Genomic DNA, 229,768 nt, shown 5'->3' on the forward strand with positions numbered 1-229,768 from the left:
GATTCAAAGACATTTTCCCTATTTAGTTAGGGTGTGATGCACTCAGGACGACGGATGGATTGGGGGCAGCAGGAAACGGGAGAGTGTAAGGGACAGGTTACATGGGGAGGCTATTACCTAGGGCACTGCTGTGAACATGCCAAGGCTGGAGAGAGCCAGTGGTTTCTGGGACAGATGCAGGTGTGCACATGAAAACCACGGCAGGTGGTACAGGCTGCCTGGGTTGCTTCTCTGGCCAACAGTATCTCAGCAACATCGTGGATATACTGCATTTTAGAGGCGAAAGCTACAGGGATCAACAGTGATCCCACTGTCAGGGATGCCTCAGCTCCTAATTCTTTATGTGTCAAAACTTGCCAACTCTGCAAAAAGATCCCAAACAAAAGGTACAGTTGATTTACTGTGTCTAGGTTTAGAGTAGAAGTTTATATAATATATTGGTCAATGATACAGAGAGAGCCAAAAATATGACAGCAGGAATTAAATGTCAAGTCAGCTGTATCTTGTGTGACCATTTTTGGTTGATGCAAAATAGCACACTAGCTTTGGTTTGGAAGCATATTAACTTATGTGGAATTTTTTACTCGAGGGGTAAACTCTGGTATTGAGGATTCCATTAAAATTAGACCCTATGCAGGATGAATCATTTTTTTAAACTTTAATATGGAAGAACAAAGAGTAATTTTTTCAGCTAACTTCCTGATTTCCAATTGCTTTAGATCTCTTAGAGCAATCAGAGCTATTCTTGCCTAGAACAGGCTTGGCAAACAAAAGTGAGTCACTAGATCTCAAATAAGTGAAATAATCAATATTAAATGCTGCCATGCTGGATTTCTTTCTTATTCTTTTGAAGCTCTGGCCAATCTTTATAATTTCTTTTTTCTGCACTAAATTGTGGGTATACTCTGGAAAGTATTTCATCATGAAGCAGATGTAATACTGGCTAATTTATATTAAAATTGTTAGGAACCATTGCTTTTCAACAACTGTTACTTCCATCAATCATTTGTACTCGATAGCCTAACCACACACAGAAAGAGATGATATTCTATTGTTTCACTTTCAACTGCTGCCCCAAAGTGATACATACTTCCTACTTTTCAAAGAGGGAGCTAGGCGCATTCCTGCTGGACTTACTAAGAGGTGGGCAGAGGCAGGCACAAAACTATTAACCTGTCACCTCCACTTCACCTATTAGACCTTGGAAGATGGGTTGAAGAGAGCCATTAAGGTAAAGAATAAGGAGTTAAAGATAAGATAAAGAGTGTGTCTCTCCAGGAGGTAGAGTCTGTGTGCACGTGTGTGTGTGTGTGTGTGTGTGTGTGTGTGTGTGTATGCATGTGCATATGTGTGCAGATTTCGGAGGAGGAGGTGGGTGGTGGTAACAATTCAAGAGAACTGCTTACACAGGTTGGGAATACTCATAAAAAGAGAGTCTGTCAGTTTACTTTCTACCTGGATGATTGCTGGGCCACAGACATTCATGGGGCCACCTGGGTGCACTGGAGTGGATCCTGGGAGAGCTTTCTCAGAAGCTACCTGGCTAAGGGGGAGGGTGGCAGCAGCGGGGCCTGTACTCTCACTGGAAATAGTGGCAAGAACACCACTTTCCCAGGGGCCCCTAGACATGGAGGTATGAACCTCAGCTTGAGTCATTTTTATGGGACCTTTCTAAAGGGATGAGCTTCAGGCTTGAGGCCCAGAAGCTCCTTAAGAAAGAGTTTAAATCTCATTCACAACTGAGGTTCAGAACCTATCCTGACATGTCATACCACCTTTCTGACTAACTAGCTCTGTAACAGTTCTCCCCATCCCAACCCTTAGACACCAGTCTCAGGGAAGACTGGAAGCAGGATCCTAGAAGAAGATCACCAGGAGTAAACAAGGAATTTGAAAGGGTGGATCAGACCAAGCCTGAGACCTGATGTCAGCTGGGCACAGGGGACCAAGGACCACAGTAGCCCTCCTTCCCAAAGCTACATGTTCTGTGAGAGAAGGCTGCACTTGACCAGGAAGCGACATAATCCTGCCACAGGAGCCCCCAATCCTGCAGCTGTGAGTGTCCTCCACTCTTCTGAACAAGGAGGACATTGAAAGAGTGTTTTCTAGGTGAGCTGGAGAGAGCTAGCAGCAGCAGTAGTGAGATGGAGACCATGAGGAAGGCCAGGCGCTGGCAGTATCCAGAAAGCTGAAGACTGGGGAAGCCATGGTCAAGAGCAAGTCTGCATAGGAGGTGGTGGCCTCCGTAAACAGACAGCAATAACATTGGAGCCCAAGAATCCTGGGACTGTGTGATGGAGAAAGCAGTTGGAGCCCAAGGCCAGGCTGGTCAAACACAATGGCTCAACTCTGAATGGACTTAGATCATTACCCCATCTACCCTCCTGGAGCCTCTCAGAAACCTAGGAGGAGGGAGCCGAGAGGAAATTCCTGTCTAGTGGGTAAGGGCCATGCAGTCAACCAGCTGAGACATACATACAGTCATATAAAAGGGCTCTTCTGGGGCCTGCACCCTGGATGGGGTCCTGGGAACCTCGCTTACACAACAGATTCAAGTGTGACACCCCCAAAGGATATTTCTTTGGAATGCCACTGTGATAATTCATTAGCTAGCCCTTTACAATATCAATAAGAATGGACAAATTTAGCGTCTTTTTGCACTTAGTAGCTTTCTAAAAAGTTTTGCCCAGACTATTATCTGAGACTGACATCTCTAAAGTTCACGAAGAGGTTAATATGGAGCAAGTCTCTGGCCGAGTAGAAAAAGGGAAAGACGTCTACCCTAAATGCTACGAGTATTGCCTCTTTCCTAGAGGAAAGTACTCCACGAGTGAAACTCACTGTAGAAGACTGGAAAGAGTACAACAGCTGGTTTTGCTGGAAAGCAGTGTACCCGTGTAGAGCAGAGAGCTCTCCCTTTCCATCAGATAGAGCCTCGGGGTCAAAGTGCCGTCTTCGATATATGCATTCACATATTGTGCTCCAAAGAGAAACATGCAATGATTTCTTTGTCCAGAGGAATCTCAGTGGTAGAATACTCCATGACCCTCTAACCTCCCAGCCCTTTCCCTCTACGTATCCTCTTTCCTCTTGCCTTGTTTTGTTGAGGGATTTTCTTTTGTCTTCTGCTTCTGCTTCATTTGGCCAGCTCTCTGCCGGTCTTTGGCACCTGGGAAGGTCTGAATGTGGCCTTTGTGTTTGGCGAACTGCGCTGTGCCCAGCCACGCAGAGATGATCACTCAGCTTTTCTATAGCTTCATATCTGCAAATTGCTCAGCCATTTGTCATTGAGTTTTCACAAGCCCTTTGTGCTGGGGGCAGTGCCCCATTCTCATCACCCTTCATTTTCCAGTCGAGAGGGCGGATGACATGTGACTTGTTCAAGGATGCATGTTGAGCTGAGAATCTGCCTGCTTGGGCTGCAGGAGACCTGCAAGTGAAGATAATAGCAGTGAAGCTGAACTGGGAGGAGTGGGTTCACTGGGGGAGGCTGAGGTTTGCAGCCTTTGGAAGAAATCCTGACACCCTAAAAGGAAAGTGAGGAAAACTTACTCGTTTAAGAACTCAAGGGAGAATCATGCCACAGAGAGCTTGTAAGCTCAGCTTATTTCTAGGTGGTGGCATTTAGAGACATTATTTTGAGGCGGGTGCTGTCTGGGTTCCTTGGTTATTTCAGGTTGTCTAACTAGTCAATGACAAGTCTATAATAGAGTCAGGTGCATGTAGCTTGACCTCCAGACATGACCCTACCTAGTGCAAATACTTCTTCCTCTCTCTGCTACCTTTCTTCCCTCACCTTTGGAAGGCACCCATGTTTTCTGCTTCATTATAACAACCATGATCATCAGGCTTTTAGGCCCCCTCGTTCTTTCCTTTCCACCTCTGCTGAGCTGTCCTTTCCCGAATCCCCCTCTTCTTTCCTTTTGTTTCCAAGAAGAAGGGGATCTGGCCTTTCCTGGGGCCGTCTGTCGGTCCTCCGCATGAACTGGATTTTGACCTGTCTCCACAATGACCTCCCTCACTCTCCCCGGCACCGTGAGCCTGCTCTCTGGCATCCAGAGGCTCCCCATTGACTCTGGTCCTGCACATGTGCAAATTTACAACATTCCTTTACTGATTTCTGAGTCCTGTGTGCCAGCTGTCTGAGTGTTTCCCTCTTTCCTCCAGCTGCAAACTCTTTGAATCAGTGGACTCTACTTACTGTCTCCACTTCCTTGCCTCCCACCTTCAACTCTCTTACCCTACATGTTACGGATGCTGCATTTGCTCTAGTAACCTTTGTCATCAATGAGCTGAAGTTGGCCATACCCAGGGTTTCTTTCTGGCTTCATTTGTAATTTTTTGGGGGGTAACATTTCATATTATAGTTTATCCCATGCTCTTAGAATCTCCTTTCCTCAATGAGCCTTGTGACAGAGCCTGCCCTTGTCCCTTTCTCTGTTTGTCTGCTCTCTGTCTCCTTCACAAGCCTCTTTAAGCATATCCAAAGGTGCTCTCTTATCTTCTTTATGTCTCTCAGAGAACTCATCACCTTCTCTAATGACCCACAGTTATGACAATATGGCTCTCTACTTCTGCCTTAATTCTCTACTGTGCTTTGATTCCTAATTTGAGACTTGTCACTGGATGTTTCCAATTGATGACATAATGGCAGCTGAGACAAATGTACGTGAAATGGAATTTGTCATCTGCCCTCTAAAACCTGCTTCTTCCTCCAGACTTCCCATTTTTCTCAATTATGTCACCAAGTGCTAAATCCTACGGCATCTTTGATCCCTTTCTCTCCTTGTCTGCTATCATCCAATTAAGTCCTGTCGCTTCCTCTATCCCTGTGTGCCCGGAATCTCTCTTTTGCCCTCTCACTGCCATGGGCCTGGCTCAGTGCCCTGACCTTTGCCTCCCTCATCTCCATCACTTCCCAAGTGGCCGAACTGGCCTTCTTCCCTCCAGCCTATCCCCTACAATCCATGCACACTTTCTCTAGATGAATCTTCCTGAACTTCCAGTTGCAGAGTTATAGTGACTTTGTTCACCTTACTTCCAGGCTCAGAAACAATCAGTAGTTTCTTACTGTTTCAGAAATCAGCTCCTAGCTTAATTGCCTTGGTTCCCTCTGCTTGTGGGCCTTGCCCACTTGTCTAGCCTATTTTCCCTCCAGATTTCCCACAAGACTGCTCCATTCAAATGTAAAATCCTGAAATGTTCCTTGTTCCTTTCACATCCTTGCCTTGGTTTACAGCATTTTCTCCTCTGACACCCTTTCTCTGCCCTCCATCTCCAATGCTTTAAACCAACCCCCATTCTTCATGGTCCAGAATATACACCACATCTACTTTAAAGGAAGGGAGGGAGGGAGATAGGGAGGGAAGGAGGGAGGGTTTCCCTGCAATACTGATGGCCACTGACCTGACACACTGAGTCTTTCTAGCACTTCTGCGCTCCCTTCCTGGTGCTCCTGCAGCTGTGCCTCTCAACCTCAGAACACACAGAATCATCTGGGGAGCTCTTAGAAGCGCCAACACCCAGGTTGCTTCCCAGACCAATGAAATAAAAATCCTGTGGCTATGAGCCGGTATTTTTTAAACCTCACCAAGTGATTCCTATATGCCGCTAAGGATTCATGTCCATGAATGTGGCATTTTTGTAGATGATTTTAGTGGTACTACATTTATTTCTCAGTTAAATTGTTGATCCTTAGGGGATTTTTTTGTTTTTGTAGCATTCATTTTTAAGCACTATTTCTTATACTCAGGGGACTTTCGAGGAAAAAAAAAAAGCTTTAAATGAATTTAAGAATGAAAAACGAATAAAGAGAGTCATTTTTTAGAGAGGAATGCAAATGGGCTCTGTGGCAATACCACAGTGGAAATGGTGAATGAAGAGTCTCTTGTATGTAAAATAACCTGCTTCAAGTATTTCACATAATCCATTTGTATCCAAACAGTTAATATGTCAATTAAGTGTTAATTAATATTTGTCTGGTGATGCTGTATTTTGCCTATGATATAATAACAATTAATAAAAGGCTATGTACACTTTACACACCGTGGATGAGCACCTGTTCTGCCTCACGGATTGTTACCAAAGATAAGCAAGTAAAGCTTCTGGGGGGAAAAAGCTTTAAAAAGCATAGTTAAGTATTATTGTTAATAAGCTGCATCTATTGAAAGAACTGAAGCATAAGGAGCTCACACTTGATGCCTCTCCCTTTCATGGACACCATTGACTATATTATCAAATGGAAAACTAGCATTATCTTGGGCATATCTGCTTCTTTCCATATACTAGATATCCTGTAACAATGTGTGAATGTTGCAGAACTTATTTTAATCTGTGAGGATGGGAGTTCATTTACATACATTTGTACTTGGATTGTTTCTATACTCAGGGTGAGGTGGTCCTTACAGAAAAAAATAGAAAGAAGAGAAGAAAGACTGCTGAGCTAACTCTTTTTTTTCCTTCTAGTTTGTGAAAACATAGGATGTCTCGTGGAGCGTGGTTTAATAGCATGAACTCTGGAGCTAGACCTATTTGTGTTCTAATTCTGGCCCAGTTTACCAGCTGGGTTGACCTTGGACAAAGTGCTTGGCCTCTCTGAGCTTTGGTGTTCTCACCTATGCAACAGGGAGTAACATGTCTCAATGTCATAGGAAGGACAGTAGACCAAATAAAACCTTATATATAACATATGTCAGGTAGCTGACACTTAGTAAGACCTCACAAAGTTTCCTGTTTTCTTAAAGCACTACAGGTAGCAGAGCTTTCTTTTTTCCTTCCATGATCTAGGAGTCTTGCTCTTGGTGTTTTTCAGGCACACATTTTATTAGTAGTTTTGTAGGCAGAAATGCAGATTTCCATTTTGGATCTGAGTTTTTGATTTTTCTTTGGACCATTTAATAATTTCCTTTATTCTTTCTGAAAATTCATTGAATTTCTTTGCAGTGTCTTTGCCATAAATTCTTATCACTACATATAATTCTAAGTAAAGCAGGAGAAATGTAATGGTAAAACATAGTGACCCTCATATGAGGAGTTTAGGACATTATACTAACTTGGCTTCCAAGAAATTCACATTTCCATTTTTAAAAAATTTCTGAACTGAGTTCCATTTGCAGAAGTTCTGGAAACTCAGACTGAGGAGTCTCCATATTTTTGCAAGAAACAAGTGTTTGGTGGGTTTCTCTTTAATTGACTGCCTTGTGCATAGATTGTAGATTGCTTAAACCATTTGCAGTAGACTCTTATAAATTGGAAACAAGAGCTCACCCTCATTCCAAGCAAAGAATCTCAAGGGCCATTTTTGAAATCTGAAAAAAAGTTTGACATTTTGTTAAAACAACAGGCAAATAGATTTTTCCTGTCCTTCTATGTTCCTTTCCAAATCCATACATAATTTGTATAGTGCGATTTTCAGTCTTCCTTATTTTTCCTTGCATACGTACTTTTTCCACAACCTGAAATTGATTTATTAAGCATGAAACTGGGCCCTTTGCTGCCCTACACAGAATGATTTTACAAGTCTTGCTGGAACACAGCTGAGGTGCACCCAAAGTTGATGTCAAGGCCTGTTTACATTGAAGTAAAATTACATTTATGGATTGGAGAAGGAAGTCTAATTTTTATGTGTCTCCTCCCTAAAAGCCAACTAAAATCTAGGAAGAGGGAAAACTATCTGAGCCAGTTTGAGTGGACTCAACCCATTTCATCTTATAAACTGGTTTGGTTCATTACTTATGGGGTGAAGGCTGAGAGGAGTTCATTTGAAACTAAGAATAACTGCATGAATCTCTAACACTTGGATGTAATCATATTAGTGTTTTTTAGTATTTTGCCCAGATAGCCTGGATCTTTCAAAAAATTATTTGTTAAAGAGATAAAATATATTTTCTATATATTCCAATTTTAATTTTATGAACTTCTACTCACTGCTTAGCATTTCCAATTCCTGGGAAACTCATTAAATTTTTATTATTGTTTCTTTCCTAGCTTCCTCCATTACAGAGCTATGCTTCCCCAATGGACCACCACATCTTTGGGTTTCCAGTCCTTGGAATTTTGCTTCCCAATTCCAGAGCTAGGGAGCCAATTTACATTCCTTCCTTGTCCCAGAGTCCTTCTCCTATTTTGAATACTTGAACTTGTCTAAATTTATCAAGGGAGAAAAGGAATGTATCACTTTGGCCTGAAAAATTCCTTGTTGAGTCCCCACTCCATTAAAAAAACATAATATTATTTGGAAGAAATAGGCCAATTTCAATTCATAGGCCTGAAGGGACCAAATGATTTCAGAGAGAATCTTTTTCTGATTGTTTCTGTTTATGTATCACTTCAGAATTAACCTTGATTACTTGTTGGTATTATAGAAAGTAGACTGGTAATCGAGTGGAATTGAATTTTTTCCATCTTTACCTATTCAGACAAAAGAGTCAGTGTAGAGGATGAGCTCTTAGATAAAGTTTTCCAACCACTGACCCAGATGTAGTTATCATCTAAACACTTGGGAAATCTCAGAGTTTGCTCTTTAATCCAGGTGGGTTTGACCATAGTTCTTATACATATTCTATGGGTGAATTCTGTGGTTAGCTGTAGAATTTTTGAATTAGGAGGGACTTTAGGGTACCTGGGTAAATATGCTCCTCCACATCCCACAAATGAGAAAATAGAGTTTAGATAGGATCTCAGAGAAAGATGAATTTCAGTTATCTTTTAGCTTAACTTTCTTCCCAAGAAAGTCTCTTTATCTCAATACTTTAAAAATTAGATCATCCTCTTGTCCTCCTGTTTTTGACACTCTCACTTCCCTTTGAACAGAACAGGTGAACCCAAAGTCAGTAAAATGGTAAATAAAGATGTTTCCATGGAATTCAAATTTTAATGCAGGGTTTATCCTAAGTAGAGGCAAAGGGGGAATATTATTGGTAATATTCACACTGCTCTTCACTGATGCTGTATATGATGTGGTCCTGATTTGTCTCCTGAAAAGCAGTCAATTAGTATGAATATCCCCAACCCTCCACTCCTGAAGATAGTATCCCCCAAGTTTTTGTACTTTTTCTCAATATAAAAGAGCCAGAAAAGAATGCCAGTTCAATGATAATATTTTTGTAACACCTTTTGTGAGATAGAAGTCACACACTATATAATCCACTCATTTAAAGTGTACAGCGTGTTTAGTATATTCACAGAGTTGTGGAGTCATTATCATAATCGATTTTAGAATATTGTCATTACCCCTAAAAGAAACCCTATACCCTTGACTCTTCCTTCCCCAACTGCTAACCTACTTTCTGTCTTTATAGATATGCCCATACTGGACATTTTATATAAGAGGAATCATATACTCTGTGGTCCTTTGAGACTTTTTTCCTACTCAGCATACTGGTGAAATAACTTTAGACAGGTAACCAAAAACACCTTATAGCATACATGTCATCTTACGCTCTCCCTATAACCTCCTACATGTGGACTGTAGGGGCCTGAAGTAGATGGAGTCATCTTGACTTGTCCAGTTGTTCTCAGCTTACATAATGGGTTTATCAGAAGTTTTGTTGTTGTTTTTCTTTGTTTATTTTTTGGAATGTAAAGCTCTTTTTAAATTAATGTATAGTAGACATATGATATTATATTAGTTTCAGGTGTACAACATAGTGATTTGATATTTATATACCTTACAAAGTTATCACCATGAGAAGTCGGTGAGGCCTGGCCACAGCTGTTGCAGGCTCGCTGGCGTGAGGGGCTGGCTGCGAGGCTCAGCTGCTCTGTTGCACACACCCTGCTGCGTGCCGGTGCCCACTGAGGCTACCCACTGAGTGTGACAGGGCAGCAGCTGCTTTGGAGAGGTGACAGCCTGGGTGAGTTCTCAGGGAAACGCCAGGGTGGGAAGTGTCAGAAATGGTGCCCGCCAGTGTCAGACCATCCAAGTGGAAGGAGAGTACACACCCTAAAATTAGTTGTTGTTTCACCTTCCCGTACGGCCTAGGTGCTTTGCAAACTGCTGCCTCTGTGCTGAGACTCAGAAAACGTGCAACCTTGGTTTCTTACAACCTTTTGACTCTCCCAGATGAACCCTCCCCAGATGTTATGGGGGCTCCTCTTCTTGGTGTAGGTCCCCCAGGCTAGGGCTCAACCACTTGCTTTTCCGGGGCGACCTCCACAGTTGTGATATCCCTCCCACTGGTGAGTCACCGCACAGGAGTGAGGGGTAGTGTGGGTCCTGATTACACTTAGTCTCTACCCCTCCGACCCATTTCAATGTGGCTTTATCTTTACATTCGTAGTTATAGAAAATCTGTTCTGCTAGTCTTCAGGTCATTCTCAGAGATAGTCATTCTATATGTAGTTGTAGTTTTGGTGTCAATGAGAGGAGGTGAGCTCAGGATCTTCCTACTCTGTCATTTTATTTTATTTTATTTTATTTTATTTTATTATTTTATTTTATTTTAATTTTTTTAATCCTCACCTGAGGATATTCTTTCCATTGCTTTTCAGAAAGAGTGGGAGACAGAGAGAAAGAGAGAAACATCCATGTGAGAGAGACACATCGATCTCTTGCCTCCCGCATGCAGCCTGACCGGTGCAGGGGATTGAGCCTGCAACTGAGGTACATCCCCTTGGCTGAAATCGAGCCTGGGACCCTTCAGTCCATGGGCCAATGCTCTAACCACTGAGAAAAACCAGCTAGGGCCTACCTTGCCATTTTAAACTCAAAGCCAGGAATCTTGCTCTTGAATGCCAATTTAGCTTGTCCGTAAAACATTCTGCGTGGTTGGTGCACTGCTCCTGCAACAAACGTGTCTCCTCAAACTATAATTTCCTTTCCACTACTATAATCCTAGCTGAGGCGTTTGTTACTTTACGCTTGTATTATTACTTTAATTGGCTTCAGAACTCTGGTTTCTGCACTTCATTTTATTCCAAAAACATGACAAGATGAATCTTTTAAAACAAAACAATAAAATCCTCAGATTTTATTATTTCATCCTTTTGCTCAGAACCTCCAGTGAACTCCCTTTTTCTTATTTTATTAAGTCTCTATGCTCTGCCAAGTTCAAAGTTCTCTATTACACTGCCTCTCCTTGCTTCCATTAATCCATTGATTAATTCATTCAATATATATTTCTGTGTGCCAAGTATTATGCCAGGGCTGAAAAGAGTACCCTGAAAAAAGTCCCTGCTCTCATGGAGCATGCTGTCCAGCAGGAGCCTGGAACTAGCGTGGAGTAGACATGATGATAGAGGGAAGCTTTGGGCATGGTGGGAGGGAGTTTAGAGGATGGGTATACACTCTCACTTGGGAATTGATGGAAGGCTTCTTGGAGGATGTTGCAGGGTGTGGGTCCTAGTCAGTGAAGGAGAGGAATAACATTGTTCCAGTTGGAGAAAGTTGTGCGGTAGAGGACTGGAGGTGAGAAAGAGCCCAATTACCTGTTAAAGGGAGTGACAGGTTAAAAAGAGTTGAAGGAATGGGTGGAATGGGATTCAGGCCGAAGTGGAGAAATCAGTCTTGGAAAAGAGGAGGAAAGGATGAGAAAAGGTTGAAAGGATGGGGTGCTGTTTTCATAGGGTTGGTGTTGGGAAGCAGAGCAGCTGCTCTTTTTTTTGATGGCTTTTATTTTTCCTATAAAGCAGGAGCTAGGAGCTCAACTTTGGGTGGGAGGTAAGGGGTAGAAGTGGGAAGTCTGAGGAGAAGGAACAAGATTTGAAACAGCCCTGATATGACAGAAACAGCACTAAAGGGCAGTGTAGGGCCAATGGAGATGGCAAATGGTGAACCTGCCCTGTGGTGGTGAGGGATGCAGGCTCTGAAATAAGACTCACCTGGGTTCAAGTTGCCACGAATCCCTGCTCTGACACTACGTGTGAGACCTCGGACAGGTATGTAACGCCTCTGATGCTCAGTATCTTCATGCAGTAGAGATAATATTAGTGCACTGAGTTGTTCATGGGGTTGTTGGGAAGCTTAAGCGAGATAGCACATGTAAAGCATTTAGCACAGTGTCTGGTAGGTAGGCAATAAGCACTTAAATATTTTTTATTACTGTTATTATTATAGTAAAGTACCATGCTAAGCAGCATAGTAGTGGCATGGAGAAGGTGCAATGTTGGATGTGCACAGACTAGGCTTCTCCAGGATGGGAGGCCCGATGGGCATATGAGTTGATGATATCAGCAGGAGAGTGTTGGAGGATGGAATCGAAGCTGGATGGATGAAGTGAGAGTCAGATGGAGCTCATGGGTAGGTGTGTGGGGAGTAACTCAGTGAGAGAACTAGGACAGGAGATGGTGATGAAAGAGAAGGAAGTTTGAATAGCTCCAAAAATATTTCACTTTCATCTTTGTGATTTTCTGTGTGAAATTAGTGACAATTCCATGAGGTCAAAAGCTATGCTGTGGCTTTGTTTATTATCATCTTTGTGTTTGACAGTGACAAAAATTTTCAAAGATAAGAAGTACTTGGACTTGAATACTAGATTATTAAGTCATATCTATGTGTGTTTTTTTAATATGTATAATTTTTATTTTTATTTAAAGTATTACAGATGTCCCTTTTTCTCCCCAATGACCCGTTCCTCCCCGTTCCTTCCCCCTCCCCAGTCCCTCTCCCCCCCATTGTCCGTGTCCTTGGGTTGTGCATATGTGCATGTAAATTCTTTGGTTACTCTCTCCCCCTCCACCCCCTCTCCCCCCTCCCTCTGACATTTCGTCAGTCTCAACTATGATTCCATGTCATTGAATCTATTCTGCTCGTCAGTTTATTAAGTTCTTTAGATTCCACGTATAAGCGAGATCATGTGATATTTTTCTTTCAATCCTCACCGTAGGATATTTTTTCCACCGCTTTTCAAAGTGGAAGGGAGAGAGAGAGCAAGAGAGAGAAACATCGATGTGAAAGAGACACAGCGATTGGTTGCCTCCCGCATGTGCCCTGACTGGGGCCGGGGATCAAGCCTGCAATTGAGGCAAGTGCCCTTGACCAGAATCAAACCGGAGACACTGACGCTCTGACCATCAAGCCAAACTGGCTAAGTTAGTCATATTTGTTTTGAATTTTCTTTATTTTTTAAAAAATTACTGCTATACTTTTTAACTTAGTAATAATCAATGGAGTTTTAGTTAAAATCTGCTAGATGAGAGAAACGGCTGTCAGCTAGCTGTTCCTGTGACTTAAACTAGAAATGTTCATGGCGATTTTGTGTTGTAGAAATTAGCATTCTGGGGTTTTCCATAATTCATAAAAAAGAATGTGACAGGTTTTAGCAGTTATCATGTGTGCTTTTCTTTCAAATGAAAAATAAAAAATTTTTATTTTGCAGATTTACTCTCACTTTTAATTTTTGAATAAAATTTTTCTTTTTTTTTAAAAAATATATCTTTATTGATTTCAGAGAGAGGAAAGGAGAGGGAAAGAGAGAGAGATAGAAACATCAATGATGAGAGAGTCATTGATCAAGCCCGCAATCCGGGCATGTGCCCTGACCGGGAATCGAACCCCGATCGCCTGGATCCTAGGTCAACGCTCAACCGCTGAGCCACGCCTGGACAGGCTTTTTTTTTTTTTTAAATATATCTTTATTAATTTCAGAGAGAGGCAAGGAGAGGGAGAGAGAGAGCTAGAAACATCAATGATGAGAGAGTCATTGATCGGCTGCAGCCTGCAACCCGGGCATGTGCCCTGACCGGGAATCGAACCCTGATCGCCTGGATCCTAGGTCGACGCTTAACCGCCGAGCCACGCCCGGCCAGGCAAAATTTTTCTTTATATGCCTTATTTTTATGAAAGAATTCATTTTTAAAAATTTTTCTGTTTACCAATATGATAACATGCTTATTGTAGATATTTTCAAAAATCTAATAGGAAAAAGGTAAAAAAAAAATAAAATAAAAAAAGAAGGCAAGCAAATATTCTTCTATGCCCAACTACCCAGGGGGGAAATAAAACCATTGTTAACATTTTAATGAATGGCCTATAAAAACTGTTGGTGCGGAACTAAAAAGAAAGTATGGAGAAAGGTTATGATCTGTAGTTTAAGGTCTCTGAGTTTGAGGAGTAGTATTTTGTTTTTGTCTCTTTATCCCATAAATACTATGAACATGTTCTAGTTTTTCAATGGCAACAAATTCACCAGGAGGCCTCTGGCTACTTGTTGCCAGCACCACGTGGGAGGGCAGCTGTTTAGTGCTGGACAACCTTACAGTCAGGAAAGTCCTCTTTATATGCTCTGTGCTTGTTAGACATTTACTTGTGGTCAGATTTATGGTTTAAAAGAAGCCTGATAAATGCCAGCTGCTCAAGATCCAGAGTCTCTTAGCTTAGGGACAGTATTTCAGGAACCAATCTGGGACATTTCAGACTCAGAATGCCATTCAATAATAAATCATTGCCTGAGGATAATAAACATTAGCAGGATTGTACATATTGGTTTTCATTCATTGAAGAATGACTCAGATTTTTTTCAAGGATGTTTAACAAAACCAAGAAGCTCAGTGCCTGTCACTCTTGTTGGGGAAACCCTGCCAAATTCGAAGAGCTTCTCCATGGCTATGAGGGGAAAGCTCTGAGAAATATTTCCAGGCGGGATTTGTTCGAACGGGCTTCTTTGCTAGAATGATTCCTTCACACAGTGTGCTAAATGCCCTGTCTGTCCTCAGGATTCTTTAGGGTGGGCAGCCCCCACCTGGTCCTCTGCAAGACTTCTCCCTTCCCTGTCTGGTTTTCTCCTCGAATCACAACCATTTGCAGGCATCACCCAGAGGACCTTGTTCTGAGGCAGGTTTTCTGACTTGCTCCTTACTTATCTGCACTGAGCAATTAGGTTCACCTTATTTGTTTGATGGGCAGCCAGGAGAACAAGTAGCTTGGCTTGTCTCTAAAGTGATATTGTCCTCAGAGGCTAGAGGATGTCAGGCGCAGGCTCTGAATATACCTCCTCAACAGCATACTTATCCTGAATGCTAAGGATGTCTTGTGCTGCCCCCAAGAGAGTCAAGAGAAACCTACAGCAACAGGTCTCCCAGTTGTTATTTGAACACACTTCATCAATGTATTCTTTTTAAAATATTTTTTATACTAGGGTATAACCTGTATACACTAAGTGTACAGGAACAGTTTTCAGTAAGACCCAGTTTAGGAAGTTGAGTTTCTAGAAGTGAATTCCCTTAAAATCTCCATGAGTCCATGTATCTCATGGTGCCTTCAGAGTTCCTATAGGAGGGACCTCAGGAGAAAGGGCCTATCCCCCTCCTGACTTTACATAACATTTATTGTATGCTTTTTGTGTGTGTGTGTGTTGTTGTTTATAAATAATACATGCTCATTGTACAAAATGCAGAGAAGTTCTGTAGAGCTCTTTGTCATGTCCAAGTACAAGTGGGTTATTTCTGAAATTTTTGACTGAGGCCTCTGTATGTAAATCTCTGCTCCTTATTTAAATTAGTAGGTACTAGATTGACATTTAAAGTCAGCCCACTAGACTGTGGGTTCAGGATGGCAAATGAGGGCTCTACTAGGGTTGAATTATGCATTGTAAGCTGTTCAGGAGAGAGTCAAAAGTGCAGCTGTGAACTAAGAGGCAGAGAGCCCAAGGAGGCAAAGAAGTCCCTAAAGGAGTGTGACTGCCCCACAGATAGCTGTCACCATGAGCAGCACTGTCCCCAGCAATAACATGCGAGTGAGAGTAATAAACAGCACTCGGATCTGGAGGTCCAGACAGCCACAAACAGCAAGCTAAATGTGAAGTGGCACCGCTAACAATACATCTGTAATTACATCTTATTTTATTAGTTGCAAAGGATAATTGCATCCAGAAAATTCCCAATGCAAATGTATGCTACAGAGATAATGTATATGTTGTTTTGAGAAAACAATGCGGGAGAGAGGTCTCAATACTGCTAAGTGATTTTCTAGCACTCATCACTGGTTAAGTGCATGTGGGCTGTAGGGAAAAAAGGGTAAGGGGAGCTGCCAGAGTCAGGATGTTTGAATCCTCACTGAACTCTCAAATCTGTTCATCTCCCAACTCTTTGCCCCAAATGTCTTGAGGGAGGGGAATGGCTTTGGAAAACACCAGGCAAACAGTTACATTCTTGGGACTAGATGCTCAAGCTGGTTTGGGTAGAGCCCTGGTGCATGTACCATTGGCAAAGTGGTCATGATAATATGTCCTTGCCTTTCCAAAACAGCCTACCGAACTCAACAGGGACATTGAGTGCCATGCCTTTTCCCATCTAAGCAATATGAACACAGATCTCCTAATGATTAATATAATTGTTTTAAGCACCAACATTTAGAGGCTAAGAGATGTTGCAGATCAAGCTCCACATCTTTGAAATTTATGATTTTCTCATATTAGGATTGGACTGGATTGTCTTTATTACTAAGGTAGATATCAAACAGAAAAAAAAGGTATAGCGCTTTACATAGAGATGCTCAGAAAATGTTATTGTTAATGATGAAATTATCCAGAAACTTTAAATATTTGTGTCCCTAGTAGAAAAATCATTAACAGCTTTCAAATATTTTTTATGACTGTCTTAGCTACTGTAGTTTCTGTTTTTATTTATTTATTTTGTCATATGGGTCATCACTTTTAAAAGCTGTTGTTACTTTAAGAAGTGATTGACTAGCCTCAGAGCCAATGAGGCAGTAATCTGGCCCCTGGGTACCGGTTGCAACCTCTGATTGGAAAGACCTCTTTTACGAGTTAAATTTATTCTAGCTTTTTCCTGCATCAAATCTATCCTCCCTGTGTAACTGTGGAGAAAAACGTGAATATGGAAAATAACATGGATAGTTGGAGAAAACTGGCACAATACTGTGTTTAATCCTCCTGCATCTAGTTATGAGCTGTGACCTCTCCAGGACTTTAATTTTAGTAAGTTGATTCCCTATGTCCATGCCTATTAACGGAATTTTCTTTGTTCATTTTAAAGTCCTCTGAAAAGTTGGATTGTTCCAGGAACCAGGAAAGACTTAATTACTTAGCTTATTACTAAAAATAAAATGGAAAACAGTAATTTTTTTTCTTAAATTGGGCCTGGAGACTACAGGGCAAGTCTGAAAAAATTATAGATACAAACAGGCAAGATATCTGTGTGTGCCAAGACAAACAGAATTCTTATAACGTATGCTCTGCTTGGCTTTGACTATTAATCACTTGTTTGTGGCAGGATGATGACTGATGATACATGAAAACCAAAGAAGAAACGTGTAAACCTTGCATGAGGGAGGAGGTAAGTAAAGATGCTTTGATTCAGAAATTTGATGAGTTAAGCTATGAGATGCATGAGAACAGTGGATCGCAAACATTGGTGCACACCAGGGACACCTTTGAGGCCTTGTTAAAACACTGAATTCTGGGCCCTGTCCCCAGTTTCTGATGAGTGGGTGTGAGGGAGAGGAGCAAGAATTTGTACTGCTAATAAGCTCCCAGGTGAAGCTGCTGCTGTTGGTTCAGGGACCATCCTCTGAGAGCCATTGTTTTAGAACATTTTCAGGCTTTGCTATTTGTAGATATCGCATCTGAACCATATTGTGTTTACATTTACTTAAATTCGTCAAGTCTCTCCATTTAAAAATGTCTAAAACTGATGTATGTTTTTGGACCACTGGATGCAGAGCTGACATTAGTTGTGTGGAAAGAGAAGATGTACTGGTCCAAGAGATAGTTTATCATATATGGCCCAGGTTATCTATTCTCTTTTGGATGCGGTTGCTTCATCTGGGGTGGACTGGTGATATGTTGGTTTGATGACATCAATATCTTGATTATCAAGCTATTGACTATCAGCTCCCAAACCCACCCTTCTGTGCTGCGTTGTGATGCAGGCACTAGAACTCTGCAGGCCACCTTTCTGCTGTTCCAGCAAGCTCCTTGCTAGGTTCTGCCAATAGGGGGCACTAGAAGGAGTCTTCAGGATGGAGGAGGAAGAAGGGCTTGCTTGGTCTGGTCTGCTTTTTGTTCCTGCCAATGTTGCCTCAGAAGTGGTAATTCATTTGGACAATGGCAGCTGGTTCTAGTTTCTGGATTCTTCCTCTTCCCCCATTCTCAGAATCAGGCTCATCACCGACCCTCAGAGATACAGCTCCATACAGCTATTGACTTTTTCTTCAGATGCTTGGGTTTTAGCTCCACAGGGTCCCTCCTCCAAGCTCCAGAGATGCCAGTGCTGGCCAAGCACACATTTCCTTGGGGGTCTCGGTCTTCACTCTTCAGGATCGCTGTTCCATGCTTCCTGTTTCTAATTATTCCTGTTGTTTCCCTTTGTTTCCCCAGCCTGAGGGTGACAGCTGCCTCCTGTGGTCATGCTCTGTGTTCAGGGTTTCCTTTTATTTTTTCAGCCCTCCGGTATTTGTTTAAACAATCCCCTATATTAAATTCTCTCTGTTTAAAGAGCAACTGGTGTTTTTTCACTTTTCTGACTGAACCATGATACTGACAATGCCCACCTCACTGTGATGCTGGACTCCACACCGGGCTATTGCCTTCTAATTCCAGAACATGGGTAATATCACGTGCTAAGCTGCCCAAGAATCATCTAAACTGCTGTCTTTTTATGGCTGTGGTTCTGTGGAACGGAATCAGAATCAGAATCAGAATCATGTGAGTTGTTTGTTAAAAATGAATATCCCTGGGCCCCACACCCAGACCTTCTGCACTTAAAGCAAACTTTCTAGGTGAGTTCCTATGGTTGGTGTGATGATTAATTTTATGTGTCCACTTAGCAAGGCTATGGTGCCCAGTTGTTTGGTCAAACACCAGTCTAGATGTTGCTGTGGAGGCATTTTTAGATGAGTTAACATTTAAATCAGAGTAAAGCAGATTACCCCCCATAATGTGGATGGGCTTCATCTAATCAGTTGAGGGGTTTAAGACCAAAGACTGAGGTTTCTGAAAGAGAAGGAATTCAGCCTTAAGATTGCAACATAGGAACCCTACCTGAGTTTCCAGCCTGCTGACCTGTTCTGCAGATGAAATGCTTAGTTAAATTTTCATCCTGCTGGGCTTGCCATATGGATTTTGGAATTGCTAGCCATCATAATCTTGTGAGCCAATTCCTTAGAATGAATCTGTCTATCATCTATCTATCAATCTATCTATCTATCTATCTATCTATCTATCTATCTATCTATCTATCTATCTATCATCTATCTATCATCTATCTATCTATCTATCTATCTATCTATCTATCTATCTATCTATCTATCATCTATCTATCTATCTATCATCTATCTATCTATCTATCTATCTATCTATCTATCTATCTATCTATCATATATCTATCTACCTATCATCATCATCTATCTATTATCTATCTATCTATCTATCTGTCTATCTATCTATCTATCTATCTATCTATCTATCTATCTATCTATCATCTATCTATCTATCTATCATCTATCTATCATCATCTATCATCATCCATCCATCCATCCATCCATCCATCCATCCATCCATCCATCCATCCATCCTGTTTGTCTGTTTCTCATGAGAACCCTGACTAATACAATAGAGCAATAGAGGTGGGACTCAGCAATCAGCATTTTAACTAGCACTCCAGTTGATCGGGATGTGTTGGACTATGAAGCTTTCTGGTGAGAGTTTTACAGAACAGAGAACACTGTAGAAATGGTCTCCTAGTGCTCTGGAATAATTAATTCATTTGTGTATTCATATATTAACTATTTCTCAGGAGCCACCATGGGCCTAAGAACTGTTCCAGGCACTGGGCATATTGCAGTGTATAAGACAGATCTCAGCAACTCTCTCCAGGGTACTGAGGTCTCAATTCTAAGGCCTCTTTTGGACATAAGAAACATCCAAGCCTGTAAAGAATTTTTATAAGCATTTATTTGTGCCAAACTGACAACATATGCCAGGGAGCAAGATCTCAAAAGCTCCCAAGAATAAGTTTTGTAGCTTCTTTTATGCATTTGAAATTAAGGAAGGGACAAAAGGAAGACTGGAGAAACCAAAGTGGGGAGTGGATTACAGGATAGTTAACAAGATTATGTGCTCTCTTGAGTGTTAATAACCCCTTCTAGTATTTCAAAGGTGTGTTAACCTAGAAGCACAAGAACAATGGATATGGTTGGCTTAAAACCTTTCACTAAAGAAGTTATAGGCTTGGGGCGTGACTACCCCTCATGACCTGCCCAGTTAGCAATTTATCATCAGGTCACCTTGGGAGGTTACTTTCCATGGAACCCCCCTTTTTTTCTATCCACATTCTTCATGGGCATCTTTTTGGTCAATCAAAAAATAAGTCTTGAATACATTTTAAAGGTCTACAGCTACCTTCTTCCCCTGTTTTTACACTAAAATTTTTATTCTAGCCATAATATATGTACCTTTATGATGACTCCACATTTTAAGAAATTTTTTTTTTTTTTTTTTTTTTTTTTTTTTTTTTAGCCTTAGAGTCAGGTCTCTTGGCATTTAATTGGTAGAGACTTTATTTTATTGTAGTAAAAGTATTGTAAATTAACATGAAGAAATACTATATGCCAGGAATTATATTAAATACTTTCCCTTTCAAGGGTTCACAGTTTAGGAAGGAAAAGCCTGATATTAAGCCATTGAAATACAGCAGAGTTGTTCAAAAGGCATGTGCATGGTATCCCAGGAGGACAGGAAGGTCTCCTTTCTGAGGATGGTGTAGGAGGCAACCTGTTCTATCCAATGGACGTGACCTGGACTAAGACTTCCCTTGAACTGATGGAGTTATGTTACTTTTATAAGGGCTGCAGAATCAAGTTCCAAGGCACCCTGTCATTCTGCCCTGCACCATAGGTCCTGAATTTAGTTTCTATTCGTTTCTCTTTATCTTCTTGGTTTCTTTTTGGCTCTGTCTTTGCCATGCTCTATACACTTGAGAATAAAGCTTAATCACCATATATAACAAATTAAGGTGATAATGATTCTTTTTGATAATATGCCATTTTCCTTTGAATGTTGGTTTAGTAAATGCTATGTTCCAAGTTCCTCATATGAAACAGATTTTCCAAAATATCCCCAAGGACAGTGCTGCATATTTTCTGTGCAGATAAGGAAGAGCTGGGGTAGATTAGCATCTAAGGAATCCACGTATCCTGAAATAAAGAAGGTTCATTTACATATTCAAACACAATTTTGAGTTACTAGATTCTGCTTCAAAATATGCTCTTGAAGATCATTTTTGAAGTCACATGGCCAATGTTCTAATTAATTGAGGGGAAAGGAAAGTTAATGTTTGATTTACTCAACAATGAATACTTATGCCATAGTATTTGAGCTAGTCATCTTTTATGAAGATGATGCCAGCAAAAACATCCTATTTGTATCCAGACTTTTAACCCTTAAATCATTGCATTTTACCACGAAGCCCAAGTCCTTACCATGTTACATATTAACTCGTTATTGAAGTGTTACATATATAAATATATGTATAGACACACACGTGTGTGTATAGACACATATACACACACAGACATAAGGGAATCACATATCATAAATAAATAGTTTGATTAATTTTTATTAGATGAACTCACCCCATAACCAGCACCTGGGTAGAGACATAGAATATTATCAACACCCAGAAGCCCCTCATGCCTCCCTCATAGTACCCCTCTCCCAAGGGTCACCGCTATCCTACCCCTAACAGCATACATTAGTTTTGCTTGTTTTTGTATTTTATATAAATAGAATCATACATTATGCACTATTTTGCTTATGTTTTATTTAATTGCTTTGATTGAATGTATACTTTGACTAGTGTTGGCCAGCATTTGAATAGAACTAGAAGGAGGCCTTTTCAAACATTGAAAAGCATGTTTTTTTCAGACCTATGAAATAGAATATAAAATATCCATTAATAGTTCTTATATCACTTACATGTTAAAATATAATATTTTGGGTATATTTGGTTAAATAAGATATATGACTAAATAATCATTTTATCTGTTTTTTTTAAAAATATGTCACCTAGGAAATTTAAAGTTACATGTGAGATTTGCATTATATTTCTATGGGGAGCATTGATTGAAAGTGTCAGCAGGGCTAAGAGGGGCTTAGTGACTTGAATAGTACAGATTCCAAGTAATATCCTCCCGATGATGCGATCAGACATTTTTGTTTTCAGTCAGAAAGGGTTCTGCTCTAAGCTCCCAGGCAAAGGGCCAATGTGCCTATAGTTTCTAGATTTGGGGGAGACAGAGGCTTGCTCACCTTGCTGTACTTTTCAGCACATCTTCAGAACAAAGTAACTCCATAAATGCCTCAGTCTAACCAGCAATTTCCACATATATACTCTGATCCTGGCCTCATGACTTGGTTCAAATTGCCCCTCTCATTGGAAAGGCCTCCTTTCTCCTCTCCAAAGCATCAGGTGGTACCTGTCCCTCTCCTCTTCTCTCTGGCCTCTTCTCTAGCTAGAACAGGCATGGATTCCAAATGGTCTAATTTGCAGAAGGTTGCTGTGAATCAGTATTTGGTTTGCAGTGCACATCTTCCTGTCCAGCCAGGATGGCAGCTGGGGTCCTGGTCAGCTGATGGGCACCATTGTTCTCATAATATCTCTGAAGCAAAATATTGACATTTTTATTTTAACTATGTTAATTAGAGGCTGCAGGCGATGTAGTAGCCTCAATAAGAGACAGCAAGCACAATCCCTATCATGGGTGGCGGTGATTAGGTGCTTACCAGTGATTTATTGATTCTCTATATTAGAGAAGAAAATCCAGCCGCTTCTTAGATATTCAGATTGGGCAAAATAAAGAGCTGGAACTCCTGATGCAGAATCCATGAAAATGTTAGGTTAACAAGTATGCTCAATATTTAAATTATTTTTAGCATCGTCTCCCCCACATCCCAGCATGTATCATTGATGAGGAGCAGGTAGGATACACTTGAGACAGTGAACAAAATCAATGAAAATTCCTCCTTCGCACAACTTATATTTTAGTTGTTGGGCAAACAGTACACACACACACACACACACACACACACAGAACAAATTATATAGTATATTAGAAGGTGATCATTGATACAGAGGAAAAAACAGTGAATTTTGGGATCACTTGCTGGGGAAGATACATGGTGTATATCACACCGATGTAGAGGAGTCTTCACCACAGAGCAGCAATTCTCAAAGTGTAATCTGGGTTCCCAGGGGTTTGTGACTGCAAAACCATTTACATAATACTTGCAATTCTAAGATGTTATTGCCCTCTTAAGTCTCATTTTTACATGAGTGTACAGTGGATTCTCTTCAGGGAGCGTGATAATGCACAGATTGTCTGCAGAAGCAGATGAAAACCCAGCTGATTTCTATTAAGCCAGACGTTAAAGAGATTTGTAAGCATGAAAACAATGCTATTTTTCTCACTCACTTTATTTTGTTTTGGAAAATATAGTTAAATTTTCATAAACAGTGTAATTTATGTTAACATTGGATGGCTTGTTATGGTAACTTAAAAAATAATAAATATTTAAAATGTATGTTTTCATTTCGAATTCAGTAAATATCAATAGATGGAGTCAATGTAAATAAAAGCTTTTTGAGGTTTTCGGTTATTTTTGAGTTTAGAGGAGACCTGAGATCAAAGAGCTTCACAGAGGAGGTGGTGGCTGAGTCGGGCCTTCTGAAAGGGCGGATACAGAGAGTCAGGCTGGAGACTTGCATTTCAGGCAGGCCTGGAAGAGAGTGCTGTGAGCAACAGCAGGGTTGGTATGGTCTAGACCTTGGTGAGGTCTGAAGTGCAGGGGCCAGGACCTATGTGACCCCAGCCCTGCTCTTCTGGAAGATCTTTCTTTCCCATTTCCCCTCTTGGCAACATATGAAATAGGAATTGGGGAAAATGCCCTCCTTGGGAGCTGCACAATTTTCTTAACCTTTGCCCCGTGCAGGAAAGGGTATTTAAGCCTGAAACATTGAAAAAGCCTTTCCTTATTGTTTCTTTGGTTATATGAATGTCTTAAAGTACTTAACAAGCTTCTGTTTACTTCTAGTCAGGTCTGTGAGTCAGTAACCACACCTCAGTTATTTCTGAGACATGATTTTCAAATGTACTTGACTTTTTTCCCCTTTCCATTGGTAACCCACCTCTCTCAACTTAATGGTGCTACCTCAAGCCAATTGGAAAATAATAGATGGGGAGGCCATACTATTAACGCACTGAACTTAGCTTAGTTTCTTTTCTTTTTTTTCACAAAGAACCACACTCTTAGGCTGCTCTGTGTCACTTGGGCCCTTATCACTCAAAAGCCTTCTCCTTCTCTCATCATGTGGGGTCAAGAAAGCTGCAGGCTCTTTCAGCTTTGCAATACCACCTGAATTTCTGGAATATCTATTTGCAAACCAGGCAGCTTTCCTGAGTCCATTTCTTTCTTGTAATTCCTTGCCAAATGCAGGAATAACAACCAACACATATGACCAAGGCTCTGTTTTCTAGCCATTCCATTGGAGTTACAGGCTCACTATGTACAAGGTCTGATGAACTTCCCAGGTCATGGTAAGCCACAGGTAACCAAATGCAATAAGCATCACCATCTTTTCAGCCTCTCCTAAGAGTATTTTCAGTGCCTGCTGCCTGACTGCCAATGTTACATAGTTTATGGTTGTTGTTGCGAATTTTTTTTAAATATCAGCATCTCACATTGGGTATCAATATCTGTGTTTTGTCAAGATAGACAAAATTATGATTTATTTACAAACCTCAATGGCTTAACTACTGAGTACTGCTGGGTTGATTTCTAGAAGGGCTCTTCCCGCTAGGAGTTCATATAAGGTTTCTCCATTTGTCCCCACAGTCTCTGCAAAGTCCCCCATTACCCAGCTATCTAAGTGTTGCCAGTCTATTGAGGGTGCAGTCATTACTCATTGTTGTTTTAAGTTACATTTCTCTAATGACTAATGAATTTTCACATCTCTTCAAAACTTGTAGCTTTTTGGGTTTCTTCTTTCATAAATTATTCATTCATATCCTTTGATTAAAAAAAAATGTTCTATTTCTTCTATTGGTGTCCTTCCTTGGTTTGTTACTGTTGATTTTTAGGGGTTCCTAAGATATCTATCAGTCCCTAATTTGTTTTAAACACATGTTTTTACTCCAATTTATCATCTGTTTGTTAATTTTATCAAGGATATACTTTTAAAGTTTTGATATAATAAATTGTTAATTATTTATCATTATTATATTGTTATTTTGGTTTGTGCTTTTAAGGTTGTATTTAAAACTTCTCATCCACTTTTAGGTAACAAAGATTTTCTTCCATATTTTTTTCTGTCACATTCGTAGACATTTCCAGTAGGTCATCAATCCATCTTGAGTCTATCTTTGTAAGTAATATTTGATAAGGATTTCATTTTATTCCTATCTACAGAGTGAACCAGTTTTGCCAAAAGCAGGACCCTGTCTTACACTTGTTTGTATCCCTTCCACACCTAGAATAGTGCATGCAAGAAATATCTGTTGGTTCACTGAATTAAAAAAAAAAAGTTTCCAAATTGCTGTCTTAGTTGAGGTTTTATGGGAATTACTTATTTATATTCTCTCACTTTAAGTGTGATTCGCCCCAAGAAAGTATTGTAGGCCATAGAGTACCTTCAAAATTGTGACCCTTGATGGCCAAATTTTAACAATTTGATCTTTGAGTTTAAATGAAAAATTTCTGTTTCCTTTTAAAATGTACCTACACCTGGGAGACGAGAAAGATTTTGAGAGGAGTCCAGGAATCCAGCGAGGTTGGGATGTAGCCATCTTTGGTATAGGCATCCATTAATCCTTTATCAGTTAGGATAGGAGACTGGCAAAAAATATGGGGATATTTTCACTTTTATTAACTAATTGAATCTACACACAAAAATGAACATATCATATTACCTGAGCTCCTGGGCTCTTTCCTCTCACTTACCTGTGATTAACGCTTAATTTATTTCCCACATTTCCAAACCTCCCCACTCCACTCAAACCTCTGGAACCTCACTGTTCACTGACAGTCGGTGGTTTTGCCTCCTACTTCACTGACATGCGGAGCTCACCCAACAGAACTGACTCCTCTCTGTTCCACCTCAACATTTCCGTGCATCCTCCACTCTTGTTTTGGAGGCACAGGCGCCCCTCCTTCTTCATGAGGCTTAACCTCTCACCTACATGTGGATATCATCTCTTCCTTTCCTTTTTATGATTTTGCTCTATCAGTTATCCTCTCTCTTTCGTGTGTCCTTCTTTGCCTGTAAGCATAGTCATATGGTTCCTAAAGTGAGCAGTCCTCACTGTGAGACAGCAGTGCTTTGCTGAGTGGCAGCTACACTCCACCCTCCTCCCTGTTCCTTCCTGTTCTATAGAACTTGGGGGCTAAAAACTACATTTCCCAGAGTACTTTGGAGCCAGAGCCCTGGATGTGATATAGATTCAGTCAATTAGAGGTGTCTGCATGAGATTTGGAGAGTAGAAATAAAACGGCACATTTAAGTCCAGGCTGACATTTCTGTTTCTTCTATGGCAGGCAGCAGTTGTGAAGGTGTTTAATTTTGCTGTAGCAGCTATAGCAGAGGCCTCACTGCCTGGTGTCTAGCTTCTTGGCTATTGAGAGGCAGAGGATGGAAGATCCACCTTGCTGGAGTGGATTGTGGCAGAGGTGGCCTGCTTCTGCGTCCAGTAGCTGGAGCAGTGGCTTCCAGTTTCATGTGGAGTCTCCCTGATTTTACAGCATAGTAGTTATGGCAGGTGCAGCAGCTTCCTTGGTGGCCTGGTTTTATGTCATGGCTTTGGGAGTCATTCCTGGAAGCTTAGCTTTGAGTCGGTCTTTTGAAAATTCCCATATTTTTGGCAAACAATTTTATAATGTAATAAAAACACTCTTTCTACTTAAACTGGCTAGGAGAAGATTTGGGCCTAGTTTTCAGAGGGTTCTGTGTGATCTGCCAGCATCACCTGATGGATAGTCACAGGACTGTAGCCCCACTCCTGAGAGGCCTTGAAGGACAGTGGTGAAAGGAAAGCCTCCCAATGGGCCACGTGGTTGCATGTTTGGCCTGGAAAAAGAGATGTCCTGATTCATAGGCAAGGGCTAATGGTTTGGCTATATTTTCAAGGACTTAAGGAACATGATTAGTAATCTGGTGACAAGGAAGTCTAGGGAAGAGATATGCGGATAGAACCCCCCCAAATGAATATATTTGTGTTCTATATGAATGTTTATCAAAGAGATACCTCAGTAAGGGTGAGTGAAATAGTCAGGAAGACAAGATGACTGGTTCTGCAGAATTCAGTCTGTTTCTTTTCCCAGGCACCTCTGTCCTTGTTCAATCAGCTCATGGATAAAATGGATAAAACATCAGAGCTAGAGGTTATGCATGCTCTCAGCAACATGGAATCCCATGCAACAAGGGGAACTGGGCTAGAGAACAGCTGATTCCCCAACGTGCCAGCAGTAGAGACCAACACCCAGCCTTCAATATGGCACCATTCCCCAGAGGATCAGCCAGCCATTGTTGTCAGATTGATTATATTGGATCACTTCTTTAGTGGAAGGGTCATGTGTTCTCACTAGAATGCTCTTACTCTTACTCTGGGTATAAATTTCCTTTCCTGCATCTGCCCAAACCACTGTATGTGAGCTCTAAGAATGCCTTATTCATCATCGTAGCAGTCTATGCAGCATCACTTCCAGTCAGGGGACTCATTTTATAGCAGGTAAGGTATGACAGTGGGTTTCTGCTCATGCAATTCACTGCCTTACCAAATTCTCCAACACTCTAATGCAGCTGACCAGACAGAATGGTGGAAGGCCTTCTAAAGATTCAGTTATGGTGCCAGTGGGATGGAAACACCTTGCGTGGCTGAGAGAATGTCCTCAGAATGGTGTATATGCTCTGGTTAAGCAACTAATATATGGTGTTTTCTCTCCCATAGGCAGGACTCATGTGTCCAGGAAATCCAAGAGTGAAAATGGGAGTGGCATCTTTCATTATTAACCTTAGAATTTCATTAGCAATTTTTGTTTTCTTCTCATCTGTGATTTTGGATTATGCTAGTGTGGCAGCCTTGGTTCCCAAAGGAGGAAGATTTCCACTAGAGGATACAACAGTGGTTCTATTAAACTGAAAGTTGAAACTTCCCCCTGGCCACTGAGGCTCCTCATACGAGTCAATGAGCAGTGGTGGGGAGATTGGTTCTGACTACTAAGGATTGCTACTAAACCTTGGGGGTGAGAAAGAATGTGTCTCGAATTCAGGTGACCCCCTGGGAATCCTCTTTGCACAGTCATGTTCTGTGATAAAAGTCAATGGACAACTATGACTACCCAATTCAGACAGGACTCTCATAGCCCAGACACTTTGGGAATGAAGCTTTGGGTCACTCTACCAGGCAAAGAACTATGACCAGCTAAAGGCCTGCTGAGGACAAAAGGAATATAGAATGAATAGTAGAAGTAAGTTATGGATATCAGCTAAGACCACATGACTAGTATCAGCAAATTCTTTGCCCCTCTTCCATTTCCCTGCCATCTATATTTGTATCTCATTAGTTAAGTTATAGAATATGAATCAGCTAGAAGAAGAACAAAGATCATCATACAATGGATAAAGAGACTTTGTATTTTTGGGGGGAGAGGGGGTCTGGGTTTAAATTTAGACAAGAGTTTCATAACGTTAGGTAGAGGCATGACTTTGAAATAATTTGTATTTGGAAGTTAAGTATAGTTAAAAGAGCTATGTAGACAAGGGGAAGACTGCGGTGGCTTTGTCATGTGTCAATGAGGCTAGAACTAAGTTTCCAGAATTTATTTCCTCTGTGGTTTGGGGTTAGGATGAGGTTAGGGTTGACTACAAAAGAAATATGCATGAGATTTGGAAAGCAGAAGTGAAGCAGCAGGCCTCACACTCTGAGGTTGGTGGGAACCACAAGGCACGTGCTGCTCCGGCTCTTGGAGATTGATCTGCAGGCTCACCTTGTTGACACAGGGCAGCCTCTGGCCCCACATTCCCCCAGCTCCTGTCAGATTTTCTCCTTCAGTGTCTTGGAATTGTAATGTGTGCATGGCTTCATGGTGAAGGGCACCAACTCCTTCTGCATGTCCCCAGTATCACTGAGGTTGGAAGCAGTGAGAAACATACAGATTCCAGTGTATCTTCATGGGTTCCCCAAGTTCACACCCATCCTTTCTTTGCCTGCTGGTTCTCAGATCTGCAGCAACTCCAGGCTTGCACTAGACACACAGAGGCAATAGCCTTCCATTGGATTCTTGACAGTTTCACAATTGCATAAGTTCAGTATAATGAATCCGTATTCCATATCTCTCAAAGGGAGGCAGATGCACACAAAAGAAAGGTCAGAAGAATTCCCCCACCAAGTGGGACCAACCATAATACTTAGAGAGAAACTTTACAGGGGGCAGCCAGGCAAGTGCAGGGCTGATGGGGAGTTTCTATGAAGAAGGGAACGGAGCTCAGCGATACAAGATTTGAAACACTTGGCTTCAGAATTCATTCCCATACTGGAACTTGTGGGAAATTCCTCTCAGTTTTTGAGCGAGTCTAGTCTTCACTGGTTCTAGCGTCATCCAGATCTACATTCTACCCCTCTTCGTTTTTCCTTGATGGTAGAGCCTTCCCAGCATAAATGAAAAGGCAGCTGACTTGTGGAGGGATTATAAAAGGTGGAAGGATTTATCATTTGATGTCTGACTTTCTCTTTTTTTGTCTCTGGAATCTCTCTGTGTGTCTTTTCCATCAAGAAACATCTTCTAAGTAGAAATCAAGAATCTTAAGTGTTATTATCTTGCATTTGTAAGGGTTATGCATTTGGCTGAATGCATAACCCTTATCTATATATATCTCTCTTTACACACACGTGTGCGTGCACGCGCGCGCGCACACACACACACACACACACTCCCAGTGACACACAGACACAGGAGACTTAAGCCAATAGACGTATGTCTAAGTTGTGTTCTGCTGCATCCACTGAGAAGGGGACTAGCAAAAGCTGTTCATTCATGACTCTGACTCAGCGAGGAGTGGCTTTGCTGGGTTGTATACATAATCAGGCCTCTTTGATCTGGTGACTCTGTAATTTTGAAAAACTTTAATTTTTCCACAACAGAAGAAAAATGCAGTTTACTTTTTAGGGCAGAGATAGTGGTGAGGAAAGTTATTTGTGAGTTATTGCAAAATACCACAAGCAACAGCAGCCCAGGAAGGAAAGGGCAACACGGGCAACCTGTTGACAACTCTCTGGACAAATTGGAAAAGTGTGTTCCAGCAAGAGTTGGGATTGACAATGAATAAAACCACATCCTCCACAGAAAATATTGAACTTGAAAATGGAAGAGATTTTATTTCTTTGTCCAGGCATGAGAATTTTAGAGCTTGCAACCAGAATGATTGTAGTGACATATTTAGTGCTGGAAGATGTATTATTATTATTCTGACTGCTCATCATGTGCAGGGGCTAATACATTTTAATTTGGGGTTATTAGCACTGGATGATATTTACAAAAAAGGAACAAATTTTACTGTACTTACTGTAAGGTGCATTTTGTGGTCTTTTTTTTCAAATAACAAATAATTGTGAATAAATTTGGTATAGAGCAGGACAGTTTATATTCCTCCCACCATTTGAAGAATCTTGACAGTGCTATTCTTAGTGCCAAAGCTTTGCTTAAAAAAGCTTTTCGTAAAATGGGATATTCCATTTTTCTGTGTATTGTCTGTAGCATAATCTATTTAGATTTTACTTAGAGGGTCTGCTGTCCTTGGCAACTCAGTTTTGGGGTTTGATGTCATGCACATGTGCATGGCTTACTCTGAGGTGTTGACTCAACTTTAGGTCTATTCTTAACTAGCAGGCAGTTATGTTCTGTTGCAAGACTCAGCCCTGGTTAGAATCCTGTCTGGCTCCCTAAGCCCTACATCCTTCCCTAGAGATTGTTTGGTAACAACACTATATATTTCCACCCATAATCTAGTATGATTTTTCACCTAGATCACACTTTTTTAAGTCCCTAAAATGTGTCTAGAAGAAATTGACTATATTCCTAAAAGAAAGAGTTAATTCATTTTGGTGTGTTTGTTCATTTGACAGCTTTTCTAAAGATCTCGATTCATGTTTTGAACATTATTAACTCCACTCTAGCAACCAGCCAATGGTCAGTTTTTTCTTCAATCTAGCAAGGGACACTGGATGCCTGGAGAAATGAGGCCTTCTTATGTCATGGCCAGACCTGGCCACTCAGCATGTGGAAGGGTCAGGACTCTGGGCCTTTAAGCCTATTTCCTTTGGTCACTAGCCATGTGTCCTCCATGATCCCTTTCAGTTCATTCTCCACAAGTATTAGCCAGGTAACAAACAGAAGATTTGACATTGAAGATTTGCCCCAAAATCAAAACTTGTACTTTTTGGCACATTTTGTAATTAATAGGGGTGGGGATGGGGCTTTCCAACAGCATCTAGACATAAAAATGAATGACCTAATTAGAAAAAGCTTTCTTAAAAGTAGAAAAACTATTTTGTAATTTCAAACTTGAGAATTTTATATAAAATGTTGGAAAAAGAAATAGTATAATAAATGTGCTAAAAGTTGAGCACTAATTTAACTAATTTGTTTTTCTGTTGAAAAGAAAAATGAAAAAAAACAAAACACTGAGGTCTGATTGTGTGAGACACTGAGTCCTGATAGAAGGAGAAAGGAGAAATAAGGTAGAAATTGATTTTTGCCTCTCCCCTCTCCCATTTTGGTGGAAGCCAAGATTAGTTGTTCGTACTGCCTGTTGTAATTCTTCAGATTTTTACATGGCTTACCTTTGCTTGTGCATACCCTCCAATTGTCCATAATGAATCTTCTGGGCCTTGAGATCTCATGAGAAATCAAGGGGACTCCTACCCTCGCACATTTCCCTGCTTACTCCAAGCACCTTTCCTGGCAGCCTGTGTGCCCACAGAGACTGACACCACTAACCGTCTCAGAAAAAAGGGGAGGCAGGCAGTGTGGCCTTTCATGGAGCTCTGGAACAATCAGTTTTATCTCTAACATGTAAGTATCCTTGCTCAGTTCACAAATAGAACTCATTTTTCCTTGTTTTAAAAACAACTTATTCATCTAGAGAATAGTAGAAAATCGTTTGCCATGTGGCACTAAAAAGTAACTTACTTTCTCTGGGCTTCAGTTTCCTCCACTGTAAAAGAGGTATTTGACATGTTTCTTTCCATCATGAGAATGTTAAAGCCTATTTTTAGTCTGTTGCTAATTCAAACAAGTGATCATATTTTCTCTTATAAATGGGCAGGGTGATTCTGCTACTTATCTGGGTGGCCTTGCAAACTGTTCTGATCTCAAGCACTGAGATGTGGGCATGGAATTTACTTTTAAGCCATTCACCATCTTTGATAGGGCAACTATTTATTTTTATTAATTTAATTTTAATTAATTAATTTTAATAATTACTCATCTCTCTATGAGCATACTTAACAGTTCCTAAGAAGTGTGGAGGAAGTCTGAGATGTTCATAAAATTCTGCATGACTTTTGGACTCACAGCCCTCTGCAAATCTGGGGCATTCTCTTGATGCCAATTGCTTTTTGGTGAGGGAACAACAGAATGAATTATTTCTCCAAGTGTGTTTTCGTCCAAACTAAGAGGTTTAAGGGAGTGTTAGGTTAGGTTTCAAAAAGAAAAAACTCTGAACTGTCCTTCACAATGACAAGGTCCTACTGGACATGATCTGTGCTGATAGACCTGACATCATCTCCCACACCCAGTCAGCTTGCCTTCTTCCTGTCCCTCGGGCATAGGGCCTCAGCACTTCCTCTGGCCTCTGACTGAAATGCCCTTTCCCCAGATTTCCACGGCTACCTCTTGCTTGCTATCTGAGGCTCTGCTTAGATGTCTCCTCCTCAGTCTTCAAAGGTCGCCTGATTAAAATTAGCCCCATTCCCACCCCACCCCCAGTCTAGTCATCATCTACCCTATCATCTGGTTTCATTTTCTTCACAATTAATGCTAGATCAAATGATTTTGATCATTTATTTGTTTAATTGTTTTGTTGTCTGTCTCCCCCTTGTAGAATGTTATTTTTGGGGGAGCACAGACTTTGTTTTGGTTACTACTGCATTCAGTAAATGTTTACTGAGTGGATAAGTAAATGAATACTCTCTGCCACCGCTACCCTAAGAGCTTTCCATAATGATGAAAATGTTCTATAATTTGTACTATCTGATACAGTAACCAGTAGGTCACATGTGCCTATTAAACACTTGAAATGTGGCCACTGTCATCGAGAAGCTGAATTTTAAGTTATATTTAATTTAAATTAATTTAAAATTTAAATCATCACATGTGGCTAGTGGCTATGCTATTGGACAGTGCAGCTCTATTCTGCCTTTGGTACTTAGCAGTTGAATCAAGGGCAAGATATCGGTAGTCATGTCAACAGCAAGGGCATTAGCAACTTTTGGGGTGTTCTCCTTATTGATACTTTCTCCTTTTATTTCTCAATGGGACCTGTGGAGTAGAACAACCTCCTCCAACGGGCCCATGAAAAATCACCTTTTGAAATGCAGCTTTGGCACCCTTCAGTAGGAGCAGTGGAGAAAGCTTCATTAGCTGCCTCATGCTTTTGAGGGCTGGCCTCTTTAGTTGTGTGGCCTGTTAGTTGTGTGGAGTTACGTATCAAATAGTTTCTTAAGAGATAAGATAACCAATAGTTTTCAATGAAAAGAGCACTATTGCGTGACTGGGTTTTAAAAACTGAATCTGTTCAGAGGAAGATGCTCACTATTATGTGGGACTCTTACTCCGAGCTGTGATTTATTCAGGGAAAGCAAGGAGAACCAACACCCCCATTCATAGTTAAGTCAGAACAAAGCTCTTTTGTAAAGAAACTGTTTATGTACCCTCAACACTTTCAAGGCATCATTTGGGGCGTATTACCTCACAGGTGATTTACATTTTCTGTTTAGTATCACTTCTTTTCCTCAGCCTGTGAAAGGAAGGTGAATGGAGAATTTTTTCCAGGTTTGCAGCTTTCCATGGTTTAAGCCTATAGAAATGCTCCATGTATGTGCAAGTGTGCTGTTAGGGGAATAACAGTTTTAAGGCTGCGGACTTGTCCATCGTTTATCTTCATTATATGGTGTCTGTCAACAGAAAACCATTTCCCAGAATCCCATAAGGAGTTGCTCCATAAAGAAGCATGGAGTCTTGTGACAAGAAAAAGGCATTGCAGTGAAGAGTAATAGGAAAGGGGGTGTGGGGATAAACAGAAGCTTTTAGAGCTAATTCATGGCTGGCGTCATCTCCATTAGCATTGGGACTGTTTGACGTTGAGTTCAGAGAACATAACCAGGGCTGGTTTCCATCTGTCACGGTGATTAATGGGAGTATTGTTAGGTAATAATAGTTTAATAACATAGCTGGAGCCGAAGAGGCACACCAAAAGTGTATATGTAATTCTGAAACCAAGAGGAACTGGGGGTAAAACCACAAGAGCCAGGAAATTGGGGTCCTGTTCTCAGCTCTACCACTTAGAAAAGGGCCAGGGAGAAATTTTTCTCAATGTTGAAGAGGGTTAAAATAGTCTACCATTGGGGTGAAGAGAGATCTCAGGAAGAATGGAGTCTTGGTGATTTTGATGTACCTATAGCTCAAGAACTGAAAATATTTGTTAAACCATAACTCCTCTAAAACGTACTAACTAGTTGGTGTAACAGCCAGTGCATCAGACAGGGAAACAGACAATTCTTTATGTCGATAGACTGGATTCAACTTTTCCAAGTAATATCCAGGTTATATGACACGATATGATCCCACACTCAACTCAGTAGCTATCTTCCAGTGATGTGAAACCTGAATGGTTAAAAGTATTTTGCTCTTGAGAGTCTGCAAGAGGCAAAATTTGGTCACCTTGTAATAGCATATTACAATGAATTTTTCTTTCTCTCAATGGCAGCACATGCTGGTGGCCCAGAGACCCATCATGACCCCCATACACTCAGAGCCTTGACCATATGGGCTTTTACTCTAGGGAATTGGAACTTTTCAATGGAGAAATCATTTTACCTACAGAAAATTGGCAACGTGAGACTATTGACATGTTGGCTTTCCTTCCTGCCTAGCAAAGAGCCCCCTGACCTAACAAGATGCTGTCCAGTTTTTACTCAGAAAATATCTATCAAATGGATCTGAGCATGAATGGATGAAGCTTTCAAAAAGTAAGAGTGGGCTTATGGAAGAGGGGAAGGCAGAATCTGGCCTCATGCCCTTCTGGGCTGGTGGCATGCTTTGACCCTCTGGGTTATTGCTCACTGTTCAGTCTCTCATGGTATCAAGATAGCTTGAACCCTATTGGGAGAGACACAGTCCAAGGCGCACTAAAGCTAACAAAAGAACCTTAAAAGTACATAAGGGACTGAAATTCAAGAGAAGGAATAAGATGTTTTTGATTGTTTTCCTTAGTGGATTAGACTGTATTTCTTTTCCCTAATGGTTCAGACTATATTTCTTTTCTCACTTCCAAATGGATGCCCTGAGGCTCAGAAAGCTTGAACAGTGTAAGATTTTCCAATGAGGTATAGGATTTTATTCTATGTTTGGAGAGAGGGTGTATATTCTTCATCATCTATGCCTGAGCATAGGCAAATGGTTATTTGAAGGTGGTGGAGGAATCATTCCTATCAATCAGTCGCAAGGAAGAGATGATGCTGGGTGTCTGCCACATAGGCTTTTATTTAAGTCTGGTCTCAGTCAGGGTGTGTCTACACTGCACAGAGTTGAATGCAAGTTCGAGTTTAGTGGGAGTGCAAGGTTCTGTGCTTGCTTTTCCTTCCCCTGCATCCAACCAAGGGAAGGAGTTTGATAAGAATGGATCAAGGTCAAAGATAGTTATTGGGCCTCAGTACAAGGTTATGGAGCTTTGGTGTAATTAGAGAATGAGTTCAAGGTCTTAACTTTAGTGGTCTCATTTCAGCCTTTTCCTTTCTAGGAAGCTTATTCTGCCTTAAGAGGCCTTGTGGTCACAGGTCAGACAAGTTCTAGGCCTTATAAGGAAACTCTTGCTTTCCTTTCATTTCTCTTGGCACGTTTCCTTTCACTAAGCTTTGCTTATCATCAGGGTGATAGGATGAAGAGGAGACTTTGATGTGGTCTGGGAATCAGAGGCCACTTGACCTCTCTCTGGCCTTGACATAAATAGCAATGCTAACATCGGTTTGGGGCAAAGGTCTCTGGGTAATGAAAGAGCCCCTTTGCCCGGTCTTCCTCTCTGACCATACATTGCTCTCAGAAACACTCAAGGAGGTGGCTGGGTTGAAGGATCATGGATCCCCAGCTGTTATTCAGTTTTTAACTTAACAAGACATGATTTATAAAGTAAATACTTCTACTATCTTATTTGAGGCTGCTCATATTTCTCAAATAAACTGCCACATTTTCTTTACTTCAAGCTATGTGGACATAGATGGGTCTATCTGGGATCTTAGACACAAAAACTGTAAGAAAATAAAGTGACATTCTCATGGTAGTCAAGTCAAAAGCTTGGACACCTTTCCTCTCTTTTTCACTCTCGTTTGTTAGGTAATTAAGCTGTAAATCAACCCAGTCAGCTTGAAATAGTGCAATGAGTATTAACTTAAAAGTCAGATGCTCTGCTCAGCTCCTGGTTCTCCTCATCAAAGTGCATAGCCATGTAAGTCTTTTCATTTTATAAAATGAAGAGGTTCATCCCAGTGGTAGAGCATCGACTTGTGCACCGAAGGGTTGCAGGTTCGATTACCAGTCAAGGGCACGTTCCTGGGTTGCAGGTTTGATCCCCAGCCCCAGTGAGGGTGCATGCAGGAGGCTATCAATCGCTATGTCTCTCTCACATTGATGTCTCTCTCTTTCTCTTCTTTCCTTCCCTTCTACTTTCTCTAAAAATCAATGGGAAAAAATATCTTCGGGTGAGGGTTAACAACAAAAAAATTTAAAAAAAGAAGAGGTTCAAGTAGATAACCTCCCAGTTCCCTTTCAACAGTACTATGCTGAGACAACAGAGTGAGAACTGAGGCAATTATAAAAAAAAATTAGTGATGAAAGACTCACTTGTTTGAAACACAAACTTCAAAACATACATACAAATATCTCTAATCATTTAGTTTAAAAGGTTAAGTTTTAGATTCTTTATTAGTTAACTAATTAGAAAATTTTGCCTGCTGTTAGTTGAGGCAAAGGCATTTTGGGAATTTGTATGTTTTACTTGAAATTGCTGTATGATTACTTTAATTCTTGACTTTACTTTAAAAAACAAAGACCATACCATTTACAAAACTATTATATGTTCTACAATATTTTATGATCTATTCATTTAACATCTTAGTTACTCTCCAAAGGTGTACTTTAGTATTATTTATATTGAGTGCCTGTTCATTTATGTTCCTCTCCCCAATTCCTTTTTTCTCTTGACAGCCTACTCTTGTTACTGTTCTTATATTCAGCACCCTGAGGCCTCTCAGAGGGGTCAGAGTGTGTGCCAGTGGGACTCTGGGTTTGATCCCCACACAGGCCAATTGTTTTGCCCTGTTATTGTTATTCTATAGCCAGACCTTATGCCCCTTCTCTACCAGCTGGTCACAGTGAACCCAGGAAAATATGGACCACTTTGCACAAGCCCATCGCTACTGTTAGAAAGTGTGAAGTGGGCTGTCCCCTTATTATGATGGGTCAGTAATAATCAGATCATTGCTGTTAGGCTAAGAAAATATGGAGTTTGCCAGGAGAAGTTATTTTGGCATCCCAGAGTAACAGAGTTACATGCAGATGGCTGGAAAGGGGAAGCAGAATTGCCTGGTTTCTTTCAGACCCATCCTGATTCCTCCTAGGCACTGGACGGAGGACAATGCTTTGTGAACGCTTTACTGAACTGACGGTTACTGAGTCATATACTCTTACAGAGCAGTAGGCTAGCTATCTGGTGTAGCAGCACCAAAAAAAGGCTCAACCTGACCTCTATTTTACAGCCATGATTTACAGTTATGCTTTACACTCCCGCAATTTCTTGACTGAAGAAAGGTCTCTCTTATTTGTATGTGGTGATTATTTGCATGTTATACTGTGAAACTCTATTAAGGTTTCCAGAGCTATATTCCATTCTGAGCAGAAATTTCCTCAGATTTTCAATCTAGAATTTTTTCAGTGAGCATTTGGTAGAAGAATCTGGGAATGATTTCACTGTTTGTCATGCGGGAGAAGGTTCTTGTATCTTGCCATTAAAATCCTTCCCAGAGAAAGAAAAATACTGAGCCAAAATCAGGGAATATGGGCAAGTATTTTTAAAGCTGTGGAAGTTTAAATGTATGTGATTAGAAAAAAACTTCTCCCTTTTTGTATATTGATTTTTAGTTTTATTTTAGCCACTATTAAACTTCACCTATGTCAAATTGCCCTTCATTATAGCAATTTTAACTGAGGCAAAGATCTGAAGTAATAGTGTTGTCCTTCACAGAAACATTTTTTTTTGAGACTTGGAATTTTACCTTCCTAAAACCCCATGATTTCCATTGATTCAGCAGAGAATCCATTGATTCAGCATGGAAGTTACCTCAGTGGGAACACTTTGCTAAGAATTTTCCAAACGCCATATTTTATCCATTTTTTGTTGGTGGTTATATATCCCAAGTGCTGTTATGCAAAATAGAAACACCATAAAACATCCAATGGATATAACCTGGCTGAGTGAATGCGCTTTTCAGAACTTTCACAAGAGGAGAGTCTCTATGTTTTGTCTGTCTTTGGATTCTCTGCGGGAAACAAACAAAACCCGAAACCCAAAACTTGGCCTGGTCACCATTGCCCTCGGTAAGATCTGCTGAGAATCTGGGCTGCACCTTTTCCCTGTTGAAAGTCTTTATAACCTGGCTAGGAATTAGGCAGCTTTTAAATCTGGCCGGTCTCTGGGTTCCATTAAGAACTCATTTAAATCCTTTCTCACTGGAGCCTGCGTTTTAACTACCCCTCCTGGATTGCAATTAGGATTGTTACCAAATTCGAGGAGGATGGAAATTAGATTAACGTGAAGAAACAATGGAAAAGATGCCATATTAGATAATTTACGATCGCATATCTAGATTTTACTGTGGCCATCAAATCGCTCATAATATAGGAATGAATTATTAACCCGATAACGTACGTCACAAATGATGAAGTTAGTGCATACTTTGGAAAACTCTAGTAACAGTAAAAACACGCATAGTTTTATGGCTCTGAAACAAATTGCCTGCATCACCTGAAGCCAAATTTAGTTGAAATAACTCAACTAATTAGATAAGAAATAATGAATGAAAATAAATATAAAGGTCTAGGTCAGGTGAAGAAAAGCTATATATAAAATCTGTATGTTATATTTGTATTAAGGTCTTGTTTTAAGGTATGTGAGAAAGGAAATTGCAAATTAAGTCTGGTGCTACATATACTAAGGCCAAAGTTTTCAAACTGTACAGTATTGTTTGGCATGAAACATTCTCTTTTCTCAACCCCCTTCCCTTGCTCCCAAACACAAAACCAACACTGTTTGTCATCTTGGAGCTGGACTAATGTAAAAGGTAGGTCATTAATTTGACCTTGGTTGACAGCTGTTTTCAGAAAAATAATGACTAATTATTAATGCATAGTTTACTTCTCTAGTAAAACACTTTTTTTTTTTAGAAAAACAATGATCATACAGTAAAGTTAACCTTTTCTTTCTTTGGGTATTCAGTTCCATGAAGTTTAACATATTTATAGGTATGTGTTACCACCACCAGCACAATTAGGTTACAGAATGGTTTCATTACCCTGAAACTGCCCCTTGCTCTCCATTCATCACATCCTTCCTCAGTCTTGTAGAATATTTTTAAGGTTTTATGTGGAGGGTGTGTATTATGGAAGCATATCCCTAAGTCATCACTTCTGGTTCATTGTAGAGTGTATCCTTTCTCTCTGATCTTGGCAGTTTGCTCGTATGTTCACTGCTTCTACCTGAGTGTGACTTATAATTGATGAATTTCTCCAAAACTCAACGGGATTGGGTTGAGTATGATCATCTGATGCAAAGGCAGAGTGTTCAGAAAATTTGCTGCAGTAAGCACTTCAAATCCCATAGATTGAGCTGCTTGGAGTAGCAAAAGCCCAGGGAGGAGCCTAAAATCTGGGATGGGTGGAATGTAAATCCAGGAAACGGATATGGGAAAAGAACATCGCAGGCTGAGGAAATGCCTGAGCAAAGAACAGAGGTAGGAAAGTGTGAGACACTGGTAAAAACAATGTGAAAGAACGTGCAGGGGGGATGGTGAAGCCTAAGACTCAAAGATATGCCAGAATATGGATTTTATTAACTGATGCTGGGAGAACCCTGACTCATTTCTGAGTGGTGAGAGACTGAATCTGAAAGGTACCCCTAGAAGAATAATCATATAAGACAAACCAGGATTTGGGGACAAGGATACTTGGCACATCCAGAGAAGGATCTGAATGACACCACAGTTGCTCCTTCGGTTACTTCTTAACGAGGATGAGCCAGATGTTGGTGCACATGCTCTATGCTTGGGTATATAGAAGCATAAAGAGCAGCTAAGAGACTTGACATGGGGTGGTGAACACACAACACAATATATAGATGATGCATTATAGAATTGTACACTTGAATCCTATATAATTTTATTAACCAATGCTACCCCAATAAATTCAATTAAAAAATAAAAAATAAAAATATTCAAAAATAAATTTAAAAAATAAAAGTTAACTTAATGGGTTGATTTAAAAAATAAAGAGTGTCTTTATTGTTTGCAAAGCATCTTTTTGGCCACCTGTATTAAGTTTAGCATTAAAGAACCCCTCTAGATAGTGTTAAAGAGACATACCAGGTGGTATTTACCTGATTATTAGATTCAAGAGTCCAGTGCCTATAGAGGGAGAAACTATGATCTTCACAAGACTTATTCTTGTCTGAGTGGGCTATGCATTGTACATATAAGAAAAAATAGCAAACTAAAAAGCTGCAGGAACCTATTCACTCATTCAGAAAGCATGCATCATGAGCATGTGGTATATATTCTCTCAACCAAATGAGCCAAAATCCAACTCTTGAATTTTTGAAATTTGGGATGGTGGAATTTAAATCCAGGAAACAGAAATGGGAAAAGAACATCCCAGTTCAAGGATGTGGACCCTTGAAGCCCCATTTGTGGGTCAGGCTAACCTCTAGGAAGCTGTCAAAGCATCCCCTGGCCATCTCAGCTTAAGCCAGCCTGACTAGGATGGTTAGTTCTCTTCAGTAACCAGAGAATTTTCCACTGTTATCTTTTTAAATGCTTTCTTACATCTTATGCTTTCTTCATTTCCATAATTTCCAGGTTTCTGACCCAGATTCTTGGACCCTGCCTCAACTGGCTTTGTGCATTGTCTACCTGGTTCTTTGTTACCTGCCCAGCCTATTACTTTTGCTGATCTTTATTCTTGCCTGTGCTGGCCTCTTACCTGGTGCTTACTCTTGACCTACAGACGTTACTTAACTACTGTGGACCTGTGGTCTCATTTATTTAAAACCACTAACTTGACTTTGACCAGTGGCTTCAAGTTTCATCTTCCACCAATTTTTACTCTTTTCACTTTGGTAATCTCCAGTTCTTTTCAGGCCTCTGCACCCCGCCTCCCACCGGCTCCAAGTAAAGCATGTGACACCAGGATGTTTCACAACTCTTTTACTCAAATGGCAGAAAGAGTTGGACTTTGGCTCATTTGGTTCAGAGAATATTTTTCAGTTCCAGATTAATCATTAGAAAACTAGAATGGATTCAAGAGAGCTTAAGAAAAAAAACAAGGGCCATGGTTGAAAATTGAGTTAAAAAAATGCATTCAGTTTGGAGCCAAAAAAATTAGCATGGTCTCTTCTAGTTTTGAATTCTTATTATTGGAGTTTCTGCTTGGACTGGAGAGAAAATAGACAAGTGGATGTGCCAACGGGAAGGACTAGGTGATTTTTCACTTGAGGGGCTGGACAACTGTGGAAGTAAAATAGAATTTCTAATGATTGACCATGATGCTCTGGAATAGAAATGTTTCACAAGCTGACAGTCCCACATCCTAAGCACAGGGAGAGCAGAAAGATGCTAACACATGTGGTCTGACACCACCAACAACCGTTTTCCTTTGGGACAAAGAAGACAGTTCACCTTTGTTTTCACACACAAGGGAAACTGAATTCAAGAAATCTGTAGAACATATGTTTTTCTCATCTTTGAGGACTACCAAGAAGAGTGGTGCCTTGCTTAGGAAAACATTGAGTCCTGGATGTGAGACTCAAATTGATTTCTTAAAAAGGCTACCTTCTTCCATGGGGCCTACTTTATTATTATTATTATTATTATTATTATTATTATTTTAATCCTCACCCGAGGATATTTTTCCACTGCTTTTCTGAGAGTGGAAAGGAGAGAGAGAAACATTGATGTGAGGGAGACACATTGATTGGTTGCCTCCCCCATGCGCCCCAACCAGGGCAGGGATCGAGCCTCAACCAAGGTACGTGCCCTTGGCCAGAATCGAACCTGGTACCCTTCAGTCCATGGGCTGACACTCTAACCACTGAGCCAAACCAGCTAGGGCAACCTTCTTAAAACTGTTTCACAAGAGAACTTAAAAGTTTCTCAACCCCAGACACACCCCTTGCATGTTGGTGTGATTAAACAGGCCTATTTTCCCCTTTCTGAGAAAAATGACTACTCTGAGGGTCTCCTTATGGCTGTAGGGGGGGACTGTCACTTTGGGTATTCTTTCTACAAGTTGAGCAGTTCCAGGGGTATTCTGCAGAAATGGAGGGAGGCAGAAAACATAGCTGTTTGCAGTTAAGTATCTCCACATATTCAGGATCCTGAGGACATCTTCACTCACTGAGCACATGAGTCCACTGAGGTTTCATCACTCATTCTGCTCGCATCTGTCAGACATGCACAGTGAGATTACAAGGACTGGGAAAACAAAGGCAGGATCTCCCGGGAGGGAGGTGGGTGGGGGTCAGTGAAGATGAGTGTCTTACACAGCAGCAGATGTTGGGGATGTCTCTGCCCCGTGTGCAGTTACAGCTGTGAACACAGAGGCCCTGAGAAAAGGCTGTGCTCTGAGACATCAGAGGGAGGGAGGTGAGTTGGCCTGCAGGTCTGTGCCCTCTCCTCTAGCAGAGCCACCACTGGTCAGGCCAAGCGCTACTACCGTCCAGACACTGGATGGAAGGCTCGATGTTTATGTTCTCATTCTTTACGTGGGCTCTGCTATTGTCCTCACTTTATAGATGGGGGAACTGAGGCTTTGAGGTGTCAAATAACTTGCCCAGGGTCACAGAGGTAACACACTTGGACCCTCCATTCAAGTCCATTTCTGGTTAGAGAACCTTAGTTTGTAACCACTGGAATTAAGGACTTAAATTTCCCTGTACCTGAAACTGTGATGACAGGTGAGGTACTTGTTCTGATGACCAGAGTGCCCGTCAATAAAAAAACACACAAATCAGATTGCTCTTCATGATCTTTCATTCCTTCCCAAGCAGAGGAGCTTGAGGGTTAGGTGAACCTGTTCTTCCCAGTCTGGCATTCCCTTTCCTGCTCATCCCTTTGTCCCACTTCTCCATAGCACTTTCTTGGAATTGTCCAGGCCCCCATTCCTTGTTCCCCCTCTGACAGCCTACGGCTTCCATGGCACTGTGAATACCTGGTCCTGCCGTTCCAGGCTCTTTAAGAGATGCTACGCGGGATGGAAAAGGCAAGGTTAGAGCTGGGTGAAGAGACGCCAGTGTGCTGGGGTGGAGGGCGGCTGTGGTGTTAAACAGGGTGGTCAGGGTGGGCGTCTAGGGTGAGGCTACCTGAGCAAAGGCAGGAAGGGAGGGTGTGTGTGTGTGTATGTGTGACCACCCAACTGGACTGGAAACACCTTGACAGAGGTCATGTTTTATATTGTGTGGTATTTTGTTTTTGGTTTTTTTAGTTTTTTTAAATATCTTTATTGATTTCAGAGAGAGGAAAGGAGAGGGAGAGGGAGAGATAGAAACATCAATGAGAGAGTCATTGATCGAGCCCGCAACCCGGGCATGTGCCCTGACCGGGAATCAAACCCCTATCACCTGGATCCTACGTCGACGCTCAACTGCTGAGCCACGCCCGGCTGGGCAATTATGTGGTATTTTGTATGCTAAGCTCATTGTAGGCACCCAAGACCCATTTACTGAATGTAGTGCATATCAGATTTAGTAAACTGCTATCAGAACTGAATGAGGGACGAGGGAATAGTGGTATGATTTAATTTCCCTTTAAGATTTCCTCTCAACAAATAACACTTCTGTTCTTTTCTCCAGCCATAGAGGCAATATGTGCTTAGTGTAGAAAACTGAAAATCCTAAAATAATAAGGAATTCAAATTCTCAATATAATTACTATGAAGCATTTTGGTATATTCTCTCTCTCTCTCTCTCTCTCTCACACACACACACACACACACACACACACACTCAGGAGTATGCATAAGTTTAAAAAATTAGGATCATATAGCGATGGTATTAAAATGTTGAATGACCTATATCAGGGCCACTGACCCACCCTAACCCTTTAGTGGTTGGGTGGCGGGGAGGACAGAGGGGCCCCAGAGGAAGGACCAGCGCAACGGGCACTTGGAGAGGCAGCTCCTTGCCGGTCCTGGTCCAGGGTAGCCGCGCTAGTACATCTTGACTGACCCCCAGCCCTGCGTGCACTGGATGTACTTTCAGACCTGACTTCTTCTCACCTAACCTAACACAATGATGACATGATGCAGGTCTTTTAACTAAGTTTGTCATTTCAAAAGTATTTTTATTTCTTTAGTTATGGGACAACAAGCATCAATTTAAAAATATCTAAATGCTTTAAATACCCCTTATCTTAGGAAAAGCAACCAAAAAGACCCTGCCTTCCCTCAGCCCCTCAGCTCCTGACAGCTTCGATGGTGTTGCTGCCTCTGGGCAGTTGCTTGGCTTGATGTGTAGGCTTCTGAGCACCATGACGTTTAGGGAAGAAAAGATGACAAGAGCAAAGTAAACTAACTTGAAAGGTGCGGATGTTGGTTGCTTGCCTGCCAAAGTGTGGGACACTTTGATGTGTCATGAAGATGCTCTGAAGGGGTGGTGATGACTGGGTCTCCCCGCCCTCAATTGTCCTTCTGTCTAAAGGTTGTCTCCTCCCAGCTGCTGCTGCCCAGCCCAGTCTGTTGCCTGAAGCCCAACACTAAAAGCTCACACAACTTTTTGAAGAGCACTTTGTAAGTAAATTGGGTCCTCATTATGAAGACTGGCTGAGCAAACGATGATACACCATGTGGCCACATGCATTTCCTAAGATTAAAAATGACTCCAGTCACAGAGACATGGGATAGGGAATACAGGTCCACTTATTATGTGGGTTTTGAAATTGAACCAATTATTTAGAGCAGAAGCGCTGACGTTCTGCAGATTAAAGGAGTGAATTAATTTATTTATTCAACAAACATTTATTGATTATTTACCAAATGCCAGGCACTAGGCTAGGTGCCAGAGACAAACGTGGTTCCAATAGTCATAAAGCTTTGATGCTACTCATAGGGGGCTTATTAAATGGAGATAGAACCGCAACTACGCATATCTGTATTTCATAAATGTGAATAAGAGTATGCAGTTCTTTCTCAGTCAGACATTAATTTTATTTACTTTAGATCTTAAGCTGCTTTTGTATAGAAGAGACTCTCTACTCTTACACCCACAAGTCTAGTCCTATGTGCTCTCATACATTTACAGGTGTATTGCATGCATTGCAATATACTGTTATATTTTAATCCTCCAAGACGGACAACTTTTAATGTGCTGAGACATTTAGAGTTGAAAGGGTCTTTTGGAAAACCACAAAAAGATATGTGCATTATCTTATGTGGAGACAGAATAAAATTGCATCTTGAGAGGTTCATGTATGCCAGTCCAGCCGTGCCCCCCCCCGCCCCCCCCAACAAGGTGAAGAGCCTCAGGAACTAAGGGGTGATGCTCAGCCAGAGCCCATGCTTTACTTCTAGACCACATCCTGAGTACCCAGGACCTCAGAACTTCCTAGCGCAGGGACCCTGAGCCCACTACAGAGCCTGGAAGAGCTTCTTTTATTGGTTTGTCTTTTCGAGTGTTGATTCTGCTCTCACTGTGTACACCCGTGCATGCAAAGCCCCCTCCAAAAGTAGGATGGAGATGGAGGAAGAGAAGGTGGCTGAACCCCCACAGATGTTAGGTATGGCTCTACATATAGCTGTGGAAATTTTCTCATTGACTAAAGAAAAAGGTACGACGAGGTGATCTTTGTGTGTGTGTTTAATCTTTTCAACTTTTTCCATTACTACCTAGGGTTACCCTCTGACCATTTAGATCAAAGAGAGATAGTTTATGCTAAGTAAAATATTCTGTTTATCAATATATCCTCTGCAGTTAAAGAATTCTTTAGAGGAAAAATAAACTTGAGCATTTATTTTGTGTACCATTGTATTCTTTGAAACAATGGATTACATCTTAATCCTGAACACATTCTTAAGATGAGGACTCCATCTGGGAGGCCTAACCTTCCATGCAAACGTCTGGGTCACACATGTCCATCCAATCTTTTGCCAAGTGCTTAATGGAGCACGTAATTGTTGGTAAGATATGCTGAGGTCCTCTGGAGAGACCTGAAAGACAGAGTAGGGTACTCAGGGTAGCCTGGAAAGCTCATCGTTGATCAGTCAAGCCATTTGCTTTAAAAAATTACAATTAGACACTTTTCTCTTTGTTCTATTTCTTTCTATTTTTAATGCCATTAAGTTTGAAATGATTGAGGATATTTTATTTTGTCAGTTTTACAGTTTTCCTTTGAGTTTCTTTCCATCATTGAAGTTAAAAGTAGGCAAGAGTTGCAGAGTCCTAAATCAACAATCTAATGAATCTGTCCTCATGTTGCTCTGGGAAATACAGGAAATGCAATAAATCCTTTTTTATAAGCCTCTGTAGTCCTAAACTCACAACTGATCACACCCTGTCTCTTGCTTTGGGACTCACTGAAGAATCACGGACTGTCAGAACTGACAGGGATCTGACAGGTCACATGGTATCATTGCTTCTTTTCATAGGTGAGGCACAAGAATTCAGAGAGGGCAAATGCTTGTTCAAGGTGACAGACCACTGGACCCCTGGACCCCATGATATACTTTCCATCTTGAGTTCAAGTGACTGCAATCAATGATCAGGTGGTTCAAAGAGAAAAATATTTTTTTTCTGGCCTCAGAAATCTAAATAAAAGCTCAAAAAGTACTATTCCACCCTGAACTTTATGTACTTGTGTAATAAACCATTTTGAGTAAATTAGGAGTTTCATTTAGGACTGATGTGGCTCTTGGCTCATTCAAGCCTTCTGGATTATCATAGCTATTTGCAGTAATTATGTTCTATAAAGTCCCTGTGAACACTGAATTAGTGAATACTGAACCATTGCTCCTAGGGGAAATATAAGGTTGGGTTCCTGCAAATGCCTGGTCACATTTTTATCAACCAATCTATACATAATTTTGTTTTATGTGTGTCTCTGTGTAAAGACACCTTATTTAATATACAGGGTGGGCAAAAGTAGGTTTGTAGTTGTTTGTATGGAAAATAAGACAATAATTAATAAATAATACAAGAATAAAGTCTATTTTAAGTACTCACAACTGTGAATCTACTTTTGCCCACCCCCATATATTGCTGATCTGTTAATGCTGAAGTCTTAGCCAATAGCACTATAACTCATGCCTGAATGAAGCTTATCTTCTTCATAGGGCACATCACAACTTTCTTGTGCTTGGGAACACTAGGCCACACTTCAGCACCATGCTTGGGGGCCATTTTAAACAGCTGACTCACCAACAAAAGACACACAAATGCAAAAAACATGACATGGAACAGACTGTGTAAAGGACACTTGTTTATAGTATGACAGCTGTAACAAGAAGGTAAGGGACTCCAATTTTTCAATTTTTCTGTGAAGTATTCCCTGACATACACAGCATAGTCAATTCTACCTTTGAGCTCCTAGAGACCCTTGAACAAACCTTAATTATATCACTATGTATTGGAATTTTTAAATAATAGATCTGGTTTTGGATATGTTGTGGTTTAGATGCTTGAGGTACCTCCATGAAGAAATACTCATTAGGTAGTTACACAAACTCAGGACGCCTAACTCCCATTACATAAACCAAACCCAACAAATCTAGGCCTTTATAGTGTTCTAAGATTATTTCATCTTTGCAGGAGGTACCTCCTCCCCACCCCCCCCCCCCGCCTTTCCGCTTATTGGTTATTTTTCATTCATGTGGCTACACTCATATCGAAGCTACACTGAATTAACTTGACAAATGTCTTGAGTTAAATTGTCAAATTCTCTTCCCCAAGTCTGGAGTTAAAATAACTTCAGAGAAAGTATTGCTAATTTTGTGCCTCCTTTTGCCAATTACAAATTTAAATTTTCCTGTTTTTTTCTTCATGAAGTTTCCAGGCACAAGCTGTTCTTGGTTTCGTTAGCCCCTTGAGAGGACTACCATGTTTTGTGAGCACCAGGGGACGCTTGCTGGAGTCTGCACCCAGGGGTCTTGCCCAAAGGGCAGAATAAGCATTTCTGAGCTAGTTATTCAAACCAGAAGTGTTGTACTCTTAGCAATGCTCTTTCCTAGGAAGACAAAACAGTCCAGGTTCTTGGTCTGATTTCATCTTCATTTCTAGGAGCAAACTACCTTTCCTATTGCTGTTTCATTTTTTATTTTGCTCCCCTTCTGAGCCTTGAATTGTGTTACAAAGCTTGCTACATAATAGAGACTCAAAAAAAAAAAGGAGTCCATTGAGCTAAATTGGGATGAATTTTTAAACTCTACTGAGGCTGGTTGTCTCACAGTGTCAAGTTCTTGCTTTGCACACTCCACCCTACTGGAATCTCATCTCATGTAAATATGCCTGTGGAAATTTCCCTTGGAAAGGGTATTTATACTTCACTTTTCTATCTGATTTATACTCCCTTTGCCTGAGATTGAGGGGAAATGAAGAGAACCTGTAAGTTTGTCGCCCGCTGCTCTGAGGTCTGATATTGTAGGTCTCCCATGCTTATTTGGAGGAAACAGGATTATTCTTCTGACCAGCCTTGATTTGTAGTAGGCAGTTGTTTCAAAGATATCTAAACGGAAATTCAGATTAAAGTTGCCAGTCTCCTGAAGTCAATCTTTCCTTACCTTCATATTTATATGTTGGAACCGTGATTAATCCATGTTTGTGTGACCCTTGACACTCCCATGTGGTTGGTCTTTCTCCAATGTCTCACATTGGTCTTAGACATTCTCAGTTGATGAAAAATTATGGGGTTCATAACTTCCTTAAAAAGCCAACCTTGGAAGTGAAGATGTCCATTGAAAGAGGAAATGGTCTCGCTCTTCATACAACCAAAAAGCTGTACCCATTTGTGGTCAGAACATGTAATAATTTCTATAAATCCTTCAAATGTCTCATGTCACTCTTTTAATTCCAATTTATATTTTCATTCCTAAGATATCCTTTTAGTAGAGCCTATCTAAATATTGGCTGTGTACTATAGGAAAGTAATATTAGTTATATTCATGAGTAATAACATAATTCTTTTAGAGTCTCTCTTTTTGTCCTGTACACTTTATCAGTACCTGTCTTTCTAAAATTTCATTTAATTCATTGAATGGTTCCCTTGTCTTCAATTCACCCTTATTCTCTGATGTCTTTTCCTCCATATTTTAGGCAATTTTTTTAAATGCTTAGAGTCAATCATTCCCTAATTTCCTTAGTTCTATTCACTTAGCAAAACTTCAAAGTGAAGTGAAATTAAATAAAATTTACCGTCACTGCCAAATTCCAAATCTACTGACCTGACCAAATGGACTTAGGAAAATGTTCTCCAGTATAAACTTTAATTTTTTCCTATTGGTTAAAAATTCTTTCCAAGGAATGTCAGACAAATAACAGGGAGGGAAACATTTTTAGGTTTAACTAATTAATATTTTAGAGAAATCTAGGTTGTTTTGATGGAGACCACTGTTTATTTAAACAGAGAAGCAGAAAAATAAGTATAAAATGAATAATATAAAATATAGGAGACATTTATAATTGACAATTAGTCTATTCCGTTAGAACCAACTTTTGTAGCTTTTCTAGCCAAAGAGAGTAAACTCTCTGAGTTACAATTTAACACATTGTATGTGGGAAACGTATACGTTGACTGGTAGTAGAGTGCTCGATAAAAACTACCCGCAAACAATGTGTTAAGCTGAAGCAGAAGTATTTCACCTGCTTTATTGTATTGATTGATTGTAAGTGATAGTCTTAGGCTGAACACTCAAGACAATTCCGAGCAATCAAATAAAGTGGTTGGGAGTCACTACAGTTCTTCCCTTGCCAAAGTTCAAATCATGTGTTTTCCTCAGATATGTGTTAGGTTCTTATGCTAAAAACAATAAACTCCTTTCTCTTGTATTTTTAAAGCAAAATACATACTAACTAATTTCCCCCCCCCAAACCAATGTTGGCATTATCATCAAGTGAACTGGAATAAAGAGCTGTGGATTCTGGGTTGCCAGTATCTTCCATCAAACAGTCTACTAGATTACATGGAAATCATGGGACTAGGCATATTGGGAGAAGGAAAGAACAAAGAGCTTAAAATCTGGTTGCAAGGATAAGAGAAATGTATGAAAATATAGCTAGCTAGCATGGCCTGTGATAGAGGCCGCATTAGTCTTGATCGGCTCTCAGTTTATTTACACTGGAATGGGTAGCCTCAACAATGCGTATGGTTTTGAAATAAGTGATTTGAAATAAATAAGACATTTTTAGAGAACTGCAAATTTAAAAATATATATTTGACTTGAACTCCTGGAAAGTAGATCTTTTTCAAATGTTATTCTTAAAAGTATAGTATATTATATCTTGTTGGTGAACATCAAGAGAAAAAATGAGCAGGATGGCGACTGATCTCTCTTTGGGTTTAACTTCCTCCTCTGCAACATGAGGTTGGCAACGAGATGATCTGAAAAATTCCTCTCAGCTACATGATTCTAATATTTCCACTCTCCTTGAGAGAGGAAAACAAAACTAGGAGAATCTCCAAAGTAATATAGGATGTAAAAGACCATTTTGTCTCTTGAGTGAAAAAAAAAAATAAAAGAAATGGAAGCATTAAACTATTGGGCAGATGAAAGGAGTTAAATATATAGATCATTGTTAACAAAATATCCTCCATAGGATTCTATGTGTGCCAATATCCCATCATATGAATTAAATATGACTAAAAGACAGGAGGAATTTGGCTGTCTCCATGGCCCCAAACACAGGGGACTGGAGAGTTCCACATTACTGCCTTTTCTATGCCAATATTGATACTATAGTTAATTGCAATGACAACATTTTTTGTTCAAATATACTGCAGTTGATAGAGGCACAGTCTCTGTCAACCAGTAAATTTCAAATGTGTGTAATGCCAAGAGAAAGAGATATTATTTTCTAGGACTCCAGGGTAAATCACTAAGGTAATGGAGCACCATTAAAAAGATAACCCTAGTCCAGAAATCCTGAAATAATGGGAGCAATTGCCCATAGGGCTTTTTTTTTACAACCTCCCCCGCCTTCCCTTAGCTTCATTAATCAGAAAAAGAGAACCAAGCTCATACTAAAGACTACGGTTCACATTAAGAAGAAGAATCCCAGTTTTTCCATCTCTAATTTCTATGATTGTGCAAATCTAAATTAAAAACATTGGGAATATTCAAAATGTTTGTCATGTAATTTAAGCCACAATAACAGCTCAATATAGTACATTATGTACAGAGAAAAGAAAGAGAATCCTTTAACACCAGCTTTATGAAATTAACTGGCTCTAAGCAGAGAACTAGCCACCAGGTCAGGTTTCAAGTATTTGTCTTAAATATTAATATTCTGAAAAAAGAAAACATTTTTGAAGAGTCTAAAGAAAGAAACGATTCTTCAAGCATATGCATATTTCACGTAGACAACTTTCCCCTCACAACATGAAAATAATCTTACATATGTCTACTTAATTAAATATGTTTTTTGGAAACAATCTTATTTCTTTCTCAGTACCCCACAATGTCCAATCTATCCTTAAAGATCTCTTTCTCAATCTCTCTCTCTCTCCCTCTCTCTTTTTAGTAATAAGCAATTTCCTGTTTTCACTATCTGGATCTGGAGAGCTCCACAATTGAATTATACATTCAGGAATTCCAAGGCACCTATTTTTTTATGGGAAGTGATGAACATATACCATAAAATGTGATGATGTCATGAAATGTTTAAAAACAGCATACATGCAGAACTTTAACAGCTAAGTGAATAGTGCTTCCATCAAATTAGTCACCTTTACAGGCTAGATGTATGGGATATTCTGTCCCTGCCATAAACAGTTTTGGAATTTTTCTTTTGAAAAGTAGTTCAGAGCCAATCAATGGGCAATGCCAAAAAATTTCTCTTCTGATTCTATAGTCTATCTTTTGTACTAAACGGCTTTACCCAGCTTGATCATCCACATTGTTCAGCACAGTTGAATCCTTTATCAGTCAGAGTTTGAGCAAGAAACACACAAGGTGGGGCAAAGTAGGTTTACAACTGTGAGTACACAAAACACAGAGTTTATTCTTGTATTATTATTTATTAATTATTATTTTCCATATGAACAACTGTAAATCTACCTGTGCTGAACACTGTATTACTGACTCACTGTGTGTGTGTGTGTGTGTGTGTGTGTGTGTGTGTGTGTGTGTGTGTGTGTGTGTAATTAAGGAGTCTTTAATAAAAGATTTACAGTTGGCCCTTGAACAACATGAGTTTGAACTGTGCAGGTCCACTAATACATGAATTTTTTTCACTAAATACTTGTATTATTTTTGATCCACAGTTGGGAGTCCGTGGATGTGGAAGGCTGAATGTATATACATTGATCTACCTTATTTTATATAGGGGACTTGAGCATCCCTGAATTTGGGTATCTATGGGAGATCCCAGAGACAGTACCCAGGGGAGACTGAGGGATAGCAAGCTTTTGGGGAGTCAAAAATTATCTACAGATTTTTGACTGCACAGGGGTTGGCACCCCTAACTCCTGCATTGTTCAGGGGTCAACTGTATTTTCAAAGATGTAGAAAGAATACTGGGAAACCAGCAAGGGATAGAGGGAGGCTTAGGTTCTTTGGGCCTGAAAGGGATAAAAGGAGGAAGCTGCTCTTGGAACGCAGCCTGAGATGGAGGAGAGGGGAGGAAAGCAGCCACGCCTTCCTTCTCTACCAGAAGAGCCCATTTTCCTCTTCTGGTGGTGCTCCCCGTTGGACAAGCTTGAGAGAAAGCCAGAGAGCTGAAGAGCCTTGACTCCCAGGTCTCCCAGGACAGAGCAGAGTGGCTCTGGAGGGGCAAGTGGACAATAACTGGCACAGCCTCCGATGGTTTCCACCTTTAACAGTGACCCAAATCCCTCCACTGAGGACTGTCAGAAGGACGGGGAGCAGCTTCTGAAGGCAATTCTAAGAGAAGGGTCCCTTACAGAAACTGAGATGGGAATTCGCTGGAATAAATATGCAGCCAACAGAGGAAATGAGGATGTTTTATGCATTCATTACAATGCCTTTATGGTCATGTCTTTTTACGATTTTTTGACAGGTACACATTTGAATGTTTTTTGATACATTCAATCTAAGACATTTTCATAGTTCTTGTGGTACAAAAAATATATTCTTTGTTGAGATTTATAATTGAAAACGGAAAAATACAAAATGGCAAGTCAAAGTGTGTGTGTGTGTGTGTGTGTGTGTGTGTGTGTGTATCTTGATGGAATCATCTGCATACATTGACTGTGTACATGAATGAAATATAGTCCTGAAAATCTCACTTGGATTTGGGAATGGGAAGATTAAAAACAAAAATTACATATATCTGCAATAATCCAAATCTGCCTACTCTTGGCAGTTTTCACTTCATTGAACCAATTTCAATGCCTGGCAGGTTCAATGATGTTTTATTTTTCCTGGAAATTAGGAACATGGGTAGTAATCATAAAAGCCAGGGACAGAGAAGACAAATTATACTGGGTGTACTCTGGAAAGCGTTGGAAGTGCTGGTCCCCAAGCCTCGAGTTGCTGGATTTGGAGATGGATTACCTAACTAAGCTTTTAACTCTCTTGTGTAATCAGATCATCTTTCATCCAGAATAAGAAACTGGACATTTTTTTCCTCTGGACATCATGTCATTTTTTTTTAATCTTGGTAATTCATCAGTTCTTATTCCTGGTCACCATTACTGCCTATTGAACAACAGTAGTTCAAAAGTTTTAAGTGAGATACCAATAAAAAGTTTTTATTGTACATTCTCTCAGGTGAATTGGAACAGAGTAAAACGTGTTATCAAAAGTGGTCTTTGCGTCCAAGAAAACTCCAGGTCCAGATGATTTCAGTGGTGAACTTTAGCAAGTATCTCACACAAACTCTTCAAGAAAATAGAGGGATGGGAATACTTCCCAACCAGCTTTATGAGACCAGTAGAACCCTGCTACTAAAACCTCTCAAAAATATTTTTAAAAGCAAAGAAAACTGCAGACCGTTATCCCTCATGAACATAGATACCAAATCCTTCATAAAACATCAGCATTTAAGCCCAATAACATGCAAAAAGGTAATAAGCAATAACAAAGTGGGAGTTATGCCAAAAATGAAAGGTTGCTTTAATTCTTGAAAGCCAATGAGTGGTAATTCACCACATTACCAAAGAAAAATCAAATTATTATTTTAATAGACATAGAATTGGTATTTTGCTTTTCTCTACAAACATTTGAATTTGTTTCATTTAAAAAAAAGGAAGAACAGAAAATAAAGACAAACTCCATAGTTTAGTTTAAAACTGTTTAATATTATTTGCCAGTAAAAATTAGACTTAATTTTTTTAACCCAGGTAGAGTAAAATTGATAAAAATCCTAATAACTTACATTTTAGGGGTAAATTGGACTTCAGCTTGGATTAGGAATGAATTCCACATCCATATTTTACATACCCATGAAGTTGTGTTTTCCATGTCACACATCCTCTGTCCAAGTCAAGATTCTAGAATCTGAGAGGCTTTGGATGTAGCTGGTGTCAACTAAAAGGGGATGGGTGAGGCCTCTAAGTTAGGGGTGCAGTTCAGTGGAAAGCAGCATCATCCACCACCCACCCATTATGCAATAAATAGCTGAGGATCTACTTCGTGCAAGGCACAACATCCTGCCCTCGTGGGGCATATAGTAGGATTCACAGAATCAGAGCATGCTTCTCTTTCTCTTACATATCAGAAACCTAAGGACTAAGTGTGGTAGTGATTCTTGGTCTGCCACAGGACTGATGGTTTATAAGTGGGCCAAAATATAACTTCTATCCTTGTTCATTTCATTTCATTTTTGGCCAAAGACAATTTGCTTTCTTTATCTTCCCTTTTCTCATCTCTGCTTACAGGGCTCTGCGTGTTTCAGGAGTTGGCGCTACCCTTCTTCTTGGCCCACTTGATCACAAAGCAACCTTGATAGAACATCTGTTTCTCCACCACAGGGCAATTGATTCCAGATGGTGAAGCCTGATCATTTAAGAACTATTGACGGAGACATTTTGTGAATAGTTTCAATGGGCTTTTTCTTCTTCCTCTATTTTTTTGTTTCCCACTGCCTCCTCAGAGTTTTGAGCAGAACTTTTAGGCCTGGTTTTTCTTGGATACTTACATATTCAATACATCTTTTGATCAATCTTTAGTGTGGTGAAACAACATGGAATTTCTTTGTTATTTTCTCAGTAATGTTTCAAAGAAAGAGTTGAAAGCCTATCAAGGTAGCTTGACTATTTAAGGAAGAACAGTAATAGAAGTTAAGCTGATATCTTGAACAATTTCTGAAGATGTGTTATTATTTTGGACCTCAGGTGTTATGGGGGATGAGATATAGGACATGGTAAATACATGATGTGATACAGTGCATCTCCCATGGGAATAATATGGAAATATTTATAAGATAACTTCTTCTAATGATAATGCCACTGTTTTCTTATTCTGATTTGGTTGTTAATTCCAGGGTTCTTCTGTGATTTTCTAAAGCTTTTTAGGTTGAAACCTGAAGCATTGTTATTTCTCAAGTTCTTCGAGGTTCAATTGAATATGCATGGTTATTGACACCTAATTATCCCTATGTGCAGGTTCGTAATGATTATTAGGTTTCTACTTGTCTTAAGTTTTTTATCCCTAACTGGAAATTTGTCTTTAAATGTAAAACCATAATCGTTATTTAATGTGCTATCTCGATCAATACTGCCTATTACAGTGAATATTGACTTTATATTAATCACTCCCACCCCGGTCTCATTTTTGGTTCTATATTCTGAGTTAGGTTCTCCTCTGTACTCAAGAAAATGATTAGATTATTAATGACAGGGACAGACTCTCTTGTTGGGTGGGTACTTGCTTAGGTAGCCAGTATACAATTTAATCCTCAGTTAAACATTTATGTTGTATACGTAAGGCATGAAACTCAACCACCCTGTGAAAATATTCAATTTTTATTCCAGAAGTAGTTAATATAGTGGTCCCTAAGGATTTTTCTGGAGATCCACTTTCCCCTGTGTATCCGGTTAAACAATGGCCAAACTACAAATTACTCAGATTTTAATAATAAGCAGGATAATAAAATAACTGAGGATTGAGGTAGTCCAAAGAGATTGTGCAAACTCAACTGCTGTATCATATATTTTTGACTGTTCTTTAGATGAGAGGTAGTTTATGATTCATAGATGAACCGCGCCAATGTAATTCAAGATTATTGATTGAAAACTGGCAGGCAGGGAGAAAACCAACATTTGCTGAAATTATTGCACCATTTAACCTTCCAAAAATTTTCTTTAGGGAAAATGCTATTTTCTCTTATGTCACAGATGAATAAACTATAATAACTTGCCCAAGATCAGGCATCTAGTTAGGGATAAGACTAAGATTATAACTCAGGTTTATGGAACGACTTGTGTAAGAAGAGCAATCCTGGCTCTACTTAGGGAATTTCTTTCTCCTTTGAATATTACCAGAAACAAGGGAAAGAGGAAACTACTTGGTCATCATGATTTGAAATTTTTTTTATAGAGTTTATCAGTACTGGAAAAAATTACAACAAATGAGTAATTTTACTAGAAAGGAAGAGTAGAGAACCAAAACTCTCCCCCGAGCTCCTCATCTCACCTTTGGAAGAAGATTAAAGCTGATACATGGCAAATAAAACTTCCAGCCTAAAGTCTGCCAAAAAGTCAAAGAAGATTGCACTGTCTTTTACCTCTCAAGGAAAAAGACTGTAAAACTACGTAATTCCTGGTGTCACTTGTGTGAACTAACAGCATTTCCTGAAGTGGGTATCTCACTCTCTGAAAACGGACAGCTTATTCCGGCCAGACAAATGAGCTGTTCTCAAGTACCTTGTCATGCGCTTTCCTCAAAGCTAGACTCTGCCCTTCGCTTTGTCCTTTGATGGAGAAAACGATGTTGAAATCCGAAGACAGTGGTATTGCCTGTGGTTTCTTTTCTTCTCTTTATCTTTTGAACAGAGTAATCATTTATTTTAAATACTTTCAAATGGATCTATTATCTCTAATTCTTGGAGCGCCAATTCTCCATTGTTGGGTGGTTTGTTCCTTTCATGATTTGTCATTTTGTTCTTAGCTCTTCTGCAGCGAGGTCCCTTCAGGAGCCCCATGTGCCCTGGACCCTTGTGTCCCTATAGAGTGGTTTGGGCTTGTATCAGTGAGCATACAGATTCCAGTGGTTCAGACCACCCTTTATGTTCACGGGTCACTCTTGCATTTCTGTATGGCTTTAGAGAAAAATTCAGACTCTACACCTGAGCATGGGCTGGGTTAAGGCTTTGATAACTTACAAGTAATTTTTCTTTCACTCCCTTAGGAAGAAGGTATGATTCTTGAAGCCAGCCCAGGCTAATGGGCAGAGATATTTTATTCCCTATCTCACATATGGGCAGCTTTATTTGGAAGGCACAGTTCAATCCCCCCATTTTTGGGGGGTCTGAGTTCTTAGCTTTTTCCTCCCTGAATATGTGAAACCCAGACCTCAGCCTTTTGGGCCTATCTCTGAGCTTGACATTCTGTGGGTCACTTGCCTGCAGCTCATCACTCTGGCTTTATGTCCCTTTTTTTTCTGCTCTGTGGATCTTTCCTTTTCTTGTTTTCACTCTCAGCTTAATTTTCGTTTGCTATTATTATTACTTTTTTATGTGTTAGTAGAATGGAGGTATCCTCTGTGCCAATTCAGTCTACCATATTGATGGGAAGTTTCCCATTACTGAATATGTAATATCTTTCTCCTGTTTTAAGTGTTCTAGTTACCTGTTGACTCTCCTGAACATTTTGTTATGCTAACCTTTCAGTTACACTTACGAACGACTATATATATATACTGTGATAGCAAACTATGCATATAATATGCTGGCTCATTAAGAAATAACTCATTTAACCACTATTGTAGTTAAATACATATTAATTCAGAAACCACTTTAGCCTAGAAAACTATGGGAAATATATTTAAGCTCAGAATTTACAAGAAGGCTCTTGGAAAGGTTGAAAGCACTATTTGCAGAGTGCCTAAGGGTTGAAAGTTACATTGACTTTTTTGAGCAATGAAACTTTGGCAAAGGATATGTTTTAATGAGGCTTTTTTTTTTTTTCACTCTGAGAGCGAGAAGACTGGAGTTGTACTTGCTGTATATAAAACCCCCTATAACCTCTTAACAGGTGTTCCAAGAATAAAGAAAACTACTGTTCTGCCCTCCTTTGAGACTTCTTACTTGTCACACTGGTTCAGATCCAACCACAAGGGTAGAGTAGGGAAATATACAATTAAATTGGTCTTTTTCTTCAGCTTCAGAGTCAGAAAAGAAAGTAGATTCTCATCTCGGATCTGGAAGTAGATGGCTTTGAAACATACTTTTCACTGTATTTTGCCTTTGTTCATTTCTTGAACCCATGGATCTTGGGAGGGAAATTTTCATGTTCCTTAGATATGACTCAAGTTAATTTAATTTTATTTTTTTAAGATTGTGCCTGGCGAAAAACTTTCTTTGGTGTACTTTCTAGAAATGCAATGCTAACAAGTAAGGTAGATCAGAAAACTGCGATTCTTTGGAACAGGCTACTCCAGACAGAACTGAAATGGTGTGCCTATTTCAAGGTTTTTTGAAAAGAACTCATGCAACACATTACATTTTGACTCATTTGGGCAAATGTCAGGGGGAAGGAAAAGGAAGGCTTAAATAATCATCTAACCCTAATTAAGATCCTTGACCTGTTAAGAATTTTTCTTCAGATGCAAGAAACAAGATTATCATCTTTTTTCCCCCCCCAGAGGTCAACGCCAGGGGAAGGGTTAGAAGAGTGTGTGGCAACCAAAATAAAAACAAAATAAAAACAGAACACACCCTCTCTTCTGCCCTAACACCTCATAAAAGGAAAATCCCACCCAAAACAATGAAAACTCAAGAGCTCTAAACAAAACCTCATACACTGAAATATCCCAATAAAAATATGTAGTACTATCTTTTAAAAATTATCAGGATGTTGTGAAAGCCAGGTGGGAAAAAAGCATTAATAGGTAGAAAGGGTAAGATCTTATTGTAATCATAGGGAATTCCCCTAAACTCTGGAGAAAACCTTAAGGGCAGGGTCTCCGCACCCACCTAACTTAGTAAAGCGTCTTTGCTGATTCTGGTTTCTTTACCTTCAGGGCTCATCAGTAAGTCTCCTTCACACTAAGACTTTATTTTAAAGCATATATGAAATCATTCTACAGGGAAATTAAAACTAAGTTTGGACAATGCCATGTGGTGAAGAGCACAGTAAGCTTTCTTAGCCTGAGATACATTTTCATTCTTATCGGCACAAGTTTTTCTCCAATCAGCTGGTCTGTTTCTAAGGAGAAGGAATCTGAACATCTACAATGTCATTAAATCATTTCATTTAAAGAAGGACAACCACTGATGATTTGGGACAAAAATATGGCCAAAGTGATACTGTGGATCTCTGCTTGGACATAGCCATAGTCTGGGCATTTCTAACAGTACTGGCCCCACCTGCCAAAGATTTGCCACCTTGAGAAGGAGTCTGGCTTGAGTCTTCTAGTTTTCCTGGTTTGAGACATTTCCTCTTCTCAGAGTCAGAATTTTCTATGTGCCAACTCATATGCAAAGTTGGACTATTGGGTATATATCTTTTTCTCTTTCTCCTTCAGAAATTCAGTTGCTTATTAAATTCTTATACATGTAATAAATGAACAACACAGATAAAGTTTCTTGGGGAAGTGGGTGGTCTTTGAAAAAATGGAGCTCTCGCTATCTCACATCTTCTTTCCACAATTCCTCAGGTCAGAAGCTCGAGGTTTTTCCTTTCTCAGCACTAAATCTTACTTTCCCCAGAGTAAAACACTCATAGTCTTGTGATCATGGAAGAAGAGGCATCCGCTCTGTCCTATGATAGAAGACAGACCCAAGTCTTCCAGAGAGAGAGTTTTACTGCCAGCCTTGTCTGAAACAGAATATAAGGCCTCTACCTAGCCCAGGCAAGTCTGAATGTAACTGCAAGTATCAAAGTGCAACAAGGGTCTCAAGAATTTTTACCATTCCCAATATTTTCTATTTGGTGACTTGGATTTTAAAAATAAAGTACATGCACTGTTAGCTTGGGAAGGGGCTGTAGACTTAAGGTAATCTAACTTCCAATAGTTAACAATGAGAAGTTGAGGTGCAGATGAGTTGGGCCTAGAACTATGAAGTCTAACCATTTCTTTTACAAAATCTCCTAGTTTCTATGTTTAATTAGGGTTATGTATGTGTGTGAATGAATTTAGAGGATGATTATTCCAAGACAGAAAGGAAACAAGTGTCAGTCCTCTGTCATCTCTGTGAATCCCAATGTCCCACAGACATTGCCGGGCATCATCTCAAGAGCTAATAATGCAGAATGATCATCTAATTAATAACTTTATGGTGTCCTTTGGAAAGAATTGTGCAAGGTTATTTATTCAGCACTTACTCTATAGACTTAAGGAAACTTTTTAAGATTCATTTTTATAATTCTTGCCCCAAAATCCTTGCCCCACAGTTCAAGTTAACTGTGCAGAGCTTAGGTTCATCATAATCGTTTGATGTTAAGGGCGGATGTTTCAAAACTTAACACAATGTCTGGGTTTGCTGTGGAATGACTGTGCGAATCTCCTGATGATATCAGGAGTGAGAAATCTGCCAGGACTGCTGTTTCTACTTCGTGACTAAACATTGAAAGCTTTCCTTCAATATGGCAAATATTGAGAAATGTGGATTTTCAGTTTATGAAATCCCTTTGAAAAAAAGAAGTGATAATTTTTTGTGAAATGGAAAATTTCAAGTGATTGTGAGTTTATTTCTATATTTCAGTGGTTGTCTACCAGGAGCAAAGTTTTCTCCCAGGGGACACTTGACTCTGTCTAGAGGCATTTTTGGTTGTCATGATTTGGGCAGGGTGGTGGTGGTGCTACTGGCATCTAGTGGATAGAAGCCAGAGATGCTGCTAATCTTACTATGCACCGGGCAGCCCTTCTCCCCTTTCTACAGAATAACATTTATCTATCCTAAGTGTCTGTATTTCTTGAGGTTGAGAAACTTGTTATAATGAGTTTTAACAATTTATGTGATTTGTGATGGCCTACTAACTCTAATTTACACACCGTGACTAAAGCCTGGAACAGGCTAAACCCATCTTTCCAACATTTTTAAAAGTACAATTTTACAGATCAGGGAGGGTAAGTGCTAGGTAAGCCCTCTGCCTTCCCCTAAATTCAAAATATCTTCCCATAAAATCAGAATTCCTTTTTACAAACACCGAAGTTTTGCACACTATGCAACTGCAAAAACATGACATAAGAATTACCTAAAAAGCAAAATAAAATGAACCATTATCCCTTCTCTCACCCCCCATAAAAATATTAGAGTCAGCCTGTGCTATCACCAGCCTTTTAGTCATTAAAAACAATTAAACAGGAACAAGCAGGAAACAGACTCTGTTCTCCTCCTTGTCTTAAGCCTGTAAAACTGTAGTATGCTCGGGTTAAAGTATTTTGCATTTTATAACCACTTTAGTTTACTATAGAAGAGAAACGTCACACATCTTTCTCTAATTTATTAAGTTTCACATTGTCCAGGTTTGGCTGATGATTGGAGCCTACTTGCCCTTTCCCACATATTCGAATAGAAAGAGCAGATGTACTTGCCTCCTTGTCGTATTCCAAAATATTCATTAGTACCATCTTCGTAGGTTTGCACTGTTCTTGTTTCCATAGTAACCATGCTACCCTATAACTTTTTTAAAAGGTGGTTTTTTAAAGTGATTAGAATTTTCTGCCTTTTTTTTTTTTTTTTTTAATCCTTGGTTTGGGAATGGAAGTAAATAGAGCAATGAGAGGATGCCACACACATTAAATGAAATATGTGTTTTACCTGTAAGAAATATGTATGGATTCCCTTTGTGTTATGTAATTCTTCTCTAAGGTTATTTTTAATCTCTGTGGTATAATGAACTACAAAGAGCATCCAGGTGTTCAGCCCATTCAGTCCAATGAACATTATTAATAATAATGCCTAAGCTCAGTGAACAAATCCCGCATTTTTACAGATGAGGAAGACACGGTGGGTCTTATTTGAGGAAGGGAGCTTGACTTACTTGACCAAGAGCTTAGAAGTGGCAGATCAGGGACTTGAACTCATGCAGCCTATGAAAAGATCCCATGCTCTTCATCAGGGTCTGACCGTCTCTTAGTGAAACATAGCAAGACAGTTGCTGGCACAGGGCCGTCTGTTTTCTTGAAGTCTGAGGTTTCCTCATCACCCCACTAACTGCTGCATTCAGCTCTGTGCTCTCTGTTCTTATCTGCAGCTCTGTCCTCAGCCTTGGACGCTGCGGGGGTTGCTGAGTATCCCTTCCTCACTTGCTCCCCTTCTTTTACCTTCTGACTTTTATCACCAGCTCTTTCATCTCTTTCTTCGTGTCTTTTCTAGCCAAAGGTCTATTATCACGCTTTATCAATATTAACCATTCTTTTGTGAAAAAGACAACCAAGTTTCTGGCTCGCGTAATCAGGCATCACTTCTGGGAGGAAGAGCATTTTGATCCAGGTCTTGAAGGGTTTGGTAGAAGCGCATTGTGAGCAGGAGCACAGAGTCGGGGAGGAGACCAAAGTTTCAAGAGCATCCCTGTTTCAACGTCTGGGTGTATTATACATTTAACCACTATTTGGTCCTACCACAAAAATAAGGAATACACACATATACATATTTACAAAACAGCATAATAGTTTGTTCAACGTTTCGTAACTTCTAAAACTAACAACAGATTAGCACTACCTTTCTGAGACAAATCACATCTGCTCTTACTGAATTTGTTACCTCACCTGTAAAACAAGCATAGTAAAACCTGCTTCGTCAGGTTGGTATGAGTCGCTATATATAGCTTATTGGGTTCAAATTCTGGCTCTGCTACTTTCCAGGTCTGTGACCTTAGACAAGCCACTTAGCCTCTCTGTGCCTCCGTCTCCTCATAAGTGAAATGGGGCTAATAATAACAAGTACCTCATAGGGTTGTTTTAAGAATTTAATGAATGAACAGATGTGAAATTCTAGAGCAGACGTTGAAACATAGCCCCGGCTTTGTAAAGGTTGGTATCATTATTGTTACTAGTGACAATTACTAGGTGATTCTCACATTGCCCAAATGTAGGAGGAATGTGGAGCATGTGTGTTTTTGTGTATTTTTTTTTTTTTGTCCTTGTCATAGCACTGAATAGTGGTGAAAGACATGGGCTCTGCAGCTATATTGTTCAGAATCAGATCCTGGATCAACTTGCAGTAGCTCTGTGACCATTGGCAAATTATTCATCCTCTGTGATCCTAAATACCCTCCCTCGTTTTTAAGGTGAGAATAATTATACCTCTCTTCTTCTGTAGTTTAGTGGCATAAATGCAATAATACACATAAAGTGCTTTTCCCAGTGGTTTGGCAGAGTAAGCACTTAATGAATGTTAGCTATTATTATTAGCTCTTATTTGTGATGAATCCATGTAACTGGGGACTTAATGTACCAGCTCTATTAATTCTCCAAGTTTTACAGCACAGTCTGACCCTGTATGTCCCTTTTGGCTTGTAAAGCGGGTGGTGAGAGGCTGAATAATAAGTCCCAGCCTTGGGTTTAGCTTATTCTGCCTCATAACATGCAAACACTTAATACTAATCTGGATTTTTCCCACCCTGGCTAATCATTACTTCTCAAAAATGCTGACCAAATCTGAAAATAATCTTCAGTTCTGTCATTAATTTAAGAAGTAATGTTTCCAGTGTGGCTGGCTTTCTCAAACCACGCTCCCAGTGAATTGCATTCATTACAGCGGTGGATATTCATTTTTGTTAAATTAATCTTCTAAGAGTGAGTAATGGCCATACGAGTTGGAACCGTTTTCCTCTCTGAGTGAGGATGCAGTTTAGAAATTCAACATGGCCCGGCTGGAATAGCTCATGGGGCAAGACGGGGGCTGCTGTTGCTGTTATCTTTACAGCAATGCTGTTACTTGATGTGATATCCTGATGTATCATTGATTATATGAAATCTACAGGATGCTCCACTGAAAATGGTAATAACTTTTGCCTGCTAACTGACTCTCATTTGGTCTTTACTCTGAGATTGGTAAAAGCTAAATATATGGGGTGTGTGTGTGTGTGTGTGTGTGTGTGTGTGTGTGTGAGTTTAACTGATGCTGAATCAACTTGCTTCAACTCGCTTCAAGAATGTCATTCACATTCACCATATGAAACAGCTGTTTCTATAGCTATACTTTAGCACCTAAACTAATCCAGTTTCCTTAGAAATGCATCTCTAGCAGATGTACTTCCTCTTATATGCAGGATATTTGATTGGAATATTAATTTGTGTTTTATTTCTATTGCTGTAGGGTTTTGCTTTCATTCCCCATAATGTTGTCAGGCATTTATGTTCCATTAGTTCAGGGTTTGGGGGTTATAAGTCAAAGGAGAAACTGCCAGGTATCCACAAGGACTTCCTGTGCCATCAATGGCTTCTGAAAGCCTATGTTCATTGACAGGACTGATGAATCCTCAGTGAAAGAGAGAGTGGAGGAGGGCATTTGGAGAGGTAGAAGCCACCGCAGGCAAACCAGATGGGGGTCAGACTCCCTGAGGTGAGAAAGGATAGGGTTGGGGCCCCTCTGTGGGGACTGGGGGGCCTGTGACGGGTAGATTATATGCTCTCCAGCCTTGTGAGCATGCTGAGGCTCTCTGAGGATCAGCTCCACTAAGAAGACATCTCTGGGTTTCCTGGAGCCTAGTGGCATCCATTAGGAGGAAGAATGAGGGAGAGCCCCCAGCTTTGGGTCGGATTCCTTGGGGATGGGGAGGAATTCTCAGTACTGCCTAGAGTTTGCCACTGGCGCAATTGGGCGAGAGGGCAGAACAGATTTAATTTGATTTAAAGAAATAACTTAACCTAAGATTTCCTGTATCCAAGTATTGTGAAAGAAAATCCATGCCTACTACATCTGTAAGCCTCTAAAAGGAAGGTGGTGACCGTGACTATAACCGAGAAGGGGCCAGGAAGTATAGTAGCCTGGACTAGGTGATGCGCTCATTGAGAAGCCTGTCCCAGCAAGTAAAGACATGGTCTGCTCCCCGTTAGAGGGCGGATCTGGCCTTCTCTGTGTGATGCTGTGTGAAAGAGAGCCTCTGAAAGGATTCTGAATGAGGAGAGCTCCTATCAACCACAAGGACACTGAGTTTTACCCTCTAAACAAGAGGCGCGTGGAAAGAATGCATCATCCAAGGTGATAGCCAGGGTTGGAGTGGTGTGCTCAGGTTAATATTGAAACATTTGCTTTAAGGAAACTATTTCTCAGAGCAAACTCAGGAAACACAATTCTACTTTTGTTTCTGTAGTTTACCAGCAAAAGAAGGAAGTTGCAGTTTTAAACAGAAAATGCGACGTTCATTGGACAATACTGAAAGCCACTTGAAGAAAAAGATTAAGTAAAAATAATGGGCATCCACTTAAACCATGAACAAAGTCCAGTCAAAAACCTTGACAACCAGGGTGCCAGGCTTTTTAAAAGGACCCTGGACCCTTTGTGCGGTCTGGTGAAGCCTGTGGACCCTTTCCCAGAGTGACACTTTAAAACGCATACTACAAAATACATACATTTAAAAAGAAACCAGCTGTATTGAAAGAGAATTATCAAAGTACTAAGAAGAACAAATATGGGCTATGTTAACATTTTCGCTTCTTTGTTAAGGCCCCAGAAGACAGTATTTAGCAATGGGCCTAATAATTACCATAATTTTGGAGCAGTGATGAGCAAATGGTAAATTTTGAGAAATATGAAAATATCTGTGCACTTTTTGGGAGGGTGACCAAGCCAAAAGAAACTCTAATATTGGAAGGAAGTACTAAATTTCAGTTAGAAATTAGTGAAAATAAATTCATAGATCTCCCAGCTTAGATGAGATGAAAACAGATGAATCTATAATGATTCGGGAGGGGGGGAGACTTATTCCAATTTAGAAAAATGTTGTGTTTTCTTCTATGGTTGGACTACCTTTTGCCACCTCTTATGAGTTGTTTCTTTGGGATTCTTGGAAGAATTTTTATTATTTCCAAATAAAACAATAGGTTATAAAATATCCCCATGAGAAAAGGTTTTAGAGAGCACGTTGTGAAACTCTGAGTCTACAGAAGCTTCGGGCTTTTTCCTGGAGCTGGTGGATTTGACGACAAGCTCAGCCAGTCCAGAGTCTGACGAAATGGAAGCAGTGATCCAGAACAAAACCCAAAAGAAATTTCAAAAGACCCCTGCCTGGGAGAAGGAAAGGGGGTCAAGAATCAGGCTACCAAAAGAGCCAAGACCCATGCCTTCTGACTTACTCACTTTTAGGAAGGGCTCAGTCTCTTCTGAGGGCATGGCAGTTTCTGAATCAGAGCAAGTGGCAGCGTTTTCAAACTGAAATATTGTTTTCGCACGATTGATCTCTCCAAAAGAGAACCGAATGACTTTTTGAAGTTCCTCTGAGTAGCGGCTCTGCTTATTATTTTGCATCAAGACCAAACAACATGGACTGAGCTATTTTTCCATAACAGCAATGTAATTCCACTGTGAGCACACAGAAATACACAACCAACTGGTGTCTAAGTTTTCCGTTGAGCTCCTCAGACCCAGCCATCTGCTTAGATACCCGTGTGAAGTGTATTTCTCTGTGTTGCAGGTCTCTTTCTCTTTCACACCCACCCACCCACTTACACACGTGGGGCTTTCTTTTTCTGGTGTACACGCAATCTATTATTTTCATTCTATTACACTTGAATTTCATATTTTTAAGGGAAGGCTGGGGGAAGCATATTTGGAAAAAGCAAATGTCAGGTATTTTTAAATGATTGATGCTATTTTAAAACAAAACAAAAGCATGATTACAAGGTGACCAATGAAGCAGGAAATGACAGTAAGTGCGCCTATGTGCACAAGCATAAACATCCCCTAGTAGTTATTAGGGAAAAGAAGCTTTTAAATGCCTGATGAGTCTAAGGGTCCCAGACACAGAGGTAAAATAAAGGGCTATGTTTAGCCGATGAGAGTGTAGGCAGCACCTTTGTTCCTGAATTTTAAGGACTGTTCCTTATTGCAGCATTTAAGCTGTTGCTCCCAAGCAGCCTGGTATCAAGTATAAAACTACATCATTCAGTGTATCCAACAAACTTGTGACCAGGAGCACCTCCCTGTAGCAAATACCTTGGAAATAAATATGTGGACAGGGCTGTGGGAGCCTCAACGTGGAGCCATTTAGCATCGGGTTCAAGGTCACTGGAAGGAAAGATAGGCACTTGTTGGTCCTTAAAGGTTCTTCCCTGTCAGGACCCGTGATATCAAGTCTCAGGGGACTAGACTACAATTCTCTCTCCTCTAGAATGTGCTTTTCAGATAAAATGTCAGCTTTAAAAAGTCTATTATGGGTGGGTCATTCAAGACATTTTATTTCACGGAGAATAAATTGGTAGTCAGTGAAGCTAGCCTCATTCATGTGACCTTCAAGTTCTTCATTCTGAAGGTTAAGATCCTTGTGTTTCTGTAGGTCTGGAAATTCCATTTTTCTCTTGCTAATTGGGATTTTGGGAAACAGAAGCCTCCTTTTTTAATTTACCTCTCTTCATTTTGGATATCTGGATATTTTATTTTGATTTTTTAAATGATTGTTTTCTTTAATCACAGGGTCAAATGCTTGTACTAGTCATTCATTTGGAAACAATCTAGTGGGAATCCAATCCCAAATCAAGGTGGCTGCTTTTTTCTCCGCATGACAAAGTGAAGGTTAAGATAGCTTGTGCTTCCTTTCCGAATAGACTCGATACAACTTTTAATAAATGTGTACAAATATGCCTATATAGATTATTTAAGTGTTAGATCTTACTGGATAATAAGATAATTGTAAACTAGAACCAGAGTTTCCTTTAGTGGACTTGCTGCACAAACTACAACAGAAGGAAAAGAGAACTTTCCAATTCACAAAATGTTTTTAGACTTCCAAATAGCATCTTTCCAGACATGATCTCAACGATATTCAGTCTTTGGGGGCAAAATAAGCTGAAAATAATTCACTCTGCTTTCAGGATAGAAAAGCGGGGGCTGAGGCAGAGACAGCAGGCAGCCATGCGGCTGGGGGCTCAGCGGAACACGAATTCCCCATCCTGGGCTTGTGGAGTGAGCCACGCCACACGTCTGCTAAATTTGTTAGATGTCCTTGCACTTGCTTGAGAAAGACAGGGCACATTCTTCTCAAAGAAGACGTCGCAGTTCACATTTGGGTGGTTGCTTGACTATGTCTGAGCAATATGCGCTCAGCCTCCCTTGACGTTATGGCCAATTGATTTTTTATTAAATCTCTTAGTGGTGGTCTTGATAAAGCCATAATTCTAAGTGTGTTTTGGTGGTTATTTCAGATGGTTATACACCAGGGGGAAAAAAGGCTACTGCTGCTGATGTAGGGTGAAGCTGGTCTTGGTCTATTTAATGGCTCACATGTGCTGACACAGCCGGTTGGACCCTGGCTATGCCTCTGGGAGACTTTAATAACTTTCCCCGCCTCATATGCTAAATAACTTCTCCCTTATATTTATTTTTCATAATGTCTTTTACTTCCTGGCTTAATTTACATTTTCACCTAAGTTAAGTTTTGGGAACAATGAAGTGGGATGGTCACATACAGTGTTTCTTTAGGTTTTCCATTATTATCTTTTAAAAAACTATTATGATAAAAGTGACACCTAATTATTGTGGAGCATTTAGGATATTCAGAGTTAACATTTTGGAACATATATTCATTTATATCTTTTTTTTTATCCTCACCCGAGGATATTTTTTCCATTGCTTTTCAGAGGGAGTGGAAGGGGGGTGTGGAGAGAGAGAGAGTGAGAGAGAAACACTGATGTGAGAGAGACACATTGATGGGCTGCCTCCTGCATGTGCCTGACCAGGCCAGGGATCGAGCCTGCAACTGAGGTAGGTGTCTTGGCTGGAATCAAACCCAGGACCCTTCAGTCTGCAGGCTGACCCTTTAACCACTGAGCCAAACTGGCTAGGGCCACTTATATCTTTATATTTTATATTTAAAAATAAATTTGGATCATACTATGCATACTCTTTTGGACTTTTTTCATATATTGTGAACATTTTTCCATATCTTTAAATAGTTCTCTACAATATAATTTTTAAAGACTGCATAGTATTTTTTTTTTTGTACGTTAAGTTCCATAATTGAGACAAATACTCACTTTTTGGACATTTATAGAAATTCTAATTTTCAACTATTATAAACAGTGTGCTCCTATGGACGTATTTGTAGACTAATCTTTGACTGCATTCATAATGGTTTCTTTTGAATAAGTTCCTAGATATAAAAACACTGAGCCAGAGAACAGGAACATTGTTAAGGTTTTAATTGTTTATTGTCAAATTGTCTCCCAGAAAAAACTGTACCAACTTACAGGTCCCCCAGCCACGTCCTCCTGGCCTTTCCTTTATTTTACTTCCAACTGATTCACTGCTTCTTCCTTTTGCCATGTTGTCGCTTCACAAAATTGCAACCCCATGTTTTCAAATGATAGATTTTCCCGTTTTTAATTACTTTTCCCAAATGCAGATAGATCCTCATAATCCTCCTCAACACAGAATTTTAGGCATGATAAAGTAACTGATTAGAACTGTCTCACAAGAGGAAACCTATTTGCCATACCTGCTTTATGACTGGAATAAAGTAGCAGACAGTTCGAGACCAGTCAGCCCATGGTGTCACCTATTACCCCGCACCAGCTAGACGTGGCAGTGCAAAGGGCAGGACAGCACTGGAGCTGGAAGCCAGCACCGGTGCTTCGGGGCACACTAAGAAATCAGACTTACTAATAGGACAAGGTCTGGTGGTGCTGCTTATGATGCTCCTTTCAGATGCAAGGCTTGGTTACAGCATGAGGATGTAGGGAGGCAGAAAAAGCACTGGGTAGTGTTTAGGTACTACCGAGGCTTGGGTGGTTCAACAGGGCTCCGTGCGGGAAGGCCTCCGCGCCGTTAGCTAATAGAGCACTTACCCAGTTCGAAGACGGCAGTGATTTTTAAAATCCAGGTTAAGCCGCTGTCTGTTCCCCATGTACGAATTTTCTGTTCCAACTTGTCTGGAGGTATTATTAGGAGCTGCTGGGGGAACTAGCTGCTTGTGGATGTGAGTGATTAGCACTGGGCTAACGGCAAAGGTTATGGATTCAGACATAAGCCCTTTTTGGCGCTTCCTGAATGAGTATTTCCTGGCTGGGCCTTTCTTCTCTCCTGACTGCTCGCTGATCGCCTGGAGAACAGGACCTTTTAACCTCCCTGTCACTCTCTCTGTCACTGCTGAGCGTGACCCGACGGGACAGGCCTGCACATCTGACAGCAGGAAGGAACGGGGGTATGGGAGCTGGCTGGTGATTTAAAACAAAACCAAACCAGTCTGAAAATCAATTTTTAACTGCCTTAGCTCGCACTTTGTCCAGCATTTCTCAACAGAGTTTTCTTTGTTGTGACAATGAAATGTTTCTTCTGCCAACATTTGAAAAATCCTTTTAATTTTAATGGTTTGCCTTAATTTTCTTTAAAAAACTGTACACAATAATTCAGAAAAAAACTTGATGCTTTGGAACTTCTTCAGTTAGATTGCTGGCAGACTTATAAAAGCCTTTTTTAATTGTGAAATATGCAGGAAGTGGAGAATGTTTTTATTCATAAATCAAATATTCTTCTTAAAAGAAAGCATGGTCTCCCAGATAACCTTTTTCTTACCTTCCTATTAACTCTCTAGTTACTTGGCGAGGCTGTAGTCTGACTGCATGGGGTCCCAAGAAGACAGGGGGACCGGCAGAGCCCAGCCTGTGCTCAGTGCAATTTCCCCTGCCCTCCCCGTCTCTTCTCTCCCCTTCTCTTTCTCCCACTGTTCGCCTGCTCCCGTCCCCACTGCTCTTTCTTTTCAGTTCTCACAGGTTCTGCAGCTTTCCACTGTGACTGTTTGGCTCTTGGTAATGTTAAAGCTTAGTCATTGAAATCAAGCATGTAGTTTGTGTTCTGGGTGTTTGTGTGTGTTACTAACATCATAGTGTCATAAGTGTGTTTCCTCCCTCACTTGTCCTTTTATTTAAACTGATAACTGAAATGTGGGAAAAAGCGATTTCTGATTGGTGGGCCCATTGCCTAAGACTGGAATCCTCCCACCTCTTCTTACCGAAACAAGGCAGCCTGTAGCAGCAGTTTCACAGGGGGTATTTGATTCACATCTTTAAAAAAATATCCCCAGGATTTATTTACTTTATAACTAGAAGTTGTACCTTTGACCCCCTTCACCCATTTCATCCCAACCCCACCCCCTGTTTTTGACAACTGCTTCTCTGTTCTCTATCTATGAGTTTAGTTTGTTGTTTGTTTGTTTGTTTTGTATTTTCTTTTCTTTAGATTCTCCATATAAGTGAAGTATATTTCTTTCTCTGCCTGACTTATTTTACTTAGCATAATACCCTGAGGGTCTATTCATATTGTAGCAAATGGGCAGGATTTCCTTTTACATGGCTGAGTAATATTTCATTTTATATGTTATATATATGCCACATTTTCTTTAGTCATATTCCATCAATGGACACCTTTGATAAACATTTTTGTGTATTTTATCTTCACTCTATTTTTACAGCTCTAGGTAATATCTTTTTGTGTGTAGATTTAGATCATTGTCATACTTTGGTCTTTAACTTTGTTTTTCTGATACCTGGTGAATGAACTGGCTTTGTTTCAAACAACACTGATAGTTAGAGGGGTTGAAAGCCAGGCAGCTGCCATGTTAATGACGATGGGGATCCTTTGCCCAGTGGTGTTAGTCTCATGAAAGCCAACTGTCCTCTGTTCCACTGTCTACATGATTAGGAAAGAGAAAAGTTTCCTATAAAGTGCACTCCAATGAAGCCTCATTAAAAAAAGAGTAATTGGATATTTATGTTAGTTCAATTAGAGTTGAATTAAAGCTTGTGTTTGTACTACCTGTGGAAGCTTGTTGAACAAGAGAATAGTGTACACAAGATGAAGAAAATATTCACTTAAAACATTTCAAACAAATCAGAAGCATCCTTTCTGTTATAAATAATTCTTATGATAACCACAATTTTTACATAATCATGACATTACAAAAACCTTAGAGTAATAAAGTCCTATTTTTTTAAAATATGAGTAAAGCAATAATAAGCCTTAAGTCTCTATATAGATAGGGTTAACAAATATTTATTTCAATATTTTTATTTGAATAAAATAATCTAATGTGGTATGGCTGATGTTATTATTCCCAAGGGTTAATCTCAGTGGTTTAACACATCCAAGGATTTTTTTCTCAGTCAGGAAGTCTGATGGCAACTGGCCCACCCTTCTCAAACTTAAAACTATACCAAATTGAGCATCTGGATCATGTGTCCTCTAAGGTTGCTTTAGCTGAGAAAGAAAGAGTTGGAGGAGGTTCACTGGCTTATACCCGCCTTGACCTACAGTAACCCAAGTCATGTACTTTCACATTTTATTGGCTGAAATTAGTCCCATGGCCTCAGCCTAATTGCAGGGAGGTTAGGAAGTGTATCTGGAGAGTGTACCTTTCTCTGCTACACACACATTTACAAATAAGAAATCTCTTAATAATAAGTAACTTGTACAAATTCACACGAATATTAAATGGAGAAGCTGGGTGTTTACTCAGGTCTTTTGACCTCAATTCCAGTGAACTTATTCAATGGCATCTCTCTATATGTATATAGTTTTTAAATTCAGACTCTCTTTTAATCCTGAAGGCATTGAGACAGCTGTATTTGTGCACATTTGGGGGGGAAATATAAAGAAGGACCCTGATTATTCCTATTATAAATATTATGTGAAATCCTGCTTTGATTATGATATTTAATAATGATCACTTTGCAGGCTTATTGTGTTTTCATTAATCCCCATGCAGCCAGATCTGTAATGAGGCAGTGTGGTGAAATACCATTGGTTTTGGTGCAACATAGATTTCTATTCATATTCCTGTATCGCCACTTTTGAGCAGTTACTTAACTTCTATTACTTTCATTCTCTTCATCCTTATAACAGGGATAAAAATATCTATCAGGTAAACTTCTTAAAGGTATAAATATAATATTTATAGTGACTGGAAATAATAGATAATCAAAAAAGTGATTTTTCTTTTTGTATCCCTTAAAAAGTAGTAAGTTCAAGTTCATGAAGCAAGATATCTTAGATTTAGAGAATAAAGTGCAAATCAGCCTCAATGCAAAGAAATTTAATCAAATCTTTAAAAATTATAATTGCAAATACTTATACAATAGAAGAAACTTCCCAAGTCAGCAAGAAAAAACAATGTGAAGAAATCTAGAGATTTATCCACTGGCTGGATTTGTACGGTTAGGTCAATAAAATATGGGCTGATCTGTATTTCTTGGAGTTGGTAAGTAAAGGTTTTGATAGCCCATCTAGCACTTTTTGTCTCTGCATAGCCCCATGTTTTTATGTCTATTATCTGTATTACACAGGAAGAAACAGTGGGATGATAAAATCTAATTTCAACCATGTTGAACTTTCCATATGAAAGTCTGAAGCTATTGTCACTTGGAGTAACCAGAGGACTTCCTGGGAAATATCATAGCTGGGCTGGGGTTGCGTGGCAATTGAAATTCTGTGTGTTTGACTTGCAGATCATATCCAGATCCCCACATATCCCCAAGTCATTTTATCACGAGGGGAAATATCTTCTAGTTTTCTTGGGCAATGGCAACAGTGCTTGATTTTAAGCATACTGTGGCAGAGTATCTTCACAGCTGTATGGAAAAGGCGTCCACATGTGGAATCCAGCAGATACATAACACTTTCTTATTTCCTTGATTAGAACATTTCCAAGTCCAGGTCTTAAGTTTAATGCAAATTCCTGTTGCAAAGTGACTTGAACTTGATCCTTCCTCCTCTGGAGGAGTGTGGTCACCTTGATTTGTTTGTTATAAAGTGAACATTGAAAACAGAATGGTGTGAACTACAAAGAAGTTGGAATTCATCATTGCCCAGAATGACTTTTCATAAAAATTGCCAAGAGCAGATCTCAGATGCCCTGGGTTATTTATTCCGGGTTCTTACAAACCTTCTGATTGGCAGAGTCTGGGATTCGAGAGTAAAGGGGGCTTCCTCAGTGAAGTGTGGTGTGGACTGGATATAATAAACTGGTGACTGAAAAGTGATAAAGAGGTAAATTGTTGTTTTCTGTTTGCAGAACTTTCTCTTACAATTTTTAAAAGCAATTATAAAATATTCTGATTTTTTTTTTAATCCTCACCTGAGGATATTTTTTCCATTGCTTTTCAGAGAGAGTAGAAGGGAGAGAGAGAGAGAAAGACATTAATGTGAGAGAGACACATCGATTGATTGCTTCCTGCACATGCCCCAACCAGGGCCAGAGATCAAGCCTGCAACTGAGGTACGTGCCCTTCGTCGGAATCGAACCTGGTACCCTTGGGTCCGTGGGCTGATGCTCTAACCACTGAGCAAAACCAACTAGGGCTGTTCTGATTTTTATTAAAACATATCCTGAGCATTCTGGATATATGGAAAAATAGCATTTTGTGAGTTAGGGGTAATTTTTTATTTGTTTGTTCCATAACATTTCCCTCCTAAAGTATCACAGTCACATTTTCATTTTGCTTTTTAGTTTATTGAGCCCCAACTCAATGTTTTAGATTTTGGAGACATAGAGGTAAAAAGACAGAAGAGGTCTCTGCTCTCATGGAGCTCATTCTAGCGCACAGTCTAAACAGACAATGTGGGATCTTTGTCACATAGATGTTTCATTGGTCGAGTGGCCTCATTCATACCATCGGTGACTTCTATATGATTGATGGTTTTCTATGTTCATTCATTTTTTAAACCTTTCCACCCATTTATTTCTTTAAAGAGGGCCTAGGACTCACCTAGGACTTCTGAGTAAACATCTTCTACAGTCATTGAAGAAAGAGGTCATGGTAACCTTCCCAAGGTTTCCATGTTCCATGGCAAACACTTTTTAATTTGTGGTTCCAATTTAGGGATGTTGGAAGCTGGAGATGATGAAGGCTCACTGACAATAACAAACTTAAAATTTGTTGTTCTGAGTATCAAGCTATTATGAGCAGTTTAAAATTTGGAAAATGGCTTTACAGAACATAAAAGTCACAATCAAAATGGATACAAGTTATTGGAGATGACTTAACCAAAATATATTCAAGTTATTCAACTTGGAGATGGGAACTTGAGAGACCCCATGCCCTTCCAATATTCCAATGTCCTTCTCTTCCAATGTGTTCTGAAGCACAATGAAGAGAGAGAGAGAAAAAAAAAAAAACATTGGCTAAGAAAAATATTGCCTAGCTATGCTGTAATTCAAAGCAGATTTCTAAATCTTCCTTCTGAAAATTTCTTGGGTCTCTGAGCTAAAGGCATAACCACAAGCTGTGAATGTGGATATCCCTTCCAGCAAGAGGGCTGGGAACCCAGCACCTTCTAACAAATATTTTGTCAAGGCAAATACAATAGAAATCAAACTAACTTTCTGTAGCTTCCCTCTCTCTTAGCCTGCCTGTGAACTTGTGCCTATGCGTTCTCTGAGTTTAAGAGCTCTTCACAGAACAGATTTGTAAATAGACACTGGACAAAGTGGTTGAACAAGGTGGGACATAAATGTGTCTCCTTCTGCTCTCCACACCTCCCCTCCTGGCTTTTCTGTTTGTGTTGAAGGTACTTCTCATTCGTTGGCCACTTGGCATGGAGCACTCTATGAATTCTCTTCTTTCTTTGCTCCTAATATCCTCTGGTTTCCAAATTTTTCTCTATTCTATTGCCAAAACATCCTTTTTCCTGCTCTGTTTACTCACTTTATTTCTTCTTCCTAATGTCCCAATCACTCTTCCAATACTCTACTGAAATTGCTTCTGTGGAGGTGACCAATGACTCCCATGCTGCTAAAACTTAATGTCACTGTTTGGTTTCAATATTAGCCTGATTGAACACTGCTGTCCAAGGGCACTCCTCGTCCCTCAGCTACTATGATGCCACCCTCTCCTGCTTCCTTTTTCCCCCTCTGGCTATGCTTCTTGGCATCCATTGCTAATGCTCCCACCACTGCCAAGACTCGAAAGGGCGGAATTCAACCTCCAAATCTACAGTTTCCAGGTGATCTCATCCGTTCTCAGGTATTTATTTGTTTTAATAGGGTAACATATTCACTTGGCTGAAAAATTTAAAACATAGATGTACAAAAGTATTTGCGAAAGTTTGCCTTCACTCCCACATCCTTGGTACTTCCTTAGGCTCAATTACTTTTAACCATTTGTATTTTTTAACTCTTCTGTTTTACAGCCAATACTCTAAGCAGTATATTTATACCTCTATTAATTGATTTGTTAACTTTAGATAACATATCTTAATTCTTCATGACAAAAGAAGAGGAATTTACTTACTTATATTTCCCTCCAAATTTTTTGTTGTTATGTTATTAGCAGTTGTTCTGTTGCTTACCTTTACAAAATACCTAAACCCCCATAGGCATGTCATCAGAATCAGATGATAATGCTTGCCTCTTTACCATGGCAGGTAGGAGGTGATCATTCCTGTATTTGTTCACTCGGTTCCCTTCAACTAACTTCTCTGGGCTACACATTGCTTTTTAATCTCCTGGCTTTCCCTTTGATTCTTTTTCTCTTTCTCTGCCTTCTCTCAGAGTCATCAAGTTTTTTCTATGCCTCAGGTCCCTGTACTGACTTGAAAAGCTACTCTTTATATCCTATTCAGTGGTTACCCCTAAAATGTTTATATACATATGTCTAATCATCTGACATTAATCAGTGTCTCTATCCTCTTCTGAAGGCAGGTAGAATCATAAAATGCTTTAACCCCAGCTCCCTCTTCCCGTCTTCCATGTTATTGTTATTTGATATTTTGGTTAAACCTAGTTTTATAACTCCCTAAAATAAATTATTTAGAATTGCCAAATGTGAGATCCACGGAGGTGCCCTGATCAGATGCTCCTTTTACTGCAGGAGGATAGTTGGCTGACAGCCTCTGTTTGCTGCACTCTAGATCAATCACTAGACTGTTTCTCCCCTTCCCTCCTCCCTCTCATCATCTTTTTAAGTCAAAATCTATGAGAACCCTCTCAGTGCAAATTCTTCCTCATCACCCTAAATTAATGTGCAGCTCCTGCTCTAAAATCTCATAGCACATTGTTTGAGGCTTAGTGCATCCCCACACTTTTCATACATTACAATAATTGCTCACTAGTTTTAGTTTCCGTTACCAGAGTCCAAGATCTTCATGACAAGGACTCTCTCTTATACATCTTTCTATCCTCTACAATGCTGAACTCAATACCTTTCTATTCATATGTTTTTATTTTTAAAACTTTACTTGCATTTATAAATAATAGTTTAATAATATCATATTACTTTATGAATATAAAATAATTCATGTATATTATAGAACAGGGAATAATCATTTTTTGCTGGATATAGAATTCTGGATTGACAAGTTTTTCTTTCATCACTTTAAAAATGTTGTTCCACTTTTGTTCTGACCTTCATAGTTTCTGATGAGAAGTCAGACAATTAATGAATTGTTGTTCCTCTGTATAAAATTTGTCACTTTTTCTTGCTGCTTTCCAAATTTATTCTTTGCAGGGATGAACAAAAGTAGGTTTATGGTTGTGAGCACATGAATCTCAGAGTTTATTCTTGTATTATTAATTATTATATTATTTATTTGTATTATAATTGTAAACCTGTTTTTGCCAAATCCTGTGTATTTGGCTTCTGATTCTGACTATGACTCCTGACTTCTGAGTCTGACTCTGATGTGTGTTTAGCTTGTTGGTATTCATAGAGCAGCTGTAAATTTATATCTTTTAACAAATATAGGAAATATTTGGTTATCACTTATTTAAATAGGTTTCTCCCCATTTTTTCTTGTTCCTCCTCTTTGTGGGACTCTAATTACATGCATATTCTACTACTTGATATTGTCTAATAGGTTCCTGAGACTCTGTTCTTCCCTCCACCCATCCTTTCCCCCTCTTCTCTGTGCATGACTTGGTTAGGATCCAATAAATACTTGAGGAAAGCACACTCTTAATTTCAAATGGAAAGAAAAATATGCACTAGAGGAATGAATAGACATGTAATTGTAGCAATAAGGAAAAAGGTTTTATGTAGATATATGAGGAAGGTCTTCCCAATGTGCCTGTTGAATGTTCCAGTTTTCCAGAGAAAATATTTATTGTAACCAACAAAAACATGAAATAACATGCAACTAATCATGTCAGTTTTGAAAAATATGCTATGTAAGCCATAGTTCAATCTGTTTTGTACGAGTATAAGTGACTTTTTTTTTTTTTTTTTTTAATCACCAGAGGAATTACAGGGAAAAACCTGATTTTCATCTTATGGAGACATCTATTTGTATAGCATCTATATGTGAGTTCTCTCCACCCTCCCACCCCCATCTATTTAAATTGTGATATATTTTTTCATGGGGAGGATTTAAGATAGTGCTGTGTTTATACTACAGTGACAAGTGAAAGAAGGGGAAAGTTAATGATTTGTTTCACAGAGCTCACAGAAAAATCAAAGGGAAATAAACATAAGGAGTTCTGGTCTTGATACCTAAACAGAAAGGTAAAAACAGTATTGAAAGTTGACAACATTTCTATGGAAGTCAAAGATTTTGTTCTCTCAGGATTTCATTTACATATAATTTCATAATTAGAAAATTGCTACTTCTCTACTTTATCGTTTTTTAATCCTTATACTTTTTCTCTTATTTTAAAATGTTATAAGTCTTATTTCATCATTATGGCTCTGTTAATGTGTGTTTGGTTAAAGGCAGGGTAATAATGCTTTAAAATATTTGAAAACAATATTTAAATAACTCTCTAATAATATTCACATATAACATTTACCTGCAGAATTAGCAAGATGCACTCACCTACACAAAGGCATGTATCTTGAGGGGAAAATGTCTCATATAAGTTTTTGAACCTGTTTTTGGTAAAAATTTTAATGTTTAATTTAGTAGAATAGATTGGTTATAACATATAAATAAATAAATCTGTTTTCTACCCCCCAATCTATTAATGCTCAATTTAAATTTAAGAATTTCAAGATAAACTAATCAGAAACAGTTTTTCTCAAATCAAGCCAACCATCAAAACTCCTTTGAAAAATACATTTTCCTCTCTACTTTGAGAATAATCATCGATCTTTTATTTGTTGCTTTACTTGTGGGTAAATAAAAGCACATAGGGGCAGGGAAACCCATGGAATATGGCCATCTCGTTGACATTAAAATGTACAAGTGGGATCATGGATTTCTTGGGATGGTGCTCAGCCCTGGGCAGTGTTTTTTTTTTCTTTTTTAATCCTCACTCAAGGACATGCTTAGAGAGAGGAACAGAGAGGGAGATGATAGATAGATGATAGATAGATAGATGATAGATGATGATAGATAGAAGATAGATAGATAATAGATAGATAGATGATAGATAGATAGATAGATAGATAGATAGATAGATAGATAGATGATAGATAGATAGATAGATAGATAGATAGATAGATAGATAGATAGATAGATAGATAGATAGATATAGATAGAAAGAAAGAAACTCTGGGGTTACTAAGATGAGTATAACTCTAGAATTTGATGATTGTTGGAGAGCCTATATCATCTAATCAAAAGCAATAAAATCAAGATAAAATACCACATGATGCATGAAAAAAATGGTTTCCCTGCTCAAGATAAGTGAGTCAAGAAAAACTCTGTGTGTCAATTTCATGGACTCAGGTTTTTATAGTCTCCAAGTGCCATGGAGATTCTGTTGTCTTTTAGTGCTTTTCGCTATTTGTGTTACAGTTAACAAGGTCAGTCTTGCTGGGAAATGAACAAGCAATCCAGGTGATCTCAGGAGCTGAGGGAAAGTGCCCTTGTCCTGCCTCTCCAAACTCCCTTCACTCTTGCTTGCTGAGATCCAGGATTTCACCAGTGGAAGCTGAGGTCAATGCATATTGTAGGGATGCTTAAAAATCCAAAGTACTCCAGGGAGATAACATAGACTTACTTCTAAAAAGGGTGTTAATAACTGAAATCTTTCCCTTTTTGGAAAAGAGAGGGCAGAGAGGGGGGCTGGAGGGCACTGATAATTTGAGTGAAGGGTTTCTACTCAGAAGGAAAGAGAAAAATTTGGATGCAGCCAATTTCATCCCAGAGCTACCAGCCAGTTAAACAGAGTTGTAGTTAGACTTGTGTTAATACAGTTAAATGGGGACTTTTACATATTTAAAATCCCCAGAGAGTTGTTCATTAGCGTGTGAGCTAATGTTTACACTGAGCAGCCAGGGAATGCCTCAGAAAATATCAACATTCTGCTTTGCGTATATATGGTTTTGAATATTGAAAATGCTCTGCAGCTAAAGTTTTTATTGTACTTTTTAAATGCTCGCCTATATTACCTTTTTAGGAATAAGTGGAAGATAGTCTTATTCTTCTTAGTGCTTGTGAAACATAAGCTTTCTTCCCTATAGCTCTCTCATTCCCAGAAACTGCATGGGTGCACAGACACACACACACACACACACACACACACACACACAATTCAAAAGCAATAATTCAGGATTTCTGAACATCTTTATTTAGGCTATTTTCTTTCAAAATAATAAAATATATTACTCACCTTTCTTAATGAAGAGAAAGCAAACATTCTAAAAGATATAACATCTACTAGAAAGATAGTCTAAATGGAAAACTTTTGCAAACATAAGAAGCAAGGGAGAAAATATAGGGACAGGAAGTATGGCAAGATGTTAATGCTAAAAGCATTTTTTTACAAACATGCATGATAGAAAGTGCATAGATGAAAAAATTTTGGAACAAAAAAATAAAATAAAACCAAAACCCTAAGCTTATCCAAAGATTGACAGTGGTGCTTATTTGAATTAGGCAGAATTAATCTTGCATTATGTTCCCACTGAGTTTTCAGATCATATGTACTCACCACTAGACTTTCTTTAGACTTTCTAAAGTCTCTTTAGACTTTCTTTCAGGAACAGTAATTCCTTTTTTTTTTTTTTTTTATCTTCACTGGTGGATATGTTTTTATTGATTTTAGAGAGAGAGGAAGGAAGAGAGAGAGACATCCATGAGAGATGTGAAAGAGAAACATTGACCGGTTGCTTCCTGCACACACCCTGACCGGGAACCTTACCCACAACCTAGGTATGTGCCCTGACCGGGAATGGAACCCACAACCTTTTGGTGTACAGGACAACACTCCAACCAACCGAGCAACCCAGCCAGGGCAGGAACAGTAATTCTTATTTAAATAACTAAAATCATTAGTCCTTTACAGGGGATGAAGAACCACTTCTTATTTCTTTTCCACATTAATCGCTTAAAGGAAGTCTTGTGTTTTTTAGCTGATATAATATAGTTTCCTAAGTAACCAATACCAGTCAATCCTTTTGGTAAAAGAACTTGTGCTTGGTATAGGGGAGAGAAAACCAGCTGGTAGAGAGTTCTGTTACCAAGCAAGGCAGAGGTGTGGTGAGGGTCAGTGAGATGAAAGTGTATTGAAAAATTAGAAAGCACATAAAGCACAAGGTGAAATTGTCCGATTAACTGCCCTCAGCTGTAGTCAAATACACTATTGCACCCTCCTGCACACCTTGGGGACCAGTGCTGAGGGTGGGTATCTTAGTCAGTTCTGGCTGCTATAACAAGATACTATAGACTGGGTGGCTTCGATGGCAAACATTTCTGTCTCACAGTCTGGAGGGTGGAAGTCGGGATCAGGGTGCCAGCATGGTGGGGTCTGGTGAGGACCATCATCCTGGTTATATTCCTGCGTGGCCTTCCTTGGGCTCTCCCCCTCCTCCCACACACACTTTTTTCTCTGAATATGGAGAGAAATCAAATCCTCTTGTTATAAGGGCACTATTCCAGTCATGACCTCATCCAACCCTAATTACCTCCCAAAGGCCCCACCTCCACCTACCATCACATTGAGGGACAGGGTTTCAACATACGGATCTTTAGGGGACACAGACTTTCATTCAGTCCACAGTAGTGGGTAAATTAGGCAGCCACTGGTGTGGCATAATTTCAAAAGTGCCACTAGCTCTACCCACTTCCTCAACAACAGAACCATTGCTTCGGACAGAAACGTTGGACCCAGAAAGCTTCTGCAGAGAGGCCTCCCCTACACAATAGAGGTAACACATTTATCAGTTTTATCAGATTAACCAGCATCACCTACCAGACAGCGGAGCGGTGAGGGAAGGAAACACAGGACAGATACATTTCGAAGGCATGAGTGTGAGGATAGGATGGAAAGTTCTAGACATAGTTTACTGTGAGCAGTGTTATGGTGGGAGGTCCCAGTAATCGCGGAATAGCACTGGGCTCTGTGTCTCTTGTGGGGGACAGGAGACAGAGGAGAGAGTTGGAAAGCGGAGGACACACCTAAGCCATGTGTTGCCTGCGACATGGTGTGCCCGCGGCCCAATCTCTACGCCTGAGCTCGGTCCGTTTATCTCTGAGCATGTCCATTCTCCTCATAAATGCACCTTTGTTTTCTGCCCAGAGCACAAACATCACGACCCGTGTCTGAGAATGTTGGGAATTTTATTAGGTCCATAAAGTTTTAGCTGTGGTCTAGTCCACCGGGGCCAAAATAAATAAATAGAGAGAGTGTAAGGTTAACAATTTAAAAAAACACACAAAAACATGGCTTAAAGAAAGAAAAACTACTGAAGCTCTAAAGTTACTTTGTCACAGTGGCTTTAGAGGGGGTTTCTCTTCACCAACCAAGAATTCTGTGAAGTGCAAGCTGAGACACTGCAGCCGAAATGCAGCCAACCAATTCGCCTGTGGGATTCCTCGGCGCGTATCAAAATGCGAGGAATAATCACGTCTACCCCACAGGGATGCGTGAGGATTGAGTGAGCTGTTACATGCGGGCTCTTAGAGTGTTTGCTGCGATCACTGTGTGTGTGTGTGTGTGTGTGTGTGTGTGTGTCTGCGCGCACGCTTCTGTTCCACAGGGAGAATCTTGGAAAATGATTCTGTAATGTAATGAATTAAAGCGAGTGCCTCCACACCTCCTTTGCTCTTTCTCTCTGTCATTCCATATTCCCTTGCTTGAAGCTCATGGGTTATTTCGTGCATTGCTTTATTAGGTAATTCAGATGGTCTCGACTTTGTTGTCTTCTGAACATTATGGGTGTTACAAAGCCTTTGAATAGCCCTAGGAAGTCATGAGGTAAAACTTGGCCTGTCTTTTCTATTAGATGATAAAATGTAAATAGAACGGATGGAGCCAAGCAGAGCTAATGGAAGATGTGACTCAGGTTGGAGCCTCAAAGGAAGATTGAATACATATAAAAGTGAGCACATAAACACTGTGCATGGGGCCCTAGATTCAGGCCCTGAGAGAGCAGGGGGCAGTGCAGGTGGCCATGGCCTAGCAGCATGGGGTTTGGGGTACACAGATGGCCCAGCCTAGCTCTCTAACTGGCTGGCTTCTAAAATTCCAGACCCTAGTCCCAGTCCCACCTGGGCTTATTTCAAATACTATAGACTCTAGGAGTAAAGATCTTTACCCTTCGATATAGTCTTGAGTTAATTTTTTCAGATCGAATTGGGTAGCAAAGAGGTCACTCTAAGAACAGAGGAGAAAATGCCTCCTCGGAAATAGTGAGATGTGCAAGGAAATATGCATTTACAGAATAAATCTAAGACCCAAAGTCTTAACTTCTAAGGAGCTCAGAGTCTGAATAAAAGAGAACAAAATCTGAGAAAAATATATGCAAATGTGTACATAAAAATATGAATTTACACTTGAACTCTGAGGGTCAGAGGTCTATCTCATGGCCAGGTGAGTTACTGAAGGTGTTTTGAGAGTGAAACCTGGATTGATGAGTCTGGGAAGAAATGAGGAAAGTAAACATTTTGAAGAATGCTTGGAAGGAGGGAAGGAAGTCATGGTCATTGGGAGAGAGGACTCCCTTGAGAACAGGAGTTTGTGAGTTCCTTATGTCCAGAAATCATGTATTTTTCACTTTGGTGTTCATAGGTCTTTGCAAAGCATCTGGCACACAGTAGGTCCCAAAAATGTAGGTTGAAATGAGGGTAATCAGTCAGGTTGCTGTTTAGGGGATGGGTTAGAGTGGGTGGGAACAGAGGCAGAGGGAAGATGCAGCCATGAGCGAGATAAGAGTTCTAAGATAGGCGGACAGGGCGCTGGACATGGACAGAGTCTGAAATGTCGATTTGTGCTTCCCAGTCACGCTCTATAGACATCACATTCCCAGGGTCAGCAAGTTCTCCCGGAGCATTTGAAAATGCTGCCTTTTCTTTTTGATCATCTGGATGACCACATTATAACAACCTTGCCGTGTGATTTAGGTGTTGTGTTTTCTTTGTATCTGTGGTTGAGTGTTGGCACCACGTAATTACCAAAATGATAGCATTTAACTTTTATATACACTGGTAAGCATGTCTGGCTGCTATTAGGTTGGCCACTTCTCACGTCAAAATCACCATAACCACTCCCCGCCCTCTGTTGCTCAGTAGATGGTTGTTTATCCAGGAGTCTAAACACTGGGGGTGCCCAAAGAACAAAATTGTACTAAATGATTTTAACATGATGATAAAAAAAAAAAAATCTCTTCATGGCCATAAAGAATGATTAACTCTAGTGTGTTTGCTGTAGGGCAGCGATTTTCAACCTTTTTCATCTCATGGCACGCATAAACTAATTACTAAAATTCTGTGGCACATCAAAAAATATATATTTTTTGCCAATCTGACAAAAAAACAGGTATAATTTTGATTCATTCACATTGGATGGCTATTCTTGCATTGGCTGTTTTCATTTTTTATTTGACAATTTAAGGGAAAAGAGGTTCATGCCCCTTACTGAATAGTCAGGTATTGTACAATTTAAAAATTCTTGCAGCACACCGCTTGAAAATCCTTGCTGTAGTGAATGGCCTGGGAATTCAGAGGCTCAAGCACAAGGGGCTAAAAGGGTCTGTAAATTGCCCAAAATGGTCACTGCAGAGTCATAGTGTTTCTCTCTCTCCCTCTTTCTCCACCCTCTCACCCCCCAGTAGGATGGAATTGTGGTTGTTTTGGGTTGCTCATGTTTTATGTATCCCTTGTCTTAATTTAAATACTAGAAAGAAAAAACAAGAAGAGGCATTCATGAGATATTGGGGTGGAGCAAGTGGTTTTTCGTGCTGGTATACTTTTGGAGCTAAGGCTTCAGAAATATAGGGAACCCTGATCAAGCCATGTATCGAGACATGATTTTAAAAAAAACAACAAAAAAGATCCAGACTGTGTATGTCAAATTATTTAAATTGGTTTTAAAGACAAGATTACCCATTTGCAGTGAAATTTGCACTCTAAGGCACTTTCATAGAGCAAAGTTTCCATTTCTTAAATTGTTTGAAATATTGATGTGTTGTACTTGGTAGGAAAGAACATGGAATGGTATGGCAGAGTAGTGGCCTGTTCTGTTGCTGAGAGCTCAGGAGAAAAGACAAAGGTGGGTTTAATATGTTAATGATGCAGTTGTGTCAAATGATGTCATAGTTCTACATATGGAAGTAATGTTTGCAGTTGCTGAAATAGTAAAAGAGGTGGAAGAATTGGGTCATTATACAGTAAACAATAGCAGAGATATGCCTGACTCAAATGACAGTAGCAGTTAATCCCATATAATTATGTTTTGAACAGTGTTTGATTCTGGCATCCCATCCTGGTTGCTAATGTCCTGTGATCCACGAGGGCAGATATTTGAGCCAGTTTGGTTTATGGCTCTGTCTCCAGCACCTCTGACAATACCTGGCATGTAATAGACACTCAATAAAAACCATTTGAAATGATTACATTTGGATTTTATTGGTGGTGTACTTTTGTTGTACTTAATTTATAGATATTTGTGTTTTATGATCATCTAAGAACTTTAAACCTAGTTTTACGTTGTGCACATTTAATTAAGATTTAAAATAGTTAAATTCAACAATGAGAGTCTGTGAAAGTTCATATTTTGTAGGTGTCTATACTTTGCTTCAGTTTGTTCAACACTGTAGGGGAACAGGAGTAATCAAGTTACAAACTCTGTGTTTTATGTGTTACAGAATAAGGGAAGTAGAAAGTGGAAACAGAGAGCAATTAGAGATGACATGAAGATTATGAACCTCAGGAGTTGCCAGGAGAGTGACATCATTACTCCTGCAGTGAGTTGAATAGGGAACCCCCCAAAAAACACCCCAAAAACATGTGCACCCAGAACCTGTGCATGTGACCTTATTTGGAATAAGGGTCTTGGCCGTTGTAATTAAGGTAAGGGTCTCCAGAGGAGATCATCCTGGATCAGGGTGCACCCTAAGTCCAATGACAGGTGTCCTTATAAGAGGTGGAATGAAGACACAGAGATACACAGAGAGAAGGCCATGCGAAGGAGGCAGAGACAGGAGTGAGTTGGCATTTACAAGCCAAGAACCACCAAGAATTACAGGCAGCCACTGAAACCCAGCAGAGAGGCATGGAACAGATTTCCCCGCAGAGACTCCAGAAGGGGAACCAACGCTGCTGACACTGTCATTTCAGATCCCGACTGTGAGAGAGTAAGTATCTGTTGCTTTAAGCCACCAACTTTGAGGTAATTGTTATAGAAGCCCCAGGAAATGAATACAACTGTTACAACTGTGGGATATCAAGAGAAATAAAACATATCTTTAGAACTGGTGAAGCATTTAAAAAATATTTTAAATATTCTCTTTTCTTGTAGTTTTTTAAAGTCCTATTTTTAATAATGTGTCTCCTAAATGGATTAACATTTGAGAATAAAAGGAAGCTCAACAGAAAGACCTTTAAAAGCCACCTTGCCCTGACTGTTATATGCTCACAAAGCAGATTTCTTGCACCCAGGACATCCTTTCTTTGACCAGTGCCTGTGTGCCTGGTGCCCATCCTGCCCTCTCTCTCAGTGAGCGCGCACTCCAGCCAGGGTAAGACTTTCATCGTTCCTCTCCCACTTAAGATAAAGAAAGGGCAAAAATAAGAGGCGTCTGTCTTGCTACAAAATTAATTCCAAATGATAGTTGCTAACATAAAAAACCAAAGCCAGATACATACAATACCACGAGTCTCTCATTGACTCCCATTATGATCTGTCCACAGGCCCAAATAATTGTCACATTTTCACATGTTGCCCTATAACCATTAATCTCCTTCATGTAAGGAATACTTTTCCATGTGGCTGTCTAGAAGTTTAAAAAGGAAAAGAGTATTTTTTCTCTTTATAGGTAGTTTCAAAAACCAATTTAATAATATTTCCATATATGCATTGAATACATAAAATATCAAATAATCATTGAACAAGTGCCACAAACATGAGGTTTTATTTTTGGCGGGAAGATCCATAAATTAGATCAGCATGGGCCCCACAATCTCCTCTTGAGAAACCTGTGCATTCCTTTCCTGTCACAATGGCTAGAAAAGGCACTTTATATTCCACATCCCAAATAAAGCTCTGGGTTTAGAAATGCTAGCGTTTTCATCTGCTTAAATCAGAGTGGACTTTGAAGGGTGGGGAGGGGGTATTACTTTTCATTTCAACCATTCAAAAGAATTAGCTTTCCAGAAGAACTTTTGTTCCTATAATAAACCTAACTAGACCTACTTATTCACTCAAAAAAATAAAAAAATAGAAAAGAGAGAGAGAAAATATGGAAGAGCCAAGAATCTGTCAGCTCTATAATAGTGGTTGACCAAGCTCTGGCGTTGAACTCTGGTAGGCTTTCTGCAGAGCCAGAGACTTTCAGAGTGGAGCACGTCTTACAGAGAAAAACCCTGGCAAAAAAACGTGAGTGCAGTCAGGGAAGAAATGTTTCATCTCCGAACTTAATTTATCAGTTGGGTTGTTTTATAAAACAAAACTGCTGTCTCCCCCAAGTCAGAGGAGATGGGGACTGTCTCACAATGAAAACACCCTCAGTAGAGTAGTAGTGATTGATGATACACTCATGTTCCTGAAAGATGGGTGATCTAGTTAATATACAACTTTGTGTAAGTTTAAGGTGTACAATGTGATGATTTGGTGTATATATATTGTGAAATAATTACCCCAATAAGGTTTGTTAACTCATCCATCACCTCACATAGTTACCTTTTTTGTGTGTGTGGTAAGAACATTGTTAAGTATAGTCACCATGCTGTACATTGGATCTCAGAACTTATTCATTTTATAACTGGAAGTTTGTACCCTTTGATAAACATATCCCTGTTTCCCCTACATCTCAGCCATTAATATCACCATTCTACTCTGTTTCTATGAGTTCAGCTTTTTTAGATTTCACATATAAGTGAGATCATGCAGGTTTTGTCTTTCTCTGTCTGATTTATTTCACTTAGCATAATGCCCTCAAGATCCATCCATGTTGTTGCAAATGGCAAAGTTTTCTTCTTTTTATGGCTGAATAATATTCCATTGCAAAACTGAAGTAGGTTTAGAATGGATTGGAAAACTTGATTATAACTTTTATGTTATGTTTTCATGTGTTGGGTTCACACACAATAAAGCCCCCTGACCAGGAAAGTAGGAGACTGGTTTTGAGTAGTGGAGACAACAGAGGCTTTGGAGTTAGTTCCACATAGGCACAAATTGTTCCTTTCTCACCTGTCAGCACTATGACCTTAGGAAAAAGATTTAACCAACCTGCCTCTCTATTCCCTCCATTGTAAAATGAGCATAACTATAGAAAATTCAGAAGGCTGATGCTGGGAGATTAAACAAGATAACATGGGCCAAGTATGTGGTGACTGAAGATGATTCAACTTTGGGAGGTGGGCACACAATGCAATATACAGATCATGTGTTTTAGAAATGTACAGTTGAAACCTATTTGATTTTATTAACCATTGTCACCCCAATAAATTTATTAAAGAAAAGATAACATGGGCCAAAAACGGTAAGGTGCCTGGCTCCAAGGAGGTCCTCTTCATGAAAGCACACAACTAAGTTATTTCTCCACACTCTAACCAAGCGAGCATCCCTAACCCTTTATTAGTTCAGTTTGTCTTTCTAGGTTCCTATATCCTGGCATGCTTAAATGTTGCATTATATCTAGACTCAGTTAAAATTTGGTTAGGCTATAAGTACTAGTGGTCCAAAATATTGGCAGCTTAAACAAGATGGAATTTTTTTCTCTTCAGTGGAAGTCTGGAGATAGATGGGGAGGATTGCTGTTCTGCTCATAAATTCTCAGGGACCCAGGCAAATTTGGTTTTTCTCCTCCATCATGTATCTTTCTATCCCAAGTTACTTCATGATCTAATATGGCTGCCCTAGCTCCAGCCATCGTGTCTTCATTCCAGCTAACAGAAATAAAGGAAGAATAAATTTTAAAAATAGGCAAAGCTATCCTCTACTGTCTTTTCACAAAACATAGCACTTAACACTCATTGGCTAGAACTTAGGCACATGACTACTCTTAGCTGCAAGATAGGTTTCAGTGTGTCCAGCTTACAATTGGGGTTTCTGTAACTATGGGAAAAGGCAAGTGGATATTGGCGACAACATGCAGTCACAGCTCTGTATTAACGTGTATAGATGTCTTTCACCCCAGGCCCATAACAAGAGTTTCTTGTTTTCTGAACATGATCACCATCTGAAAAACTTGCTATTCTTCTTGACTATCACTATGATTGCTCATCCATTGCAACTTTTTTTTCTCTTAGCAATATTTTCCGGAGAATATTTAGAAAGCTGGGGCTGAAAAGTGTTACAGGCCATACCTGATATGTTAACAAGAGCAGGTTTGTTCCATTAGAATCACAAAAGCGGCTGAGTCTGCAGAAAGCAGAGCTTCAGAAATCATGGAGTATCAGGATTCCAAATCAGTAAAAGAGCTGGACCCTAGTAAGCTGATATTAAAAATGAGGTTACATTGCCTGGCCGGCATGGCTCAGTGGTTGAGTGTCGAACCATGAACCAAGAGATCAAGATTTGAATCCCAGTCAGGGCACGTGCCCGGGTTGTGGGCTCTATTCCCAGTAGGGGGCGTGCAGGAGGCAGCCGATTGATGATTCTCTCTCATCATTGATCAATTTCTCTCTCCCTCACCCTTCCTCTCTGAAATCAATAAAAACATATATTTTTTTAAAAGAATGAGGTTACATTAATGAAATCTCTACTTGAGCAACTGACTCTCTGCATCCCATTGAAGATGATGTTGACTGCTATGTCCTGGAATTAAATAATCTGGGTGCGCTTGGGGAAGGAAGACTAACTCTTGCTTACGTATATGTAAAAATCTTGGTCCTTGCCAGGGGAAAGATAGCACAGAAATACACATTTAGATATTAATAGTTCTGCAAAGAATTGCAGACCCTCATCCAAACAGAACACCCTCTCTCCTCTAGGCCAGGCTGGTGTCTGCCTTACCATGAGCAAAGGGTTGCCCTGGTCCTCAAAGTCTCTTGTAAATTCTCAAGGCTGGTTGTTTTCAACTATAAGAAATGTCTTTCCTGTTCTGATCCCTCTGTGTACATAGACTTTCTTTCAAAGCCAAATCGCAGAACCCTAGAGTGCCTGCTGAGATTCTCTTCACTTCCTGCTTGATTTTCCAGATGAGAGAACAGGCTCAGAGGGGAAGGACCTGTCCAAGGTGGCACCGCCACCAGCAGTGTCAGGATGGGGACCCAGACCATATTCACCGTCCCAAAATATTGCCAATCATGATTAATTAAAACAGAGAGGCAGTTTTTCTCTGTGAATTGATTTGCGTATGACATACTAGCATTATTTGCAGACTTCATGGAACCAGTATATCCAAGGGACTGCTAACCAGGAACTTGAGCCAGCAGGGACAGTTCAACAGCGCAGCCCCAGAATAGATCTTGTGCTATTGGCTGACGCTCCAAAGCTAGCCACCTAACTCACATGACAGTCTGACTTGTCACCACCATGAGGAAGTCTTTGCAAAGAATGGCCAGCTGAGAATTGTCATGCTTGTCATCAGAACTGAGGGTAAAGCATTTTGTTAGGTATACCCAGACTGTTTCTGGTACCCTACAGTGTGTATAAAAGTCCAGGCTTGGTTACTAGCTTGTGACAAATAGTTATAGGCAGGGAAATGCTATTTATACAGTTGGCATCAGGTCTCGATTGCATTTCGGCACCTAAATGTATTCTCAAAGCTAATAACATGTTGCTCATGATTACTGCCAAGCTGATCGGACTGCCAGCTTTTAATTTTTTAAATCTATTCCTTTCCTAAGCTTTTTGGCTCTCTACCATGCTGCAGGCTAGGATCTCGTTACTAGCTGGTCTGCTAAAGGAAATGTAACCAAGGTGCCAGAGAAGGTGTAAGTCAAGAAAACAACGGTGACCTGAATTTTATCTTGTTCAGAACTTAAGCAAACATTCATAAGGATAGTAGTTCTCTGACAACAGTTGTTACTGAAACTGGCTTTGAAAAGGTAAAGGCTTGATTCTTAAATGCTTCTGACCTCTGTTTTCTTAATGTCTCCTTGATTTCCTACCCATCCACGAGCATGCTTTGATTTCTTTCCATCGTTTTCTCGCTCTCCCTTCTTTAGTACTTCCAAATTTCCTTTCACAATGTGCAGGGTGGAATTCAGGGTAGGGCCACATGCTCCCATGGCTCCCAGCCATGAGGCACTGTGACATTGGTTCTGATGCCTGGGTGGGTTTCCTGTTTCCAGGATGGCCCAGCTCTGCTGCTGTAGGAGATGTGAGGCATATGGTGCAGTTGTGGGAGACAATCCCTGCAGCCTATCCTGGCACCATTCAGGGGCCAACTAAGACCACCAGCAGTGGCCTTGGCAGGTGCCTGTATACAAGAAATGTCACGTGGTCTGGTGGGCTGGAAGAACCCTGTGCTCAGGGCAAAGCCAACTGGGTTCTGGTCCTCATTTCTGTGTGGTCCTGGGCAGATCACTCAGTTTCTCTGAGCATCTATTTCTTCATCTATTAAATGACAAGGTTGGACTATGTAATCTCTAATTCCTTTGTATTTTCCAATGTTTATTCTTTAGGAGACTCAATTGGATCTGAGGCATATCCAATTCAATTGAATAAGACTCATGTTATGATGAGATTCCTCTTTACATTCTCAAAAGAAAATAAAAATAGATATTTGTTTTGGAGTTACAGTAATTGAATGTGACTGCCTTTGGTGTAATTCCAGGATCAGGGAGCTTACTAAGCATTAGTGGAGGAACAGAATGAGCTGAGGTCTCAATATGACTTCTCATTTTAAATTGGAGATGATGGCCCATCTCCCACTATGCACCCCGAAAGTATCAGATAGCAACAGAGTACAGTCAGAATTCCAAGCACATCAGCTATTCCCGGGCAGGTAGAGTTGCACAGTACTCCAGTCAAGAGAGTGTCACTATGGCAACCAGCAAGGGCCCCTGCCCCAAAGATTCCCCTGTTCATCCATTGTAAGGAGCTTCAACCACCCCTAATCTCTATATTTCATTGTGTACATTCACATAGATGGAAATTATAGAACAAAACCAAATTCGTGGTTAAATACAAATGATTGGAGAGAAAAGTCAAAACTAAATGAGACCTCTCATTTAAGAAATGTTGAAATTAAAAAAAAATCAGTGTCCTCCAGCAATCTTATTTACATTATCATCTAAACCAAAGGCTCTCAATTTGGTGGAGACCCACTGGTGAGTCTCCATCCATTTGGGATATGTCAAAAAATATGTGAGGATGTATACATTTGCAAAATTTCATATGAAAAGAAGTAAAATGGATTTAAGGTTATCCCTTTAATGTTTACTTTATCCTCACAGCATTCCAGTGTTTTGAAAAGTCAAGGGAGAAAGGGGTTGAAATGCAATTAGGGTACAGGGAACTGTGTATTACTCCACATGGAACATCCATGGAACATCCATGAGACTGGGTCTTGCTTATGAACTTATCTGACCTGGCAGAAAAAAGTTGAAGCTCTGCTGAACTAAAAGACTGTGAAACAAGCCTTGCACCAACCTAGACTGAGCAATCACCAGAGATTTGCCAACTACTAAACTTTATAAATGTATCATTTTTCTCACTGGAATTATTACACATACATAGGCTCAACTTTATTATGTAAGGTACAGATTTTCATTGCAGAGAAAATTAGCATATTTAGATACATTTAAAAGTACACCATATTCCAATATGCAATAATAGTTACCTATCTCAAAGAGTTACTGTGATAATCAAATGAGTGACTATAAACGTAAATCAGTTACAACGGTGCCTGGCCCAGAAGGAGCAAACACTTCTATGAGTGTTAGTGATGATCATGATCATACCCTTGGTATGTACCTCCCCCCCCAACTATTCTTCCTCCAGTATTTTCTAACTTAATAAAGGGCATTATCATTTTTTTAAAGTTATTCATGCCACCTGGCTGGGCGTGGCTCAGCGGTTGAGCATCGACCTAGGATCCAGGCAATTGGGATTCGATTCCCGGTCAGGGCACGTGCCCGGGTTGCGGGCTCGATCAATGACTCTCTCATCATTGATGTTTCTATCTCTCTCTCCCTCTCTTTTCCTCTCCCTGAAATCAATAAAGATATATTTTTAAAATAAATAAATAAATAAATAAAGTTATTCATGCCAAAAACTTCACTCCTCTATCTCATGCTGTTAATCTAGTATATTAGATAATCCTAGTGATTCTATTTTTAATATATATCCAGAATTTAACTACTTCTCACCAATTCAGTTACTACCACCTTTAGTCAAGCTATAAGCATCTCCTACCCAACTGGCTGCCAAAGCCTTTGAACTGGTCTTTCTGCTTCCACTCTTGCGTCCCCTATAGACAATTCCCCACACAGCAGTCAGAGTCCTTTGTCACTTTCTGCTCAAAACCCTTCAATACTTTCCAAAAGACCCTGGCCCTTGTTAGCCTACCAACCTCAGCGCCCATTAGCTCCCAGCCATGGGTCCTTCTTGCTGTGCCTTGAATGTGCCTAACATGCTTTACTCCCAGCACTTGAACTTGATGTCATCTGGGGAGAGCCTTACCTCCCTGTCTTCCTGCAGATTTCTGTCCAATGTCATCTCCTCAGAGAATTCTTCCCTGATTACACTGTTTAAAACAGTCCCCTCCTCCACACCCAAATTCTTTACCCTATCTTAGTTTTATTCATGCTGCTTATCCCACTCTGACATTATATTTGCATTTATTTGTTTATTGACTTTTCCCCCATCCTTCCAGATTATAGACTATGTAAAGGTGGGAACTCTGGATGTTTTGTTCACTGCTGTCTCCCCAGTGCCTGGAACAGTAAGAACATAGAAGTACTTCATATGTATTTGGTGAATGATGAATGAATGAACACCCTCTGAATCCATATATATGTTATAAACTTTATCATAGGGTACATTGCCTTGTGGTCCACTGTAGCATTCTGTATTGCATTGTGTTCACTTTCCCTGTCAGTAAATAGACCTTCGTGACATTATTCTTATTGGTTACACAATAGATCTTTGTATGATGCATAACTATATAGTAATTAATTGAAACAGTGTTTTATGAATATACCTTCAGACTGATTTCAAATCTCTCCTATTATAAAAACTGCTGACACAAACACCATTAGGAACACCCTTAAATATAACCACAGGGCAAGTTGTTGGAAATGAAGTATGACTTCAGGTATGTTCATTTGAGGGATTTTGTTATAATACAGATAATTTTTAGAGTAGTTGTGCTGATTTGGGTCCCACCATCAATGCTGAGGCTACCTTTATCATAAGCCTTGTGTTTTATATAGAAAGATTCTGTAGGCAGAGAGCAGGGTTTCAGATACTGAACTTGAATAGCAACCAAGAAAAGCGAAATTTAAAATGTTTTGGTGGTGATGAGTATGAGGAATGTGAGGGAGAGCATTTTGATCTGAAGCATAAATGCACTTTAGGATTGTTGATTTGCAGAGCAGTGACAGACCTGAAAGCTGAGCAGCATACTAAGGCTTCTCCCAACCACTGGGCAAAAAGTCTGTGAAATAAACTGCCAAGCCTGCGTTTCTGCCCTAACATAGCATGGTTACATTACTGTGCTTTGTCTAAGGAGGAAAGAACTCTCCCAGGAAATGCTGCAGAATTTCGAGGATTGCTGGAGCAAAGATGGTTGGACAACATCTTTGAAGGTAAGAATAGGCAGCTCAGTCTTGCCTACATGCCTTTCCCTACAACAGGCTGCCTCCACTATCCAATAGTTTCCCTTCCGGATGCTGTTAAAGTCAGAGATGCCCATGCCAAGAATGAATGGTTTAAAGAAATGTGCATTTCTGTGGTGCTCTATTGATTTTGGTTGGACATCCAGCAGAAGTGGGAATGGAGGTGGACCACCTGCCCTAGGAAGGTGGCTCTAGAGAGGTCTAACAGGCACCCAGTGTTGTGACAGGTGCTTCCAAAGTGTTTAATACCCAAAGTTAGGAATATACTCACTCTTCTACTCTTGCGATTTTCTGCAACTTCATGTTCATGGAGGAGAGCCTGAAAATGTGATAGTCCAGAGGCCTGGGGTAGGTCCTTCAGGAATTCCTGTGAGCCAGTGATCACGAAAGCAAGAAAGCCCTGAGGGGGGGCTGTCCAGGAAAGCTGGACCTGTGGCCTCCTGTATGAACTTCCAGGGAAATACTCCCTTGTTTCTGATCCCTAAACTCTATTCTGGGGAACTTGAGGGTTGTGTTTCCTGGGGATGAGAAGGGCATTAGGTCTGTGTCTCCTGGACCTCACACTTACTATTCATTCTGCACATGTGCTCCGGGACCACTGTGGCGCCTTAGCTCCTCTGTCCCTTTCTACAGCCTCCCACACTCTTGAACCTGGCAATTGTGACAGAGAATTTAGATAGGCTATGCCCCTGCTAGGATCGAATACACTTTTCTTGATATTCTTTTACCATTTCTGTCATGCTATAAAGCATCTATGTGAGTAGTAAAGGTAGGTGACTCTGAAATTTTCTGCTAATGTTACCATGATTATAAAGTTCTTATTGAACAAAGAGGATCTTTTGAAAATACTTTGTACTCTACACTGTTCTCTGTGCATGCTCTATGGCACTTAATCCCTACAAGTACATTTCCTTTGGGGATAATTTTAAATTTATCACTGTGGAAGCCCCTAAGATAGGCTCTGTAATTCTGACTCCAACACAGATGTGCTGAAATAGCAAAGAGAATCCCGGAGAATGAACTCACTTCTCTCAGATGCTTTGAAGAGCTCCCCCTGCTTCCTAGGCCTTCTCGCACGGTGCTGGCTTCCATGTGTTACCCTCTCAGTCTCCAGCAGGTCCTGCCTCACACATTGGAGAGCTCACTCGTTCCGTGTCTTCCAAATGCCGCCACCCTCAGAGCCAGCCTGGAGCAGGAGACATGCTCCTTACTCCCTGCTTCCCGGGCCTGCAATGGAATCTGGGCTTTCCATGACTCAGGGAGAGGGGGCTGGACTGGGGGCCCTGCTGTCTCCCCTCGAGGTCTCTGATTTTTATCTTCCCGATTTCACAGTTTGTTAATGACATTTTCAAAAATTCTGTGGGCTCCAAAATTGTTTCCACAGTTTCATATTTTTTCATTACAGTTTTAATTTTGCTGTTTTTCAAGAGTGAAATTGTTATTGTCCTGCAATTTAAAGTATGTGACATTTCAGTATTAAAGCCTGGGTCCTCCAGCTGTAAACTACTCCTCGGGGAAAGTTGAATTGTCCCCTCTTGTTCTGATGGGGGCCCTGACCTGCGGGAACTGTATTTGGACAACCCTCTTGCAAGTCACATGCGTGGCAGGTAGAGAGAGGAGGGATTTGGGGGCTGAGTTCTACTGGAAATTCTCTTGGGCTGATAAACCGGGTGAGACCTCTTCAGGGCCCTGCCTGCTTCAGTCAGTGGATTTGGGTTGAGCATTTTCTATGTGCCAGGCATAGTGTTAACAGGGATAAGACACAGTCTCTGTCCTCCGAAGGATTCAGAGTGGGGACTTATATGAGAGGCTGGGGCCATATGCAACTCTGCCACTTACCATTTGTATGACTTGGCTAAGCCGCCTGACCTTGCTGAACTTAGATTTCTCATCTGTAAAATGGCTTCACATGTCTTACTGAGTTGTGATGAGACAATTGCTATATCTGTCCACAGGTTGCCTGGGGCTGACACTCAGAAATATAAAAAATACCTGCAACCAAGTTCTTCACCTTTAGGGACTTAACCTATCACCTGGAAAATACCTTCCCTTATTCCTTAGGGTTGTGGGGAAGATCGGTCTCAATGATCTCTGAAAATCTTTTACAATGATACTAACTAACACTCAGTAGGTGCTCAATAAATGATAATTCCCCTCATTTCAAAGCCTTCCCTGTGGCCCAGAGGCCTTATCTGACATAGAGAGGTTGGGGAGGTGTTTTGTTGGAACCTGAAGTGTCCCCCCTATTTTATATTTTAATTTTATATTAAATTTCAAGTCGTTGAACCTAGGGGTTTCCAATAAAATTCTAATTTCCTGCTTCTGTCTTTTAAAAATGTTTGCCAAAAGTAATATGTGTCCATAATTTTAAAAAATAAAATGGTAACACAAGACGAAACAAAACAGCAGTCCCCTGCTTTCCCATCCCAAGCCATACTCCCCAGAGGCAACTGCTTTCATTTCTCTTAACTTTTTTCCTTTACATTTAGCTCTATATTTCTAAATAATATAACAGTACTGCTACTTCTCATTATAATGGTTGACTTTTCTTATGAAAGGTGGAAATTGAACTCTCTTACACACACACACTTCTCTCAAGCCCCATCCTTCCAGTGCAGTTAAATCATAATTATTTCTTAAATCCTCAAAGTTTGCATTTTTAGGACAATGTAACTATTGCTCACATCTCACTGTGATTACATTTCCATTCTTGTATAGCCTTTATTTTTCCTGGAATTCAAATTGTCTTTTTTTCTTTTTTAAATCTGCTTAGTGTTATATTCCTACACTCATTAGTTTCCACGTTCTCCAGGAGAATAGGACTACAGAAGTTGGTTTTATTTTATTTTATTTTTTCTTGGAGACATTGTTTCTGGTGTATTTCATTTTCTGCTCCAATCTGAACTTGAGGACATTCAAGGCCTGTTGCATAGCTGCTGACCTCATTATTCCCATTATTATCATTCAAGGAATTCTTTTCACATCTGTTCCTGAGACTGTATTCCTCATTTTCTGGACACCTTGCATTCCCTTATCTTTGTTTCCTCTATTGTTTTTAGGGTCCACTTCTCCCTGTAGTTTTCTGATATAGCACATAAAGTTTTTGAGACCTTGAATGTCAGAAAAATTTTATTATATACTTATGTTGATTTCTAGTTGGCTGCTTATAAAATTCTAGATTGAAAATATTTTTTAAATTTGGATATTGATAGTATTGCTCCATCATCTTCTACACTTCAGGGTGCTTTCAGAAAATCCAAGGCCATGCTGATTCCTGGGCTTGGTATAAGCCCTGTTTTTTCTGTCTGGAATTTCTTAGCATTTTTTTTCTTTGTTCTCAATATTCAGAAATTTCACAGTGGTTTGCCTTAGTGTGCTTTGTTTTTCATTTATTGTCCTGAGCACTTGGTGGGCCATTCAGTTTGGAAACTCCAGGCCTTTCGTTCTGGAAAAGTTTCCTATATTATCTGATTTTGTTTTACTTCCATCTGTTTACTTGGTTTTCTTTCTGGAACTCGTATTAGTCAGAGGTCAGATGTGAATTGATCCTGTACTTCTAAAATCTCTTCTCTCTTATTTTTCAGTTTGTTATATATGCATATATATATTTGTTCTGCTTCTTTTAAAATTTTCTCAACTTTTGACATGTTGAATTTTTTATTTTGCCTTCGTATTTTTAATTCCCGAGTTCTTTCTTATTCTCTGAAGGTGTCTTTCTTTTCTTTTTAATAACATCCTATTTTTAATATGTTTAAAATAACATCCTATTTTTGTTATTTCTAGTCAAAGAAGCCATCTTTTGTTTTCTCTCTAAGGATTTTAGATTAAGGTTTAAGTTTCCCTCTATCCCAGCCTGGTCTCTGCTTCATCTTTTTGGTTTGGTCATTGTGGTCTCTGCATCTCTCATATCTGATGGTCATTGGCTGACTGTGAAGTATGAGTGAAGTAGGGTTCAAATTGGGGTGTACCCAGCATATCTGACACCTGGATCAGATCAATTCATAATATATGTATATTTATAACATCTCCCCCCCCTCTATATATATATATGTATATATATAAGTATTTTCAGCAATGATAAAAATCATAGTTGAAAACAATTAACAATAAAAATAATAAATTTCAATCTTAAAGGAGAATACATTTCAATAGTAAAGATATTAATTTTAATCAAGTTATTCGTATATAAACTAAATTTTGCAATTAACAAACTATTATTCTTCATAGTGCTCTGCATCATTGCTTTAAATTTTAAACATCAATAAAACCTCCCAGTGCTTATATACAATGACAAAATTCAGTCATCCAAAGTTTTCTGTCTTTGCAATTACTGTGGTGTCATAGTTTACTTTTGAATCTACTGTGTAAGCACAGGAACATGTAGTACCACTGGGACTGGAGACACACTGAGTAAAACTAACTCGAATGATTTGAACCTTTGAGCTTACTCTCTAAATGAACACACATAGCTGACTGTGTTAATGGGGGATCGGCTGAAAAATGGGGAGTTTTCCGAATTAACTTTTAGGTAGAAAATAAAAATGTGCTAATTCGAAGTTTATGTAGGTATCATTGATATTCCACAGCAACTGCAGCCACAGCAATTGTTTGGAACTTAGATGTAGAAACAAATCTTTTCTACATCTAAAAACAGTGGGAGAAGGAATATTTTGTCACTGAACTTGTTTAGAATTGCTGCACAGTTGTGCATAAAAATAAATAATAAAAAGTAAACCATTTGTTTGCTTTTTGTCCATTTAATTATTCGTTTTAAATTCTCTGCAGTCAATCCTTATTGCTCACACCCTAGGCTGACAGCTCCTGCCCTTGCTACCCAACTGCTGCAGGAGCCTGGGCTGGGTTTTCACTTGTGTTCCACAGATGTCAATTTCTTTCTTTCTTTTTTTTTAATGAAGTATCATTGACATACAATATTACATTAGTTTCAGGTGTACAACATAGTGATTCTACATTTATATATCTTGAGACGTGATCACCAAGATAAGTCTAGTAACTATCTGTCACCATACAAAGTTATTATATTATTGACTATATTCCCTGTGCTGTACCTTATAGCCCCCTGACTTATTTATCTTACAGATGGAAGTTTATATCTCTTATTCCCCTTTACCTTTTTCACCCATCCCATCACTCCCCTCCCTCTGGCAACACAGATGTCAATTTCTTTAGGGCAGTCAGTCCCTCTGGGGTATATGTATGGCTGCCAGCTTTTGGGAAGCTGACTGAAGGAAGAGGGCTGGATAGTCACGTTTTATAGGTAGACTCACTGAATCCTGTTTTTGGTAGGGTCTTCCCTCCCACACACTGCTGGGTCTGGTACCCAGCCTCTCTGGCTCAGTTTTCCAGAAAGTAAACCTTCCATCTGCTTCTAGGATGGGGGCCTGGGGGCCATAGTCACCTGGAAGTATAGGTAAAGGAAGATCTATGTGCTCCCTAAATAGACTTTCAGTCAATTTCCTCTATTTTCAGTCCCAGTCCTCAACTCTGTTTTCACAGATACTGGTGCATCAATTCTTGGCCATCCCTGGAATTTTGTAGTCCAAATCTTCTGGGGTTTTGTTTGTTTGCTTGGTGTTTTCCTCCACAGTCATTTTAGATCCTCATTTTCTCTACTCTGCTAAGTCAGTTAGTATTAATTAATTTTATTTCCATCTTCTGTTGGCTGCATCACTTTTTTGGCATCATTCTCTATTGTGATATCTTTACAGGTTTATATAATTTAAAATTCTTTTTAGTACTATCTTAGGATAAAGCAGAGATAAATCCATTGTTTGATCTATTTCATTTAATTGGTTGTCTCTTTAGTATGTAAGTCTATTTATTATTTCAATATCAAAGTAGACGTTGACATTTTAGAGAACAGAATGTAAAATTCAAATTAATTTTTTGTTAAAAATAAAATTTCAAGGACGTTTTAAATCCAAGTTGTGCAGCTTCTTACTCTGCCACCAGATCCTGAAGGGAACATATTCACTCTGTTATTAGGGGTACTTCAGTAGACAAGTTAGAGAAGCTGTTATGAGGCAAGGCAGTTTGGATAAATACTTTGAGAACCAGGTCCTCAGTTGAAAAGGAATCCATGATATCCTCCAGCAGGTCAGAAAAAATCCCTCGTCTAGCTTACCAACCAGAAAGTCATGCTTTGCAAAACATATGTTTTCCACCAAGCATCATATGAAACCTGGGATCACAATACAAAATGATCAGAGTAATAAAAGGATGAAAATAATCTTTCAGCTGAATTCCTATGATCCTGGAATTACATAAATCCTGAACTCAGTTTGTAGCTCAGAGTCAAGAGCTCAACTATGGACAGTCCGTGGAAATCTATTTGCTTTTCTTGTCCTATAAGTTTGGACCCTAAGGAAGTGTTTTTGTTTCATTTTGTTTGGTTATTTTAATTGATAATAATTTGTGTTGTCAAGGACGCAGGGAAACTGGAACTCAAATAACTACTTCTGGAATGTTTATTGGACATGGTTCTTGGTAGCAAACAACATGATTAACTCTGACATTTCCATCAAAACAAAAGAATTTATTGAAGGATATTAAGTGTCTTACAAATTACCTCTCTAGGACAATGTGAAATGCTTATGAAATATCCAGGGGAAGAAACAAGGAAACATTTATCAAGCAGTTCCTATTCTCCATTAGTCAAGTTTTGCCCACTGGGTGTTAACTAGCTTGCACCATGGGGCTGCACATATTTGAGTGCAGAGTGGGTTCCTGTGTGTTCTCAGAAAAGCTCTGGGTAGGGCATGCCAAGAGGTCTGTGCCAACTTGATTTTACAGGAAGACTTTGGGATTGGAGGTTGAGAATGATTGGAAGTATAGTAGGGGAAAGCTTTGGGGAAGTTGGGAATATGACTGATACTGAGAAGGAAGACAATTTGAAAAATAAACTTTCATGAAATATTACGATGGGTTATAAATTGGTTCTCTTTGACATCCTTTTAGATATTCAAGAAAAGCCTAGCCAGTGTGGTTCAGTTGGTTGAGCATTGTTCCATGCACCAAGAAGTCGCAGGGCACATGCCCTGGTGTCCGGGTTTGAACCCCAGTAGGGGGCATGCAGGAGGCAGCCAATGTTTCTATCTCCCTCTCCCTTCCTCTCTCTCTAAAAAAAAAAAAATCAATAAAAACATTTTTTAAAAATTAAAAATATATATACAAGGAAAGATTAGAATTGCTTTTAACTACTTATAGTTGTTGGACTGTATTTACCTGAATGCTATACTTGCAGAGACTAGACCACCTGAGCCTCTAGTTTATAGAGTTGTTGAAAGTATAAAATACTCTGCAATTCACGAGAACCAGTCTCTTCAGTAAGAATACTACGTTCATATTGAGCCTCAGTGGATTTCTGATGTGAGCTTTCTAGTAGCTCTCAACCAACTGAACTGTATTATAAGCAGGATAGCTTTAAAATAAAAAGGTATCAAGATTGACTCAAGTTAAATCATTTGAGTATGAGCTCTTCGGAAAGCCAGCTTAATGAGCCTTTAAACAACTGGATGCTTGTTCCACTTTTTTTTTCTCTTTCTGACAATTCAAGAAGCATCCATGAGACACTAATTCTTTAGAAAAGATCACACACACATGGAAAAAGAAGGAAGATATGAACATTTAACAGAAAGATTTGGAGAATTTTAAATGTGTCTAGTGGCATTTGGAGGTCTAAATCTAAAGAGCTAACTTTTTGATCACTTAGAGTATCATTTCACAAACTTTCCAAAATGAGAACATGTGGACTCAGTGATTCAGGGAGCTGGAATCTCCCTTTCTCTTGAAGCAGCTGAAGGATATGTCTACACATAACAATGAGTGGAGAACTAGGGACTCAGGCTAGCTTGTGGGATCAGGAAGATATCCAAATTCAGAGCAGGCAAATCTGGAAGGATCAGGAAGGGACTGAAGGTCATAGCAGGTTATGAGCTGAGCCCAGAAAAATTAGACCAAACAGGAGTGACTGGATGGATATGAAAGGTCAAAACAGAGAACATCTGGACCTCAAGAGGTTGTATAATTCTAGAATGTGGCATTGGCCGGGAGAAATTCTAAGTTTAGAATTTTTGGAGTGTTACATTATTTGCCACTTACTAGCTATATGACTTTGGGCAGATCGTTTAATTTCTGAGCCTCAAACTTTCATTACAAAGTGGGAATAGTAAGACTTACTTTCTTGTAAGGATTAATGTATGTAAAATGCCTAGTATTGTTTCTGATAGGTGCTCAAAATTATATAATTACTTCTAAGACTGAAGTTCTTTATCAGCAAAATGCCTTGTTCCTGTGTCCATGCGCTCCTGCCCTAACCCAGTGCTCCTTCAGAGGTAAATTAAAGCTACTGCCACTTCCCTTGCCCTCCTCTGCGTCCTTCACACACCCCTGACCCTAGTCTGCTAAGCTCAAAACATTTAGAGGCCAATGATAGCATCTACATGTCTGTGGTTGAGCTTGAATTTCCTTACTAAACTTTACTGTAAGATTGAGCAGGACAAGGAAGGACCTCAAAATCAAGTCTTATGAAGACACAATGGAAAAAAAACAGGGAAATTTAGGTTGGAGAAGAAATGATAAAATCAAAGCAAGTATAATAGTTCATGAAATATTTGGTTCAATTTGGATTTATTCTGGGGAAATAGTGGAGTTTCTATACCTGGGTGGCCACTTGTGGGGGATTTGAAGAAGGAATACTCATGCTGAGAAAGGAGAGATCTCCAAGTTCTCCTGACTCTGAAGAGCCTATGGATTTTGGGAGCACAAGCTGGTCCATGAGGTGTATATGGCATTGATGAAGGTGCCAGGTTCTGCATGGAGCAGTTCCTGGCACCATCCAAACTCCAGGCATGGACCATGCCATAAAGTTTGCCCCTTGGAATATAAAGTTGGGGCATCAGAACCCTTGTTATGATAATTCTGTCAAAGCTTTCTCAATACATTTCCTTTCCATTCTTCTCTTTCACCAGTTGGCAATTACATGCTACAGAAAGTATACAAAGAAGGGGCTTGTTTTGGTTACCAGGTGGCTGGGTGGGAGGGAGCTATGGCTGGTGGCTGATTCTCTGGGGTGACTGGGCATGGGTTATGGGAATGGGGGATGAAGTCCCTTGTCAATTTCCAGAGCGTTGCCTCACTAGCACCCTGGAGCCTGTGAATAGCGTTCAAATCAATCCTTAAAGTGGAGAGGGCAGCTTGGTCTTCATTACTCCCCAGGACTAATTGACCTCTTCTGAAAAGGTGCATTCTTGACTTGGTGAGACTCTTCCTCATCCGGAAAGGCCAATGAAGCAAAAAGATCTAATGTGAAAGGGTGGGGGTGAGGGGTCAAGGGTGGCATTGAAGGAAGAAAAAGGTGCAGAGCATTCACTAATCATTTCCACCAGAATAGAAGAGAACAAAGGCACCACCATCCTGGGAGCATTTGTTAAGAACTCAAACAGATCAAGCGCTTGTAGAGTCTGGTGACCTTTTCTTGCCCTGGAGACTCTCAGTTTTGTCATTTTGATGAATCTCTAAATTGTGTTCACTGTGAGTATCTCTGATAGCAAGTAAGTGATTTAACATAAAAGGCCCTTTGAGAGAAATGCATAAAAATAGAGTCAAGCTCAATGCCACTCCAAAACATGCCATTTATTTTTAATCATTTGCCTCATCCATCTTAGTAATTAAGAAAGAAATATAAAAGAAGGAAAGAGAAGAAAACAGAGAAGGAAAGGTAAAAAATGATATTGAAGAAACAAAAAGCAAAAATGAGGTCTGATTCCCTTTTGAATCTTCTATTGGTGATACAAGGCTCAAGCATTCATACTCCCCCCCCCCCACCAAAACACTTATTCAATGTGTGGGAATCAAACCTCAGAGAAGTCATGCTGAATATTCAATTTGATGCCTCCCACAGAGAGCGTATATATCAAGACACAGAGCATCATAATCACATTTATTTCCAAATAAAAACAATAATGTTGCCATCCATTGTCAGCATGATGGTAATACCAAAGTGAATCAGAGTAGAATTCACTTAAGAAGCATTGAAACTCCATTAGTCTGCAATCTGATGGAAATTTCACCTGCAGGCTGTCCAGCGAACCTTATATCTCTATCCCTATGACTTGTTTCCATCTTTCTCACCCTTTTCTTAGTGAAAACTTTTGTTTCTAAAGATTTTGGAAAGGCAAGGTTGGCACTCTATTGTTGCATTGTCTAATTTGGTAGTCACTAGCCACATGTGGTTATTTAAATTTAAACTTTAAAAAATTAAATAAGATTAAAATTTAGTTTCTTGTCACAATAGTCACATTTCAAATGCTCAGTAGCCACTTATGGCTAGTGACTACCTTACTGGACATCACAGATACAGAGCATTTCCATCACCACAGAAAATCCTGTTGACAGAACTGATCTATAGAAATGTGAGTCTTCAAATGTACTTCCTCGGCATGGAGAAAGCATGCGCTCACTAAATTTCCAGACAAAGTTAAAATTTAATGGGAATATTGACATTGAATTTCAATTTCTCTTTTGGAGAGTAGTAATCATTGAATCCAAAGATTGCTTCTCCCATGATCCTTAGTTATAGTAATGAAGGACCCTAATCAAAACCCACTTTGATCAGTAAAGGAATTACAACTGCAGTTGTATAAATGGCATAATCTTCTTGTTACTCGGAAGGAAAAAAAAAACGTGGCTAGGACATTTTATTTCCTTGACTCTTAATGGTTATTTGAAAATCAACTTCTTAATTGAAGGATTCTACCAATCAGATATGATAGTCCTTCCAACTTTAAATTGTGAAGAAGAGAGAGAGCTGAAAGAAGAGCAAACAGGTCAGGATCAGATCTTATAATTCCTTTTCAGATCACTGATCACACTGAAAATCTATTTGGAACTGACTCTCCTAGTTTATTATGTGAAACCAGCATTACTCTGATGCCAAAAACCAGAGAAAGGCATTATAAAAAAAGAAAACCACAGGCCAATATCTCTCACAAACATAAAACAAAAATCCTTTTAAAAATAGTAAATTGAATCCAATAATATGGAAAAATGATAATGCATGATGACAAAATGGGGTTTATCTCAGGAATGCAAAGTTGGTTTGATGTTTGAAAAATCATTGAAATTCAATAACCTAGAAAAAACACACACCATATGATTATCTTGATAGTTGCAGGAAAAAAATATTTAATAAAATTCAATGTTTATTTATGATAAAAGCACTTAGCAAAACTGGAAATAGAAAGAAATTTTCCCAAACTGCTAAAGGACCTATGAAAAATCTACAGCTAACATCATACTTAATGATAAGATTGAATATTTTCCCCTGAGATTGGCAAGGCAAGGATTTCTGCTCTCACTACTCCTTTTCAACATCGTATTGGAGATTGTAGTCAGTGCAATAAGACAATCTGTGTGTTGCTAATATATGGCATAGATTTGCCAGCGTGAACAGAATGGGTTTACCTTTGTTTTAGAATCAGGTCAGTCAAGCTCTTTTAATAGTTACTTGGATTTGACTTACTGAAATCTTTCAATCTCTTGGCAAGTCAGGAGTCCTGTGCACAGGCCTGAGGGGGCCATGATATCTACACAGGTGGTGGTAACTGTTAGGAGGAGCCATCCTGAGGCTATTGCAAGTAGGAATAATGCCTGAGGACCCATGATCTGAGTAAACCTTACAATTGGGTGTGGATGGTCACCCAGCAGAGAAACTATTGAGGTTGAGAGTTGGCCAGCGCACTGAACCACTGGCTTCTTATACATGATAAAAGCCACCATTCATGGAAATGCTTAATAAGTACAGACCCTGAGCCTTATCTTAATTGATCCTCCCAACAACCCATTGAGATAGGTTCTAAGATTTATTTCCATTTTACATATGAAGAAACTGAGGCTCAGAGAGGCTGAAAAACTTGCCCAAGATCACACAGTTAACAAGTTGGTGGAGCCAGAATTTAAACATGGCTCTGCCTGGCTTTTCTTAGTTAGCAATAAGGGGTGTTACTGTTCCTCCCCTATTTCATACTGAAGTAGCACCTTCACCATATTTAAACCCTCCCTCTTAATTTGTCTTGAAGACACCCTTGGTATTCATTTTAACTTGTTTTTACTTGAATAAGGTTGTTGGAAATGGGCTTCAGCAATTGTCTATCATATCTTCCACTAGGATGGGACTGGGGCTTGGGCACAAGTTCATTTTGGCTGGTTATCTGTGAGAGCATGTTTGAGTGTACGATCTGCCTTGGCTTTCACTCCCACCTCTACCCTAAGAACAGAGCTTGTCCCATGGAATCCAGAAGTGAGTCGGACCCAGACTTCTATCCTTCAATGGGTAACTCCAACTATCCCCTCATGTCTTCCATTGAGACCTCACTTCTCCCATATAGGGCAGCTCTGACCACCAATACGCCTCTGCCTTTCTTTGTCTCTAGGTTTTGGGACCATGGCCCTGGTTATGTATTTTGTCCCAGCCACTGTGTCCCACTCTGGCAAAATGACAATGTGTAACATTGAAATAAAACAATCAATTAATCCTTTCAAATGGTACATTTGGCTAATGGATCCCTTCATTGTTTATACATTTCTTCAACAGAAAGCATCACACACAATATATGCTGCCTTCCAGAGCCGCAGAATCATGTCCCCCAAGGCACACAGATGTGCCAAAAACCTGACAAATAGGAATGGCCTTGGTTAAGGGAAAACCAGAACTTGGGAGGGTCCTCCATTGTATCTCTGATGAGCAGCTCCCATTCTGGAATGCTTACTCAAAGATCAACCAAAGTTTGTCACAGGCTTTGATGCAATTGTAACTAGAGATATGAATATTGCAATGAAGGCATGCAGAAATTAAATAAAGCACTTAAGTAAAATACTGGACTTTCTATTCAGTTCCAAGAACCAAATAGATGTTCTGCTATTTATTGTGTTTTCACGACCCCCTGAAGTGCAAATGCTTCCATTCAGAACTGTGTACCTCTCCCCCAAGCCGGAGGGCATTGTCCCACACGCCACACTCTATGTGACTATGTCTGCTCCATCTTCCTCCACCTGGTAATACTTTCCTTCAATGGCAGAACCAACTTCATTCATTTTGAAAGAAGTGGTAGAGTGTAGTGGCTTCCATCCTGGTGCCAGAGTGCCAGTCTCAGTCTTGCTTACCACTTCCCAGCTGTGTTCCTGGGCAAGTTACCCAACCTCCTGTGTAAAATGAGGACAGTGACAGGATTTACCACATTTGGGAAGTTGTGAGGATTAAATGAGTTAGTTCGGGTGCAGGGCTCGGAGGTATTTCTGTGAATGGTGTCAAGTGAGGCATGTTAGCTTTATGACCCCTGCCAGCACACACCAGGGGTCTGGTGTGCTGCGAAATCCAGACCTTTTCCTGGTGCATCTGCTAAAACGTGAACTCTAACCTTCTCTGAAATCACTATCTTTTTTTCTGCACTGTGTTATAAAACGCACCATATCTGGACAAATCTATCAACCTTCAGAGCCCTTCTATATAGCTATGGAGACGATTCACAATAAGACAAGTTCAGCTTTTTGCAAACAACGAAATACTGGCAAAATACTTAGTTTAAATCCAGTGAAAATCCTCTGTAGGCTACAGGAAAGTCCTCAGTGTCCTCACATTCTAACATAGGGGTCAGGTGTCTGTGTGCCATGTTTGGGGAGGCCAGTCCATCCCAAGAAAGGCTCTTGAGAGGCTGCCCAGACCTTCACCACTGCCTGGGCGGGACGGACATGGGGGTGGGAAGAGGAGCAGGACCCAGCTTGAACTATGAGCTGTTAACAATCTTTACCCCATGTTTATATATGTGTGTGTGAGAGAGAGAGAAAGAGAGAGACAGACAGAAAAACAGAGAGAGAGACAGAGGGAGACAGACAGAAAGAGAGAGAGAGAGCGCGATGGGGGAGAGAGAGTGGTAACTAGGTAGGTGAGTTTTTGGCTAAGTTGTTCTGGATTCTGTCCCCATGACTTTCATGCTTCTCAGGGTCCCCACAACGTTGCTCAAGAGATAACAGCAAAATGCAATCAAGCCCAGGTCCCCATGGCGGCCCTGCCCATAGATGGTTTTGCTTTTCAAGTTGATGGAAACAGCAAGCTAAGAATTCCCCAGCCCTTCCAGAACTCAAATCTAGTATACTTGAGATTAAAAAGCTTGCTTTAAAATAAATAAATTTTAATTTCTCTCACTTCTCCTCTGCTTTCTTGCCCCCTCCCCTTCTCCTCTTCTCTTCTTCCTTCTTATGTCCAGGAAAGGATAGAATTTTAATCATTTTAATCTTGCTTAGGATTTTTAATTTTGTTCACCCAAAGAATAAGAAAGCTTTGCAAGTTCTGCTGTGGTGCTTTCATTCTGAGAAATAAAGTTTGGCATACGTTCCCCTTCATTCAATGTACCTGTAAGATGCAGAGATCCGCTACAGAAGGGCATTGCCCGTGTGCACAGATGCACAAACGTAGACATCGCCATTGCAAAATAGCAGGTACCATGGAGAACAGCACAGTGAACCATTTCCTCCTATGGAAAGAAAATACCCAATAAAACCCAAGCAGAGCCCAAAATAGCACCACTTCACTTTCGTGCGCTCTTGCATAGAGCCACTTACCCAGGGCCAGGGCTAATTGGAGCCAGGTGCCTTGCAGAGATGCCAGTTGCACGGATCTCCCACCCCTTTGTGGGAGGACGAGTTAATAACACATCCTTGCCTGGTGCATGTTTGAATCCTGTTTCGGAGTCTGTACCCACAGACAGCAGCCCTCCTCTGTGTGAATAAATAAATCATGGTGAAAATTGAAAAAAGGATCCAGGTGGTCACTGCCTGCCTTGCCTGGAAAATACTAAGTCCACTGTGCTTAGGGGTGATATTTTATGACAAAAAATATCATGCTCACTAGGCTGGTGGTTTTTAAACTTGTTATTGTAGAAGTTTTTTTCCAGATAAAATCTTAGTTTGAACTTTAATATATAAAAGAGATTGAGTGGAGCTGCTCCAGCTATACTGGTGGGGGGGGGGGGGGATAGGTCCAGGGTGTTGCCCATTTGGCTTCTTCCTTGGCCCCCACTTTATTCCTCTAGCCCCCGCACCTCCACTAAATCCTGGAGCTTCACAGACAGGATATGAAAAGTACTGACCAATATACAGGCTATGACTCGCTACACATGCCTTATTGCAGAAGAGGACACTGAGGCTGGGAGGATGAATGGAGATGCCGGTGTCAGTGTCTTGGTCCAGCTGCTGGGACCCGCAGTCCTCCTGGCTATCCCAGCTCCATGCTTGTGACACTTAGTAACCAAGCCACCATGTGGATGGCACATGCTCACCTCGCCTCAATAGGAAGCAAACATTTATACTATTTTGACCAAGAATGTAAAGCCATGGATTGAAATAACCTACTTAGAGCCAGCCTAGCCCTTCAGGGCTTTCTTCTTTTTCTGTAGATCCAGTATTTGGGGCTCTAAAAACAAAAATATTCTGTAATGGGAGAATTCTGCCAGTAGTAGGAGAAGTTGGATAGCTGGGCATCCTACCATCCTTCCCTCCACACGCCTTCTCCCTGCCTTCGCTGGGTGCTGCCTGGCCTCGTGGAATGGTGGGCCCTGGGCAGGAGGCCGGCCACCAGGAATCTAATCTCAGGGACAGTTCCAGCTTAGCTGGCAGAGAGAGAGAGAGAGAGACAGAGTGTGTGTGTAAATGGCATGATTTCCCTCTAATTAAAAAATAATATGGTTCATAAGGAACATTTATAAAATACAAGCATGAAGAAAAATAAAAGCTAGTGCACAGAGAAGCAATTTAAAGGTATACATCCTTAGACTTTTCTTGTGTTTTCTTTTTTTCAAAATGAGGATTTAATTTGTGGTGTAACAATTTCCCATGACAGGAATAATGAAAATCCCAAGATTTAAGCTTGAGCAGCAGAGATGTGAGTGAAGGCTGAGTCTCGCTGCCTCACTCCACCCTTGGACTTTTGTGTCCTTCCTTCCCTCCCTCCCTCCCTCCCTCCCTCCCTCCCTCCCTCCCTCCCTCCCTCCCTCTCTCTTTCCTCTTCTTTTCTATCTCATTTCACCAAAAATAGGATCATTTTATCTACGTCTCATACTGTGAATGTCTTCTTACAATAAATATGTAAGAATAAATAATTGTTAATGGTTTAGAAATAATTCTTTGTGCTGTAACTCATTCAACAAAATCTTTTTCACATTTTTCTGCTTTCATAAAGAATACTTCTATCACCATTTTTATTCATGAATCATTGGATATTTCTCTAGGGTGAATTTCTAGAGGTCAAACTGATGGTTATTCAGGGTGGGGACTTGGAGTGGTATCATCAAAGTGCCTTCCAAAAGATTTTCCCAATTTTGTTCTAAAAGCAAATATAAAGATGCATAATTCCTACACCTTTGTCAGCTGTCCCAAGTAGGGTAGGCAGATAGTGCCAAGGACACTGGGGCTGGCCAAGCAGAAATGTCAGCAGGACTAAGGTGAGGAGCACATCCAGGGTGTAGGATGTTGCATTCAACTGGAATTTTAGTTTTACTGAGAATTTCTACATACAGATGAGTTATGTGTCAGTTTTTAAAAATCACTGAATAGAAAATGAAACAAAGAGTGCTTGTTTGTTTTTGTTTATCTCTGGGGAGAATGTCAGGCAGGGCAGGAACAGGCTACAACCTAATTTGACCCTGTGTCACTAGGAAGGGCTTGTGGATGCTCAGAGCCTCAGGTGGTCACTATGAAGCTCAGCATGAAGCCTTCACTGCCCTGGCAGCAGGTGCAGAAGGTGGGGGTGAGGGGCCAAGAGCCTCCTCCTCTTTCTTTGGTCCCAGAGGAAGGGATGGGGCTGAGAAGTGTGGGGAGTTGAGGTTGACCCATCTGTGGCCTCGCTGGCTTCCTGTACCTGAGCTACAGCTGATGAGCAGCAAGGTGAGTGTGACAGACTTCCTGTGTCCTTCCTAAATAGTTTCCATCAAGGAATTAAAAAAAAAAAGCCACCCAGCTCCATCTTTCCCTGCCCCTGTCTGACATAGCTCTGTGCCTCCTATTCTCCTCCTCGCCTCTCCCACAACCCTGAGTAAGGTCAAGTGAGGCAGAGTATGTGCAGGTTGTAGAGGAGCTGAGTCGGGTTTGTAACGGGAGGACTCCTGAGGGTGCCAGAGACCAAACGAGAGTGGATTCAAGGGTCCCGGTGCGAGGAGCTCAGCAGATCCCTTCGGGCAGCTCTGTTCAGGGAAGGAAGGCCTCATAAAGAAGATGGGTTCTGACAGCACTAGAGAATGTTCTTCAGTTTTCTGGGCCTTGGATTTTCTCTCTATCCTTCAGCTGCCTCCTGCAGTGTTGGTGGTTGCCCATAAAGTCAACCCCTCTCCTGCCACAACCTTCTCTTCTCTGCCTCACTGTCCCTCAGATCGAGCCTGGCCTCAATCACAGCTGTTTTTTCCATGCTTCTAACCAGGTTGCCCACAGCAGCTTTAGAAAAAACACAGCCCTGCAGATAGATGGGCGCCACTTGACACTGGTGGCCTCGAACCACAGCTGGCCACTTAGGCCTCCCTGGTGGCCTTCTGTTGGCTATTATTTTCCACTCTCAGCAGAAGGATTTCCAAACTTTCTTCTCTGTCTTGAAACACTTGGTACTCACTGCACCACCCCCACCGACCCAACTACACGGGCTTGTGCCACAAGTAACATTTGGTTCCCCCCTCTGACATTTCTCAAAGAGTTAATCATCAAATAGGTAATTCACTATGTTGAAGAGTTGAACTAAAATGGGGAGGCGGGGGGAAGAATGTGACAAAGACAAAGAGGAGAATGTACCAGAGCAGAGGGAGGACCCCTCTGAGGAGGGGGCCAGGTGTAAATTCTCCAGCCTCCCAGCTCTCCCTTTCCCCTGTCCTTTCTTCAGGTCTCGTTAGTCCAGGTGCTCCAAGGACTCCACTCCTAAGCAGACAGTGCAAGACAGCTCCTGTACCCCACTGCCCTACAGTGACAAGATTCCGGCTGACGAATCTCCGTCATTCCTTAGCTGATCTATTCTGGACTCAAGATGACGGTGGTCAGACTTAGTTTTCCAGGAGATTTTATTAAGTTTTTTCTGGGCTGTGTTCCCTCGGTCATATTCAGATGCATGTTCAGTCGCTAACTTTTGGGGGACTTTTCTGCTCTACCAGCTTCTCTCAACTTTGGACATAGCACTTAGCCACAGAAGTGTGTGGGGAGAATCCAGTGCGTGAGGAGGCAGTGCTTGACTCCTTGAGAAGAAAGTCTTTATATATATATATATATGGCATAGGGAGCACAAGCCTCTTCTCGCTCCTCGGGGGACACCTCCCAGCCCTGGTGGCAGGCCATCTCAGCCTTCCTGAGACGGCTGTGAACCTGGCGAATGGGTATCCACTGTGAGTGTGAGAGGCGCACATGCATTCACTTAAAGCAAGGTGGGACCCTGCCAATTCGTTTGGATTCGCTGCCAGTTGGCAGCGACACTGAGCCCTCCCCGAGGAGAGCCAGAGAGAGCGGAAGGCCCGGCCTGGGGCTCTGGCCGTAAGAGCGAGCAGTAGTTTTCATGTATGGGGTGTCTGAGCAAAACCGGGCCAGACGGGCCGTCCCCTCACAATTCACTTCACAGCTTTCTGCCAGGAACTATAATTTTTTCCAAGGGAAAACATAGCATTTGTTTTTGGGATTTTGAACGTGAGCGTGCGTGTTTGCTCTTGGTGCTTAGTGTATGCGCTCACCGAAAGGAACTGGCAGAAGCTCTCTCCTCTTCTCACTTTGCGTGCTTGACCCTGTGACCCTGTGTTCTCCTGGAGCCTCCGCCAGGCAATCTCTTCAGTCTCCTTCCTGCACGATGATTGCCCTGGACTATCCCATGGGCATTTTTATGTCAACAGACTGGAATGTTTCTCTTCTCCCTGGGAAAAGCTCTGGTCTTCATGAACTCAGAGGTGGAGGAATTCATAAGAATCAGGGAGCTTGCCTCAAATTGCCTCCTATTACAACTTCCCACAGAACTGGGGAGAGGGTTAGACCATCTCCCTGCAGCGTCCAAGGAGGGAGAGTCGCAGGTTCCATTCTCCTGCCAAAGCCACGCAGAGCCTCGCAAGCACACCCGCCATGGTGGAGGGCCCAGTGGAAACATCAATGCTAAGGGCCCGGCTGGCACTCCTGCTTGCCTGCATGGGACCACTTTTCCTCATAAGAACCTGTCAAAGCAGAATTATCAGTCCCACCTGACAGATAAGGAAATCAAGCTTCAGACAAGGCAGTACTTTCCCACAGCCACGCATTTTAGTGGATGGAAGAGAGAAGGTGACAGTTAGTTTTGTGTTATATTGAGTTGAGTGGTATTATAAGCTTGCACCTGGCCTCCTGGGAGATGAGCACCTCTTGGGAACCCTGAAACATCCTGTCCTTAAGGTTGATTTTATCCAAAGCAGAAGAGTTCCTAAAATGTGAGGTGGTGCCAGGAAATTCCAAAGCTATATATGTGAAGTTTCGTCATTATAGTCATTCTTTCATTTAATGGGTTGTCCACAATGGCAGTTAAAATTATCTTTGGGTCTATAATCCTTTGGGCAGTCATTTACATCTAAGTGTAAATTCATTTATTGAGTCTTCTTTAATAAAACAACTGATTGATTTACTTTCTCTTCACACATTTATCCTTTCAATCAATATGCATTTAATCTTGTCTGAGGACAAGATACTCTGAGAGTTTGAAAGAGAAATAATACTCTGCTCTAAATGAGCTTGCAATTTAGAAGGGAACCTAAATCACCATAAGATAGCATATAGTAAGTGCCAAAATGATAAGATAAATAGAATTAAAATATTGATTGAGAGCAAGAGCTGGGGACAAACACCTGGGAAGTTCAGGAGCACACATTGAGGAGGCCACATGTGGGGTGAGCATTTGTGAAGCATGGCCAGGATTTTAGTTCTAATTGATGGTCGTAAAGAGGGTACAAGGTGGAGAGACAAAAGAGGCTTTCCCAGAGGATGGACAGCCATGAGTAAAGGCATGCGCGGGAGGCGTAGGAAGCTGTCACATTTGTTTGGGGAATTCAAATGGTGCAGTTTGACTTAAATGTAGGATCTGTATAGGGGAGTAGCAGGAGATTAGAAAGGTATTTTGAGTCCTATATTTAGAGGCTTTCCAGTGTCAGACCAAGGAGTGTGGTGATTATCTGGTAGGCAGCAGGGAGCCTTTGGAAGTTGGTGGACAGCAGAGTGCCAGAATTCAACCTCTGTTTGAGGACGATGGATCTGGTGGCAACAATGGACTGGAGGTTCCTAGAGGATATTCTGGACTGAGGTAGTCACAGCCTGAGCTAGGACAGTGGCGGGGACTCAAAGGAGGGAAAGGGTGCATGAATGCGCTGTTGGCTGCAGACTAGCTGTGGTGTACGAGGGAGAGGGAGGTGTTAAAGGTGGCTATAGTGCCAAGTCTGGGTAAGGGAGAGCATGTGGAAGAGAAGGGAAGCCCAGGAGAAAGAACCGCTGGGGTGGGAATACAGGGTATGCCACGTAAACACATTGACTGAAGGTAGCAGCTGCCCCCCCGGGCCCAGCAGGTTGGGGAGAGTGTTGAATGAGCATGAGAGGGCACTGAATGGGCGCATCAGGAAGAGGAACATGGCCACGGGAAGGGGGAGGGGTGGGCCCTACTCTAGGTGCTGGGATTCAGGGTGAACAAGGACAAGGCACTGCTCTCATGGTGCTTTTCCATTGTATAGGGCAATTAATAAGGCCAAATTCTTAGGCAGAGCCCTAAACCACAGTTTTCCTTCACTAGTTATTATTCTTAGTGTGGAACAATTTAGATCTGTTCCATCTCAATCCAAAGGAAGCAGTCCTAGGCTATTTCCAGTCAAACCCCTTCACATGCACCCACCACCGCCCACCCTCTGCAGAAGATACTCCTCCTCTGACTTTTGTCATCACAGATTTATTCTGTCTATGCTTGAACTTTAATATAAATGTGGTCACACTTTTTTTAGCCTTTAATTGCTCAATATTGTGTTGTTGAATAGAGTAATAGCTTCTTTTTCTTATTCTTTTTAAAAAAAACTTCTGAGTATTCCACTGAATAAATACCCCACATCCTATTTATCCGCCCTACTCCTGATGGACATTTGGGTTGTTTTCCGTTTGGGGCTATTACAAGCACATCTGTTATGAAAATTTGCTTCCATGATATTTCATAAACAAATGCACTAATTTCTCTTTGGTGTTTACCCAGGAGTGGAGGTGCTGGGTATTTGTTAACTATTTATTAAACACCTACTTTACATCAGGCTCTGTGCTGAGTGCTTGATGTTGAATGTGAGCAAAACATACATGGCCCCTGCTCTCATTAATTTTACCAGCAAGTGGGGGAATCTGACATAAACAAATAGTCATGCTAAATAATAGAGGGATTAAGTACTCTGAAAAAAAGAGAGGGTGTAAGATAAACTTTCAACTTTCCCAGCACATAGAGGGGAGCATGTAACCTCCAGGGAGAAGCACACTGGGTCTTAGCATCAACACACTTCTTGAGATGAGTGATTATTGCCCTACTGCTCTGACGCCCTTGGGACAGAAGTAAAGGCTGGACTAAAGGTGGGTTTCATGTGGACTTGGGTGGAGAGAAGGGAGTTGTTCAGCTTGGCTACGTGAGAGCCCCACAGGCCTAGTCGTTGGGTGCATTCCTTGGCCTGGGGTGCATTTCTGGCCTTGATCTCTGGCTCTGGAGGTGGTTGGGATAATTGAGAGCGTATGCCCCACTCCCTAAAGACTGGTTTTAACACATTTGCAACCTGCATTTTTAATATTATTCCTTCTGACTGGAAGCATTTGGAAATGGTCCTTGCCCCTGGTTTTAAAAGGTGGCATTATTTTATGAACATTTAGACATTGATTAATAAAATTCTGAACCCATTAACTAACGGGGAAAATGCCAAACTTTTTTGTGTATCCAAGAAAGTAAATGTAATAAAAACTATCCCAAAAGGTAAGTTAAATTATAGCTTTTGCATTTTTTTTCTCCTGATGGCCCCACCAGATGTTTTAAAATGCAGGACACAGGGCTTTTTTTTTTTTCCATTTTCTCCAGGGAAAGGAGAGAGAAAACTTGGCTCGGATCTAACTTTCAGGAATTAAAAAAAGAGCTATGTCGGGAGAAAGCCTGTCGGGAATCCCCGTGCTGCTGGTTTATAAATTTGAAGACAAGGGAACTAGGGCTCCGTTGATTTTTTATCCACGTTTTCTTACTTAAGTCCACCCACCCTTCCAGGTCACTGTCAGAATTTTGTTCTGATTTTGAAAGGAAGAAACTGAGCTTGTAATGCACCTCTCAGCCCTGAGAGGCTGAAAGGTGGACATTTTGTTTCTTCTTTGTTGAGCCAGGCAAGTCCCATCTTTAGGGCAGGGAGCTTGTTTTTGTTTGTTTGTTTGTTTGTTTGGTTTAAATATATTTTTATTTATTTTAGAGACAGAGTAAAGGGGAGAGAGAGAAAAACATCAATCGGCTGCCTCCTGCTTGCCCTCTACTGGGGACTGAGCCCGCAACCCGGGCATGTGCCCTGACAGGGAATCGAACTGGTGACCTTTAGGTGCATGGGAGGGTGCTCAACCAACTGAGCCACACTGGCCAGGGTGGGGGCCCTTGGTTTAAGGAGTGCCCTCGAAGGCTCTGAGCCAGGGGCAGGGGTGGCTGTGCAGTGTGCTATCAACCTCTCCCCAGTGTCCTCAGTCTCTAAGTTTCTCTTATAAATGGAGAGAGCTTGATTTCTCCACCCTCCCTCAACCCCCACCCAAGTTTTCTGAGTCTGAAAGAAAATAAAACAGCTAAAAAGTTGAAGGATAGGATATGTCAAGTCTTCCAGGGTCCTGCAGTCACATCCTCTACTTTTGCCATGATGAGCAGGGGACATGTTTATAATCTTGCCGCGGCTCCTCCGGCCTTGACTCCCAGCTGGCCTGTCGCCTCCTTTCCATGGCTTCCTTGTCATCAACTGAAGAACCAGCTTGTCTTTCAGAATGAAATGCAGAAGTCAGGATTTCTCTGAGGATTGACCCAACCCTTAGAGTTCTCTCAAAGAAGAGCATTCCTAAGAAGTGTTTCCTCACATCCTTGACTAGAGCTGAATGTCAGGACAGTTCAAAGAAGGTGGGCTGGTGGGCCTGGGCCTACTGGCCCTCTTTCCTTCCACTGATTTGACTCCTCTGGACGGTGGCACCATCGCCTCCACAAAACGGAAGCTGAGGGTTCTGTGGAGAACCACCTTTTCCCAGAGTAAATTCAAGCTTGTTTCCCCCAGAGTTGGTGGTGTGGGAACAATCTCTACACAAGAAGAGCAGGTGGAAGATAAAGTTCCAACTTTTACTCCTCAGTGCTTACTTTTCCTTTGGACAGTGTTTCCTATTCTGCGGTCCATCAGAATCACGTAGGCAGCTTAAATAATTATAAAAATGCATAAATCGCTAGAGCAGGTGAGGAGCCTGGAGGTGGCTGCTGGGATGATCTGGCTTAATTCAGTCAGCAGGCGCATCTGTGCCACTCAAGGTTTTTGTAGAGCAGGGTAGTGCTGTACTATCTTAGAAATGCCCTCTCCTGGAACTAGAAGACACCCAAGATTCTAACACAGAGTCCTGGATAGGAGCAGGGGAATGGGCAGAGAAGGGGAAATAAAGGCAAGGGGAAAGGCTGGGCTGAAACAGGGTAGTAAAGGAGAAAGAACAAAAGTCTAGACACTAGGCTCTGCTGCTGGCTAACTGTGGGACCTCTCCGGGTTTGAGAAAAATGAAGACACAGTAGAGCATATTGCTTCAGCAGGTGGCTGACACCACACTCTAGATTCATCCCATCTCTACTGTTTATCAGCTGTGTGACCTTGGGAAACTGACTTAACCTCTCTTAGCTCTAGTTTCCTCAGCCATAAAATGGGGATGGTAGACTTTTCATGAGGTTTAGATGAAATAATGTAAAGTACTTAACAGTGTATTTGGCACATATTAAGTATCCAATATATTAACTATTTTGATCATATCCAGTGTAAGCTAATGAAATGCACACACAGCAAATATTCTGAGCTCATGCATGATCAACTTATTTAATATATAATGACTCTACATAAGGACTAATATCCTACCTTATTTATTTTAAGGTTATTATGGGTTATATGTGTTAGGGGAAAAGAAAATGACCCAGATAATGATATACTATTGTTTCCTACACAAATAAAATAATTTACTGTAGCTGTTAGGGGTTAATACAGTAAATATTTTGAAGATTGTTTTTCTCCTCCACCATCCTCCTGTTTTTATTCTAGATTTTTGTCTTTGTCTGGACAGGCTAGATTTTGCTGCATTAGAAACAACCCAGAGCCCTGGCCGCTGTGGCTCAGTGGGTTGGGTGTCGTCCCATGCACTGAAAGGTAGCCTGTCCAATTCCGGTCAGGGCCCTTGCAGGTTCCCACGATCCAGGCGTGTACAGGAGGCAACAGATCTATGTTTCTCACATTGATGTTTCTCTCTCTCTCTCTCCCTTCCTCTTTCTAACAATCAATAAAAACATATTTTTAAAAAACACACCAGAAATCTCATTGGCTTAACCCAGTATAGGTTTCCTTTTCACACACATCGCATGTCCCATGCAGTTGGCGGGAGTGTGCTATGGGTCTCAGTCTCTCAGAAACCCGGGCTGACAGAGGCTCGCTCTTGAGCTTCTGCGATCGCTGGGCCAGGACCATGGCCGGGAGATGGAAAGTGGCTTTCCATCTGAGGTACCCCATGGAAGTTCTCTGAAGCTGAACTTTATGTAATTCTGAGTTCTCCTTTTCCAGATATGATTTTCCTTATACTTTTATAGTCACCCTTTTCTCAATTTTGCTTTTGGACAAAGTACAGTAAAAATAATAAGCCAATTCTGATTTTTCCCACCATCAAACCAGGCCCCCCTGCTCTCACAGGCATTTTGTGAAAAGAGGATTCCAGTGAGAGGAGAACATACAGGGGTGAGAGAAAGTGCGTTTACAGTTGTTCATGTGGACAAATACATAACACAAGAATAAACTCTGTGTTTCCCATACTCACAACTGTAAACTTACTTTTGTTTGTTTCTAAAAGTTTCTCCCTCATCATTTTCAACGCATTGCTTCCTCAAATACTTGGTTCTCTGAAATCCTCAAGAAAAGAAAGCCTCTAAAAGATTCATACTCCGTCATTATCACCTAATACAGAAGCTTGAGCAGAGTGTGGCCATCTCCCACGGCAATGCAAACTAGCCTTCTAGCCTGGGCACATGCGGGTTATCAAGGTAGTTTAAGCAGTTTTAGAGCAAGACCAACACAGGTCACATGAGACCAACCACCATTGTGTCTGAACACTGCCACCAGAGACACCGAGTCGTGGGCCTTTCATTTGCCTTCCTCTTCTTTAGGCATCTGGTGGGCCTGAGATCAGGGCTAAGATGTGGCGGGGAGAAGATGAATGCAGAAGATGAATTCAGACAAATTAACTATAAAATTAATTTATGTGAGAGGAATTGGATTTCTTCACTAAAACCTATAAAATGTAGGTGGTTTTCACAAGGGGAAAAAGTCTTCATTTGAATAAAATAACTACAGAAATGGGTTGAAGTGGTGTCCATGGAGGAAGCCTTCTTGGTCTTGACTGACAGGCCGTTTGCAGTCCATTCTTAGTTCCTGGTCGGGACGCCCCCCTCTCAACTCCCCATGTGTGAGGGTTTACTACCCTGATCCCATAACTTAACTTTCTTTCTCTATTTTTCTTTTGGATTATGAATGTCTACTGGAGTTAGGCAGCAATAACGTAATTTGTCACTGTCTAACATGCAGTGTTATGTTTGAGCCTTTTGACGGAGCCGAATAAATTAGTGTCCTATTTTATTAATGGTGTAAGTTCAGAAGACTAGGTTTATTTAAAGTGAGAGATAAGCTGCATAGTAAGGGAATGAGATGGAATGAAAATGCCACTTTTTTTATGCCACTCTCCCGCTGGGCCGAGCTTCCCTCTCACAGGGATCTACCTGCAGGCAGTTTTCAACATCGCAAGCAAGAAATCTAACATATTTTCAACTCTGTTCATACACCTTCTGCCTCGTTTCTGTAGTCCTTAGGAGCAGTGGACCAAATAGTCATTCTTTGGTTATTATTTGGAATATTGCAACCTCTTCTTCTTAGAAGGCCCCACCTCCTGCTGAGCCCTTCCTTCAACTTTTCTGCCAAAGTTATCTTACGCCCCACTCAGTTCATTCAACCCACCCAAAGGCCTTAGAGAGGCTTCTAGAGGCTCTGCAAAGGAGGCCTGAAGGTCTCACCTTTTGTTCCAGAGGCTAACTCATTCCTCTTATTCCGGCACAATCCCCTCGCCTCCTGCTCAGATTTCCCCCAAGCCACACATGGTCCTATAGTGTTTCCAGAAAAGCCCCATTTCTTTATGAGATCTTTCCCAACTGCTTGGGAAAAGAATGGGTCTCCACTGGAAAGATATCCACATGGTTCCTCTGACACTCATTACTCCTTACCTAGTGAGAACAGTAATAGTGTTCAGATCTCTTTCTATATATAGGAATTGGATACATACACATCCTATTAGTGCCGTTTCTCTGTGGACCCCTAATACTGGTGGGTATTTTTATGATTCACCTTTGACAGATGTGACAACCGGGCCACACAGAAGTTAGGTAACTTGCTCAAGGTCATTGGTACCAGTAAGTGGTACAGTTGGGATTCTGTCTGACTTTCGAGTCTGTACTCTGCCATGAAATTAAATACATATAATTTATGTTGTGTTCAGAATTGTTTATCAGTCAGCCTCATGTGTCTTTTTCTTTTTGTAACCGGATTACGTTTGTTTTCAGCTGTCAGTTTTGGGAAGACAGAATCTGCCCGTCTGGTGAATGTGCCATGCGGTGTCCCTCCTAGCCTTCTGAGTGGAAGGCGTTTAGGAAAGTGACTGATGCATAAACAGTGCTCAGGATTCAGATTGTCTTCTCCTTTGCCATTTTCCTTTCTATCTGATGATCATCTCAAGACACTGAGGAAGACCCCATAACTTCACCACTGGACACAATTTTACGCAGCGATTGAGGAATTACATTTTGGGTTTCCTAATCACCTATTTCAGAATAAAAGCTATTCAACATTTTAGAAGGGGCGACTCTTTAAAAATTTAAACATATGTGCTAGTTTTCTGTGCATTGTAAAGCACGGCACAGGTGGGGTCAGCTCATCCTTGTACTATTCTGAGGCATGTAGAGCCACTCCAGAAAATGGAGCTGAGTCTGAGGCCCAGAGCTGTGGAAGCAGGGTCTCCTTTCACACTGCCATGGAAACCCACCTCCTTGGGGTGGAAGCCCAGGAGCCGGCTTCCTAACCTAACATTCACGCTCGCTTTCCCTCATGAATGATCTTAATGAAATTGTGTTTAAAGGAAGCCCTTGATGCATTTGTTTCTAAAAATCAGTGAAAGCTCTGGGACTTCAAGAGCTCTGTTGGCACCCGTGTCCTTGGAGCGTTTTTCATTTTCCATTGGCACCATGGGGTTGTTTCTGCAGGCAGTTTAAAAAACTTTTTTGAGGTACCAATGGAGGCAGGACCAATGGGGTAGACTGGGTGCCCAGCAGTAAACCTCTCCCTTTCTATGTGTTTCTCTCTGTAGCTGTCTCTCTCTGTCTCTGTCTCTGTCTCTGTATCTGTCTGTCTCTGTCTCTGTCTCTGTCTCTGTGTCTGTCTCTCTCAAACTTGCACACATATATGCACACACACACACACACACACACACAGAGTCTTCTTTAAGCAGTTCACCTCAGCACTATTTTCAACCTTTCAGGCTATCAGGCACAAGGGTGTTTAAAGTTTTAATAGGCTTAGAGGTGACTCTTGAGTCCACCAACATCTGCACTCATCTGTAATTTATGGCCGCCTCTTATTTAGTTGGTTTAGTAAATTGTACCTAAGAGTATTCTCTGAGACTTGGCAGCCTGGTGTACAGTTTCACGATTCAGCTGTGTTTTTGCCAACTATTTGGGGTTTTTTTTCTCTCTTTCTTTTGGATGACATTCTCAAATACTTAATTTGGAGCTTTGGTCTGGAACACACTTTATCAGACACCTTTTGCGTGCCAAGAGACCCCTTATGTGTTCTGTGGAGGCTAACTTTCCACATGCTAACACGTTTATTTCTAAATTGCTTTTAAAGTCACCACATTTCCAAATAACAGAAGGTAAAGGGTGGTGCATTTGGACCAACTGGTTCTTGTGCCTCTTGCTTCTCCCCACACCCTCCGCCCTCTTCTCTGGATTTGAGTCGAGGGGAAATTCTTCTCTAAGTGGAGAGGTGAGGGTGATGGTGTCTAACACAGCCATAAAATTAATGTCTACTGCAAAAATAAAAGGGCTTATTTTGTTATGCTGTATGTGAGGACATGTTTTGGCCTTACTTCATGTGCTCAGTCTAACCATGCCCCAAAGATTAAATCAAGGCTATTATGGGTATAATTTATTTCTCTTTCAAGTCTGTCATCATGTGTGTAGATTTGGGATATTGTGTTTTCCCACTTTCAGGGGGTAAGGTCTGTATCTGGCAAACACAGCTTTCAGGCCATCTATGAAAAGTCCCCAAGGCAATTTGTTTACAGTTTTGCAGATTTGATTTTCTAGCCGAATCTGTGACTAACTCACTGCTCCCTTTTCCTTTTAATAAGCGCAATGGAGAGCTCAGCTTTCCAGAAATGAAGTTCCAATTGTGTGGTGGCCTCCAAACAAGAGAAGGTATAATTAATTCATCCGTGTCATGATGGTCTCTGTAATCATGTAATCTCTAGGAAAAGGTGATCTTAAGGCAAAATTTGCAATGGAATTAGATCCTCCACTCACAGCATTAATCTTCCTTTAAGGTCTGAGGAAGGATTAGCAGTTAAAATAAATGTTTTAACATTCTTTTTTATGACTGGAGGATAATTTAACCACCTTAATCCTCTGCAATAGGGGGATGGGAATTTCACTTGTTAAGCGTGAAATGCAAACATCCCTCCACGTTCCCTTCAGGGTTCATGTCTCCTCCATCCCATTGCACTCGTGGGCCAGCTGAGAATTGTCTGAGGCCACAAGTGGAACACTGAAACTGACCCACATTCGGTATTGCTGCCTATTTGCTCTTACCTCCTGGTGCAGAGATGCCTCAGATAAGTGCAGGTTGTGATACTGATGGCCAAGCTATGGGCACTGTGTGTCTAAGATCATTGATCCTTTATGAATCTTATTGTTCCTTCTTCTGCATCTATACTGCATAGTAGGAGCAGAGAAAGACCATGACAAAGGACATCACAGATGCTTGAGTAAAAAATAAACAGAATAAGCACATTTTTCCATCTACTCAGTGGCCCCCATTTCCTAAACCCATGTAGAGGTTTCTGCCATCAAATGCTTATCTGTAACCTTGCTGGACACAAGGTGCCAGAGGCAGCCTCCCTGCCTGGTAAACCCCTTCTCTTCCATGCACGAGCCTTCCTTCCAGGCCAAGGGCCTGCAAAGGGAGGCTGATGCCAGTAGCATTTTTTGTGGCTCTAGCTAATGCAAACATGTAATTATTTTGTTAAAAGTGCTCATAGCCTCTTATTTTGCTAGAAAGTAAAGAAGTGCTCAAAGATGAATGGAGACATATATAAAGAACAGAGGAGCCAGATTGAAAGGACTCCTACTGGCTGATCTAGATCAATTTAAGCATAAGAAATGATATTCATGGATTATAACAGTGAATAAAATAAAAATCTACGAGTTCATATTGACACAAGTGAAAAATAAATGAGGAAAAATACATGCTAACTAATAATCACAGAATAAAACATAATAAAAAATAATAAAATAGAATGCCATGTTATACATAGAGAAGGAATGATGGACTTAAAAATCAATACTGGACGCTATAACCAGTGAATGAAAATTGGATGAGAAACAGGATGTTTTCATGATTTTGAAGTATCTCCCCACAAATTACTTATTAAGTACATAGGGAAAGACACTTACTTTACAGTAGAGAAATCTCATGGACACCACATCACCCAAGTGATCAAAGTCAACACCACCAGTAATGGGACAAGCTAATAGCATGCGGTGCACTGAGAAGGGCCCAGCATCACTCTGATATTTCTTTAAAGAATGCATGATTCCAATCTAATCATGAGAAAACATCAGCCAAATCCAAATTGATAAATGCTCTGCCTGCAATCTTTGAAAGTGAGCAGGTGAACGAACACAAGGGCTGAGGAATTTGCCAACTGAGGGAGGCTGAAGAGACATGAGCACCAAACGCAAGTGTGTCCCTGGAGCAAATCCTGGAATGGAAACCATCAGCTTCACATAAAGGATCCTTGGAGGGAATTTTAACAAACTTTGAAAATCATCTGTGGATTAGATTATAGAATTGCATCAAAATGACATTATTATTTTGAAAATTGCACTGTAGTTTTGTAAGAGAATATCTTGTCCCTAAGAAATACACACTAAACGTTAAGGGGTAAAGGTTGTGATGTCTTTAAGTTACTGTCAAATGGCTTAAAAAATAAAGTGCATATATATGTATAAATTCACATACACATATGTGCATATGTACACATATATACACATATTATGTGCATATACAAGCACACACATATATCAATACACATACACATCTCTATCTGTAGAGGAAGAATGATAAAACAAATGGAATAAAATAAATTGATGACTCGGGGTAAAAGGCATATGGGGTGTACCTTGTACTCTTCTTATAACCTAAGTTTTAAATCATTTTAAAATACAAAATTACAAGAAATACTCATAAGAATAAACTTGATATGAACAAACAACGTGAGAAACTCACTACTATTCCATAGTTGCTTTCTATCTGACCCTACTGGCTACTCTTTTAACTCTCTGCTTGGCAATTATAGCCAGGGTGGGGAGTCTTTTCCTAACTGTGGGTTGTTACACCCAGACCACACACTCACCTTGTGTAAGTAGGAGAAAAGCGAGTACCCCACCTCAGGCAGGGCATCCCACACCAATGGCAGAGAGGTAGGAGAGGCCACCCTCTGGTGGTCTGTGGGCCCCTGAAAAGTGCTGGGTCTAACTTGCCTGCTCAGGGAAGGCTCAGCAATCATGACAGGAGATTGTAACAGCAACCACAGCAGCTGTACAGGCTTTCCAGAAAGAGGACCCGAGGGATTGCTGTCTTGGCAAGAATGAGTAGGAATTTATCAAGCAAAGTCACAGGTGGACACATGACCCACCAATTCTTGTAGATGTTATCTCTCAAAACAGTCATACCTACACATAGCTTTTGCGCCTTAATTCCAACCACTGTTTTCCAAGAAATTACATTATTTACTTGAAATTTAGCATCTATAGGTGTCAATTTAGGTATCAACTAACGTAGAGGTTAATCTAGAGATCAAAGAGAATGTGCAGCTTGGGCGGTGTGACTCAATGGTTGAGTATAGACCTATGAACCAGGAGGTCATGGTTCGATTCCTGGGCAGGGCACCTGCCTGGGTTTTGGGCTCCATCCCCAGTAGGGGCCGTTCAGGAAGCAGCCGATCAATGTTTCTCTCTCATCATTGATGTTTCTATCTCTTTCTCCCTCTCCCTTCCTCTCTCTGAAATCAATAAAAACATATTTTGAAAAAAGAGAGTATGTGCATAATTGAAATGTAGTATTGACTTGGCCTTAGGCCTTGCAATACAATTGAAAAATGTGTTGGTTAATGTATTGGTCTTTTTAGAGTGCTCCCTTTCATAAAGATTTCAAAGTGATTTCTAATTATAAAAATCTTTGGTATATTTTTAGTTAATAATAATGTTAGTGGTTTCTCTTCACTGGGCCTTCAGTGAATAGCATGAACTATGTTATCTTGTTTAATTCTTACTGCCATCCTAAGAGATAAGAGCATTTTTATGAGGATTCAAATTTGGGGCTCTCTGTCAGTCCATCCACACTTAACTATGTCAATGTGCAGGGCAGCCCTATAGAAACAATTCATGTAGAAGCCTCTTGGTGGGCACCAGAGATTTCTCCTGCATGTTAGAACTGTAGCCACTTACCTGTGGGAGCAATGCTGATGGAAAATTCATTCTCTACAGGTTTTCTGCTGCAAAATTAGTCCTTACTTAACTGTCATATCATGGATAGGCATTATTCTATTTTGGCAAGAGCAATGCATTTAAACACACAAGCAAGCATTTCCTTTCTTTTACCTGATATGCAAACATTCTACTGCAAAGTCATCAGTGAAGCCTGCCACTTCCAGAAACATATTTTTAAATAAAAATGTAATCTTCAAATCTTGATGGACAAACACCGTAGAAGTTAAAAATAGAAAAATTGGAGATTTAGAAACTGAAATGGAAAAAAAATTAAGATAAACCTGTATTAGTTTCCTACCACTACAGAAATTTATTGCCTCCCAGTTCTGGAGGCTAGAAGTCTAAAATCATGGTTCAGCAGGGTCACACTCTCTTTGAAGGCGCTAGGGTCCTTCCTTGCTTCTTCTTACTACTGGTGGTTGCTGACAATCATTGGTGTTCCTTGGCCTGTGGATGCTTCACTCCAATGTCTGCTTTTGTCTTCACATGGCCTTTTCTCCTATGTGTCCAAATTTCCCTCTCCATCTAAAAATATCAATCATAACATAAGGGTGGTTACCAGAGGGGAAGGGGTAGGGGGAGAATGAAAAGGGTAAAGGGGGTCAAATTTATGCTGTTGGAGGGACACTAGACTTTAGGTGGTGAGCACACAATGCAGTATTCAGATAGTGTATTATAGAACCACATACTTGAAACCTATATAATCTTATTAACCAATATCACACCAATAAAATTTTAAAAACAACACCAGTCTTTTTATTTAAAACCCACCTTAATCCACTATGTCCTCATTTTAATAACATTACATCTACATAGACCCTATTTCCTAATGAGTTCACATTCACAGATAACAGGGGTTAGGACTTCAACATATCTTTTTGGGGGACACAATTCAACTCACAGCACAACCCAATATTTTAATTAAGAAAACATATGACCCAAGTTATAGTAAGAGGAAATAGAACCCTCATTCCTGAGAGCAGTGGCTATCTCTGCAGCATGTTCCATTGACATCTTGGCATGTGCAGTTCAGTCCTTTCTTTGCTGGCTCTGAGTTGCAGGTGAGGTGGGGACAGAGATTTCACTGACCCGAGACTGGAAGCAACAACCAAGCCTGCTCTGGCCCAATTATCACCATTAGTTACATAACTGGTTTTCAGAAATATAAGGCAGATTTTAGGTAATAAAACATGTACCCTTTAGTCTAGTGACTACACATAGCAGCACCATGTTTCTGGGGTTCAGTCTGTAAAAAAGAGACAAGGAAATGAACTGATGCAACTGATCTCATCATCTAATTGATTATTCTGTCAAATTCCAAAATTGATAGGAAAAAGAAAACCCACTTGGGTGCTCAGTCCCCTGATGGAGCTCCCTACTGTGATCATACTAATATTATAATTACTGGGTCCTCTTAAATCTCGAATGGAGCAATAGGTCCTTTGGCTATGTGTATATGGTATGAGTAGAACATTTTTAAGTTCATTACCAAACCCATGCATCAGTCTTTGAATTGTTGATGCAACCCTTTGGGCAATAATGGAAAGAAACAGGCTCTTGACATTTGGTGCTTGACATTCCACATAGAGGATGGTTCAAAGTCTCTACTCACAACATACTAGTCTCTTCTTATAATTGGGGAATGTCCCACCACAGCTGATCTTCAGTAGATGTATCAAGGAATAAATTTCCAGTGCCACCCTCAAATAAATAGGGGTCAACTATTTCTCCAGAGGAAATCTTCCCAACAAATGACTGACACAAAACTAAGAAATACAAGGTCAGTGTTTTACTGCAGAGTCTTGTTGAATATATTGAAAACATTCAATTCCAAATGTCAAGAAAACAGTTGTACTCTGACTCAAGGGCCAAGGCGTGCATTTTAATGTGGTTAGCGATGAATGTTGGTAAATAACTCAGTTTTCGTCTCTGTTCACCAGAGGAACGCTCTCATGCCTATAATGATCGGCTTGGCCCTGCAAGAAAAACTTTTCTAAGTGCTGCACTGGGCAGGGAATGGTAACTCAATTTCTCTTCTGGAAGTCCACCAAGTCTCTGCTGTTCTTAGAGGAGCTAGCTCTGACAATTTATAGTGTAGGACATGTCCAAAACGTTGAAATCCTGGGCTGGTTTGGTTGAGGGGCTTCCTTGCTTTGTATTCTTAGAGAGCCTGTTGGAGAACGCCTAATTTTCCTCTGACTCTCACCTCAAGACGAGTAGAAACCCTGTCGGAAAATAAGCAAGTCAGTCTCACCAGGAAGAAGAGTTCCCCTGGAATGTTGAATTTGGGGGCATGAAAGAGGAAGGGGATTAGCAGGCTCCCAAGGAGCTTTTGAGTACAACTGGGGGCCCCAGGAGAGTCTGCTGAGGGTGTCCTCAGAAGCATTGGGGGGGAGGGAGGGAGGACATTGGAAAACAATGAGGGGGCAGGGGAGTGAGAAAAACCTTACATCAGGGAGCCAAGTGGTTGTGGCTTGATGTATCCTGCATCTTATTTTCTTTGATTTTTCCAGAAAAAGCTGGCAATGGGAATAGAGGAATTGCAAACATTGCAGTGTGCCCTTGCCAAGATATAAATACAGAAGAATCATTCTAAAGGACCATGTACAGTATCAAATTATCTGCAAAGATGATGAAAATAATGACTTACATTCTCCATCCTCTCCCGGTGACTCACTGAAGTAGAAAATGAAGCAGTTGGGGAGATTAAAGTTACCCCCAAAAGGGGAAGAAGAGTGCCCTCAGGAACAGCCAATCCAATCAGCCAAGTTAAGACGTGGCCAGAACACTTGCAACAGGAGGTGGCAGCTAAATGTTTTGTGTTTCCTTCTGTTCTCCATAATCTCCAATAAGGCAAGTTTCAAAACTGTCTCAGCATGCTCTGTTTGGGCCACAGGTACTTTAAGAAGCACCTAGTGTGTGCCAGGTATCATGTGAGAACATGCAGGTGATTATTACTGTGCACGCTCACTGGGTAAGAAGACAGGGTAGAAACGAGTGTCCCAGACCCACTGATGAAGACCCCTCTGTGCTTTGTCTACTTTTTCGTAACAGTCTTATTGAGATGTAACTGACACATCATACATCCACCCATTAGTATTTTGTCTTAAATCTCTACTGTTTAAAATCTGTCTGATTTAGCAGGCAACAGGCTCCATGAGGTAACAGCCATGTGTGTTTTATTCATCAATATCCACCCAGTGCTATTTCAGTGCCCAGTGCAACTACTCAGCAAGTATATGTTTTTGATAGAACCATAATGAATGACTAAAAGAAAAAATTAGATTTCTGAGGCTTATAGATTGGCTTTAATAAACCACCCATTCTTTTATTTGCAACCACTAAACAACCATATATACATATATATATGTATATATATATATATACGCACACACATATATATATATACACACACGTTTTATTTACTTAAATTACTGGTTTATTATAAAAGGATATTCGGGGACAGCCAGATGGAAGAGATGCACAAGGCTAGATATGTGGAAGGGCTCAGAGCTTCTGTTTCCTCTTAGGGAGCACCACTCTACCTGACTCTCCAAGCATTCACCAGCCAAGCAGCTCTCAGAACCTTGTCCTTTTGGGTTTTCTAAGGAGGCTTCATCACATAGGCATGATTGATTAAGTCATTGGCCATTGGTGATTGATTCAGCCACCAGCCCCAACGACTATATATTTTTAATAAATCCATAATAAATGAATAAAAAGAAAAATAGATTTCTAAGGCTCACAGATTGGTTTTAATAAAACACCCCTTCTTTTATTTTTCTCCAAAATCTCAGGCAATTTTTAAAACTGGGAAGTGCCAAAGAGAGAGAAAAGGCATCCATTTGGTAGAAGGAAAATGGTTCATACTTACTCTGTTCCTCCGAACACCTCTCATGGCTCGTATGCTACTGTTTGACCCCAAATCTGAGCAGAGAGGGACTTTGGTCCGGGAGTCTCTCATCTGCTATGTATGCTTAAGAAAGAGGAAGAGATCAGCTGGTTAATGACGACCTATCATTTGACTGGCATAGATAATGTGTTGCAGGGGGGGAAAAGGAATTTAAAAGAAGCAGTCCTTTCAAACTCCTTTCATACAAAATTGAATCAGTTCCTGGCTAGGAGTATCTTTAGGGAGAGAATCGGTCAACATGCTTAGCAAGGGCTTGTGTAAAATATGTAGTCATTTTTATAGAGCTCTTAACTAAGCCTTGGAAACTGGGAAGTCATTTAATATGCTCTCTGGGAGCGGGGATTCTGTGGTGCTAAGAGTAGGATATTACAGTTTCCTCAACAAAGAAAAATTATGCACATACACCTGTGAGGCAGAGTGGGAAACACTTACTGGGGTCATAAAACTGTACGTTACGGGCCAGTTGTTTACCTTAAGGTAACTGTCAGTTCTGATGCAACATCCTGGAGCCAATGTTCCTTTGTGGGTTGGAGCTATGACTCAGGATGCTCATTCCAGCTCCGATCTATAATTTAAACAACAGTTTCTTTTTGTCAGCAGCAAGCTCATGTGCTCATTGGGAACCCAAGGGACCTGTGGACTCACTTTTTCACAGAGTTCCAAAAACAAAGGGGTTTCAGGGACAGCCAATGTTTATAGAACCATTTGTATTTAACTTCAGATTAGTCCTACGTATTTTTAGTCATTGGGGAGAATTCTGCTGATAAGCTCCCAAATAGGCATAAACACACAATGAATATGTTCCTGGAGAAAAACAACAACACTTATAGTGAAACAAGATAGAGTGTGTATGGTGGAAGTTGGGGTAGGGTTGGAGCTTGAATCGTATTGTTAAACCCACTAAGGAAGCTTGCTGTATCTTTGTGGAGTAAATACACCAATGTTCATCTTTTGATGTATCGTCTATTAAGTCCTGGATATCACATATTGTCTCAGGCACATTTTTAGTGAGAGAAAAGCATATAATAGCTTCATATTTGTAAACAGGCTCTGGTAGCTTGAAAACATTTACTTTGAAATTCTTGAAACAGGCTCAGATTGGCTTCTAAGAGAGGCGCTGGAAGGGAGAAAAGGCAGGCATCAGTCTGTAGGTCTTGCTCTCAGTGGATTGTGCTGGGGCTCTGGAGAAACTTTGAGAAGGCAGACAGGGTGGCCTCCGTGAAGTGACTCTTCTGAACCAGTCATTTACTCATTAGAATCATGGGATGATGCCAAAATAACAACCATAGAGGCATTCTCCCTACCTGAGTCCATCCTGGATTCACACTGGGGATTGTGCCCTGGATGCTGGCTCCATAGACATGTGTTGTTGCCAGGCTCACTCCTATTGAGGCTAGAATATCTCCTGAATTAATTGTATCTCTGACACACCCCAGGACACTTCCAGAATGGAACCAATTCTGAAAAGCAGTCACTCAGGACCAGTCTTGCTTGGTTGTGAACCTGTATCAGGTGCAAGACTTGAGCAGCTGCTGGAAATTCTAGCAGCTCAACCAGTCTGCCCCTCCCGGCCTCCAGAGCCACCTGTCTGGGTCGAGAGAAGGGCATGCGGCCAGCCTGAGTCAGATTTGACTTGTGAGAGAAAGCAGTCGCCCTTCCCAGAGTCTCTCTTGCCTTCCTCGAAGGGGTCCAGCCGGCTTGATGTGCACCTTCTTGTTGGCCAGAAGCTCCATCACAACTCTTTCTTCCCTAGACTATGAGGTCTTGGTACGAAGGAGCTATGCTTCATGCTTCTCCTGTAGGCCAGGCTGTCTACTAGGTAAGCAATAAAGCATCCTTGGTAAGAAAAAGGCCCTGGAACCAAATTGCCTTGGTTGAACTGTGTACCTTTGCATAAGTTGCTTAATTTCTCTGTGCCTTAGTTTCCTCATCAATGAAATGGGGCCAATAATAGTATCAAATGGGTTAATATATGTAAAGTGCTTAGAACAGTGATAACTGCTGAATAAATGTTAGCTATTATTTTGAGTCAGACACTGGACATTTAGGTCTTCCCTTTATGTCTAGTGTATGGACATCTAGCATATAATATGCATGGGTTCTCTGCTTTATTCTAGAAATAATTTAAGATGGCATTTATGTCATGGCTTAAAGGATGCATTTTCACAAGGCACCTGTCATCATCTAAAGCTGGGGGACAGATCAACCCAATGTACCGATATCACTTGGCCCAAGCCAGCCCATCCTTTAGTTCTCCTGAAGTTTAAGTGTCTAGAAGGCAGTGCCTGGGAAGCTGAACACTCTTATGCAGTGGCGTTACTGAGGGTTTTCATATTACTCAGTTATAGGTAGAATTACCCTCTGGCTCAGGTCACTCAGAGAAATTCCACAGCATAGAAACATAAAACCTTATTTCTTTTCCAAGGATGGAGGTCTTCTTAAAAAAATCTACTTGTTCAGTATTTTTGTTCTTTTTCAATAAAATGCTCTTAGCTGGTTTGGGTAATTCATTTTGTTGAAAATGAAGGCTATTTATTTTGCCCCTAAATGGCCCCTTTCTTCTAAGGAGCTCAAAGGGTTTGAGAAGATGATCTCATGCCAGGGGAGGTAGCACCCTTAACTGGATTGTGTCAGAGGTAGGGCAAGACAACAGGACAACTGCCCTCAACTTAGGAAGGAGAACCAGCATTAGCAATAGGGCTAATTTGATTTTTAAATTTGTATGGATGAGTTAACCAATCTCGATATCTTATTATATGGGTCTGACCCTATGTTAAAAGCTGTGAGTGATTAACCATGTCCTCAAGGTACATTAATTTAGCATAAATGTTCTCTTTTAAAGTAATCTTTAAGTGAACAGTGAGAGCCCTGTAATTTGTGCTGTCAGTGTCCCTTTGCAAATTTCTGCATGAGTGCCAAGGTTGACGTAGAGAGGTGAGAGACCTTCAGTCAAAATATTGAGCACAAGCAAATGCGTTATCATATTTGGAATGTAGCTGGCATGGGCTTGAGCTATCAAATGTCTGAGTTCTCTGGTCCAAATAGTTGGGGTGGGATGGCTTTGATTCTAAAGGCTCGCTTGCTGATTTTAATTAGGTAGAAACACAATTTAAGATGAATTGTTCACTGCTTGTTGACCAAGGAAGATGGCCTGAAGCTCCACTCAGTCCCCAAGAATTTCTCAAGTGCTCTTTGCTGGCTGTGAAAACAGTCTTTCACATCCAGGAAAAACATGGAGGACTTATTTAGGGAGAGCTATGCCTAGAAACTGTCAACTTTAGATCACTATAAACTGTATAGATATGAAAACAAATGGTCTTAATATAATTATATGTGTTTTCTCTTTGGTATGTGCACATATAGATCTGTGTGTAATCAGGGGACCTCCACCCCCAAACCAGCCCTTCGTTAGACTGTCATGAAGGATAAAGCCTGAAAGGGGAGAGGAGGAGGCAGGGAGAGGAGGGCAGAAAAGGTGTGTGTGCTCATGAACAGCAAGTTGAAATGCTACCTCTTGGCTATTCCTTCTCACTTCTTCCCTGGGGCCCACAACTTTTCCACGAGCATGGGTATTTCTAGTTCCCCCAACACCTTATGATCCCAGAGTGAAAAAAGGGGCAAGTGACAGTAAGTGAATTAAAGCTCTGCTGGTGGCTGTCCTGGTGTCCCACCTGGAATCTAGCAAAATTCAAGGAGGAATATCTGATGGGGGAGCCCAGAGGAGAGAAGGAAAGGTGAAGCAAGAGGGGTAGTGGACGTTTGTCCACACATTCATCCATTCATTTAGTTCAAGGTCTGTATCAGGCACTGCTGGGCTTTGGCAACCCAAAATCAATTCACTTACCTATACATTCATTTTATTCAGCAAATATTTTCTATGATATTGTGGTTTATAAGAAGGAATGTATTTTTGATCTTTGTCTACTGTTTCTGGCACAGAGCTCCTAAAACTATTGGGATTTCCTAAGTGATGAGAGCCATAAAGGTGTTCTTTGCTATTCTAATGAGTGACTTTTGGAAAGCCCTTAAGTATGCCACGCCTACCTCCTGGGAGGGGAGAGGGAAGTTGAATCAATTAATCGCCAGTGGCCAGTGATTTAATGAATCATGCCTATATAATGAAACCTTCATAAAAACCCAAAAGAGGACAGGGTTCTGAGAGCTTCTAGGATGGCGAACACGTGGAGATGTGGGGAGAGTGCCACACTCTTCCATATAGCTGTTCTTGAGTTATATTCTTTTATAATAAACCAGTAATCTAGTAAGTAAATGTTTTTCTGAGTCATGTGAACTGCTCCAGCAAATTAATCAAACCCAAGGAGGAGGGAGTCATCAGAATCACTTGGACTTGTGATTTATATCTGAAGTTGGGGGGGGGCACTCTTGTGGGTTTTAGCCCTTAACCTGTGGGATCTGATTAGATAGTTTCAGAATTGAGTTGAGTTGTAAGATACCCAGCTGGTGTACAGGAATTGCTTGGTGGTGTGGGGTAAAAAGAAATCCACATTGTAATTGTAATTAGAACCCATATCTGTTCAATAACCAGTATAGATCATTGAACTCTTTTAGGAATTGAGGTTCAGCCATGAGTAAGACAGGAGGCACTGCTCTCATGGAGCTTGCCTAGTGGAGCCTAGGCTGGGGGCCAGACAAGCAAACAGGCAATTCTGACACACAGGAAAAGCACCTACCCAGCTTTGAGGGTTAAGGAAAGCTTTCAGGATGTAACTAAAGTAAAATCTGATGGATGATAAGGTCATCCAAGTGAAATCATCTTCCAACTAGATCTTCAAAATTGATCAGTAGACCCTAATGTATTTCTTTTTGAGCTTTGTATATCACTTATTTTTTCCTAGTATAGAGCATTTGGGGACTATGTAGACCAAGGTAATGTAATTTTCTTTCCATTCCTTTGCAATTTGATAATAATATTGTCATGTTCTTTTTAAAAAGAAAATATCTAATATATAGTTTTGAGTACACAAAACACAGTTTATTCTTGTATTTTATTTATTAATTATTGTATTATTTTCCATACAAACAACTGTAAACCTACTTTTGCCCCACCCTATATATGCAAATGTAGGACATCATTTCTTTTTTTTAATTGGGGAAGAATTTTGAAAGCAATGAACTAGAGAATGTAGAGAAGTTTCCTTCCACTTTATGAATTATGATAATTATTCTTAAAAATTGCACCCTAGAACCAGATGTTTTGGGGAGGTAGGGACAGAAGAACATTGGGCACCACAGGTAGGAGTAAAGATTGGCAGAGTCCTTCTAGAAGGCAACCTGGCAGCACTCAGTTAAAGGATGGCATTCGACTCCTGAGTATGTGTCCCAAATAAATTCTCATGTGTCCATAAAGAGACATGTACAAGGATGTTTATTGCAATGTTATTTGTTGTTGGAGTTAGGTGGAGGCAGTCACCAACAGGGAGATAGGTGGTGGATGTACATCATGAAGTGCTTTGCAGCTGCTGGAAGAAAGAGGTGAGATATTAAACATGAGAGGCTGAGTGAGAATTTATAAGGAACATTGTGAGATCTATAACATTATACCATTCACATAAATTAAAAGACATGTATCGAGACACACCTTATGAATTTTATAAACACAAACAAGAGGGTTTATATTAAACATTAGAATGGTTTCCTCATGTGGATAGGGGAAAAAGAGAAAGGAATGGGAGAAATGGGATAACTAACTAGCTAACTAACTAACCAACCAATCAACCCACTGGCCTTCCTTGAACCAGTGTAGATAATGTGCCATGAACTAAGGAATGTGATTAACTCATCTTTCTGGGTCTTCTAGAAAAGGAAGAAGGAAAGAAAAGGAAGGAAAGAAGGTAGAGTGAGGCAGGGTGGGGTAGGAGGGTGGAAAGGAAGGAAGAGGTGCAAGACCATTCTATAGCCTCCCTCCCCTTCCTTGTCCTAGGATGGAGGCTCCCTCTTCATTCTAACCCAGGCACGGAGCAGGGCAGGAGAGGGCAGCCAAAACTCACCAACCGCTGCTGAGAGGCTAAGATTCACAAGACAGAGCAGGAAGCTTGGGATTTAGGAACCACCTGACCATTAGTAGGGGTGGCTGATCACAAGTCTCTGGGTCCTAGTACTGTCCAAGCATTAGCTCAGCAGAGCCAGGCCACCCCAACCACTAAGGAGTCTCTCTAAGCAACTTGAGGGGCACCTCTGTGAGGGACGAGGGTCTTTCAAGCCAAGTGTCACATGGAATTTACCCTCGGCCATGAGAGGGATGGAATGGACAACTCCATACAGAGCAGCATCTATCTCATCAGGATAAGCCCTATTTGAGGTCATACTACTTGACATTTTTACGGGAAATCATAGAATCACTAATGCTAGAAGGGTTCTTAGTGGTCACTTCTGATATTTTCCAGCTTAGGATCAAGTAGACTCAAAATCCCCAACTTCTAGTGCCCCTCTAGCACTTCCTAGATCTGAAATCCAAACATTCTTACTATGAAAGTCAGTATTGGGGGTGGGGTGGGGGCTGAGATGCCAATCTGAAGAGAAGGATCAATAGGAAAATGTCTATGCTTCCAAGATTCTGTTTTGAGATAATTATTTTTATCATGTAAAAAAGGTCAGAGACTAAAAATACTTGACATATCAGCCCATTCAATCTTAAGTTGACTATTTTTCAAGGTTTTCCATACCACACCAAGAATGAATTAAATTTCCATCCTGAAAAACACCTGACAGAAGAAATTCGTACCTTACATATTGTATAATGAGAAAGAACACAAGTATGGCATTTGTTCTTGAGAAATATTGCTTGAGATCTTTGAATTCAAACATCTGTTGCCAGCTCATTTGCATAATTGGGGAAGCTATTTCCTACCTTTGCCCTTTGTCCCACATAGCTTTCTGCTCTTTCTCTTCCATACAAGTGCAATAGTTAGCTTCTAAAATAGTTAATAAAATACATTCTATCCTACCTGTTTTACTTTCCTATTTATGGACTCATTTCTTCCTCTCATAGTAAGCTCAGTAAAACATTTGTTTTTAATAAGAAAAATAGTTGTTTAAGAAAGATTTTTTTTTTTTTGCCCAAACTTGCAAGTTCATTTGGCATTTGCTTCTAATAGTGTCCATTTATTTATTATTGTCCCAGATTAACAGCCTTTTAATTAGCAGTTATTAATATAAAATGCAACATTTATCCTCTCATCAAAAAAAAAAAAAGAGAGAGAAAGAAAAACTCCTATATTTTATTTGTATTTCTTGGCCCTCTGCCATTTGGTAGCTAAGCAAAAAATAAATGTATATGTTATGGTAAACACCCATTTGTTACATTACATTCTGGAGTGTACCATCTGTATTTGTCTGTGTACTCAAGAAAATTATATAATGTTCACCTGGGTAGCAATTTGTGTTCTGGCAAATCTTTATTTGCTCTCAGGGGAACCTATTTAATATAATTACATTTAATTGATATTTGTGGTGGTGGATTAAGGAAAAAGGAACCGTCATTTAATATGCTTCAGGATTTTATGGGTCTTGTATTTCTTGGCTTGGTTTTCAAAAATACATGTAACCACATTTTTTAAAGCTAGGTACTTAGATAAATTCAGTCGTCTATTAAAATAGTGCACCAAAGGGGTAGAGTTTAAAACTATCTAACGACCTTCTGCTAAAACAATGAAGAAAGAATTAAATCTTTCTTCTCCCAAATATTCTCTTTTATAATTATGTTGTCTAAAGGTTTAAATGATTAAAAATAGGTTGCCTATGACTTAACTGATCCTTTGGCTCACATCCAACCCCATAGAATAAGAATGGCTAGCTGCTGGAAGAGTTAGCACACTGACTTTTTCTGCCTTCCTCGAATTCTCAGTTGTGAATTTGGTTTTCTTCTTATGTCAAATGCAATAGAGCTTTCCTTTCTTTATTGCCTGTCACTGTGCAGCAGTTGATTTATTTATCTGATGGCTCTAGGCAACAGTAGGAGTAGCTATATATGTCAAACCTTGCAAACAATAACTCATGTTTTTATTACTGTTTTGTTCATACATTTATTTGTTGATTTTTAACTCCTTTTAAATATAAGCACTCCTAGTGAGCAACACAGCCACCAGTTAAACAATTTACTTATTTATAAAAATGTAATTGAGACCAGTTAATGTTGACATATGATAGCTGTCACAGACTTGAAGTTGACATACTCAGAGCCGAAGACAGCAGTGGAAAGATTAGCATATCTATGTCTGAGCATATTAATTTTACTTGTAATGGGAAAACTAATGATTAAATAAGGCTCCATGAGACACAGTGTTTTTTTCTGACTTTCAAGGGAAAAAATGTGATATATAAAAGACAAGGTCACATATAGATGACAAGCTTCTAAGGAAAGGAAGAATACTTCACGTAGAGTGAGCAAGTAATTTCCCTAGACCTGTTTTTCCATAAGGACACCGACTCATTACCAGGCCCATTTTCCCCAAAGAAACATCCAATTAATCTCTCTTTTTGTTTCTCCCTCTGTACCCACAAAAATGCATAAGTGAGTGGGTCCCATCTAATATCTCAAAGGCAATGATGGAAATCCATTCGTCATTCTGGTCTTAATATACTATTTGGGAATCCATTCATCATTCTGGCCCTAAAATACTATTTGCCAAAAAGTGAATGGAAAAAGAGTTCATAAGCTGAGTACTCCTAACCCAGGTGGCTGGGAGATACCATGGGCCTCCTGAGTATGGAAAGAGGGTGCTGTGAGCAGGGGGAGGTGGGTGTCTCACTCTTGGCACTTTCGAACTTCTGGTTCCATCTTTGTAGAAGGAGGGGATGGACAGAAGATCCCCAAAAGCTCTTCCAGCTCTAAGTTTCCTTGGAATCTTATTTGTCACCTCTTTAGTTGTCATGTACGCAGATCCCCAGTTCTAAAGTAGTTTCTATATACTGTATTAACTAATAATTATCCCATTTCCAAGGGAAAGCTTCTAGAACAGTTCGTCATTAGTTCTTGTTCTCAAGGGACAGCCGAAACTTCCCAAGATGAGGTCCATAAAGTGTGCATATTATTAAGTATTAAATTATCCAACCTTTCCCCACCACCCACTACCTATTTTCCCAGGTGAAGAAATTGAGGCCCAGAGAGGTCAAGCGACCTGCTCAAAGTCTTACAGTATCAGGAACTAGACCCACTACCCCAGGCAAGAGGCTTTCTGCCAACCAGCTGCACTGTAATAACTCAGTTACTCAACATTGGACACTTTCATTGGCAAACAAGTAATCCTAAAAGCAGAATAATAAATTGACTCCTGACATTGTTTTTGAGTTGTTGGATGTTTCGAGCTCTTTTGAGCATTTTTGTGGGTTGAAAGAGGGAGCAAGGAGGGAGAGGAGACAGAGACACACAGACAAAGAGATTTATTCCCATGGAGAATACTGTGCTTCTTTGGGTGGAAAGAACCCCATCTTTAGGACAAGGGAATATATTTCCTGCTGCCCACCCCTCTCTTTTCCAGGGCTGGTCCCTTCTCTAAGAAATCAAGGACTATGAGGTGAGGGTGATGCCAAACGCTTACTTAAAATTCCCAGGCGGGATGACTTGTTCCCACAACTTTAGTGTGAGGTGGGTTTCAGTATAAAATTCCTGGGCTGCCATGTCATTTGCATTAAACCATCAGCTTGTTGGCTTGAGATGACAGCGCATGACACATCCAAATAATTCTTCTGTCAAGTCTATTCAGAGAAAGAGCAGGATCGACATACAGGAAAGTGAGTCTGAGGGAGATGGAGCTCTTTCTGACAGACAGAATAGAACATTTTCTCCCTGTTTTTAATTTAAGGTTCTGAATCTGTGGCTCTTCACTCTGGAAACTGACATGTTTCCAGGCCTGAAATAATCCTGTTTACCTTAAAGAAGGGTGTGAGGTGAGGGTGACAAAGGTGTACTCAATCAGAAGTCTCAAAAGGGCTCATAGGCAAGAGAGAAAAATCACCTGAATTTGACAAAAGGCAATTTTGGATGAAGGCCATCCTTTCTCTGATCTGACCCTGGATTAGCTTCTGTTCTCCTCACCTCAACTAACCTGCCCTGGGAGTTGGACTCACCTGACTATAAGTGTTAAAAGGGGACAGATAGAGCTAGAAACAATGCTGGAATAATTTGAGGATCGCTGAAACATCTTTCTCTAGTTGAGAAAATTGGACAGAGCCTGACAGTCCACCCACCAAAAATGGGAATCACTATATTATGCTGATCAGGGAGAATTTTTGTTTGGCTGAATGTATTTAGGCAGAAAATGTGCCATTTGGGGTCTCTCTTCTGCCCTCTATGGGTCATGGGATCCTAGAGTAGTTACATGTTCTCTTCTGAGCTTCAGGTTCCTCATCTGAAAATTGAGGATCAAAAACATACTGCCTCACAGATTTGCTGTGAAAATGGTAATTATTTAATGGGTGTTTCCCTGTGGCAGGCACTGAGCTAAGCAGCACTCAATCCTCAAAATAGCCTCAGGAGGCAGGTATTAACATTATATCATAGATGTGTAAACTGAGGCTGAGGAGTTGCCAAGTTCACCTGCCTATGAAGTGACAGATTAGGATCTGAACCCAAGTTCATCGGATGCCATGACTGATGCTCTTACCACTATTATCTTTGTAAAAAAGTCCTTTGTAAGATGGCTGCCATTTTACAACAGTTAGTGATTCTTCTAAAGAAATCACTTTAAGGTCACCTTGTAGGGTAACTTCAGTTACTCACTGTCCTCAGGCTACAAACACCATTTATTTGGCAACTAGCAATTTTTGATAATAATGGCTATTATATGTGGTGCTGTGCTGGGCCCAGTTCTAAGCACTTGAGATGTTTTGACTCATTTAATCTCCACAACAACTTTATGAAGTAGATGCTATTATTATACCCATTTCACAGATGTGGAAACTAAGATACTGAGATCTTTAGTAACTTGCCCAAAGTCCTAGTAAGTAGAAGAGCTGGGATTTAAACTTTGGTTTTGCAGAACCAAAGTGTATGACGTCTCCTCATGTGAATTATGGGTCTAAACATTGGCTGAGTGAGTCCATAAAATGACTTCTTCTTACCTGTCTGGGGAACCAGAGTGATTGCTGATGCTGCAGGGTTGACAAGTGGGAGCTCTTGTCAGGAACATACAGCCACAGACACTATTGTTTTCCCTCCAGCAGCCTCCTGGGTGTTCCTCAACCCTTATTAAACCGAGGATCCTTACAGAAAACCCAAGTCACTGTTTGCCCCAGGCAGCCCCAACTGTTAACCCTCCTAACTGTTCAGGATGCCATTTCCAGCCTAGTTCTTGCCTTTATTGCTAGAGAATTGGGAATATGAGGGAAAAGACAGAAGGGAGTCTGTGAGGAGTAAACCCAGCACATATGACCAATGGCTGGTCTCTACCACGCAGTTTTCTAGGGAATCCCTGCTCTGATCTTCATAATGTCCTTGCAATTTTCCTGTGACATACAAGGTAGGGATCTCCACTCTAGAAGCCTGGAAAACAATTAAAATTGCATTGTTAAAATCAGTGTTCTTAATTATAAACAAGAGAATGTTAAGCTATCTTACGCCAAAAAATGAATTTATTGGAGGGCTATTGGGTAGTTCACAGAATGGTAGAAATCCAGAGAAATGGACTCAGAAATGGCAGTGGAAGCAAGAGGGGTGCGCAGAGAAACGGCCTGATCAGGCGCCGCAGCCACGGATGGTGAACCCCCCCCCCCCGCACGGGTTGGCCCTGCTCCACCAGAGTTCCGCCGTTGCCCTTGTGTTTTGTGTCACTTGCTTCCAGTTCAAAGCCGCAGCCTGCAATAACCAACCGGCCCGTTTTCAGACCCCATGTCTGCGTGGTAGCTGCCAGAGGTCGGGAAGAGCACTCGGCGGTTACTGATTTGGAGGCTGGGCAGTCAAAGGGTGAGGACCGCCCGCCACAGCTGCTGATCTATTCGCCAGGAACCTCACTGCTCACATTTAATCCCGAGCAAGCCTGCAAGGTGGGAATCCCCATGTGATAACTGTGGGCGCTGGAATTAGAGAGGGTGAGTAACTTAACCCATTTCACATGATTCCTAATGTCAGCATCACCTTTAGCAAGTCTCGTCTCAACTTGGGAAGCAGTGGCTTAGGCAGGAGGAGCGGTGCTTTTATGGACAGATTGTCTGGATGCGATATCACCTCTTCCCTTGGTGGAACTGAGAAGCTAAGTGACCCCTATAAAGTGCTCCAGCATCTTTGACATTCTGGCAGGAGCAGGGCCTGAGGTGTCTGAAGGGGAAGGCAGTTAAAATGAAGTGTAGTCTATAAAATGCACCATTTATTTCTATATATTCATTTGCATCTGGTACGCACAGAGCTGTTAAATATATTCCCAAAGAACAGAAACATTATCCATTTCCATAATTTTTGAATTATAGAAATATTTAGTAAAACTGAAAATACAGCACGCTTTTATAGGCCGTTATAGTGATTGAAAGGCCCTGACAACTCCTCATTGTTCACAGTCATGGGAAACATATGTGCAGATCTTAAGGGAGCGAAGATGTGAGAACGTCATGGGGACCAGAGGGAGATGCTTTCTGTGAGATTTCAGAAGGCTCTGAGGCCAAGAGAGAACCATAGAGGCAGAGTGGGAAGACTTTCTGCTTAAGCCGAATCACCACCAGGCCCCAGGGTGGGGTAAGCGACACTGGTGGTGCTTCCTAGGTCGCCAGAGTCCCCCTGATGTCGTCTTCGATGGGCTAGCAGACGTCTTCCCGGGACAGGACGGGAGTGGGGAGGTTTCCAGGATTCACGTTTCAGGAATGTGTCTATTTTTTCAGCAAGCTTTCTGTACTGTGTCACATTTGTGAAAAGAAACACGTTTTCCTCATTTGTTTTCTTTGTAAAAAGAAAGGCAAAAAGAGAAAGAGACCACATGGTAGAGTCAGAAGCCAGAAGACATGTTTGAGAACTGGGCCCACAAGTGACTAGCTGTGTTGATCTTGGGCACATGGTACTTAATGCTTCTGAGTCTCAGGTCCCTGCCTACCTCACAGGACTAAGTTAGAGAAATTTAAAAATGCCACATGTAATTTAAAGCAATGCAGTAGTCCCCCATTACTTGAGGGGAATAGATTCTAAGACGCTAGTGGATGCCTGAAACGTGGATAGTACTGAACCCTGTGTTTACTACGTCTTTCCTACACATACTCCTCTTTTCACTTACAGGAAGCTCTTTATGGCTTCTCCTTGGCATATCTGAATTGCCAGCATCACTACTCTTGTGCTTTGGGGCCATTATTAAGTAAACTGAGGGTGACCTGAACACAAACACTGCAATATTGCAAGAGTCAATCTGATAACCTAGGCAGTTACTAAGTGACAAAGGGCGGGGAGCGTCTGCAGCAGCCTGGAGACACTGGATAAAGGGATGATTCACATCTCGGGCAGGATGGAGCCGGATAGTGAGAGATTTCATCATGCTAATCAGAACTGCACGCAATACGAATCGTTTATTTCTGGAATTTTCCATTTAATATTTTCTGACCACGGTTAGCTAAAACCACAGAAAGTGAAGCTTCAGATAAAGAGAAACTACTGTATTCAATTGTGAGGTGTCATTCATAAATAGAAATGTGTCCCATCTCAACTTGGGTATAATTTGGAACTCAGTTTCTTTCTTTTTTTTAATTTATCTTTATTGTTGAAAGTATTATAGATGTCCCCTTTTTTTCTGGAACTCAGTTTCTTTAAAAATTCAAGTTGAGAACTCAATAAATACACACAGAACACACAATAGATCAATGTGTTGATCCAGAAACCTCAAAATGGTAGGAAAATATGGGCATTTCTAGTAAAAATAATGTAATGGACATGCATCTAATTTTACCCCCCCAACCCCGAATAAAATAACAGTAAAAAGATTTATTAAAAACATAAACACTCAAAGAAGGGAGGAATGGAGAGGAGACACAGCAATAAAACTTAGGAAGCTGGAAAGCAATTGAATGAGTGGAAAAGAATTTAAAGAAAAGTGAATGATAATAGATAACAGGGCTAAAAGGGAATCCACAAAACTCTGCTGCAGAGACCTCCAGAGCCTTAGGAGTTGACAGCACCTGGAACCCCTGGAAGTCTATTTAAAGCACAGTTGACCCTAAAGTCCCTTCTCCCACTACACTCAGCCTGGGGATTGCCTTTCCCTTACCCAAACCAGAGACTGGAGGCCCCTGGGGAGAGAGAATGGAAGGTGTCTGGCACAACTGAGGACTAAGCCAGTGTATGTGTTCTGGATGGTGAGGGCCCAGTCTTCTTCCTCCAATGGGCTCCCAGAACTCACTGGGCGGCCAATGTTGGCCACTCTGCAACAGTTTGGAAAAGTGTTTTAGTGGATTCTAACCAGCCCAAGATGTAAAACTTAAAAATACTGACTTGGGAGGTTCTATAATAAATGACCCAACCAGATTCATTTAACCAACATTTATTGAAGGCCTATTATGTGCCAAACACTTTTCTAAGTCCAAAAGATACAGCAGAAAAAAAGAAAGAAAGAAATCCTTGCCCTCATGGAGCCTACATTTGAGAGGAGTGAAAGAAACAATTAAAAAAGTAAATGAGAAAAATGTATATTGTATGTTAGATGGTTATAGTTACCATGGAGAAAAATAAATTATGGAAAGGGACGGCATGTGTCTGGAGATGAGTGAGGAAGTTGAACCTATAAATAAGGTGTTCAGAGAGGGCTGGTTCAGAAGGGGATCTTTAAGGGAAGACCTGGGTGAGCTGAAGGAGTGGCCTGGAAACTCACTAGGGGAAGGGCTGCCTGGCAGAGGAACAGCCACAATGACAGCTCTGGTGTCTGTCAGAAGAAGAGTGAGTTCTAGGTCAAGGAAGTCAAGATGAGGTCAAGTGATTAAGGGTGTTTGGCAGACTGAATAATGGCTCCCAAACATGTTCACATCCTAATCCCTAGAAACTGTATGTCACCTTACACAGCAAAAGGGACTTTGCAGGTGTGATTCAACTAAGGACCTTGAGATGGGGAGATCACCTGTATTACCCAATGTAGTCACAAGGGTTTTCTTAAGTGACAGAAGGAGCCAGGAGAGCCAGTGTCAGAGAAGGAGATGTGGACACAGAAACCCAGATGTCAAAAGGCATGATTTCAGGAAGGGTTCAAGAGCCAAGGAATGCAGGCAGCTTCCAGAAACTGGGGAAGGCAAGGAACTAGATTCTCCCTTGGAGCCCCCAGGAGGAATGCAGCCCTGCCGACACCTTGATTTTATGAATTCTGGCCTCCAGAACTGTAAAACAATAAAAGTGTGTTGTTTTAAGCCACTAAGTTTGTGGTAATTTGTTACAGAAGCCATAGGAAGTTAGTAGAGGAGGAGAGGGAGCAGACCCAGCATAGTCTTCTATTTCATAAAGCAAGAACTTTGCAAAAAAGTTGGCCTTATTTTTAAAGCAAGTAGAAAGAAAAAAAAGCCCATCATCAAACATTTCTGAAGTGTTATTTATTGCCTTGAATATAACTTAAAATATTATTTACCATAAAGCCATTTAAAGCTCTTAAGTAATGCTATATTTTTATTTTAATGCCTAAGAATCTGCTCTCCCCATGAGCGTTAGCCAGATATGACTGGTTAATTTAAATATGTATTAGTCTGGATTTATCATTCCGATGTTTTCCCTTCTGCACCCATTTCTGGGAACTGACCAGGATGCTATGTGCCTCTGCTCTGAATGATCTCTATAGTACTGAGAAGAGCTCACTAAAGCCCAGGGCTGTAGACACCCACTAAAGAGGTAACACCTGGGGTCGGGGTAGGGGAAGCTCCAAAGGCTTCTGGGAATGCCAGCAGAGGCAGAAGATTCTGCAGACTGAGCTGAGAGAGAGCTATGGGTCTTCTCCTTAAAAGTACTCCAGGAACAAGCAAGACCTTTGAGGACAGTGATTTATAAGAAATAAAAGATCAGTGTGTCTTTCCTTTTACAACTGCTTTATAAGATATACAAGAAACAAATAAACAGCGTTTGTATTTTTGGCCCCTTGATAGAGATGAAATGAGATTGTCTCTGACTTGATAAGAGATGGAGGCCAGTGGCTGACCTGGAGGTGGGGAGAGGAACGTCTTCCTAGGGCCTGGGAAGAAGATGGCATGGAGCACAGTGCCTGTGGGCAGTGCTTCGGAGCCATAGGGTACCAATAGAGATGGACACTAAATGCCTTTAGAGGATAATGAGGGTCTTTGGGGACCCTCCTTGGTCCATGGAGCAGACTTGGGGAGGAACATCTCAGAAGTTGCCTGGGGCAGTTTGCCAGACGGACAAGGGGACTAGCCCTCACCAGCTGCCTCCTGGAGAGATGGCAATGGGTTAAGGTCCATGCTTCTTGCTCCCATTCCAGGTTCCACATAAGCCCCTGGAAATTCCATAACCATTCTAGGGAGGCAAGTTTTAGCACCTGTTACAACCTTGTCTCTTTCAGTAGATGCCACATGGAGCTAACTTTACTTCCATGCACTTGTTACATATGGTTTAACGAGAGCAACGATGGGATGCTTAGTCCCACCCCTGGCTTGGCCATCAACTAGCTGGGTGACATTAGTTAGGTCCTTTACCTCACAATAAAGAGACTAAGACATAAGCTCTTATAACTGAAAACTCTTGAGTTGAGTATAAGACTTCTGTTGTATTCCATCTCGCCTAACCAACCCCAACCTAAAGCAAAACCAAGTCAAACCATGAAATAGCCCCCAAAACTAAAAAGAGGTAAGATACAATATTTTTAAAACTGTATCATCTGAGAGGTGCCATAAACTATAGGAGGTGAAAAAATCATAGGATAGTTTAGAAAAAATGAGGACCTATCAAATAAAGTCACAAAGTCTCATAAAATACAGTGAATTTTACTACTCTCAATGCTCCATATGTATATAAAATGGCTGTGAAGATGGGGCAACTATTTTATAGGACCCTCCTTGGGCCCTGGCTGGAGTGGCTCAGTTGGTTGGAGCATTGGTCAGGCCATATACCTAGGTAGTAGGTTCTACCCCCAGTCAGGGCACATGCAGGAGGCAACTGATTGATGTTTCTCACATCTCTTTCTCTCTCTCTCTCTCTCTCTCTCCCCCTCTCCCTTCCTCTCTCTAAAATCAATTTTAAAAAACAGAAAATATGTCCTCAGTTGAGGATTGAAAAAACAAAGGACCCTCCCTGGAGTGGGGTATGGAAAAAAATCTTTCAAGTGGCAAAATCCAAATTTCATAACTTGGGAAAACAATTGGCTTTCAATGGAAAATGTGATCCTTTTTGTAGAACCTCTGCTTTTGGCTTCTAGAATTACAGCATGTCAGATCTGTCAGTCATTGCTCCAAACTGCCTGGAGACAGTGGTTTCACACAGCCTGGTGCTGTGGGTGTTAGCAAACCTGTGGTGTTCCAGTGTTGCTGCCAATAGATTTGAAGGTTGTAATAAGAGATCCCGAAATCTAGAGCTGTGTGTGTATGATGGGAGCACAGTGAAGAAATATGCCTTTGGATTTGTTTTCGCCAACCGTTAATGCTGAAACCTTTATGTGATGGGATCTGAACTGCTCTTTCCTAAGCTGGTTCCTTTAAAGCTCTAACAGGGAATTAGGCAAGGCCACCATCACTTGAACCACCACGGGCTGACGTCTGCCTGGTGTTGCAGGGGACTATCTGGTCCCGTTCCTCTGGAGCCTGCTCTGCACTCCCTTTCTAGTCTCATTGCCCACGGGTGGCTGCTTCCTGGCCATTCCTGCAGGAGCTCCAGGACCAGCAGCTGCTCGGTGCCATGTCCCAGGCAGGTTTTTACCATATCCGGGGAAAATCTTGCTAGAACTCAAGACTTTTCCATTTCAGTGATGCTTCTTGTTAGTGTGCTACTTTTTTGGTTCTGGATGTTGAGAAGCTGGGACAAGGTACAAATGAGAAAAGCCTCGGAAGAGGGCATTTGCTTAGTTGTGGAGAAGCTCCTTCTCCGTGGCTACTCACACAGACAGGAGTCCGAGCCCAGTCTCTGCTTGCATCGTAGACTCTTTGATTGCTCTAACCATATTTTACCTGTTCATTTATTTATGCTATTTATTTATTTATTTAACCAAGAAACCCAGTAATCAAGACAAATACTTTAGTACAATATTTTAAAAAATAAAAATGAATGCCAACAATTCATAATAAACAAAATATCAGAATTTTAAGTTAAGTTGGGATCAGTATAACTGCCTGTTCACCCTCCCGCCTCAGGCTTCAGTGTGGCCTGCATAGCAGTGTTTCTAATCTACCTGTGTGGTGTTTTCTTGTATCACTTCTGACACCAAGTGTGCGGTGTTTTTTTCTCCAAAACCAAATACTTGTCGTTTTTTTATACCAGTTCTCTAATTCTCTAATCCGACTATGTGTCCAACAATTGAATTCAATTTAGACACTAAACTGCTGGAGTTAGTGCAGATCCCACAGGTTAAGGGCTCAGGCCTATAAGACTGCCCCCACTTAAGGCACTAGCTGTAAATGGGTGCCAAGTTACCCCCACTTCTGCCTGCTGACTACCATTTCGAGGGTTCCCACAACTCCCTCCTCATGTTCCATAATTCATGAGAAGGACTCACGGAACTCAGGAGAACGCTTTCGTCATGATTGCTGATTTATCATAAAAGATACAGGTGAAGGCCTGGGGTGGGGTGGGGGCTGGGTGGAGGGGTGGAGGGGGGACAAGGGGGAGAAATGGGGGACATCTATAATACTGTCAACAAAAAAACACAGAACTCAGGAACAGCTAAATGGGAGAGATGAATAGGAAGGTAAGGGGGAGGTGGCATGGAAAACTTCCATGCCCTCTCAGGACACTCCAGCTTCTAGACGTGTTCATCAACCTGGAAGCTCCTCAAAACCTGTCATTTAGGACTTTCTATGGAGGTATCATTTCATAGGCATGATTGATTAAACCATCAGCCAATGGCTAAAGTTCCCACCCTCTAGTCACATGGTTGGTTCCTCTCATGACTAGGTCCCACCCCAAAACTATTTAAGGGCCCCTCCAGGAGTCACCTTATTAGGATAAACTCAGGTATGGTTGAACAGGGCTCCTTATGACTAACAAATGATGCTCTTGTCACTCAGGAAATTCCAAGGGTTTTAGGAGTTTTTTGCCAGGAATCAGAGACAAAGACCAATATGCTATCTTTATTTAAAATTTTTATTTTGGACATTTCTAGTAATTTTTATTTTCAAAAATATTCCATTAAAATATTTATTTTGACTACTGAGCTTTTTCACACCCCCTTAAATTTGGTAAGTGCCTCATCACCTCACCTTCATCCTGGCCCTGTTTCTCAGCCTCATATCTTTGGGACCCTTCAGTCTCAAGACAAAAGTAGTGATGACAAGGCCCTTAATATAAGCTGTACACTATGTATGTCAGCTAACTTAGTGAGCATATTATAAAGAGATTAGTTAACTATACCTGTACATATGCAAATCAGTGGAATCTATGAGCAGGACAAACTTCTCACTGTTGGGTCCACAAAAAGAAAGGGAGAGGGCTGTGGCCTTCCTAGTGACAGATCGGGGTACTGACACTTATGGTCAAACTGCCACCTCATTTATAGTCAGGGGCTGGAGAGATCTGGGTTATCCGGCTACTCTACAAAGTGGGTTCCTGCCTCAATTCAACTCAGAGACTTTGGATGAAATTGTCTCTCTGGGTCTCAATTTCCCTTCAAATAAAATTAGATAACTTGGGGTTAGCAGTTCTAGTTTTTTTTTTAAGCTCTAAATATTTATAACTTGATTTTGTTTTTCCCAAAGAAGATAGATTTATGCTATAGTTCTCTAAAAATTAGCTTTTAAAATACACATCTTTATTATAAATGATGGCAAATTTAGAAAATCAGAGAAATACAAAGTAGAAAATAAAAATCGCTTATTATTCTATTTGCCAGAGAAACTGCTGTTGATATTCTGACATATCTAGTTCAGACACACACACACACACACAAATTAAATATACACTGATTTTGGAAACCTTTTTGAATTTGGGGTAGAGGTGGTGGCTAGAAAGATGGTAGTAAAGGAAATCTTCATTCTCTCAGGACAAGTTCTGCGTTAAAGTTTAATCTTCATAGCATTTTTATCTCCATTTTACATATGAGAAAACTTTGATTTGGGAAGGTTGAGTGACTTTTCCCTAGGTCACATTACCTAATAAACTAATAACCCAGGCAGGGGAAGAGCTTGGGCCCATTTGCAGGAAAAGCCTAGATTATCTCCAGGTCTATTTCCATCACTCTTAATGCAAAAATGAATATGGAAATAAAAGACTTACTCTGTGAATGGGTAAATACAGTTTTACTAAAATTAAATATAGTAAATACAGTGCTACTCTGAGAATTGAAATTCATATCAAGTGTATAAGACATTCAAAAAAGTTTTGTTTTTCTCCTCTATTTCTAGAGAATGTCTTTTCCTGGGCAGATTAAATTCAGGTTTTGGCCAAAATGGCTTCGTGGAATTTTTTTCCAAGTAGAAGGAAGGCAATTTTTTATTGAATTTGGAAAGCACATGCCTAACATCAATACTGATGGCAGAGATTAAGCAAAGCTTTCTTTTCTGCTTTAAAGCTGTAATTCAAAATGTGTTGCTGAAACTAGAGTCCAAATTAGTACCTTGGTAAAGTGTCTAGTGTTTAGGTGCTGTGCTGGCTCTTAAGTTAGGTAGTTGATCTCACCACTGCTTTAAAAATGTATTAACTATGGAAAGAGGGGGGACGTGCAGGAATTAACTATTAGCTGGCAATGAACTGCAATAGGCTTGAATGCTTGGGCTAACTCCGTCACTTAAAGAGAACCTAGATTTAGGAAAGGACAACATTCCACGGGCCGAACTGAATCTTTGAGCCTACCATGGGTATTTCATAGGAAGTTCTTACCGTTCCCCAACATTTCAAAGACAGAAAGCTATGTAGTGACCGTGAGAAGCACAGGGTAGGATCCAGTGCTGACTTTTGGCCCTTGCTATGTGGGGCTCCGAATTAGCCTCTTCCTTCCTCCACCTTCTCAATGCTCACCCTCACTGGCATGTTTTGAAAAGATAATATCTGCTCATAGACCAAGAACACTGCCTGAAAATCTCCAGTATTGTGTTCTTCATGCCCTCCTTCCCCGATCACTGGGACAAGGCAACCCATGTGGGCAACTTGGAAGAAGTGGTGCCTTTCTCTCATCCCCCTTTCAGAGTCTGTGATTAAATGGCAACTATTCCACAGACGGGAGAGTGAGCCTGGTTATAACTTAATCTATTTAACTGTAAATAATCTTGCCCACGTCCCAATTTCTTCATCTGCAAATTGGAACTAATATTTATGTTGTAGCTCAAAGGGGTTTAGTCAGGCCTAATGAGATCAGTTGTGTAGTGGGTTTGGCACTTGTTGGATGGAAGGCATTATATAAATATGCCGTCATTTTCATTAGGATTATTTTCATCATAATTTTATGCTAAACACAGCTGTGGCAACATATGTTTTAAAGATTTAAATAAACATTCTTAAATTTGTGAAACCTGATTCACTTTTGCCCAATTGGGCTAAATTTGCCATCATTTTGAAAATTCTGAAGGCAAGGCCTTCAATTCACAAAGCCTTTCCCTGTGGCGAGGGGCTGACACACTGACAAGCATGATTTTCTTTTGTAAGCTGTTTAGAAATGCAGCAAAATTGCCCAGTGTGATAGCCTGGCAATTTGGAGGTGGGGTTCCCTCATAGGAACCATGTGAGGGGAGAGTCACACACAACAGTAAAACTTGAGGCCATCTCAAAAACCACCTACTACCAGCACAAAAGCTTGATTTCTGGAAAAGCAGAACAAATGTAAGAGGCTAACGTATGTTTTTAACATGGGGTCAAACCATGACCATGTCTTTAGTAGTTCAAAATATTGCTGTGGGCCACATATACCTTGGGCTATATTAATAACTGTTTGCTGCACCTTCCCCTGGGATTAAGTGTGTGGTGACTCAGCTGCACAGTTTAAATGACCCAAAACATTGGCTCTATTGTGTCCTTGGTGTGTGACATGGAACTACCCTTAAGTAGGGTTATACCAGCAAAAAGCATTCAAATCTTCTTTGGCCCTTTCCCCAAAGTCTGATTGTCTTCAAGGGCTTTGAGTGGCAGGACCATAATTCCCAAGTTCCTTTTGCTGTGATACAGAGAAATAACCAGATAAATTGATAAAATATGAAGATTGCATATTTTGGCTTTTTCCAATGTGCCCACAGCTGACTAAACTCAGTTTTGAGGCAAATTAATCAGATTCACAACCCTGCTGTTGACTCCTTATTTATCTTGATACACACTTATTCTCTTTCTCAATAGATTATATGAACCAGCAATTGCCTGCCTTGGTTTTGGAACATTCCAAGCTATCTCCAGTTATCTCACAGTTATACATTTTAGAAATATTTTTATTTGACTTATTAAAAGAATAAATGCATGCCTCAGAGTGTTTTGAGGAAGGAGGGTTTTTCAAGCAAAGTGTTGATGTGGTTTGGGAGAATCTGGTATAATTCAATGATGGTAGGTAGTGATGACCAGGTTTAGAGCATTATGTTAGTTGAAGCTTCAGGCGATGCTCTGGGAAAATGGATAGTCTGAAAAAGTGTTCTTAGGAAGGTGAGGGTGAAACATTTTTTCCATGAGACCAAAGAAAGGAGATGTTTTGCTTTTGTCCATGATTCTAATGCTGTTTTTTAAGCCAAAGAATCTCAAACCTTATAAAAGCATTTCCTCAGGAATGAACTTACTTTTAAGCAGACTTTTTAAAGCATATCTCACACACACACACACACACACACACACACACACACATACACAGTCTCATGATGCTATGGGTTGAAGGTGCAGCCAGGATTTTCCAACTTATGGAATTTGCTAGATGAATGTGTTGGTGGTGGTTCCTAGGACTGCAACTTCTAAACCAGTTCCTGAGAGTAGCAGGAAATCAGTGCTCAGCAAGAAGACACCAGCTGTGCGGTCCTCACAGAGGTGCTCTCTGCACCCTCCCTTTGCTCCCCGCCCAAGAAGAAACACTGGAGGCAAGAATATAAGTGATATCCCCAGGGATTCCAAGATATATCTGGGCAAGCTCTTTGGGGAGAGATGTGAGCTAGATACTACAGTTGCCCAGGAAGTAGAGGAATGGAGAGCCACTGTAATTCTAGCCTTTGTGTGCTGTGAACCCATTAAGATGAATCATGCCACTCCTAAAGATATCCACATCTAATCCCTGGAACCTGAGAATATGTTACATTAAGTGATAAAAGGGGAGGTTCTTTCCTTTCTGCTCTAGGCCTGAGTGGCTGCCTTTGAAATGGGCAGGTTTATGAAACCCGGGAAGGTGGTGCTGGCCCTGGCCGGATGCTGCTCCGGACGCAAAGTGGTCATCGGGAAGAACATTAACGATGGCACGTCAGACTGCCCTCCAGCCATGCTCTAGTGGCTGTAATTGACCGCTATCCCTCAAAGTGACAGCTGCCACGGGCAAGAAGAAAATTGACAAGAGGCCAAAGATCAAGTCTTTTGTGAAAATTTATAACTACAATCACCTCATGCCCACAAGGTATTCTGTGGCTATCCCCTTGAACAAAACTGTTGTCACCAAGGACGTCTTCAGAGACCCTGCTCTGAAATGCAAAGCCCTATGGGAGGCCAAGGTCAAGTTAGAAGAGAGATACAAGACTGGCAAGAACAAATGGTTCTTCCAGAAGCTGCGGTTTTAGACCTTTTTTGTTTCAGTCATTAAAAATACAAAATAAATAAATAAATAAATAAATAAGTAAATAAATAAATAAATAAAAATAAATTTTAAAAATTATAAAAGGGACCTTGCAGATGTGATTAAGTTAAGGATCTTGAGTTGAGGAAATTATTCTGAATTATCTGGGGGGTTTCTATGTAGTCTTAGAGTTCCTAATAAGAGGGAGTCAGGAGAGTCTGAGAAAGAATAGAAGGCAATGTGATGATGGAAGCAGAAAAAGGGATTAGAAGATGCTGTGCGGAAGGACTTGAAGATAAATGCTGAGGCAGGAACCAAGGAATGCAGACAGCCTCTAGAAGCTAGAAGAGGCAAGGAAATAGTCTCCCTTGAACTTTCAAGAGGAAGGCAGCTCTATGGCCCGTTAGAGATTTCTGACTTCCAGCATAAGAGAATAAAATTGTGTTGTTTAAAGTCCCTAAGTTTGTGGTAATTTCTTACTGCACTAATAAGAAACTACGTTGGATGAGGTCCCCAAAACCACCCTTAAGACTTGATTATTCACTAGAGGGACTCATAAGACTAAGGAAAGCTATTATACTCGTGGCTATGGTTAAGTACAACAAAAGAATACAGTTTAAAATCAGCAAAAGGGAAAGGCACATGGGACATTTACCATAAATCACATTTATTAGCCTAAACTATTTGACCAAACAGGTAGAGCACGGCCCAAGTCCTCAGGCATACAAATACATTCTTATTGGAGAGACTATGCCAAGGGTTCGGAGGTTATCTCCCGAGAGTTGGCCAAAGGCTAGTCCTGAAGACAGGTCTTTCTTGGGAGTGTGCAGGGTTTGAGCAATACAGGCCTGCCTAGTTAACCCTTTCCCACGCAGAAAATAATACAGGTACTTAGGTTGGTGAGGCCTGGGTACATCCAGGTTATAATTCTGGGTTAACTGAGCACATTTATACTAAGCATTTACTAGTTCAAAAAACTATGTGAATTGTTATGATTCATCGATGAATTAGAACCTATTAGAAAGCTCACTGTATAGGAGGGAAGCTTACTGATAAAGGTACCACACAAGATTTAAGAGATGATGGTCAGGATGTAAGAAGACTTCAACAAAGAGAAAAATTAGACCTGCATCAGGAAGGGTTTGCGGGGAATGGAAACGTAATTATGACTCTCCTTTATGGACTCTTAGAGCTGAAAATGACTTCAAGAAATAACATTGGCTATTTCTTATCTGAGCCTGATAAGTCAATTAGCATCCCTTTCTTAATAAATACAGAAATATTTTAAGGCAGTAATCAGACCTCCTCTTAATGGTCTCTTTTCAAGGCCATGGAACCTTCACAAAGGTTTAGTCATTTGGGGGAATCTTTATTAAGTTTTCTGCAGCTACTACACATTCTCTGTGCCTCATTTCAAACTGAATGAGCCTCTTTAATTAGGGCCCATGTAATGCACCATTCTGGGAATAAATTTATTTTTCTATTATTTCAGGAAAACTTCATTCAGAAACTGGGGTCCTGGCAACACAAACAAAGCCCCAGCTAATACCAACAAAATGAGGAAGGAATTTAGCTGGGAAAACCAATCAACCAATAAATCAACCAACCAACCAACCAACAAACAAAAAAAGGAGACTTATAACCTGCATTAAAAGCTATAAAATATCATCCTCTACAAGTGATTTTTGGTTAACTCGAACCAACCTGAGGGAAATGTCTCTCTCTGGGTATTCTTAATATGCCAAGTGGGACATCAACTAACACTCATTGAGTGTTTTTATGTACTAAACACATGTTTTGAAAGATTAGCTCATTCAAACCTCATAACTACCCTAAGAAGTTGATTCTGCAATTATCATCCCCATTTTACATATGGGAAAACTGAAGCACAGAAAGGTGAAATCACTTGCCCAAGGTCACACAAGCGGGAAGTAGAAGGACTCCGAGAAGCAAGAGGAGACACGAGAAAAGAAAGCAGAGTAAGAGAAAGGGCAGAAAGCCAAAAGGTCTGAAACCATGGATTGGAAGTGATGGTGACAAAAAAGTCTGGAGTTCATTCACAAAGTAGCCTTTTGAAGGAACAAGAGACCAAATATTCATGGATGTGTAGGGGGTGGCAAGTGGGAGAAACCTGTGTCTTAAGAACCAAGTCCATAGGCATTCTTAACCAAAGGTGCCCCTGAGAGGGCAGCTCTCCAAGGAGGTGTTTGCCATGCACAAGTGTGTGAGAGAAGATCAGTAAGTGAGCCAACGGCCAGTTCTCCACACACAGGGCTACAGCTGCACCTGGGCTCTGGGCTGCCACATACCGACTCTGTGCTCTTAGGCATGCTTGATGTCTTGTAGATCTTCTGTTTGACATCTGCTGAAATGTGCATGGTAATACAGACATGCTTCATTTTATTGCACTTCACAGGTGTTGGCGTTTTTTACGAACTGAAGGCAAGACCCTCCACCAGCAGAAAGATTACGACCTGCTTTCTTGCAATACTCGCTTTATTATGGTGGTCTGGAACCGAGCCCACCCTATCTCTGAGGTATGCCTGCAATGCTTACCTCACAGGGTCTTGAAGAAGACACTGTGCTCAGAAACACTTTTCAACTATAAACTGTAATTATTATCATTATGATGATGATTCCAGATCACCCATTCAGAGAGACAAATCAAATGAGCAAGGAATTGGGAATTAGGAGACTCTGTCTCTGCCATTAAATACCTAGAATCCTTGGGTGGCTCCTTTAACCTCAGGCTTCAGCGTCCTACTCTGAAAAATCAGGGAATGGTTTTAGATCGCTGGTTCTCAGCTGAAATATTTGACACCTTGGTGTGGGCTGATCTAAGAAGCGATAGAATCATAGTTAGCTGGCTGAAAGTTGTGCAATATCCACAGTTTTTAGAAAATGTGGGTTTATCACATGTTCCACATGTGAATATCATCAGAAGAAAAGGGAAAACTGCTGACATGGACAATCTGCAAGGTTCCTTCTAGCTCTGAGTTTATTCATTTTCTTCAACACATTCTACCTGAGACGATGTTCATGAGTACAGGACATCATAGAATGAACTCAGCCCAAACAGTTCAATCTAAAACTTTCAAGATTTTACTGAGTGGCGCACTAATTGGGGGAAACAGAGATTATGTTGAATTCTACTTTGGCTGGGTTTTGTGTTTTGTTTTATTTATTTTTGTTTCTTTTCGGCAATGGCAAATATCTGCTCATATCCAGTTTGTCATCAGTTCTGTCCTGCAGGACTTTTTCCAATTTATAAATGTCTTGCCTGACTCTACCTAGTTTACTTAATGGTTTATTTGGGTTTTTGCTGTGGGCAATTTGATCTCTAATTAATCTTCATTATATTCCAAGAAAAAAATATATAATTTATCAACATCACTTTCAAGTGTATGACTACTTTCCACAATAACCTCAAATATTTCAGGCAAAACCAAGAGAGAATTAAAATAATCAAATCTGGATTATCCATAGTTGTGGACGTGGCCAGTAGCAGCAATGTTTCAGATGCTCAAAAAACCCATTTATGTTTTAGAGTATAGACATAGCTGACGCTCAGCTATGAACCATTTTACAGATGAGTTTCTTGGGAAGCTTTAAATTCAAACACTAAAGATAGAATGTGAATGCCTACCATCGATATTTACCTAAGAGCCCTAGCAGGTTTGTTCAGTGGTTAGAGCATCCGTCCAAGGACTGGAGGGTCCCTGGTTCAGTTCCAGCCAAGGGCACGTACCATGGTTCTAGGCTTGATCCCCAGCCCAGGTCGGGATGCGTGTGAGAAGCAACCAACCAATGTGAGGATGTGTCTCTCTCACATTGATGTTTCTCTCTCCCTCTCTCCCTTCCACTCTCTCTGAAAAGCAATGGAAAAAGTATCCTCAGCTGAGGATTGGAAAAAAAAAAAAAAATTTAGCTAGGAGCGTATGGATCAAAACACTGAGCATTTTTCCTATCTTCTTGGCCCCAGAAGAAGGGTCACAGGCACTGCTGTTCAGTGATGACGATGTTACTGAGAATACGTCCTGTAGCTTCTCATTACAGAAGCAGGACCAAAAAAAGACTTGGATCCAGTTTGAGCCTCTGTGTAAAAACTTAGAGCATGTGAACTTTAAGCATGTTTAAAATATTAAAACTCCATTAAAGTCGAAACTGCGGAAGCTTATAAAGTAATCTACAGGAGGTTAGTTGAAGTCTTCTGTACACGTCTGGCTGATCACCTGCCAACACAACCCCATCACTGATTTCATCTCAGCCCCACATTGATCCAGGCAGTAGCTCGGCAGACAGGCTCAGAGAACAGTTCCTTCAAGGTCAGCCAAAGATTGTTTATGTTAAATGTCCTTACCATGAAATTACACATTTTGATGAAATTCTGCCTTTGTTACAACTCAATGTAATTAAACATAAAATTTACAATAGAGCATGTTTAGAAAAGTGTAATTTTGATTTGTGTGCCTTTTATTGTTCCTACGCTGGTCATAGCCCTAAGTAATTGACATGAACCATTTTACAGATGAGTCTCTTGGGAGATAGGAATAGTGTTTGCTGGGGATTCAAAAAGCATTGATGTAGGCCCCTTGCAGTCTGTCTTGTCTCTTCTCTTCTCTTCTCTTTTGATTTCTTGCTACTAATTTCTCTTCCACTTTTAAGTTACTGCCTGCTTTAGTTCTAGGCTTCCTTGCCCCTTATTTTTTGGATTTTTCGATACTGGTTTCTATATGCTCTCCCAATTCTTATGTACCTACTCCCCTCTCTGCACTTGTACAGGTAAATGTGAGAGCATAGCTTTTTTCCCCCTTTAAATTAGAGTATGGTTTTAAATCTACTTGTATCAGTATTTAGAAATGCATTGTTTTATACATATTATTTGACAAGGGTCATTAAGGTTAAGACTTATGAATCTGGAAGTCCAGGACAATCAACTTGAAATAAAGATGTCAGGCAAGGAGAAGACAGAATAAAGTGTTAGGTGAAGGAATGCAGTCATTTCCCCCTATTATTTAAAATACAAAAAAAAAAATCAATCATTTAGGTTTCCAAGACTTATAGTCTGACTTACAGATGGGATTTGCATTATAGGTTTCTATAAATTAACACCAGAAGCTGAGTTTTTAAATAATATTACAAATTTTTAGTTCTCCGAGTTTTTCAGATTTTATCTCTGATAAGTATAGGCATAGCCTCATTTATGTTAATAACAACTCTCCTACTGGCCTGTGAGAAGTGGAATATTTTAGAGAGTCTTACATGAATATTCCTGGGAATCCCACAGGTGGTAACAGGGTTTATAAATGAATCCTGGTGGTGATCACCACTGTGAAGAACCCAAGCAGGTAACCACACAAATCTGGGGAAGCAGCTTGGCTTCTCCTTTTAAGTTAGAAACCCCAGGAATCTCTCATGGAAGAAGCCCACTCAGTCTTACAGTCTCAATCCTGGCAAGCTGGGCTGCCCTGGCCCTCTGACCCCATTCATTGTGTTCCTATTTATGCAGACTATTAGAGATTTAAGGATAGAAAAACAGAGTTTCTACCTTCAGAAGTTGTGGAGGCACTATTCAGAGTCCATGGAACAAGTAGCAGGGGCATTTACAAGAGCATCACATCACACACACAAACACACACACCCAGAAATGAACTAGAAAGCCCAACTGAAATGATATCAGCTAAGCAAAGTGCAGGGTGAAGATGGGAATAGTCATGTGGGATGACTCAGTAGGACCGGCTAGCTTTTGAGCCAGTTTTGTGGTAAGGACATTCAACCAGGTAGCTCGGAAAATATATTAGAAAGCAATCTATCAATGTCAAGCACCGTCTTGAGGAATGTGGGTCTCAGGGTCCTCTGAGGATGCATTATTGCTGGTGGAAGAAAACCGATTATGTAAGAGTGTGTTCAAAGGTCAGTTTGTATTTTATTTTTTCTTAGTTTGGCAACCCCCACAAATAATGGTACACAGTAGAATGAAAGGGACTGGAAATTCTCTTCCTGGAACTCAGATCATACGTACTGGTTGGGTATTTGCGTCGGATTCCTATTTAACCATTCACCATTTCTGTTGGTAAGCCCCATGGTGTGTCCGGCACGTTGGAGCAATCTTTGATCCCGTCTCAAATAAAACAGACTAATGCACATTTGTTTTTGCTATTTTCATTATCACTAAATGAAATGCCAGAAGACATTTCAAAATAACCTCTAGAGAAAATAAACCACTTTCCTAACTGACATCAGTTCTGTCTTTTCATAAAACAGAACCGCACATCACTACTAGGCCAAAGGCACAGCTATTCTCCTGCTGTTTCAAAGCTGTGGTATATGAAGCTCCTGTCCTGGGCCTCCTTCTGGAAGAAGCCGGTCTCCAGAGCCCAATAAAGGATAGGAAAAATAAGCCATGGCATAAATATGTACTGAGGAAGGTCTTACATTTTTGCATTTTCCTCCTTTGGCGCGCTTTCATGGAGGTAAGCAATGAAAGGCTGTTCCATGTTGCTTCTATAGTAGTCATGAAACTGAAAAGCTAGCTCAATGGCAGGAGAGAAACATGCTTAACAAATCATAATAAAGGCAACACAGGGCTAGGAGCTGGACCAGATTGGCCATTGGGTCGTTTAGGAAATATCATGAGGCTGATGCATTGAAGAACTAGAAAAATTAGTTATGGCCTGCTAGCAGAGGTGAAGGAGCTTCCAGTGTCTCAAGCATTTATTAATTCATTCAGAAACTATTTCCTGAGGACCTTCTCCAGGTGCTGGGAATAAAGGAATGAATATGTCTAGTGCTGGAGACAGACAGTAAACAAGACAAATAAATAAGGTAGGGACTTTCCGCTGTCTGTCTACCGCAAGTCTCACATATTGTGCATACAATAGGAGCACAATGAGTGCAGTTAGAGAACTTGCGGCTGCGATTTGAGATTGTGCAGCACCAAGTGGGCTCTTCCCAGGGGAGCTTCCGGAGGCCTTTATCTTAGAGGGAGAAACCCACATTAGAGTGTTGTGTGGCAGCCATTGGTGGCAGTTAAGGCATCTCCAGAAACAGAAGCCAAATAAACAAAGGTTAAAATACATAGTGTGCTGGATAGTGCAAAAGAGAAAAATAAAGTTCAGAAGGAGGAATGTTAATGGGGTGCATAATTTTAGGGAAATCTCTACCATCCATCAACAAAGAGGGTTTGGAAATATAATGGGAGAGTGAAGTACTTATTAAGAGCCTAGACAAGACCTAGAGCCACCATACACCTATGTGGCCAATATTCTATGTATTAAGCAGCAGTAGGGTGCAGGGTTTGGGAGCAGAAGTCCTGGCCCAAGTTGTCTCTTCCGGCTGCTGATAAACTTGGGTGAATCATTTTAACTTCTCTGAGCCACAGATTCATCATCCGTATTAAGGAGAAAACATCTTCATGGCCTGCTGCTATGAAGCAGGGTAATGGGGAGAACCTAATAAATATTGAATCTGCAAATTCTTTGCTGACATCAGAGCTCTGGGATTACTTGGCAAACACAGATCACCAAGGAACACCCTCCAGCCCCCCACCACAAGAAATTCTGATTCAATAGATAAGAGATGAACCCAGAGTCTAATTCAGCGGTACTCAATCTTGAGTAAACAGGAGAATCACCTAGGAAGCTCCTGAAAAATAATACAGACACCACAGGCCCACTCCAGACTAATTAAATCAGACTTTCTGGGTCACGAGCATAGGTATTTTTTAAGAGTTCTTCAGGGTATTCTAATATATCGACAGCTTAATAACCAAGTCGAGTGAAGTCCATGCTGCTGTGAATCAGTAAAACTAAAGATGCTGAGAAGTCTCAAGCACCTTCCTCTCAAAAATGAGAAACATGGGACTCCCTCACTCCACCTATAGTAAGTGCTAAGGTCCTTCCAGGGTGGGAATTGACAACCCAGGTAGCCAGATGCAAACCTTTCCAGATGCCTAAGAATCTCTCCTATTTTTGCCAACTTCTCTATTTTCCCCTCTCTCTATTATTTAATTATCCTCGAAATGAGGAATCCATCCTTTAGGTTTATTTTAATTTCTCAGTGTAAGGACACAGTACAACAGGAAATGGTCATGAGGCAGGAATGTCTAAACACAAAGACTGACTCAGGTGAACTATTAGCATGAGGATAGAACCATAACAGCACATTTCCTTACATTTTGTTATTTCTGATTCAGAACAGAAGTAAGCAGAGAAGTGCATCAGCTCTGAAAACAATCTCAAATTAAAGTATCCTGGAATCCAAAGTATCATGGACAACTCGGTAACAAGAAGAGAGGCATGACCTGTTGCCTACAATATTGACCCATGCGAAAGAGAGATGGGAAACTACATCAGATTATAGTGGAGTTTTTTATTTAGATACAAATATCTTCTCTTTATTTCTTTTACTTTGTAAACTCTGCCAGGTACTTATATGTGGGAAAGTGGGAAAGTTCAAGAGGGACTGTAAAAGAAGGAAAACTAATACCAGGTTCCAGTGCAGGGGAGCAGTTTTGGTGGGATGTGGAGCCCAGGGTGACTGAAGCAGGTGACAAGTAGGGAGGGCAGCCGGGAAAAGGACTATGATGCCTTCAGCCCTGAACCAGCTGGTCACTGAGCTGTCTATCTGTTCACCAGACTTGTTTTTCTAATTAACTGGAATGTAAACAAGAACCCCAGAAGCTCAAACAATTATCTGTAGGGACCAGGTGATAGCTGGAGTCACTTACACAGCTTAAATAAACATCTTTCAAGTCTTGGAATCCATTTTTGAACTGTATTATTCTCCTGTGGTAATTACTAACCATGTAGGAGAAAGATTGTAATCTTGGAATCTTCATTTTGTGAAACTTTATAACCCAGATCAGTTCCATTTTTACATTTTCAAAAGTGAGATAAGAAACATCTGATCCTTCCTTTGCAAAGGACACTATTCCACTTGATTGTTTGAGAGCTGGTTTAAAAGATCGCTCATAACACATTTTTCAATAAAATATTTATAAATGAAAACAGCTGATTTCTATTTTTCAGAAAATAGAAAAGAAAAAGAAAAACCATCATGTTTAGAAAGAAAACATGAGAAATCCATGGTTTCATTAAGACTTCAAGGCTGGCCTCATTATTTGGAATACCTTTTTAAAATGTCACAAGGATCTTATATAGTAAACTATGCCAGTAGCATTGAGTCACCGTTGCATCTATTGATTTTGGTTTTATGCTGCTCTTACTCAAAAGCTATTCAAATTTTTTTTTGCTCCACATTTCTTCACTTTCTACCATTGCCTTATTACCCTTACTCATTTAAAAGCTCCAGAAATGATTGTTCCCAGCATGTAAGTACAGGTTAACATACTATGATAAATTTCTCTTTGCTTATTTTCTTCCCTCCTTTTTTAAAAAAATAAAATATATATATATTTAAATTGATTTGAGGGAGAGAGGAAGGGAGAGAGAGGGAGATTTGCTGTTCCATTTATTTATGCATTCATTGATTGACTCTTGTATGTATCCTGACCAGGGATCAAGCTCAGGGACAATGCTTTAACCAACTGAGTTACTCCACCAGGGCTCTTCCCTCCATCTGATTCAGTAAATCAGTTAAGAATAAGTCAAGCCTGGCCAGTGTTGCTCAGTGGTTGAGTGTCAACCCATAAACCTGGAGGTCCTTGGTTCCGTTCCTGGTCAGGCACATGTCCAGGTTGTGGGCTCAGTCCCCAGTATGAGGCATGCAAGAGGCAGCCGATCGATGATTCTCTTTCACCACTGATGTTTCTCTCTCTCTATCCCTCTCCCTTCCTCTCTCTCTAAAATCAATAAAAACATTAAATGAGTCAAAACTAGCTCACTGAAGTTCATAATTCTGCATTAAAACTGATGCTAAAATGTGGGAAACTCTATGAAAGATTGCTCTGAGGACAAATAATTTGATTTTTTTTAATTTTAGTAAGTTTTCCCTACTAAGCTGCATTAGACAAATACAAATTAAATAAATTCACCTTAATTATGTGACTATTTCTGAGGGAATCATTATTGTTGTTGCTATGTCGTATTATTTTAAGTGATCCTTAATAATGCCACTTTGTCATTTCTCTGAGTTCATATAGTCAGACTTGGGTTCAGTACCTTTTCACCAGCTGGAACTTCATGATAGTCCTAGAACACTATCTATATACTCAGAAGACATTTGATAGATTTTTATTGACTAAATAATTATCTCTTTAGCTACTTTCAAGCCCATTTATCTTTTCTCTCATTTCTTCACACTATCCTCAAGAGGTGGGTAGGGTAAGAATTATGATGTCCATTCTCAAAGATGAAGAATTCATACCCACAGAGGCAGAGAACCAACCCCAATCCTCCTAATAATTCCCACAGGATCTTTCCTCTTTTCATCGCCATGCCTTTACATCAGTGGTTCTCACCCATGGGCAATCTTGCTCCTCCTCTCACCTCACAAATGAAATTGTATGGAGACATTTTTGGTTGTGGATAGAGGCCAGGAATGCTGAGAAGCACCCTACAATGCAAAAGACAGCCCCCTACAACAAAGAATTATCTTGTCTCAGATATCAATAGCGCTGCTGTCAAGAAACTGCTTCCCATGTGCCTAGAGTACCTTCAGTGGCTCCCAAAGCTAATGATAGTCGAGAAGCTAAGCTCCTGTGATCAGCTGGAAGGATGACCGCTTACAAATGCAAGAACCTCCTTTCCTCTCTAGGAAAGGAGCCACTTGAAATAATTTAATTCTAATTTTAAATGTTTTTAATTACACAAGAATACGTGCTCCATGCATGCAACAATGTCAATGAGTATCTTTGACCAAAGGCCACCAGGAACAGACGTGCAGTAAGTCAAAGTTAGACTTGTTGATCTTACTATAGCATGGGAGGCCGCTGGGAACCATTGCAGTAAGAAGGTGCCATGGGCTTGCACTAGGACTAAGCTTGTGTTAGTTGATTTGGAATAGGGTTCAAGAATGTGTGGTTTTGCTCTGCATTGGGTGCATCAGGAAGTGGGAGAAGTGAAATCCTTTGACTGGAGATCATAATAGTTTTTATCAAGGAGGTGGGAGAACAGAGTAGGCTAATGTTTTGTTTTTGTTTTTTAAATATATCTTTATTAATTTCAGAGAGAGGAAAGGAGAGGGAGAGAGAGAGTTAGAAGCATCAATGATGAGAGAGTCATTGATCGGCTACCTCCTGCACGCCCCCTGCTATGGATCGAGCCCGCAACCCAGGCATGTGCCCTGACCAGGAATGGAACCGCTATCTCCTGGATCCTAGGTCAATGCTCAATCGCTGAGCCACGGCTGACCTGGCTAGGCTAATGTTTTAGTTGGCAAAGATGCTGCAGTCACTCATGTTTGGCTGTTTGTCATTTACATGATGTTTTTGTTTTTGTCTGTACTCAGACATGTTTACAGAATGGGCTTGTGTTTGTCTTGCTTCATCACAGTCACAGATGAAGGTGTGAAATTATATTCCTCAGGAGAACTCTAGGGTCCAGCTATGAAAGCCAACCCAGCTCCCAGGTATAGCTGTCAGGGGCAACTTTTTTCTTTCTCACTTGTAACACATGAAAAAACACAAAGAGCCCGGCCTGGCATGGCTCAGTGGTTGAGCGTCGACCCAGGTGATCAGGGTTCAATTTCTGGTCAGGGCACATGCCCGGGTTGCCCGGGCTAGGCAGCAGATCAGTGACTCTCTCATCATTGATATTTCTCTCTCTGTCTCTCCCTCTCCTTTCCTCTCTCTGAAATCAATGAAGATATATATTTTAAAAAAAGAAAAACAACAAACAAATCAGAAATACCTGTAATTGCATCATTCTGAGATAAGCAGAGTAAGATTTTTTAATTGTAGATCCTTTCAGTATTTTTCCCAGGGATATATAATTATCATAAAAATAATAGTTACATTTATCAAACAAGGGTTTATAGCCTGCTTTTTCACTTAGCAAGATATCAAGTACATTTTTTTCTCATGTCGACAAATATTTTTCCACAACGTAGTTTTTTTATTAGCTACAAATGTTTCATGAGATTAATGGCCTATAATTTACTTAATCAATTCCATATTGTAAACGTTTACATTATTTGACAGTTTTTAACTATTATAAATAATGCTGGGATAGATATCCTTGTACCACATCTGATAATTTCCTTGGAATAAATTCCTGAAAGAATGATTGCTGGCTCAAAGAACAGCTATAATTTTCAAGGATATGTTGAGATAATCATGTTTTAGGATAATAGCCTCTGTCTGCCAGTCAGGAGAAAATCATAAGAACTGGGTTAAAGTGATTATCATGGAGATCTTCTTTGCCAAGGGTTTGTCTTATAATTCAGACTCCAGAAAATGATAAATGACAATGAAGATAAAGTTATATAAATGGAGAAAATCTCATTTGTGATTTGACGAGGATTTTCAGGAGAAAGCTAATTTTCACATGTGACAGTATCTGGAATTTTTGCCTCTTATAGAAAAATCAAACTTACAAATGAGAATGGAAACCCCTCTGATATCTTATCTACCCCTACCCACAGAATGGCAAGTTAACCACTTTTCTCTCTATGTGTCAATTAGAAGAGAGGGTGTCTTATTCAAAGCAGAGTGAAATGGGGACTTGTTTTCTCAGAAGAAGTATGGGTACATGTTGGATGAGGTTGGATGAAGACAGGAGAACTTTGAATAGGAGGGTGGAGTTTTGAGTGGTCTTTTCTAATTCTTATAGGTTTTCTTTCTTTTACTTGGCTAGTTATATCAGTTCCCTCAGCACAGGACTGAATATCAACAGTAATTAAAGGCATCTGGTTGCTGATTTAATGAGATTGGACTTACAGTTTTACAAAAGAGTATGCTGCCTGATGCAAGTTTTTGGTAGAGATCCTCTTCCAGGTTAAAGGAGTTTCCAATTATGCCCAGCTTACTAAGAATTTCCATCAAGAATGAGTAAATGTTGAAATTTATCAATTATTTTTTTTGCATCACAAACTTTTTCCCTTTAATCTGTTAATGACATATAAAAACTTAGTAGATTTTCTGATATTCAACCATTCTTACATGCTTAAACTAAACTCTACTTGTTCATCATGAAAATTCTGCTAAATTTAGCTGATTTTTGCATTTCTATTTATAAATAAATGTGGACTATAACTGTATTGTCCTTTTTCATTTGAGGGCTAACTATCCTTCTACAACAGTTTTTATAAAATATAGATTATTGGTTTTTTGTAAATTCATTAGAACTCACTGCTAAAACCATTTCCTTCCATCTTCCCACACCACCCTTACTCCCACTAATGGGAGAATTATATACTTAGTCATTTTCTTTAATGGTGACTGATTATTTTCAGGTTTTCTGTTTCTTCTTGAGGTGCTTTTATTAATTGATGCTTTATCTTATATCTTACTGTTTCTTATTTCTTATCTGTTTGAGTTTCTAAACCAGGGATGGGGAATGTCTGGGCCTTGGGCAGTATAAGGCCCACGAAATCATTTAGTCTGGCCCTGCCAAGGCCTCAACAAAGAGAAGCAGTTCCCATCATCGCATTAGGGGTGAGTTAATTAAATGTTTGACCAAATATAGCAGGTTAATTTTTAAGTTGATAATTTTGTATGGCCCAAAAATGATTTTATAAAAATCCAAATGGCCCTTGGCAGTAAAAAGGTTCCCCACCCCTGTTAAACATATTTCTATTATTATTTTATCAGATGACTCTATAAAATTAGCTTCATCTTGGGTAAATGCATATCCTGGTCATTGATTTCTCTTTCTTAGGTTCATATTACAGCATACACTTTAAGTTGCAGTCATTTTATAGATGCTGATTGTTAAGTACCCTAACCCTTGCCTCCTGCCTTCCAGTCCTAGACCCAGCAGGCCCATGGCTTCAGCTCTACTCACCAGTTTGTATTTATGATCAATTTCTGCTCAATGGAGATGTCTCATTCTTTTAGCCCAACTATGTCTTTATGGCTTCCTCTTTATATATTTTACCTATTGTTGCTATATTTTTTATAGAGAGAGTATATGTGTGCATGTATGTGTGCTTGGACATGAATTTACCATGTCATTAGACCAGACTCTTCCTTACAAAAGGTGGTTTTCCAAACTATTATTCTTCAAACAGTCAGTAAATACTCATCAACACACTATTCTTCTATTGTATTTAAGACTAAATGCTATATCCCAAGTATGCAAAAGAATAAAAGCACAGTCCTCTGACCTCAGGAGATCTGCATCTAGTCAGAGAGATAGTCAGAATAGTAAGAACATAGGGTATAAGGATTAATTAAAACAATGTAAATCTCCTAGAACATAATACATAATCTCCAAATACTTAATACTTATTCTGTTTCTTCTTCTTTGCCCATGAGTCATAGGTAAGGAAGTAAGTGAAATAATAGAAACATCATAGACTTTTGAGTTGGATGAACAAAGAACAGATGTTCAGCTTTGCTTAGTAAAGACCATGGACAAATTATTTCAATTCTCAAAGCTTCAATGGTCTAATCTCTAAAATAGAAGTAATAATATCTCTTACTATGTTAGAATCTTTAGCTACAAATTTGAACAAAAGTGTCTTGCCGCTTCTCTCATGAAGCTTTCAATTACTAGAGAAAACAGATATTGACTAAATAGCTCAAAGTGCTCTGAGGTATGTTGGAAAAGTACTACAGGAACTGATAAAGACCAACCTGACTCATTCGGGAAGATTGGGAAGGGTAGAGTCATGGAGGAAATAACTCATCAGAGATCCAGGGGATGAACTATCTGGGTAAAGAGAGTTGGCAGGTAGAAACAATCTTGCATGAATCCCATGGGCCGGGAAGAAGCAGGGTGTGTTTGAAAACCTGAAAGAAGCTCAATGTGTCTGCAGGGGGGGAGGAGATGAGTCCCCAGGCCCTGAGGCCCTGCTCTTTGTTTTGTTTGTTAGTAGTGTGTGTGTGTGTGTGTGTGTGTGTGTGTGTGTGTGCGTGTTCTCCCCCATGCACTTGAATCCTAAGCATAATGGGAAGAAAGCCACCTGCAGATATACCTGGTGAATGTCATGTTCATATTTATGAGTTCAGTTATGGTAGGTGAAGTGAAAAGGAGACAAGGAGACCATGAAGAGGAAACTGGAAGACGAGTTGGGAGGCAATTTAAGTAGCCAGGGAAGAGATGACAGTGGCTGAGACCAGAGCCAGTGTGTTGAATGGAGAGAATTGAAAGACATGAGAGATACTGAAGAGGCCAAGTCAACTGCACTTGGTGTTGAGAAGAAGCAGGAATTTAGAAATAATATAGGTGCCTCTGTCATACATCCATTTCCACGTGGTGTCCTGAGTACCTCTGAGCTGTGGGCTGTTCAGTGTTGCATCTTCTGAAGTTAGGTTCTTAGCCTCATGCATACAAGAAACGAAATAAGAGAAAATCATTAGTAGGAAGACAGCAAATCTCTTGAGTTAAATAGAGGTTTTAATGGCCTAAAAGTTTTTCATAAATTATGGTCAACTCCAACTACCCATGACTAAAGTTTCTGCTCTTTTCCCTCCACTCCTCCAAGTTATAAATTTAATGGACTGAGCTCATAAAAAAGATCATTAAAAATTGTCCCACACATATGCTTTCCTAGTGGTAACAAAAGACAAACTTATGATATATTTATTCAGTTGGTTTGCTTAATATTCTGGACTCCAAAGAAGCTGTCATTCCTTTAATTAACACCCATTCAATGTCAAGGACACCATGGTTATTAAACAGTAATTTGTAGATTAATTTATAAAGAGCTTTCCATGTACCTGATCCAAAAGCGCCAAGTGGGGAAGTGAAATGTCTCTTGGTACAATGACTTCACCTTGAGAACATATGATAGTGCCTTTCCATTGCCTTTGCCCCACCTATTTGGAAATCATTGTGTGTTGTAGGTGTTATTGATGGAATTATAAGCGCTGTGGGAAGAGAGGAAAATGTGTGAGATCTCTAAAATGAAGGGTTAAGCTGTCCATTTAATTTTCTAAGGATCCATTTACTTCTCTGAGTTCTAACCTTGACTCAAATTAGATTGTTGAAATGCAGACTACTTCAGCTACTCTCAGCTTTCCTTTAATAGTATTCTTTAGTTTTTAGCAAGAGTTGCTATAAAAAACAAACAGATGGCATTTGTTTTTTAATTTGCTATAAATAAAAGATATGAGAATTGTTCATTACATCACTTACTGCTTTATGGAAAAAACTGCATGTCAGGAATTTCTTCTAGAATCCAAAAGATTTGTTTTTCTTCCTTAACAAACTGATTTGACTCCTTCTTTCCAATAGGGCAACCAATTGTGTTATCCTCTATTGCCTTGGCTGCAAGGAAGTCTATAGGCAAATTTTTTGCTTACATTTTTGAAGTCATATATGTGCAGTCTCACTTTTTATTTGTATATGAATTTGTATTTCTGTTTTACTATTTTTTTGTTAATTGGATTTTCTGTAAGGCAACTAAAAATTTCTTATTAAAGAGAAAAATTATGAATAAATTTAATACATTAATAGGTGTCCTGTTGTATAGCTTCTTTGTCCAAGGTTTGCACCAGCCATTTGCAATGGAAGCAGTTCAGGATTTATCTCCCATTCAACCTGAAATTGCACCTTATCTATCCCTAATCCCATGAAAGCTACACCTAAAGCACTGGTCTTTTGTTGAATTTTACTTCCGAACAGAACTAGTTTCAAGAGGTTGAGGAGGACTCCAGGAAGCTTGATGAGCAGCTCCTTACTCTAGACACAATTTATTCATGATGGGCTTTCCCAACAAACCTGTACATGGGAGGTTTAACCAACCTTGGTGGAGGCCTGTTTCAATCGCCCTTAAAGAATTTGTTTTACCTATAATTCTTATAATCTATTTCAGTAGAATTCCTCTGTGTTCAGAGAGCATCCTGACCTATGTACTCTGTTTGAAAACTCTTGGAGAACTTTTACCCCCTAGTTTATTGATATTTAATTGGCATGTAACATTATGTAAGTTTAAGGTATACATAATATAGTTATATATATATATATATAGTGTGACATGATCACCACAGTAAGATTATTTAACACATTTGTCACCTCACATATTTACCACATACTTTGTTGTGAGAACTTATATAAAATCTATTCTCTTAACAACTTTCAAGCATACAATACAGCAGTGTTAACTATACTCATCACACTATACATTAGATTCCTAAAACTTCTTTATCTTATAACTAGAAGTTTGTATCCTTTAACCACCTTGACCCATTTCTGCCAGACCCCCAAGTCCCCCCACCCTGCCCCTGGCAACCACCAATCTACTCTCTGTTTCTATGAGTTCAGTTTTGTAAAATTTTACATAGAAGTGAGATCATACAGTATTTGTCTTTCTCTGTCTGGTTATCTCACTTAGCGTAATGCCCTCAGTGTTCACCTATGTGTTGTAAATGGGAGGATTTCCTTCTTCTTTATGGCTAAATAATGTTCTATTATACAATAGAATGTATGGCATTTTCTGTATTTATTATCTGCCTATGAACACTTTGGTGTTTTCCATGTCGTGGTTATTGTAAATAACGCTGCAATGAACATGGGGGTGCAGATATATCTTTGAGATTGTGATTTTATTTCCTTCAGCTATATACCAGAAGTAGAATTGCTGGATCATATTGTAGTTCTAATTTTAATTTTTTGAGGCACCTCCAAACTGTTTTCCATAGTGATGCTACTAATTTACATTCCCACCAACAGCGTACAAGGGTTCCCTTCTCTCCACATCCTCACCAATACTCATTAGCTGTTGTCTTCTTGATAACAATGTTCTGTCAGGAGTAAGGTAATAACCTCATTGAGATTTTGATTCCCATTCTCCTAGATCATTACTGATGTTTAGCACTTTTTATGTACCTGTTGGCCATTAGTATATCTTCTTTGAAAAAGTATCTCTTGAGATTCATTGCCTATTTTTTTGCTTTTTATTGAACTTATTGGAGTGACACTGGTTAACAAAATTATTCAGGTTTCAGGTGCATAATTCCACAACACATTATCTGTACACAGTATTGTGTGTTCACCACCCCAAGTCAAGTCTTCCATCACCATTATCCCCCTATACCCTCCTCCTCTGCCCACCACCTCCCCCAGTAATCACCACAATGTTGTCCATGCCCATGAGGGCTTTTTTCTCTTTTTTTAAATGGAGTTATTTGTTACTGTTGAGTTGCACAAGTTCCCCAATATTTTAGATATAACCCATTATCAGATAAATGGTTTGCAAATATTTTCTCCCATTCTCTAAGTTGGTCTTTTCATTTTGTTGATCATTTCTTTTGCTGTGCGGGAGATGTTTAGTTTGATGTAGTCCACTTGGTTATTTTTGCTTTTGTTGCTTGTGTTTTTGTTGTCATATCCAAAAAATCATTGCCAAGACCAATGTTAAGAAATGTTTTCCTATGTTTTCTTCTAGGAGTTTTATTGTTTCAGGTCACGCATGAATGTCTTCAATCCATCTTGAGTTCATTTTTACGAGTGGTTTAAGATGGTTGTCCAGTTTTGCTTCCATTGGGAAAGAACTTTACCAGTCAACAAAGCTTGGAGAACTGGGCAGTTCACTGGTAGTGTCCTCAGGCAGGCAGAACTTGCTATTGGGGTCTAAAGTTGGGCAAGGCCATTGCCCATGCTGGGGGAAGGTCCTCTAAAGGTTGAGTGGGCCTTCTGGCTGGTCTCTGCATTCAAGAGTGGCTGCTGGGTGGCTCCTTGGTGGGGTGGGTCTGCTGGCTCTGCTCTGTGGTCAGATGAGACCATAGCTGAATGCTGTGGTCAGCTCTGGCCTGGCAGGGTGGCAGCCTTCGTTCTCTGGCAGGGCGGTGCCACTGGTTGGACTCCATGCTTGAACAAGGCTACAGTCTGGGTTTGTCGTCAGTTAGGCCTGTTTCGTGCTGCTGGGCAGGTTGTGGACTGGGCTCTGCGGTCAGCAGGGTTTCCAGCGATAGCCCATAGCTGGGTGTGGTGGGTACTCCGCGCTGCAGACGGGCACAGTCTGCCTGAGCTCTGGAAGGGTGTGGCTGCGGGCTCTGCACTGAGACTGGCTGAGATCACTATCTGGACTCCTGCACTGAGGGAGTCCACAAGCTGCGTTCAACAATCAGGCAAGACTGCGTGCAGAGTCTGCCGCTGAGTGGGACTGTGGCCTGTGTTCCACCACTGGGCAGCACCGCAGGCTGGTCTCTGAGGCTGCCCAGGGTCACTGTTCAGGCTCTCTGGCCACATGGGGTGGAAGGCTCTGTTGAATAGCTGAGCAAGACAGCTGGCTTCGTTTGCTGCCAGAGGGAGGCTAAGGACGGACTTCACCATCGCCAGGGTTCTCTAGCCAGCTTCCTTATGGGGCTGGACTGGAGGTAACCTCAGCCTTTGGGTGGAGCTCCAAGTTTGCTTCTCTGCCAGTGCACAGCCATAGAACTGGCTCTATGGCCAATACTGTCCATTGACTGGAGGCCCAAATCAGGCAAAACTGCCAACTAAGCTCTCTGGATAAACAGGGCCACCTACTAGGATCTACAGATGGGCAGAGCCACGGGCTGGGATCTCTGCTTCAGCACCACTGGAAGCAGTGACACGGTCTCCCAGATCTGAGCGCTGGTTGCTGTGAGCCTCATTCTCCTTCTCTGTTTCTATTTTATTCCCAGCAGCCAAGCCCTGAAGATTCCCCCAGTGACCCCTGAGAGGCAAGACCCTAGTAGGCTTCCTGGGAGGTGTCCTTCAATGTGGGGGAAGCTGAACCACCTCAGGTTCTCTTTTTCCCACTGGGCAAACTGTAGGCCCACCGGGGCCCTCTTGGTGTGGTGCTGCTCCAGCCAGGGAAGGGACAAAAGTGAAACAACTCCTCTTACCCTTCTAACATGGTCCTTCTTGGTCTCTGTGGTTCGGGGTGGGGGGTACTTCAGCCTCACTCCCACGGTCTAGGATTTTCACAGTGAAAATAATGAAAATAGTGGATAGTTGTTAGTTGTCTTTTTGTGAGGGAGACGGAAGCCTGGAACAACCTATGTTGCCATCTTGGTGACATCACCTTCCAACATGGGATTTCTTTTGAGGGCAATGAAAATGTTCTAAAATTAATTGTAGTGATGGTTGCACAACTCTGTGAATATACTCTGCTTTTACCAGCTGTGCTTGGGCCTGTGGCTCAGCTTCTCTGCTCTCTGCCTTCCCGTCTTCCTCCAAAGAAACACCTGAATTGAATGGACAGCTGGTGCAGGAGTCAACCAAACCAGACATATCCAAATACTTCAGCCCTCCTCCCCTCCCTTCACTCTTCTCAGAAGCCTGATCAAGGTCTTGGAACACTTTAAGACATGTCCCTAGCCCTGTGCCTAGCAAGACACCTGGTACATAGTAGATGATCAATAAATTGATTTGCATGTCACCTTTTATTGTTCCCTCTTTAGGGCAGAGAATTGATGTAAAGTGTTCTTGTTAATACTGGCCCACGCATGGGATTCAAAGGCCTCCCAACTCAGGACTCCAAATGCAGAGCTGTATGGTCCTGCATGAACTCCAGTGATGTTTGTCCAGAGTGCTTGTTCCAGCTCACAAAAGCCCTTTTTGGGTCTCTCTTTGGGCTCATTATATCATCCTCTCTGCCATTAAATCAATCTATTTTCTTTGGATAATGACTTCCATTTTTGAATCTCTGGATAATCCATCCCCACCTCCATTTGTATCTCCAGCGGCAGATTTCCAGCTTCCTGACAGCAGCAAGGCTTTCTGTCCTCTCTGGAGCCCTGAAGCCACCAGGGGCCAAAGACCAATTTACTGGGATGAATTTAATATGTTTAGTCTGAGCCATTTAGTTCCAGGCCAGCCAGAGAGGGACCTTTTAGGGCTACCTTCGTTAAGTGAATCAGAGAGGCATGTTGGCAACTGTGGGCTGAGTATGCAAACCCTTCTGATACCAGCCTCATTTCAAGTTCAGCCAGCTTCCTAGCCACTTACTGGATTGTCCCAAGACCTTTTTGGCAGCAATTTATCTTAGAATCTATACTAGGCCATCCTCAAGCATGTACTATAATTCTTGGAAGATGTGCTTGTTGGTTTCTCATCTAAAAATTGTCCTTTGTTAGTGATAAGAGATAGTTTTGTGAGTGATCAATTTCTTTGGATATCTTGGGAACCTGTGGGGTTTTTTTTTAATGTGAGTTGATGATTATCTATATTTAAAAAAGATCTAATGATTATATTTTCAAAGGAAGGCAAATGCAAAATAGTTTAGGAATTGGTAAACTTTAAGGGCTTTAAGAAATTATCTGGTTTGGGTCCAAGCCTCTAGAAATAGACTACTTAGGCCTTCAGGATGCAGGACATCCATCTTAAGTGGAAATTCTAGGGCTTTTGACAAGGTAGATGCTGAATACCTGTTAGATTTATCCACTCATGTATTCACTTGTTCTGTCAACATTATGAGCAAGTACTCAGCTAGGCATTAGAGGAATCAAACATGAATTTAAGAAGGTACCTGCTGAGGGTGTGGAGAAAAGGGAACCCCCGTGCACTGTTGGTGGGAATGGAGTTTCCTCAAAAAATTAAGAATGGAGTTGCCTTATGACCCAGTGATTCCACTTCAGGGAATATATCTGAAGAAACCCAAAACACTGATTTGAAAGAATATATGTACCCCTATGTTCATTGCAGCATTATTTACAATAGCCAAGATTTGGAAGCAGCCCAAGTGCCCATCAAGTCAATAAGTGGATAAAAGAGCCGTGGTACATTTACACAATGGAATACTAGTTGGTTGTAAAAAAAAAAAAAGGGGGAAATTTTACTTTATGCAACCAACCGCATGGATAGACCTGGAGGGCATTATGCTAAGTGAAATAAGCCAGTCAGAGAAAGACAAATAGCATATGATTTCACTTATATGTGGAATCTAATAAACAAAATAAACTAACAAACTAGAAACAGACTAAGAGAGACAGAGAACAGACTCAGAGGGGAGGAGGACTCAGGGGCTGGGTGAAAAAGGTGAAGGGATTAAGAAAATAAAACAAGAACTCATGGCCACAAACAGCAGTGTGGTGATCACCAGAAGGAAGGGGTGGGATAGAGGCGGGTAAAGGGGAAATAAACAGTGATGGAAGACTTTGGGTGGTGAGCGGACAATGCATGTGCAGATGATGTATTGTAGAACTGTACATTTGAAACCTATATCATTTTATTGACCAATGTAACCCCAATAAATTCAATAAAAATAAAAATAAATTTTTAAAAAGAAGGTACCTGCCCTTAAAGAGCTCACAGTTTGGTACAGGAAACATGGAAACACCACATTGTGATGAGGACTGTCAGAGAGGCACAAGGATCCTTATTATCAAAGGAAAACTGACCAAGTAAAGGCCACTTAAAATGAATTTATTTAAAGTGGAGACCAATTTTTCAAAGTTAATTGGAAAAGTACAATTTGTTTGAGAATTGGTCTCAAAAAATAAAACTAAAAATATGAAAATAATTTTTATTTATTAAACAAAACTTTAATTATTATTAAATTTTTATCTATATTGCAATTCTTAGATATACTAAGAATGGATCAAAATAACATATTTTATTACACATGGCATTATAGCAGGAGGGGAATATCATACAGAGGGTTATTTTCCAAAAATATTTAGGAGTTCCATTAGTTTTTCCAAGGATCAATATTATTTCATTTTGTTATCTAAGGCATTTTATTTTGCATCCCCGTATTTATTTTTCTTCTTCCATTGCTAATGCATTTAATCCTGCTATATTCTCATTTTCTAATAGTTTTCCATGTGATTCCAGCAGTTCTCTAAAAAACTACTGTCATCTTTGTAAAATACGACATCATTTGCAAGATTTGCAATTTCATGTTGCATTTGAAAAGACATCAGGAGCAGAGGGAAGAAAATAGACAAGAGTGTGAACCTGGGTGGGTATTATTAGTGGAGATTTGATTAGTAAATATTTCATGTAATGTTGACTATTGGTTCTTCTCAAACTCTTAGTTATAGGGATTTGGAAAAAGAATATTTAGGTAATAACAATCATCTGCTCCCCTGCAATAAACCAAGTGTTCAGGTGGCACAAAGTCTATAGAGTCACTGGAATAAAAAGTATTTAAATTTATTAACAGACAAAAAGTGGTGTATTCCCAAGACTGATTCCAATGGTAAATTTTTCTGTGAGTATGATTTAACCATTGATACGATCAATATTAGTTGCAACTAAACTAGATGTTATTAAACTAGAGTTTCTTCCACAAAATCAAATGTGTCCCTGAGGTCCTCTAATTCTAAATTCAGTGAATATCTTTTCTCTATACAATTGGCTCCCAACTACTTATAAATCCTGGAAGATGCTATGTTTGTAATTCCTATTGTATTAGTTCTCAAAATCCCAATCTTTACAGAATGCTAGAAAGAGAACTAAAAGTTGTTTTATGTACCAACCAAACATTTTTTTAATAAAATAATAAAAATGTCCCCTGGAGTGGGGACAGTTCCACTGAATCTACTTTGCAAACTATTTCCTAGCTTGTTAAATGGAATGGTTTATGAAATGGAGTGCCATGAGATAGAAAAGTCAGAATTTTAGGCAGATTATCCACAGACATTTATGACATTTTCATGATGCAAAAAAATATTATCCTTAATCTCCCAGAACATCTATGTGCATATGTAGCGCAAAATTACACCTTTAACCATCTTGTTGGAAAACAATTAGAAATAATAGAGCTACAGCAAAAGAGAGATTACTGAGGGCAGGAGAAAGTCAAAACGGCAGAAACCAAGTATGGTCTCACGCCAGAGTGCGAAGAAAACATCAACTTGAGGCATGTAGGAATCCCCTTTCAATTTCACGTGATAAAAATCTACTACTAGCTAGCTTTAACTCAATAATGGGACTTTAGGGGATCACAAATGCAAACTCAGGACAAAAGATAGTATTGGACCCAGAAGTAACTCAATACCATGTCCTGAATGCTGTCAGCGCTCTCCATGAATGCTCCCAGGACTATGCCTCTTTCCGTTTCTGACTGGCCTCTCGGCTTTTTATTTGTGCTGACCTGTCTTACTTCCAGATGGCCTTTCTCCATGTGACAGGCAAAGGGAGCCCTCCACGCAGCCTAAGGCATCTGCCGCCAGAAACGTAAAGAAATGATGTCTCATCAGCCTCAGGCGGAGCGATTTCAGGAGCCATCTCAGTCTCGATCACCTTACCGTCACTTGTCACCTTGGTTCCCACAATGTCTGAGGGCAGAATACTATCATTGATCTAGTCCAGGTCTTCCAACTTCTTCTCAGACTAAAGGAGTAGGTTATATTAGAAAAATGGAGAAAATCTGGGCAGAAAAAGACAACAGCCACTACAGGGACAAATTCTCACCGTCTATTACTTTCTGGCTCTCCACTCATCTCCTAGTATTACACGCTGCTTCTGGGCCCGCAGACAGGCGACTTAAACTGATGCTAATTTCACCTGGACTTGAATTATATTTTCATTAGCATTGTACCTGATTGTGAAACAGTTTATACCGGAATAAGAAGGAATTTACAAATGGCCTGAGTTTAGTTTTGTGAGCCTACTTACTGTGATCACATGTGAGAAATAGTGTGGTTTTACCCCTTTAATTTTAACTGTGATTTAATAAATTAGAAGAGGTGTGACAGCAAACACATTGCAAGTCTCAGTGCAAAATAACTGTTTCTAAAAATGTCCTGTTTCTAAAAATAAATTTGTCTCTCAAAATGCTATGAGACAGCCCAGCCGGGCGTGGCTCAGCGGTTCGATTCCCGGTCAGGGTACATGCCCGGGCTGTGGCTTCGGTCCCCAGTCGGGGGCGTGCAGGAGGCAGCCGATCAATGACTCTCTCATCATTGATATTTCTAACTCTCTCTCTCCTTCTCCTTTCCTCTCTCTGAAATCAATAAAGATATAATTTTTTTAAATGCTATGAGACAAAATCCAATAAAACTTCTTTCATTCTCTTGAATGAAGAAAGCTACACTCCCTTAAATTTATTTTAATAATATTTATGGTTCTTAAAGTTTATACATATGTTTTACATTTTTAATTCATTAATGGCTTTGAAACTAGTTTTAATAGTCATTAAGTATACCAAAACTTATTTAGCTGGTAAAATTTCCCTCACCTTTTAAAAGAATCAGTCAATAAGCATATATTGAACATTTCAGTAGTTCTGGACCCTGAACTAGAAGCTGTAAGAGACTAAGCAAAAGTCTTTAGTAAGTTTACTATTTAGCTAAGGAGACTAGGCTAAGACCTGAAATAAGAGAGAAGTGTGCATGGCCATGATCCTGTGTACAGAATCTAATAATTCACTGGAAGTCATTCAAGGGAGTGGTCAGCTTCACAGGCTTCTTGGTACTACTGGGTTGGGGAGAGCATTACAATCAAGCAATAATGTCATTCTCACCTTCCTCTAGTCTGAGTTATGTGAGCTCCAGTCCTCATTTGTAGCAAATATATTTAAATTGAGGCAGTGTTAAGCCTTGTAACAAACAACCCGAAGTTACATAAGGCTCCAGCGTGCTAAAGCTCAAAACGGATGGTCATGATCACCAAGCAGTGATTTAGAAACCCAGGCTTCTTTCATCTTGTGGCTTTTCCACCTTTAACACAGGGCTTCCAAGGATCCTCTGTTTGTCTGACTCAGCCAGAGGGGGTGGGGAATTTATGTAGGAGATTTTTATGGGCCAAACCTGGAATGGCTCACAGCTCTTCCGCTCACTTCCCATTGACTAGAAGTCAGGTCTGTGGTCACACCTCTGTAGCTAGGTGTGTGCACTAGATGAAGAAGGAATCATTTTGGGGAATAGTTGGCCATGATACCCATTCAAGAAAGACAAAGGAGAGGGAGAAGAGAGTGCTAGTTGAAGTATGTCATTTGATCACCCGCTCCTCCACTTTTTAATAAACATGCACTCTGAATCTGATTAACCGAAGAACATCCTTCTCCAATGTCAGGTATTGATTTGTGGAATGTCTTCCAACATGGTTGAGCATTTTTAGATATGCTTAGCTCGTACATGTGTATATGTGCATAGCAAGAGAAGCACCACGGTAACATGTCATTACATTCTCATGCAGAAGCTTGTGTGGGATAAAAAGATTGTGTGTGTGTGTGTGTGTGTGTGTGTGTGTGTGTGTGTGTGTGTGTGTGTGTGTGATGAGTGGGTGCATATGAATCTACATAAATAATATGCATGTACAGAAATCTTTGATATTATATTGATAGTAGAATGTGCATGTTTCTCAAATTAAATGGATATGTATTTTAAAGTTCCCAGTAGAGTGTAAGATATAAATAATGTTTTCAGAATTTGTTAATTCACTTATGCAAAGTAATTTTAATATTTTTAGTTGAATGAAAACATCCTGTTTTGCAGATGATAGGTGTTGTGGGTTGACTTGTGTCGCCAAGAAAGATATGTTGAAGTCCTAACCCCTTATATCTGGGAACATGAACTTATTTGGAAATAGGATCATTGCAGATGTAGTAAGGTTGGTTAAGATGAGGTCATACTAGATTAGGGTGGGCTCTAATCCAATAAATAATATACTGATAAGCAGAGGATAATTGGGCACAGAGTGGCACAGTCACACAGGGAGAACATCATGAGATGATGGAGGCAGAGACTAAAGTGATGTGTTTACAAGCCAAAGAACGCCAAGAGTTGCCAGCAACCACCAGAAGCTAGCAGGAAGGCATAGAATAGATTCTGTCTCAGAACCTCCAGAAAGAACCAACCTGGCCAGCACCTGAATTTCAGACTTCTAGCCTCCAGGACTGTGAGAGAATAAATTTATGTTGTTCTAAGCCACCCAGTTTGTGGTAATTTGTAACAGCAGCCCTAGGAAACTAGCACATGGGTTATACGTTTATTTATAGCATTGATGCATACGTCTTATAAACTTGCAACTTACACATTTTTATGCTCATAAAGAAAGGTGTGAGCCAGAGCTAAGAACCATGACTCTGCCCACTGCCAACAAATGGGGATAATAGTTGCTTTTATAAAATCACTTTGGACTTATAAACAACTGCATTTGAGAATACTTTCCAGAAACTAGCCAGTTTGTAAGTAAAGGAGCTTCTATGTCCTTTAAATTATTCATATATATTTATCTCATGAGAGGTGTATCTAATCGCATTACTTACAAGGAAGGAACAGAAAATCAATCATTTTTCAATTCATAGACTGTCTCAGTAAGTAGTTTTGGTTTTCTCACAAATGAACATGAAAACCTCCTAAACTAACAATACCTGTCCACCTCTTTTTAAAAAGCTAGTTCAGACTCAATGCCTCTGAGCTTCCATTTAGGTAAACTGAATGCTGACCTGCCAAACAGAGATGTCCCTAAACGTCTCAGATGTTCCCAACCCCATGAGACCAATGAAGTTGACTCTGATTCGCCAGTGACAGGCTGTGTCTCATGGCTGGGCCATGCTGAGGATCTGCCCTCACCTTTCAACCACCTAGCCCTTGTTCATTGCAGTGGGTCTGATACACCATGTTTGATTGTAGGAGGTGGAACTCATGCTGATGTTACAAGCAATTGTGCTTTTCCTTCCTTCTTCTTAGAGCACACTTAGCACTTCCAGAATATAGTTCCTCTTCTAGCAGCTTCCTGTATTTCTTGAGAAAGTGGGACAGGTAGCTAAAACTTATAGTAACACTTTAGATTTTGTATCTGGTTTTAATTACATTCATGGGAAGAATGCATGTATAGCTTTCACTTTCAGTTTCATGTAAGAAAGTCTATTTACATACCATCTACTAAGTGCAAATCTCATGGCTTACCTGAAAGAAGGAGTAAAGTGCCTCATATCTCAGGAAGAGTAGGGAGCAAGTCAGGAATGGGCACGAGCCTTCATACTGAGCCACAAAGTATTAAGATTGAGTTAATTGCAAAGGTTCCTCTTTTCCATCTTTTTAAAGCACAGGCAACACATGAAAACAATTTCCTGTACTTTGTCTTTTGATTTAATGCTTGCTGTAGACATGTGTTACATTTTAATGGGGGTGTGGCTAGAGGGGAAATTGTACTCAAACTCTATAGTCACAAGAGTGTGGTGGATAAGTTTCTTACAGAGATGGAAAGAATTACATTATTGACCACATAAATTAGATTTGGGATGCTTGACAGGATTCTATGATCTATTTCCATGTTGTTTATAATGCTGGGTCCCTATGCTTCTTAGAGAAGTCCCTGTAATTTTGTATCCTGCTGGTTTGTTTGTTCATTTAATTAAGTGCCTTTTACAAAGGGGATACTTAAAATTGGGTCACATATAATGTTTGTGGCAGAAGAAAAGACATCGCCAATACACAACAACAACAACAAACTAATGGAGTTTGAAGTTTATAAATGGAAGGCCTAGTAGAACTAAAGATGGAAAATCCATGTAATGAATCTTTCCAATAAAAAAAGTGACCATCTTTGAGTGTGTGGGGTTTCTCAGGGTTCTGAAGACTCTTCATTTTACTTACCTGAAAAATTTGAACTTGCAAAAGCAAAACAATCAAATAAAATGTAAGCTCAACATTTTTAAAAGTTCTTTCCAAGGTGAAACAAATTTTTCTTCTAGAATATCGGCTTTTCATTTGGATTGGGAAATGTCTAGGAAAATGTCCCCAATTTGGGACTGTTCTTTTATTATGAAACAAGACCTAATTGTTTCTAAAATCTTCTTAACTGCTCTTTACCTTTTTTTTCTAGTAAAAGATGCCACAAAATGCTAATGAATTACATCAGAGCGAGACATCAGAAGAGTTCATATCTCAGAACAGTTTTTCATGACCATTTATAGAAAAGCCAGGATCAAAATAGTCACAAGGTGACTGTGATGACCATAATGGTGCTAGGCAAAATGTATTCGTTTTTCAGGTCAGAGCACTTGGTGAAATACCATAAATTGCAGTTAATTTAAAAGGCTGAATTTTCTGATTCCCTGTGTGACTTGATATAGTTTTATTATCTTGGTGCTGGTAGTAACTCTTAGTCATTTATTTCTATTAGAGGGCAAAAGTAAGAAGGAAATAAAATATGGGTTTAAAAAAAGATAGAAAACTCAAAATACCCAGCTAAGAATTTTAAAAAGACCTCCCTCCTCCCTCCCTTTCACTCTCTAAAAATCAATGGGAAAAATATCCTCAGGTGAGGATTAACAAAAAACAAAACAAAACAAAAACACATCCTCTTACATCTCATTTCAAACCAACCCTTTTTAAAAGAAGAAAAGTGTAAACAAAGGGTTTGGAATTCAGTAGAAGGTAGGTAAGGGGTTCGGAATTTAGGGGAAAAGTTTAATCGGATAAAAGCTGCAGTCCAGTGATTTTCTGAGCATCCCCTCATCTGCTGACCAGCGAGTCTTTATCTGCACCCTGGGGGCAGGCAGACCTTCTCTCCCTGGAGCACAATGGCTCAGATACTGTCTGTGTGGCTTGCAGTCCTCCTGGGGCACAAAGGTCAAATTGCTTTCAAGTCTCGTGAAGTCAGGGCAGGTCCAGTCATACATTCCAGTCCCTGGAACAATAGCTTTCTACATGCATCAGTTACGGAGCCTATTGACTATATATCTAAAGCTAAAAATTTTTTAACTTCTGGAGTTCCCCATCATTTCTTTTACCAAATTATTTGGTCATGTTAGCCACGTACATGGGGAGTAGATGTTGCTGTTCTTGTGTTTGACTTTTGTGCTTCCCCCAATGTGCTTTTTAAAAATTAATTAATTCATTTTATTTTATTTTATTTTCAATATTCTGATACTGTTAATACCATTACTGTAGTAATGGTATTTAAATTGAGATATAATTGACATATAACATTGTATTCGTTTTGGGTGTACAACATGATCTGAAATATGTATATATTGGGGGATGATTACTACAGTAAGTTTAATTAATCTATCACCACACATAACTTTACTCATGTTTTTCTTGTGTTGAGAACTTTGAAGATCTACTCTCCTAACCACTTTTAAATATACAATACAGTATTATTAACTATAATCACCCTGCTGCACATTATATCCACTAGGACTTATTTATCTTATAATTGGAAATCTGTACCTTTGATCACCTTCATCCATTTTGTTCACCCCACACTCCCTGCCTCTGGCAACCACCAATCTTTTCTCTGTATCTATGAGTTCAGTTTTTGTTTGTTTGTTTGTTTGTTTAGATTCCACGTATAAGTCACATGATGCAGTATTTGTCTATATCTGATTTATTTCACTTAGCATAATGCCCTCAAGGTCCATCCATATTGTTGCAAATGGCAGGATTTTCTTCTTTTTTGTGGTTGAATAATATTCCATTGTGGTATGTATAACACATTTTCATTATCCATTCATCAATTGATGGACACTGGTTTTTTCTATCTCTTGGCTATTGTAAATAAAGCTGCAATTAACACAAGGGTGCAGTTATCTTTTTGAGACAGTGTTTTTTTTTTCTTTTAGATAAATACCCAGAAGTGGAATTGCTGGATCATATGGTAGTTCTATTTTTAATTTTCAAAGAACTTCCATACTGTTTTCCATGGTGGCTGTACCAATTTACATTCTCACCAACAATGCACAAAGTTTCCCTTTTCTCCAACATCCTCACCATCATTTGTTATTACTTGTCTTTTTGGTAATATCCATTTTAATAGGTGTAAGATGGTAGCTCATGTGGTTTTGATTGGACGATTCTACTAAGCAACTTGACAATAGGTATAAGAAAGCTTTAAAATGTTCATAAACTTCGGCCCAGTAATTCTACTTTTAGAAAATAATCAGAGATGTATTCAAAGACATATACACAAAGATGTTCATTATTGCTCTTTATAATATTAGGGAAAATAGAAATAAAAGCCCAAAATGTCTAACAAGAAAAAAAAGTCTAAATAAATTTTCATTTGTCTATATGAGAATATTCAGCAGTCATTAAACAAATCAGAGCCCAAGGGTTCATGAGTGAAAGCTGACTGTGGCCTAGAAGCGTCCAGATCCAGTCATCCTGGGACAGGGGGCAAAGACTAAATCTTGAGTTAGACCTACAAGAACTGAAACTGCGGAGCCCACCTGAGGGTTACCACAGCTGCCCACGTGGGGATCGAAGCCACTAAGGACATGATAGCAGCAGCAGCTTGTTATGGGTCCATTGAACTGAAGGTAGAGGGGACAGTTGAATTGTGTCCCGTGTGTCAGTGAGTAAACCCACATTAGTCGTGAACAGATCAGACTGCAGGGAAGGACTAAGCTCCTAGGACTGAGGGAATGCAGGGCTCTTCATTCATTCAATAGGGGGATGCTGCTTTTTCCCCTATCTCTGCATAAATTAAAAAAAAAGAGACCATTGTGTTCACACCTGAAGTTGGAGAAGTAAACCAAATCAAACAGATAGATGCATAGATGGGCAGGTAGTTATAGAATAATGTAAAAAAAATACACCAAAATACAGTGTGGGACAAAAGTAGGTTTAAAGTTGTGAGTATGCAAAATACAGTTTATTCTTATATTATTTATTAATTGTTGTATTATTTGCCATAGAAACAACTGTAAACCTACTTTTGCCCACTTGTGTTCTTTTTACTTTTCTCTGTACGTAGTAAGTTTTGCATAATTTCTTCCCAATAATTCTTTGTGTTTACATATGTAATTAGCATTTGTTTGTAATGTAAAAAATATAAAATAACTATAAAAAAGGAAAAAGCCCTTTTTCCTCCTAGAATGTATGGTCTCTTCTCTCCCTGCACCCACCTTCCCAAATAAGGAGCTAGTGGATATCAGGGTTCCAACAGCATCTAACCCAGATGAAGCTCCTCCAGTTCAGAAGATATTTCTGGTTTGAAAAAATTCAGAGCTCCCCTGAACTCACACCATGAAGACAGATACCTGAGAGCTCTACTCCCCATCTGTCGCCTCTTCAGCAGTCCTTGTTTTGCAGTTTAGGGAAGGAAAAAAAGAACTGATAAGTTCACAGGTAGGATGGGGAGTTACTTTTGTTTCAGCACAAGAATGGAAAACCAGGATGCATTGTTTAATTGTTTTTACAGATTAAGTGCAAATCACATTTACCCATGAACGTGGTCTTCTTTCAGTCCGTGTGGAATCAACCTGGGGGACGGGAAAGGCAGGCGTGTTTTACATTAAAAGGTTCAGCTCTGTGCTGGTGGTAGAACCGGGAACTCAAACTATTTTGAATCTGCTGGTGGGGTCTCAGCACCATCCTAGGAAACCTCATGAAACTCTACAGAATGAGAGTGTGCAGTGATGGGGCTCAGGGCAAGCTGCCCCGAAAGATGCCAAAGTGGTTTATTGATTATTTTGTTTTGTTTTTTATTTTTTTAATTACAGTTTTCATTCAATGCTATTTTGTATTAGTCTCAGGTGTACAGCATGGTGGCTACACAATCATATACTTTACAAAGTGTTCCCCCCAATATATCCTGTACCCACCCGACACCATATAGTTTATTGATTATTTTGAGTTAAAATGACTTGAGAAACAGTCAGTGACCCTCCTCTCTCTGTCCCCCTGAAAATAGGAAATAAATCTCACATTTGAAAGTTACCCTCCCTACATCAAAAGATAGAGAGACATCCTTATGGCCAGAGGTAGGGGATTCAGAGCCCAGGAGCCTGTACAAACAAACCTTGCTACTTATTTACTGATTTAGTACCCTAAACCAAACTCTGCTTAAATTCTTTACTAATTAAGCACCTATGCCTAAGTTTTTCGTCCCATCAATTCCTTACATATTGTTTCTTTGTCTGAAACGTATAGAAGCTTCCTGCATTGGTCATTTCTTTAGGTTCCATTTCTGCAAGACCTCTGGACGTACAAATTAAATTGCTTTTCTCCCCTCCTGTTAATCTGTCTTGTGTCAATTTAATCATTAAACCAGCCAAAAGAACCAATGAGGGCAGGGCAGGAGATTTTTCGCTCCCCAGCAGTAGGCACCTTTGAATTCCTTGGGCTTTGAATGGCAAAAGAGGGTGAAAGTATTTCCAATAAGCTTTGAGAAAAATCTTGATAATATTCTGCCGGGATGGAATTGCTATTCCCTTGGAGGCTGACAAACGCGATAGATGCAAAAAGGGACTTATTATCTATTTAAAAGACTCATCTTCAAAGCACTTTTTTTTTTTAAAGGGACAGTATATATATATATTTTTATCACTTAAACAATGAATATTGTAATGTCTTAATAGAGATAAAGTTGCCAGAATGGAAGCATTTCTTCCTTCCAGCTAATGTCCTGGTGGTTCCTGGTTTGTGGCGAAAGTTCCTCCATGACCGACCGTTTCATAGGCACTGGCGAATTTGGCCCAGGATAACATTTTACCAGTTTACCAGGTAAACTATGGCTTTCCTCATCCAAATGGGAAATCTAGCGTTAAACCGATTTAGCTGCAGGTGAAAATTGACTGTGTGCATCACAGAGGTGGTTTCTCACCCCCCGAAAAAAAAACATGTCCTGTTTAGGAAAGAAATCACCAAAACCCCAAACCGCCTTTCCTTTTCATAGCAACTTTCAGCCAAAAGGAAAAGGAGTTTTATTTTTTGCAAATCCACAAAAATGTTATATTTGCCAGTGAGGAAATCACATTTATACAACTGTATTAAAGCTGTTTTTCTCATCCAGGCAAATAGGAGAGTTTGACATGAACCTCTTTGGGGAGGAAGGGTGAGGGGCTACTGCTTTCCCATAAAAAACAAAAAAACAGTTTTCCTTGCCTTGGAAGGAGAAATTGCTCTAAAGAGTAGACTTGGAAGTGCTCTCTAGTCTCTTCGCCTGAGTCCATCTCTGATGCAGGTTCAAGTCAGACTCCAATAAACCACACTTTGAACTTTTTTTAGCTAAACATTTTTGATGGATTTAAGCTGTGGCTTGAAAAACTGGCTTGAAAACATGCACATGACAAGACCACTTTTCCAAAGCACTTGAGAGTGTTAGATGCTTCCTCTGGGAAACAGGAGCACTTTCCGAGGCCGCTTGCCATGAGGGAGCAGATTACACTGACCGCCCCCTCCACCCCAGCCTCTGCCCCCAGCCTGCTCTGTCCCAGAGACTGGAGCCAGGCCACTCAGTACTCCCAGTCATATCCAGCTCTGGCTCTGGATCCTCCCCTGCAAACCTGTAAACTGCCCAGATTGTGTGAGAACTTGTCTACGGGAGAGATGCAAATCTCTTGAAAAGAGTACAACTGACTATGCTAAAGAAGAAAATGGGGGGACAGGTGCATGGAGTTTAGAGGCACATGGCTGCCCAGCCTGAACTGATTGACCTCTTCCTCAGAAGAATTAATAATAGCTGTGCATGGAGGGACGTGAAAAATGAGAAAGTTGGGGAGAGGAAGGCAGCCCCAGGACCGCCCTGGGGCTCGATCCCTGGGAGACAACTCAAGGCAGGGCTGGGGAGAAGTCTCTCTCAGCAATGCCAGGTAGGAAAAGAGTCCAGCAGACTCCAGGTGTGTTTCCCCATGGAGATTGAGGAGGCAGGTAGGGAGGGTGGGGTGATGGGAGCTGGGACATGTTAGAGGGAAAACAGACCAATAGACGTCCAGCAGGTAATAGGAGAAGGTGGCACAGTGGAAAGAAAAGGCAGCTCCAATCACATTATGAGCCATTTATAATAAGTTGAAGATTAAATCATTTCTGACTCCAAAGGCTCCTTAACATTCCTAGTCATTGGTGGGACCGAATACCTCTGGGAAGGTGTTTCTCAGAATATAGTCCCCAGATCAGCAGAATCAACATCACTGGGAACTTTTAAAAGCAAATTCTCAAATTCCAATCCAGACCTACTTAATGAGAAACATTAAGGAGGAGCTCAGAACCTGTGTCTCCACCAGCCCAGCAGAGGATTCTGGTGCTCACTGAAGCTTGGAAACCGCTGCTCTGGAGCATTTCTTCTCATATTTTAAGGCACATAGGAATCACCTGGTGATCTTGTTAAATAAAAAGACATGTGTCCCTGTGAGATTTCACATGGAAGAATTTTGGAGATAACTTAGGAGAAAACAAAAAGAAAGTGGATCAGAGAAACATTACTGAGGAAGTAAAGTCAGTAACCCTGCCACCTCCCAGACATAGGTCACTCTTTCCCTGCACAGATTACAAACCATCACTAGAGCACCTCATGATCGAGAGAGGCCTTTTCCTATTTGGTCATTGTCTTCAAGGTAAAGCCTTTGTTTAATTTGATTTTTCCCTCAGCACACAGAGGAAGCAGTAAAAGAAATTGCTACTTGGTCTTTCTGAGCACGGATTAAGGTGATGCCTGGAAATGATGCCTGTAGAGGAATATGACTGTGTTATCATTGAATAATTCTGTCAAAAAATGAATCAGACATAACCTGGGATTTGGGAGAGCAGGTTTCACAAATTCAGGAAAAGTTTGGATAATTCTGTAGCTAGCCAGTCTAACTGGAAGATGCCCAGAAGGTATTGAAGGCTCTAAATAGGCAAAATTCTGCCCCTAAAACTTGAGTAAGAAAAGAAGGAAGGGTTCAAGAAACCATCATGCCTCCGCCAGGTGCTCATGGAGTTGGGCAAATCCTCGTTCTGAAATCAGAAGGAGCCCGCCCCACTTCCCACCCCCAATTAAGAAGGATGCAAAATCCTATGGCAATAATGCCAGCCACACACAGCGCCAGAATGAGCTGACACAGGAGACGCTGAAGAGGGACATTTTTAAAAGTATTGACTAAATAAGAAAAAACAGAACGTTTCGGATTCTTAACAGAGACAATAGGGAAGAAAACAGAGAGGCCCACAAAACAGACCCTCTCCTCTCCTGCCTGTGTCCCTGTTCTCAGGGAATGAGAAAGGACTTGAAATGAAAGGGAGACCAGATCCAGGGGAGACGAGGCCCCTGGAAACTGCAAACGGACAGCTCAGGGCAAGAAGCAGCGCTTTTGGGCCTCCTTGAGCCAAGCTGACGCGGGTGTTGTGGGAAATGAGAGAATAGCCAGGCCCGATTATGGTAAAGACTGGTCTGTGTCGAGGAAGATACCCGCCTAAGCCCGAAGTAACCGGTAGGATGGTCTGAAATGAAAACTTCCTAATTCGAAGTGAGCCCTGGGGGTCGTCACGCCCTAGGCGGGCATCTTCCTTGACCCAGACAAGTCTTTACCGTAATCGGGCCTGTCTATTGTCTTTTTGCATCTATGATAACACGTCTTTGGAATGTCAGAGTAATCCCCTTTTTCCAGACCCCTCAGGGCACAATCTCCCACCACAGCACCTGAACCCCTCACTGTTACCTTGTTGCCCAAATACCATCTCTGTGTGCTGTAACGTTCATTGTTAACTGTCCCGCACCTGCCACTGTCACAGAAGCATTTGTCTCTTCATTCTACTCTTTATCCATCTCAGAGATTTTCCCACTTCGCTTTCTCTCGCCTCCCTAATCTACCGTCGTTGAATTTCATGTAACCCTTCTCACTCCTCTTCCTTCTATTAATGTATAAAATAAACTGCAAAAATGCCATTCTCCAGAGCACTTTCTCAATCCACTGAGATTTTGCTCCCTGGAAATTATTATCAGTTTGGTTGAAATAAACTCATAAAAATTCTGTGCAGGTTTGGATGTTTCTTATACTGACAGAACAATGAGAAACTAGAGCACTTTTTTTCCTTAATAGAGAGTTGAGGGAAGATAAACAAAATAACTTTGAGTTATTTTGCTAAACTAACTAATGCTAAACTATTTTGCTAACTTCTAATGCTAAACTAAGCCTGGCCCTTGGAAATTTCCTCCCCCTCCCTAGCACTGCTCTTCACACACACACACACACACACACACACACACACACACACACACGTGCACACACACACACACACCAGCCCCCCAGTCCTGTCAAAATAATTGCCTTTCTTCCAAGGCTGGTCTCCAGTAGAGAGGCGCCAGTTGGGTCTTCCCCATAATGGAAAGGCTGGCTTCCAGCCTGGACTCTCCTATGAAACAACCACCTAGCAGGTATGAGAGTTAAAACAAATTCCACCCACCACTGGTACTGCTATACCCATGGCCTGAGGCATTTGCTTTGTTCCATACCTCATTTTGCTCATCTGTAAAGTGGGGATAATAATATCTACCAGGGAGGACTGGTGAGGATTAACTGTGTTGACTGTAAACAAAAATCAGCCAGATATTTCTCTAGCAAAATGGTTTTTTGCAGCAAGGAATTGCAATCCAGAACACACAACCATGTGGAGCCAGGTGCAAGTCCTCTAAAACAAAGGAGAGGAAGTTGGGAAGGACTACTACAAATGGGGGCCCCCCTGTTGTGCTTCATGATCAATGCAGGGTGTGAGAGCTCCCCCTTCTGGCCTGCTTACTTCACTTTATTTTTAAAAATAGATTTTAATTGATTTCAGAGAGAAGAAGGGAGAGGGAGAGAGAGATAGTAGCAACACCAATGATGAGAGAGTCATTGATTGGCTGCCTCCTGCATGCTGCCACTGGGGATCGAGCCCACAACTGGACTCAGTCTCGATGCTCAACTGCTGAGCCACGCCGGCTGGACTCCTTACTTCACTTTAAATGAGGTTTCTGTTTATTAATTTTTTTACAAATGGGATGACGTACACAGAGAAGTTAGTCCAGTACTTGACATGTGGTAAGATTCTGTAAATGGAAAACATTTGAAAGATTGCACCCTGAGCTAGTCTACTGGTGCATAAATCAGGCAACCACTCACCCCTCTTAAGATTGCACTGGCATCCCACTCCTTTCAGAAACACAACTGCAATCAGAGTGGGGCAATGCATCTGGAACAAAATGGGAAGATGGTCCAATTTGCTACTAACTGAGCAATTGCAATTGACCAGGTCTGGATCAACTTTTCTAGAGTATTGACTCACTCCCCACCACTACAGAAGTGGAGAAAATGGGGACATTCTTAGCTCCTAATCCACCTCTTCTGTCTCAATATTGATATTTAATAAGGTCATGCAGCCTGGCCCTTAAATTCTCAGCATTCCCAAGATTCACAAAGGCAAGGATGGAATTTCTAAACACTTAAATTCTGACCAGAGCACTAAAATGTCAAGGACCTTGCTGACTACTCACTGGCCCATGTGCACATCACAGGACACTATGATGCTAAGGCCTGGGGTGCTAGAGCTCTGTGCTGGGCCCTGCACATTCTGGGCTCCATGGCCTCTGGGAAGGAGCTGTGTCATTCCAGACAGCAGGATGGGGCAAGCAGAACACACAGACCAGTCAAAGCAGGGGGCTTGCTGGTTGTCTTGACACCAAAGAACTGTTTTAGAGTAGCATTTTAATGAACTGAATGTAGATGCATTAAAAACACATGGAATAAATGCTCCTTGAAATAAACATGGGTTTTTAAAAAATGAAAAGGAAAGCAAATGTCTTGGCAAAATGCATTTTGGGGTTTTTGAACCCCAAATATTTGAAAACTGTTCAGGCATTCTTATTCAATCCAGAGTGCCATTTAGCTCTCCTGTGGTGACTAATAATATAGACAAAAGTGAGAAAATTCAGCATCTTTCTCTAGTCCTGCCATTTCCAGAAAGACACAGACCAATAGGAAAGCTTTTAGAGAATAGACGAGTTTTTTAAATACTTAGGAAATTAAGTTTTTGATGTTTGAAGAGAAATTAGAAGAGTTAAATATACATGGATCAATTAATGCAAAAAAAAGAGCAAACAGCTACTACATTATTAATTTAAATGCTGAGATGCTGAGGTACACAGTTGGGGGCCCAAACAGTGAATATTTATGCTTTTGACAACAACAAAAAATCACAACCACTATTATCTACCAAAAAAACAAAAACAAAACCAACCACACAAACAAACAAAATAAAACCCAACCAAAAAAAACAACCAAACAACAAAAACCCTTTATTATTAAGTTTTCTATTCCTGGTTCTATGCACAATGGTGTTATTGGTGGCAGTGAAGTTCTTGTGATGTTTTGAGAAAAATAATTTCCTGAGACTTGCACAAGAGGGTGAGCAATATTTATTTGGATGGAAATAAAGCCCTGGGTTTCCAGTGTCCCATTTCTCTCCGTCCCACCATGGGAAAAGTCCAACCGTGTCTTCGGCAAGACCAGAATAAAGGCCACTGCCCATAGTATCTACCCCATATTAAAGTACAGTTCAGCATCCTGCATGTGGAGTCCTCTCCACCATGGGCCATGCAGCGGCTGAGGCCACACGGCTATAGAGAGAGAACTAGCAAACACACAGGTAGTGTGGGTCACAGAGCAAAGAGGACAGGAGCAAGGGAGCTCTTTGTCTGGGGATTTAACCAGGAGCTTCTTCAAACTAACCAACTAATTTCCCAAGATTTCTTGTGTTTCTGATAGCGTCCACCCCCTAGCCAATCCATTGTTCCGCAGGCTAGACTGACAGGCAAGCAGCTCCCCTGCACCACCCTGACTTCTACTGCCACGTGCCTATCTCCCCTTTCTCCCCACAATAATCCAGTTTCCAGTGGAGGAACTGAGGGATATTAATCCCCTTGGAGGAACAATGTTGTGTGAAGCTGTAACTTCCTGGAGAAACTTCCTCAGGAAGCTTACAATGTCTGACTTCCCTTTGCTTTCTTTCTTTTATTAATATTAACTAGCTAATTATGACAATAACAATGGGACTTGACCAGAAAGTGAAATTACCTGTGAAGGTGGGAGTACTGAGGCCCAAGAACACTCCTACCTGCAATATGCCCCACTTGGGCCTTTACCTTGACCACCAGGCCCAAGAGACACAGGCCCCTGGAGCCCTCCCTGTCACCAGATCAGCCTGCTCCTTGACAAGAGTCCCAACCCACTCCTACAGCCAGATCCAGCCTGGAAATCTTGTGATATTCTGCTGTAGAACACGGAGAGTTTGTCCACCCGCACCAGCAGAGCCAAACTCAAGATGCTGAGAATTGCAGTGGAGAAAGATTAGCTGTTTTATTAATGAATGGCATCAGCCAGGAAAACAGGAAGCTAATGCTCACAAGTCCCCGATGGCAATGGTGTGTAGGCTACAGATTATGAGGGCAAAAATCACAAGACACTGTGGACTAGGAGTTGGGGGTCATGCAGGGAGCTGACTGATCAGAGCCAGCCGAGGTAAGGGTAATAAAGAATTTCTTCAGGTCTGGGGGACAGTTCTAAGGTCTGTCTGGTGTCCCTCTGCCTGGTTTCATGGGAAAGTAGTCATGGGGTCTTTCTACCTTAGGCCTCAGGAACTGAAACAAAACTTAAGTCACAATGTTATCTTTAGCCTGCCAGCAGTCCAGACCTTGTGACCATTAGTCAGGTCCAGGCTGCTGTCTTCTGATGCCTGAGGGGTGGGGGGGTCATACTGATTACTGGAAAAAGACTAAGTCTCTGAGGGGTATAGATGATGATAGATGATAGATAGATGATAGATAGATAGATAGATAGATAGATAGATAGATAGATAGATAGATAGATAGATAGATAGATGATAGATAGATAGATAGATAGATAGATAGATAGATAGATAGATAGATAGATGATGGATGATTGATAGATGATGATAGATGATAGATAGATAGATAGATAGATAGATAGATAGATAGATAGATAGATGATAGATGATAGATAGATAGATGATAGATGATAGATAGATGATGATAGATGATAGATAGGTAGATGATAGATAGATAGATAGATAGATAGATAGATAGATAGATAGATAGATAGATAGATAGATAGATGATAGATAGATAGATAGATAGATAGATAGATAGATAGATAGATAGATAGACAGGTAGATAGATATGATTTCTAGAGCTAGGATTTAACGCTAAATTTAACCCAAGTCATAAGGACCCTCGGTTTCAATTCTGAACCCAGTCAACCTAAGGTCCCAGCTGTCCTCCAGCTTTCCTGCAGCATTTCCCCACCTCTCTGGAAACTGATTTCCCAACAGGCACTTGCTCTCAGATGGCTGTCAGCTCAGGTGTTAGTTAATAAGCAAGGTGTTTGCTGACAAGAGCTTAACACCTCCCAGAGGCATTTGCATTTTAATAGGGGACTGTTACAAGAATTCAGACCCCAAAGGAATGAAGTTATGATGGTAAATTGCCCAGAGCCAGTGTGGGTATTTTAGAGCCCGGAGCCCTCTCTTTATGTCTTACAGGTCTTAACACCTTCCTGCTAGCCCAGTCTACAGCTCTCCAGAGTTGAACTTGAAGGAGTTGAGCATGAAGTCATCATTTCCGTTCATCCTGCCTGGGCTGCAGATCAGCTCCCAAAGTGAAGTGGGCATCTCCCCGACAGTAGAATTCAGAGCCCTGAAATCCTGGCTAGGCCTGGTGGGGCGTCAGGAGAGACTGAAGGTATAAGTTACAGGTATGAGTCACATGTAGTTCCCAGCCTCAAAGAGCTCAGTTTAGTGGAGGAGGCAGATCTCAACAGATCGGGGAGCACAAAGGAAGGAGAGGTGGTTCTGCTGGGGCCAGAGGTTTCATCTCCCAGCAGAGGGTAGCCACCATCCACTGCTGTCTCATCCTGTTTCTTGCACCCCCTCACCCCCACATTATGCACATATTTGGGGGCTTTTTCAAACAATAAAACTGAGGTGAGTTCATTTTAGAAGTTTTCAAAATCACAGAAAAGCACAAAGAAGGACCAAGAATCAATGATAATGCCACCATCCTTGGCACCTCAGAGTTAAGCGCTATTTTATACTCTTTTAATCTTTAATCTACACTTAGGGGGTCTAGTTTTAATAGGCTACCGAATGAATACAGGGTGGGGCAGAATTAGGTTTACAGTTGGGAGTACTTGAAACAGTTTATTCTTATATTATTATTTATTAATTATTGTATTATTCTCTATACAAACAGCTGTAAACCTACTTTTGCCCCACCCTGTATGTATATATGTGTGTGCATATGTGTATGTGTTTATCAAATTACAAGAATTTTACCAGGATATTAAACATTCTTTGAAAATGACATATTTCATAGCATAACAGTAAAATCAACAAAATGTCACTTTGCAATGTATGTATGTTTCAGCAAGATCTCTTTATTCCCTTTATTAAACATTTTAGGCCCTTGTATTCCAATTCATTAATTCTGGCGTGAGCCTTGAGATCCTGATTTTTAACAAGCACCCCAGCGGATTCTAACATACAAGGGCCACCCTTTGAGAAACACTCCCCTGACAAAGGAAGGTCCAATTCCTTGGCATAAGATATAAGACCCTTCTTAATCTGGCTTAACTCTGAGTCCCACTATTACCAGAAAGGGGACAGAGTCTGCCTAGGGCCAGCTGGTAGTGTGTGGGTTCTTGACTTCCTGCAGGAAAAATTTCAAAATAAGAATCCAGGTGAATTTTAGAGGATGTTTATTAAAGCTGGGGACAAAGAAACAAGGGCTGGGAAATGAGTTTAGGCTGACCTGCTTTGGCTCATCAAGAAGTCAGAGGAAAAAGGACTTAGGGACAGACTCAGGGGGTTTGCCTGGGATGGACTGCCACTGCCCATTGCAGTCCTGGTTGCAAGTCTGGTGGGGTCCCCTAGAGTTTAGGAGGCGCATGCCTGTGGAGGAAAAAAACAGGGAGGGGAAGAGAAAAGGTGTAGGCATGTTCCTGTAGTGGGGAGAACGCAGGGTTCTCCTTCCTAAAAGTTTTTAAGGGTAGAGATTTTAGGGGAGATCTCAGGGGAGGATCTCAATAGAATATTCATCAGCTTTCCAGGAGGGTCCTTTTAGGATTGTGGTCTCCACTGATTGGTCGGTGCCAGGGCAGGATTCATTAATCAATGCAGCAGGCCCTGAGATTGCCCTGGCATGTCCTGGAGCTAAAAATCCAACTGAGGCTCAGATGTTATCTCTAGGGAGGTGACCTTCTGTCTCTGGCTATAAACTGCTTAGCCAGTTTGTTCAGCTATTTGTCTCAGTTTCCCTATTCCACTTGCCAAGCAGTTTGTCTAGCTTCTTACTAACCTGCCTCACCAACATGCTCAGCCACCTGCACGAGATCCATCTACTCTATGCCACACCAATAACGCAGTCTTACCCTAATGTGCATACCTTCATCCTTTTGGTCAAGCAGGGTAGCTGTCCTTTCCCCTCTGGGCTTACCGAAATCTTCATGATCAAATATCTCCTCTTCTGTGAAACCTTACCCTGTTCTGCAGTTGAATGAATTAGTTCCTTCTCTGTGGTTTTAAAATCTTGCTGCTCTTATACTACTTATCACAGAATTCCTTGTACATCTGTTTTTCTGCTCATTGAAATCTCTTATGGGTACAGGGGCACATCATCCTATTATGTGCCTTGTGACTCCTTAGTGCTGTTTATGTACCATATACATTTGTTTCATCCGCTCAACAAGTCTACTGTACTATTATCATTCATATACTGCAGTTGAGGAAACTATAGCTGAATGAATAAACAGATGAATGAATGTTAGGAATATTTATAAACAATATTAATTAGGAAATTAATAAACAGATGAATGAATGTTAGGAATATTTATTGAATATAAAATTTGAGCTTGAATAGATTGGGAATAGATCCTATTTCCTAGACCTGAAACTTAAGGAACATGGGGAATAATTCTCTATATTCCATGGGATTATGAAGATAACGGAACACTGATAATTCAGTGTTTAAAAGAAAATTATTTTTTTAGTGTCTCAATTTTTTAGTGTATTGCATCTAAATTATAGTGTAGCAATACAAATCATTTCATAATTTTTATATCTATTCAAAAATATGCAATAGATCCCTGACTGGGTAGCTCAGTTGGTTAGAACATCGTCCCGATCCACCAAGGTTGAAGGGTTCCATCCCTGGTCAGGGCACATAAATGAAACAACCAATGAATGCACAAATAAGTGGAAAAACAAATCAATGTCTCTCTCTCTGTCTTGCCCTCTCTCTCTAAAATCAATCAATCAATAAAACATTTTTAAAATTGCAATGGACACATAATATATAATATATTTATGGACACAAAATATGTATCTTTTCCAAGGATAATCTTTTGTTGCCCTGAACAACTCTTCCACAGTGAGACTATGTGCCTGGGGGTCAGTGGCTTCCTCTCAGTTCCTTAAACACATCATTTTCCTTCCCACCTCAGAACATTCACTAAAATGGGCCCTTCTATCTGGAATGCTCCTCCTTACCTTGTCCAGTCAAATCTAACTCATCTTGCAAAGCCCAGATTAGATAGGACAACCCCTAACATTTTCAGGGTTCAAGGCAAAAGTTCAAATAGAGGTTCACATACTATAGACAGGACTTAGACTTCTTGAACTCCTTAGAGTTCCATATGGGAATGTTGTGGTGTAAGGACAGTGATTCCTGGTTCCTGGCTAATGGCCAGAGCCTCATCTGTTTTCTTTTCCCATCCTTGGTGCTTTCTCAAATCATGAAAGAACTTGTGAACACCCCAGTGTACACATCAAAGCCCGTGCATGCTGTCACACTCAGCAAACAGACCCTTCTGGCCTCCCTGAAGCTTAGGAGTCCCCCTAGGGATGATGGACCCAGGGAAGAGGCCCACAGAAGCCTGAGAGCCAGGCTTGAGATTCTTTGGACACAGGCTCAAACTTTAGGGAACCCTGAGCATGGTCTAGAATAGGAGGTATGGGCTCCCTTAAAGGGCTGGGGACACTTGGTGGGATCTATCAGTGATACCGAGCTCAAACATCCCTTTCTCAAAGAAATATTCACTGACCCCCGGACAAGGCCAGATTCTCCAGTTAAACTTTCATAGCACTCTCTAGTTCTCTTTGAAGCACTTGCAATGATAATAAAATAATTCAGTTTCAAGAATTATTGTTTAATTAGTGGGATAAGGTCTAACCCCCTTACTAAAAAGTCAGTTTCACAAAGATGGAACAATCTGTTTTTGTTCGCCTATGTTTTTCCAGTGCCTAAAAGAGTATCTGGTACACAAAAGGTGCTGAATATGTATTTGTTGAATGGATGAATGAAGGAAAGGCTCACTGGGACTTCTAGAAAGAGTTTAGGGTTCTTCAAAAAAATGACACAAATTTTAACTTTTTCTCACATATCTCTATTATTATCACCATCAACAGTTTTGCAAAATTAAAGTTTAAATATTACAAAAGATTTTCCAGTAGTTTGATTCCAAAGATAAACTCCCACTGGGGCTTGTAGGGATGAAAGATTTAGATAAAAGTCCCAGGCACAAAGCCATGCAAATATGTACAGTGTAAATCCTGTAGCACAACGCCAATGCCACACGCAGCACAGCCTTTTCTTTCTGGAAAATTACAAAATTAACATTTTAAAAATCAAACTGGAAGTGAAATGAATAAAATGTATCCTTCATAGGATTTCATGTAATTCTACTTAGAGATCTTCATAAAGAAAATCCGTTTTGAAGGAAAAACAACTCTGGGTAGTGCTTGAAATTCAGAAGGCAGCTAAAAGCTTTGCCAATGACAACTGTAAGTAATAACATGGTATTAAATTTTATTTTCCATTTTTAAGAGCAGACTTTAAAAAAACCAGCAGGTATGTGGAATTATATTTCTAACAGACATTCTGAAAAAAAAAAAAAAAAAAGTAATAGTTTTATTTATCTTGGTTGGTACAAAAACCTCGACCTTCAAGGGTAAGGTTTTGATTCATTGAGAGATAGAATTCTAATGGACAAAAGGCCTGGATGCCACAATTAGGGGTTACAGCTAGTTCCAAAGCTTTTTGTTCTTTTTTTCCATCTTGCTGATTAGTGGGCAAAAATGATCTTCTAAATCTGAAAATCTGTTCTCACTTGAAAATTGTGCTGTAATTTTGAATGATCTAGCAGAGATAATATTGGAAATATATCACTTTTCCTCAAAAAAAACTCCTGAGAGATGACAAGGCCACCTTAGCCCAGAAGCCACTTTGAACAATGACCGTCATTATTCAATGAAAACTATTCCAAGCCCTAGGAATTCAGGCTGCTACTTAAACAAGCACTAGAAGCTGCTGAGTTTCCCAGGAGCTTAACAAACCCCTGTCTTGTTTTCCCTCCAGGGGAAAGAGCAGACAGCAAACACTCAGAGTCTAAAAATAAAACCAGTCCAATCAATACACAAGGTATAGACACTGTCATACATCTGTCACACCTCCTGGAACCCAAGGTTTCTCAGCCTCCGCACGACTGACACCTTGGGTCAAATGACCCTTATGCAGTGTTTTCCTTTGGCTCCTATGTTTTTTCTTCCCTCCCTCCCTCCCTCCCTCCCTCCCTCCCTCCCTCCCTCCCTCCCTCCCTCCCTCCCTCCCTCCCTCCCTCCCTTCCCTCCTTCCTTCCTTCCCTCCCTCCCTCCCTCCCTCCCTCCCTCCCTCCCTCCCTCCCTCCCTTCCTTCCCTCCTTCCTTCCTTCCCTCCCTCCCTCCTCCTTCTTTTGTAGGAATCAGACTTGTACCTAACCTACAGTTTTATCATTTTAATCGTCTTAAAGTGTTCCGTTCAGTGGCATGAAGTACACTCACCTTGAGCAGCCATCCCAGATAGGTAACGGTTACCCACGTCCAGACCTTTTGCATCTTCTCAAACTGAAATTCCCTCCCATTAAACACAAGCTCCTCGATTTCCTCTCTGCAGTCCCTGGCAACCATTTACTTTTCTTTTATCCTTTTTTTTTTAACTTACAAGGACCCCAACCTCCAGGTGAAAGTGAAGTGAGAAGGTGTGTGAGTGTGGGTGAGCGTGTGTCATGATGTCATTTAGTCCAGAGGGCCAGGAACTGGGTGTTGTCCTTCCCACGTCTGTGGGGCTCAGGGGACCAGGCCGGCTGTCACCTTGCCTGACATCAATCCTGCCCATTTGTCAATGATGGACCGCGAGGCGGGTGGTTGACAGTTGTGCGGCCTCGGCTGTCCCTCTGCAGAGTGGGGTTGGTCACAGTACCACCGCGTAGGATTCTTGTGAGGATTAAATGAGCGAATAAACACCAAGTACTAGGACTGCCTCGCACTCCAGCCGGTCCCAGGTCCACGCAGTGATGAGGACCAGAGCCGAGGCTGGCACTGGCCTAAAATCCCCCCAAGCTCAGTTCATTGGGGTAAAATCGACGTTGAATTCCAGCGTTCTCGCCCTGCTCCGGTCTGAGTCAGCGCGCAGGAGGTTAGCTCCGAGAGCCTGGCTTTGGTTTTCACACTCCAGGAGCGGAAGGCAAGGTCAGCAGCAGACTGGGCATGTCACCCACGCGCGGGCCGCTCGTACAGCAGCGACCGCGCCACTCTCAGCCGGGACACCCAGTGCCCTGCGGGCAAGGACGTTTCTCCTTTCCCGCAGGCGCTGAATCGCAGGCTCCACACTTCACCGAGCTCAGCTTCTCTCCTCAGCAGTGAGTCCGAGCACATGGCTCCTTTTCTCCCCCCTCTAAATATTGTTTTCTCCCCTACCACATAATCGAAATAACTCATATAGGGCCTGGCAGATACTAAATTGGTGATTCTTGTCTAAGGTCAGATTTCACAGATTTGAGTGCTGCCTCCACCACTTAACTGCTTATGTAGCCTTCGGGCTCTTAGCCTCAGTACCTTCATCTGTAAAATAGGAATAACCATGCTTTCTGTCTCGTATGATTATTTTGAGGACTAATGAGACACCAAGTGTAATGCACTTGGCGTGCAAATATGACCTTTCTTATCCGTGGGAATACAGAAGTCTTAGCAGGCCAGACAGGTGTTGAATGGAGTCAGGAAAAAATCAAGGTTTCTCAAAGAAATGTCTGTTGGCGAATTAGGATGCTGTATTTGTTCATGAACCAAATTGAATACTATTCTAAAAAGGAGGCATCTACAATTTAAAAGGAATCGCTATCAATACTTGTTTATTATGTGCAAGGAGCTATTCTAATGATTTTGCAGATATTTCTCATTCAAATCCTCATATAGTCTACCTAAGAGAAGGTATTATCCACATTTTGCAGATGAAGATACTAAGGCAGAGGGAGGCTAATAACTTTTTTCACAATCACAGAACTAGTAAATGACAGGAACAAAATCCAGGTCAGTCGTGTTATCTTCCACTGTGTGACATCACCTCCATGCCAAAGTGTTAACTGATGAGACCTGAGGATGCAGTAATGATAAATGAAATGAACACATCATGTAGTACTGTGCTACTGCTGCTATACATATTCTCAAATTCATATATTGTCTTTAAAAAATTTATTCATATGGGTGCTTGTAGACCGACACTAATTTATTTTTCATGTAGAACTGGTTTTTGGTCAAAACTAAAACTAAATATGTGAATGATATTAGTGTTCCTTTTATAGTTTTTGCCTTGAACTTTGGCCATTAGAAACTTGCTCTTTGCAAAGCTTTCCCTTGATTTCTGCTCACTAGTTCAGGCGTGAAGACCTAACAAATACCTATAGATGTTTATTATTGGACATACCTTCCCATTTTGAATGAGTAAAACTGGTTAAATTTGAAAAGTCCACTGTATGAGATTGGCGCATAACCAAATTATGGCTTTAGGAGAAAAAAAAACACACCCTGATTGCTTGTTGCTTTCCAAATTCTTGACATGTTTTCAATGTAGAAAACTGTTCTAAAGAAAAGGGGGGCCGAGGAGAAAGGAGCCTTGAAAACTCCCCAATACACAATCTGCGTCATTTGCTTTCCTAACTTGTTGTTTCTTGCCAGTGTCAATAAACTGCTCTAAGTAGTTTAGCATGTTTGGTTGGCTGTACCTATACATAAAATAAACAACGCATCTAGCATTCTCTTTACAGCTGATGGCGATGGGTGCTGTGTAACCACCCTGTATAATCCTTAATGAGGGAATAAAGAAATTTACCTTGCAGAGTTATCAAAAAACAAACATGTTTTTCTAGTGCCTTGGTCCATGACTAACTTCCCAATTGCTGTGTTAAGAATTTTATATATAGGATGTTTTAAATTCCAATTCCACATGCCAAGCAAGCATTTCAAAATCTGTGCTCGTCTTATCTGAAGTGACATCAGCGTGATTAATTCTTTCACCCTTTTAGGTCTGCGTCAGCTGAGACGCAGAAATGAATCAAGACGGCTCGAGGTCTGAAGAAAATGTGAGTGGTTGAATTAAGACAAGATGTTCGCGCTGCGCACTAACGGGAATGAGGTGCTGTATGTGGTAACTCATTGAAAAGTGTTGTGTACTGAGGTATTTACATGCATTCTCATTGGAATAGCCTGTTAGTTACATTTTTAAATTGCACTGTTAAGTCTTAAGAGCAACAGGCAGTGCACTGTGCGAGAGTTTCTCAGGAGGAACCTCGGGTGGGTTGGGAAGTACTAGGCAGACTCGCTTTTCAAATTATGAGATCTAGTATCAGAGGGATGGTTTTAATCTTGTTGCTTTTTAAAAGGATTAATAGTAAATGGAAGATGCCAGTGCACAGTATGTTTGGGTTATCTTAAAAATAGATTTTTTTTTTAATGAAAAAAATTGTACGTTAATTATTTTGTTGTGTGAGACTCTCTGATTCTCAAGACTGATCAAAAAAAAAGGGGGGGAGGGAAGAATTTTTAATAAGTAGGTGAAGAACGCCAAGTTCACGGTGTCCTTCCAAGCTGGATAAATCAGGAAGAATGCTCTTTACCAAGACAGGATGGTCTTTTAGAAGAGAGGGTAATCAACCTAGATTCCTTCTCCTCGGCATAAACTTCAAAGTTCTTGTGGCAGTTCACCCAAGAAGAATCTGCTTCCATACATTTGGCCAGATTTTTGGCACCTGCTTAAAAAGATTGAGCAACCATAGCCTGGCTTGAATTTTATTAAAATTGAGTATTCAAAGCATACTCTTACAATTGGACTGGAGTGGATCGAGTCCTTTGATTGAGATGAGCCCTTAGTATATGATGACTTGGACAACTTTCTTCATTTGTTTCATTGGAAAACTTGCTGTTTTCATTTCTCTGTCTAGACATGGCCCTCTCTCCCCATAATATTCTTTGAAGAACATCTAGCTCTCTGTAAAACATCTAGCAAAGGGGGGAGAAAAACCCAGTTTCACAAATGCTTGTCAAAATAAAAAAAAACAATGAAATTTTTTATCAAGTCTTTGTCTTCTCTTATACATAAATTTGATTAGATGTGATGTTCATGATTAGGTAAAAATGAGTAACGATAAATGGTTGTTTGTTAAACTACTTAATGGAGGAAAGTGACTTCCCAAAGCAATCCCGCCGAAATCCTGTAGCAGGTTTCCGAGGAAGCCTGTATTTTCCATCTATTCCCAAGGAATTTGAGGGGAGCCATCCATTTTGTTGGTGGTTTAGCTAGAATTAAAACTAATAACCTTTTGGCCCCATGCCTTTGCTCAAAGTACTGGGAAGCACAGACTTCTGTTGTTTAGTATTGCATGCGTCTTCCAGATACTCAGTTGGGGAAAATGCAAAGTCTGCACTCTGGCTTTGGGCAATGGAACCCTAGGCGTGGAAAGCAGTGCCTCGGGTTTTCCCAGCAACACCAACGCCCACCGCAGGCCCGCAGCCTCAGAAGCTAACCTCTTTCTCCCGGTCGCAATGCAGAATGCGTTGTTCGATGCAGCGTAAATACATTTCTTGGGCCCTTGCTTCATTGGTCAAGGCAGTTATTTTTTTGTTCCTTTCAACCTTTTTATTTTGAATATTTCCAAAATACATAAACTATAAAGACTAGTATAATAAATCCATATACTCTACATCTATATTTATTACTTACATTTATGTATTTATTTATTTACTTATTTATTTATTTTTACTGAACTATTTGCAAATAAGTTGCAAACACTCTGATACTTCACTTCAATGGACCTTAGGGTACATCTCCTAAACATAAGAACGCAACCACAGCACCATTGTCATACACCTCCAGATTAATAATAAGTGCCACTATATCATTTAATAGGAAGTCCATATTGAAATGTCCCCAATTGTTTTCCAAATGGCTTTTGTTGTAATTAACTGATTGATTGATTGATTGATTGATTGATTGATTGATTGATTGATTGATTCAGGAGTTAATCATGGTTGATACATTGCATTTGGTTGTCATTTCAGTCTCTTTTCATCTACAGCAGGTCTCCCACATTTCTGTTTGTTTGGTTTTTTGTTCTCCTAACAATGATTTTTCTGGAGAATTCAGGCTAGTCTTCTCACGGACTTTTCTATGTTGTGGATCTGCCTGATTCATTTTTCATTGTTAGATTTAAGCTCTTTGGCAAGAACATTATATCGGTGTTTTATATTTCTGAATGCTTTATGCCAGAACGTTCATGATGTCAGACTGGTAATCCTGATTGGTTACTTGGATAAAATGGTGACTAGTGTGGTTTCTCCAGAGTGAGGTACATTTCCCCCTTTGGGATTAGTAAATAATCTGTGTGTAGGGGATGGGGGTAGCAGGGTAAGATAACTTGACTATGTGATTAATCTGTTCCCTAATAACAAATTAATAACAGATTTTCATGATCCATCAATGATTGTTGCCCGTTGCAATCATTACTTGGAGCTTGCAAATTGGTAATTTTTCCAATACTATTTATTATTCCTTCTTCATTTATTATCTGGTATTCTTCTAGAAAGAAGAGATTTTCTTATTTCTCAATCTTGATTCTTCTCTATTATCATTATAAAATCTTTTTTTTTTTTTTTTAATCTTCACCTGAGGATATTTTTTCCATTGCTTTTCAGAGAGGGTGGGAGGGAGGGAGAGAGAGAGAGAGAGAGAAACATCGATGTGAGAGAGACACATCAATTGGTTGCCTCCTGCAAGAGCCCTGACCAGGGCCAAGGATCCAGCCTGCAAGGAGGTACGTACCCTGGGCAGGAATCGAACCCAAGACCCTTCAGTCTGAGGGCTGACGCTCTAACCACTAAACCAAACCGGCTAGGGCTAAAATCATTTTTAAAAATTAAATGTATTAAAATTCATCGCCATCATTGCTCTTTTTGATACTCAAATGTTCCAAATTTGGCTGGTAGAAGCTATTTCAAGAAAGCTCTCATGTTTCTTTGATATGGTCCTATTAGTAGTTGAGCACTGTGTTGTTTTCTTTCCCTACACTGTCTCTTGTTTTTTTCTTGCCCTAGACTTGAAATTAATTGTTACTGTAACAGGCCATGGTATTTTATAGTGTGGAATGTGTTTAGAAATCAATAACTGAATATTTACTCTGTTCTTTCCTCTTAGAGTGTCATTATTTCTAGCTAATTTAGGTAGGCAATGCTAGAATGTATATAAATTATGAGTTCCTATCAATTCTAAGTAAAAATAAAAAGTATAAGATTTAAAACTTTCTTTAATTTTGTATTAGTACCTCTTTTATCTTATAGTTCAAATATTAGTTTCTAATAATATTGCTCTTTTCACTTATTTGTTTTACCCTATTTTGCGCATAAAATAGTTTCATATGTACACTACCAATTTTGTTGTAAACACTAAACATACTAAATTCAAAATTTTGTTTCATTTCTTTTTGTCCTTAGACTATATCCCACAGTGAACTTATAATTGGAGGGATTGTATTCAAAAGTTAAGTCAATTAATTATTTTCTTTGTTTGATTATGTTTATAATTTTTAAGTAGATTTTATTTTACACACAGTAAAATGCACCGTGGTGGAGTTCTGTGAGGTTTTTAGTTATATACAGTCACATAGCCACACTTTGATCAAGCTATAGAGCATTCCCATCACCCCATTAAATGTCCTCATTCTGCTTTCTATTCAGTCCACTCCCCTAACATCCAGTCCCTGGAAGCCACTAATCTGTCTTCTGTTCCTATGCACAGAACCTCTGGAAAAGGTTTAGCCTTTTCCAGAATGTCATATAAATAGCATCATACATCGTGGAGCCTTTGAGTCTGGCTTCTTTCACTTGGTGTACAGTGCAGCTTAATTCATGTTGTGCAAATCAACAGATTGTTTCTTTTTATTGATGGGTAGCATTCCATTGTACTGATGTATCACAAAGTTAAAAAACATATTTAGCATTTAGACATTTGGCATGATTTTTTAATACAACTGCTATAAACATTTGTAGGGACATAGATTTTCATTTCTCTTAGGTATATAAGAGAAATATGTATATTTCTACTTAGCTAGGAGTGGAATTGTGGATTTTTTATTTAAAGTGTAGTTTTAACTTTATGAGACTGCCAAACTATTTCCAATGTGTATCAATTTGCGTTCCTACCAGCAGTGTATGAGAGCTCTAGTTCTAGTTGCTCCACAACCTCACCTTCCAACTTTTTTCTCTCTTTTTTTGCCATTATGATAGATATATAGTAGTATCTTATTGTGGTTTAAAATCACATTTCTCTAAAGACTGATGATATTAAGCACTTTTTCATGTTTTTATTTGCTATCTGTATATCTTCTGTTCAAATATTTTGTCCAATATTTAAAAATTAGATTGGTTTCTATTGAGTTTTGAGAGTTTATTTATATATTCTGGATACATCTCCTATATCAGTTATGTGTTTTGCAAATATTTTCTCCTAGTGTATATTTTATGTTTTAAACCAAGGTTTTAAAGAACAAAAGTTTTGCATTTTAATCAAGTCCAATTAATCAATTTTTAATGATTTGTGATTTTTGTTTACAAAGAGTCTTTGCCTAACCTAACATGACAAAGATTTTCTTGTAATTTTATGCTTGTAGATTCTCCATTTTTGTGTAGGATCCACTTTGAGTTAATATTTGTATATGGTAGAGGTTACTGCTCAAGTTTCACTTATATGATCTAAAGATTTTTTGCTCATTTTTTGGTTGCTTAGGCTTTACTGGCTTTAAGAATATGCTCAGTTTCATGACTGGGAGATAAACATTAGGGAAACAGCCTTTGCAGAGGTCCTGGGGCAGCAGAAATAACATGGAACAATCAAAGAACTCAGGGGGCCAGGCTGGAGGAGCACAGCGCGACTGAAGTGCAAGCTGGTGCCAAAAGGAACCGAGGCCCAGGGCTGGGGACCCCTGAGGCGGACGGACCTCCATGTGGATGGGAATGAGAATGAAAGGTGACTGACTCGCAGGCCCTCCTGTATTTCCAGCCCTGAGTGCCGAGAGCACTGCTAACCTGGGGGCAGCTGCCAGGGGGAGGGCCCAGGGAGCAGGGACGGCTGCGCAGGTCTTTCTCACTCTATGCCTCAGAGCAGCGGGGAGTCTACAGCATTTTGTAAACTGAAGCCCATGGGTTTGTCCTCTGGGATGGCTACATTACCCGAACATCTAGGAAAGAGTGTGTGAAAAGGTCTGAACAACAGAAACCCAGCGGGCAGCTGCCGTAGGCAGTCACCCACACGGGCTGCAGGGCGGCAGGTCTCCCGGCCTGTGGTCCCACCAGCAGCCAGCCAGCTGCGCCAGCAGCTTCCAGCACCCAGATGCGCCAAGGGCCTGCCCCCGCAGCTCCGGGCGCTGGTCTTCTTACTTCTAGGTGTCCGCCTTCAGTTTGGGGAAGCTCACTGACGGCATCACTGTATGGGTAACTTATAGATCTAGTGTTTAGTTGGGTCATTTATGGTCACAGAGCAAACTATGAAAGGGCATTTTAGTCCTGACTTGAAGCGAGGTGCCAAAGGCTGAGTCTGCGCAGGCGAGCACCGGTGGGTGCGGGAGCGCAGAAGAGGGGGCAGGGGCGGGCCGCGTGTTGGTTCTGGGCCTCGCCCCAGTGACCGCAGGCAGGGAGGAGGGCAGGCAGGCAGTGGAGGCCAGGCTCAGCGGCCAGGGCCAGAAGGGACGGGGGTGCGGGAGAATAAACTAGCACAGGTTCTTCCAAGGATTTGCCCAGCCTGCCTGTAACGGGAGGTGTGTATAGTTTGTTCCTTGGCTCCACAGGCAAATTCGGGTTTTCATGGCCGGCAGCATGCGTAATTTTGGGGTCTCTCTTTGAGAAAAAGAATAAAAATTGTAAAAAGATTTTATATAGAAGTGAATATTACTTTATAATGAGATTGGCAATCAGAACAAGTTACAGAATCTGAAAACACAATAATTATCATACTAAAAACTCCAAAACTTATATATATTTTAATTAATTAACTTCATGACACACCTCTAAAATACTTCATTCCTACATTTTTTTGTCTGCATACTCTTTGATCACCTCTTCTTATGACAGTGCTTTTGCAATGTCATTTTTATTGAGAGAAAAGGTAACAATATTTCCTCCAGCATAGATGATCAAAACTTGGTTTTTATTATTGTTTAATAGCGCCACAAACTGTTAATGGTATTGTTACATACAGTTGACCCTTGAACAACATAGGGGTTGAGGGCACCGACAATGCCCCCAATACAGTCAAAAATCTGTGTATAACTTTTGACTCCCCCAAAACTTAGTTGTTCCTCAGTATCCACAGAGAATTGGCTCCAGGACACCCCCTCCCACCCACTCTGTGGACATCCAAATCCAGGGATGCTCAAGTCCCCTGTGTAAAACATCAAGATCAATGCATACAGTCTGCCCTCCACATCCGTGGACTCCCAACCCTATGGTATCTATTGAAAAAAATCTTCGTTTAAGTGAACCTGCACAGTTCAAACCCATGTTGTTCAACAGTCAATGGTAAATATTGAGGATTCTTGTCAAATTTGGAGAAGTTTCTATCAATCTCTGTCACGTAAGAAGTGCAGATTTCAGGTTTACAGTCCTACCAGGGACTGAGCAATTTTCAAGTCCAGAGATGTGAGGTCAAAAGTGTGGGTGTGTTTGGCAAATGTGATGTCTGAGTGAGCCAGAGCTATTCGGCGGGATTTGTAACTACAAAGAGATTGCAGACCATCTGACTGAATGCTAATGGATTGATCTGAGGCAGGTTTTAAAATACACAGTTTTATCTACTCATTGCAGAGTTAACAGGTTCTGATGACTCTGGCCCTTTCTCTCTGCTGTGTGTGTGTTACCGGGCCAAATAACCTAGCTGCGTTGGAAACTGGTTTCAAATTACTTGCAGATGGCTGGAGGCAGATGAAAGCCGCCATCTAGGTGTTCCTCATTCCGCTCTCTGGTCCCCAGACTGTAGGGCCATGTGCTGACACTTGGATGCTTGTTTTACAATATCATTTGACAAGTGGGATTTATGTGTCAAAATTTCCGCTAAAGCCAAGAAAATGTCAGAGCAAGCAAAGAGAGGCAGCATCAGAAAGGGGGGAAGGGGGTGCTTTTGGAACCCTGAGAGGGTGAGTTGGACAGTGCCAACTCCTCACTGTACCAAGCACACAAGGAAATTAACCTGGCTGCCAAAAGCTGAAGATTTCTTTGGTGTGTTTTTGTTCTGTGCTCTTACTGCCTTTATCTTTAGGGAAACAATGTAATAAAAATGAAACCTTTTCCCTGGATGCATTAATAAAGATAATTTACTGGATCAGGTCCAAAACCACTGGAGCCACATTTAATTTGCTGTGCTGATTGTTTGGGGATCTGGTATACAGGGTGCTCAGGGCCACAGCAGCATCAGTGGGAACCCTGACAGGATGCACACAAGGAGATGCCTGTTCTCGCTTGGAATCTTCAAAATGCCCTCGGTACTAAATATTCATAAATCCTCCTAGACTTTCCCAAAAGTTTTCATCTTGTGACTATTTTTAAAAGATAAAGCGCATACACGCATGCAAAAGAAATCCTTGAATTCGACAAGAAACTGTTAGAGTTTCCTATGAACTCTTTTGTAAGATAACTTGCCCTATTCCTTCTATTTTTGGTGTGGGGGAAGGAGGGAAGGCGAGCCCTGTGCATTGCTCACCATATTAAGAGCATGTGTGCATTACTTCATAAACTATCAGATGACATGCATCTTTATTTAGACTCAGGAAAGAAAAATAATGAGTTATTATGCAAAGTTATTTCTGACACAGGGCAAAATAGCTTTGCAAAAAGGCACCATTCATGGGGGTCAGCCCAGCCTGGCTCATGGACCATCATCCATTAGCTCCAAACAAATTCAGGAAAGAAGTACATCTGTGGACACCATGTCATGTGCCAAGTCTAAGAAGTAGGTCATGAACAAGCCACAATAAAATATAGCGGCAAATGCCCTATTCTCCATTCCATCCCTCTCTTGGATTAAGTTGATCCAAGTTCAGAATCAACTGCCTAGGGAAGCCTTAGAAAGTCTGAGTGTTTGTCTCCCCCCAATTTAGAAAAGAGAACATTGCAATGCCCTCAAACGAACACTTAGGTTTATTTGATAAGGAGGGACAAATACTGAGGTTTATTTAGAGGATTTCATACCTTTGTATTTTCTTTCAGCCTTCCTATGAGGAATATAGAGATTGTTTTCTGCCAGGATCCTGGGCCATCGAAGTGTCCTTTTTTCTGTTGCACAGATGGCTAAGTAATTTCTCCCAGTGGAAATGGTGTTCGTGAGGGGAATTTTATGCATGCAGTTGCTGCTTAGTTAAAACAAATTCTAGAAAACATACCTGGAGCTCAGAGGTATCACATATGCCTTATTAAGTGACCCAGAAGCTGACTTGTTGATTTAGAAATTTGAAAATAAAAAGATTGGGATTTTGGAAAACTCCCACTTCATATGATGTCAGTAGGTTAACTATGTGCTGCTAACAGCTGAGAATCAGCATTTCATTACTGGTGGAATGGTTTGAATTGTCCCCTAGGAGATTGCATAGGAACACAATGCACAAACCTAAAATATACTAACATTTATTTTTCCCTAAGCTCTATAAAGATGATCCATTACTAAATAAAGACATTAATTTTACTGGCTTGCATAGACTTCTTAAATCCATGTGTGTGTAAAATTTAGGGAAGACTAGGCCAAGATATTAAATTAGAAAGTAAAAAGAGGGAAAGAGGAAAACTTAGTTCCTCTCCGTGAAATAGTTATTTTTAATGTCTCCCTGCAAAAAGGAGGGAAAGAGGATATGGGTGGAATGGAGAAAACCTAGGCATTTGTACCTCAATAGCTCCACATGTTTTGAGAGAGGGCTAAAGAAGCTAAGGTAGGTGACAATGTATTTATTTGGATGTGAAAGTTGAATGAGTTGGTGTCAATGGGCCCTTTTGTTAGTGTCCTAGAAGACAAGGTTATCTCTGAGAGTCATGCAAATTGAGTAAGGGAGCTAATTTGAGAACGCTAATATCACTGGTATATGAGAAACAAGAAAGGCCAAGAATAAAAAGATTGATGAGCTATAATGAGGTCCCAAGTGAAGGTGGAAATGACAAATATAGCCCGGCCAGTGTGGCTCAGTTGGTTGAGCGTCTACCCATGAACGTGGAGGTCACTGTTCAATTCCCAGTCAGGGCCCGTTCCCGGTTGTGGGCTTGATCCTCAGTAGGGAACATGCAAGAGGCAGCTGATGGATGATTCTCTCTCATCATTGCTGTTTCTATCTCTCTCTCCCTCTCGCTTCCTCTCTCTGAAATCAGACGAGATCGGGCGCATTCAGGGTGGTACGGCCGTAGACCCTCTCTCTGAAATCAATAAAAACATCTATTTTTTTTTAAAAGACTAATATACACCAGTGCCTAATTGCTACAGCTTTGTGATTTTTTTCAACTGAACTCAGCAGGACAGGAACAGAGACAATGGATATGATGTGGCTATGCTATGAATTGTTGGACCCAATATGCAGAAGGTCATAGGGGTGAAGAATTTAAGGGTGCTGTCAAGGATGTAGTTGACATTACTGACTATGGGGTCCAAAGTGGGTGAGAAAATTAAAGCCAAGTCAAGTTTGGGAGGGTAGGAGGCATGGGGTGACTGGAAATTTTGCAGAACAGACACAATTAGAATGAGATGTGGCAGCATCGGGGATAGAAATCAGTGAAATTTTACTGACACAGAGTTCCTGGCAGTGGCAATATCTAGACTGTGGGTCTGGGAGTGGACCGATGTGCAGGGATAGAGGATAAGGTCAGAGAGCCACAAGGCTGGGAAGATGGGTGAGTCAACACATGTATCACCTCATCTAGGATGATGTTAGACTCTGGTTGAAGAAAAGAATTTACATACGACAAGAGATTTCGTTGCCTTCTTTGATTTTCTGTGAAAGCATTACTAAATTTTTGGTTGATCGTGTTTTTAAAGAATCCTAAGTGAAAAAGTCCCAACAGAGAGACCACCAGATTGTGTCCTGGGAGCATCCTGAGGCAGCATGGACTTGGAACTGGAACTGTGGAGTCCTGCTGTGGTTCTGTCCTTGACTTACTCGTGTAAATGACTAAATAACAACCTCTCTGAGCCCCTTATCTGTGAAATGAGAGGTTTGGCTTATGTGGTTTCCCAGGAATTTTCTGGCTCTAAATCACATTCAGTTTCAGCAGAATATTTGTTTCTAACCTTTCCCATGTTGCTGTTGAGTTAGCCTAATTGCTACCTCTTCTCCACTGATTTCATTCTGCCCCACCTCACCCTCATATGACTCCTTCTTTCCACTCAGAGATAACAGTCTCAACTAGCTCAGGATCATTTCCCCAGCTGCCAAAACTATTTCCAAAATGCAAACTTGTGGCTGCTGATTCACACACTGCTTGAGGAGCACTGTTTCTGACTTGTTTCACATATGTTGCATTATATCCAGAGACCAAGTCATTGGTGAAAAGCTGAGATAATCAAGGAAAATGACCACTCAAGATGTTAATTGTGCGACTCAAAGAGGTATGAAAGATAAAGCTTTCAAATCACTAACATCATCATTACTAAAGAGTGGAAACTTACTTAGATGTGCATGCACTCTGCCCTTTGGAACCTTAAAATTGAAAGCATTCCAGCTTAATGCCAAACACGTAAACAGGCAAAACACTGTGCCAAACATCATGTTGTTGAGTGAATAAACAACCGAATGATTTAAGAGCCAATAGATATTACCCAAGAGACCCCTCTGAGACCTCAGGTCTCGTTAGTAACATACAGGATGGGGTAAAAGTAGATTTACAGTTGTGAGTATGTGAAACAGAGTTTATTCTTGTATTATTATTTATTAATTATTGTATTATTTTCCATACAAATGACTTTTGCCACACCCTGTATATGTGGAGTTCATATGTGTAAGGCCAGCGCCATGAGAATAAATGCAATAAAAAGCAGAAAGTGTGGAGTGCCATGGAAGGTATTCTCAGGAAGGGGGCTGAAGGCCCCACCCTTTTATAGAGCTGGATGCAAGAGGAAGCAAGGAGGACACATACTTAATGAGAGAGAGAAGTAGGTCAGTTAAGTTCCACAGTATCAGAGAAAGGAGAGTCCTGAGAAGAACCTGGTCCACAGAGGGAAACGGAACAGGCAAGTCAAAGAAGATGAAGGCTGAAATAGGTTATTGGATTTGCCCATTAGGAGATCATTAGACAACTTTTTCATGGGAGTTTTGATGGAATTATGGGCAGGATCCAGATAGTATGAGGTTATATAACAAATGATTAGAGTGGAAGTGATGTTCCTAAGACCAGACTATTCTTTCAGAAAGATTGACAACAAAATTTGGTGTTCAAGGGGGAGTGCCAAACTTACATAGATCTTGTTCAAATTTTCTCAATAATGTTTTGTAGTTTTCAGTTACATTTTTAACTAATAAATTGTATCCTTTTAAAATTTAATTTCCCTTTATTGTTTAAATGTAGAAATAATTTAATTTTTATATATTAATCTTATATTTAGCAACCTTGTAAAATGCTTTACTTATTAATTTCATTAATTTTCAAATTGGGGAGGGGGGGTTCCTATGCCTGTAATCTTGTCACCTTCTAATGGCAGTTTTCTTTCTTTCCATTTATTAAAAATATTTTCCTTGTGTTATTGAAATGGATAAGACCTCCAAAGCAATGTTGAAAAGAAAAGGTGATAGTGGGCATCTCTGACTCATTTTAAGTCATGGAGATAGCTGTCAATATGTAATAATTAAGTATGATTTTTTGGTAAGTACTCTTTATCACAGAAAGAAAATTTTGTAATTATCCCTTCTATCCCTTCTATGGTGTGCTAAAAGTTGTTTTTTTAAATCATGAATCAGTATTAAATTATATTAAATATTTTTCTGCATTTATTGAGATAATTATATCATTTCCTCCTAATTCTGCTAATGGGTAAATACATTGTCATTATATATGTATGTGTGTGGGGATATATACCTGAATTTAATTCGCTAATATTTTCACTGATAAAAAATTTCATGTTAAGAGATTAGCTTGTACTTTGGGTCTTTATGGTATAGATTTCTGGAATGTTTATTAGTGATCCTCTTCTTTGGAAATTTGGTTCAAACTTCTTTGTCTCTTCAGTCTTCTGTGACTGCTGAAAACACTCTGCATTTCAGAAACTTTTTGCTTAGTGACATAGCATTTCGCCTTGGGCAGATTAATATCTGGCAAATTCCTCTGAGGGGATAACACAAAGTATTGAGCTTATTTATTTGTACTTCCTTTGTGTAAGATCTTGGCCCCTCAAGTCCCAGATGCCTTGACATTCCCAACCATAATCTTTGTCTTCCAAACCCATGGAATTGTCTAAAGCTCTTCTGCCTTCTCTGCCTCTTCACTGTGATGCTCTACTTGAGCTTCAGCCTCTTGTCCAAGGCGAGACTCAGCAAATGGCTCAATTTGAAGTTTATTTCAAAGAATGTCATCTTTCTTTTTTTCTCTGAGATCTTGGCCCACCCACCAAGTGTGGGTTAGTTACCTTAGTAGTTTTTGGATGACCCTCAAGAGAATTTTCATTTGTATTTTTTCCAGCTTTTCTAGTTGCCTCATCAGAAGCATGGTCCACTGAAAGTGACTCCATCTTAGCCCAACATGATAAAGATTTGATAAATGCCATTATCCATTTAAGAAAAAAAAAGTTATTTAATGTTGGGAATTGTGCATTGTTCCTTGAGCTGGTTTATTAGCATTTTTTCATTCTACTTTCTCCATAAGGATCCTGTGTTACATAGGTACACATATCTACGTAACATAGGAGCCCCATGTAATATAACTTTAGACTTAAATGACTATTGATGACCATATAATATTTTTCTTAAACAAAATGGGCATAATTTTTAAATAAATTTAATTTCCTATGACCAATGGTTTCTAATTATCTAAGCTTGCAGGGTTGTCACTTTCGTCTGCATTTTGAATACCTAGGGAGCTTTAAAAATTATTCATGTGTAGGTCCTACCCCTAGAAATTATTATCTAGTTGGTCTTGGGTGCAGCTTAGGCATTAAGATATTTTTAAATCTCTCCAAATAGTTATAATGTGCAGCCACTGTTGGCAACCACTGGTCTAGATGTTAAAATACATATATATAGCTTCTGGTTGGAGTAACCATAGTAATACACAACTGATCACACACATTAAATACATTATAAATTTTTATGAACTGTGAGTTCACAGACATCAATGTTTCAGATTGTACCTTTGTCAGTCTCTTCAAAGGTCTTCATACTTCATTATAATACATCGATATGGATAAGAGGTAAATCTTTCTTTCTAGGCGGGGAAGGTATGCCTAAAAAAAAGTTAACAGGGCATTTATGAAAAAGGAGGTGGAAATGAAATTGCCTCAACCAAAGGCACATTCGCAGGCGAATCAATATTAGGAAAAAATACAAATTTGCAAGTATCTAGAATTTGGCACATATCCTAGAAAATCTTCATGTATTCCCCCAAATTAGGTAAGGGTATACCACTTTGAAAACCACTATTCTGTAGTGTGCTAAAAAATGTTCCTTTTCCCCCTCCAGATTCATTCCCCACCCTTTACCCTGCTCTCTGCCTCTAGATGCTGACCCAAATGTACTATACTCTCAGCCTTTCTTGCCCTCTGGCTTCTGGTTAGGCTCATTCAAGGAGATATGGAGGAAGGTGAGGTTAGGGTGTTTATTTTTCGGGTTTCCTTTCAGCAGGGTTTTCTAAGGAAGGCTGACTCCCTTGATTCAAGGTCACAGTTCCTCTTAGGCAGCCCTTTCTCAGAGTGTCTTCAAGTTTTCAGTGGTTATTATCCTGTTGGCCTTAGAACAGGTAATAGCCCCAAGGTATTTCACTATTCTTTGTGATTTCCTTATACCATTTGAAAATTGTCCCTCTATTAGGTCCTTAAATGATCTTAGCTTGAGTGTGTTTTGCTGATACCCATAGGAACAGAGGAGCCCTCTGTATGACTAAGTGGCTTCCACAGAGGTTGACTGAGATCAGGGATGTTATCGAACACTTCTTCAAGTTCCTTGTCTTCTCTAAGTAGAGAGCACAATAGCTATTTCTGAACCAAACCTCAACAGAAAAACCTGGTATTATGGCTCTGTCAATATACAGATCCAGAGAATGAATGCATCAGCTGACATAATCAAAACTAATACAGTGAGAACATGCATATTCTGTTCCAGATCATTTCCTGCCCACATCTCTGTGCTTGGCAAAGGAGGGGTCATTGGACAGACAAGCGCCAAAGGAGGAATATGAAGCACGCACAGTGTGTATGTATATTCACCCATTGCTTTCCCCCCTTTTTATATACAATTATATCTTTTGTTGTTCACAAATTGTTTCTTGGATGTCAGTCTCCTCTTTTAGCTAGATTGTGAGTTTCATGGGGACATAAACCACATTGTATTTCTTTGCCACTGCCGTATCCGGAACATTTTCTCCTCAGCTCTCTTCTAGTTCACCCATATTGTGTATTTTCAATCTGACGTCAAACTAATCTATCGAGTTCTTAATTTTAATGATTATATTTTCTTTGTTCATTTATTCAACAATAATATTTACTGAGACTCCATGCTAGGCATTGTATAAAAATGGGCACATAATTTTTTATAAATTTAATTTCCTATGACCAATGGTTTCTAGTTCTCTAAGTCTCTAATTCAATGATTCTCACTCTGTCTGCATTTTTTTTCTTTATCTTTACTGTTGAAAGCATTACAGATGTCCCCTTTTTACTCCCATTAATCCCCTCCACCCCACATCCACCCCACCCCCAGGCCTTCCCCAGACCAATGCCTGTGTCCATGGGTTATGCTCATAAACATATATATAAGTTCCTTGATTAATCTCTCCCTGCCCACTACCCCCTCCCCACCTTCCCTCTGAGATCCCTCAGTCTGTTCCATGCTTCTATGTCTCTGGATCCACTTTGTTCATCAGTTTATTTTGTTTATTACATTCCACATATAAGTGAGATCATATGGTACTTGTCTTTCTCTCACTGGCTTATTTCACTTAGCATAATACTTTTTAGTTCCCTCTATCCTGTCCCAAAGGGTAAAAGATCCTTCTTTTTTACAGCTGCATAGTATTCCATGGTATAAATGTGCATTTTTAATTACCTGGGGAGCTTTAAAAATTGTTCATGTATAGGTCCTGACTAATTTTAATTAAACAAGAGTGTAATAATAATTGATTTTAAAAGACTGATTGCTTTTAAAAAATCATATGCCCTTATTCATCTTTCATTAGCCTCTGTCTACCCTCAGTGTGACTGTCAGGGTTCTTGGTTGAAAATAATCCAAACCAGCTCTGGGTAACTTAAGTAGAAAAGAAATTTATTGGGGCAATACCTTGTAAATTACAGACTCAACCAAAGGTCTGTAAAAGCAGGTTTAGAAAATGGGCAGAGACCTAAGGAGGCAAATAGGAGCAGGTGAGAATTTAGGCAGAGCACAGATGGGTAACATGGTCACAGCACTAGTGATGGACGCCTGGCTTCGTCACTAGACTCTTGACCCTAATATCTATCTCTCTGGAGATTGGAAGTCAAAGGCTAACACTTCCCTTGCCTCTGGCAGGTGTTTTCAACTGTCTCTGCCCTTCATGTCACACTCACTCAAGCCCCTGGGACCCCATGGTGATCATCTGTGGAGATGAGTTTAGGTCTCTGCCAATTGCTAAGGGTCTGGAAGAATGCGGGTGTTCAGGGCGTCTGAGAGTTGCATTCCACTTCCAATTGAGAATGATACAGTGGAAGATTTCCCAAACATGGGAAAGAGGCCCACATGCTGTGAGGCCAAAAAATACTCATAACTATTCACTCTATTCATAATGAAGTTTGCAGCCAACACACTGATGATGGTATTATGCATCGGTAAACCACTTATTTCAGACACTCTTGAAGCCAATGTTTTCAGGATAAATCCTAATGACTTTCCCAGGCATCGAGCTATTCAGGGCAGAATTTGTCATTGTTAATTCACTCAAATGTTTTTAAGAACAAAACAGATCAGAGCTCATTCATTCATTCATTCATTTCCATAAATATTTATTGCCCACATGTTAAGCGAAAGATGGTGGGAGGCACAAAAAACATAGCTGCCCTGCCTCCCACCATTCCAGCACCAGCTACTCAGCTTCTATTTTAGCCTAGGCTTGGGGGCCTTGAAGTTACAAGGTTCTCACTTTACCAAAATTTCTCTCTCTCTCTGTCCCCCTCTCTCTCTGTGTGTTTGTGTGTATGTCTCCTTAGTGCTTCTCCTGGTGAAGACAAATTAAGAAACGAAGGTTAGGTAGGTGAATGGTAAAATGCAGAAAGTGACCCAGTGTCAGAAAATTTACAATTAAAATTTTGGGTAAAAACCAATAAACCCGAGAGTGTCCTGGCAATGAAGATGATGATATAAGGCAAAGGAGATACAACTACTAAGCAAAAAAATTTGAAAGTTATCTTTAATTTTCTTTGTCCCCTACATCGAACATCCACTCAATGCCAAGCCCAAGATGATTCCATAGGAATGTGACCACTGCTGCTGCCGATCATGGAGAAGCTGCTCTGTACCACGGGCTGTCCTAGGCATTTCAGATTCATTATTTCACTTGGTCTTTACAACAATCCTAGGAAGTAGCTAAGTATTATTATCCCACTTTGTAAATTAGCAAACTGACTCCCAGAGAGGATAAGTAGCTTAGTCACACAGCCAGTAAATAACAGAGCTAGGAGTCAAACCCACCTTTACTGGACTCAGAGCTGAGCCTTGGAGAGGATTATGCTAAGTGAAATAAGCCAGTCAGAGAAAGACAAATACCACAAGATCTCACTCATATGTGGAATCTAATGACAAAATAAACTGATGAACAAGATAGATACAGAGACACAGAACCATGGAGCAGTTGGATGAATTTCAGAGGGAAGGTAGAGGTGGGGAGTGGGGTGGGGGGAGATTAATCAAAGAACTTAGGTGCATATATACATGACTGATGGACACAGATAATAGTGTGGAGAAGACCTGGGGGCGCCTAGGGTGGATGCCTTGTGGACGGGTTCAATGGGAGGGGAAAGGGAACATCTGTAATACTTTCAACAAAAAAGGAAAATTAAATTTAAAAATTAAATTTAAAAAAAAAAGTGAAAAGGAATGTTTAATGGACATACAAGTCCGGGGGGTATTTCTTGGACTTGAAAAAGACATCCTTGCAAGTGGCCCTGGATTCTGGTGTGGTAGGAGGTGGTGGTTGGGGCATTTCATGGTTAAGCAGGTGAAAATTAGGTGTTTTATTCTGGTGAATCCTAACAGCTATCTTAGACATCTTTATGCAACTACTTGACCTTACAAGGACACAGCCTGGAGATTTTGGTGACTGCCTGCCACTGGCCACAGAACATACAAGGGAAACCTAAGCAAGCAGGCCCCTGATTCTTTTTTTTAAGGCTGCTTTTGCTATGGACTCAAGAGCCCCAGTCTTTTATCATAGAAATACTACTGTTTTATTTGCACAAATCTTCTAAAAATGAAAGGAAAGCTGAGGCTTGGACTTGACTTTATAGAACACTGCACGTGCCAAAGCCGCTCCAAGTCTTACCTCATTGCAACATGCTTTTGTGGCTGGTTTTATTTTTCATTTATTTCCCTTATTTTAGGTCATTATAACACATTTTATAGGTGAGTGTCAAACAGCAAGACTTCACCAGTGTGGGGACTATTGCTGGAAGTCATGCCAGAATGCAAAACTGTAATCCACTAAGTTCATGAAAATGCAGCATTATGGCTGGGATTTTACGTATGTGGTAATCACGAAAACTCACAACCTCAAATCCCTCCCGCAACCCACAGAGAAAAGACAACTGCCCTCTATGCTGTAAGCAGACGGCCCACACACTGTTAATGACTCCATTTGTGGGGTAGGAGACCCCTGCTAGTTCCCATTTCAATAAACCATAAACTTTTACATGCACACTAAACACCAGAGGGCTTGCAATCATTTCACTATTATCTAAATCCATTGAATATGCATTTATGCCATCAGAGACCAAAGTGCAAGACAAAAGGCTGCTCCTTTAAAAACCTTACATTTTGATCCAATCAAGACCTCTTGTGTCCCCAGGAGTGTAGCAACATGAAAAATAAAGTTTTCTAGTCCCATTTGGGCTCACTGCATATTCCATTTTACAGCTCCACTTTTCACTTGCATACAATCCTCACATCTTTTTTGCTAAGCACAGCCAGCAGGGGCAAAACTGTAAAACAGTGGTTTTCAACTTTGGCTGTACGTTAGAATCATCTGGAAAGTTTTTAAGAATCCTGATGCTCAGGCTGTACCCAGACCAATTACATCAGAATCTCTGGAGGTGGGACACGAGCGTTCATATTTTTTAGCTCTTCCCGGTGGGTGTGCAGCCAGGCTGTGGGCCCTGCTGTCATGCATGCCCTTGGTCTTGCTCTGCACCCCCTTTCTGTGCCTCCTCTCTTCGCTTTTCATCACCCTCCCCCCCCCCCTAAATTCCCTACACTCCAAAATGAGTTTTCCCTTTGCATAAACTATTTCAAGATAACACGAAAGCTTAATGTTTTCCCTAAAGGAAAATGACCTCCTAGGGGGAAAAAAGTTTCAAATGGTATGTCTGATATCCAGCACCATGGCAGTCCACCATCAGAGAGGCTGTGGGATGAACTTTGGATTTGTACTTTCCACTTCATGAAAGAAATCGCTTCTTCTAAATATACTGTCAAGAAACCTTATTTGCTGTGGATATCCAGGGGCTGTGGACAAGGGCAGCGTGTTTATGAGTAGGCCTTGGGCAAGTCACCTGGACCCCAGCTCCAGATCACCTGAATGGCTAGGACAGGGCCTGGTCATCTGCATTCTCACAAACTCCTCAATGATTTTCACATTCTGGAAACTACTGAAGCAACATGTTGACACTCTGATAGTAGTGTCATCTTTATATCAGGTTATTCAAAAGATTAGAACATTGAATTTGAAGAAATGACGAGTTCTGTGCCAATAAAAATAATAGAAAGGAATGCATTTCTATGAGGAGTTAAAATGCAATTGAAGTATCTAGTTGTTCCTGAAGCTCTTGGATCTCATTGACATTAAATGAATCTGACTGTGTCTTTTTCAGTGGATTAATAAAGGGCTCTCAGAAGGGATTTGCATCATCAGGTTCTAAACATTGAAATTTCATGCTTGTGCATCACACAGTCTGTGTTTTTGATAGAGCCTTGGACACTTTCTAACTGTGTGACCTTGGGCAAATTATTTAATTCCTCTGATTATCATCATCTATCAGGTGGGGACCCCGAGGCCTCAGAGACTAAGTGACAATTTAATGATATGGTAACTGTGAAAAGTGCTTTGTAATCCACAATGCATTACACCAGTGCTGGCTATCATCAGAGTTCCTGTCGGTTAGGCCAAAGTCTTCATGTTGCTTAAAGCTCACAAAAGCTCTGGTCTTGCCAGGTACACATCAGTCAGTTTCCTGGCTGGGCTGGTGTATATAGCAGACTTCTTGGACACTTTTGGACAATCCATATGGAGTTGACGTCAATCATGACAGTTATATCAAGTGGCACTACGCCCAGAACTGAGGTAATGAGGTGTAATGGGAACGCCCTTGGGATGGGCCTGGAGGGCCTAAAACTCAAAGTCTGGGCGCTCAGATAAGGACTCCATTTGGACACTGATGGGACTGCCACCCGTTGAGGACTATAAGAACTCAGAGCTTTGCCATTCGATGCTCGGGCTTGGCGGTACCACAGGTCACGCACAGAGTCCTGCCGGACTTCCACTCCACCAGAAAGAAGGGTGCTGCCACCGTAGCCACCTGGCTTGAGACTGATACCTTGCCTGTCTTCCTAGGACACCCCCAGTGACCGGGACTTCGTGCCAGATGATCACTCTGCTGGCTCTATTGTGTATGCTCCCCGTTTCTGTGTGCAACCTGCGTGTGACTCTATTGGCTTATTGGGGAGGTCTTCCCTAATAACCTGGCATTGTGGAAAGACACAAACGTGTGTGAGTGACTCCTTTTGGGGCCGCTCCCTTGCTCATGACAACTGAGACTCCAGCACAAGACTCCTAACTGGCCCCAGTCCTCTTTCCACTCCACCCTAGGATTTAAACTCAAATCAAATTTGTTATCATGCTGAGCAAAGAAGTCAAAGCAGTGATTGTAATTCCTTATGTGACAGGAAAATATAAATTTTAAGAATTTAAAATCCCTTCTCCTGCCTTTTAAAGAGAAAGGACATTTTGTCAAGTTAGGTACCTGAAGTTTGTTACGGCTAAAGAGAGAGGTGAACGGTGGAAAGAATTAGAAAAGTTGAGAAGGCCAAATTGTGCTATGGGAGAGATGATGCCAACATCAGGAGCCAAGATCTGAGGAGCAGAGGAGGAGAGGGCAAGGAGCGTGGAAAGAGAGGAGTAAGATGTTAAGAGGGAGGTAGGAAGGCAGGAACTGCCTCAAGGAGTGGAATGTCTGGAGGAAAAGAAATGTTCAAAGATGATTAGGCAACTTTGCTTTCTAAATTTGTGCAATGTAGTTTCTCCTTTCTTCAGGGAAGATCTATATCGCCTTTAAATGGTCTTAGATGTTAGCAGCTAAAGGAAGGTAAAGGTGACATTCCTGGAGGAGGGAGAGGAGGGGGGGAAAGCACAGTCATGTTCCGGGAGGGAGAGGGAGCTGGGTCCTCTGTCCTAAGGGTTTTAAGGGAGGAGATTTTAGGAGAGGTCCCAGGGGAAGATCTTAATAGAATATTCAGCAGCTTTCCAGGTGTGTCCTCTCAGGGTTGGGGTCTCCACTGATTGGTCAGAGCCAGGGCAGGGGTCATTATTCAGTGCAGGTGGTCCTGAGGTCAGCCTTGGTATCACTTGTCTGGTTTTGCTGCTTTTCTTGGCTCAATTTGGATTTGTTTGCATGTTTGCTTTTTAGAATGTGTTGTATTGAGTCTGGCATAAAAAGTAGAAAATTTTAAGATGGTTAAACCTATTTGGGTAAATATTTCATCACCACCTTTCTCTCTGGGGCTTAATTATGGAAGCTAAGTAAAACTCCATCAAAAACCAAAATGGGCAATCCAGGAAACAGCAGTTTGTTAAATGGGTCAGTCCTTGCCTCTAGGTCAGGTGTCCCTTCCCCAGGCTAAGTGGAAAGGAGTGGAAGGCTTCCTCTCTGATTGCCTTCAGGCGTATAGCTGCTGGAATAGATATGCCACTTAACCAGAGGAATTCTGCTTGAGGCTTGAGCAGTCCCTTTGTCAGGAAAGGTGGAAAAAAGTGCACAAAGCAATGAATCCCCAAACAGACTCTGATCAGTGGGGGTCCACAAGGAACAAAGGGATTTAGAAATTTCCAGATATTCTGAGATCCCTTTTGGATGCTTAGCTGTCTACAGCCCCCATTCACAGCTTTACCTCAGCTAACCTCTGCTTCCGTTGATAGATAAGAAGTCAGAATTTTGATCTCTAAAAATGGATTTGAGAATTAGCTCCTCCATCTTCTCGAGCTCGGCCTTCTTGATCAATAAATCTTTCCTTGCTCCAAACTTTAATCGATTGAATGCTGGCCTTTTCTTTTGAAGCATCTGGTACATGAACCTTGTACCTGTAACACAGGGGCCATTCCTAGGCTGGACCCATAGAGTAAATGGTGTCTTGAAATTCCTTTGCCAGTTAAATCCGTACTTCCAGCAGGATGGTGCTGTTCTGAGCCCTTTAATGTTCATTCAGGGGCTCAGCTTTTCCACTGCTGGTTCCTTCCCACTGCCTCACTTACAGTCTAGATCCTCAGTTCTCCCTGACCATACTCCATTTTTTAAATTTACATTATATTATGGTAGGCAATTCGACAGACATGAATAGAGCAAGGACGAAGGGCCAGGTATAGAAGGTCCTCAGGATGAAAAGCTTAGCAAAGGACAAATGTAGGGTAGGACCTCACCCTCAGGGTGACCTTTGCTCCCCTAGCATATTGCTGGTCATGCGGTTTGGAGCCCCTGACCTTTCCTCCTTAGAGATAACATCTAGGCCTCAGTTGTATTTCAGCTCCAGGCCAAGGAAAGCAGGAAGCCAGACAAGTGACCCTATGGCTGACCTCAGGACCAGCTGCATTGGATAAGGGCCCCCTGCCTTGGCACTGACCAATCAGTGGAGACCTTGACCCCGAAAGGACACACCTGGAAAGCTGCTGAGTATTCTACTGAGATCCTCCCCTGGGACCTCCTCTAAAATCTCCACTGTTAGGAATGAGGACCCAGCGAGCCTTCCAGGGAGCACTCCCTGGCCTTCCCTTCCCACTCCCTTTCCTCCCCATGTCCCTAGGCTTGTCACTTTTACCTTTCTCACTTCTAAGCTCCAAGGGCCCTTCCTTGGCCTCTATAACTGGTTTCCTAAGCCCATTTCTTCTATGAATTACTTCTTCTACCTTTGTGAATTTCCAACTAAATGTTCTCTTATAGTTCGAGTCTTGGCTCTGAATTCTTTTGGAGCCAGAACTTAAGTACCGAGGTTGCTGAACACGTCTGGTCTGACCCCACCAGTCTAACCCGGTGCAGCTCTCACTGCCTACAATACTGCCGTTTACCTAAGCTCCTTAGTTCCTAATCCTTCATCTAGCCTCTGATTTATAAGATTTATAATTTGTACTGTTACCGTAGTTAGCTAAATATTAATAAAGGAAAGAGGGCAAAGGGAATTGGACATTGAGCCTTTCTGCTTCACCCTCCGGCCTCCTCAGGGAACTGCCTGGCCCCATCCCTGCAGGCCACTGGGGGGAGGGGGCAGTGAGCACATGCACAGAAGTGAAAATGATGGGGGGAAGGTGCCTGACCGTAGAAGTCTGTCATTCTAACCTGAGAAAGGGATCATTGGTCAGGGGATGGACCCATTAAAAGCCCAAGAAAGCTTGGAAAGATGATTGGTTATTTTGAAAAAGCTCCAGGTTCTTTCCAAGCCCAAGATAATATAAACCCAGTTTAAAACAAAATCTCAACCTCTCTCTCCCCCACCCACCCAGTAACACCCTTGTCCATTCATTTGCGCTTCCCGGCAGAGAACACTCAGCCCTGAGGGTCTAGGGCACCTGGTTCCTGTTGCAGACTGGGAGGACTCCGAAGGACTAAGTTTTTAATATGAAACAGAAACTCTGGACACTGGCCTTTGTTTTGACCTTGCTGAAGACACACTTAGACTTTTTCCATAGTGGGACAACGGAGGTGGGACATTGGAAACCTAGGGACAGACTTCCTGAATAACCCTTGCCACCCCACAATTTTGCCTTCATGAGTCCTTGGAATACTGTCTTCATGATCCTGTGGAGGAGCCCAGTTTCCACTGGCAACAGTACCAATTTCTCAGGCTTGATTCCTGTCATGAGCAAGGGAGCACCCCAGAAAGGAGTCACTCACATTTTCGTCTCTCCACAATGCCAGGTTTAGTAGGGAAGACCTCCCCAATAAGTCGATAGAGTCACACACAAGTTACACACAGAGAGGAGGAGCTTATTCGATAGAAATGAGCAGAGCAAGCATCTGTTGTGAAGTCCCAGTGACTGGCAGCATCTGCCGGTGGAGAGGCAGGTATTGGCCTCAAGCCAGGTGACTGCAGTGGCCCCAAATATCCAGTGGAATGGAAGTCCCATTGGGCTCTGAGCATGAGCTAGAGTGTGGGGGGTTGGAGCTCTGAGTTCTTCTAGTCCGCAATGGGTGGCGGTCCCACTCATATCATTGTCCAGATGGAGTCCTTATGCAAGGGCCCACGCTTGTGGTTTGGGCATGCCAGACCTGTGCTGAGGCATTTCCATTGTGCCCCTTTACCTCAGTCTGCACACAGCACTCAACATAACTGTAATAGCTGACAGTGACTCCGTATTAGATTGTCAAAGGTGTCCAAAAGGTGTTCTGCGCTTGCTTTATATAATTCCTAACTCTCATCCAAGGATGTCTCTCTGGCTTTCCTCCCTGTCTCATGGGTTCCCTTGCTCTCTGCCATTTCTTGGGCTACCTCAGTACCTTCCCCCATTCAGCCTCTCCCATAGGGCCAAGACCCAGAGGCTAGGTAGCAGTCTCTGTTAAGCTCACTCCTTCTCCCAAAAGCACCATGGAGGAAGTGAAAGTCCCTTTGAAAGCAAGCCTACTGTATACCCTATCCTTGCTTTAGCAGCCCAAGGACCTGGCTTGGATTTTGAATGCAGGCATCTACACACCGGATGGCCCTGTCATTATCTGCTATAGGCCAGTCAATTAACACAGGAGAACCTCTTCTGAGCCTCCACACACCAGGGTGCCTGTGTGTGTGCTCACGCAAGCTGGTGCATGAATCTATCTAGACCTTTACATTTGGTGTTTATTAATTTTTTTAAGAGCCTTTAATTAGGAAACAACACACGTGTTCTATGCTATTTCCATTTGTTAATAAATTCTTTTTTTTAACTAATTCTATTCAAGCTTAGCAAAGAAGATCAAGGATCCATTTTGTATTTTTTAAACTCCATCTGTTTTGCCGTCAGTTGAAATACAGAAAAAAACTCCGGGAAAGCCCGCTTGTGTTGTACTGTTTTTCCTGGGAGGTCACATCATTTTCACCTTTATTTTCAAATTGCCTTCTGAGGGCATAGACATAACATGAATTAGCCCCAAAGCTAATTGGAGCAAAACTATTTATGGTCTGAATAAAATATTTTTATAGACTTAAGTAGCATAAAAATCGACAATAAACAGCTGTATTTTTGTGAGAAGAAGTGAGTCCACAAAACTATCATTGATGCTCTTTACTACCTTT

General features: G+C 40.6%; 1 long non-coding RNA gene and 1 pseudogene across 1 annotated transcript; both read left to right on the top strand.

Moving 5' to 3' along the window:
• Positions 1–95,907: 95,907 nt before the first annotated feature.
• Positions 95,908–208,516, top strand: LOC148093270 (uncharacterized). Its single transcript, XR_015714367.1, has 3 exons — positions 95,908–95,982; positions 204,872–204,928; positions 208,332–208,516. It is a non-coding gene; the product is annotated as an uncharacterized LOC148093270 (long non-coding RNA).
• Positions 155,456–155,864, top strand: LOC107525582 (large ribosomal subunit protein eL27 pseudogene; annotated as a pseudogene).
• Positions 208,517–229,768: the final 21,252 nt, after the last annotated feature.

Source organism: Miniopterus natalensis, chromosome 4 (genome assembly GCF_054644295.1).
Source record: "Miniopterus natalensis isolate mMinNat1 chromosome 4, mMinNat1.hap1, whole genome shotgun sequence".
Lineage (NCBI taxonomy): Eukaryota > Metazoa > Chordata > Mammalia > Chiroptera > Miniopteridae > Miniopterus > Miniopterus natalensis.